General features: G+C 38.8%; 10 protein-coding genes across 25 annotated transcripts; 8 read left to right on the top strand and 2 right to left on the bottom strand.

The window, feature by feature from the left end:
- Positions 1–2,193: 2,193 nt before the first annotated feature.
- On the top strand, positions 2,194–8,875 carry LOC148851383 (uncharacterized). Its single transcript, XM_088945679.1, has 4 exons — positions 2,194–2,667; positions 3,406–4,774; positions 7,931–7,964; positions 8,084–8,875. The coding sequence occupies exons 2-4, from the start codon at positions 3,447–3,449 to the stop codon at positions 8,552–8,554; spliced, it is 1,833 nt and encodes a 610-aa protein (XP_088801805.1). The 5' UTR covers positions 2,194–2,667; positions 3,406–3,446; the 3' UTR covers positions 8,555–8,875.
- An 8,316-nt stretch (positions 8,876–17,191) lies between these two features.
- On the top strand, positions 17,192–19,669 carry LOC148851382 (large ribosomal subunit protein eL30-like). The gene is made up of 6 exons (XM_088944838.1): positions 17,192–17,275; positions 17,404–17,466; positions 17,567–17,672; positions 17,806–17,907; positions 19,289–19,357; positions 19,449–19,669. The coding sequence occupies exons 2-6, from the start codon at positions 17,446–17,448 to the stop codon at positions 19,487–19,489; spliced, it is 339 nt and encodes a 112-aa protein (XP_088800964.1). The 5' UTR covers positions 17,192–17,275; positions 17,404–17,445; the 3' UTR covers positions 19,490–19,669.
- An 18,865-nt stretch (positions 19,670–38,534) lies between these two features.
- Positions 38,535–41,366, top strand: LOC148851381 (large ribosomal subunit protein eL30). Its single transcript, XM_088944837.1, has 6 exons — positions 38,535–38,596; positions 38,725–38,787; positions 38,896–39,001; positions 39,137–39,238; positions 40,910–40,978; positions 41,074–41,366. Exons 2-6 carry the CDS (start codon positions 38,767–38,769, stop codon positions 41,112–41,114), a joined length of 339 nt encoding a protein of 112 aa, XP_088800963.1. The 5' UTR covers positions 38,535–38,596; positions 38,725–38,766; the 3' UTR covers positions 41,115–41,366.
- Positions 41,367–42,917: 1,551 nt separating this feature from the next.
- LOC148851380 (ENTH/VHS family protein) lies at positions 42,918–61,790 on the top strand. Of its 8 annotated transcripts, none has more exons than XM_088944725.1 (9): positions 43,375–43,585; positions 43,729–43,885; positions 44,524–44,653; positions 53,459–53,706; positions 57,809–57,964; positions 58,141–58,297; positions 58,522–58,664; positions 58,745–58,780; positions 60,881–61,790. In XM_088944725.1, exons 3-9 carry the CDS (start codon positions 44,578–44,580, stop codon positions 61,616–61,618), a joined length of 1,554 nt encoding a protein of 517 aa, XP_088800851.1. In that variant the 5' UTR covers positions 43,375–43,585; positions 43,729–43,885; positions 44,524–44,577; the 3' UTR covers positions 61,619–61,790. The 8 variants fall into 8 exon arrangements, with proteins under 8 accessions (XP_088800852.1, XP_088800851.1, XP_088800853.1 ...); XM_088944727.1 differs by having other exon boundaries at positions 43,443–43,728; positions 43,850–43,916; XM_088944726.1 differs by lacking the exon at positions 43,729–43,885 and having other exon boundaries at positions 42,918–43,585.
- On the bottom strand, positions 61,689–69,016 carry LOC148851379 (thioredoxin domain-containing protein PLP3B-like). Its single transcript, XM_088944729.1, has 8 exons — positions 68,813–69,016; positions 63,462–63,536; positions 63,324–63,371; positions 63,065–63,207; positions 62,917–62,989; positions 62,690–62,751; positions 62,088–62,185; positions 61,689–62,020 (listed from the first exon to the last, which is right to left on the bottom strand). The coding sequence occupies exons 1-8, from the start codon at positions 68,894–68,896 to the stop codon at positions 61,908–61,910; spliced, it is 696 nt and encodes a 231-aa protein (XP_088800855.1). The 5' UTR covers positions 68,897–69,016; the 3' UTR covers positions 61,689–61,907.
- A 5,537-nt stretch (positions 69,017–74,553) lies between these two features.
- On the bottom strand, positions 74,554–81,828 carry LOC148851378 (NAD(P)-binding Rossmann-fold superfamily protein). The gene is made up of 3 exons (XM_088945355.1): positions 81,217–81,828; positions 78,316–78,475; positions 74,554–75,297 (listed from the first exon to the last, which is right to left on the bottom strand). The coding sequence occupies exons 1-3, from the start codon at positions 81,551–81,553 to the stop codon at positions 74,961–74,963; spliced, it is 834 nt and encodes a 277-aa protein (XP_088801481.1). The 5' UTR covers positions 81,554–81,828; the 3' UTR covers positions 74,554–74,960.
- Positions 81,829–90,966: 9,138 nt separating this feature from the next.
- Positions 90,967–127,921, top strand: LOC148851377 (MICOS complex subunit). 3 transcript variants are annotated; one of them, XM_088945178.1, is made up of 13 exons: positions 90,967–91,297; positions 91,459–91,512; positions 91,882–91,945; positions 92,238–92,924; positions 94,137–94,277; positions 94,419–94,571; positions 94,706–94,783; positions 98,637–98,729; positions 98,828–98,947; positions 101,304–101,381; positions 112,004–112,183; positions 127,175–127,276; positions 127,397–127,921. In XM_088945178.1, exons 2-13 carry the CDS (start codon positions 91,502–91,504, stop codon positions 127,628–127,630), a joined length of 1,941 nt encoding a protein of 646 aa, XP_088801304.1. In that variant the 5' UTR covers positions 90,967–91,297; positions 91,459–91,501; the 3' UTR covers positions 127,631–127,921. The 3 variants fall into 3 exon arrangements, with proteins under 3 accessions (XP_088801304.1, XP_088801303.1, XP_088801302.1); XM_088945177.1 differs by having other exon boundaries at positions 90,967–91,370; XM_088945176.1 differs by having other exon boundaries at positions 91,186–91,512.
- Positions 127,922–140,375: 12,454 nt separating this feature from the next.
- On the top strand, positions 140,376–158,081 carry LOC148851376 (protein CELLULOSE SYNTHASE INTERACTIVE 1-like). Of its 3 annotated transcripts, XM_088946642.1 has the most exons (9): positions 140,376–140,621; positions 141,455–141,614; positions 142,235–142,361; positions 144,445–144,518; positions 147,538–150,598; positions 150,837–153,381; positions 154,354–154,808; positions 157,350–157,466; positions 157,607–158,081. In XM_088946642.1, the coding sequence occupies exons 3-9, from the start codon at positions 142,332–142,334 to the stop codon at positions 157,745–157,747; spliced, it is 6,423 nt and encodes a 2,140-aa protein (XP_088802768.1). In that variant the 5' UTR covers positions 140,376–140,621; positions 141,455–141,614; positions 142,235–142,331; the 3' UTR covers positions 157,748–158,081. The 3 variants fall into 3 exon arrangements, with proteins under 3 accessions (XP_088802768.1, XP_088802769.1, XP_088802770.1); XM_088946643.1 differs by lacking the exon at positions 142,235–142,361; XM_088946644.1 differs by lacking the exon at positions 142,235–142,361 and having other exon boundaries at positions 140,442–140,621; positions 141,447–141,614.
- A 13,295-nt stretch (positions 158,082–171,376) lies between these two features.
- Positions 171,377–232,344, top strand: LOC148851375 (Eukaryotic aspartyl protease family protein). 5 transcript variants are annotated; one of them, XM_088947317.1, is made up of 11 exons: positions 171,377–171,822; positions 171,964–172,269; positions 213,088–213,226; positions 221,862–222,103; positions 222,221–222,448; positions 222,587–222,725; positions 222,819–222,886; positions 223,001–223,103; positions 224,484–224,544; positions 224,659–224,730; positions 231,852–232,344. In XM_088947317.1, exons 2-11 carry the CDS (start codon positions 171,974–171,976, stop codon positions 232,094–232,096), a joined length of 1,593 nt encoding a protein of 530 aa, XP_088803443.1. In that variant the 5' UTR covers positions 171,377–171,822; positions 171,964–171,973; the 3' UTR covers positions 232,097–232,344. The 5 variants fall into 5 exon arrangements, with proteins under 5 accessions (XP_088803443.1, XP_088803446.1, XP_088803445.1 ...); XM_088947320.1 differs by having other exon boundaries at positions 171,553–171,822; positions 221,828–222,103; XM_088947319.1 differs by lacking the exon at positions 231,852–232,344 and adding an exon at positions 230,450–230,826 and having other exon boundaries at positions 171,553–171,822.
- Positions 232,345–241,375: 9,031 nt separating this feature from the next.
- LOC148851374 (heavy metal-associated isoprenylated plant protein 23-like) lies at positions 241,376–243,318 on the top strand. The gene is made up of 2 exons (XM_088946083.1): positions 241,376–242,560; positions 242,658–243,318. Exons 1-2 carry the CDS (start codon positions 242,404–242,406, stop codon positions 242,954–242,956), a joined length of 456 nt encoding a protein of 151 aa, XP_088802209.1. The 5' UTR covers positions 241,376–242,403; the 3' UTR covers positions 242,957–243,318.
- Positions 243,319–267,590: the final 24,272 nt, after the last annotated feature.

Raw genomic sequence — 267,590 nt, 5'->3', positions numbered from 1 at the left:
TTCCTTTAGACAACCGACTCTCGGTCCGTTCATATCATCGTGGCTTTGAACGTGCAAACGCAGATTTGACCCAAACCAAGCTGCCTTTGCAAGGTCACAGTACAACAAGGTATGCTCTATTGATTCCTCATCTTGGTTGCATATGGGTCAATGCAGAGAGATTTTCTCTCTTTTCCAGAGATGTTTGTTGACAGCAACACTGCCATGCAACGCTATCCAAAAAATGACTAGATGTTGGGGGTGAGTTTCCATATTGTCTTCCACTCTCTACTATGAGAAGCTTGCCTAGAGTTATAACACCCAACCCTAGCTTCTTTTAGGTGATTTGCAAGGTGGTAAGCAGACTTTCTAGGCTGCTTACCAATCCTAGCAGATCAATCAATTTGGATTCTACAACTTGAGAGACCTGGGATCGGAGATAACACAGAGACCCAACTTACTGGTAATTGGTAAACACCATGATAGCGAGAAGGCTTCTTGGATTTTTTTTAGCTTCAAGAAAGTGGCCATTAGGATGGTATTTAGCTTGGACAATCCTTGCTTTGCAAGGAGGGCGATGTTAAAATTAATAGGGTCACAAAACCCTATACCCCTTTCACCCTTGCTTTACAAAGAGTGGACCACTTGATTTGATGCATTATCGCTCCATTCGCTTATTGATATCTCGCGGGGAGTAAGTTGGTCATCTGGGGTAATTGATCAATTTCTCCATTCGCTTTAGCACTGCAGTTTGTCCAGATAACTCATGGCCGGGAATTATTTGTTTGGGTTAACATGTTATCTGGATACCGAAAGAATAACTTTAAAATGAGTATTCCATCAAAAGGAACGTTGCAACTTCAATTAAGCAGTTGAGCAAAAGCCCTCGCAGAGAGACAGGCTAAGCTTTTCGCCTTTGTTGGTGAAGGACACATTTAGTTTTTTTTTTTAATATATAGAGGGGAGTCAAAATCACCGGCCTTTTTTATATATTGTGAAGGGCTACACAACAGGGTAACCCACCCCTCAATTCAGGTGCAGGCGGGATTCAAACCCAAATTTCAACTACAACTAACGGAAGACTTTACCAACCAACCGGTTCTGGTTGGCATCTTGCCAAAACCACCGGCCTGGTGATTATGATACTCCCATTTGATGCATGATTTGTTCATTTGAGTTTGGTTAACTTTGACAGACATGGGCTGCTTCAATTTGCAGGAGGCGTGTGCCTCGGTAGAATGTAAAATTATAATGGGGACAAACGCAAACCTATGTAATGGTCATGCTTTCAGTTCAGCCCCTTGTTGCATCGCCATTGCGATTCCAGAATGTTGATGCTTCGTGTAGAAGCAGCAAAAAGCTAAAAAAGTTGGGGTGATCACCAAAAATTCTGGTTAATCAAATTGATTGATTCAGTATTTTCGAAAAATGGAAGGTATTGATTTGGTTTCCATTAATCAATATAAAAATCTGATTGATAAAAAAAATTAGTTGACACTCAAATGACATTTGTATTTTTCAAATGCTACTTAATGATTGGTTAACAGATTGATTAGCAGTAAGTGCAGAATTGACATGTTCTAAAAATTTAGATACTAAATTATCGTATTTTAAAATTAAGGGATCAAAGTGACAATAAACCCAAATTACAATATATTAATTGGAAATTTTCACTTATTATATATAATAATATGAAAATCAATAAACCGAACTGATCAACTGATTAACCAGTTGGCTTTGATCCGATTTCCGTTACCTGTTTTTCAAAAACCTATATTATCAATACCGATTTATTTTTAGGGCTTGTTAGATTGAGGCCATAAAGCTTGGGCCTTCATCCTTCTTATTGGCGTGGAAATATTTTATTCAGAAAAGGACACATGCGGAATTTCGTTTTTCCTTTTTACTCTCATCATTTCATCGTACTGGGCTTTTTGGGTAAGCGGTAGGTTTCGTGGTAGGAGATGGTAAATTGGTAAATAAGATGTATTGCCAGCAGCTAACGTAAAATTCAGTGGAGATGACTACGTGGCAAATATGTAGGGCTCGTTTGGGGTTGCCACATGGTTAATGTTACAGATTTGTTGTCTACTTTGATCTTTACTACACGACCCGCCTAGTAGAAGATTTTTTGTTTCTTCTCTTCAGGGGTGTTTTTGGTATTGCACATTTGCACTTGTAGGGTGAAATCTCATATATCCCTCCAGTGGCCGAATGGCCCGAATCAACAAACTCGCGCTCTTCTCTCTCTCTCTCTCTCTCTCTCTCTCTCTCTCCGCAGCGATTAGAGAAAGCCCGTCGGATAGAGGCCAAACACAGACAAGAGACTACACGGAAAAACCCTAAAGAAGGCCATTTCTCTTTAGTTTTTCTGCAAGATCCTCTTGTTTTATTGTTTCATCTCTCCCCTTTTTTTATTCATCTTCTTGTTTTGCTTTTTCCTGTTTTGTATTTGGTTTCTTTTTTTCTTTCTGTTTTTCTTTCAGGGACACGAACCAGCGAGTTATACGGTGTTTGGTCTTGTGTTGGAGCTCTAATGTTGCTCTTCTGAGTGTCTTTTATGTGGGTTTTTATTTGTTTTCTCTAATGGTTCGTTTTCTCTTCTGAAATTAGGGTTTCACGCCTCACTTCTTTCTCTTAAAGGAAGTGACGATCTTCGAGAGGTTGCAGTTGCGAAGCTATTAATTTGTAAGTTCTCTATTAATATATCGTATTTGCAGCTTTTCACCTTTACGTGATCAACGGCTTTCTCTCCCCGTCTCCCTCAATGTATTTGTGTGTGTGGACGTGGATCCTGGAGCATTGAAACTTGTAATGCGTAAATTAGGAAATTAGGTCTTCTTTATTTTTACGTTTTTAGCTTTGTTTTGTGCTGTGGATTGGTGGTATTTTATGTGTTTCAGCTTGGTTCTAGGAGTAGGTTTTTCTTTTGGTTTCTTTTTACTAAAATTTCTATAAGGGTTCAACAAGGTTGCTCATTTTATAGGGTTAAAATATTTAAGGTTATTTTACTGTGTATGTGTTGCTTGCGTTCGTTTCTTTTCCCCAGCTCTTTTTTTTATGCTTTTATCATTCCTGCCCTGTAACCAATTTCCTTTCGACTGATGAGGAGTCGCTATTCTGACACCAGAACATTAGTAGATGCATTTTTTGGATTCAGCATTTGTTAGATTTGTTAATTTTCTCCATTTTTTTGCCCTTCTATTTAGTTCCTGGAAATGGAATTACGTTCAATTCGTTTTCTCAGTGTTATCTTGAAAACCATTATTTGGGTATACTTGCCGATTTGTGCTGACCAAGCAAGGATCTCTTTTTTTGTTTTATTTTTATCTGAATATATTTTTAATCTTCTCTGACTCTTTTTAAGATTTCTATTTGGTATAATTAGATTTGTTCATACTGATTTCACGCTACTTCAATTATTAGGATTGGAAAGACACTGGGCTCAGTAGGCACAACTAAGAAAGATGTCAACACAGTATCCTGTACTTGACAATAGGCCAATTGATCAATGGAAGGTAGCAGAGCTAAAGGAAGAACTTAAGAGGCGGAAAATCACAACAAAGGGGTTGAAGGATGACTTGATAAAACGTTTAGGTGAAGCAATTTGGAATGAAAGAGAATCTTCAAAGGAGGGAGTTATTAATGGTCTTAGTAGTGATAATGAACCCAAGTTGAAGCCTGAAGAGAAGGGGACTGAATCAGTTGATATTCAAGTTGTTAAGGATGGTCAGGATAATTGTGAAAATAAAGCCCCAGAGGCAGAAAAGGATACTTCTGAGGTTGATATTGTTGATAGTGCTGCTGAGACGGTTGAAGAGAAAGCTCAAGCTGAGGAACCGATGGGAAATTCTGGTTCTGTTATGCCAGTTGATGAACCACCAGTTCTTGCAGTGTCCGAGGAAGCCAATATCACAGTCAGCCAGGGTGGGGAAACCCAATTAGCATCCAGCATTCAGGAGTCAGAGAACATTGAAATCAAGATGGAGAGTGAGGATACAAAGCCTCTTCACAAAGGTGCTCTTCCCGACGTGTCCGGTCCAAACAATCAGGTATCTGAGGTCAGCCCTGTTTTAGGGTCTCAAGTAAAGTCTGAGTCTATTTCTACTGATTCTGTGTCAATTATTGAAAAGAATGAACTAAAGGATAATTTGAATACTGATAATTTCCCTTTAGAAATAGAAGTTGTTAAGCCGGAGATGGTGCAACCATCATCCAGTGATGTTCCTCCTAATGATGGCGATGTACATCAACTGGATGATCAAGAGCCACGTGAGAACCAGGGCTCTATTGAAGATATTGATGACACCAATGCTCCAAGTGTTGACCTTGGGAAGAATAACAATAGTGCAGATGTGGGGTCCTTGGAAAAATTAAATTTAGACCGAAGTTCAGGAGATGATTCCATGGAAGAGGATGTATTGGAAAGTAAGCAAATTGATTCAAATCATAATTCTGATGAAGTGGGAGATAGGACTGATCTAACTAAAGTGCATGTTGTAAAAGAGGAGAATGCTATTGATGCTGTGGGGGCTGGTTCCTCTTCTGAGAAGAAGGAAATTCCTGCTGAAACAAAAAATGCTCCTTCTGTGCCTGTCGAGAAAAGAAAACTTGAAGGTACACTTACTTCTTTGTCATTAGAACATTCATTTCTTTCTTTTTGCTGGTCCTTTCATTGGGGATATATGTACCCTGTTTTTCTGATTTTCTTTTCTAAGTGTTCTTTTGCTTTGGGTTCTGGTTCATCTTTTGTTTTTATGTTGTTCAAACTTCCCTATATATTGTGCATCCAGATGTAGATTTCTGATTGTGAAATGAATTTATCGTTGAGCCTCAATAATCTAATGCTTAAATAAATATTGAACTATCCTTTTATAGGTGTTATCTACAATTAATGTGGTTGGGTAGAAAGAAAGACCCTCAGGATAAACTGAAGGTCGAGTTTGTAGTGGTGGTTAATTAATGAATTTTGATGTTTTGCACTTCACATTATCTTTCCACAGATGATTGTAGTTGTGTTAATTTTCAAATGGACTACCTCCCAACAAAAGGCTTTAACTTTAGGTGGCACTGGACCTTTCCAAATAACAATAACCAGAAATACATTGGAGGAATGTGACAAGGTAAGAGTTCAGAAAAAGCTGCACACAAAAAAACAATCCATTTGGATTAAGGGTCCATACCCTTAAGACATGATAGGAGGATAAAAAAAGACACCTTCAAGGCTTCCGGCAAGAACTCTTGTAAACCCAAGATCTCATGAAACATCAAGCTCTGTTAAGGAAGTACGATCTACGACATCATACCAACTTCTCTTTGTTCAATGAAAAGAGAGTATAGGGAGGGAAACCAGTCTTTTAAAGGCGTGCTCCCTCATCATCCAAGCCTTGTCCCAACTATATGGCACGAGCTACATGAATCCTGTTTCACCATTCTGTTCTGTTCAATGCCATACCCGTCATTAAATTATGGGCCCCCAGAAATAAAAAAGAAAAATAAATAATTGTCTTCCCAACAAAGTTGTTTTATCCCCTGCTGGGTTTAAACTTATATGAAGTTGAAACAAGGGTTTAAGGGCACAAATAGATTTCTAATGAGAGGCAAGTGTAGCTCTGCATGCTAAATTAGTTTCATCACAGTTTGCCATAACTTGTCTCTGTCCAAGGGGAACCACCACAACTTCTTACTCAACAAGGAATTCCTTAAGGTCAATCTTTCTTCCTTCTTAACTTGAAACAATTCCCCCAACTAGTCAAATGATCCTTTTTAGAATCACCAAGCTCTCTTTAGAGTCTCTTATTATCTCTCCAACTTTTGTGCAACTAGGGCAGGATTTTTTTTTTTTTTTGATAAATAGGGTGTGAATTTAAAAGCTGAGAGGAAATCAGGAAATATATTGTGATATTTTCACTGGTGAACTTAATCAAAATAATTCTGCCACCAGAGATATAATTCCTTTTTTCTTGGTGGCCTCTTTGTAAATTTGTCCACTACAAGGTTCCAAAGGCTGCATGATCTAGGGTTGCCTATCCAAGGTTGCTACTAGCTAAAATGCAACTCTGACACAGCACATACCAGAATTGCAGTGTATTGTTCTGTTGCCCCTGTTTAAATTTTATTCCTGTCAATTAACTCTGCCAAATTTATTAGCACTCTCCAAGCCACTATCCTCACATAAAATGATTTCATCATCTGCAGAAGTTGGAATGATTAATTGATTACTACTGTACCTGCCAAACATTTTATTATTAAATTATTTAATCAACTAAAAGACAAAGCAACAAGCCATTCAATTCAATCACTTCAGCTGCTATCAAATGGCTCCTTATTACAAGTCTTCTAGGTTCAGCCTGTTGATGAAACATTATGATTGCCTTACTTCATGCCACTGTTATTTATTGAAAGAATGACATTTGTTATGGCTCATTGTTGTCAAACTAGTTGGAATTTGTCCAGCCCTCAATTTTGCAAGTGTGCTTAAAGGTAGTTAAACTCGTATATAACTGCTAGGGTGTTGGTAAGGTATTTCAATGTAACGGTTGAAGATAATAATTTGCTTAGCTGGTAAAGTCTGCAATTCTGCATACATTCTGTCATGTGGTGACTACTTGTTACCATTTACCAGATATGATCTATGATACAAAATGTTGGTGATATAACATATTCAAGTGACTCTTGATATTTGAGTGAATGGTGTCCTCTCAAGAGTGGCCCTGGCCATGTTGTGGACATGGACTCTGGAGTTGGAAACCAGTGTGTGTCCTGGCGTCTGACTCAGCAAGATGGAAAAAACATGGGCTCATGGACATGTCTATGGAAAGTTAATACTATTAAAATAGTCCCATCTGTTTTGAATTCTTATATGATAAACAGTTATGCATATAGAAAAAAGGTTTAGATATCTTTGTTGCCCAAGGCCATATCTTTGTTACTTCATTATCCACAATTCATATTTCAACCACATTGATTTGTTTTCTTGTAATTAGAAATAATTCTGGCTGATGGTTTTTATCATGAGCAATGTTTACTTAAGATGGAAATTGAAGATCGCAGTGTGTTTTTGTGTGTATGCTCTGGTGTGTGTTTGGCAAATCTTGATTATATATTGTTTTCTTCTGTTGGTGTTAATCGTGGCTGTCTTCTCAGGGATGACAATTTGTCCATTTGATGACCAAGTCAAACTAAGAGATGCAGTTTCTGAGTATTATAAGAAATTAACTAGGTTACTTCATGGCAGCCTGTGTGATGTATTTTCTTTTCCTTTATTTTTTGAGTCTATATGCCCCTTTTAAAAGGCTTCTTTCTCTTTGGTGCTCCATTTTGTTCCTGAGTTGAGAGAAAAAAGTAACAGACCTAAAATATCAGTTAGAAAACTTTCTTATGGATGTGGATTTGTGGAGGATGGGGATGCTACTCTTCATATTCTAAAGTCCTTGATAGGGTTGTGGATATAGATATTTCATCCACTGCCTTGGAGCGTTCTTTTATCCAATAGCTGATGTGTTGTCATTAGCATCATCATTATTTGTCATTGTCACTGTTATTATATTTCTAGCACTACTACTCTTGTCGTTACACATACAACCAGTATGATTCTTTTTGTTTTGTGGATTAGTGGGTGTTTGCATGTGTATTCCTCACTTTTTGTTTTTCTTTTGATTTCTTGATTAGAATGACAATATGTAGCATGGCCTGAATAGCCATTTTTTAGTAGAAATGATATACTGAAAAAAAATGAATATTAATCATTGCTAAATGAATGTAAGTTTCATCAACAATTACAACTAGCAGTAAGTATATGGTTGCTACAACTAGCATAATATGCACTAGTTATAAACTTATAATCATTAAATTCGTACTATAATTTACCCTGTCTTGGCAATATTATGCATCTATCTAGGATATTTCATTTTTATTAATCTTGATAAACTCACCATTGAGTATGAAATTAAATGGACCATATCAAGACCCATTGCTATGTGACGGTATAGCTTATGCACCCACCTGCTGTCTGACGCGTGGATTATTATTTATAAACCTGTGCAAATTTGTCTTTTGGAGCAATTGAATTAACCAGTTTTTGATGGATCCTTGGTGCCTGCAGTATTCATCAGTGGAAGAAGCCACAGAGACTCGAAATGCTTTGTACAACTTGCAATGGCCTCCAAATGGAGGGCGGCTTTTGGTGGCAGAATTTGTTGATCCCCAAGAAGTTAAAATTCGGGTGGAAGCTCCTTCACAGTCTCCAGCAGCACCTGTCAGCATCAACACAACATCTACTGCTCCTACATTCCAGCCCCAGCCCTCCCCTCGCCAACACAACCTGCGACAACAACTTCCTCCCCCACCTTCACTCCCACCTCCACCACCACCACCAACAGTGTCTGATCCACCCATACCAGTGCGGGAACGACTTCCACCCCCACCACCGCTCCCAAAGAAGCCAGATCCGCCTATAGTTACCCTTGATGATCTCTTCAGGAAGACAAGGGCTACCCCTAGGATTTACTACCTACCATTGTCTGAAGAACAGGTTGCAGCAAAACTTGCAGCACGCAAGAATCTCAAGGAGTGAAAGGATGATGTGATGGTCTTTTGCATTAATGGGTTAGCTTTATGTAAAACTGTATGAAGATACATTTGATTAATCAAGCCTTTGCAGATCTAAATGAAGGCATAAAATTACCTGTGCAAGTTTGTGCATAAGGGATCGGGAGGTTAATGATGTTAGGTTATCTGTACAGCTGTTAAGATCGAGTTATTATCTAGAGATTGAGCTGTCATTGGTTGCCTGATAACCTTTTTTTTCTGAGAGGGAAAGTAGTTTGGGTTGACTAATAGTGCCATCTTTTGTTGTTTCATTATGTAATGAGTTGCATTATTGGTGGTACTTAAATTGGTATCTCCTTTTCCCTTTCAAATTTAATTTTTGAGGGTAGAGAGGTGGATGGAATCGTTAGGCTTCTGGGTCCTTGCGGTCGACGGCGGATGATGCTTCTATTGATCGTGTAGAGTATGATCGTAACTCGCAGATGTACCGACGACTCTGGATCACCTGCCTACGAGAACTCTGCGCATCTCTGCCCACAATGCACTACCCCGTGAATTGGGAACATATCTCTACCCACAATACACTATCCTGTGAATTGGGAACATTCTCGGTGTCCTATAATTGGGTGGTGATATGACCTCATCAAATTAAAACCGCAAGGGTCCTATAATTATAATATTCATCGAGTCATTGACTGACACTCGGTGTCCGAAAGAGAAAACAATGGAGTCCCTTTTTATTGATATGCATGGTGAATTCCGTTTGAGATGAGCTACTGGGTTTTTTGGCGCTAGCTAAGGTTATCTGTGGATGAACAGAGCGCGGTAACATTGTTTGTTGTTCAGGCTTAAGGGTTTATGTTTTCTTTTCTTAATCCACCATCGGCCACCCTAACCAAACTTTTGCATGTCTTGGCTTGATTTGATTAAAATATTATTAATTTCGAGTTTGATTTGAATTATATATTTTTGGTTCGAGCTTGAATTGATTAAACCTTTAATGAAATAAAATACATTTTATAATATATACATACATATTATATGTAGGGCAAATTACAAAGGCCCCCTCCCTTTGTATATGGTTTATGGGGTCCGTGACAAAGACTTCCCCCTGTACTATGACCGTGAGACAAAGACTCCCTTCTGTTAGCCTTCCGTCGAAAAAGATGAGAAGTCCACAGTTACAATATTTTGTAAGTCCCATACTACCCTTGTAATAACTATTTGGACAATTTTAACCATCTTTTCATGTTTTATGTGTTTTCTCACCTTATTTCTCCCTTGCAATCTAAGGATTTCTCCTTCGTGACCAAGCTCCGAGTTACAGTAGCAAGGGACATCTCCCTTACAAGTTTTTTTCGCTCAGGATTTCTTCCTCACGAGTTTCAGTCGCAAGGGACATCTTCCTCATTGTATTGGTGTGATCTCCAATGGAGAATAGACATTGACGATCTGAGATGGATTACATGAGGGTATTTGGTGGGTGTCTATTTTTGCCATTTTTAAAATGTTAACTTGACTTGTGGAGGGTATTTTCGTCATACCTTCTGTTAGCCGAGTTAACAGGGAAGGGTTTTTTTTGTCTCATGGTCATAGTATAGGGGGTGTTTGTCGCAAAACAAAGTACAAGAGGGTCTTTGTCACAGACCCCATTGTATTGGTGTGATCTCCAATGGAGAATAGACATTGACGATCTGAGATGGATTACATGAGGGTATTTGGTGGGTGTCTATTTTTGCCATTTTTAAAATGTTAACTTGACTTGTGGAGGGTATTTTCGTCATACCTTCTGTTAGCCGAGTTAACAGGGAAGGGTTTTTTTGTCTCATGGTCATAGTATAGGGGGTGTTTGTCGCAAAACAAAGTACAAGAGGGTCTTTGTCACAGACCCCATAGAATAGGGGGGTCTTTGTAATTTGCCCTTATATGTATCACAAGCTTTCGAGCCAAACTTTTTATTGTTTTAGCTCGAGCTTGAATAATTAATCAAGCTTACAAGTTATACCAAGGTTTGAATTCCATTTCAACTCGATTAGGATCGAACTCGAATTGAGCATAATCGAATTTGAGCCCAAATAATTCGATTAGAGCTGATTTGTTTATAGTGCTAGCGTGGATAATTGATAGATGAGGAAACATTTGGTAAAAAATGCTTAACTTCAGATTTCGAAATAGTGGCTGGGCTTGGACCAAGTTTTCATAGGCTAGCATCAGTATTTTGAGGCTCCCTAAGCTTGGCCTATCTTGCATCTAGGGTTGAGCCTAGCTGACCGTTTGAACTTGTACTATATATTAATAAAATTGTATATTTAGAAATTAAAATTTAGTTTAAATTTATATTTAAGATTACATAAAATAATATATAATTTATTATATATTAATGCACTAGTGGAAGGATGCACATGTTTATATAAAAATAAAAGGATGAAAAATATTCTAATAACTTTTATGGGCTAGAGGTGAAGCCAAGGCAATATTAATATTATATTTTTAAATACATTATCATCATTATCCAAGCCTTATCCCAACTATATGGGGTTGGGTACATGAATCCTGTTTTGCCATTCCTTTGATGGTTTATCCACTGTTAAATTATTAGTGCTCATATCATTTTTTGCTACTTTGATCTATTTCCCTTCGGTCTACCCCATCCCTTCTAGCCCATATAAATTTCGTATCGTTTCTTCTTATGGGTGTGTTGTTAAAGGTCTTCCATGCACATGACCAAGCTATCTTAGTCTACTTTCTCTTATATTATCACTAGTGTTTGAGCATGGTTTGGTTCGGTTCAATTTTGAGGCAAAACCTGAAATCTAGCCTATAGGGGGTCAGTTCCAAGTTTTTGAAATCATAACCTACATTGTCAGTATCAGCTCTAACGGTGTATCGCCCTATATCAATGCTTTTTTTATGTTTTATTTGTTTTTTTAAACCAATTCAGAGGGGTCGGTTTAAGTCCTAGCTACCCTTTGAACTATGGTTTGACCTAATACAACCCCTGGAGGGGCATATCGGATAGCCATCAGTCGATTTCAAGAATTTGAAACTATACCTTACTTGGTAATAAATTGGATAGGATCGATTCAAGGCCACTTTGAGGTTGGTTCCATTGGATTATGGTTTCACCCATAAGTACCATCTATTGAAGCTACTCCATGATTCCTTTAATTAACTTCATTTTTTATCCTTTGCTTTATAAATTTTTCCATTTTCCATCTTGGATATACATTTGTACCACACTCATTTTTGTGCATGTTTCTTGAACGCCCAACACTTTGCTCCATATAGCATAGTTGGCTTTCTACTAAATTTCCCAATCCTAATTGTACACCAATGTATGTTGGTGTTATTACTAAGTTTACATGTCATATTTCTATTTTATTCCTATTTATTTAAAACCTCTTTTTTATGTATAATATGATACCATACAATATGTATTGATACTTTGAACCATCTAGTATTAATCAATATTTTCAAACACTAAATAATTTGCCAATTAGGTTCAACTCTAATCCACTATATTACATGAAAACCATTTAATATTGTGTGTGTGTGTGTCTACATGCATGCATGTATGTAAGGATTGAAATATTGATATGATATGTTTGATACGGTGTGTACCATATTGGTATCATTAATGTCTTGCATGGGATACGTATCGGTGGGATATGCACATATTCTTCTGAAAAAGAAAGATGGAGGGAGTCAAACTCGCATCAAGAGCTAGGGGAACTTAACGTGTGCCTATTAACCAACACGCCAATCCGCCTTTTGTATTTATGAGTAAATAAATATAACTTTTATTTATTTATTACAATGCAATTCAAATAAATATATATATATATATATATATATATATTACATTTAACTCCAATTAAAAAATAAAAAAGTAATATTTAAAATCTATATTTTATAAAATAACAAAAATAAAAAATATATCAAAATATTATTTGAATCTCAAAAGGTCTATATCGGTTCATAACACACTGTATCGACCAGTACATATTGATACGGACCAATATAGAATGATACGCCGCTTACGAGACACGAATGCACATATTCTTTTGAAAAAGAAAGATGGAGGGAGTCAAACTCGCGTCAAGAGCTAGGGGAACTTAACGTGTGCCTATTAACCAACACGCCAATCCGCCTTTTGTATTTATGAGTAAATAAATATAACTTTTATTTATTTATTACAATGCAATTCAAATAAATAATATATATATATATATATATATATATATATATATATATATATTACATTTAACTCCAATTAAAAAATAAAAAAGTAATATTTAAAATCTATATTTTATAAAATAACAAAAATAAAAAATATATCAAAATATTATTTGAATCTCAAAAAAATATAAAAATATAATATTAATAAGAGAATAATTATTTTAATTATTACATTTATAAATTTGAACATTATATATATTAATTTACATTGCATAAAATTATATTTATTATTTAGAAAATAAAAAAATTGTTTACAAAATACTCAAGAATATAATCTTAAATTGAACCTATCAAATCTACATTTATACCAAAAAAATATTTTTAATTAAAAATTATAGGAATAAAAATATAATAGTAGAATAATCATTTTAAAAGTCAAAATTTGTGAATTTGCATATGATATGTATTTTAGAAATTTTAATAGATTCGATATATTTTAAGTTGAGATAATACATTTTATAAATAATTAATGGATATTTTAATTTACATAGAGAATATAATATTTGGTTGACCTTTTTGTTAATGTAATAAAGTAAAAATAGTAAAACCAAAAATAATTGATATAATAATTAAAATATAATAGGAAAATATGTTTTGCATTTTGGATTCTTGATTGATACATTATCAATAAAATTGTATGATATCTGTGCATCATATTATATTAATTGTAATATTTTTTTTTCATATACACCATTAAAATACACATTTTCTATATATTTATACATTATTTATGATTAGTTAACCTTAAACTTAATATTATTAATATATTATGAAATTTTTATTTGTTACCTTAGTGTATCCATATTTTTCATCCATATCTATGTGTTTCCAAAGCATATTCGTACTTGTATCCGTATCCAAGTTGTCTGATACGATACGCGATACCGATACTTTAATCCTTGGGCACGACCGAGCAGGCCATGCCGACATAGCCCAATCTGCAACCTGGTGTGGCACGGGCCATATATATTATTTATATATTTATATAATATTATATAAATTATAATTATATAATAATATATAATATATAATATATTAATAAAATTAATATTTTTTATTTTTATTATACTAATTTATTTAATCATTGTTTATATAAGCAATTTTGTAGATCAAAATTCATATAAAATTAAAATGTTAAGTTTTTTTGTCAATTTTTTAAAATAAATAGCATTGACCTGATGCATGGCCCAACCTGGCCGAAGTCTCGGTCCACGGGTCAGCCCAGCCCGTGGCACAACACAGACCCACATGGGCCTGGGGCGTGGGCCGTGCCAAGCCGACCCCCTACGTTATCTAGAGGTAGATTGCATGGCAGCTTCGTCTAGCTAAGGTGTCACTCGAACAATGAAAAGTAGCAATAAGTGTGTCAATGGTCAAGTTTTGGACTGGATCTTGTTCAGTCCAAAATCAATTTTGATAGATTGAACGGACCAACAAAACATTGGATTGGAGCAATTCAATCCTAAATATTTATTAAATTGGATTGGACCTGGTCCGTTCGTAATAATTTTATATTGGATTTGGGTTGGATTAAGTCAATATCTAGTCCATTTATATAAGACAAGAATATAAGTGTCAATGGATCGGGTTTGGGTTGAAACAAATCTAAATTAAAATGAACTTGAACAAATTGGACAATTCAAATATTGAAATGAACTAGTCCAAAATGGTCCAAAATACTTATTAATTGGACAGAAACTGGTCCTTTTGTAATTAACTCATGTTATTGGACTAGACTGGACAAAATCCAGTCCAACTGACACCCCTAGTAGTTTATTTTACAATTTAAACCTCACAATTAAATAGAGACTAAATTCAAAATTGAGTATTTTAGTTAAAACAATGTTCCTTAATCTTCTTATTCATATTTTTAATAGTAGTGTAAATATAGAATTATAGATGTGTTCAATTTTTTTTTATAATTCTTTTTGTATTTCTATGTGAAAAAATAATTATGATATGTTACACTTACTTCTTGTTTAATATGATAATTATATGTGCTCGAATGTTCTTTTGCAAAATTTATTCATTTTTTATTTTTTATTTTTATATTTTATTAATTTTATCGATATATTTATGACATTAAACGCTAACAAATTTGACCCAAAAGTTGAACTATTGATCTTTGCCAAACAATAAAATAATTCAATTTTTGCTCAATTCTAAATTATATATTTAATTTTCATTATCATAATTTTTTTTCTTGTTTATTACACTTATTTTTTAATTTCATTAATAAAAATATCATGTGTCTAATTTTCTCCACATTTTGTAATTTTCTTATATTTATTTTTAGTTTAAAAATTTTATTACCTAAATATGACTATATAGGTTTATCAATTTTGATTTGGATGGTTGAATTTCTTAGCCAACACTTTGATAAAGAACGGTTTTGTTTTTGAGTTATATTTAAAATATATGAGTTTATATTATTAAAAATATCAGCATAGATCTAATTAGTATCATTTATTAGTGATAAATAACTTAATATATGATTCAATAAGAGAAAGTGAGAGTTAATATTTAAGTTATAAGACTTAACGAGAATGGATTAAATGAGGTGGAATGTAATAATTGAAATTACACTTTCAACCCTTACAATTAGAGATGTACTGAATAGACAAATATGAGCATTTTAGTAACAATTAAAGTTGGCATTAAAGCTACAATAAAATGAATTTTATACCCTTTCTCAAACAATGAAATAGGGAGTGCTTTTAGTCCAACAAAACTTCCACTCTACATTCCCACTTTTATATAATATAGATATACAATATACAAAAATATATAAATAAATAATAAATAATATTATATATAATATTTTTATTTTTTATGTATAATCAAGGTTTAAAGTATCAATATCAGGCGTATTATATTGTATCTTTTGGTCTTGATACACCTATTTACAGGTGTTTCGGGACCCTGGTTTATTTTAACAAAAAAACATTAAAAAACATCTTTAGAAATCATATTTTGAAAAAAAAAATACAAAATGCCATTGAGCTTGTATTTTGGCATATCAATACTTTGAACCATGTATATAATATTAACTATTTTTATATATAAGATAAAAATATTTTTATATATGTATGTTTTATTGGAAATTTGGCTCATAGCCGAGCTCGAATTTATGAACTTTTGAGTTGAGTTAAATTCGAAATCAAGGCTCTAGCTTGAATAGCTAGATATTTGACTAAGCTCAACTCAAATCCACCCTTGCTTCTAATTCTACAATGTTTAAATTTAGGATTTGTTTTCATTTTTATTAGTTTTTCTTCTATTATTAATAGTTGACCAAGATGATTAACTATTTGAATAGTTTTGACCATTTTTTACTTTTCTATTTTTTTGTTAGAATGGCTCAACCTTTCGGTAACCGGACTTCTGACTGATTTGGTCTCCAAATCGGTTTTAAAAACCATGGAGTTTAATTTCGATTTGGACCAACCCGCGCTAGCTAGGGGTGAGCAAAAAAAATAAAAAATCGAATTGACAGAAAAAATCGAATCGAAAAATCGGTTAATAAAACCAGTTGGTTTAGTGTTTCAAAATACTGAAAGTACCGGTTCAGCTTCGATTAACTAATATAGAAAACCGATGGTTAAACAAACTGACCAGTATATATTATATATATTTTTTATGTATATTATTTATATTATATTTTTTATATATTACAAATTAATAAATATGCATTATATAAAAATATATATTTATAATATATTATTTATTATTTTAAAATATAATTTTTATTATATATATCGTAAAACTAAAATACCAAAAAACCGACGAACCAAACAGATTAATCAACTAGCTTTGATCGATTCTGATTACCGATTTTTCAAAAACCGAAAATACCAGTTCGGTTCCAAAAAATGCCCCAACGAACCGTTGGCACCCTTAGCACTAGCAACGAGCTGAGCTTTTCACGACAACTTGGTTTCAGCCAAGCTCGAGCCCAATTTAGTGGCTTCGTTAATAAATGAGCCGAGCTCGAGCTTACTAGAGCTTGGCTAGCAAACCAACTCGAATATATATAATATATATAATAATATTATAGAAAATGATATATATATATATATAATAAAAACATTATAATTATTAATAATTATAATTCTTAAATTTTAAATATAAAATAAAATTTTTATATATAATTTTTTTATAATATATTTATAAAATATATAATAAATATTTTTATAAAATATAAAACTAGCCTTTAACTCGAGCCGAACTGAAGGTTATGGTTCGAACCGAGTTCGAGACTGATACTATTCGACTCGGCTCGGCTCGAATTGACCCCTAGCGCCTACTCTTGAGTAAAGACTAGCGAGTGAATGAATGTACGACAATTGACAAAGGATTCTTTGCTCACGTGAACTGCACGTGATCATGTGGACAAAAACCCTAAAATGTTCTATTCCCATCTCTCGGCCTCTCGCCCCCCATCCTCAACGAAACCACGCAGCATTGCAACTCATTAGGATTTCCTGGAAAAACACCGTAATACAAGGTAAGATCACTCTTTTCTAACTCTCGATTTCTTCCCTCTATCTCTCTCTCTAAGAAGTCTTAATCTTTGATTCGTTTTACTCACCACGAGAAGCTAAAAATTAGCACTTTTCTTTTCACCCTCTGAAGAAACACCTGGGGAGGGCTTTGGGGTCTTTGTAACTAGCAACAATGGTGGCAGTGAAGAAGACGGTATGTACCTCTTGATCCAATGTTTATTTTTATTAGTTTAGGCTTACTGTCAAGATCTGTGGTTTTCTTGGCTAAATCTTTTTTTGCAATGATTTTACAGAAGAAAACTCATGAGAGTATCAACAACAGGCTCGCTCTCGTGATGAAGAGCGGGAAGTACACCCTTGGTTACAAAACGGTCCTTCGAACCCTGAGAAGTTCGAAAGGTGAATCCTAATTTCCCTGCTTCGTATTCTAATGTTGTTTTATTGGCCTTAATACGATGGAAAAGTTAATTCATGGTTAGGTTCCTTTTCGGTTTCTTTATTAAGATCTGGGTCATTTTTTTGGTATTTGCAGCAAAACTGATTATTATTTCAAACAATTGCCCGCCTCTGCGGAAATCCGAGATTGAGTACTATGCAATGCTTGCAAAGGTTGGCGTCCATCATTTTAACGGAAGTAAGTGGTCTAGCTTTCTGTGTTGAATCTGAATGAATGTCAATATGCCATTGAGTTATTGTTTGTTCTTCCATTTCAATATCTTAAGTTTTTGTTTAATTTATTTTTAATATGTTGTTTTGTATTTTGTTTTTATTTCTTCCTACTCCAACCTTTTCTTGATTTACACTGGAGGGAATATTATCAGTGTATAATGCTTGAGAATTCATTTTCCGTTATCTGCTGTTTTTTTTTTTTTTTTGATGAATGCCCTTATGCACATGGTACACTTATTAAATGACTCAATGCTTGTCACATTTGAGGTGACCTTGGAATCCATCAATGAAAAAGAGTAAGCTTAAAAGTTCTAATTACTCATTACCTCACCCAAAGTATATTCCAATTATCATTGGACCATTCGTTTCACATGTTCGCAGTTGGTACATGGTTATGTGGAAGTCATGTCAGATGGCTTCATTTCTTTTTAGGTTTTCTTAGCATTTTAATGTATTTGTTTGCTATAAAATGGAATTGTTATTAAAAATTTTTAAAAGTAGAAATTGCAAAATTCCACTCGACTCCCATTCTCCCTTTTCATCTTATAACACGATGGCTTAGCAGAAAGATGCTAAGTTTTGAACTTTACCAGATAGCACTAGATTCAAGCTACATGTCTTCACCATTATACTTGATCCAAATGTGCTTCCCAAATAGTTTTGATAATTGATAATTAATAATTATAAAAAAAAATAGTTTTGATAATTAATCGTTGTGAAGGCTCTATCAAAATAAAATGACTAGTCATTTTGAACACCCTCACCAAAAGAAAGATTAAATAATAAAATAGAAAAAAAACCATAAAAAAACCTGGCATTGGGGCATTAACTTGGCATAGTTTAAGTGGAATTGCTATATATGTAAACGGTTCTTCTCGGTTCATCTACTACCTTACAAATACAAGGAATACCAACCTTCTGTAATGAAGATGTACATAAAATCATAATGATTTGTTTACATGTTCGGCAATGATCCAGAAGGTGCCTGCTAATTGCACTTACCGAGGGTACAGTGCCTTGGTACTTGAGGTCTGACTTGTCTCGTTTGTCTGGCTTGGTCCAGTTCCTCCAGATGGGTTTCTTATGGTGCGATGTAATTTTGGCAGACTGCTGAAGCCATTCGATACTGAATTTCTTTGATGTTTGTTGACTGAGATATTATTGTTGTAATAAACACAGTTCCATAATATCTCTTTTCCTCTTGTAAAATATTAAAGAGAGGTATATTATTGTTAAACATGCACTTCCTGAATAATTGAATAAGATAAAATTAAAACAAAAGTGGGAGGGTTCCTTAGTTGAAAATGACCAACATCATCTAACCTATTTTTGTTGATGTTTTCTAGACAATGTTGACTTGGGCACAGCATGTGGAAAATATTACCGTGTATCATCCCTTAGCATTATTGACCCAGGTGCGAAAAATTTACTTATATCGAGCTACAATTTACTATGTAATTCATCCTGAAGCTGAGAAACTTATTTTTCGTCGTGTATTAATTGCAGGTGATTCTGATATCATTAAAACACTGCCTGGCGAGCAGTGAAGAGAGAGAGTTATGGTTGCTGTTCTTTTGATATCCAACCGAGTAGGATATAGTTGTGTTTGTTTAAGAGTACTTTTGAGTCATAATTTTTGTTGTCGATGTGCGGTCTCCCTCCCATGTTACTTCGGAAATTATTTACTTTAATTAATGAGTATGGCAAGATTGTGTTACTAGTTCTAACTAGTGGTTTTGGAAATATATCTTAAGCTGCCCTGCGCTATGTGAAGGCATTAAAGTAGTCTTGTATTTCAGAATAGTTATGGACTTGGTTTTGGCTGCCAACGTTAGCCGAAGTTAAAACGTCTGAATTGGCTGGCGGTAAGATGAGGCAAAAACTTATTGGCTGGGTGCCTGGTAGTGGTATTTGTGAGCCCTGGCTTGTTTGATACTATGACAGGATTAAGCTAGTTGGGTTGAAAAATAGCCTCTTCCAACCCGACAAAACAATTGGAATCCGAATAGCCCATTCCGATTTTAGACCCTTATTCCCACGAACCAAATGGGGCCCAATATATATAGTTCAAAACCTAATGCTTGTAATAAGGTAAGTTTAGTTACGATGGCAGTTATAAATTGGGTAAGATTGATTCAAGGCCACTTTGACGTTGGTTCCATTGGCTTCTAGTTTTGTCTGTATCATCAAGGTTCAAAATATCGATATGCGTGATACAGTGGTAGAGACATTGGGTAGTGATGGAGCACGATCCGACTGGTTTTAACTGTCAGCTGCCTTGCTTCCGAACAGGGTAGCAGGGAACCTAAAACGGAGGAGATGGGAAAGTTTTGGGGGAACCCGGTGTAGAGGCTCCGAAGCTCAAGTTAGAATCCTTCAACAGCAAGGTAGTGCTAGATAACGCAAAGTTTGCATACCACCGTTGTCGGGGGGTAGGGGGATCTTATAGTCATTTCGTGTACTCGTCCTGAGGCCCTTGTCAGATCGGGTATGATTACCCTTGTGTTTGTCAATTCGGTCGTCATCCTTTCTGCTGAGACAGAACCATCATTGCTTAATCGTCTTTCTAACTGGAGATGGCGGTGTCAGTGGCGGTGGTAGGTGGCCGTTTAGAGTGCTGTCGCCAAACGTCAGATCCCAAGTCAGTCAGGCGTGGCGCCCTTGGGCACGGACTTCCCTAGTGTCAAGCATGGTACGACTTGTTTGGTTTTGGTGCCCAGAAGGTGATGCGAAGTGCTGAGCGAGGCGGTCTTGAGCTCGGAGGTATTTATAGGGCAGGGCAGTTTCTACGAGGTGTATCCCGAGTTGTTACAAGGAGGCAGTTTCGGCGAAGTGTATCCCGAGCTGTTACAAGGTGGGTCAGTTCGGCGAAGTGTGTCCCCTTGTTCCCACCTAGGCTTGGCCTCTTTTGTCGAGCTGTTGTTTCTGCCACGTGTCACATAATAGAGAGGTCGGGCCAAATCTTCATCAATTGCCCCCCACTCCTTGCGCCGGGGGTCTTGCCATGGTGCGGGGAGTTTTCGCGAGGTAGCTGGTGGATTTGTCCCGTCCTTCGAACCTTCACTGTACGAGACGCTTTTGCTAGGGTTCTTTCGGTTTCCGAGAAGACTGGAAACGTGCTTACTCAAAAACGCTGGTAGTTGTGACCGCGCGTTTTAAATTTCAAACCAATTCGCGCCGCTGGGACATGACAGCGGGTCATTTCAAAAAGGCACGCCACTGCTGTACGTGCGCGGTCGACTGTCAGGGAGACGTGCGGCGCGTCAGTTTCGAAAAGACGCGTGTCGAAGCGACGTCGGTTTCAAAAAGACGCGTTGACGTTTCGCTTTTTTCGGAACGACGTGCGCCAATCACGTCTCGACCTTAAGGGTTGTGCGGTCAGTAAGAACGTGTGCCGTCGGATCGTCTTCGGTCTGCATGGTCGATTCTTGGCTACTGTAGATATAAATAGTGGGGGACCCCGGTTGTTGTCACTTTTGCGGTTTGTCTACTGAGTTCGCGTCCAACCCTTCAGCTCGCGTCCAAGTCTTTTCCAGCTCTCGTCAAGGTTGGTTATACAGTTCACGGTTCTTTGGTATTTCTACAAACCTTCCGGTGAGTACTTTCTTGAATTCGTCTTTTCCCCAATCTCTAGCTTTGATAGCTCAGACGATTCTTCGAGTAGGGCCGATGTAGGTTCCACCAACCGAGCCATGTCCCCCGATTGCCTCAGTGATCTTGAGGTGGAGTTTGAGGACTACGAACCAGTAGGTCGAGTCGCTTCGGGCAGTTTGGCGTCTACCTCCCGTCGAGGTCGGATGCTAGACCGGTTTGGCCCTTCGACCATGACGCCTGAGGGGCTTCAATCCATACTTTTGTCTTACAACCTTCCTAGGGGGTACACATATTTTATTCCTTCGGGTAGCTTTCCTTGGGAACACGGTCCCGACGAGATCGTGATTTTTCGAGAGCAGCTTGCTACAGGGTTGCGACTTCCTTTCCATACTTGCTTTTTTTTTTTTTGATGTCGAACTCGTTTCTGTTGGTGTGATGGATGCGGAGAGAACTCGTGGGGGGCGTTTGTTCCAAGGTATGAAGAGGAGGAAGCGGGTCGCCAAGCGAACTCGTACTGAGCTGCCCCTGGATGAGGAGCCCCAAGCCCCAGACCATACGCCAGAGGATCTGCCCAGGGAGCCCGAAGTGACTCCACCGGTGCACGAGACTGCCGGGGCGCCTTACGCTGAAACCACTCATACGGGCGTTCCTGCGTACTCAAGTGCTCCTGCTCACTCCGGGTCTGCTCATACGCGGGCTGGGCCCTCAGGCTTGGGAGCTCAAGGGGAGTTTAGGAGTGTGTTGACGCCGAACTACGCTCTTCAGAAGAGTAGGGACGCTACTTTCCCCGATGAGGTCGCGGCGTGGACCGATCTTCCCTTGAATCAGGTCGCTTGCCGCGCCGTAACACATGCCATGGTGGTAAGTTAGATTCTGTCTTCCTTTTTTATTCTTTTGCTTCTGTTGTCATTTGCTCACTTGTTTCTTTTGGTAGGTGAATTCTTCGATTCATGCCTTGGCGGTCCAAGTGGAGAGGACCTCGCGACAGGCGCGAGCTACTGAGGCTGCCGTTCATGCTACTGAAGAAGCCTTCCGTGCTGCAGAGGCAAATACTCGGGTTGCTGAGGTGGCTGCTTATGCTGCTGAAAAGGCTGCTCGCGTCGCAATGGCCAGACAGGCAAGGTCTCAGCGTGACGCAGAGGCCATGGGGGTAGTTGTCAAGCATATGGCGGACTTGAAGTTGGATTTACAGTATCAAGTCGAATATCTTCAAGAGGACATCAGGGAGAGAACACAGATTTTTTCCCAAGGCATTGAAGACGCCAAGAAGAAGGCAGTTGAAGACTACATTGCCTCCCCGCATTTTGACGATCTGATGGTGGACTCTTACAGGAGGGGGTTCAAGTTGACCCGGTGGATGATCCGGAATACGTACCCCGACCTCGATGTAAGTGCCATAACCACTTCGCGTATAACTCAGGAGATGGCCAATGCTGCCGATGGCAAGTCGGACTCTGAAGGAGAGGCAGGGCCTTCGGGTGTTGTTGAAGTGCCTTCCGATGGCGAAGAAGTGGCTCCGGGCATGTAATTTTTTTTTTTGCCAATATACTGTTTCTTGCAATGGTGTGCCTTTTTCCCTTGCTCATCTTCCCCGAGCTGTTTCTTTGCCGGGTTTTTAAATTTCCGTGGTCTTTTATGCCGCGAACTGATTTTTTGCCTGATTTCGTCAACTTCGCTAGGTGGTTTATAGATAGTATCGCCTCAAGTTCACGATGTTCCACGTTTGGGGTACTCGTTTGCCTTCCAAGGTTTCGAGTTCGTATGCGCCCCCGAGCGTTGTTTTTACTTTATAGGGCCCTTCCCAATTAGGTCCAAGCTTGTCGATGCCGGGTTCGGGCACCATAATCTTACGGAGGACCAGGTCGCCAACTCGGAAGGTTCGTTGCTTTACTCTACTATTGTAGTAGCGAGCTACCGCTGCTGGTATGCCGCTGTTCGGATGTGCGCGAGGTCCCTTACCTCGTCCAGTAGGTCGAGGTTGGTGCGTAAATCGTCTCCGTTCGTCCGATTGTCGTATGTTTCTAATCGCAACATTGGTATTTCGATTTCCGTCGGGATCACCGCTTCAGTGCCGTAGCTGAGGTTGAAGGGGGTTTCTCCCGTTGCTGCTTTTTCGGTCGTTCGGTGAGCCCATAAGACACTTGGTAGCTCTTCGGCCCACAATCCCTTAGCTCGATCCAGACGTGCTTTCAGTCCGCGCAGGATGGCTCTGTTCATTACTTCCGTCTGACCGTTTGCCTGCGGGTGCGCGACTGACGTGAAATTTTGCCGAATCCCCATGTTCTGGCACCACTCTTGGAACTTGATATCCTCGAACTGTTTGCCGTTGTCGGAGATTAGAACCCGAGGTAACCCGAACCGACATACTATGTTCTTCCAAAAGAAGTTCTGTATGTTTCGAGCCGTAACAGTTGCCAGAGGTTCGGCTTCTATCCACTTCGTAAAATAATCTACCGCAACAACTAAGAATTTTCTTCCGCCTATTGCTGGTGGGAATGGCCCTAGGAGGTTGATGCCCCATTGTGCAAAGGGCCACGGGCTGGCGAGGTATTTGAGGTCGGAGGCAGGTTGATGGTGGATGTTAGCGTGCTTCTGACACTTGTCGCATTTTCTGACGAGCTCGACAGCTTCTGCCTTCATCGTTGGCCAGTAGTATCCTTGTCGAAGTGCCTTTTGGGCGAGTGCTCTGCCCCCCAAGTGTCCGCCGCACAGGCCTTCATGAGTGTCGCGGAGAACGAACTCGGCTTCGGTAGGTCGCAGGCACCACAAATAGGGGAGTGTGTACGACCGTCGGTATAACCATTCGTCTATTATGACGTATTTGGTCGCCTGGCGCTGCACCTTCTTGGCCGCATTGCGTTCTGCAGGGAGGGTTCCGTCTATCAGGAAGCTCGCGAGTGGATCGATCCAGCTCGGCTCTGCTTCTAAGACGGGAGCGACCTCCTCTGTCCCCCCGAGAATATTAGGCCGAGGTAAGTCCTCTATGTACACAGTTCTCATATTGTTGTGACTCGTACTGGCTAACCGGGACAGGGCGTCGGCCTCAGTGTTTTCTGACCTCGGGAATTGCCTGATGATGTGTGACTGGAAGTTGAGCAGGGCTTCTTTTACTTTGGCCAAATATGTGATCATGGAGAGATTGCGTGCTTCGTATTCACCGGTAACTTGGTTTACCACGAGCTGAGAATCGCTGCAGATGACCAAGTGTTTTGCCTTAACCTTTCGCGCTAGGTCCAGCCCGGCGATCAGTGCTTCGTACTCTGCCTCGTTGTTGGATGTCGCGAACTCAAAGCGTAGTGCGTATTCTACTTTTGTGCCGCTCGGGCCGCACAAGACTATTCCAACTCCGCTGCCTTGCTAGTTCGATGAACCATCCACGTGAAGGATCCAGGGCTCCTCATCCCAATTCGCTCTTCGCCTGACCAGGAGAGATGCCACACTAGCTGCTACTTCACGGGGTTCGGACTCTATGGGCTTAGGAGCTCCGGGTTCGTCGCAACTGAGGACCTCAGGCTCGACCTGTGGGGCTTCGTGGCTGAAAGTGCACTCGGAAATAAAATCTGCCAAAGCTTGGGCCTTGATAGCGGTTCTCGGTTTGTACTGGAGGTCGTACTCGCTGAGTTCGATGGCCCATTTCGTTAGTCGACCGGATACTTCGGGTTTGAGTAAAACATGTCTAAGAGGTTTGTCAGTTAGGACGATGACGGTGTGAGCCTGGAAGTACGGGCGGAGTTTACGAGCTGCTATTACTAGGGCGTATGCTAGTTTTTCTATCTCTGGGTACCTTGCCTCTGCTCCCTGCAAAATTTTACTAACATAATATATGGGTCGTTGGACCCAGTCTGTTTCCTTTATTAGTACCAAACTGACCGTCTCGTCGCTCGCCGAGAGGTACAGTTCTAAGACCTCGCCCACCTCGGGCCGAGCTAAGGTCGGCACACTAGCGAGGTAACCTTTTAGTTCGTCGAACGCGAACTGGCAGTCTTGGATCCACTTGAACCCTTTGCCTTTGACTGCCTTGAAGAAGGGTAGGCAGCGGTCTGCTGACTTAGACAAGAAGCGGCTTAGAGCGGCTATGCGGCCGTTTAGCCTCTGAACCTCTTTTACTTTCCGAGGTGGTTTCATATCTAGAATGGCTTTTATTTTGTCTGGGTTGGCCTCAATACCGCGTCGATTGACAATGTAGCCTAGGAACTTGCCCGAGGTGACGCCGAAGACACACTTGTTGGGATTCAACTTCAAGCTAAACTGACGCAGGATTTGGAAAACAGAATCTAAGTCTTGTATTAACTCTTGTGAAAACCGAGTCTTGACGACCATGTCGTCTATATAGCACTCTATCTTCGTACCAATCAGGGGCCGAAATAGCTTATTTACAAGTCTTTGGAAAGTTGCCCCGGCATTTTTTAGTCCGAAGGGCATGACTTTGTAGCAATACAGGCCAAACTCGGTTATGAAGCTGGTTTTTTCCTCAACGGATTGGTCCATCCGGATTTGGTTGTAGCCCGAATAGGAGTCCAGGAAACTTAGCAACTCATGTCCTGAGGTTGCGTCCACTAGGCGGTCAATTCTGGGGAGGGGGAAGCAATCTTTCGGGCAAGCTCGGTTCAGGTCGGTATAGTCGACGCACAGGCGCCACTTGCCGCTTGCCTTTTTCACCAATACCGGGTTGGCCACCCAGCTCGGGTAGTGGACTTCCCTTATGAAGTTTGCTGCGAGGAGCTTCTCGACCTCCTCGTCGATCGCTCTCCAGCGTTCTGGGCCTAAGTTGCGTTTCTTCTGTCTAACGGGTCTGACTACAGGGTCAGTATTAAGTTTGTGAGTTATCAGTCCGAGGCTAATGTCGGGCATGTTGGCCGCGGACCAGGTGAAAATATCTAAATTTTGAAGTAAAAAACTCACTAGTTTGGCTCGCAGGGGGTCTTCGATGGAAGCTCCGATGCTTAGTGTGCGAGCTGGGTCGGTAGCTGAAGTCGGGATTGCGACTGTTTCCTCCGTGGGCGAAGCTCGCTCCTCACCTTGCTCCGCCGGCCGCTCCAGTTCGAGGTTGTTGAACGCCTTGGTTTTTCCCTTCAGGGCGGCAACGTAGCACTTGCGGGACTCGAGCTGGTCACCCCGCGCTACCCCTATACCGAAGTCCGTAGGGAACTTCATGGCCAAATAGTAGGTGGAGACCGCCGCCCGTAGGATATGCGTGATCGGCCGCCCTATTATGGCATTGTATGGGGAGGGGGTCGCGACTACCAGGAAATCATGGTTGAGTATGACCGCACAAGGCCATGTGCCGACTTCCACAGGGACAATTACTTTTCCGAGGGGCCTGACTTCCTCTCCGCTGAAACCTACCAGGGTATTGTTCGCGGGCTTCAGCTCGCTCCTCTGCAACTGCAACTGGTCAAATGCTGATTTGAAGAGGATGTCCGCTGAGCTGCCCGAATCTACGAGTACTCTCCTGACCTCGAAGTCGTTGATCCTTAGCTTAATGACAAGCGCGTCATCATGGGGGTAGTGGACTCCTCGCGCGTCGTCCTCCGTGAAAAAGATTGGTTCTTCGGTCTTTGGTCTCTTTGGGGGGTTCCGTTCTTCGAGGGCCGCTTCGCGAACTGAAGTTCGGGCTGCTGCCGAGGTACACCCCACTACCACCGAACCTCCCACTATTACATGGATGGTTCCCCGAACTGGCCTCTCTTCCGGAGGCTGCTTCTGCAACGTTTCGACAGGTCTGTTGCTAGACTCGGGGACATCCTTTTCGTTCTCCCTTTGCCAACATGCTTTATTGTTATTGTTGTGTTGTACAAAGTTTCTCAAGTATCCGCGACGGATGAGTCCCTCTATCTCGTCCCGGAGGTTATTACATTGTTCGGTGCTATGACCATGGTCTCTATGGAAACTATAATACAAATTCTTGTTTCTCTCGTTCGGATTTCCTTTTAGGCGAGGTGGCCACTTAACGTACGGGGTGTCTTTGATCGTCATTAAGATCTATGTCCGCCTCGTGTTTAACGGCGTATAGTCCGTCCGAATTGCTAGGGGGGCCCGGAAGGACTGGTTCGGCTTTGGCTCCCGGGTCGGGTTTTTTCTATTCACCAGGTTGGAGAGCTCGCCTTCTCTCTTTCTTTTCTCGTTCCCGCCTTCGGTTCATTGGTTGATTTCTTCCTCTGTCCTCATGAACTTATCCGCGAGTTTAAGGAATTCGGCCACGGTCGCGGGCTGGTTGGCCACCATGTGCCATTTGAACTCTTTGTGCGTCACCCCTCTTTTGGCCGCCGCGAGCTGCACTGCGGGGTCCAACCGCGGTATTTGCAAACATGCTTCGTTGAAGCGCTTGATGTAGCCCCGAATAGATTCTCCTTCTCTTTGGACCACTCCGAAGATGCTTTCCTCTGTTCTGGGGCACCGTCGGCTGGTGACGAAGTGTGTGGTGAAGACTTGCACGAACTGGGCCCAGCACTTTATCGACCCGGGGGCCAGGTTCCTGTACCAAGTGCGGACTACCCCCCTGAGGGTGGTAGTAAAGGCCACGCACATGCACGATTCGCTAGCCCTGGCGAGGTGCATTTGCGACTAAAAGGCGTCAACGTGGTCGTTGGGGTCGAAGGACCCGTCGTACTTGTCCAGAGGTGGGAGCTTGAAGTCTCTGGGTAAGGGGACCGCCAGGAGTTCCGATGCGAGGGGGGAAGGAACGGAGAGAGCCGGGGCAGCCCCTACCTCGGCCGAGCTCGTGTCTTTGCCTCTGAATTCCGACAAGGCGTGGGTGGCGGTTGGGCGACTTCGCCGGCCCCTTCGCCGTTGAGCGGGCCTTGTGCTGGCGCTGCTGGCCTCCGTGTTACCGAGCTCGATGGGCCCGGAATGCTCGTAGTCTGCCGCCAGGGCGCTGAATCGGTTTTCGGTGAGCGGGAGCTCGGGCTTGGAGCGTCGGGGTGTCGACCTCATGGGCGAGGTTCCCGACCCACCTGCGGGTTGCGAGGCGGGGATGACATTTTTCTCTCTTCGGCCTGGGGACGAGGCCTGGCTGTTGGGGTGGTTCTGTGGCCGGGAGGCCTTCGCCTGGCGGGGGCGCCCATCCTGCGGGGAGGCCTTGACCGGCCTCAGAGCGGGGTGGCGAGGTGGAAGTAGTGGTTGGTTCAGTGGCAGTTGGGGAAACTGCTGTTGATAGTGATACTGGGAGATGTTGTGCAGCACTTGGTGCTGGTGAAGCTGGTGTTGCTGGAACTGTTGCATTTGGGCTTGCATTGCCCGCATGCACTGCATCAGGTCCTCCAATCGGTTTTGGCTAGCTGCCAGGGGGACGGCAATTGGTTCAGTGAAGGTTGTCTCAATGGGGAGAGGAAAGGGGACGCTTGTGGTAGGAGGGTTTACGGGTGCCACTGCTTGTGGCGTGTTCAAGATGGGGATCCCATCCGCCAAAAGGGGGATGGTGAACTGTCCAACGCACACTACGGGGACCTGAAGTTGCTCCCCGGTGGCATTTGTCTCCGTGCCACGTCCGGTGTTGCTGGAGGAGGCCATGAGTGTTGGGTTTTTTGAAGAAAAAAGGGGGGTATCGAAGTTTGGAGGGAGGCTTTTTGAAGCGTTTCCCACAGACGACGCCAATTGATGGAGCGCGATCCGGCTGGTCTTAGCTGTCCGCTGCCTTGCTTCCGAACGGGGTAGCAGGGAACCTGAAACGGAGGAGATGGGAAAGCTTCGGGGGGAACCCGGTGTAGAGGCTCCGAAGCTCAAGTTAGAATCCTTCAAAAGCAAGGTAGTACCAGATAGCGCAAAGTTTGCATACCTCCGTTGTCGGGGGGCAGGGGGCTCTTATAGTCACTTCGTGTACTCGTCCCGAGGCCCTTGTCAGATCGGGTATGATTACCCTTGTGCTTGTCAATTCGGCCGTCGTCCTTTCTGCTGAGACAGAACCGTCACTGCTTAACCGTCTTTCTAACTGGAGATGGCGGTGTCAGTGGCGGTGGCAGGTGGCCGTTTAGAGTGCTGCCGCCAAACGTCAGATCCCAAGTCAGTCAGGCGTGGCGCCCTTGGGCACGGACTTCCCTAGTGTCAGGCATGGTACGACTTGTTTGGTTTTGGTGCTCAGAAGGTGATGCGAAGTGCTGAGCGAGGCGGTCTTGAGCTCGGAGGTATCTATAGGGCAGGTCAGTTTCGGCGAAGTGTATTCCGAGCTGTTACAAGGTGGGTCAATTCGGCGAAGTGTGTCCCCTTGTTCCCGCCTAGGCTTGGCCCCTTTTGCCGAGCTGTTGTTTCTGCCACGTGTCACATAATAGAGAGGTCGGGCCAAATCTTCCTTCATTAGGTAGTATTGATAGTTTTGTTTTATTTTTTTATATGTTGTTCAAAGGGGCTAGTTTAAGGTCCATCCACCCCTTGAACCTGTCAAATCCCTGATACACCCTCTGTATGGGCGTATTGGGAGCTTTTCGATATGAAATGTATAAGTCAGTACAGGCTGATACGTATTGATACTTTGAACTTGAGTATCATCTATTGCAGCTCTTCTATGATTTCTTCATTTTTTACCCTTAGCATTATAATTTTTTCCTTTATCCATCTTGGATATACATTTCTACCACTCATTTTTGTGCATGTTTCTTGAACGCCCAACACTTTGCTCCATATGGCATAATTGGTTTCAACTAAAACTCCCAATCCTAATTGCAAACCAGTGTATGTTCCGGTTATTATTAAATTTACATATCATATTTCTATTTTATTCCTATTTATTTTAAAACCACTTGCTTTAATATATAACTAGAGAATTACCCTGTACTAAGTACCGGGCTACCTAGTATTTTGATATTTTTTATTCATATATTTTGATAAAGTTTGTTTGACACACCGTATAGGATGCAATTTTGTTTAAATTTATTATTTATTTAGAGTATCTAATTTAAGTTTGTTATTTAATGTTTCATTTGTAATTGATAATCTATTTCAGACCAAAAAAAATGGAACCTATACCTTCGAGAGTTTTTTTATTCAAATTAAAGAAACAATAAATTAGAAAGATTATGGGCCTACATATTTTGTGGTGGATACTTTTTCTTTATAAGTAGTGTTTAGGGCCATTGATTTGATCTATTTTGTTTGAGAACCGTACTTAGTACGGATCAAGTTTTTTTTATTGATTTAAAAGATTAAATCGGGTTTATATGTAATTAATAGTCCATTTTATCTAAAAGAATGGGCTCCACACCTTTTATCTAACACGCCATTTTATTGTTTTGAGATTCACAAATACTTATGTGGAAATTTTATTTATGTTTCTTATTTAATTAATTTGATAAGTTAAATTGGGTATACTTTTTAATTGATGATTTATGTTCTTATTTAATTAATTAATTTGTATGACCTTTTTCTAGATTTTCAGTTTTTGCTATCAAAATGTAAAGGCAGAAAATGAAAGTGTGAGACATGCTTTCTGCAATTGTGATATTTATAATATTACAGACTTATAAGACTTATTACTGAAAATTTAGACATATTTTCAGAACTATTATTGAAAAGTAATAATATTTTCAATAATTCAAATTTTTAATAATTATTTCGAAATTTTAGATTTTTATATTAGTTATAATAAATATATTCAGTAATTATTAGTTATTTTAAATTATAATAAATATTCAGTAATTATTTTGAATTTTTATATTTTAATATTATTATTTTATTTTCAATAATTTCTGATTTCAAACCAATTTATCATCAGAATTTTCAGAACTTAAAACTACTAATTTTACCAATTATCAAAACTATTCTAACTAATTCTCACAATAATTATTATAATTTTTTGTATTTTGATATTATTATTTTTTATTTTCAATAATTTCAGATTTCAAAACAATATTTAAAATCAACTTAGTCTGGTTTTATGAATTTCTGAAAATGTTAAAATTTGAAAATAATAATTACTGACAATAATTAAAATAAGTAATTTCAGTAACCATTAACAAATTTCAGTAATTTTCAATAATTATTTTGAAATTTCAGGTTTCAAAATAATTAGTTATCATTTTTCAGTTTTTAACTTTTTTCCTGAAAAATATACAATAATTACTAACATATTAATTAACTTTTACAGTAATTACATTAATTTATAAAAAAAGTGAAAATTTGTAAAGTCAGACTTATTGTAGGTAATTATTTTTACTAAATACTGAAAATAATTACTAACATGATATTTTAAATTAAGTAACTATTAAATTAAGTAATAATATTTTATTACTGAAAATATTATAAATCCTGACTTATTGTAGCAAATATTCAGTATTATAATATTATAATATTTAATTATTCAGTATAATAATTAATATTGTTATTACTGAAAATAAGTATAAAAAGTAAATATTCAATAATCATTACTTATTTTAAATGTTTATAAATATTGGAATTTTGGTTATTATTATTAATAAGTGATGGTTATTTATTAAGTAATGTAATTAATAGTTATTTAGGTATTAATTAATAATTGATTATTAGTTAGCTTAGTTAAATACATTAATTAATTGTTAATGTAATTAATAAATGCTAATTAACGTAATTAATTAATTAATTAACAATTAATAAAACCGGTGTAGATCGGTTTTAAATATCATTCATTAATAATTAATGATCAATTATTAATTAAAGCAATTAATATTAAATTATTATCAATTAACATTTTATGTAGAGTCATCTACATCAGTTCAAGAAGTCTAAACTGGGCTGGTTTAATATCGAAATTGGCTTGAAAATGTGTCAATTTAATAATCGACCGGAACCTATGTAGACCAGTTTTATTAATAATAATGGGTTGGATCTATGTCAGAATGCACATAATCCAACCCGAATAGTTCATCTTCTTAACCCGGATAGATGAACAGTGGTATTCGATACAGTCGACGTTAACCGACCGTGGAGTGAGTTCTACGGCCGGTCTTTCTGTCCCATTCAAGCCAAAAACATGTCGGAAAAGTCTTCGGCGACTATAGGCAGTGAATGAGTGTAAAAGTTGTAGAAAACGGTGAGAAAATGGGAAAAAAAAAACCAACACCATATGAACCTAAACATAGTGGCAGGAAAATCAAACTTGGGGTGAGTTTTTGTATCCATTTCACTCCCAAAATACGTAGAAGAACGTCTACAGTAGAACAGGGAGTCTGAGAACGAAAAAAAAAGTTTGAGAATACCTACCTATGTTTGAGTTTAAAATGGTGCCCAGTGTGACTCAGTGAGTGAGATTTCAACCGGCCAAAAATGGACGGAGATGGTAATCAGTCCAAAAATGACCGAGAGCTAAAGCTGGACATTCCAACCAACCACTTCCCAGCTACCTAAAGGGATCGCAACAATCTTCCCTTTTTTGGCCTGTTAAATTAAATTTCAAAATACAGATTTAGAATATGAGAAGGAATACTGCAATAAACAGTGCAAAGAGAGGACTATACATACCTCTTGCTGTGAAAATAACATAAAGAAAGTGGGTACAGGAAACCAAAGCAATTGGAGTGAAAGTAACAAAGAGAAGCTGATCTGATGAAAAAAAAAAAAAACAGAGGAAAGAAAAATGTAAGCAATGGTGGAATGGAAAGAAGAGAAAGCTCCTGCCATTACTGGAATGGAAAAAAGTAATAGACGCAGTTTGGGTTCTATTACTGTAATGGACCGAACAAAAAAAAATTAACAGTTTGGGTTCTATTACCGTCGGAGGAGAAGGTAATAGATGCAGTTTATGGGCAATGGTTTCTAAGCAATATGAAAGTTTAAATAACAAATAACTGCCAAAACTGAAATAAAAGTGTAACTATTGATAAACAGTTGAATAGGAATTGCAAACTTCTCTGAAATAAATTGACCCGATTCTCAGACTTTCAGAGATGTACAGTTCGGTCGTTAGCAAGTTCTTTGAAGTTCCAAACGAATCTGATTTGCAAATGAATGGACGAATGGTTGGATTGATATGTAGTCTGTTCACGAGGAAAAGTGATTTGGTCTCCAAAATGGGTGTAAAATATTGGTAATAATACATGTTCTTCAATGTTTTTCTTTTAACCAATTGATGATGGCTTAGATGGTCCAATCTGAAATTTCTAATTGGTTATATTGGTGACTTGGGATCAAATCTTGTTGTCACCAAGGCTGGGCTTGGGATGGGAACTGAGCTACCCTTCGTTTTGTAGCCCCATGAAGCAAAGAAAGAAAGAAAGAAGGTCATGAATGTGTTTTTCAATTCGATTTTCCTTTTGAGACTCGCAATCCTAATCGAGTTTATATATATTACTAGTTAGCATGCTTGTAAAATCTAAATCTGATTATTTATTTATTAAAGAAATGCAGGATTTAAATAGAGGGATTTGAATGAGGTAAAAAATAGTAGTTCAATTTCTTCTTCTTCTTCTTCTTCTTTACCGTCATTTAGGCACCACCGCTACAACGTCAGGTGAACTAGGGGACCTTCCTCTCGTGGTGACGAACGGTGAGCTCGAATCACCGCAACAGGCTCATAATGTTGTTGTTTCGCACATTGCCAATTGGTGTGGTAGGGATGTCGACCACTTGTCTCTATTCAACCACCTTCTCGCTGTGCCTGAAGCGAGATGATCGTCATGCCGGAAACAACAGAGATGAAGTGGTTGTCGTGCCAGAAGCGGAGATGATTCCGAATTGTCTATTTACTTCATTCCGGCTCTGGGAATTGGAGAAAGATGACCAGTACTGACCTGTAGGTGACCAGCCATGGATGATGGTCCTGCTTACTCGAAGTCAAAAGAAGTAGGTGACCAGCCATACTTCCATGTTTCAAAAAGAGTATCTGCTGCCTTTGGTAGAATTAAACACTTCTTCGGAAGCCGAGGCTCCCCATCACAAATAATGTCGTTGTCGTCATCGCCGTCCCCGTCACCATCACCATTGCTACCGAAGCTGCTCGAGCTATCACCTTCGTTGCCATCTAACCCATCTCCACCATCCATCTCATCATCTTCTCTCGTAATATTCCCACTATTGCTATTAACCACATTTTGCTGGAAACTGCGTTTGAATGGTCAGCGATGGCCATTGGCTCGGTCAAATTCTTCCAGTCTCGAGGCGGAGAAAACACCACTAGCAGGTACTCGTCTGTCTCGCACGCAAACTATGAGTTCTTGATGTGCTCTTTTAATGCCTCAAAACCCTAAACTCGCCAGTGAGAGAAGGAGAGAGAGACCAGAGGCGGAGGGGAGGTATGAGAATGAGGGTAATATTGGATTTTGAAAAAGAATTATAGGTTATGTGGGGTCATATGTAATGATTTTGAAAAAGCATTAACGGTGCTGACGGTAGGGGTAGAGCTAGTCAATTGTCTAAAATAGTATGGATATCATTAAATAATAGTCAAATAGTAAGTGTATACTTAGTCAATTTCACAAACATTAGGGGTAGTTTAAGAAATTTATCCTAAAAATAATTATTGTTTATTACACTTATTTTTTTTATTTGATTAACAAAAATATCATAAATTTGTTTAACTTTTTTTTATTTTTTGTTATTTATTATATTTATTTCCATTTAAAAATTTTTATTATTTAACTATGACTTCATAAGCTAACCAATTTGATTTGAATTGTTGAATTGCTTAACTACCACTTGGATAAATAATGGTTTTGGTTTTGAGTCAATTTAAAATATATGGGTTTATATTGTTAAAAATATTGGCATGGATCTAATTAGTAGCATTTATTAGTAAAAAATAACTTAAATATAAGATTTAATAAGAGAAAATGGGAGTTAATATCTTAAGTGTAAGGCTTAATGAGGTGGAAAGTAATAATTGAAGTTACATTTTCAACCCTTACAAATAGAGATAGACTAAATAGACAAATATGGGCATTTTAGTAGCCACAAAAGCTAGCATTAAAAATATAATAAAATAACTTTTATACCCTTTCTCAAACAAAGAAAATCTATATTAATATGTATTTTTATGTTTTGTTTTTATATTTTTATTTTATTATTAATAGGATGCAAATTGCAAAACAAAAAACCTGATTACATAAAAAACCTCATCTAGATATCATTGGATTGAGTTGTGAAGCTTCAAGTATCATTGATAGATTCTTCATTTTATAATGTTTTGTCTTTTTAGTGTATCTGTTTGTGTTTATTTATCAAGGAAATGGAAAATTTAAATATAGATAATTGAATGATGTGAAAGATGTTGTTCAGTCCGAGGTGTGCCGAACCAAACACGTAGCATATAGTCCTGCATATTGGACAAGGTTAAGGTGGAAGGATGAGGTCGTGCACCGTTGTTTGCAAGCATAAGGAGAATTAGAGAGCCGAAGAATTTATCCCTAAGTAGGCATTTCAACGTTCAAGTCAGTAATGAAGAGAGAGAGAGTTGGGATGAGTAGGTAGACATTTGGTCCCCAACCAAGGAGAGTAATGTGTGCCAGATCACAGAGAGCTTACCTTAAGGGGGAGATGCCTTTATATCGACCAAACACTCGTGTCACTACCCACAGAGGCCTCTTCAAGACACGATTGTGGTGACATGTGCTGATATGGTTTGAAGTCACTGCCACAGAGGTAGATCACGTGGCAACTTCGACCAACTAAGGCATCACCCAAGCAGTGAAAAAGTAGTAGTAAGGGTGTCAATGGTCTTGTTTTGGACCAGACCCTGTCCAGTCCAAAATCAATTTTGACGGATTGGATGAACCAACAAGACATATTGGATTGGAGCAATCCGGTCCAAAATATTTATTAGATTGGATTAGACTTGGTCCGTCTGTAATAAATTTATATTGGATTGGGTTGGATTAAGTCACTATTTAGTCCATTAATATAAGATAAGAACATAGGTGTCAATGGACCGAGCTTGGGTTGAAACCAATCTAAATTAAGATGAATTTGAACATATTGGACGATCCAAATATTGAATTGAACGGGTCTAAAATGGTCCAAAATATTTATTGATTGGATTGAACCTAGTCCTTTTGTAATTTAACTCATGTTGAAATAGACCAGATTGGACCAAATCCAATCCAGTTGACACCCCTAGTAGTTTAATTTATAATTTAAACCTCACAATTAAATAGGGATTAAATTAAAAATTGAGTATTTTAGTTAAAAGAATGTTCCATAATCTTCTTATTTATATTTTAATAGTAGTGTAAATATAGAATTGTAGATGTGTTCAAAATTTTCATTCTTTTTGTATTTCTATGTGTAAAAATGATTCTGATATGTCACACTTACTTCTTGTTTAATATGATCATTATATGATATTATACATGTGCTTGAATGTTCTTTGCAAAATTTATTCTTTTTTTTTTCATTTTGTATTTTTATATTTTATTAATTTTATCTATCTATTTATTTATTTATCACATTAAACGCTAACAAATTTAAACCAAAAGTTGAACTATTGATCTTTGCCAAACAATACAATAATTTCATTTTTTGCTCAAATCTAAATTATGTATTTAATTTTCATTATCATTAAAAATTATTCTTATTTATTACACTTATTTTTTAATTTCAATAATAAAATATTATAAATGTGTCTAATTTTCTCTATATTTTGTAAATTTTTATATTTATTTCTATTTTAAAATTTTTATTACCTAACTATGATTATATAGGTTGATCAATTTTGATTTGGATGGTAAAATTTCTTCGCCAACCCATTGATAAAGAATGGTTTTGTTATTGAGTTAATTTTAAGATATACGGGTTTATATTGTTAAAAATCGCTATAGATTTAATTAGTATAATTTATTAGTGAAAAATAACCTAGTATATGATTTAATAAGAGAATATGAGAGTTAATATTTTAAGTTATAAGACTTAATGAGAGATGATTAAATGAGGTGAAAAGTAATAATTGAAGTTACACTTTCAACCCTTACAATTAGAGATGCACTAAATAGACAAATATGAGCATTTTAGTAACAATTAAAGTTGGCAATAAAGCTACAATAAAATGACTTTTATACCATTTATCAAACAATACAATAAGGAGTACTTTTAGCCTAAAAAAACGTTCACTCTACATTCCCACTTTTATATACAGTATAGATATATATAATATACACAAATATATAAACAAATAATAAAAAATATTATATATAATATTTTATTTTTATATGTATAATATTAACTAATTTTTATAATTCATAATTTATATATATATATATATATATATATATATAAGATAGAAATAATTTTGCATATGTATGTTTTATGGGAAAATTGGCTCATAATCAAGCTTTAACTTATGAACTTTTGAGTTGAGTTGAATTCAAAGTCAAGACTCTAACTCGAATAGCTAGATACTTTTTTTGGTAGAAAAATAGTTAGTTATTTAACTCAACTCAACTCAAATCCACCCTTGCTTCTAATTCCACAATGTTAAAATTTAGGATTTATTTTCATTTTTATTAATTTATCTTCTTTTATTAATGGAGAAAGTGAGACCTTAGAACCTTAATGGCTTTTAAGTTTTCAAATAATATTATATGTTATAAAATATAAAATTAAAAGATGTGGGTTGGGTTAGTACCAAGTCGAACCCTATAAGGCTGTTTTTGTTTGGAAAATCACATGCAAATAAGCAAATTGAGTTGGGTTGGTCTTTGGGTGGGACATTGGAGGGTAGAGTTATAATGTATACAACCCAAACTAAACTCGACCCACTGAAATATATTAAGCTTGAGTTTAAATATATTAAGGTTGGTTCATTTAAATATTCGATGATTTCTAATTTGACTAAAAAAAGTAAAAAATGAATATGTTTTTATATTTGATAAATATATACACATTTTACCGTCAAGAGATGTTCCGATGATGTACGGCTTAGATGTTGTGTACACACGTTTATTGGTCAGCATATCCGAGCTGTGAATAGCCCCACGCAGCAAGAAAAATCTAGGGTTTAACTTCAACTTGGACCAACCCGCGCTAATCTCGTGGACAAAGGGTTCATTACTCACGTGAATTGCACGTGATCTTGTGGACAAAAACCCTAAAATGTTCTATTCCCTTCTCTCGCCCCTGCGCAGCGTTGCAACTCATTAGGGTTTCCGGGAAAAACACCGTAATACAAGGTAAGAGCACTCTTTTCTAACTCTCGATTTTTTCCCTCTATCTCTCTCTCTTAGAAGCCTTAATCTTTGATTCGTTTTACTCACCACGAGAAGCTAAAAATTAGCACTTTTCTTTTCATCCTCTGAAGAAACACCTGGGGAGGGCTTTGGGATCTTTGTAAGTAGCAACAATGGTAGCGGTGAAGAAGACGGTATGTACCTCTTGATCCAATGCTTATTTTTATTAGTTCAGGCTTACTGTCAAGATCTGTGTTTTCTTGGCTTAATCTTTTTTTTTTTTTTTTGCAATGATTTTACAGAAGAAAACTCATGAGAGTATCAACAACAGGCTCGCTCTCGTGATGAAGAGCGGGAAGTACACCCTTGGTTACAAAACGGTCCTTCGAACCCTGAGAAGTTCGAAAGGTGAATCCTAATTTCCCTGCTTCGTTATTCTAATGTTGTTTTATTAGCCTTAATACGATGGAAAAGTTAATTCATGGTTAGGTTCCCTTTCGGTTTCTTTATTAAGATCTGGGTCATTTTTTTTGGTATTTGCAGCAAAACTGATTATTATTTCAAACAATTGCCCGCCTCTGCGGAAATCCGAGATTGAGTATTATGCAATGCTTGCAAAGGTTGGCGTCCACCATTTTAACGGAAGTAAGTGGTCTAGCTTGCTGTGTTGAATCTGAATGAATGTCACTGAGTTATTGTTTGTTCCTCCATTTCAATATCTTTAGCTCTTGTTTAATTTATTTTTAATATGCCGTTTTGTTTTGTTCTTATTTCTTGCTACACCAACCTTTTCTTGATTTACACTGGAGGTGTGGTCCACTATTCCCTTTATCATCAGTGCATAATGCTTGAGACTTAATGAAATGATCTGGATAGTAACAGGAGTTTTATCAGCTAAAGAATTCATTTTCCGTTATCTGCTGTTTTTTTTTTCCTCTGGATTGCTCTTACTGAGATAGACTTCATTGAATTTAATATCAAATAATAATTTACACATGGTACACATTTTCTTGATGAAGGCAAATGGTACACTTATTAAATGACTCAAAGCTTGGCACATTTGAAGGGACCTTGGAAGCCATCTATGCAAAAGGAGTAATCTTAAAAGTTCTAGTTACTCATTACCTTACCCAAAGAATATTGGGAGAAGTACAAATCAGCCCAGATCAGAATTCTCTAGCCCCAAAGTACAGGGGGAATGCATCCTGACCGTGAATTGATGCCAAATTCACGGGCAAGATGTGGTTTATAGGGGGGGGCTGGAATTCAGAATTCTGCATCGTGTTTTTGTACTTCTCCGAAGAATATTCCAATTATCATTGGAGCATTTGTTTCATATATTTGCAGTTAGTACATGGTTATGTGGAAGTCATGTCAAATGACTTCATTTCTTTTTAGGTTTTCTTAGCATTTTAATGTATTTGTTTGCTATGAAATGGGATTGTTACTAGAATTTTATAAAAGTAGAAATTGCAAAATTCCACTCGATTCCCATTCTCTCTTTTCATCTTACAACACGATGGCTTAGCAGAAAGATGCTAAGTTTTGAACTTTACCAGATAGCACTAGATTCAAGTTACATGTCTTCACCATCATACTTAACCCAAATGTGCTTCCCAAATAGTTTTGATAATTAATCATTGTGAAGGCTCTATCAAAATAAAGTGACTAGTCATTTTGAACACCCTCACCAAAAGAAAAATTAATTAATAAAATAGAAAAAAACCATAAAAATTCCTGGCATTTAGGCATTAACTTGAAATAGTTCCAGTGGAATTGCTATATATGTAAACGGTTCTTCTCGGTTCATCTATTACCTTACAAATACAAGGAATACCTACCTTTTGTAATGAAGATGAACATAAAATCATAATGATTTGTTATACATGTTTGGCAATGATCCAGAAGGTGCCTGCTAATTGCACCTACCGAGGGTACAGTGACTTGGTACATGAGGTCAGACTTGTCTCGTTTGTCTGGCTTGGTCCAGCCCTCCAGATGGGTTTCTTATAATGTGATGTAATTTTGGCAGACTGCTAAAGTCATTCCATACTGAATTCTTTGATGTTTGTTGACTGAAATAGGGCACCTATTGTTATAATAAACACAGTTCCATAATATCTCTTCTCTTGTAAAATATTAAAGAGAGGTATATTATTGTTAAACAAGCACTTCCTGAATATTTTGATAAATGTGCACTTCCTGAATAATTGAAATCCTATAAATAAAAATGTTAAAATTAAAACAACAGTGGGAGGGTTCCTTGGTTGAAAATGACTAACATCATGTAACCTATTTTTTGTTAATGTTTTCCAGACAATGTTGACTTGGGCACAGCATGTGGAAAATATTACCGTGTATCATGCCTTAGCATTATTGACCCAGGTGAGAAAAGTATACTTATATCGAGCTACAATTTACTATGTAATACATCCATCCTGAAGCCGAGAAACTTATTTTTCGTTGTGTTTTAACTGCAGGTGATTCTGATATTATTAAAACACTGCCTGGCGAGCAGTGAAGCGAGATAGTTATGGTTGCTGTTCTTTTGATATCCAACCGAGTAGGATATAGTTTTGTTTGTTTAGAGTGCTTGTGAGTCATAATTTTTGTTGTTGAATTGCGGTCTCTCATGTTAGTTCGGAAATTTTTTACTTTAATTAATGAGTATGGCAAGATTGAGTATCACTAGTTCTAATTTCTAACTGGTGGTTTTGGAAATCTATGTTAAAGATTCTCTCAGTAAAGGACCCTAGTTTATTTGGATATTGAATTGTGGTGCCTAGCGCCTTGTGAAGGCACTAAAGTAGTCGTGTATTTCAGAATAGTTTTGGACTTGGTTTTGGCTGCCAACGTTAGCCGAAGTTAAAACATCTGAATTGTCTGGCGGTAAGATGACGAGGCAAAAACTTCTTGGCTGGGTGCCTGGTGGTAGTGGTATTTGTGAGCTCTGACTTGTTTGAAACTATGACAGAATTAAGCTAGTTGGGTTGAAAAATTGCCTATGCCAACCCGATCACTGCTTTAGTCCTCATTCATTTAATTTTTGCTTATTCTGGGCAAAAATGGGCCAGAATTAATAGCATTAGTGTTTTGATATAAAATTCTTGCTATGGGCCATATTCTTTTTATAATTAAAAATCTGCCCATAACACAAGTTTAGGTAGCCTGTTGCATGAAAAATAATCATACTCCACTTTACTGATTTTCATTTTTTAAGGAAATTCTATTTATAAAACTGCTGAAATAGATGTTTATTAGTAGGTTACCCAGGATACTCACCTCAACATTGTAAACAGTTTTTGATTTGGGTAGGGTTTATAAAAACTGGCACAGTTTTTTTTTTCTTTTTTAAGAATGAAAATGAATAGCATATGACACTTGTGAAAATAGTTCCTTTTTAAAAAAAGGAGTTTGAATCATAGTAATATTTTTTCATTCAGTCTATTTTTATCCATTCTTATCTATTTTAGAATTTCATCTTCAATAATTATTAAAAAGAATGAGAATTGAACCAAACATCGCCTAGGTCGAGAATTGTTGTTGGGATGTGGATTATTCTCTATCTGGTTTTATGCTAGTATCATCTTCTCTGGTCTTGACCACTGATTGTGGTATCCAATTTCCTGATCCTGGCAGTAGCGATGCTATCGATAGGGCTTATAAGGCTTGAATGGGAGGCTTTTAAGTTTAAAATTCCTTATCAGTACCCTCTACTTTGGCTTGAGTTACAATTTGGTTCCCAAATTTTAAGATGCAACAATCCAGTACCCAAACTTTCAAAATGTGACAATCTACTACTACCTTTTGTTAACCAGCTGATAAATGACATTTGAAAAGTAAAAAATGACCTTTGAATGCCATCTAATTCATTTTATAAACCATCCAAACGTTAAAAAAATAATTGAATAGTCCCAAATCCTAGACTCTTCTATTCAAAAAAGTTGGTGAGTGTTTAGAAGAATCTAGAATTTGGGACAGTTTAGTTTTTTGTCAACGTTTACATAGTTGATAAAGATATTTAGATGGCATTTGAATTATATTTTTGACTTTTCAAATGTCACTTAATGGTTGATTAACGGACTAGATAACAGTAGGCATTGGGTTGTCACATTTTGAAAGTTTAGATGTTGGATTGTTACATTTTGAAAATTCGAGTATTGAATTGTCAAATTTTAAAGTTAGGGACCGAATTGTCACTTGAGCTAAACTACTAAAGTACAGGTGCTTATGAAGAATTTTAATACAAAAGGTTTAAGATAAAATTAGAACTTCAATGAAAAACGTGACGCTACCCAACCTAAATTTATGAGATCACATCTCCGCTGGGGCCGTCCCACTGCACATCTCTGTGTATTGAAAACATGGTACCCAACACTTGCCTTGCCTCTGCAACACCTATTGACTTCCTTTCATCTGTACAAGTGTTTGGTTTCGACAGAGTCGCCAAAGACACGCCCATGAAAATAATAGAAGCAGGTTGTGATTTTTTCTGCAAGACGTGTGGTAATGTTGCATTAAAATGACAGAAGTAGGTTGTGATATGCTGGTTAATCTGTAAAATGCGTCGTTGCAAAGACGCAGTTGTGTGCAATGAGGCATGCGAGTTAGCATCGAAAGAAATGGCACAAAGCCAGATTCCAGTGATAGGGAATGATCTTGTTCCCCTTCATAAATTGCACCGAAGAGAAGCGGTTAAGCGCCATCTGAGGCTCCCCAGTTTGGTCATATCCAGACTTCAGAGATTATATATAGCCCAGTAGCCCACCAAGGTTTCGTTCGAACTTTTCGTCGAACAAGTGGCGAGCTGCAACAGCATGTTTAAGGACATGGTATGGTAGGAGAGAACGATTTCAGATTGCGCCCCAGAGACTTGAGGACCGAAGAATGAAGAAACGGAAAGCGTTGCTCTTGGAGCAATGACGCAGAAGCCGAGCTTGAGGCATCATCTCTGAAGCACACATGCAGTAGCGACGTAACTATGTGTATCAGGTTTCTTTTTTTCGTCATTTTGTGATTACATGTGAAAAATATATATCAAGTGAAACTACATTCTCGTCGATCTTGGACGTCCAAATGATTTCAGTAGGATCCTACGGTTCTGAACTTATCATATGGTTTTTGGGATGATTAAGGTAAGGAATAACTCCCTCTGTTGGTATGGGAATGAGACCCACCAGCGCCATCTTCCACTGTTTCTTTATTAAAAGCTGAAGACGTGTATGGTGCGTGATGCTGATTATGTCACTTGATCAGAGGAGCGTGCGCTGAAGGTCGAAGGACTCGAAACAAGTATCTACGACTCATTGCGTGTTTTTGAACAGTAGACATCTGAAACTTTCTTTCCGTTACTCTGAAAAATGAAGAGCTGAAATAAATAAATAAAATGCATAAATAAAATTCATCAAAACCCTCGTAAAAGCCTGAATCCCTCTGCAAGTCCCAGGGTCTCTCCTTGGCATTTCTCTTTTTTTTTTTCCCAATTTTTTTGCCCTGGCAGTGGTCTTTAGGGTTTCAAAGTCGGTTTTCTTAGAGGTGTCAGAGAAGTTCATGTAAGATTTCATTTTCTTTTAGCTTTTTCGTATTTTCAGTTTTGCCAACTCGTATTCGTTTTGGATCAAAATATGCTCCGCTTTTCGTTGTTCGTAGCGTTTCTATTGTTTCTTCGAAGTCCTTATCTTTCATTTGTCAACAGCTCGTTTGGCCCCATTAGTTGAATTTAACGGATTGCGGTTGGAAAGCTCTGTCTTTGCATGAATTTTATGCTTAGGGTTCGAAAAGTTTATTTTGGTTTTCTTGACGAAGTGGACCGTTATAATTCAAACTTCTTTTAATTCTTTTACTCATTCATCCATTCATTTCTGATTCTCGTCGTGTAGGTATTATGTTGCCAAGCATACATGCGGATCTAAATTCGATTGGTTTTGTAGTTTTCGTGTTGTGAAGTTCTTTGGGGGAGGTGAAAGGCGTGTTCTTGAGGTGGGATGAATAGTATCTTCAACGAACAGATACTTGCGGACAAGCTTTCCAAACTCAATAGCACCCAGCAGTGTATTGAAAGTATCCTTTTTTTGCTCCATTTCTTTCTTTCCATTGTGTTAGCTTATTGTTTGGGAAGTGATATTTGAGGAATTCATTTGTTGCATGTGGTGCTCCCGTGGAAGTAGCCAAGAAGTAGATTATCTAGCCATTTGCAGAACAAATTCACATAGTTATCGTAGGAATATCTATTTAGGCATTCAGGATTAGAATTTTGCCTATTAAACATTAGCAAGCCATCCTATCAATAAGGTGCTTGATTTTCAGATAAATGTTCAAAGGTTCTAATCTCTGTTTTTGTCTCAATTTAACACAACACTTGTATTCTTCGTCTTGAAAATCTAAAGGACTATTAGTTAATGTAGAGTTTTAAAATTTTGGGAGTCTTAGGAATTGCAAAGTGGTATTATTGATAAAAGGCCAATTGTCCAAAGCATGATTACAAAGAAACACAGTAATATGGCTGGTTCCATTTGTCTGCGTAACTGCCAAGGCAAGCTAGGTGAGAGGGTAACACTTGATTGCCTAATGCCTATGCCACTAGGTGCCATCTAGGGATCACGTAGGCAATCATCTTTTATGGAAAAAACCTGGTTAGCTTTACCTTGTTTCTGTGGTAGTTTTATGAGTTAGCTTGTTTTACTAGTGGAAATAGCACAACAAATACTAAAGTTATTTGACATGAAACAATTAAAACCTAAAGGTAGGATAAAGTAACATTACAAATATTATGGATGGAAACTTGGGGGTTTAGTGCTCCTTGTCCTTCTAATATGAGACCAATATACAAATAGAATATATTTGCATGTGTATACATCAGAGAATGGAAAAAAGAACAAACAAATAAATGGCGGCAGCCCCTGTTATTTGAACTTTACAGAAATACAAAGAAGAAAAGGGGTATGTGTGTGTTCTGTGCTTGTTGTAAAGAAAAGAACAAAACCAAACACAAAGGGGGGCACAGATCCAGCTATGGTTGTAGATAGAACTATAGAGTGAAGTGATTGCACAAAAGAAAACATTAAAAAAATGAAGTGGGAAAACTCCTATTCTGCCAGAGATGGACAGGTAAGTAGATAAAGAGAGGAGACTTTGAATCTTTGATGGTCAATTTTTTGAAGAATAATAAATATTACTGTCACTATCTTGATGCTTCTTCTTCTTTCCCTAAACCCACTTTGAATATTTTTTTATCAATAACCACATTTCATTAATTAATCACAAAAATATTACAAGCATGAAGATAAACTTTCTTATCTTCCAGCTGGAGCTTGAGCTCCCAAGAACAGAAAACAGAAAAAATTACACTTATGCCCAAAACATTAACTCCCTCTCGACTCCTTGCTTAGCTAACCCATCAGCAAAGGAGTTAGCTGGTCTTTTCACCCAGCTGATCTTGATTTCCATCTCTTGAAGCAGCCATCTAAATTTCCTCCTCTCATTACTGTACACCCATAAACTGCTATCTTCTTTATTCAGCCACCCTACCACCACCTCCAAGTCCCCTTCAATGATGAATTTTCTTATATTCATCTCCTTAGCTCTTTGGACTCAATCTCAGCCCTAAGAGAATCACCCACTCCAATTGGACCTGAAAACATGGCTGAAACAAGCCTATTCTCATCCCTAAACACCTCCAGTCCCCGATTGTCTAGGATTCCCCCGACTACTCCCATTACTGTTTTGGGCTGAGTGCAATTAGCAATCAACCCCCTTTGAATCTTGCAGCCTAGTGCACAAGGCTCCCACCAACGCAGGGTCTGGGGAGGGACAAATGTACGGGGCCTTACCCTTGCACATAGATAGAGGCTGTTTCTAAGATTTGAGCCCTGGTCTCCCAGGTTACAATGGAGGAACCCAATCGTTGCGCCAAGGCCCACCCTCATACTTGAAATTGGTACGGTCCACAAAAGCAATACACAAAGTAACCCCAAAAATGTGCACTGCCTAAATTTCAGCCTAACAAAATATACATATACTTAACATTAATTCTTTTGCCACAATAAATATCGTTGTTATATATAAAAAAAGAAGTGCATTGCCTTAATGTCTAAGCTTGTCTAATTGCTAGTCATTGCACTATATTTCTTTTACTTATAGCATTGTTGCAAGGACTCCTAAAAGGACAAGTTGTCAATGCCAGTTACGCATTGGATTCCAACATTGCATGGATTCTTGAGGATTTTGTCCTTGTTTATTTGACATAAATGAAGGTTTTCTTTTCCTCCTTTTTATTTGACATAAGTGTAAAACCAAAATGTTTTTAAATCGGAGAATTTTAATATTATACACTTTTGTTTAGACATGTCCCTCAGTCCCTTTTTCATCTTTCTAAGTCAGGTTTTCAGACATGCACTGGATTCTGGTTCTCACACCTATGTCCAAGAAACACTGATTGTCAAGATATGTGATGAAATCATGGCATTAGAACTTTTGGATTGGCTTTGATTTCCTCCAAAATGATTTTTCAATCAAAAATTTGTTGGAACTCCATGATTCCAAATGAAATGCAAGAAACCATCTTATTAGTTATATCTTATATTTTTATTTTCTTTTTTGATCAACAATCATATATTTCTATTTTCTTTCTTTCTGTTGAGTTGGGCCTAGTTGTTTTTTATTCTTATTTTAAGCTATTTAGTTAGGAAGTTGTTGGGCTTTAAGCTCATTAGTTTATGCTTTTAAGTTGTGACTGTTCGGCTACATTAGTAGCCGCCCTACTAAGGGCATCCTTGTAATATCTCATCCTTTAATTTAAGTATAAATATAATGAGGGGTGGCGGTTAAGGTTAATTCAAGAATCCCGGTTGACTTCCTACTCTTTTCTCCCTCTCTTTTCTTCTCTACTACTGAAATCTTTATCTTCTTCCCCTTTCCTTTCACAAGAAATTCAACTAAATCTACAATCAGTGATTTCTACTTGGTATCAGTGCAGGGCGAAGGTTCCTTGAGTTGTTTCCTCATGCAGCCCTAGATCGGCTGATTGCATGGTGATTTAAGAGGCTAATCGAAGTGGCGCTATAGCTGGTCTAGGGTTTCTCATCAAAATTAGGAAAAACTGGAGAAAGGGGAAGAGTCCTATTTCTGCTGGACTCTTCAATTTTGATCTAGGAAGTGGCACCCTAATTTTTTAGGGTTCCCTGGAGTTTTCTGTAAGGGGCGGTTCAAGTCTTGCCTGATTTGGAGACTTCTAGATAGAGCGACTACCTCTTCTCCCTCTTCTCCCATCCTACATCTTTTGTGGGAAGACAATCTAGGACACTAGAAAGGTGTTGTTGGTTCCAGAAGTGTTTCGTTTGATCTTGTTACATATTTTAGTTATTTTCTTTACATTTTTTGATAAGCATGGAGGGTCACGGAGTTGAAAATAAGCCCGGAAGTGAAATGGGACTAGTGGGAGGAGGTGTTGGAGACCTTTTCAGAATTGGGACCATTACTACAGTTAGGTTGGATGGTGCAAATTACTTGGAATGGTGACAATCTACAAAGATGGCCATTGGTGCTCGTGGGAAATTAGGTTATATCATTGGTGAGGAAGTGAATCCCGAAACTAGCAACTTCCAATGGGTACAGGAGAATTATATAGTGATGACTTGGTTGTGTAATTCCATGTTGTCTCATATAAGTAAAAATTTTTTATGGGCAAATACAGCTAAGGAAATATGGGATGGGGTTGCAGAAACCTATTCACAAAGGGAGAATGTTGCTAGGGCTTATCAGTTAAGAAATCATATTATTTCTACTAGGCAGGGAGATAGACCTGTTGCAGCCTATTTTTTAGCCCTTAAAACCCTGTGGCAGGAGATTGACCATTTAGAGACATTTGCTTAGGAAACCACTAAGGATGCAACTACCTATTAGAAACATCTAGAGAAGTATAGGGTGTTTGAATTTTTTGCTAGCCTTAATCTTGAGTATGATATTGCAAGATAGCATCTTCTTTCCAGGGATAGTGTTACCCTCTCCCAGGCATATGTCTTTGTGTCAGGGGAGGAGAGCAGGAGAGATGTGATGATGAAAAATCCTATTTCTAATCAATCTGCCATGGTGAGTACTGTGAAACCTAAATAAAGTGGAGATTGGGGTGGCAGTGAAATCAAGAAGGAAGATAAAAGAGATTTGATCTGTGACTACTATAAGAAGCCTAAACACACAAGAGATACTTGTTGGAAGCTTCACCCATATTTTGTGCCGATTAGACTGAAAAATAAGAAGGGAAGTGCACACATGGCAGTTACTAGTGACATTCCGGCCCCTCCTACTACAATTGCTCTGGAGTCTGTTGCAGCTACTGCAGTAAGGGTCGAACTTGAGAGGTATGGGCAACTTTTGAAACAATGGGATACAACCAGTTCCAGTTCAGCAACAAGCGGACAACAAGGTACAAGTGGCACTAGTGGAGTCCACTGTACTTCCTTTGCTCATATAGGTAGTTCACACATCACTGCAAATTATGTTTCTACTTCAGGTAAGGAGGGACCTCCTTGGGTTATAGATTCTGGAGCCTCAAAGCACATGACTCATAGCTCTACTATTTTTTCTTCTTACCAGCTCTGTTCTGGTAGAGATAGGGTCTCCACAACTGATGGATCCCATGTTCCTATTGCTGGGAAGGGATTTATCAAGATTAGTGATTCTATTTTTTTACCTTCAGTCCTTCATGTTTCTGGATTGAGCACTAATTTGTTATCTATTAGTAGTTTGATTAAGAACCTGAATTGCTCAGTAATTTTTTCTCCTGATCATTGTATTTTGCAGGATCTGGATTCAAAGATGACGATTGGGAGTGGTCGTGAAGTGAATGGGATCTACCTCCTGGATGTTCTTCCTCCTCATCAGAGTCATCATGTCAGCAGGGATAGTGAGTCAGGGTTTGTGGGTGAAATTATGCTTTGACATAATCGTTTGGGCCATTTACCTTTTTCTTCTTTGAGTCTTTTGTTTCCGAAACTTTTTGAGTCTATTAGTTTGTCAGATCTGGAGTGTGAAGGTTGTCAACTTGGAAAGCATTGTAGACATTCATTTAAACCTAATAATAAAAGGTGTTTCTCTTCTTTTGATGTTATTCATTCGGATGTGTGGGGACCTTACCATGTTCCTTTTATGGGAGTTTATCGATATTTTTTCTTATTTGTGGATGATTTCTCATGATACTCTTAGATTTACCTTATGAGATCCCGCGATGAAGTACCATCCTTGGTGAGGCAATTTCATCAGATGGTGCTAACATAGTTTGGAATAAGAATAAAGGTGTTCAGATCAGACAATGCCAAGGAATATTTTGAAAAACACCTTGCCTCATATCTGTTAGAATATGGTGTTGTCCATCAGAGCAGTTGTCCCTACAACCCACAACAGAATGGTGTTGCAGAAAGGAAGAACAGAGACATTGTTGAGATTGCAAGAAGCATGATGAGAACATCTATAGTTCCAATTCGGTTTTGGGGTGATGCAGTTCTCATAGTAGTATATCTGATTAACAAGGTGCCCTCTCGTATACTTGGATTCAACACCCCATTCAGTCTCCTTTTCCCTGAGGGGGAGATGTTTCATATTTCTCTCAAGGTGTTTGGGTGTGCCTGCTTTGCACATATCCTTGGTCCTCACCGCTCGGAGCTTGATCCCAAGGCAAAGAAGTGCGTCTTCCTTGGATATGCAGAAAATCAGAAAGAGTATTGCTGCTATAATCCAGTCTCTAGGAGCCGGTATGTTACCATGGATGTCGCTTTTTTTAATCCACATACTTCTTTTCAAAGAATCCTTCTCAAGGGGAGTGTTTTAGGGAAGTGAGTCAGCAGTCAATTCCTCTCCCAATTCCAGTCCCTGTGTCTACTCCTGTGCTTGACCATCCTACCTTACCACCTCCTTTGTGTCCTGCTTCTCAGCATTACTTTCGACAGAGACTTCACAAGGAGGTTGATTCCACTGCAACAGAACTCACATCACTTCCTGTCGATTCCTTGGAGACTCCTGATTCGGCTGACATGGATTCAAGTATTCCTTTTGGTCCCGCTACTGTTTCAGTTCTCATTGATTCTACTAACCCTGTTACAGATAACCTTGACCTTCCTATTCTCAGAAAATGGAAGAGAAAGTGTACTGCTCATTGTATTTCACAGTACTTATCCTACAGTGGACTTTCTCCTTCCTACCATGTTTTTCTTTCCTCCTTTGACTCAATTTTTATACCCAATGGTGTTAGTGAGGCTCTCTCCAAACTTGAGTGGAAGACAGCTATGCAGGAAGAGATGGTAGCTTTGATTAAGAATCAGACATGGGACATTGTGGATCTACCAGAAAGGCAAGGAGACAGTTGGATGCAAATGTGTTTACACAGTAAAATATAAGGCAGATGGAAGTATAGAAAGGTACAAGGCAAGACCTGTTGCAAAAGGGTACACACAGACCTATGGTATTAATTATTTAGAGACATTTGCACCAGTTGCAAAGATGACATCTGTTCGGATACTTCTTTCTCTTGTTGCCTCATACTCTTGGCCCTTGTTTCAACTTGATGTGAATAATGCTTTCCTAAATGGGGATCTGCAAGAGGAAGTGTATATGAATCTTCCTGATGGCTTTTACAGTGATACTGAAAAGGGAAATGTATGCAAGCTTAAGAAGTCACTTTATGGCTTGAAACAATCTCCTAGAGCATGGTTTGACAGATTCAGGAAGGCCTTAATTGCTTTTGGCTACACTCAGACTCAATCCAATCATACCTTGTTTGTGAAGCGAAGGGGATCTTCGGTGTCGGTCTTAATTGTTTATGTGGATGATATTGTTGTCACGGGGAATGACCTAAGTGAGATTAGTTGTCTGAAAGGAAGTATGTCTTGAATCTTCTTCAAAAGATAGGGAAGCTCGGAACGAAGGCAATCAGTACCCCTATTGATCAAAACCATAGAATCAATGCATTAGAAGGTGAACCAGTAAAGGACATTGGGAGATATCAGAGACTTGTGGGTCGGCTGCTATACTTGTGTATGACAAGACCAGACATTTTCTATGCAGTAAATGTGGTAAGTCAATACATGCATGCTCCACGAGTCCAGCATTGGGAGGCAGTTGACAGGATTCTTGCTTATTTGAAGGGACACCTGGGCAAAGGCATATCGTTTACTAATCATGGACAGTTGAAACTAAAGGCTTATATACAGATGTAGATTGGGCAGGATGCCTTGATGACAGGAGATCAACTTCAGGAATGTGCACCCTTGTTGGGGGTAACCTTGTCTCATGGAAGAGTAAGAAACAAACAGTGGTGGCAAGATCAAGTGCTGAAGCCGAATACAGGGTCGTGGCACATGGAGTTTCAAAACTTCGCTGGATCCGTTCCCTATTAGAAGAAATTGGTGTATAGACAAAATAACCTATGATGCTATACTGTGATAACTAGGCAACAATTAACATTGCCCATAACCCAGTCTAGCATGATCGAACTAAGCACATTGAAGTGGATAGACATTTTATCAGAGAAAGAGTAACTTCTGGAGAAGTTTGTCTTCCATACATTGCTTTTGATCTGCAGCTCGCGGATGTTCTCACAAAAGGTGTTGCAAAGAACAAGCTGGAGCATGATCTACGCAAGTTGGGAATGTGTGACATTTACTCCCAACTTGAGGGGGAGTGTTGAGTTGGGCCTAGTTTTTTATTCTTATTTTAAGCTATTTAGTTAGTAAGTTGTTGGGCTTTAGGCCCATTAGTTTATGTTTTTAAGTTGTTACTGTTCAACTACATTAGTGACCGCCCTACTAAGGGCATCCTTGTAATATCTCATCCTTTAAGTTAAGTATAAATATAACGAGGGGCTGGCGGCTAGGATTAATTCAAGAATCCTGGTTGACTTCCTACTCTTTTCTCCCTCTCTTTTCTTCTCTACTACTGAAATCTTTATCTTCTTCCCCTTTCCTTTCACAAAAAATTCAACTAAATCTACTATCAGTGATTTCTACTCTTTTGTTACTATTTTGCTCCTTATCTATATCTAATTACTTCCTATTTCTTACTTCCCTTATCTAAATCTCTTTAAGGCCTTTCTATTCTTTTTGATTTCTAAATATATTGAATATATTTCAACTTCAACCACATTTGAATCTAGAATGGAATGCCAATTTTTAAAAATTCTCATTGAAATTGAAAACCTCAAGTGAGATAATATAGTGGATTGGTGCAGTTATTGATAAAAAAAAATGTAGTGGAGTGCCCAGGAAGATGATGAATTAATTGTTCCAGAGCCTTAAGAAAGATTGCAATTATAACTTGAGTTTCACAATTTTTCGTATTCACTGCTTAACTGTAGATAGACTGCTAAAAACTAGACAAAGTGCAATAAATTGAAGGGCAAAAAAAAAAAAAAGAGAAAAAGAAAAAGATATCTGCTAAAAGGTGTCATGGTCACTGTTGAATAATTTTTCCAGTATGAACATACAACATATCCAAGTCTAGAAATCCCAGACAGATGTATATCCAAATAATCAGATCTTCTGTTATAGCTTGCATTTGCTGATTTCTTCCATTAGATTTTCTCCATCCTCCAAATGGTATCCTACATTCTTCTTTGCCCTTGGTTTTATTTCTTATGTGACAAGCTTAATTTTGTGGTGACACAGAACAATTAAATGCTTCTTTAATGCCGTAAAATTTCCTTTTCTGTTTGTCTCTAATTACAATAATGGAAAACCTATATTTTTCTAATAGTTTGTATGCTGAACATGCCATTATCTAATATTTCATATATTGGAGGTATTTCAATTATCTTACAGGTTAAATCTTTACATTATCCTACGCATAAACAATGTCCCTGTCATCTTAACCTTCCTATAGCACTGTCGCATTGGTGTATTTTTCACCAGAACAAGGCAGAGCTGGTTGTCACAACATGGGATAAGCAGTTCCATAGTTCACAAAAGGAACAGAAAGTTCCATTTTTATATCTTGCCAATGACATCCTACAGAACAGCAAACGTAAAGGAAATGAATTTGTTAGTGAGTTTTGGAAGGTCCTCCCTGCAGCACTCAAAGATGTTGTTGAGAATGGTGATGACCGTGGAAAGAATGTGGTATCTAGATTGGTATAATTCTTTTCCTTGGGGCTGTATGTTTGTTCAATTGACATACCTGTTGAAACTTGTTTCTCTCAAAATTTCATGGATAAAATTACAATATTGGTTGGGTGTTTAGTCCAGTTAGCGATCTTGAAATATGAATTATTTTCTTCCATGGTGAACACAGATATTGTTTTGGGACTGCGTGGCTAATATATGCTTCTGCAAAAGGAACTATGGGCATGCCATTTTTTTTACAAATTTAATTAGTTATTGTTTCCAACTTTTTGTTGCTTTCTATGTTTGTTCTTTTTCTTTTTTTATGTTTGACCGTGACTAAGAATATTACCTATTTCATTGGATTCTTTGGGGTTATCTTGAGGCTCTAGTTTATACATAGATTTTGAGAGAGTACATAATGAGTTAAACTTGGATGCACATTGTTTCTCACCAACAGTTATTTGCAAAATAAATAAATAAAAGAAAAAAGAAAAAAAAACACCCATAAGGTAACAGTTCAACTTTGGCAACATCTTTTTGATTCCACTAGAAATTTATTATTTCCGGTTTTTCTTCTCACTAATTATTTCCAATGTTTTATAACTATATTTGTGCTATCCTGACATGCTTGAAGATTATAAAATGAGAGCAAGACATGGACAAATCAATGGTTCAGGCTACTGCAGTTCTATGTACGAGTTATGTGGTAGCCTAGTAGGTGAAATGACGGTGGTGCACAAATCATGTAGCAGGTAAAGTAAGTAGAATGCTCATTAAATGATCACTGGAGATACATTAGGTGACAAAAAGGAGAGGAAAATGAACTTGAAAAGAAATTAAGATTTCATTAAAAAAAAGGCTCCATTACTCTTAACCAACTTTTATTGAAGCATGCTCTCTTCAACAGTGAAAAGTAGGGTTTGGAACTTAACGACTATAATAAGTGGCCAAGATTGGATGTTTCTGAGTTATAGTAGTGCTACATGATTTAGTTTTAGGACTATATCAATGCTTTCAAACTGTTATTGACCTGGGCAGTTGAGCAGTGTCAGGTGATCTGGACGACTGATCCGTCCTAGGTTTTTGACAGTTTTGACCAATTCAATGAGCTGACTGTCTATTTGAACTGCCAAACCCACCACCCAGCCAGATTTCTGTCTCTACTCTCAGTTTGGTTTCTGCAATACTGGACTAAATAAGTAGGAATGAGCATGCATGGGATTGCCTTAGAAGTTATAAAAATGGATTTTTCTAAGTTAAATAGATAATAGAACAGAGAAACAGCAAATTGATAGTCCTAACTGGAAGCCTGTGGTTGGAGTTGTTGAAATCATGCCATGAAGATCCAAATTGTGCAGCTGGGCCTTTACCAGTTATGTACAACATCATTTCAGTGATGTAGATAGAGGTATTCCATCAACTCTGGTGCGCAATTAGAGGTGTCAATGGGCTGATTTTGGATTGGACCCCGTCCAAATCAAAATCAATTTGGAGGGATTTGACAGACCAATAAGAATAAGTCAGATTGAACCAATATCTGGTCCATTGATAGAAGATAAGAATAGAGGCGTCAATGGATCAGGTTTGGGTTGGGACCAATCTAAATTAAAACCAATTTAGATAGATTGGACGGTCCAGACATTGAATTGGACTGGTCCAAAATGGTCTAGAGTATACATCAAATTGGATTGGACCTGGTCCATCTGTAATGGGCTCATATTGGACCAGATTGGATTGGACAAAATCCGGTCCAATTGACACCCCTAGATGCAGTTTACTAATATACAGAATGGATGGCATGAATAGTATCACAGCCTATGGTTAAAGTTTTTTTTTTTTTTATGAGTAATGGTAAATTTTATTAATGCAAAAACTGATTTAGAGTTGTGAATTCATACAACATCCCAAGGAGGGGCGTGAGCTGCAGCCCCTCCTTGAATCTTACAAGTAAACTAGGAAAGAAATACAGGAATCAAAGCTGAGCCCAAAACAATTCTTCCCTATTTACCCCTTGCTTGGCTAACACATCGGACAAAGTATTTGCCATCCACTGTAAAGAGACCAACATATTCCTTGTCAACCAACTGAATTTCTTCATTTCGTTCTTGTAGCACCATATAGCATCTTCAGGAATTTTCAACCAGCTCACCACCACCTTGGAATCCCCTTCAATTATTAGATGCTGTATCCCCAGCTAGTTTGCAAATTGCACCCCTTGTACAGAAGCTAATAGCTCTGCCCTGATAAGAGTCTCCAACTCCTAAAGGACCCGAGTAGAGCAACACAATCTCTCCATTCTCATTTCTCAAAACACTCCCATTCCGAATAATCCTGGATTACCCATGCTACTTCCATCAAAGTTCAACTTCAGTGAGCCTTTAGATGGAGGAGACCGGCTTGTAATTAACTTGTCCTTTAGGGGTGAACACTTCGTTACTGCTGACCAATTTTTCCAAAGGTCATTAAAAGAGAATTGATGAAAGATTTCCAAAGTATTGCCCTATGCAACACATTCTTTTAATTCCTGACTGCTTCCTTCCTTTTCTTGAAAAATTCTAGCATTCCTTTCTTCCCAAAGAGTCCAAATCAGGGCAGCGCAAACACATCTCCACATAAGTCTCCCTCTTTTTGTAGGCCAAGAGAAAGTAGAATGGTTAAAGATCATGCGAACTTCTGATCCAAACTGTGCTCCTGGAACTCTAGCAGCCATGGAGAATATTTCACCAGTGTTCTGTTTCTAACAACATTTAACCAATGTATTAAGAGGCATCTTTGGTCTCCCTATGTTATTATAAATTCCACTTCATTAATTTTGGTATAGTATAAATAGTTATAGACTACATCGGGGTTTTTTTTGGCAACAATCTTACTGCTCCTATGCCTGTGAAATCTCCAATTAGTGGTTCAACTATCATTAAAGCTATTAAGTGTCAATTCAAACTTAGAAAGAAAATATAATTACTCTTTTGACATTAAACCTATGATACCTAGGTAACTTTACATGCGTACCTTACAAGTGTTGGACGTGATAGTATCCGATACAACACTTGATACTGAAGGGACACTTGTAAAATGTGCTTAATGACATTAACAATTCTAAAATATGTAAATGGTATGTTTTTTATGAATCATACCATAAAAAACTGCATATGTTAGAAATAAAATTATATTTGATAAGATAATGAACATTACCATGGAGTTTTATCCATGGTAATGTTAGAAATACAATTATATACCTATACCTGTATCCATGTTCTTGATCTTAGGAAGAGAGTCTTATCCCTGTATTCCATATTTGTTTCTGTTGGTATCTCTGTGGTAAGGTCAGTGGACCTCACGTTCACCCTGCTCTGCCCCCACCCCCTTCCCCTACCTAAAAACGGTTCCTTTTACCCAGTTGTGAAAAAAAAAATTTAGAGTTAATATTATTCTAGTTAAGAATTAAAAGTGATTGGTGTTCTGATTAAGTATGACATAGTTCCTGTTCTTGAGCATTTCCAAATGCCAATGAAGTGAATCATTAATTTTTGAACAGCCTTAAATATAACTCTCATGATATCTTAACCTTGGCTTAAATTCTACCATTGCAATTTGAGGAATATGCCAAAGTTGTAGCAAGTACGCAAAATATTGCTAATAGATTCTGAAAAAGAAAGTATTAATCCATCTGGATTTTTTTTTATGTTCAAATCTACATTTGTTCACCATTTATCAAAAAAAAAAAAAAACATTTGTTCACCTGGTGTATCCATATTGGTTACAACCAGTGGGAATTTGGGGTGCGTTTTGGTAGACCGACATGTTTCTAGAACTATTGATATTCCTCAGTACACTATGTAAACTATCTATGATTTAACTGGCTTCAATGACTGCTTTATCTATTCTTGTGTATATATGAAGAATTCTTCTGGTGAATAATGTGATTACATGGATGCCTGTTTGTATGATTTCCGCATGGATTAAAATAGCAATGTATGAATATGTTCTGCATGCTTGTGGATGCCCAATAAATCAAACAATGACTTCAGTTTTTTCTCATCAATTATTTTCTTGAAAATGTTAAGTAAGAGAGGGATTTGTTAAGCTTAATGTATTGATAACTGATAAAAAGTGCATTTATAATTGATAGGTTGACATCTGGGAAGAAAGGAAAGTATTTGGATCTTGCACACAGGGTCTTCGAGATTTAATGCTTGGAAAGGAATTGCCCCCTCCTTTGGACTTAAGCAAAAAACGCTCACGTTCCGTTAGGATTGTACGGAGAAATTCACGCTCCATTAGAACAGTAAGAAGTAGATGTTTATCTTATCCTGACATCTCTCTCTTCCTTTTCCCTCTTCATTCCAGGCATGCATACCAGTCAATTTAATTGTCTTGGATTTTGGTATACATATCTTTCTTTTCCAGTTTTTCAACTAGCTTGAAACAGAACTAACTACGTAATCATGACTTGCAAACTAGAAATTGGCTATTGGAGGCACTGCAGAGAAAATAGTGTCAGCATTTCATGCTGTGCTTAGTGAGCATCCCAGTGAAGATGAAGATATGAACAAATGCAAGACTGCTGTGCACCGTGTAAGGAAGATGGAAAAAGAGGTTGAGATTGCCTGTACTAAAGGTAAATACTATGAAATTAAAAATTGAGAACTGGTATTTCATTGTGATGGTCCATTAGAGATAGAGACCTCTATGCAAATGCTTGTTATGAGTTTCATGCTGCTAGATTCTCCAAGGTTTTTTAAATGAAATATTACATCTTGCTGCCTTATTTGAACAAATTTGGATCCAGTGTCATTTTCATGGCATTTTGGTTGAATAAAATACGCTTTCTCTCTTCTTCAGTGGGGGACCCAAAGTGTACAACTTTGGCAAATGAGCTAGAAGAGGAAGAAGCTGTTTTGAAACAGTGTATTGAGAAACTTCAATCAGTTGAAGCAACAAGGGCAGCTCTGGTGTCTCAGTTAAAAGAAGCATTAAATGAGCAGGTACAAGTTCATTAATTGATTTTTTTCATGGTTGGAAGCAAAGAAGTCCATGCTGTTCTCTTAACTTTGAATTTCTTCAGGAATCTGAGCTGGAGAATGTTCGCACTCAATTGCAGGTACATCCTTTATTTTTCTCCTTTTCCTTTTAGGCTCTTCAGTTTTTTATCAGATGAAGACGATGCATCATCTCTGGAGCATATACCATATGTTGTATATCACTAAACCTGTTGATGTGCTGATGGCATGCACAACTTATTTTATTCATGGCTATGTATGCAAGCATTTGTATCAATGTTTTAAAATCTGGCCTGAAGTAGGGATGTCAGTGGGCCAGGTTAAGTGGTAAAAACCCTCCTTGACTGGGTCAGGGTTATTTTAACCTTAGTTGGGTTTTGGGTCGTGTTTGGTCAAGGTTTGCCCAGACCAATCCCGACTAGTTGGCATGATAGCACTGAAACATTTGTAAATATAGCCTTTTTTCTAATTATATGGTTACTATTTGTGGGTGGGGTGTGTTAGGGGTTCAGTATCCGTTTTATTTACTTGATTGGGTTCAGGTTTGGATTAGACCTGTGACTGCTTATCCCTCCAGGTGGATGGATCCTTGGTTCAACCAGCTGGGTCAACAGGTTGACCCCTGACATCATAAAAAATAAAAGCAACAATCTAATCAATGGGTCAAACATGAACTTTTTTTTATCTGACGGGTTAGAGGTCAGCCAAGCTGGAAGTGCCACTGGATCACTGCGTCAGTGATGGGTTGAAAGCATACTCATCATTGCATGTATTACACATGATTGAGAACATACAGTATGCCCACGGATTCAAGTAACAAATCATGATTATTTTTCTACCTTCTTGTTAATCCCTTTTGCAAATCTCTTTCCTTACTCCCTATGAGCAGACCTCATCCCCCATTAGACCTGTTCATGGGCCGGGTGGCCCGACGGGTCGGCCCGGCCCTCAGACGGGCTTGAATATGTATATGGGCCCGCGGGCTTAACCTCGGGCCAAAAAGCCCGGTCCGCAATAGATTCGAGCTGGGCTCGGGATTTGCCAAAATAGCCCGGCTCGACCTATTATTAAACCTAAAAACCCTAGTCGAATACCCCTCTTTTTTCACCTCTTTCCCTTATTTTTCCAGCCGAACCCTTCTTCTCCACATCCTTTTTCCCTTCTTTATATTCTTTTTTTAATGTAAATAAATTTTGAATTTATATTCTTTTTTTAATATAAATAAATTCTAATTTATATTGATTATTGAATAGGGAAAATTTCTAATTTTTTTTATTAGGTTGGGCTTCGGGTTTTTTATCAGGGCCGGGCTCGGGCTCAGGCCTAACATATTTCCATTAATGAAGAGTAAAAGCCCGGCCCATGAACAGGTCTATCCCCCATGTACTTGTGCACGTTTTGCTTGAAATTATGCTCTCAATAACTTCATGTCCACTTCCATATTCTTTCTCTTCTTAAATATTCTTTTAATCCTCTAATCGTATATTACAAAAAAGGGAAGTAATTAAGGAAAAGAGTTCCTGAGAAGTAACAAAAAAAGCTGATCTGGATCTGGATTCGGATTCAACATGTTTTGATTTCTCCGTAGTATTCAGGTAGGATAATATGATCCTTCTAAATATGGCTAGAGGTAGGTTTCCCCTCAGGTTGGGGAGGGGATATTGAAGAGGTGGCACTGGGGCCAGAGAAGGATTTACATGACATTATAAAAGCAACTGGGTGAATGATGATTTCAATAGATCTCCTATTTGTCTGTAGATGATACTTGATAGGGTTTTATTTGGGAAAGTGTTCTAGGGCAATACGTTTGCCACTTTCACTAGGCTGATTAGTGAAAGTGTCCTGTGGGCCTGTTGAAGGCATGTTCATGGATATTCAGTAAAGTAGGTTTAGATGCTGAAGTGGTGTAAATTTGTTCAGCAGTACTAGGTGAGTCTTAATGGCAAATATATATTAGAAGCTTTCATGCTTTGATGATGTGAATTGTCTGGTATAAATTTTCTTCTTTTCATTTTCGGCATCCATTTACAGTCCTGTATTTGTATTAGGGTTTATTCCCCAGCGATTGCTTTCCAGTTGGATTCTTTCTTGTTCTCTCCCCTGCACGCACCTATTGTCTTGGAGTTTTGGCTTTGTTGTGAGGATGAAAAAACTAGTGTCAACAATATGCTAATGCTTAATGACCTTTGACTCTTGTTTAGGTAGCACAGGCTCAGGCAGTGGAAGCCGGCAGTATGCAGAGGCGGCTCAGAAATGATACTGATGTTGCAGTCTCCAATGCTTCAACTGCGAATCCACAAACAGAAACAAATGCCAAAGCAGGGGAATTGCCTAAGAAGACAGCTGCAGCTATTGCAGCTGAGGTTGCAGACAAGCTAGCAGCTTCAACCTCATCACAGATGATCATGACTTCGGTTCTCTCAACTTTTGCGGCACAGGAGGCAAAGAATGTTGGCTTCGCAACTGGGCCATCTCAGTCAAAAACATCTTCTAACATGCCAACAAATTCGTCTTCTGAATCAAGAACGCAACTTGAAAAGCCCATGGCAATCTCAGATGCCATGGTTTATATTGCCGCACAGCAGCAATCTGGTGCACCAAGCCATCAATATCAAACGGTTATGGTACAACCATCCTTACAGGCCCAAGCTTCTAGTTCCCAAGTGCAATATCGCGTACTTCAAAACCAGCCTTCTCAGCAGTATCTTCAACCATCTGGGAGTGTTATGACTGCAATGCCTTATGGCTATAGCTATCCACCCCTGCCACCAGGTCCACCACCACACATATTGAGTCTGGCAGCACCATTAACACAACAGCCAGTGCCACTGGCTCGGCAACCAGTTCTGATGACTCAGCAACCCCCAGCACCTCCTAGTTTTCGGCCACTTCAACCGCCAGGAATGGTGTATTACACCCACACTCATCAACCTCAGTAACACCAAAGTGCTTTTCAGTAGAGAAAAGATGTCTCTAATGTAAACAATTCATTTTGCAAAAGAAGCAAAATTTTTGGAGAATCCTGGTAATTTGTATATTGCAACGGCTCTTGGATAACAATTCTAATAATAATCATACAAAAATATGCATTGGGCTGTTGATTTTCAAAAAGTAATCATACAAAAATATGCATTGGACTGTTGATTTTCAAAAAGTAATCATACAAAAACATGCATTTTAAAAGTCAAAAGATCAAATGAGCGAAAAGGAGCAATTCGTCTTTCGGGTTCAGTCTGAATCAGAACCGGAATGTATGGAGGACCTTACAGTCCTACGTCTGGTATCTTCATCATTGTCTTCATCTTCATCTTCATCTGCATCTTTCTTGTCGTTAATTATACCTGAAAGACGGTAGTTTAGAGTCTGTGCCAAGAAGTTGCAAAATTGATGGAAGAAAGCAAGTATTACCTTTCTTCACAAGTAAATTCTCTAGAGTCTTTGTGGTAAAATCATCTTTGCTGCCTAGATCTTGAAATCCAACTAGCCTATCTACTGCAATTCCTTTTCTGGAAGAGTATATCAATTTGAATTAAGATTTTGGAAAAATTATGAAACAAAATCTAAATTTCACAAAATACTATAATTGTCTTGTTTCACCCTGTCCCCAACTCTGGGGAGGACCAAGCAAGCTGGCCGTTGCCTATACTAATACTAAAATATAAATGTTAATAAATTTCATGGGCAACAAATAACAGCCACACCCTATGAACGTTTAAACATGTGATTAGGGAAGTGGAGAAGATTGCCAAGGAGGTTGAGGCTGAATTTAAATGGGTCCATAGAAGTGCAAATGGGCTAGCTGATGGATTAGCAAAACAAGGGGCATTGAAACAACAATTATTTTGGGCTACATTGTAACGAGGGATAAATAGAGTGAGGAAAAGGGATCAACAGTCCCATCATCAAATTGTATAAAATGTTTACAATCTGAATCTGAATTTTAATAAAGCACATATTTACTGATAAAAAAAATATAAATGTTAATAAATTTAAATAAAAGAGAACCTCACCTGAATAGTATGACACAGGGCAGAGTTTTCACTGCTAGTTTGGCAACAAAGAATGGTGCATTCTGCATTTCAATTCAACTAATGAGTACTCGTATCTTTTTGCTTCCCAATTTTCTTATTAGTACTTACAAGATGGGATTGAACCCACAAAACTCAGGTCAGCCAAAAATAATACATATAAAAGAAAGAGGATCATCTAGATCACATATTGGTATCATGTGACTAACCTCAGCATCTATCTTGATGAACTTGGTATCAACATGCATTGGTGCAAGTAACTTCAAATGTTTATCCATTATCCTAAACATCAATAGCACAATCACCCATTAAATTATAATGTAATCATATATTTCCGATGAAACATGAAGGACATACTTGCACCGATAGAATTCCCGATGGTAGAAGTGGCAGATCACTTTCTCACTCCCTGTGACTTCACTTAAAAAATCCCCTTCAGATATCTCTCTGTATTCACCATGACCCTTTCTCTTCAAGGCGTCCCGCTTCTCAGCTTCTTTCTGTTGTCAAAAGTCCTTGTTGAAAAAAAAAAAAAAAAAACTCTATTTGATCTTTTGTACCTACTTCAAGTTTAGATGTTAATATTTAAATGTACATCAAGAGAAATGTGTCTAACCTTGAGGGCTGCAATCCTGTCAGCATGCAATTTTTCCAACTCTGGATCCTAATTTGAACCAAAAACAAATAAATATTATTGAATGGATAGAGAATAAATAGGCAAGCAAATTGAAAATAGAAAGATGGTGCAACTTACATCCATCAACTCATCAAGATCAACCTCTTCATTGGCTGTAGAGGATGCCTGTGCCTTATCTTGAGCTAGCAGTTCCTTAAGATCATAAAAATAGTGAAGAAGTTAGATCCCATTTCTATTGATGAAGAGCAGTTCTGCTCCATGCTAACATCAGATCTCTATCAAAACTGTCCAATTGGACATGCATGTAGATGAGCACATGCATTTTGAGTTGCTGGAAATTCATTCATGGGAAAATTAAATAAAGAGATAGCAGGAAAAGGCTGTATTATAGTGTGAAGACAAAAGGTGTCAAATCTCCTTACCCCACCAATATATGGACAAATTTGTGTTATGTCCGTTGATAAAAGAAAATTTTAGGCTCAGTTAGGAAAGAATGAAAGGGCAGCCCAGTGCAAGAGGCTTCTGCCAATGTGAGGGTCTTGGGAGGGACAGATGCACACAGCCTTACCCCTGCACATACACAGAGGCTATTTCCAAGATTTGAACCCTGGTCACCCAGATCGCAATGGAGCAACTCAACCGTTGCACCAAGGCCCAGTTTGGAAAGAATACAAATACAAATATGTACAGTGCAAATACATACAAAATACAAGGTTTTGCACTCTACATATTTGCATTGGTACTCCTTCCAAACTGAGCTTTAGGAGGGTAAAAAGCTGTTGACATCTTATGATAAGTCAATTAATATTTATGGTGTCATAGCCAGCCTCTATAATAAATTAATAGAACCCCTCATTTGACACACCAGAAATGCAGAATAAGCATGAAGACCAATGCATTACTGATTTTCTTTTTCCTTGAGTGTCTTCTTTTTTTTTTTTTTTTTTTGAGTTTCATACGTTTTTTTTGAGAAGGTAAGGTAAAAAATTTTATTGATGAAAGGTGAAAAAGTTACAACAACTTCCTAGAGCCCCACACATAGGAAGAAGACATATTACCGACTCCAAATAGACTGTAAAGGTTCTTTGTTTATGTAACTTTTACCAAACAGAGTTCCCTTGTTCATTAAGTAACATTTCAGATGACCACAGATCAGACCTCCCAAAGAATGGGGCTCCATCCAAGGAAGGGATACAAAGATAACTTCACAAAACACTTAAAAAGAGAGGTGCTTGTGAAAAAGGAATTACAAGGACATTCTTGACTTTTGATCACTAAAAAGATAATGGTTAAATAATGTCATACCACCCAACACAAAGCTACTTCAGGAATGATCAGTTAACTCAAATTCATCCCTTCTGCAGGTTTTCAGAATTTTCCTTTTCTTTCATTGGCAAATGATAACAAAAAAATTTAAGAGAAAAAAGAAATAGGGAATGGTGCATTCTTTGACCAAAGTTTTATTTAAAGGAATAAAGTAACAAAAGTACTGGTTATAGAAAGACCAAAACAAAGAAGGCAGATTTGGTTCTAAATAGAACTTAAATCAAAGTACCCATTCCTGGTCAACACATTGGCAATGAAAATCGAATTCCTTGGCCTCCAATTTGGATGCTCATCTAAAAGAGCTTCAACATTTCTAAAACAAGGAGAATACAGGTGGTAATAGGGCAGCTTAAACAAGTCAATATGTTAACCAGCTCCAATTGAATGGTTCAGTATGAACTTTGAATGGTTAAGTGGATCTGGCTTCTAGATATTTCACCTCCACCTGGTTGGAGTTGGGTTAGTCAAGCCTGAAGCTTCTGGTTACATAAGACCCAAAAATTATCAAAACATTGAAAAAACAACCACCTCTTGTCCATCCATGGCAATTCCCCCATGCTTTTGGAGTTAGTTTCTAAATGCAACTTAAATATCTAAGAAGTCCTTTTAGATTAATAACCCCAACCAAAAGAAAAGAAAAGAGTTAATGGGATTAATACAAGATTGTAAAACTGCTAACAAACCAGAGGTTAGAAATCTCCATGTCTTCATTACTTCAAAGATCTAATCAAATCTAACAACTCAACTTTGCTATCGAAATTATTTAAGACATGCCCAACAATGATAAACACTTGTTAGGGGCACCTAGCTTTATCTCTTTATTAGCTTTGTGAAGAACTTGGATCACAATCAATCGATAAAAGCAAAGGAAAGGGAAAAAGAAATATGGATCATTCATCCTTGAAACCACCTCTTTATTTCTTTTTTGGACAATAAAAATAGAATTTCATTAAGAATTAAGATATCACCTTCAAATGAAGAGAAACAACCAACAGAAAACCTAAAAGGCCCATGCAACAGGAATAACCCCAAGAAAACTCCCAATCCACCAAAAGGAGGCTATTACAAGAATCATTATAGAGAAAACAGCTAATAGCAACCCCAACTCAGCAGCAAACCTAGGTATCTTTATCAAATAAAGCCAATCTTCAACATACCCCAAAGACTAACTAGAAAAGAACAAAAACTACAACCCCAAAAACCTTTAAGTAAAATAAATCACCAAAACTAGCCAGCTACCAACTTATTCACAAATACACAACCCAGCAAGTAAACTTAAATCAAGGGCATCCTAAAGCCTTACTTCCCACATCTTTTTCAACCCTGAACATACATACCCCCTCTACCTTAAAAGAATTTGCTAAGAACCTTCAGATCCCACATAAACAACTCCCTAATGTCCTGACCCTCCTCTCCTTCTAATCCAACATTGTTCAAACCACTTTTTCCTCTTTCCAACCCTACAGCCCTCAAAATAACCAGACCACAACCTTTAATAACTTCAGAACCTCCCTCACCTTTTTACTTATTTGAGCCCATCTCTTCTTTAATTTAACCAACAACAGGAAGAACTTTTATTTAAGTGCAAAACAATCAAAAGTAGGCAATGCCTCTGCCTTCTCGGATGTGATGACACAAAGGCCAAAGGACTTTCATTGGATATCTCTTCCACCCTATAATCACCTGAGAGTCTTCCCTAAACCTTAAGTTTCTCACAATCTCTGTTCCAGTCTAATGACACTTTACTCTCCAAGACTCCAACAAGTCTTGAGTATGAAATGTAACCTCTGAAGGCTGCTCCCACACTCACTCCCAATGGCCCCAAAATAGCAATCAAGGAACAGTCAAATTTAGATTCATTATCCCTGACAATCAAGTCCACTGCCTCTGAAGTCCCCCCTATTAGCATCTAATGAGCACCCTGGAATTCACCAAATAAACAATGATCACAACCAGTCAAGTCTAGTAAATGATATCCTAGAGTTCCTCCCCTCCTAAAGAAAGAAAGAAAAGAGTAGCACGAATGTATCTCTGCATAATGTTTCTCCATTTCTGTGGATGGAAAAAAGAGTCCAGTCTCAAAGGCCCTTCACATGAGACATGGTAAGTTATTAGCACCAAGAAAGAAGCATAAAGTAATTTAAAACCTCAGTCATGTGTGAACAAAATAGATGATTAATGAACTGGTCATTGTCACCACTTACAAACCTGTCTTTATTCATGAAAATGCTAAACATTCTAATCAATGTTAAATACAACCCTCCCCATCCTTTTCAATATCTCACCCATCTTCACAAAGTTGCATTCAAAAGGATTTAATATAGAATTTGGCTATTTCTTATGAACGCTCCTTAAACAGTGGTAAGACCAGCTGAATTGTTTTTATTCATTTTTCTTATTTAAAACTTTGGTCATGATCTTACAAAAGCTCCTCAGAAGATGAGTTTCTATGCTCTAATACATGATTCATCTATCAGAGGATTGATTGAGCATTATGGAAATACATTTAATGGGCATACAACAGTCATAAATACAGCTCATAGAGAAGACACCAAAGAAAGAGGCCTTATCCTTTTCCAATTTAGTTTTTAAATTTCTGACATATTTATTTATTGTTTTATTATTCTTTTCCTTTTTAAAATATGATTTTGGTTTTTTTATTGGTGACAAGGATCATTGCTCAATGTTGGTCCCAGATATCTGGGATCTTGTGAGGGATAGACTGGATATGGATCTAACCTTTGGCATATTTTTGCACTAAGTAACCATTCTCAAACTTGAACCTGTATTCTCATGCTTCAGATCGAAATCATGGGGAAAACAGGAAAAAAAAAAAGGATAAGTCCTCAAGAAATTACTTTCTAACAAGTCCATCATCTGCAATATTGCCTCTATTCAGCACTTAAATTTATTTTGGATAGAACCAGTAATCAACTTTAACATTGTGTTATTACTTACATTCAATTAACAGAGAATTCAATCATGGCAAATCAGAATTGCAAGATAAAGCACTGCAAGTTTTCAGACATGGCAGTGATTCATTATATATAGGTAATTTCATTTCCAAGTAACCATCAAATACTAGTCATCCAAGCATATTCCTGCATCCTGTTGGGCATTGGCAACCATTTCAGACATGCAACTAAATATATAAATAATTCCATTTTCTTTTTCAGAATCATTTTGAATTTTATGAAAACCATCAACTATTAGTCATCTAAATATCTATAACTACTTTTCAGAAGAATAATGCTATATAAATGTGTCCCTTCTTGTGGCCCGCGTTGGCTGGTACCTCCAGTAACCTTTGCATAAGTCAAATTCTTCCAAGGATCCTCTTTCATGTGTAGTCTCAAAAAAAGCAAAGGGAAAAGTGTTTTATTTTTTCTTTATGTCAAACAATAAAAGGAAATAAGATGCCCATTTTACATGTATAGGATTCAACAGGCGATGCTGCATGTTTCACACTCACCAGAGGAAAGGAAAAAAGTGGTTCATCAATCTAAATAAGTTCTAGTTCAATCATTCCGTTTATTTATCCTTTTATTTAGTCTCGTATTTTTTTCCTTTTATTTCCATTTCATATTTTCAAAGAAAACTTCTATGTGTGTAATTCTAAATTTGCTTATTTCATTCGCGAACTTGAGAGTAACTCACAACAGCAGACAAAAAAACGCGTTACAAGTAGCCACAAATCATGCTTATCTCGTCATGTCTGTATTATTAGCTAATGGGTCTCCTATCTGCAATAACAGGTGACCAAAATACAAAATTTAATTAAAAAAAACGAAAAAAAAAAAAACAGAACTAAGATTTTTTTCGGTTGATAAGAACTAAGATTCTCATAACCCATATTTTGAATTTCAAAACCCAATTGTGAGAATAGTGCATGAGCTACCACATAATACCATATACAGAAGAGGAAAGATGGAATCTTATGAGATAGAAAACGAATGATAATATGGTAGATCTAGTAAGGAAATATGTGATAGATTTTGTCTTTCATCGATCACTGCATCTTCAAGCTACACTTACTACAGAAACAGAAAATAATATAAAATCGCATAGCACTGAAAAGAAGAAGAAGAAGAAGAAGAAAAAGAAGAGAGCAAAGAGCACAGAAATTGGAGAGACTGGATTACCTTTTTATAATCCCGGGCAGCTGCTGCAATAACATTTCCGAATGCTAAACTTGACAGTGTTGACCGAAATGAATCTGGATCCATCTCTCTCTGTGTGCTTGGCCCGGATACAGAGAGGTTGAGAGTTGAGAGGAATCGAACTACAGAAGATGAGAAGAATAGTGAATGTAAAATTGTAAATGAAATGGGTTTATGAAGAAACAAAGCTCAACCATAATTACTATGAACTTATATTTGATTTTGATTTTGCCAGTGCAAGATTCTATTTTAGTGGCATCTGATCATAGTTTTTATTGCCTTTGAAAAAGAATATTTTGTGGCAATATAACTAAACAGCCGTGGCAATTTAAGCTGGAAGAAATACTGCCGAACTGAGTAAAATTTCGATACAGTACAAACGGGGAGTATTGTATATCCTTGAAAAATAGATATGGGATACGCATGAAAAGCGAGTGTCTCGTCTTTTTTCATGTGCATCGTACCCATATCAGGGTTGTGTTGGGTGTATAAGGGGTGTATCAGGGTATATCGTAGCGTATCAAGGAAAAAGATATAACAAAAAATTAGGAAAAAAATAAAAGGAGAAAGCAAGTTTCATTTCCCTGAAATAATGATTTTTTTACACCCAAATGAGTCTAAAACTCTAAACCTCATTCAGTGCTATATTTGCAAAAAATTGCAACAAAAAGTGTGAATGTTATTTTTTGAAGGTTTTTCAAATTTTGAAAAAATATGGCAAAATAGGTAAAATTTTTCAATTCTTTTACAATATCTTGTGATTTTGTTTTTTCTTGAATGTTTAAATTTATATTGATCTACATTTCTTACATTCAAAATCACAATTTTTTTGTGTTATCATTAGATTTATGGAAATTTCAAAAGATATTCGAGGAAAATATATATTAACAGAAAAGTTAAAAATATGCTTTTTTCTCGGCCTATAAAGACTAAATATGTTTTATATTTATGGATTTGTTTATCATATCCATAAAGCAATTGATATTTATTCTTTAATATATTTTTTATATTTTTATAATTAAAAATAAATAATAATTGTTTATATTTTATCATTTGATCACAGCAATTGAATATATTATAATTCTATGGATGATCTATCATATCCACAAACCAATTGAAATTTCTTGTTTAATAATTATTTTTTATTTTTAGACTTAAAAAATAGTTAATTAATTAATTATATTTTATCATTTGATCACAATGATTGAATATATTATAATTCTATAGATGATCTATCATATCCACAAAGCAATTTAAATTTATTCTTTAATAACTATTTTTTGAATATATTATATAATGTTTATTTATTTTTTATAAATTTTGAAAATAAATAATAAATAATTATTCATTATATTTTCACTTAGAAGTTGTGCCAATGCATGTTTTATGGTTGGATAGGAGAGCTGGGTTTTTCCCATCCCATAAAATATTAAAATTTATAAATTATAGTTAAGCATAGGATTTTTAATGAAATTAACCTTGCGCAGAATAGAAACATGTTTGACAAAAAAATGTGAGAAACAAACCATTCCCAAGTGAGAACAACGCCCAAAAAATGTGTTATTTGAGAGTGACAAATCAACAATCTCGAATAACACATTCTCAAGGAACATGTATTCCCACATCGTCCCAATTTATTTACGAACATGTATTTGCCCTTCCCATGTGAAAGAAGGGGCAATGTTGTCATTTTCGTATTGATGACATAAACTCTCCATCCCCTAAGCACTAGCCCTCAAGCAATCTTCTTCATTTGTTCCCAATGCTCCCCCTATCATTTTCCATTTAGAATCTCATACACAGGTAAGGTTTTCTTCATTGCTGGCATTTCTAACTTTGTATGCTCTGTTTTTTCATCCTAAATCTTTTTCCATGCTCTGTATTTTCTTCCTAAATGCATCTCTTCCTTTGTTGCTATCTTCACAAACTCAAACTTTTTCCATGCTCTGTTATCTTTACGAACTTAGGGAATAGTTTCATTATCCAAATGTTGTTTTGTATTTTGTAGAACAAAAATCCATTATCGAGAAACAATTTGCCAAATGCCTCTATTGCTCCCAAGAAATAAGAAAGAAGGTTCTTGTTTTAGCAAAGAACATGTGAAAACATTGTCAAACTGGACCTAAATAAGAAAAAAAAAACATAAATCAATTGATCTCTGCACCATTTATAAATATGAGAGTGGAACAAGTACAATGGTCAAAGACCCTGATTTCCCTTTTCTATGAGACAAGTAGAATAGTCGAACACCCTGATTTTGCTTTTCCAATATTACCCCTGCAAATGCATATATTATTTTATTTCTATTAATTAATTAATCATATATAAAAATTAGAATTACTCTTTTAGTTTCAATTACATCCCTTCATTATTTTATTCCAACCTATGACAGTTCTTTCGTCTGAGGCTACATGGATAGGATGCAAAAAGGGTCAATTTCTTTTTTACACCTGTTTTTACAAAATGAATGCAAGTGCACAAGTGTTCTCATTTTGTAGCCTCATTCAACTATTGGTTCAATAAGCATAAAGAAGTCATTAATGACCATATAAATAAAAAGTCACTCTTCTCTTTGTTTTGCAGGTTCATTAAGCTCAAGAAGTCTTTGGCGACCATACAAGAGAAACATTTTGAAATATGTATCTTCTTCTTCTCTAACACATAGAAAAGGTCTCCATCATTTATTTTCTTCCTTTTTCTAATAATACAAAAAAAAAAGTTATTTTATAGGTTTTTTTATAGATCCAACCAGTGCTACACATGGTGGGGGTAGCACGTCCCCACGAATCACAATTACAAATAAAACCCAAAGGATGAGGGAGATCCTGCAAGTTAAAACTTAAGAAATCTGTAGGACAGGATTGGACGTGACGAGCTGACCAGTCTGCAACTTGATTCGCCTCACGGTAGACATGACGGTACTTCAACCCAAACTCGAACTGAGTCTTCATGGCAGTGCAGTCTTCAATGATGTTCTTTATGTTCCACAGGGGTTGAGTTTCTCCACGCAGACATGAGATGACAAGCTTGGAGTCTCGTTCTATAGTTATGGGAAGATCTTCGAAGTTTAACACCAGGTTATGGGCTTCTCATGCAGCCCAAGCTTCGGCCATATTGATAGTGGCCTCACCCCAAAAAATACACCTTTATATCCAGAACTTTGAAGTTTAACACCAAGTTATCCAGAATTATTGTATTTTTGTTTTGCAAGTTCCCCTGTCACTCTTCACCTATTGGAACTGTTGGTTCACTAAACCAAGAAACCAATGCTGAAATTTGTAAAGGTTAATTGCCTTGTACATCTCCATTTGAATTGATTGTAATAGCTCACCTTTTTTTTAATACTTAATAGCGGAGATTTTTTTTTTGCAATAGTAATAGCTAACCTTTGTTTTACATTCAGATCCTCATTTCATTCAACTACCAAGTGGAGGATTAACGCTTGATGATGGTACACCCACAATTTTATTTCTCTGTTCAGGTCTCATTGAAATCACCATCTCCATACTCTAGATGGCAATCAAACCCCATCCGATAGTTATGACACTAGAGGCTCACCCCAATTCCCATGATTAATCATTAAATCTCAAGGTAAATCCACTTTTAGCATTTCATTAAATCATGGAATTTACGAAAATTTTATATTTTAGTTTACAATTTTTTATCGTTCAATATTTCTTAACCATGGGGCCGTATAAATCAATCATGTAGTGAATTGATAATGGAATATGGAATCTCACTGAAGTTGAATATCTTCTACCCACTAAATTGTCCATATGATTAGAGCAATCCCTCTTAAGAAACCAGATCAGGAAAGTGTCATAGAAGACAAGTGGGTGTGGGGGTCGACTAAGGATGGCAGTTAAATCAGCCTATGGCCAATAGGATTGCTTTCCTTGTCAGATTTGGAAAGTACCTTGTTCTTATAGGACTCAACATTTTTTATGTGGTTGCTAATTCAAGGCAACTTCCAACACCCGATCAACTTTATCATAGAAATATCATTCAGAGCCTTGTTTGTCAAATATGTAACCAGGAACCTGAGGATTTAAAGCATTTATTTACAAACTGTGATATCAGTAGAAATATTTGGACATATCTGAATATTAATACAAGTGCTGAACATGACTTCATACAATGGGAATGGGTGAGTCATTTGTTAAAAATTATGGACAAAAGAAACCTATCATTATTGTGTCATACTTTGTGGGTAATATGGAAATCTATGAATGAAAAGATTTTCCAACAAATAAATGCAACCGTTAAATCAATCTGGTCATCTATTCAATATTATATAGATAGTTTCCTTGCCGCTAATCCAATTGTTTCGAGTGATTCCAAGATTTTGAGAAGTATCAAATGGAACCCTCCCCCAACACAGGTCTTATGGTTCAGTCAAAAGAAGCACAGGATTGGCTAATGCAGCAGGACTGTTTAGGGATTATAGGGGTTGTTGGTATGGAGGATTTTGCATTAATATTGGAGTTACTATGATTGAATTGAAACAACTGAGCTTTGGGCAATATATTGCACAAAGGATGGTTTCCCCTCATTATTGAGTTAGACTCTAAGTCCACTATATCAGCCTTACAATCCCAAAATTGCCCAAATTGGAAAGAATGAAGTCCTATCCCAAAGCACTATCAGTCTGTTAAGCCAGTGTCCAAATGTTTTTTGACTCATTGTTATTGAGAAGGTAATAGCTGTGCTTACTGTCTAGCTAATATAGCTTATGAGTATCATAATTCTGTTTTTTGGAACAGTCCTCCTGTGGAAGTTAGGCAATTACTTTGGAAGGATATTAGTGATGTTTATCAGTGGCACCCTTGTAATGTGAATATTGTTTAATGCTATGATATTATCTTTTGAATAAAAAAATTTGATATTATTAGGTAAAATTTATACCTTAGTTCCATTTTCTTCCCTTTTTAGATTAAGGTGGCGCCGCACTTGTTAGGTGAATATTATATTTGGCAAAAATATATAACCATCATTGCTTATCTTATGCAATTCATCAAACTTAGTTGTAAGCTCTTTCAACAATTAAAAATTGCTTCATGTTCTTAAAATTTAATATACCAACAAACTTTAATTGAGTAGCATCTATATTAATTGAAGGGACAAACATTATTATTCTTATTTTATCTATACCTTAACCTGACTTATGGTATAGCTTTTTAGTTAAAATTCACTAGGAATCTTCAATGAATAATATACTTAATATTGTATAATCGTACAAGTGAGATGAAAATAAGGATTATATCATGACTAAAATAAACATTATTATTTTTAATGTCCTTTCTCATCCAAATTAAAATGCCAATGCAACATTGCAAGAATGACAATGATGGTAATGTTTGACTATACTTCTCATATCCTGGGCAAAAATATTGGAAGTTAAAATATACAGTTCAAGTCTTCAAACAATTATACAATACAATGCAAAAAAAAAAAAAACAGAAGTTGCCACAAAAAACTAGGATTGATTTTCATAACTTCAATATAATGGCAGATGCAAATGCATTAGATTGGAACAATAATGTACCAAATCAATGATATGAACAACATTACATATAGAAATGAGTAGCCCAATGAAACAAATAATTGACAGAATAGATGCAGAGGCCACTCGTAACCAATCTTATTTTTGGCACTGCCTAAAATCCTTGAAAACAGTTATTACTAATTATTAGAAGTAAATTAACCACTCTTTTAGGGGTTAATTTTGTTTGAAAAATTGGTGAACAATTGGATTATTATATTCTTCGGTAATTTTGTTTGACAAAGACAACACTTGGACTCTTGGACGCAGTCTACCAATCCAATAGTTATAATCATTTGGCACCTACTCAAGCTGTTGTTACAACTTATAGAAACTATCAAGTTTCAAGTACTTTTACACTCCTCCCCATTTCTATCACAAAAACACAACAGAGCTTTGACATTCACCATCAAGCTTCAATAAAAGATGGACTTCAATTTTCAACTACCAGTAAAGTTACCATAGAGGCCAGCTTAACTTTCAGCTACCAATAAAAGGCGAGAAACATCAGATGCTCTCAGCTTCTGCAAGTGCAAGCACATGGCGTACATGCTAAAAAACTACCTTCATGCACCTCCGTTTTCCACTTCAACATTTCATTGTTTTCCTTAGTATGAAGTCCTTAATAAAAAGTGGTAGGTGATAAGCAATTGCCGAAATTGTAGAAAAACTACCATAGGAGAACCATGCTGGTGAGTTCTTCTTCAGCACTGCAGCCACTGTCTTCTTTGCAAATTCATCTGTAGGAGTTGCCCTCACGCCCTGTGAAAAGTGAGCTCTAGCACGAATAACACTCTCAAATGGTTTGTAGAGTTTCCACTCAGGCATTTGGTTGTAACTGGAAATTGCAGAATGTCCTATATTTGACTTGATTGCACCAGGAACCACATTTATAACATCAATACCAAGAGTACCAAGTTCCAATCTGAATAGAGAAACAAGCAAAAGAGGGATCAAACATCTGAAAATACCTATATGAAAAGCAAATCATTATTCCGTGATTTCCTTCTAGTTAATCTTAAGCCTTAAATAGTTCTATAGATGGCAAATCTAAGAAATCATTAAAATATTACTGGCAAGGGGTCACAATCCATTTGAACCCCACCTCAAACATCTTTTGTTTACCAAGCAGTCTTGATTCATGTGATGATTGAGTAAAAGAGAACAAGAGAGTTAAAGTCATCTAATCAAGTGAAATTTCCAGGTTAGAACCATCAAATGGTGGGAAAATGCACCTTCAAACTTATGTCCATCTTCGGCAATGTTATTTGTAGAGATGGCTGATAGGCTATTAGTGTGCGTGGGGTTCCAACCCCACATTTTATATTTGCTGTTTATCTATTTATTTTTCAGTTAGAATAGTTGGGCCGGTTTGGCCTTGTTTGTCTTTCTTTTATTTTTAAGTAAGGGTATTAAGGTAACTAGTTATTGTAATAGATTACAATATAAATAAGACTTAGTGGGCGGCTAACCCTTCTTCTTTTTCTTCTTCTTCTCTTCCTCTCTCTCCCCTCTTCTATTTGTGACCTTTTTTCCTCTCTTCTTTTTCTACTGAATTAAATTAGAAAACATCTATTTTCTGGTCTAATTCTTTCAAGTTAGTATCAGATCCAAAACTAGGGCAGTTTAGGGCTCTCATGTGAGCCTAATCCAGTCGGCAGCATGAGAAGTTACTGAATCTGAAGTTTTGCATCTTCGCCTGATTCTTGGAGGATCACTGGAGTTTCAAATTGTGCCTAAGGGGTTACATGACCTTTGGAGAGTGTCCGGTGACCAGGATGGATCAGAGAAGTCAAGTCAAAGATTAGGGCTTAATCTGAAGGTTAAAGGTGGCGATCAAACTCTTCCTGAAAAAGAACTCACCTTTATTGAGATCGACCTTAAAAGGAGCAGTTGTTAACCTTCTGGAAGCAGCAGTTAATAGAATTATGTCTCCTTTGCCATTTCTTTAGGGTTTTTGACAGTTTTCTTATTTAATTCAGCAGTTTTCTGATATTTCTGTTAGTTTCTCTGAGGCTTTTTTGAAATCCCACGGTCAGTTCTTGCTCCCACATTTTTTCTGTGACTGTGGTTGGTTCTTGGGCAACTACAGTAATCTGATTTTAATTTCTGGGTGATTCTTGTCAACTGAGGGGTGTTTCTTGGAAGTTATTAATAATCTGAAATTGATTTATGGGCAATACTTCTTGACTGAGGACTGTTTCTTTGTGGTGATTCTCGGCTGAGTGTTTTTCTGATTCAGCAGAGACTTTTTACATAAAAGAAGTTTCTTTTGTATAAAAGGAGCTCAAGCTTTCTTTGATCAAAGTAGTGACTGTTAACATCTTTAAAATGGAGAAGGTTGGAAGTGAATTCAAGACTCAAGGGGAAGGTATTTGGGGGGCTAGAAGCATGACTGAAAGTTCTTTTCAAATTACAACTGTTAAGTTCGATGGAACAAACTACTTGGAGTGGGCACAATCAGCCATTATGGCTATTGGAGGTAGAGGTAAATTAGGCTATATGACTGGGGATATAAAGAAACCAGTCAAAGAAGACACATCACTTGCCAAATGGGTTCAAGAGAACTATTTGGTGATGACATAGTTGTGCAATTCAACGCAACCCCACATTAGCCGAAATTATTTATGGGCAAAAATGACTAAGTAAATCTGGGATAATATGAAAAAGACCTACTCCCAACCCCTTAATGTTGCTAGGGCTTATGAACTGAAGTGTGAAGTGAATAATCTCAAGCAAGGGGAGAAGCTCTGTGTCATGAAATCGACCATTTGGAAACCATTGAATGGGAGAGTCAGAGAGATGCAACTACTTATAGCAAACTGATTGAAACAAACAAAGTTTATGAATTCCTAGCAAGTCTGAATTCAGAATTTGACATAGTAAAACAGACATTTTATCCGAGAGCGAGTTGCATCTCATGAAGTGTGTCTTCCCTATGTTACCTCCGACATGCAGCTAGCTAATATCTTTACTAAAGCAGTCACAAAATTCAAGTTGGAGATAGATTTACACAAGTTCGCAGCTAGCTAATATCTTTACTAAAACAGTCACAAATTTCAAATTGGAGACAGATTTACACAAGTTGGGTATGACAAATATCTACTCCCAACTTGAGGGAGAGTGTAGAGATAGCTGATAGGCTATTAGTGTGTGTGGAGTTCCAACCCCACATTTTCTATTTGCTATTTATCTATTTATTTTTCAGTTAGAATAGTTGGGCTGGTTGAGCCTTGTTTGTCTTTCTTTTATTTTGTAAGGGTATTAAGGTAACTAGTCATTGTAAAAGATTACAATATAAATAAGACTTCGTGGGCGGCTAGAAACATAATTCAGCCGAACCCTTTCTTCTTTTCTTCTTCTTTTCTTCTTCTTCTCTTCCTCTCTCTTCCCTCTTCCATTCGTGACCTTTTTTTCTCTCTTCTATTTCTACTGAATTAAATCATAAAACATCTATTTTCTGGTCTAATTCTTTCAAGTTTATTTATGCTTCCTCTCCCCTCCCCCAACAGAAAAGGCACATTCTAGATTCCTCTTCTCACAGCCCCTGTTATCCCCATCATTTAAGATTAAAATGAACTATGGCAAACAGATTGGTGAAAACTCCTTAGCAGATGAAATGCAACCACCATCATCACCACTCACACTCAGGTACTCACCCACTCACTCACAATCTGCCACTATCTGTGTATTGGGTTGGGAAAGGGGGGAAGGTAAAGATCCTCATGGGACCTAAGAAAAGTCCAATTCTTCCCACATATATGACAGGTTAATCAATGCACAGTAAAAGAGTAAGGTAAAGTGTATATTCTAATGTCAAGACTTTGCCATCTAATTCAAAGATCTGTGATTTATAGGTAGTCATTCAAGGCTAATATAAGTTGGGAAATCTTATGTAATAACAATCTGATCAAATCAAAGTAACAGAAGGTAATTTGCAAACCTCAAGCTATCAGTGAGGGCATGAAGTGCGGCTTTGGATGCAGAGTAGGCACCTGCCCAAGGTCCAGGAGCCAAAGCAGTAACACTACCTACATTTACTATTTTCCCCTTTCTCCTAGCTGCCATTTGAGGGACCACAGCTTGAATCAACCTCATTGGACCTAGATATTTAGGACAGAAAACAATCAAATTATGTGTACTATTCTTTTTTAAGAATATTAAGCAATACACAATACAATTACTGGACATTTTGACAATTAAAGATGTATATCTATCTGATAATGAAAATGTGAAACAACTAAGGAGCAGCAACAATTGAGCATTAAATAGGCTAAATTAGCATTTCCTCTGAAGTACTGCATGAAAATTACATGGGGTTCCATGTACAGACAATAGAATGTATCCTCCAGCAACACTAGTGAAGAAATTTAAGACCTACCAGTCCTACAATAAGGAAAGCTTAGCTATGGAGACTGAACGCCTGTATGTGCTTCTTGTACCATCTCACACACAAGACATATCTGGTATGCCAGTGAATATTGAATGGAGACTTCTATATATGTAACAGTGAAGAATTCCAATAACAATATATAAAATGGCATATTCCTGATAAAATATCAGGCTGACAATCATGAGAAAGTGGGTTCATCTGAAAATTGCCACTTTGTGCCAGAAAAAAAAAAGAAAATAAATAAAAATAAAAATGCCAAAGGCTAGATCTGTATCTGGTCCGCTCCTCCCAAGATCTCAGATGGCTAAGACCAATTTTGAATAATGGCACTTTAAGGAGTTTGTAGATGTAATATTCCTTTATGTAGCAAGATATAAGAGCTGAAACATGAAACTTGGCTTAAAATACATGAACATGAACATAATATTAAATGGGATTCCTGTATTTGCATTCATGCCTAGATCTCAAGATTGGGAGAGATATCTGCATTTCCTTTGGTGTGGCAATGCTAGAGTGAAGAAATATAAAACCCAGCAGCAGTAAAGGAGACATTTAAGATCTAGCTAGCTGTATTGAGGAAATTTAGATTTGTGAAGAACTCAAACCTGACCTCCTTTGCATTGTTCTTCCTCCATTGGGATGGAATATTCTTGAAAGTTTCATCAATTTTCATGCAAAGGTGATATAGGACATTGCTGAACTGCAATTTTCAATATCAAAATGAAGATCGGAATCTGATAATAGTAAGAAACACCATACTATACTTTCTGGCATATTGTAGACCTTAACACCAAGACCAACTGGGTTCAAGGTGGACCTAAAAAGTTTGGACTAGCTATGTCCCATGTATATCCAGAGAAGGATGTCTAACATTTTCTACTTATTAATCTTTCACTTTTTGACCCAACTCTATTTTCTCATCATTAAGAGAGAGGACCTGTTAATTAATATGCTTTCTAGCCCCAGTCGCAGATCTTGAGTCAATCAGCACCTGCCCATGTGTGCTTTCTTTTTTTTTTTTTATTAGTTTATGTATACTTTCTAGTTTGAGCTAGATATTTATAATTATCATATGCAGCAGATCTGTCTGTAGAATCAGTTCAGATGGCTTCTACATAGCAGAAGAACCAGAAGGAGATGATAATGCGAGAGATGGAGTGGTTAGGACAATCAAAAAGACAAAAACAGTATGTGATAAACACCCCAGACCCTTGTAAGAAAGATGTAACTCCATCATGACAGCCAATGTGTTTTCTGCTAGCAGATATGCATGAAAATGAAAACATGGGCAGCTATTAGCATGGCTTACAGAAAAATATATAAAGTTGCAAACCTCATAGCCCTGAATGTTTTGATTAATGATAACCAAGACTAAAATAAGAATTCGAAACAAAAATCACTCAAATTTGATGTGTTAGCAGTAGGTTTTACTTGCTTAATTATGCCTCGAATTTAGAGTAAATCGGCTCCCAGATGTTGCACCTTGTATTAAAGTAATTCACTAAAATTCCAGATTCTACCACCTAGTTAATGCAGCACACTTCCTTCCTAGTACATGTGACATGACAGGAAGATGGCCTACACTTAAACCAGTTCTGCCTTTATGGAAAACCTGCTAGAAATATTTGAGCAACCTTCCTGTCTTTAGTTTGAGTCAGTTTATAGAATATTTGGTCAATTTGCAAGCTGGACGGTCTTGTGCTTGTAGCTCCTGGAAGGGGAAATATCCTCTTAAGATATACTACAATTTCTTTTGGATTATTCAACAATATGATCTTTGAAGAGAAGTCTAGTGTCATGAGCGCTCTATATTGTACAGCTAAGAAGTAGTATTACTAAGCTGACAATCAACATGATGTCATGATTCCATCTATGCTGGAACAAACACACAGTGAGGCACTTCTGCTATTAATTAGCTAATGAAAAAAAAAATGAAAGAAAATAACGTAGAAAGCCAGTACACTGAAATAAAAAAACCTCCAAAGGTCCAAAACCAAAGCATCACTAGTTCAACAGTAAAATAGGCATTAATAATTCCAAGGAATTCACTGTTTATCCAATCACTTTTGCTATTCAGTATTCAAATTAATATGGGCAAACTAGTATACACAAACACAAAGACTTGAGGTGGGCATGGGAGGGATACTAAAAGGAATTATCAGGGCAATAATTAATTCCAATAATTTGCAGAGCATCAATTAAACAACAATCGGGATAAGAAATAAATCACCAAGCAATACACGCCCAGCAATCATCGACTGCTTTCAAAGTCCGAAAATCATACTAAAAAATAATAATTGCATCCATATTTTGACCTCTATTACCCAGAAACAAAAAAATAAAATAAAATAAGTCTAGCATGACAATCAGAGACAGTACCAAAAGGCACAAATCAGTAAAGGAGAAATGAAAGCAGCACGAAATTGGCTGGAAAGAAAGTGAGAGAATTACCGAAGACGTTGGTATTAAAGGTGTGCTCGATAGAGTTGAGTGGGATTTCAGCAAGAGGGCCAATGCATTGAACCCCGGCATTGTTAACGAGGATATCGATCCGGTTGAATTTGTCAAGAGCATTAGTTAAGGCTTGCCGGACGCTTTCATCGGATAGAACATCCAACTCTTGAAGAAAGAACCGGTCATCGTTCTCGAGATCTGTCATTGAACACAGGGACCTACTGGTGGCAACAACGCGGCATTTCTCAGAAGCGAAAGCTCGAGCAAGGGCGTGGCCGATGCCGCCCTCGCTGCAGCCCGTAATCAAGACTACAGGTTCGTCACGAGCAGCCATTGACTTCGACCGGATGTTCGTTCGCCTCACTTCCCTTCTTCGTTCTGCGTTTCTCTCTGCGCTATGTGGGTTGGGTTAGGCGGCTAGGCCCTCCTGGCATTAGCAATTGGGAACAGTTGGGAACGGTTCAGCTCAGGGTTAGAGGTCTAAAGTACAGTTGGGGTAAATGTTAGTTCGGCTAATTTACGGACGGGCATTTGTGTATGGAATGAAGTTTTTTTCACAACATGGAGAACCCGTGTTTGCTTTGCGTCTCCTCATTGTCACAATATGCCAACGGGAAATAGGATGCAGTCATTATAAAACCGTCCTGGCATAAACGTGCAGCTTCAAAATATACGAATAGGGAGATGTTCCAAATTAACAGCTGTAAAAGGCCGTGAAAACGGCTGTGAGGATTGAATGGTGCGAGTTCCGATGGGCTCCCTACAAGTTGCGTTCCATAGTCCATTCGGTCATTTCCCTTAGGGCTGTTTGGTTTAATATATTTTTTTCAACCGATTTGACCTGATCTGATTATTTAAAGAGAAAATTGAAATCGACTGGTTATTAAGCAAAACTGATCCACGGTTCGAAATTGTTTGTGAATAGTCCTTGGTGTAAAATTTCCTAGAAAAAATAATTTTCATTTAACTAATGTTTTACTATTTTTTAATATTATAAATAAATAACTAACTATAAAGAATAAACTATGATAGGGATTATCTAGTTAGGGAATGACTAAGAAATCATAAACTAACTAACTCAGTTTGATTCAATTCGGTTTCGGTTTTGATTTTCACACATGAAAATCGAAAACCAAACCAATTTACTAGTTATCCCTCTTGACAATTCAGAACTGATCAGTGGTGAAGAAAAACCAACCAAATCAGGTTGGGTCAGGCCGGTTTGATCGGTTTTGGCATTGTTTGTGAACAACCCTATCCCCTTGTGCATTAGGAATATTTCCCACATCTTTTTCATTATTATTATTATTATTATTAAAAACCATACTCCACATGGATCACCCAAAATGGGTACCCTTGTGACTCGTGCGGAAGATGGATGTGTTGCAGAAAATAGAATGCAGATATAAAGAGAGGGATAAAACTGGAATTAAATTTACAATGCCAATTTATTGATGGAATGTCAGTACAAATTCAGAGATTTGAAGATTTTGAGCAAATGAATGCTCTAAAAATCTCTTAGACTATGTTTGGCTTGAAGGAAAATGTAAGGAAAGATAGGAAAACCTATACAAATGTCTTTCCCATGGGCAGGGGCAGAGTCAGAAAATTGTTATAAGGGGGTCAAAACATAAATGAAGTATGGATGGGCTCATGGGAGGGGCAACCATTGAGATGGAGAATGGAGAGAGGAGAAAATTCCCCTAGGTCCCCCCTCCCCCACTTTGGAAAACTTATACAAAACTGTCATTCCCTTCCTTTCCCTACTTTTTCCTTCAAGCCAAACAATCTTAAGGCTCAGTTTGGAAAGAGTACAAATACAAATGCATACAAAATACAATGTTTTATACTTCATATATCTGTATTTTTACTCCTTCCAAACTGAGCCTAAAGTGTACCATATCTTTTCAGCATTAAGAGATAAGTAGTAACGGACAAACCCTTAGCTCAAACTTACGTAATCTTCATAAGACTGTGCTTACACCATCTTACCAATCATTTGCAACTGTGTATTGAGAAAAAAAACATAGAGTACAGAAATATATTTCAATACATGATTGCAAAGTGTAAATAACTAAATACGTGGACTGAATCCAATCTCCCTACGCTACACCTTGTAAATTTTGATGGATTTCCCACATAGCGCATCCCGCAGCCCATGACAATTCACGGGAGGGATGGACCGTTACAGTGGGGCGCTCACTCTTCCCACGTATTTGATATGACGGACTGTGTTTTTCTACCAATGGAATCAAATAATCAAATAGATTGGCTTAAAAACAAAATGAAAAAAAAAAAAATCAAAGAGATTTAGCGAACCCCATATACTTGGAATAAGGCATGGATGATGATGAAATTGCTCTATATTCCTGGTCTCAATAACTTATATAGTGACCAATGTGGTTTATAGAAATTATGGCAAAGTGGAGGGACGGCCATCTTAGTACGGTACACCTTACGTTTGAGAGAACATTGGGACCTTTGTCGTTGTAGAACAATCCAGTTACTCTAGTGAGTTCTGAACACGCCACCCGGATTAAAAAAAAAGGATGTGAGAGTGTTGAATTTATTGTAGTGTTTATTTTTCATCGGAGGTCGTTGAATTGTTTGTAGGTAATGCAAGCTCCATAAGTTTTAATCTATTTTACATCGGTAACCAATAGTAGGTATATCTTGTTAAACATAAAAATATACATTATATAATATAAAGTAAATTTGAATGTAATTGGTTAAGATATTCATTTACATGCTAACCAAAATTGGTGAATGCAAAGGATTTTCGTTGAAGAAGGATTAAAAAATCTTTCCTAAGAAATAAAAACCTATGTTGGTTTTCACTAGGGGTGTTCATGGTTCGGTTAATCGAATTGTGGGCTTATTTTTTCAACTAAATCGGTATCATCGGTTTATAGAAAATTGGTAACCGAAATTGATCGATTAACTGGTTGATCGGTTCGATTAACCATCGGTTCGGTTTGTCAATTTCTTGGTTTTTTATATTTATAATATATATTATAAAAAATATATAAATATATAATAAGAAATCAGAAAAATATATATATATATATTATATTATATTTTAAATAATGAATAATATATTATATATGATAAATATATATTTATATATAATGCATATTTATTAATTTATAATATATAGAAGATATAAAAAATATATATATATATTATATAATATACATAAATATACCTAAAATATATAGAATTTTATGTACACCAGTTGGTTCGGTTAACCGTCGGTTTTCTATATTGGTTAACCAATACCTTTGATTTTTTAAAAATACCAAACTGATTGACTCAATTAACCAGATTTATGGTTCGATTTCGATCGGTTTTTTGATTTGGTTCACTAGACTTTCAATTCGGTTTTAGTCGATTTTTCAGTTCATATCAATTTTTTTTTTTTCAGATTTCTTGCTCAACCCTAGTTTTGATAGGTGAATTTGGGTCCTTGTTAAATGGTGGGAGACTGTCTTTCTCAGAGGAAATGTTCCTCTTTTTTGGTGTTTCATAATGTTTGCACCATTGTAATAGGGATATACAAATATATGGGATCATATTCGAATAAAGGTATATCCGAATCCGTTATGATAAATTGTAGATCTGAGCTATAGGTCCAATGGGATCCCGCAAATATTGATCCAATTCCAAATATGATAAGGACGTTGGATATCCGAACTCAAACTGATTTAATCATTAAAAAAATAAATTATTAAAAGAAAAAGAAAATACAATGGTTTAAATAAAGGAAAACAAAAAAATATATAAATAATTTTTTCAACTATTTTCATGATATATAGACATATTTTTTATAAAAACAAAAATTACAAAAATTATAGAAATGCAATATAAATAACATATTTATAAATAAATAGATAACATATATACCTTTTATATATATATCCGATTTGAAAATCTAAAATTCGAATCATCTTCGGGTCCATTTTGCACACCTAGATGCATACCTGATGCTCGTTTGGGAGGGCTTTCCAAACGCAATATTCAAATATGAAGCTACATGATTTATCCGGAACATTGGTACCGTTACACTCCCAAACGCATAACCAAATGGGGTATAAAATAGTTTATATGAGAATGGTAATAATTGTTGCGTCAAAAACCTGATTTTACTTTCTCTTTTACCCTTTATATTTTTCCTTTCCCCAGTATTTAACTACCATAAAACCGCATGTTGGTCATCAAAATGCCAGATTGCCCAATTGGACGAACAGCCTGATATACATTACTTGATATCGGCATTGGCGAACAAAAGTTTATCTTCTCTCCATTGGATGAATGGTTTTTTTTTTTTTTGTGCTAAAAAGCGAAAAAGTAGCAGAGGGTGTTTTACTACTTTTCTAATCATCGTAAAAAATAAATAAGATAAAAATAACCTAAAAATTAGTACCTCAACATTTTTATTTATTATAAAACAGGAAAATAAGTTTTTTGAGCTACAGGAAAATAAGCAAGTTATACTACTTTTCTATTCATCAACTGCTTTGAGGTACACTTAAAAAAAATTCAAATATCTTGTTCACCACTCCAATGCAATATCTAGTAACTCGCATAGCTACTCTTGGAACTCCAACTCAAAGAAAACTGACCTTTTATTAGAAATTAAAGGTAAACAAAATGAAGTGATTGAAACTGTTATGTAGAAATAAACATGAGGCATTTAGAGAACTATTTATTAAAATATGCAAGTAAGATTTAGAGGATTATTTCTACCATCCCTAACAAAGATGGCCATGTCAACAATTATATCCAAGTAAGATTCACCTCTCTCAAGTGTTGATTCAGTCGATTCGAGTACCTACTCATTTGAGTGTTGGAGTACCTATTCGGGGATAATTCCTCAGGCCTCTAATTCCTCGTTTCTTGATCACAGGTCTTAAAGTGTGGTCCCGTTCTTGTAGTTCAGCCCCTCCCTGTTAGCAAAGATTATCTGGTTGCTCTTCTCAGTTTGTAAACAACCTCGGATTGAGCAGCATCAAATTGGCGTCATCTGTGGGAAACGCACAAAAAACCTTTCTCGAAAATCTCTCATTCATCACCACACAATCAAGAAAGTGATCAAAATGCCCAAGAACTAATCCAAACGATCAACAGTTCGATCCCCATCTGGAGAATCTCGGCATCGCACTGCCATGCTACACAACTGTGCTACATAGTTGCATTGTACAGTCGCCCTACACCGCCATGCTACATAGCCACGCTACACCGCTACGCTATACAGTTGCACTACACAGTCACACTACATGGACGCGCTACACCACCACGCTACACAACTGCGCTGCACCACCGCGCTGCACAGCTGACTAGCCGACACACGCAGGACACATTGCGCATACATCATGCAGGTCACGCAGAAAATACCGCGCAGTACTGAATCGGCTGACCTACCAGTGGGCACTGCACGAAGCTCAGCAGTGTATCACCGACTCAGCCAACCTATAACGGCTTGAGCCCTTAACGCATAGCTAGTAGCTAGCTTGGTAATGTATAGCCAAACATCTGACTCGGCTGATCAATGGCCAGAGCCCAAATTAGAGAAGATCGCTCCCACCTCTGAGGCCTGAGGGCGGTCATCGTATTCCGTACTTTGGTGACAAAACGTCATAGAGCCAGTTGAACAACGGTTGACCCACAAAGGGCCCCAAAGGCTCCCGAAACTAGAAACTGAGCGTCCCAAAGATGAGATCTTGGAATATACTCCGGCCCCACTAGCCGAAGACTGAAGATCTCAGTTAACCCCAGACCTTGGCCAAGGTAAGGCCGAAGGACCAACTCGTATACATGCACACAAGTTCAGAACAAAATAATTTCATTAAGTTAAGCCATCAGTACAACAGGTTAAAGCTCGACATACCGCGCTATCAAAGAAGAGAAAGACAAAAGAAGACAAAATTCTAAGAGAATCCCGCAGTTGTTCAATCCTTAGCAAGGCAATCGACAGCAATGCCGACCAAGGGAAGTCGTACTACACTTGAACCGAGCACTCCACCCTTCGACTTCAGAAAAGGGGGAGTGGTGTTTGGATTCTGAAACTTAAGCTACAAATTCCTCAATCAAAAAATAGCATCATCGGTGCAACATCAGTGAAGCTTGGCCCAACGGCTCAACACCTTCCTCGACATAGCACTACCGAGCCTCGAAGAGACCTAGACTTCAAAGCTCGGAACCTTCCTCGGTGGGGCATCGGAGAGGTGCAGACTTCGAAGGCCGGCACCTTCCTTGGCACTACGCTACTGAGCCTCGGAGAGACCCAGACTTCGAAGCTCGACACCTTTCTTGGTGTAGCGCTACCGAGCCTCGGAGAGGCGCAGACTCCAAAGTTTGGCACCTTCCTCGACACTGTGCTACCAAGCATCAAAGAGACCTAGACTTCGAAGCTCGACACCTTTCTCGATGCAACGCTACCGAGCCTCAGAGAGGCGCAGACCCCGAAGTTTGACACCTTCCTCAGCACTATGCTACCGAGCATCGGAGAGACCCAGACTTCAAAGCTCGGCACCTTCCTCGGTGCAACGCTACCGAGCCTTAGAGTGACCTAGACTTCGAAGCTTGATACCTTCCTCGGTGCAATGTTACCAAGCCTCAGAGAGGCGCAGACTCTGAAGCTTAGCACCTTCCTTGGGTGCAGTGCTACCGAGCCTCGGAGAGACCCAAACTTTGAAGCTCGGAACCTTCCTCGGCGCGATGCTACTTGGCTTCGGAGAGGCACAGACTCTGAAGCTTGGCACCTTCCTCGACACTGTGCTACCGAGTCTCGAAGAGACCTAGACTTTGAAACTCGACACCTTCCTCGGGATTGTGCTACCGAGCCTTGGAGAGACCCATACTTTGAAACTCAACACCTTCCTTGGCACAACGCTACCGAGCCTCGGAGAGACCCAGACTTCGAAGTTCGACACCTTCCTCGATGCAGCGTTACCGAGCCTTAGAGAGGCACAAACTTTGAAGCTCAGCACTGCACTACTAAGCATTAGAGAGACCCAGACTTCGAAGTTTGGCACCTTCCTCGGTGCAATGCTACCTGGCATTGAAGAGGCATAGACTTCGAAGCTTGGGCCCCTCCTCAGCACTGCGCTACCGAGCCTCAGAGAGACCCTAACTTTGAAGCTCAACACCTTCTTCAATTGAGCTTTGGAGAGGTGCAGACTTCGAAGCTCAGCTTCGAAGATCGGCAAGCCACAACCGAACATCACAACAAACTTGGTACCCGTAGGCCCTCGAACATCACAACAGCTCGGTACCTAGGGGCCCTTAGCTTCGGAGCTCAGCAAGCCATAGCCGAGCATAGCAATGGCCTCAATTCCATAGCTCGGCACCCCCAAGGGCCCCGTCTCCATAGCTTGATGCCCCATGGCCGAGCATCACAACCTCAATTCCAAAGCTCAACCTCCAACCGACAGCAAAAAGCCTTTCCTCAGCATACGGCCGAGCTAAGCCCCGATTTCGGAAGCTCGACACATCATGGCCAAGCATCACAACGACCTCAACTCCGAAATTCAGACCCAACTCCAATTCTCGGTGCACCACGGATGAGCATCACCATGGCACAAAAGCTCGACTTCCACTTTGAATTAGAGTCGTTCCTTGGCTCCACCAGGAGGATAGACCTGGAAGCTCAGTTCGACACCTCAACACTGCCAAGCTACGCAATCGCGTAACACTTTGGACCAAGCACTCCTCCTCCTCAGCATCAGAATTGGGGGAGTGGTGTTCGGATTCCAAAGTCAGAGCTCTTAGAGTTCTGTAGCCAACGATGGGAAGATTCCTCAACTACGTTCCATATTGCCCGATTCTCAAAATTGCGACAGGTGCCGAGGAACACCAAAGAGGCCAGACGCTCATTCAGACATCAACTTGAAGTTCTTCATCCGAAGAACGAATTGGACTACTTTATTCCTCGACTTCAGAATCGAGGGAGTGGTGTTCAGGTCATGGTTGAGCTAGCCCTATGGGACATGTGGGCGCCTAGTTATTGCCTGGCCATGTTGGCATAGCTCGACTGAGTTACACTATTATGGTGGCCCCCCATCTCCTCCTTTCAGCTATGTTAACTACACATCACGTGGATGAGCACAACTATAGATAAAGAGGAATAAGGAAGACGACTAAGATGGGGAATGGGACTTTATCCGAATACCTTGGCGGCTAACCTCATCCCGACAACCCCGGAAGCCCAATTCGACCAATACACGGATCTTCGACTATAAAAAGATACTCCATGCTTGAGGTAAGGGATCCCCAACTTCTATCACCCATACTACTAATTAGCTCGGCCCGGCCATCCATCACATCTTACTGACTTGAGTGTCGGAGTACCTACCTGGGGATAGCTCCTCAGGCCTCTGACTCCTCCTTTCTTGATCACAAGTCTTGAAGCGCGACTTAGCAAGAACTATCTAGTTGCTCTCCTCAGTTCATGCACAACTTTGAATTGAGCAACATCAGCTAGCATTTATTGTTAATTACTAAAACTATCTAGATATACCCAAACCCATCTAAAACTACTTAATCTTAGGTCCAATTAGCCATCAAATCCCTGTAAGAATCCATCATTTTTTTTGCAAATTCCAAATAGTTTGAAACATTTCTTGCTAGGTGGATTTCTTGCCACACTTCTATTTTCAACTCAGTGAAACCTTGATACAAGTAATAAAAGTATGGAATAAGTAGACTTTCAAATTAGTGATTTCAAGTAGAAAGCCAGATATATTCTATCCTATTTAGCATATATCTAAAAAACATTGTTTTTTTTTTATATGATACATTAATGTTGTCTTTGTATCTTGGTTACAAACTTTCTTAATTTAGACGCCATAGGGGATTCACTATTTATTTGTATCTGTCCATAAATTCCTACTATATTCCATTATTTCTTATATCTATTACAGCAAGATTTGATTATTTCTTTTTCTTTTTAATTTGTGCAATATGAATTAATATTGTCTAAAATATTTGCACCTTCATTTATATTTCGTTATGATTATATCACCATTTTCAAACTTGCAATTGATATCTCAGGCTGTATATAAACGAAGCTAACTAGATGTGCCCAAACCCATATGAAACTATTCAATGTTAGGTCCAATCAACTGTCAATTCATTGTAGGAACTTTACTAGTACTTATCTTTCATTTTAGCACAAAGTGATTGCTTAAGAAGATTTTACATTTATTTTCAGCCTCAATTTTCCTTGCATAGGTTTTTGCTAAGAAAACTTGAAAAGATACCCACATATTGAAATAGTCTGCCGGATGACAATCAATTAGACAGTAACAAACCTTCAAACGAACCAATCAGAGATTTCTTCACGAAAAGTCCACGCAACCTCCTTACCAACTTGATACCATTGAGGTGTTGGGGCTGAATCAGGACCCCAATGTTTATTGTGGTTAATCAACCATTGGTTCAAATATTCGTGTATGGCACGGGTCATTCTACTAGTTTATAAAAAAATAATAAAGTATAGACTGGTTTAATACAAAATTCTGAATTCCAAAGTAGATTTATGAATATTCAAAATGTCAAAAATCTCTATTGCCTGTAAATCGGAAAAGTATGGATACATACACTGCAGAATTCTGAATTCCAGCCCCTCTACTACTAGCTCTTTCCCCTCTATAGACCACATTCTGCCTGTAAATTTGACATCAATTCACCGTCAATATGCATTCCTCCTCGGGCTATAAAATTCTGATCTGAGCTAAGTAAATTGGCATCAATTCCAAGTTGACACCTAGCGCAATTGAATTTTGAGCTTAAAAATTCTGACCCTGAACTGTCATTCTCTACTGTAAACTTGCGTGATGTATAGGACAGAGTTGGATTTGCCGGGTTAACCCGGACCATTTAACAGGCCTATTCGATCATCAAAAGTTTCGTGGGTCCATCTTCCACGTCATCGTTTTACACTGGTTTCTGGGGCGAGTACAAAACGAAGGGAAGTCTTCCGGCACCCAGACATGTAGCAGCGAGAGCTTCGAGCTAACGGTATCGATACCGGACAAGCTCCTTTCCCGCCTACCTCCTGGCCTGCCGTCGCTTCTTGGTAATAAAAACCGTTAACTGCAACCATTCACACGGAAACTCCTTTTATGTTGGGAGGATTAAACTAAAACAAAGTCCGTCCATTTTTCACTTTTCTGTTGTTTCTCTCTTTGTTTTCCCCCTTACGTTTCCTAAACTATTTACATGCTGTGAGTTTCACAGAGTTTCATGACTCTATTTCCCTGAATCACGAACGAAGACGACGATGATGCGAAGGTGAGGTTATCTCCTCTTGCTTTCCCTACATTTGACATGCTTCAGAAGAGTAATGGGACATTGAATTTCTTTCTATTTTCCCTGAATTTAGCTAATATGCTATTTCAGTTGGGTATATATATCTGTAATTCGATCTGTGCATTGCTGGAATGGGTCTTCCCTCTTAATGCACACACCTCAATGTTCTTAGGGTTTTTATCATTTGTACTTTCAGTTTAGAACCTATCAGCAACAGTTAATTACTGGAATTCACATTTCTAGTTCTCTTGTCTTAATCGTGGATACGAATGTCATCATTAAAGATTAGGGACAAATGGATATCAGTTAACGGAGTAATGACGATTTGACATATTATATATCCTACAACAGGTGCATTTGGGAAATTTCATCAGGTCGTTCTGTCAGGCGGATACCGAGGCAGATAATGACTCAAGTATGTCCAGCTTGCATCGCAAATACCTCGTGCTGATGTAGCTTAACTCGTTCGTTATCATTTCGATGAATTTCGTTTTACATGTTTGCGATTCTTTCTTATTGTTGTTGTTGATATTTTCTCTTGTTTCTTTTGATGATGGCAAGTGTTGTTAAAATAAAGGGTAAAAGGTATTTGGGGACGGATGTTTTGTTGTTTGTTTCTGGTAGAGACGGGAACTATATGTTTTTTTGTACCTAAAATTTGTTATTTATTGAGGTAGTTTTTTTTGTTGTCCATATACTTCCAACAGATACCTTCATTCCTATCGTCTAGAAAAGAATACTCTGTTGCATCTCAGCCTGGTTCGACAGGAAAACCATCTGAATCAGGAAGTGGTATCACAAAATTTGTAATTGGAGGTGTTGCAGTTGGTGCTGCTGTTATGGGAGCTTATCAAATGGGTTATTTGGATAAACTTTACGTTCAAGAATATAATTCAACCCCTGATTCTGCAAAGCCTGATAGTAGTAAAACTTTAAGAGATACAGGGCATTTAGGAGAGCAATTAGTTCTCCCAAGTAAACAGGAGACAAATGGATTAAGCTCTGACATGATTCATACCGAGAAAACCAACCAGGGTCAGTCAGATGCTCCCATTTTTCAGGATCTGGGTAAAAGTGAGGGTGAGAGTCAGGTCAAAGATAGATCACATGTGATGCTTTCAGACGATACAATCCCCATCCAAGAGCAAGATTCACCAAGTTTCCATCAAGACAGTGTGATATCTGATGGTCAAGGTAGTCATTTTGACATGTCAACCGAAAATGATCTTATTTCAAAAGGCATGGACAGCAGTTCTACATCCCCAGAAGATAGTAGGGAACAGGATAAAGGGGCTGAAAGTACACCAGTTCTTCCTGATGGAAAGACTATTTCTGAAGAAGTTGAGATGGAGGCAGTTGCAGCTCACCATCATACCTCAGATGGCATTTCAGCGGTATGTGTAATCAATTTCTTAAGGTTTTATATCATTGGTATACTGAACATTTGTTGATTCATTGTTCTTGTGCTCTGAATTCTGATCCACAATTTAGCATTCCTGTAATAATTTGCCTTTTTTTTTTTTTTTTTTTCCTTCAAATGTCTCATACCATGTGGTGCTCATTTTACACAGATTAGTACCAACTAGTAACTACAATAATTCTTTATGGCATATTATGCTGTACTCTTAGTACTTCCTTTCATAGGAAATTCTAAATAATGGTGTATTACCAACTAGTAACTACAATAATTCTTTATGGCATATTATGCTGTACTCTTAGTACTTCCTTTCATAGGAAATTCTAAATAATGGTGTTTGATTGACTGCTTATGTGAAAGCGGTTGAAAGTAAATTTCAGTTGGTTTTGAGTCCCCCCCCCCTCCATTCCTAGCAGTCATGAAATGTCCAATGATGCTCATGAATTGTGACATTGTCAGGTGCAAACTTCAAACTTTTTTTTTGAAAGGTAAGTATTGTATTACTATAAGGGAAAATCCCAAATTCCCAATAGATACAAAAAGCTCCTTTAAGAAAAAAGTTTTACTCAGTATGAACTATTCACAGCATTTGCAAAACATCAAAAAGAGCTATACAGAATAGAACTAGAGCCAACGATTTGTTCCCACTGATCACTCATGGACTGGAAAGAAATGCCAACTTTAAACATTGTTGAACTCGGGTAGATGATATTTTCCCCTTGTAATGAATTTTCAGTAGATTGGGAGCTTAGACATTGTTTGGTGTATTATTAATAAGTTATTGTATGATATCTACATGTTTTAGACTCCCAATATTGTTGATTGTAATGTATCTCTTCATACAAACAATTAAGATGTGCATTTTTCACGTGTTTATACCTTATTCATAGTTATTTCAATCTCAGGTTTAGTGCTATTGATGTATTTGTGTGGTTTGTAAGAGTTTCATTCATGTTACTGTATCCAAAGTGTTACGTATCCAAGCTTCCTGATACAATACCTGATACTAATAGTTTGAACCTTGGTCCTACTTCAAGTGGTATTGGGGCCATTGGTTGAATCCTATATCATTGACCTATTTTTACCCTGTATACTGGAGAATTTTTTTTCGAAACTTTCACACTCTTTTTGCATGACTACTTTGCTTGAGTTTATTTTATGAGCATCATCAAATGATATTCTTTTGCAGGAGGTGCTAGGTAATGATGCAAAGCCAACAAGTTCTCTTCCTGACGCATATTTTCTACAGGAGAATGATGAAAGAAGCCCTGGAATTTCATTAATGAGGGAAACCACTGATAGCTATGGATATTCCAACAAAGAAAAAGAGGTTGTTTTATGGAAAGAAACTTTTCCATGCTATATGCATTTTTTGGTTTGCATGCTATTATAATCCATATATGTCCTTGTATCCTATCTGGAAAAATTGCTTATTTCTGTTATCCTAAATTTTGGTTTTATGAAACTCAAGGCTTCATTAGGTACTAGTGAAGATTTGAAGACTGCATATATATCAAAGGATGGACAATTAGTTCTTGATTTCTTACAAGCTATTCATGCTGCTGAGAAAAGGCAAGCTGAGTTGGATGCACAGGTTTTTGCTGAAGAAAAGAGAATATTGAAGGTTTGAACTTTTACCTTTTCTAGAAAAGTAAAAGTTTTAAAATTATGAATTATTGGTTTCAATTTGGTTTCTTCACGAGCCTTTGACCAGTTTTCAAATCTTTGTTTCTTGCTAATCTATGTATTGCAATTTAGGAGAAGTATGAAAAGGAACTGAAGGATGCACGGGCAAGGGAACTTATGTATGCTGAAGAGGCAGCTATCTTGGATAAGGTTGTAAACAATTTACAGACAAATGCCACACTTTGTTTGGCCTATTTTCTCTCATATTTTTCTGGAGTTTGACTTGCCTTTCCTTAATGTTTGTACTTTATAGCTCATTTGGTGCAAGTTAAGTTCAAGCTGCATTTATTAGTGATTTGCATTAGTTATGATTAAATCACCTTAACCATTGAAATGAAGCTAGAAGAAAACAACTTGTATAACGAAAAAATGCTATGAAGCACAGCCTAGTGAGTGTCATCCCTTGATTGGAACAAATATAAATGCAATGACCTGTATATTTCTTGCTATTCACAATTATCATAAAAAAAAAAAATCTTGCTATTCACCGATAAAGGAGTACAACTTAGTATTTTTATAGAGACAAGCAGATGGATTAATATATTAATCAATGTGCTCTGCACTTCCTTGAGGGGCTTAGTTGATTAACAAGGTCTGTAAAGTATTAGGTGGGGCTTACATGACCATTACCATAATTACCATAAGTTCCATAAGTCTTTAACAAGTCTTAGGAAGTTTGGCATGTATGAATAACATAACTACTCATGGTTTGAAAGAGGTCCCTCTGGTGGCTTTGCTTTAGGAACCATTTAAACCTAGTGATCAATCAATGTATTCTGCACTTCCTTGAGGGACTTAGTTGATTAACAAGGCCTGTAAAGTATTAGGTGGGGCATACATGACGATAACCATAATTCCCACAAGTCTTTAACAAGTCTTAGGAAGTTTGGCGTGTATGAATAACATAACTACTCATGGTTTGAAAAAGAGGTCTCTCTGAAGGTGGATCAGATAATGCCATTTATATGTACTTTATGCACCCACTTAAACAGGATTCGAGAAACCTTCGCTGGTTTAAGGGTTCCAATCAGATGAATTCTTTGAGAGATTAATTCAGTGGTACTAGCAAAATCTGGGAATAATAGGGCTTTTTTATATAGCAGCAGCTCTTAAGCTAGAGTAATTTTTTTGTATTGGTAGAGCTACATATTTATTGCTCTTTTGCATTATTGTACATCCTCTTATGTATGCGTTCTCTCCTACCACAAGATAAATTTTTTTGATTAGTAACAACTTAGGGCTTTATTAAAGTAACCTCATGCCCTATTGATAGGGGAATGACAAATAGTACAACATCCATCTTAGGACTTTGGACTTGGTCTTTCTCCTCTAAAAATTAATACTTTTGAGATACCTCAGCAAAGAAGAAAAACCTTGGTGAACCTCATCTTAAAGAAAGATACTTTGAACTTGAGTGGCGAACTCTGAGCGGCGAGAATCGAACTAGCGGTGATGATCTTTTTCCAGCGGTGGAAATCGTAGCAGGGATCATGTTGTCTCGCCGGTGAAGGGTAGGCAAATGCTAGATTCAGTTCTTATTGCAAATGAGCTCATTCATTCCAGGAAAAAAGAAGGTTCTCCGGGTTTGATTTGTAAACTTGATATTGAGAAGGCCTATAATCATGTTAACTGGAGATGTGTAGACCTTGTGCTTCTTTAGATGAATTTTGTGCAGAAATGGAGGAATTGGATTAAAGTCTGTATCTCTTCCCCAAAGTTCTCAATCTTGGTAAATGGACAATTTGCAGGTTTCTTTGATAATTCTAGGGGTCTTAGGCAGGGAGACCCTTTATCTCCTCTTCTACTTATATGTGTTATGGAGATCCTCACTCTTTTCTGTAAGAAGGCTGCTGTCTTAGGGGAATGGGAAGGTTTTGCAGTGGTGTCGGGGGGAGAGAAAGTGAATATTCTTCAATTTTGTAGATGATACATTATGTTTTGTGGAGGCATCCCCCTCTCAGGTGGAGTTAATCTTTGGGACTCTCTGTTTGTTTGAAGTGGTTACAGGTTTGAAAGTTAATTGGAATAAGAACCAAGTTATCCCAGTTGGATAGGTTTCCAATTTAGCTGAGTGTGCTAGTATTTTGGTTTGTCATATTGCATCCCTTCTAGTCAAATATTTGGATCTCCCGCTTGGGGTGAGTGGTGGTCCCTCTGCTATCTGGGACCCGGTTATTGAGAGATTGGAAAGGAAACTGGCTTCATGGAAGGCTAAATACCTATCTTTTGGGGGGAGGGTGACTCTGATTAAGAGTACCCTCTCCAATATGCCTACCTACTTTCTATCTTTGTTTTCCATTCCTTGGAAGGTTGCAAATCAGATTGAAAAGCTTCAAAGGAATTTTCTTTGGAGAGGCTGAGAGGAGGAGAAAAAAGTGCACTTGGTGAGTAGGGAACAAGCCTGTCTCCCCAAATCTGAAGGGGGGTTAGGTATAAGGAAGCTGAAACAATTTAACACTGCCCTCCTATGTAAATGGATTTGGAGATTTGCTATAGAATCTGATGCTTGGTGGAGGTCTCTTATTGCCAGCAAATATGGTGTGAGTTGGGGCAATTGGAGAACTAGGGATCCCCCTCCTAATTGGGGTAACTCTCTGTGGAAAGTGAAAATGAAGCATTTTCCAGATCTGGCCAGGGAGATCTCAATCAGGGCTGGTAATGGTAATAGGACCAAATTCTGGAAGGACTCTTGGTGCACAGATGCTCCTCTTGCTGAGTCCTTCCCACTTCTCTTCCAGTGTGCTTCAGACCAAGAGGCCTCAGTTGCTGAGTGCTATAGTACTTCTGGTGGTTCAGTTCTTTGGACTCCCTCTTTCCAAAGAAATCTCTTTGATTAGGAGGTGGATGAGGCAGTGAATCTCCTGACCTGTCTCCAGTTTCAAGAGTTGGATTATAGCTCGGAGGATAAGTGGCTTTGGAAGTGGAATTCTGATGGGATGTTTTCAGTTAAATCTTTGGATGCTATGCTTGGTGGGAGGGGTGTTCCTGATTTCTCAATTCAGCAAGTGTGGAATCCCATTAGTCTGACTAAAGCCAGTTTCTGGCTTGGACTATGGCCCTTAATAAATGCCTTTCCAAGGAGAACCTTGTGAGCAGGGGATTTCAGATTTCGGACCTGTCTTGCAGCTTATGTGGGTGCAGTGCTGAATCACTGCCCGTTCTCTGCTCATCTGTGGAACCACTTCCTCAACTCCTTGAAGGTTTGTTGGGTGATGCCGAGGTCGGTAAAAGAGCTGTTATGCTGCTGGCATATCTTGGGCTTGAGCAAGAAAAGAAGACTTTATGGAAGATGATTCCAAGTGCTGTAATTTGGTGTATCTGGACCGAGAGGAATAGAAGGGTGTTCAGTAACAAGTTTCTAAGTCTGGAGGACTTAACCTAGAAGTTAGTGGGCAAGCTGATTTCTTGGTTGTCTGTGGTGGCAGATTTTAGAAACTGTAATGTGTCAGATGTACTTTTTTCTTTGTCTTGATGGCTTATGTAATTGCTGAATAGATCAGTCAGCCTGTTCTGGGACTGGTCTCAGCTTCTTGTGTGTATTTCTTTTTCATTAAATATTACTTTACCTTTTCCAAAAAAAAAGAGCAGTGGAACACAGCCTATAGCTTACTCTTTAATTGCTTGAATTCACCTTTGTGACAATTCCATCCCCAGGCCTGAGATCCACCCAGTCAAGTTTGTCCTTACGGCTCCTGTCTTTGCCAATGATAGAGTAATTCTATTGGCTGAATTTTGTGTCCATTTGAACGAGCAATTCATATTGGTTGCAAGTATTTTTGACAATCTCTTTCTACAACTAGGTTGGAATAATTTGAGGAGTATGCCAATCTAAGACCTTGCAGGAGAGCAAGCATTTATGCCCTTTGTGTTTTTCCTTCTCTAATTGGCCTTGAGAAGTTTAACAATGTAGCTCCTGTTTCATTTCTTATCACACCCCCAATCTTTGAGAGCCCTGGGTTACCATAACAATGCCCATTTCATGTTCTTGTGAATTCATTTTCAGGAGTTAAACAAAGATAGAGCAAAGGCAGCAACCATTATTAAATCACTTCAAGAGAAAGCAGAAGAGAACCTTAAGAGGGAACTAGAACGCAAGGTGCGTTATTTGTTTCACAGATTGAATGTAATTTCTATGTATTTACTTTCTTGTAGATTACTACTGAATTTGCATTGACTAATATATGTCTGCTGCAGGAAAACGAAGCAGAATTGCATCTGAAGAAGGTCCAGGAGCTGTCAAAGGCAGAATTGGCTGCAGCTATTGCAAGTGAAAAAGCATCCCAAATTGAAAAAATGGCAGAGGCAAACCTTCATGTATGACTCTTAATGAAGTTCAACAACTACAAAAGCAAGCGCCTTTTTTTTGTTCATAAATGATGGTAATATTTCATTAAAAAGGACCACCACACTTCTCAGAAAGGTAAGCAGCAGGCCATATAGTAAAATGGTAGCTCCTATCTTCATGGAGGTCAAATTAAAATAAAAAATAAATGGCTATTACAAATTGCAACTCCACCCTATGGACCCCTTCTAGCTGGTTCCTTACTACTCCTGCCCTAGCTAAAGAGCCTGCCAACCCATTAGCGTTTCTAGGCACCCATTTGAATGAGCTATTTAAGATGGAACCCAAGGTTTGTGCCCATCTCACCATTGGCCTGAATTTCCAAGGAATCATGTAATGGGTTCTCATCCAACAAATTATTGTCTGGCAATCTTCATTCTCTTCATACTCATCATTTTAACCCCTGAATTAAGGGATACAGTTCATCCCTTAGAGAATTGCCTAATGCCAACACCAATAGGGTCAGAACAACTGAGTATATTTCCATTGTGGTCCCTGATCCACCCCTGATACTTGAGTCTCCTGGATTTTCAAGGCACTGCCCATCAAGGTTGACTTTAAGTTTGCCTGCTGCTGGTGCAATCCAACCAACCATCCCTTCAAGTTTTCTAACTTGAAAATCAGCAACAGCTTTCCATCCCCTTTGGAGATCATTTAGGGTGATGCCTTTGAAGTCCTTACATACCAAAGCCCAATGAGCAGCCCTTGTCATGGTTATATAAATCAACTCCCAGCCCTTCTTGCCTTCTAAAATAATCCAGCATTTTATTTGTTTATTTATTTTTTATCAGTAACAATGAAGGAATTTTATCAATGATAAAAAAAAAGAGAGTCCACAAGTTGTTTAGTAAGCTAGATGGCCTCAGCTACCCTGTTGATAGAATTACAACTCTCCCCAAATCAAATGATTTCTTATAGCAACCTGCTTTGCTAACCCATCTGCCATACTATTGGCAGCTTGAGGAACCCATTCTAGTCTCGTACTCATTTGCCCCATTAGACTTACGATTTCCCTGATCATATTCCTATACTACCACGTGCTGTTTTGATTGTTTGCCAGCTAAAATTCTGGCGTTTCTTTCATTCCACAATCCCATAACCATTTATCTTTTTTCTAAATATCAATTACTGTAACTTTCATTAATTAAAGGTGAAAAAGGTAATTGGAGATGACATATCTTATCTCAAAAATCAAAGCTTTACAACTGAGCCCAAATCTTATCTTTTTGGTCCTGGCTGCATTTTCTTGCCTAAATTATTATTGGAACTATATCATTGCATTCATTATAATGGCGAGACAGGTCTTGAATATCAAAAAAGGCAAAAGGTGAATTCTAAAGTTTCACTTTTTTCTGTGGATATTATATAATGCTTCCCCATTTTGATTGTAGCATGTGTGCATGATATGCATAAACAGGGGAGATCTTCATAATGGCATAAAGCTGCTATTATACAATCTATGAAGACTCATCTTTTGCCAATAATTCAGCTTTAACATTAGTACATTACATCCAACATGATAAGTCCCTCCACACCTCTTTAGGTCAAGCTTCCTAGGGTCTTGTGAATCAAGAATCATGTCCATGAGGATGGGGAGAGGAACTTGACTTCCCTGTCAAAGACCTATTTATTTTCTTCTCACAAAGCCCCAGAAAATTCCCTGTTGGGTAAAATTTCATAATGTATTTCCTCTATAGCCACTTCTACCATAATTCATTTGCATGTCCAGGAAGGTCCCAAGAGAGTCCTAGTGACCCCATGAAGAAGCACCAAATGCCCTGAAATGGCAATCTGCCAAAAAGGATGAAGGTGGTCTTGATTCACCATCCCAAAGCAAAAGAGGCAAACATGGGAGATAAATGTTTTGCAACCACGTAGATGATAAAAAATGTTTTGTAACCATGCTTTCTCTGGTTGTTTCTTTGATTGTTTAATGCGGTTTTGCTTATGCATTCGACCCATGGTAGGCCTAAACCACTCAAGTTGATTGCTGTTTCTAGTTTGATAGCACAAGGCTCCTGAAATAAGCTCTGTATTTGCAGGGGTTATTTGATGACTTTATGTAGATTTTATCCTCTCATTTCCAACCTTGCAGCATCAGAACCCTTGCTGCTTCACTTTATGAAAATTAGCTACATTAAACACTGTCTTGTTGGATTTGTGCTGAGCCTGATTTTTCCAAAAGCATGGTCATTTATTTATCTCTTTTTTTATTACTAGTCATGAATTCACGCCAGTATCAGATGTGAATTTGCTAGTTACATAACGTGGAAAACTCTTTACTTAAAATAATACTGAGTTCATTATTTTGTGCTGTTATTTTTATAGATAAATGCCTTATGCATGGCGTTCTATGCACGATCGGAAGAGGCTCGACAGACTCATTCTGTCCATAAACTTGCATTGGTAATATCCTTTCTATTCTCAAATAACTTTGGCACATCTTTCATTGAGATGCAACTTGGATGGTCTCAGCTGAGATTTTGCATGGGTTTTGCTTGGATTTTCTGGTTGTGTTAGGCCTGGGACTGGAAACATGATCTTGGCCCTAGCTTGGGTTGAGGCATCAGGTAGCCTGATCCTGATCCAACTTGAGCTCGTCTGACCTATAATATATGAACCTTGTGCATACAAGGTTTAAAATGTCAAATTTGATGGAAATGACCACTTAAATATGAAATATTATGGAAATATCAAAATTTTTTAAGATTTATTGTGAACAATTTATAATATTGTCAACATTAATATATGAAATTATTTATTAATACTTTTTTTTTGCGATTATAAAAGGACATACTTGTTTGAATAATATTTTGATGGAAATGTCAACCACTTAAATAAGAAATATTATGGAAACATCAGATTTTTTTTTTAGATTTATTATAAATAATTTATAATATTGTCAACATTAATATATGAAATTATTTATTAATACTTTTTTTTGCAATTATAAAGGGACATACTTGTTTGAATAATTGCATCATAATAAAGTGACAAAATTGATGCTTTTGCTCTTTGTCCACTTAGAATAAATTTAAGGGTTTTAAAAATTATTATAAAGTACCCATTGTTGATTATGTTATGTTTAATGTAAAAGTTATGATTTACATATTAGTATATATGGGGTCGGTTACATGAATCCTGTTTCGCCAATCCGTTCTATTTAAAGCCATATGCACCATTAAATTATTAGTGCTTAAATCATTTCTTACTACTTCTAACCATGTCCTATTTGGTCTACCCCTAGCTCTTCTATCCATTTCCACTTGTAGCAAATCACTTCTTCTAACAGGAGTTGTTGGTGGTCTTCTATGCACGTCACTAAACCATTTTAGTCTACTCTCTCTCTCTCTCTCTCTCATTTTATCACTTATTGGATATGCTCTTGGGGTTCTCATTCTACAAATGGCTTCATTCCTGATCCTATCCTTTATAGTTTTTTGCTCATCATCTTAGCATTCACATTTCTGCCACACTCATTTTCTGAACATGTTTATTTTTTTTATAATTGAATGAAATTTATTAATCAGCTAAGATAAAAAGTACAACGGAAGAGCTTAAGATGTGTGGTATGCATTATACGACTCCCATAGTTTTCAAGGAGCCAAGGCAAGGCTAGGCGATAGGGGGGTGCCTTGTCACCTAGTTGCCTAGGCGATGGATTTTTTAAGTAAAAAACACATGTCCTAGGGTAGTTCCCTAGGATCCATAGCTATATTTCCTTAATAATTATCCATAATTTACATAAGAAATTGATTGAATTGTGGAAGCAATGTTTTCAAAGGAAATTACATGATTGTGAGTTGTAAGCCTCCAGGAGCATGGAATTAGGAAAGAATGACAATACAAGGTAACCTCCTCTCGGGGTGAAGATGTTTCGAGGTAGATCTCTTCGGAAAGATCAAAGAGGTGGAAGGAGATGGGAAGCTAGGAATTGGTACAGGGGTGTAGAGAAGGGGGCGAGGAGGAGACCGAACTTCTCTTACAGAAAGGCGGTTACGATTGGAGTTTGGCCGAATTTTGGGCAGTCTGAAATCAAGAAGGTGAAGAACAGACAAATGATATTTACAGAGTCCCAAGGCGTAGAGGCCAGAAGGAGATTCCTGAGAGATTGCTTGGTGGGAAGATTTCTGTGGAGGGCGGGTTTTCAAGAAGTGGAAAATTGGGTAAGTAGATGTTGGGAGGAGTGAAAGTAAAGAAGGGGTGTAGAGAAGGGGGCGAGGAGGAGATCGAACTTCTCTTACAGTAAGGCGGTTATGACTGGAGTTTGGCTGAATTTTGGGTAGTCTGAAATCAAGAAGGTGGAGGACAGACAAATGATATTTACAGAGTCCCAAGGCATAGAGGCCAGAAGGAGATTCCTGAGAGATTGCTTGGTGGGAAGATTTCAGTGGAGGGCGGGTTTTCATGAAGTGGAAAATTGGGTAAGTAGATGTTGGGAGGAGTGAAAGTAAAGAAATTAGCCGATGACCTCTTCCTGTTCATATTCTCGTTGAGATCAGTGACGGCTTGGATCCTTAAGTAGGGTTCATGGAAAATGGGGAGAAATCATCTCTTTCTGGATTGGTGGGGGGCAAGCGCTGGCTGCTTCTATCCGGAATCAAGCGAAGATTCAGACCGTTCAAAAACCATCTGGGTGAGGGTGTATGGCCTTCCTCTGATACTGTGGTGGTCGAGTGTGATCAAGAACATAGGGAATGCTTGCGGTGGTTTCGTGGAAATCGATGACTCCCCTGAGGAGCTTTCAACCCGTGAGTGGGTTCTAATGAAGGTGAAAAGGTCTGGGAAGATTCTTGAAAAAGTGGAGGTTGTTGTGGGGGAGTTGGTATTTGAAATCTGTATTTGGCTTGAGTCGTTGTCGACGGTCCGAAGTTGGACATAGGAGATTCATGAGAACAGTCAGTTCGATTGCAGGGAAGGAGCTTGGAAATCTATAACATGGTGGTCCTAGAAGACGAGGGAGAAAGCTCACTACCGCAAGAGTTCCATAAAAGGTCATTGAGTTTCAAACCGCCATTGAGTAGCTCACTGGAGGTCGACGGAGGGGAAGAAGATGGTCGTGGGATCAATCTGATCCGTCCACAAGCAATTCCACTGGATGGCCAGGATCGTCCTTAGGTTGAGTGCTTTGAATCTTGCACGCCGGAATTAATGAAGGGAAGAAGTGGGGATTTTCCGAGGGTGGAGGATTTAAAAACTCTCATAAAGCAATGCATTAAAGAACTACATGCGGAATCAGACGTAGAGGTCTCGAGGTTTAAGGGGAGGGAGGCTCGACAAGGGGCCGAATCGGATTCCAAGGAAGATGAGGAGATTCATATTTGGACTCAAGTTCCGGATCCGGGTCAAGATAGATTTAAATCCTTGTCTACCCGCTCTACTCAATTGGCGAAGAAACTTGAAGGTAAAAAGTTTTTTAGTGAGCCTCGGTGGCCCACTGGTAGACAAACAAATTATAGTCCGGTTCGGTTGGAACCGACCTGGGTTAGTATGCCATCCAAACAGCAGTTGAATCCAAGTGTTGGTTCTCCTCTAGCCTACATTCCTAGCCCTGATAATGTGGTGATGGGTGATCTGAGTCAGGCTGCTACTTCATCTCAAAAAGTTCGGTCTTCTTCAAAAAGTGCGTGAGAGATGGACAACAGGCGGCAACAAAGTCAAGAGTTGCCTTTGGTGCCAGTGGAAGAGACTCTGTTGGTGGCGATCCCTATTGCGGTGGTGGGTAATGAGGTTCATTGTGGGAATGTAGGAAATTGTCTTAATCAATCCAAAGAGTTGGGAAATAATGATGTAAGCCCCAAGCAAATGAGAAGCAACAGAGAAGCCTTGTTAGGAAACAAGGGGAAAGCAAGTTCATCAGCTGCGGAGGTAGGCAAGTACAGTAAGTCTGAAACTAATCAATCTTCTTGGGTGACATATAAACTTCTGGGGCTGGGGACTTTCCTGGGAATTTCGATGGAAGGGGATGGAAGCTGATACTATTAAGTTCTTGGAAGGAATTGAACAAAGAGTGCTTATGGAGAGGGGAAAATTGGTGGCAAAAAACGGGGGACTAAAAACAAAGAGAAGTAGAGAAATGATGAGGTTAACTTGGGGTCTGAATGATAAGGCGGGGAGCAGTGAAGGGGCTGCAAGGGGGTCTAAGAAGATGTGAAGTGTGGGTCCTTTTCTTTAGTTTTTTCTTATGGAAGTGGAAATTCTTTCCTGGAATGTTAGAGGACTGGGGTCAGGAAGGAGGAGGATGATGGTATGTGATTCTTTGAAGCAATCGAAGTGTAAGATTGTCTTGCTCCAAGAAACTAAGCTGGAGTGGGTTGATGCTGCTACAATTCGAAGTGTTTGGGGGGGAGGGTCAGGTCAGATGGAAGGCCTTGGCTCCCTTGGGGAGTGCTGGTGGAATTGTGAGCCTTTGGGACCCTACTTTCTGTTCTTTGGTTTCTTGCAGAATTGGTAATTTCTCAATCACTCTGAGACTGAAACTACAAGATGGAAAACTTATTCAAGTCACAAATGTTTATGGTCCTGCTGATGATAACTTTTGGGTGGCTTTTTGGGCGGAATTATCAGATTTGAGAGACCCTCAGAACTGTCCTTGGGTAATTGGGGGTGATTTTAATGCAACTATTTCGGTGGATGAGAAGAATACAGGGGGTAGAAGAACTGGTTCGATGAACATGTTTGCTGACTTCATAAACAGTATGGAGTTAATGGACGTCCCAATTCAGGGTAGTAGATTCACTTGGACCAATAACCAATCTGTCCCGACCGTGGTTAGGCTGGACAGATTTTTGGTTTCTTCAAATTGGGATGAATTCTTTCCTGATTTCAGACAGCTTACCCTTCCTAGACCGATGTCCGACCATAGTCCTATTCAGCTTGTTTGTGGTCTCTGTGAGACAGTCAAATCCCTGTTTAAGTTTGAAAATGCTTGGTTTGAGGAGGAAAATCTTATCCTCTAATCAACTCTGTGTGGAATGAGTTGCAAGTGGAGGGCTCTAGTTCTTTCGTTATGGCATCAAAATTAAAGGCTGTCAAGGGTAAACTAAAAATTTGGAGTAAGGAGAAGAATATGAAGTGGGTTACTGATAAGAAGGCTTTGTTGAGCACCATTGTAGAGATTGATAGAGCTGAAGAGGCGGGTCCCTTGTCTGAAGATCTGAGACTTAAGAGGTCAATTGCAAAAATCAGATATAATAAGATGGCAGTTGAGGAAGAGAGGAAGTGGAGACAGAGCTAAATCCATTTGGCTTAAGAGAGGGGGATAAAAATACAAAGTTCTTTCACAAAATGGCAAATGCTCGTGCTAGGTTCTCTTCAATCAGCAAGCTGGTGTGGGAGGACAGATGTGGTGAGTCTAGTTCTGAAGTCAAATCTGTAGCTACTTCTTTCTATAAGAACCTTTATAAAGAGAAGTGGGTTCAGAGGCCTTTTCCCTCCGAGCTCCAATTTAATAAGTTAAATGAAGAGCAGAAAATGCCTTTTCCCTCCAAGCTCCAATTTAATAAGTTAAATGAAGAGCAGAAAATCTGGTTAGAGAGACCCTTTTCAGAAGAGGAAATTAAGGGTGCAGTAAAGAAGCTAGAAAATGATAAATCACCGGGTCCTGATGGGTTCTCTAATCTATTCTATTTAAAATGTTGGGATATTGTGAGGAGTGATCTGATGCAGGTGTTTCAAGCATTTCACACTAATGCCTCCTTTCAGAGAAGTCTGAATGCAACTTTCATCACTCTTATTCCAAAAATTGAGGGGGCTGTCAATATAAATGACTTCAGGCCCATTAGTCTCTTGCACAGTTTCTACAAAATCTTGGCTAAAGTTTTGGCTGAAAGAATGAAGTGTGTTAGGCAGTGTTATCTCTTGTAACCAAAGTGCTTTTGTCCCGGGTAGACAGATGGTTGACTCTATTCTCATTGCTAATGAACTGTTGGAGTCCAAAAGAAGAGAGAGGACCTCAGGTGTTCTGTGTAAACTGGATATTGAAAAAGCTTATGATCATGTTAACTGACACTGCTTGGATCTAGTTTTGGAGAAAATGAAATTTGGGCAGCTTTGGAGAAACTGGATCAGAGTTTGTCTTCAGACTCCTAAGTTCTCCATCTTAATTAATGGGCAAACGACGGGGTTTTTTGGAAGTTCAAGAGGTTTGAGGCAAGGTGACCCTCTCTCTCCCCTACTCTTCATTTGTGTCATGGAAAATTTATCTCTCTTTAGCAAGAAGGCTGCTGAGAATGGGCTTTGGGAGGGCTTTGCGATTGCTCCAGGGAAAGAAAAAGTCAATATTCTTCAATTTGCTGATGACACCTTATGCTTTGTTGATGCTTCTCCTAATCAACTGGAGGTGGTGCTTGGAATTTTGAGGTGGTGTCTGGCCTTAAGGTTAATTTCAGTAAATCTCAGATTATCCCTGTAGGTCTTGTTACAAATCTAGAAGTTTGTGCAGAAGTTATAGCTTGTCAGACTGCCCATCTTCCGGTCAAGTACTTGGGGCTCCCTCTGGGAGCTAAATATACTTCCTCTCAAATTTGGAATCCCATGGTTGAAAGAATGGAGAAGAAATTGGCTTCCTGGAAAGCTAAATACCTTTCTTTTGGGGGGAGAGTGATTTTGATTAAGAGTACTCTTTCTAATTTACGTACTTACTACCTCTCCCTATTTCCTATTTCTTTCAAAGTGGCTAACAGAGTGGAGCAACTACAGAAAAACTTTCTCTGGAGAGGTTGGGAGGAGGAGAAAAAGGTTCATGTTGTAAACTGGGATCAAGTGTGTCTTCCTAAGGAAGTTGGAGGGTTGGGAATAAGAAAATTGAAGATATTCAATTCTGCCCTCCTGTGTAAATGGCTTTGGAGATTTGCAAATGAAAGAAATGCTTGGTGGAGGAAGCTGATTGTGGACAAATATGGAGTGGACTGGGGTGATTGGAGATCCAATTCTCCTATTTCAAGAGGAATAAATTCCATTTGGACAGGTATAATGAAGAACGCTAGCTTATTTGAGGAAGGAATCGGTTACAACTTGGAAATGGGGAAAGAATCAAATTTTGGAAAGACTCTTGGTGTTCTGAAGTGTGTCTGAAAGATGCCTTTCCTCTCTTGTATCAAATTTCTGTAAATCAGAACTCCTCGGTGGCAGAGAATTTCAATGTGGATGGTAACTCTTTCAGTTGGAACCTAACTTGTAGGAGGCGCCTCTTTGACTAGGAAATTGAGGAGTATGCAATTCTGTTGGGCTTGCTCCAGAACCAGAGGATTGACCCAAACATGGAGGATGCTTGGAGATGGAAATGGGAAGCTGATGGCATGTTTTCTGTCAAGTCTATGTTCAGTAAGTTGATAAGTTCAGATCAGGAAAACTTTCCGGCTAGGCAGATTTGTAGCTCATTCAATCATTCTAAAGTGGAGTTTTTTCTCTGGACAATGGCTTTAAATAAATGTCTATCCAAAGTTAATCTAGTGAAATGTGGCATTCAGATTTCGGATATGTCATGTGGCTTATGTGGTGGGGTAGTAGAAACTACTGAACATCTGGCCTTACATTGCCCAGTCTTGAATTATATTTGGAGGCATTTTCTCCAAGCTTTGGAAATCAGCTGGGTAATGCCAATTTCTGTGAAGGATCTGCAGTTGTGTTGGCAGATTGAGGGTCTCAGCAAGGAAGGTATCTTGGTTTGGAAGACTATCCCGGCTGCGGTGCTTTGGACTATCTAGATTGAAAGAAATAACAGAACTTTTCAGGGCAAAGCTAAATCTCCAGAGGAAATGGTGCAGACAGCTGTGGGTAAACTTCTGTCCTGGGTGTCGGCATCGGAGTTGTTTAAAAATCAGAATTTGAGTCTGTTGTTTAGATCTCAGAACTGCTTGTATCTGTAATTTGTGGTGGCTCTAGGCAGCCTCTAATGGCCTAGGCTCCTTTGTACTGGTTCTTATTTTAATAAATTACCTTACCTTTTCAAAAAAAAAGATAAAAAGTACAAGGTCCCCAAGGAAAGGCATGAGATGCGACCTCTCCAAACTAATTAAATGCAGCTTACCAATTTACTAGAACAAGTTTCAAGGTAGCACAAAAAAGACCTTTCTTGGAAACCCCCTGTTTGTCTAAAGAATCAGAGCCATAGTATTAGCCGACCTGCTTATCCATTTAACCTCAACTCTCATATTACTAGTTAACCAATTTACTTTTTTGAGGAGGTCTTTGTAGCCCCAAATGGCAGCATCCAGGTTTAGAATCCACCCTGTTACCACCTAAGAATCCCCTTCAATTAGGAGGTGTTCCACCCCAAGCTGATTGGCAATCTGAATCCCTTGTACAACAGCTAGTACTTGTGCCCTTGTAGAGTCCCCCACTCCCATCGGTCCTGAGAACAAGGAAATAATGTTGCTATCCTTATTCCTTAGAACACCCCTATACCCTGAAGGCCCAGGGTTACCTTGGCTGTTCCCATCAAAATTTAACTTAATGACACCTTCTGGAGGAGGTATCCATTCTATCAAACTTCTTTTTTTCTTAATAGAAGTATTAGCTATTGCTGACCAATTCCTCCAAAGGTCATCAAAACAGAAACCAACAAATATAGCCAAGGTTTTCAGCCAATGGATTGCTCTTGTTAAAATGCAGTCCTTCACTTCAGCCAAGCTTCTTTCCTTCTCTAAGAAAACTCTTGCATTCCTTTCCTTCTAGAGAGTCCACAAGGTAGCTGCCCTGATACATTTCCACATGAACTTACCTCTTCTTGTGTGCTACACAACAGTAGATGGATTAAATAACACGCACTTCAGATGGTGGAAACCACCTACACCAAATAAACTAAGTCTCCAACTCCATAAGGCAGTAGCAAAGGAGCAGGATATCAGCAAATGGAAACAGTCCTCATTCTGGGCCTTACATAAGGAACACCAGCTCGGGGTAAGACAAAGAAAAGGTCTCTTTTTCTGCAAGTTTTCCAGAGTATTGATTTTTCCATAGTAAACTTCCCAATAGAACACAATAATTTTTGAAGGAATAGGTCTCACCCAAACTTTTTTAATAGGGAACACTCGGGAACTTGGGTTGGAATTGAGGGATTTTAGAAAAGAAGCAGAAGTAAAGGTACCTTTTGGAAGGGAATTCCAAACTCTTTGATCATAAGTTGTGGGGTCCAAACAAACCAACTCAAGTAAATGAAGCAACTTAGTGACACAAGTCAACTCACCATCCCTTAATCCCCTACGAAATCCAAAGTCCCAGTTTGAAGACAAGGGAGTAAACGGGTTCGGAAGATACTTTGCAATTGGCTCAATTTTGGAGAGAGAGAGAGAATAAAGCCAAGGGAACCATTCTTTGAGGGGTAGATTACCCACCCAAACATCCTCCCAGAACCTAATAGAATCACCAGAGCAAGCATCAGACCTAATAAACCTGAGGAAGCAAGGGAGAATACCATGCATAGCCTTCCAAGGTGTTGTGAGGGTAGATCGACGAGATATCTTGGCATCCCAACCATTTTCTAAGCAGCCATGAATACTTGATACCACCTCATGCCATAATGTCTCTCCCGAGGCCATCTCCATAACCATTTCCCTAGGTGGTCTTCATTCTTCTACACCATGTTCCCTATCCCCAGGCACCCTTCTTTCTTAGTTTTATTGACTATCTCCTATCTAACTAGATGAACCTTTTTCACCTCTCCTAGTTCCCACAAAAAATCTGTCATTACCTTCTCTAGTTTCTTAGCCTCCCTTGGGGGAATCCTAAAGACTGAAAGGGAGTAGGTTGGAAGATTGGCAAATGTGGCCCTAATCAAAGTCACCCTACCCCATATTGAGATGTAATTCTTTTTCCAGGCCACCAAGCATTTTTTGAAATTCTCCACAACGGGGGTCCAAAAACTACTTTCTTTAGGGTTGGCGCCTAAAGGAAGACCTAGGTAGGTCAAAGGCCAAGAAGAGGTGGCACAACCTAAAGCCCCTAAAATGGAATCTACCTCCCAATCCTCCATGTTGTTTCTTGACTGCTCAGCACGTTACTCCATACAACATAAACTGCCTAACACTCACTTTCTTGACTGACCAAACCATATTAATATTGCTTCTTATGATTTAAAATTGTTTATCTTTTTTAAGAGTTTAAAGTATTAAAGCATCAAGTTTATTTTATTAAATTATATATAGTAAAAAATATTTTATAAAGGAAATGAAGAGATATGCTGAACTAAATTCCAGCTATGTTATTTGTGCATACCCTTGGAAATGGAAATAAGTCATGAAAATATTAGGAAATATGTTATCATTTTAAACTATGTATGAATACATGTACAATGTGTTTTTTTTTGCTATATATACATGCACTCTAGAGTATATTTACACTGCATATGGTCCCCAAAGGTCCATGCTCATGCGCACATGCACAAAATTGTATGAACATACATACATTTTGCATGTTATATACATAATATCTTTTTTTATGAATACATGTACAATGTGTTTTTTTTTTGCTATATATACGTGAACTCTAGATTATATTCACACTATGCATATGGTCTCCCAAGGTCCACACTCATGCGCACATGCACAAAATTGTATGAACATACATACATTATGCATGTTATATATACATATATATTTTTTCCCCAAAACTACTTATATGTATGCATTATATAATGATAAAATAAATAATTTCTTTTGTTCTAATTCTATTTTGGATCATAAAGCCCAAATAAAATGTTGAAGTGCAAAACATGAGCAAGAATGTCCTCAACCTGAGCAAACCACCAAGGTCCACCCAAGCCTGGCCCAAGTTGTGGTAGGGAGTTTTAGTTCAGACTGGCTTGGGCTTTGACCTTGGGTTATGACTGCTTTGAGCCTCTGAGATCCAGGTCATTGGGCTTGGGTTGTCCATAAACCTGGCCTATCCAAGTTGCACTCCTGTCTTTCATGTTCCAGTAGCATAAAAGGTTGTGAATGGGCATATTGATGAGATGTGCTATTTCAGTGATTGGACAGCCTATACATAGCACTCTTCTATGCATTAATTCTATGTTTGGGGTCTTACAGGGAGCAATTGCCTTGGAAGATGCACTGGCTAAAGGGTTGCCTATTCAGACAGACATAGATGCTTTGCAAAATTACCTTGAAGGCATTGACAAAGACTCATTTTTGGATTTAGTTCTTTCATCTCTTCCAGAGGAAACATTGAATCATGGTACAGATACTCTGTTGCAGTTGAATCAGAAGGCAAGTTGATATTTTCTCACTGTTTTTTTTTTTTTTTTTTGATAAACATATTTTCTCACTGTTATGGGAGGTTTACATATGTTATGTTCATATAATCATGTAGAGATTATATTATGTATAGATACTTCCCAGTACCACCAGTATCTTATTTAAAATGGTTCCTCAATGAATCACATATTTTAAATGAAGAATTTTTTTGGTAATCCATATTTTAAATGAAGATTAGAGTACCTCAGTAACCTTGCTAATATTCTACAAGTTGTTCTTAGAAGCAGACATATTAGAACAGCAAGGCAGGGAAAGGAGGGCATTTCTGATTATAGCATTTGGCTTTTAGTTAGCAAAACAAGTCTTTGTGAAGTACTTTTTAGCCCTGTCTTTGGTGCCCATTGCAAGTGATGTGGGATTCGGTCCTGAGTCTCTGCTACAACAAGCAGGAGACTTCACCAACCAGCTAGTTGGCACCTCGCAGGTTGCTACATCATTACGTCATGCCTTCATGGTTGCCAGGATTAGAGAAGTAATTTAAATGCATTTTATCTTGGAAATAGCCTCTTTGTGTATCTGCAGGGGTAAGGCTGCGTACGTGTGTCCCTTCCCCAGACCTTGCATTGATGGGAGCCTCATGCGCTGGGCTACCCTTTTTTTTTACCTTAGTCCTTGATGTGGTTTCTTAATTCCTTATCATGTTTATATCTTTCTTCCCTACCTATATAACATATTTTTTTTTCTGGCAAATCAATAAAAAATGCTTTTTTTATGAGATAGGTTTGCATTATAGTGTTTTACATTATTAGTGATCTCTGTGTGCATGTGCCCTTGGGGGGGGGGGGGGATTTCATGGGCATAATGTGGAATTTGATCATATATTCCATGACCAACTAAGAAGATATATTGCATCAACTATGTGGTAGATAGGTAGAGTGGTCCTCAGGCAGAAATTTAACCTATGGAACTGCTCAAGATCCAAAGGGACTATTTCTTTTTTGTTGCCTTTTTTTTTTTCAATTGGAGCATCCTGTTATTTTTACATCTTTTATGTTTGTCACTTGAACGCTTTTCCCCACTTCAATGCCTTACCTCTTTTTTTTTTTTTTTTTTTTATGGGAAATGGTAACTTTCATTAATTCTTTAAAAAAACTTAGTACAAACTGTCACCTTCAAAAACAAGGTGACCCCTCGTCAAAATTACAAACAGGCCCAAAAAAGGTCCTGCCTACTAACTCCTTGCTTTGCTAAAGTATCAGCCATTGCATTGGCTGATCTCCTAGTCCATTTAAACCAGATTGCAAGCTCCCTTGTTAGTTGCACAATCTCCCTTACAGGTTGTCTAAGGGACTGGGCACCTAAACTGTTTGTTTTCATCCAACCTATTACCAGTTTCGAATCTCCCTCCACTTCCAACTGCTGAAAACCCAGCTGTTTAGCCAGTTTGAGCCCCTTTAGGAGTGCCAGAACTTCTGCTCTAAGAGAGTCCCCCAATCCTATCGGGCTAGAATTTTCCTCCCCCATCTCTAAAGACACCCCCAATTCCGGATGGGCCTGGATTACCTAAAGAGCTGCCATCAAAGTTTAGCTTAACAGCCACAGATAACGGGGGCGGGCAGTCCTCTTGAATAGTTAAAGAGGGGCAAAACTTAGTACAAACTGTCACCTTCAAAAACAAGGTGACCCCTCGTCAAAATTACAAACAGGCCCAAAAAAGGTCCTGCCTACTAACTCCTTGCTTTGCTAAAGTATCAGCCATTGCATTGGCTGATCTCCTAGTCCATTTAAACCAGATTGCAAGCTCCCTTGTTAGTTGCACAATCTCCCTTACAGGTTGTCTAAGGGACTGGGCACCTAAACTGTTTGTTTGCATCCAACCTATTACCAGTTTCGAATCTCCCTCCACTTCCAACTGCTGAAAACCCAGCTGTTTAGCCAGTTTGAGCCCCTTTAGGAGTGCCAGAACTTCTGCTCTAAGAGAGTCCCCCAATCCTATCGGGCTAGAATTTTCCTCCTCCATCTCTAAAGACACCCCCAATTCCGGATGGGCCTGGATTACCTAAAGAGCTGCCATCAAAGTTTAGCTTAACAGCCACAGATAACGGGGGCGGGCAGTTCTCTTGAATAGTTAAAGAGGGGCAGGAGGAAGCTGCTACTGTGCTCCATCCTCCAAGTCATCTACAGAGAAGCCCTTGAACAGGTCCAGCGATTTTAGCCAATGTATAACCTCGATGGTGATCCCTTCTATGACACACTTCGGCCAATGCCTTACTTTTTTTTTTATTTTTTATTTTTATAAATCATCACCATCTAAGACAGCTGCAAACTAAAGACTTTATGAAGGAAAAAAAAGGCTCAACAACAGGCTCTGATTTGGCATGATGACAATAGTTAGGAAATGAACCGTTTTTTTAGCAGGGATATTTTGGTAATTTTGTCTAAGCTGTGTGTCCAGTCAGCCTAGGACTTTAAAGTTTAATCGTCATTAATTTAGTAGAATAGTTGTCAAGGAGACGCCTAGGTGACAAGGCGCCCTTTGAGGCTCGCCTTGCCTAATCACCTAGCAATCTTGTACTATGTATTGTAGAATACTTTTTTATTCTTTATTTTTTGACATTATAATTATAAAATAGGCACAATTAAACTAAAATACTCATTTTGTGTTTTTATATACTAATTTGTTTTTATTATTTTCATATTTGTTAGGATTTAATCAATACAAACATTGCTAAATGCTGTATTGAACCCTCAAAGACTTTAAAACCTGAACCAATAAGTAAGGAAGAACTTAAAATTTTGTCCAATCAACACATTTTCTAATACAGTACTACTACTATAATCAACACTTTTTCTTTTCTTCTTTTCCTATAACAAAAATAAGGGTTTAGACCCTATATTTTTTGAATTTTCTTTTCCTTCCTTTTTTTTCTTCTCATGAATATGTTGATTTTCTATACTTTAACATGAATTCTACACTTTTATTATGAAAATTATGAATAATTATTAAGGAAATATGGCTACGGTACCTAGGGAACTACCCTAGGATCTATATTTTCTATATAAAAGAGTCCATCTCCTAGGCGGCAAGGCGCCCCCCTGATGCCCAACCTCGCTTTGGCGCCTTGAAAACTATGTTTAGTAGATTGGGAGTTGGTATCTTTTCTTTTATAAGGTAGGAGTAGCAATTCTCTGTTTGTGTTTTCTCAGGTTTTCTAGGATTCGCCAACCCCCATGCATATGCCCTTTAGTTTCAAAAATCACATTGATGATTTATTGAGTGAACTTTCTTTATGCAACATTGGCGATGGTGAATGATCTCTATACAACCTAGAATGAGCCTAGGTTCCCTTAGGGTCTTTTCTCTTTTCTGTCTCTTTCTCTTATATTGATTTAGGGCTGGCTGGGGAATTTTGACAAACAGGTGGTCTAGTATGGTGGACTGTTGTTGAAAGTAAACAAAATTTGAAGAAAAACAAGGTGAAAGAAGGGATTGGGTTAGGAGGTGGCTTAATAATTGGGTTTAAGAGAGAAAAACAGTTTTGAAAATCCTGCATATATGGAATGCTCTGAAGTAAAAAGGATCACTTGGTTAATTGGGAAATTGTGTGCAGAAGTAAAGAAGAGGGGGGTTTGGGACTTGGGAGGGTAACTAGAAAAAATCAAACTCTGTTAGGGAAATGGTTGTGGCGATGGCCTTTGGAAAGAGAGAGATTGTGGCATGAGGTGGTGGGAAGCATTCATGGGAGGTTAGAGAATGGATGGGATGTTGGTGTATCGAGGCAAGCTAACCTAGCAGCACCTTGGAAGGCTATTCACAACACCCTTCCTCAATTCCTCAATTTTATCGGGTATGAAGTTTGTTCTGGCAACTCTGTCCATTTTTGGGAGGATATTTGGGTAGGAGACACACCGTTAAAGGATTTGTTCCCTTCGCTATTTTCTATTTCTTTGTACAAAAAAGAGGTGGTCACAGAATTTGTCTCACCTTTAGAAACACCTTTAGATCCTACTTGGGATTTTGGGTTTTGTTTGGATCCCTCCAAGCCAGATAAGAGGGTTTGGTCTCCTAGACCCAATGGAACCTTCACTTGTGCTTCTTTCTTCAAGTCCATCTCTCAACTTTCTACTACCAACCCTTTCCGTCAAAAGAAATTTGGTGTAGGCCAGTTCCCCCAAAAATTATGGCATTTTGTTGGGAAGTATTCCATGGGAAAGTAAACACTTTAGATAACCTACAAAAGAGAAGACCTTTCCTCTGTATTTCTCCTAATTGGTGTATCCTCTGTAGAGCTCACGGTGATGATTGTTACCATCTATTAATATCTTGTCCCTTTTCTGCAGACCTTTGGGCTTGGCTACTTTCGTTGTTTGGGGATAGTTGGAGTCTACCAGCAGAAGTTCACATGCTCTTCAACCATTCTACCTTTTATTGGCCTACAAAAATAGGGAGAATTATGTGGAGATGTGCTCGCGCTACTTTGATTTGGACTCTTTGGGAAGAAAGAAATCTTAGAATCTTTCAAGAAAAGGAAAGGAGCAGCCAGGATTTGAAAGACTGTGTGTTGAATAGGGCAATACATTGGCTGAAGACCTTGGAAATCTTTCATCAATTCTCCTTTAATGACCTTTGGAGAAATTGGTCAGCAGTAGCGAGGTGTTCATCTCTAATGGACAAATCAATTACAAGCTGGTCTCCTCCATCCGAAGGCTCACTAAAGTTGAACTTTGATGGAAGTAGCATGGGTAATCCAGGTTTATCCGGAATGGGGGGTGCTTTGAGAAATGCGAAGGGAGAGATTTTGTTGCTTTACTCAGGTCCCTTGGGATTTGGGAACGCCATCAGGGCAGAACTTTTAGATGTTGTACAAGGGGTGCAATTTGCAAACCAGCTGGGGGTACAACTAATAATCGAGGGGGACTCCAAAGTGGTTGTGGGTTGGTTGAAAAATTCTGAAGAGGCAATGTGGCGATACAAGAATGAAATGAAGAAATTCAGTTGGTTGACAAGGAATATGTTGGTCACTGTACAGTGGGTGGGGAGATCAGCAAATACTTTGTCAGATATGTTAGCTAAGCAAGGGGTAAATAGGGAAGAATTATTTTGGGCTCAGTTGTGATTCTTGTTTTTCTTTCCTAGTTTACTTGTAAGATTCAAGGAGGGGCTGCAGCTCGCGCCTCTCGCTGGGATGATGTATGAATTCACTCTAAATTTGCTTCTGAATCAATAAATTTATTATTATTCATCAAAAAAATGCTCTGAAGTAAAAAGAATAAATTCTGTAACTTGCAAAATAGGGTGATGCTAATCAGAAGGCTGTAAACATTTTTGTATAGGATTTATAAGGGTAATTTTATCAGAGTGAAGGACTAAAAAAGTAGGGTTTCTGATGGACAATTTTTAGATGATGAGTTCTGTAATGTTTCATTCAATGGAAAGCATAAAACTTGGGGGGAAAGGATGCACATGAGGAGAATCGGATATATACAGCAATGTCAAATAATGGACAAAAACGAAAAGACCATCCTAGAATTTACAAAGTCTTTGAGAGTCATTATGCATAAAATCCCTCCCTCCAATAAAAAAACTCTCTAGGAATCCATCTGAAGTGACAGATCAAATTAAACTTGATTTCCAAAGTCTCATTAAAAATACAATTGAATCTCCAAGGGCCCTCCCTTTTCATCCAATTGATTACATTCTTGGAGTCACCTTCCACCATCACATCAGTGATGTTAAGAGCCACCACAGATCATCTCAAGCAGTCAAGCCCACCAACAAGGCACATATTTCTGCTTCAGCAGCATCTGCTACTCCAATAGGCCCACTAAATGCCCAGATCAGGTCCCCGTTTGTCTTAATAATTCGGCCCCCAATACCAGCTTGACTCCTGTGATTCAATGCTCAGACCAGTAACTTTTAATAGCAGTAACAACAGATTATGAGAGAAAATTTTGAGTGACAAGACAGAGTCCTAGAGTTTTTCTAGGGTTTCTCCAAGAATCATTCTTAGAAATCTAGGTACCATTCCTAGATGAAATTGCATCACATAATTAAGAATAAGGAAGAGTTTCAAAAACTTGATTCATTTATTCTAAAATGTAAGACAACAGAACAATTTATAGGTGAGTGTCCAATGAAACCTTATTCACTATAATTATGAAAACGCCATTGAATGTAAGAGACAAACACTGATAACTTAATATCTACTGAATCTATGACTAGGAGACTTGAAACTTGAGCAAATAATGACTAGACAAAAAACTCCTAGGGGCTTGGAAGGAGATAGCACTTTCCTCTAGAGACAAAGAATAAAAATGGAACAGAAACTTTACAAGGCAGTAAAGTAAAGCTGAATTTTGACGGAAGCTCTTTGGGTAACCCCGGCATGGCAGGTATTGGTGGGTCAATAAGAAATTTGGAGCCTAGATTGTTGGCTCTTTACTCTGGACCAATTGGTGTGGCTAACCCCATAAAAGCTGAATTGTTGGCTTTACTACAAGGCCTCAGGTTAGCTAAGTAATTGGGCTTCAGTCAATTGGAGGTGGAAAGGGACTCAAAAGTAATCATTTCTTGGACCCTCAAGAATGCTTATAGTTTATAGGGATTAGGGAAATAAAAAGGATTGCAAGAGATCTGGGTGCTGAATTCAAATGGGTTAGAAGGAGTGCAAATGGGCTAGCTGACTCCCTTGCTAAACAAAGAAAGGGAGGAATTGTTCTAGGCATCTTTGTAACATAGTGTTGATTTTGGGTTTGATATCATGATCATCAAATCAAAAGTGTACTGTTTTTTCACATATAATTAATATAACCCAAGTTTTACTGATAAAAAAAATCCTAATGTTGTGAATGTGTTAGGGAGGTGACTATGGCAATCTGCATTTTGCAAATATAAACAAAGGAAGGCCAGGATTGGGGGCTAAGAATATTAAAGTAGTCAAATGACTTCTTTAGACAACCAAAGAAAGGGGGAAGAATAATGTGGAAAGCAGTGAGAGCCGCCATGTTATGACTGTATAGGAAGAAAGGAATGGGAGGATTTTGACTTTTTGAGTGAAAAGGGTAGAACAGAGATGGAGATCTTTGATACAGTGAAAATTAAGGTGGCACAGTGGGTGAAGACTATGGAGGATTTCCAAGGCTTCTCAATAAATGACATTATCAAGGTTCAAAATATCAGCCTGTATCGAGCTGTGCTTTTTTTTTTCCAAACTGGTTCAGGGGGGGTTGGTTTAAGGTCCATCTATCCCCTGGACCAGGTCAAACCTCGAAACACCCACTGTAGGGGTGTATCAGGAAGTCACCGATATGTTTTGATATTTTGAACCTTGGACATTATGAGAACTTGGAAGAAAGTGACATTATTGTCTCAAATCAAGGAAAAAGTAAATATGGAATGGAGAACCCAGCAATTAACTTTGTTAAACTCAACTTTTGATGGGAGTTATATTGGATATCAGGTTGTGGCATGAATGGGAGGGGTTTTTCAAGACACAGAAGGAAACGTGTTAGCATTGTTTTTAGGACCATTAGCAGATGGTAATGCATCGACAGCAGAGCTGTGTGCGCTGTTCCATGGCTTCAAATTTGCCAAGCAATTTGGTTTCCACAACTTGGAGGTGGAAGGGGACTCTTAGGTGGTCATTTCATGGACAAGATGTAGTTCCCAAATTCCATGGATCTACAGACATACTTTTTGGGAAATAGAAAGCATAAGGGAGCTGAATGTTTTCTTTAAATAGGTGAGAACATCAGCAAATGGGATGGTGGATGTCTTGGCTAAACAAGGGACATCTAGGCACCAAATGTTTTGGGCAAAATTATAAATGAAAAAGTTCCCTCTAGGGTGCAAAAAACCTCACCTAATTGTAAATTTGTAATACTTGAACTTGATATTAATGAAATCTCGTTATTTACTGATAAAAAAACATTAAAATTGTCAAATGGAGGCTTATTAAAAGGCTAGACAACCAGGTTGCTCATTTTTTAGCTAGTAAGAATTGTGTCTGACGGAGAGTGGTTACATAAAACGTCTTGGTTGCCTTTTCTAAACTCTGTTTTCTTACTGTCCCTTGTGGACCTTCGGTTACATGCAACACCATCTTGGCTGTCTTTAAAAAAAATAGATAAGAGTGCAACATATATTATTTGATGACTCCTGACAATAAGATCCATTACCAATATATCAAAATAACAAAAATACCCTTTCTGTCCAAATGGAGGGGTGCATCTGGACTTTTATGTGATAGGTGAATATCACTTAGATTAAAAGTAAATATCTACAAAACAATTGTAAGGCCAGCTATTTTGTATGGAGCAAAGTGTTGGGTAGTCAAGAAACAACATGTCTAGAAAATGAATGTGGCAGAAATGTGAATGCTAAGATGGATGAGTGGAAAAACTAGAAAGGATAGGATTAGGAATGAAGTTATCCATAAGAGCCTAGGAGTAGCTCCATAGGTGATCAAATGAGAGGGAGTAGACTAAGATGGTTTGGGAACATACATAGAAGACCACCAACTGCGCTAGTTAGAAGAACTGATCTGTTAAACATTGAAGGGGCTAGAAGAGCTTGGGGTAGACCAAAAAGGACATGGGTAGAAGTAGCGAGTGTTATGTAGGAGAGAAGAATGGAAGAAGAGAGAAGAGAGAGAGAAGAAGAGAGAAGAAAGAACTGAGAGCAAAAAGATACTACTAGCGGTGTAACTTTTTTAATTTATATACTAGGGTGACAACAACTAAAATAAAAAGGAGTAAAAGTACAATAGTACCCCTGTGGTACCATGAAAAAATAACAGTTGTTAACACTCCCCCTCAAGTTGGGACATAAATGTCAATCATGCCCAACTTGTCACATAAATCATGATGTCATGAGTGGTGTAGTCCTTTTGTAAAGATGTCTGGAAATTGATCCTTAGAGTTGACATAGGGAGTACACACTTCCCTGTGATAACCTTCTCTCTCTGATAAAATGCTTGTCGACTTCGATGTGTTTAGTTCTATCATGTAGCACAAGGTTAGCAACAATGTTTATGGCTGCTTTGTTATCACAGAATAGGGTCATAGGTCTGTCCATTGGAAAACCCAACTCACTCAATAGATTCTTTATCCACATAATTTCAGCCACTCCATGAGCCATTGCTTGATATTCAGTTTCAATACTGGATCTAGCTACCACACTTTGTTTTTTGCTTCTCCAGGTAACCAGATTTCCTCCTATGAAGGTACAGTAGCCACTAGTTGACTTCTGTCATTTAGGGATCCTGCCCAATTTGCATCAGTATACACTTCAACTTTCAAATGTCCGTGCCTTTGAAACAACAAACCAGCACCTGGAAACCTTTTAAGGTATCGGAGGATTCTTTCTGCTGCTTCAAGATGAGTGGTCATAGGGGCATGCATGAACTGGCTAAGGACACCAACTGCATAAGCAATATCTGGGCGGGTCATAGAAAGATATAACAATCTCCCTAAAAGTCTCTGAAACTGTTTCACATCCTTGATAGGTTCATCTTGCCTGTCACCTAATTTATGGTTAGGATCAATAGGGGAATCAACTATCTTCACTCCCATTTTTCCTGTATCCTGGAGTAAATCTAGGGCATACTTCCTTTGGGAAATGAAGATACCCCTTTTTGAGCGGGCAACTTCAATTCTTAGGAAGTATAAGGACCTAGATCCTTTACTTCAAACTGTGTGGCAAGAAAACTCTTCAACTTTTGGATTTCATCCTTCCAGTTGCCAGTGATAATTATATCATCAACATATACTATCAAAGCAGCAATTTTACCTTCTCCTCTTTTCACAAACAATGTGTGATCAGATTGACATTGCTTGTATCCTTTCTGCTGAACTGCTGCATGGAATCCGCTGAACCAGGCTCTCGGTGATTGTTTCAACCCGTATAAAGACTTCTTCAACTTGCACACCTTTTGTTCATTGCCTTGAGCCTGAAAACCAGGGGTTGTATCATGTAAACCTAATTTATGGTTAGAATGCATTCTTGATATCAAGTTGATGTAGATCCCAGTCAAGATTAGCAGCAAGAGAGAATAGAACTCTAATGGAGTTCATCTTGGCAATGGGTGCAAAAGTCTCCGCATAATCAACTCTGTACACTTGTGTAAACCCCTTTGCCACTAAATGAGCTTTACACCTCTCCACCGTGCCATCAACCCTATGTTTGACTGTGAACGTCCATTTACATCCAACTGGATCCTTTCCCTGAGGAAGATCTACAAGTTCCCATGTGCCATTTTTATGAAGGGCATTAATTTGTTCCTTCATAGCATCTGTCAATTCAGGTACTGAAAGAGCTTCTGCCACATTCTTAGGGATAGGGACACTGTCAATGGATGGGAGAAAGGCTCGAAAAGAGGGTGAAATGTTTTCATAGGAAACAAAGTGGGAAATGGGGTGTTTAGTGGTGCACGATCTAAAACCTTTTCTTGTGAGCAATAGGAAGGTCAAGGTCATTAGCAACAGAGGTATCAATTGCAATGGAGTCAGGGACATCAATGGGAACCAAGATACCTAAGTGAGTATGATCCGCCCCCGAAGAGTTTAATGGCATTGGAAGTACAGCTTCTGGATTCTCCACAGCTCTTGAATTTGGTTGGCCTTTGTGACGACGGGAGATGACACAAAAAGGAGGAGGATTAGGAAGAAGAGGGAGCTGAACCAGTTTCTCCTCATTCCTACTCTCCCCCTGAGGAGAAACGGAAAAAAAGGCTCACTCTCAAAGAAAGAGACATCCATGGAAACATAAAATTTTCGAGAAACAAGATTAAAACAACGGTATCCCTTCTGAGTGAAGGAGTACCCCAGGAATATGCAAGGAATAGCACGAGGATCCAATTTTCCACGAGTGGGTGACAAATTTTGGACAAAGTAGCAACAACCAAACACACGAGGAGGAATGAGAAGAAGGGGGGCCTTAGGAAAGAGAAGTTGATGTGGGGCTTTGCACTCTAACCAACTAGAGGGCATACGGTTGATGAGGTAGGTAGCACAAAGGACAACCTCAAGCCACAAGTGTTTTGGGACATTCATATGGAGTAGTAAACCCCGGGCCACTTCAAGGAGGTATCGGTTCTTTCTTTCAGCAACACCATTTTGTTGTGGTGTTTGGGCACAAGAGCTACGGTGAAGTGAACCACGTGAAGCAAAAAATTCCATGAGATCACTATGAAAATACTCTTTGGCATTATCTGACTTAAGAATTTGGATTTTAGTTTGAAATTGGGTGAAGACCATCCGTTGAAAATCTTGGATAATTTTTTGTACTTCATCCCTGGTCTGCATGGGATATACCCATGTATATCTAGAATAATTATCGATAATGGTAATAAAATACTTGTAGCCACTCTCAGATGGTAAAGTAACAGGGCCCCACACATCAGAATGAACAATGTGAAAAGGAAATTCAGATTTATTATTTTTTAAAGAAAATGAGTTTTACACTGTTTACTCAATTGACAAGCTTGACAAGAGAAATCTGAAACGGACACGGACTTAAACAATCTGGAAACACCACTTTCAAAGACTCAAAAGATAAATGACCAAGACGACAATGCCATAAATAAACTTGACTCTTACAGGACTGTCTCTTAGACTCTGTGACTTGAAGACCAACCTTATTCTCCAGCATGTAAAGTCCATCAACCATACATCCTCTACCAATCGTTCTCCCCAAGGCCAGATCCTGGATCACATAGTAAGAAGGGAAAAAGGTCACTAAGCAGTTTAAGGAATTAGTAATACTACTAATAGAGAACAAATTAATGAGAAATTTCGGAACATGTAAAACATCAGAGAGGGTAAGGTTGAGAGGGAGAGAAATGGTTCCTTGACTAGCTGTTGTAGTGTATGATCCATCAGAATAGTCTCACATTGTCTTTCCAGAAAGAAGGTGATAGGTTTAAAAGTAAGAGGGCGTACCAGTCATGTGTTTTGACGCTCCAGAATCAATGATCTAAGGAGTGTTAGGGTTATGAGAAGCAACATGGAAAGCTGTTGCAGAGTTACTTGATTTAGACGCAAGTGAAGTTGAGGGAGGAGAATCCATCTGGCGAATTGCTCTACCATAGAGCTCTAAATGGTCACGGAAGGAATTTATAATATCCTCCCTTGGGTCAGATCCAAATGAATGTGTCTGAGTCACAGTATGAATGGGGGGTTGATTCTCCTGAGTAGCCATGTTTGCCATAGTGTGTTTTCTTGTACCTTGTTGTCCTGACTTTTTATTCATATCTGAACCTTGCTTCTTATTCAGATCTTGAGCCCATTTCGACTTCCCATGAAGATCCCAGCATGTGTCTCAGGTGTGTTGGGGTTTCTGGCAATGAGTACACCACAATTTATCCTTATCATCCATCTTTTTCTGAAGATCCCCCTTCTTAGAAGTATTTCCCCCACCGGTAGTAACATTCCCTTTTGCTGCCAACACAACTGCATCTCCTCCAGCATTGTTCATCAAATTCCTTCTGCTTTCTTCTGATTATACAAGAGCATAAACTTCCTGAATTGATGGAAGATCCTTGCTACTTAGGATTTGGACTCTAATAGATTCATATGTAGGGTTCAAACCATGTAAGAAAGCAAACACTCTCTGCTGAGAGACTAGTTTTTTGTACAGTTTTGCATCTTCATCACACTTCTAGTCCACACTCTGATAATGATCTAACTCCTTCCAGACAGAGGTCAAGTCTGAGTAGTACACAAATAAACACTTCTCCCCCTGTTTACAAGTAGACGATTCTGCCTGTAGCTGGTAGATTTTTGTATAGTGTCGCAGTCCCGAATATGTTGATTTTGCTTGTTCCCATATCTCATTTGCCGTTTCAGCCCACATGAAATTCCTTCTTATTGGAGGTTGCATAGAAACTAAAAGTCAAGACATAACCATGCTGTTTTCCTGGTTCCATCTGTCATATTCAGCACTCCCAGAATATGGTTCTTTGATTCTCCCGTTAATATAACCTATCATTCCCCTTGCAGTGATGTACAGCTTGATCCATCTTGACCACTCTAAATAATTTAAACCATCAAGAGCAATAACAGCCTTGGGAAAGGATAGGTCCACACCCCACTCGTTCCATTCAGCATTGAGGAAACACCGGATGTAGCAGAATTTTCACCACTCATGATTTCAGGTTCGAATACAACTCTTAAATGGGGTACACAGCCTTAAAGAAATTCAACACTGAGGGGGAATGAAAAAAAAAAAAACTTCAGAAAAACACCTCCTTTTGAAAAAATACAGGTGCTGTTACAGCACTAACATGTCATCCCTTGACTTACAAGCTCAACACAAGTGTTGCCACAGTGCATACAGGTCATCTCTTGATCTACGCATCAACAGGGCTGCTGTTACAGCAAGTATTGGTCACTTTCTGACTTTCAGTTCACCATAAAAGCTGCTGTTGCTGCACAAGAGGTATTGGTCACTTTCTGACCCACAGTTCACCATAAAAGCTGCTGTTGCAGCAACAAAAAAATGTCCTCACGACCTACAGTTTCACAGGGATCAGTCGTCCCCACAAAAAAGGAAAGAAAGAGGTGCTGATCACCTCACATCCAATCGGTAGACCTAGTACAGGTTTTGCCCTGGCACACGACCAGAAAAAAAAGGTAAGAGAGAGAGAGAGAGAAAAGTTACTTCAATGTGTGAGATCTTCAATCAGCCGAACAGCTGATGAGGACGGAAGATCTGGAAATCTGGTGTGAAGAAGAAAAAAACTGTTCACTCAACTTCTCCTTTCAGATCTGATAGTCCCGCTCTGATACCATGTTATGCAGGAGAAAAGAATGGAAGAAGAGAGAGAAGAGAGAAGAGAGAAGAGAGAATTGAAAGCAAAAAGATACTGCTGGCGGTGCAGCTTTTTTAATATATATATACTAGGGCGACAGCAACTAAAATAAAAAGGAGTAAAAGTACAATAGTACCCCTGTGGTACTATACATAGGAAAAAATAACAGCTGTTAACAGTAAGAAATGATTTACGGGCTAATAATTTAACAGTGGATATGGCTTTAGATAGAACGAATTGGTGAAACAGGATTAGTTGGGACAAGGTATGGATGATAATGATGACCTTTTCTACCCAAAGCACTGAAAAATGCATGAAAACGAAGGAAAAAATTCAGAAATTCCTTGATTGAAATTTTGAGTCTACTACACATCTCTAATTCAAATTTTGAAGTTCAGTAAGCTGTCAAGAAGAAAGGTGAACATCATCAGTCGGTTTCATTTGAGCACTTAAATCAATCCCATGTGAGCCCTTCCACTCCCTCTAACAAATCCCAGTGTTCTTGCATTTTCTCTAGAGTGAAATATCTCTATAAAAATTGCCCTTAATGTACCTATGCTCTCTCTAAGAATTTAATAGAGATTTAGCCCAAGAAACCCATGCCTTTCATTAATCAAATCAGATCACCCCACTAACCCTAAAACCCTTTATCCACCTTCCCTCAACCTATTTTCACACTCACAAGCCTAAATCTTAAATCCTTAACCTGAGAAAGTAATAGTTGTCATGGAAATAACAATTGGCATGGAAGTAACAAGTAATTACTGTAATAATATAAGAAATAGATTTTTTTCCTATTATTACCAATGGTTCATGGATCTTTTACATATTTTCGCATTTTAGACTTTCTTTAAGTAATGCTGTTGTCAAATATTAGTTATGAAATAGTTTTCTAATTAACTTCTCATTTATGTAGTAATATTCTTAACTATCTTGCATCTTTTTTTTTTAACTTAAAAGAAAGGAAGTCAACTACAGATTGTATTAAACTACCCGTTGCTGGGGAGATAAGTTCTTATCGTAGAAGGGGAAAAATATAGGTCAAATATTTCAGCCTGAAAAAATTTAAGCCAGTTTTATGTTGAAACAAATGCAGCCTGAAGGAAAATGAAGTCCGTGTTTCCAAAAATACCGTACAACTGAGTGAACAACAAAAACTAGTATTCCTTCTAACCTCCATTTCTTATTGCAGTTTGATGCCTTGAAGGGGACAGTAAGGCATTATAGCTTTATTCCACCTGGTGGGGGGGGCATCATGGCACACTCGTTAGCTCACATTGCTTCTTTGTTAAAGGTACATTTATGGAATTGCCTGCAAACTCTCGAAACAAAATCGTGCATTTTTTTTTTTGGTAATGCAAAATCGTGTATCATGGTTTTCTTTTTTGTTATGCGAATTTGTTTCCCTCTCCAGGTGAAAGAAGATGACCAATCCGGCGATGGTATAGAGTCTGTTATCAATAGAGTTGAGAGCTTCTTAGCTGAAGGGAAACTTGCTGAAGCAGCAGATGCTCTTGAGCGAGGTGTTCGTGGTAGCCAAGCAGAGGAAGTAATAGGTGATTGGGTAAAACAAGCAAGGAACAGGGCCATCACAGAGCAAGCTCTGTCCCTGCTTCAATCATATGCTACTTCTATCAGCATTTCTTAAATCATGAGTTTCTTTTTTCCTTTTTTTACATTTTTTTATCTTTAAAAGAAAGAAAAAATTTGCTCGGGGGTGGGTTTTGCCCAGTTGTCCTTAACACTAAAATATTGTTAGTTCTTATGCCCATTTCAGTTTTCTTAGGTTTTGGGGAGTAATGATTAAATGGGAAACCTCCCCTTTTCAGCAATTCCAACTTTTGTATGCAGTTACTTGCAGCGGTGGCGTTGCACCACACTGAACAGATTACTTAAAACATTTTCCAAATAAAATCTGTTTTTTATCTGATTTTTTCCACCGAATTTCTAAACTGATTGATTGTAAAGCATATGAAAGTAAATGATTGAGGTGTTTTTGTGGAGACCGGATTTCCTGCACTCGGATAGGTGTGTGCAGGGGTGTACTTCCAAAGTTCCAATCAAAATCAAACACATCATAGTTCACATGTGGGGACCCTAGTTGCATGTACAGAAAACTAAATGGTACCTTAACATATAATTTTTTGAAACTAAAAAAAAAAACTCTACGAATGCCATCAACCATTGCAGGAAATCCTTCCTTTTTTAAGCTTGACAAGGGGAGTAAATCATTCGCAAGAAATTAATTTTTTAAATATACGAGTAGAGCTTGAGAAGTCTGCCGATATCCCATAATTTATGATCTGGAAGCATGTTACGTGACTTGGGAGAATTCACCCCTAAAAACTAGCTGTTAGAGGGAGGGAACCTAAGCACATATATACCCCACAACAGGTAGAATGGGATACCTTCACATTAGCATCCCGTATTATCAACATGGGACAAATGGATCGTAACATAGTGACCAATTCCAGTGGTTAGTTTTGGAGCTTTTGTCTAACTTAATGGCCCAAAGCAGATTTCTGCCAGTCTCAGATTGGCATTTGTCTAAGGAAGATTCACTAAGACCAATCAGATTGGGAATTGTCTAGGTAGAATGAGGTCAGAGACGAAATGAATGTTACAGAAATTCTGTCATCTTGTATGGTTTGAGATAGAGGCGAGGAATGTGACGGGTGGGGAAAACAAGAATAAGAGGGTCTGTGTTAATGGTACGCAAAGAAGAAATGGTGAAGAAATAAAATAATTTCTTGCAAAAGCAAGAATTTCCCGCAATCGTTGATGGCGTCTTTCCAGTCTCTTTGTTTGAGATTCTTCTTCCATTTGAATTGGGTTTTGGTTTGCTTATTTTTCACCTTTTCTTTTTGGTTTGCTTCAAAAATTATATTATGAAAAACTAGTGGAAAAAAATTACCCTTTAATTTTCTCCGCACATGCACGGTGTGCTTAAGTAAACATGTGTTCGGTTTGATTGGAAGTGCACCCCTGCACACACTCATCCGAGTGCAGGAAATGAGTCTGATCTCCTGCCCACCAAAACTCTACCCAAGTTTATCTCAGCCACACATGGAGAACATCGTATTATGCAGGGGAGATGTTCCCAATTCACAGGGGATAGTGTATTGTGGGTAGGCGTGGGAAGGAGATCCGGAGTCCAGGAAATCCGATCTCATTTTTATGTTTTATCACTACCCAGCTGTTTAGCTGTTCTTCGGATCGGTTTTGGTTGTCTTTGGCTCAAGACACAGGGCTAACGGGCCTCTATTTGTGGTCTCTGGCTCCTATAACTTACCATGTCGCAGATGTTGAAAGGATAACTATCATCATCCATGGCCAAGGTCCCACCTTACAGGACCTACACCTGTACAACAAAGACCAGTATGGCTAGGGGTGATCATGGGCCGGACTGGACTTTGTACCTATGATAAGGGCTATAGTTTGGCCCTGATGCAAGTTTCTGGCTTCAAACATAAGCCCGACTTGATTCTGGGCCTATAGCTTTTATATATAAAATATTATATATATATATATATATATATATATATATATATATATATATATATAATATTTTAAATTATATATCATATAATATGCACACAAACCCGGGCCTGAAGAAGGCCCAAGCCCCCTAAGTATGATTAGTTTTTTTATTTTTTTTCCTGCCATCTGATCCATCCATTAATTTCCAGACCCTTCAAGGAGTTTATGTAGAACTCAAACCTACCGCTAATTATAAACCGGGAACAGGACAAGGGAAATGAATAAAAAGCTCGAAGAGAATAGTATTGCATTAAAATAATTTATGGGAGAAGGACTGATCAGTCCAGGTTTATGTAGAACTCAAACCTACCGCTAATTATAAACCGGGAACAGGACAAGGGAAATGAATAAAAAGCTCGAAGAGAATAGTATTGCATTAAAATAATTTATGGGAGAAGGACTGATCAGTCCAGGTCATAATTTTGTAGACCCATGATACAGGGTATGAATCCTGACCATGAATTAATGCCAAATTCACAGGTAGGATGCGATTTATATAGGGAGGAGATACTAGTAGGCTATGGGAGGACTGTCATTCAGAAATCTGCATTGGGTTGCAGAGTACTTAACCCAATATTTAGAGGTGTACAAGTTGTCCAAGTGGGTCGTAACCACCTGTAACAATTCTAACCATCCATATTAATCCCTTATATTAAAATATATATTGGGGTTGTTCTGGATATATTCATTTTATTTTATCTGTTTTTTTAAATAGAAAAAATCACGTCAGGGAAACGAATTCACTGACATGAGTTTCCAGAAAAGCATCTTAAAAACGAAATTGGTCCATTGAAGAAAAACACCACCACCAACAAATATATTACACAAACCGATCAACAAATTTTGAAAATGAAAATTTTAGCTATGAAAAACCAAACCATAAAATTGAAAAAAAAAAAAAAAAACTGTTGACATTATAGAAAGTAGAATGCGTTTTGAATTTTGGACTTTCGAAAAACATCCGACTTTACCACCTTATGGACCTGGCGTTCTAAATTTGGTAACATAGTAACCTTAGAAAACAATTTAGGCTGATCTTTGCCCAGTAAACCTTTAAATCGAGACCCAGTGAAAGGTGGGTCCTGATAATCTTAATTTACTACAGATAGTTGTCCTAAGCATCAGAAGCCCCAGTCTACATGCTACAACTTACTGATTACAGTCACAAAGGCGAACCCAGTAGCCAGGTCCGAGCATGCCTAAAATTTAAGCCTGACCTGATTTAGACGGAATCCTTTTGCAACACCAACAAATAGAAAGAACCTTTCCCATTGTATATAATTGCATTTGATGAGAGCAGAAAATAATGTTTTAAAAATCGATATGAAACTGAAATCGTTTTGACCACCGGTTTTTTTTTCAATCGTTTAACTTTTTGGTTCAAGTGAATGTCTTCTTTCAATTTAAAAATAATAATAATAATAATAATTAAATCAAAATAACTAAAAACCGTTGTTCGGATCGATGGATCGAGCACCTGGTCGAATCAGCGGGTCTACCGTTGCTTTGAGTATGAGTACTACCAAAAAATAATTTATGTTAAGCTTTTCCAGCATAAAGACAAACACAACCATGAAAAAAAAAAAAACACTTTCACTGGAGTGAAAGAAATATATGTAATGGATCTGGGGTCCATCATCATAAGAGGGCCCTAGGACCCATGAGGCACATGCCTGACCAATCATTAACCATATCCTTTGCTGGATACCATGTTTAACTCTCTCTAGCTTCTGTGGTCCTTGGAGGTTATTGGACTTATTCATCGTCCAAGTCAAAAGATGGCCCACTGATTGAACGATTAGGATTGAGGAGCTGATGAGCCGAATCCACTGCCAAAAAGGGCTGGCACTAAGCACCATGTCTATGAGAGATATGACTGCCTACCTCCCAAATGACTAAATAAGGGAATGCCATAGGCCATTCATCAAATGCTTTTTTCTTTTTCTTTTCTTTTCTTATTTTTTCTTTTCTTTTCTTTTCTTTTTCTCTTTTTTTATTTTGAATGGATGGATGGATGATTGGCCGTCCATCAATGCTTATAGCTCATAATTAGGTTTCATAAATAGATCTCTCCTCTTTCTAATATTTAATTGAACATTTGAACTACTTTTATTTAATTTTTGGTTATCTTCATTTAGACATTAATTTGCTGTATGAAGCAAAGCATAATTAGAGAAACCCAATTATAGAGGACATGGATCCTAACTCCTAAACTGTCAAAAATCAAAACCTTCTAGAATGATTCAGTCCACTAAATCATGATCTCTTGTCTTTGTCTTGAAAGAATTGACCATGGGCTTACCACATTGTTTTAGGAGTTTTAAATTTCTTAACAAACAGAAATTGTCGAATCGATCATTCATTGTTCCAATTTTTAAAGGAGAATTCATGATGAATTAGTTTCCTTTTTAATCTGATATGATTTGCAGTCCTTTGTAGTTCTCCAATCTTCAGTGATGAACTGAAGGTGCGGTGGTCACTTGTCCACATACCTAGTGAACCCTATTTTTACTTGATCAATATTGACCCACTACCAAACTGTGTCATGGCCCCACCGTACCCCAAACTGAATCATCAGATCTATCCAATCAATTATTTTTTTTTTTGGGATAACGTAAATCCAATCAATCAATCAGCCAACGTCCATTACTTTCATCAACGCTTGCTTGCTTTTACAAATGCCTTCCCCACTTCCCATTGTTCCCCTATTTTTTGGATTTTTATTAAAAGAACCAATAATAACATCAACAAATAAATGCTAATAAAACATAGTATTAATATATATATATATATATATATATATATATATATATATATATATATATATATATATATATATATATATATATTGGAAAAAAGGTTGGATTGGGCCCAACTCGAGCCCAGCCCAAGCCGAAGTTAAAGTTAGGTTGAAGGAATTTAGTTAGGATTGGATAGATCAGGTTGAAGGTTGAGTTGGGTTAGGGCTAGGGTTAGGGGTTTAGGACTTAGGGTTGGCCTCAATCCAACCTAATTCGGCCCAACTTGCAGCCCTATTTGCTTGCTTTCACAAATGCCTTCCCAATGTCCACTGTTCCCCTCTGGTTTTCTTTTTTTTCTTTAACCCATGAAGGCCGAGGCAGCCAAACAGTTAAACAAATGAATGAGAAAAATGCCTCTACCTTTTTCATTCAAACCAAACACAGCCTTAACTAACAAGTCCAACAGATTCGTTAAATTTTCATTGTTGTTATGTAGGAAAATGACTTTATTATACTATAATTTCAATACAGGTGAGAAATCAACTTCATTTGGTTGAACTATAACGACAAAATTATTAGAAGGGCCATTCTGCTCGATCCATTTTACTGGTGATCCCATGCTACCCAGAAAATGAAGAGTCACTATTTCTTGATCAGTTAAGGTGGAAGCTGCTTCGAGGCCTGCTGTTGGATCAAAGGTTGTTTACTTCAAAATATACCCTTATTATATTTTTTATTAAGGGTAAAAATGGCATCTTCAGTTTTGTTTTCATTTGATTACATTTGTTTGAATGGATATCTGGGTCAAATCCGGTATTTTACACTTCATCCAACAGAAGGTCGATTAAGTAAATTATTTATAAATTATAGAGTGTTTGAGTAAAATGCAAATATAGGTTAGGTTTTAATAAATTAATGAAACTATAGCAGGGGGTGAAACACATACACTAATACACAGAGTAGCAACGATCAATATCAATCAACCTGATAAGGAGTAGGTATTAGGTAAGGACTAAGGAACCCTTCTCCCATTCAGTTGCACTTCCCCACCTCAACGCCCATCTCTATCATCTGCTTATTGTTCCCTGATAAAGAACCAAGGCCAAGGCCTTCTTCAAAGGTGACATTCTTGCCACGTGGCATACGATGACTTTGACAACTGGACTACCTATTTAGATTTTCCATATGTGATGACATCATTTTGAGTTGTAGCAAAACTGGCCTCTCTCACATGCCTCGAAAAAGAAAGAAAAGTATCCATGAAGAGAAGGAAAACAAAGGCTCAACTAATTCCAGCTATGATTTTTGTTTTCATGTTTACGCAAATGACATTCTTGACAGCTGGTAAAGAGTCCCAATCGACTTTTACTAGGCTCCAACTCTTCTACCCTTCTTGCGTCCTCAAATGACCCAAATACCCCTCTTTCTTTGCACTATTTCTTATTAGATTGTCACTGCATGATTGCAAATTACAAATATTTTTGCTGCTTCTAATTCATGACTTGCTCAAAAGTACCACAGGTGGCACTCTAGAGACCCGATCTACTCTTTACACTTCTATCATGCATCGTTAACATCTTCCCTATTTATTAATTATAATTCATGGGAGATATTCCTAATGCATGGTGGATGGTGGTGGAGATATTCCGTATTTGTTAATTATTAATTATAGTAGATCCCATCACAGGTATGAGGTATAAAGCCACCGTCGAAGGCCACTGGTAAAATAGGGTTTTCAACATCAAATATATTTCGTGGTCAATTTTTTGGAAAAAAAAAATTGCCACGTCAGCAGTTTAAAAACGCTGAATACTTGAACAGGTTTGTGACAGATTTGTTGCGTAATCTGCGTTAGAGGACAGAGGCGTTTGGTTTGGATGCTGATTACGGTGGAACACAACACAACGGTAAGAAATGCTGTGTCTGATAAATAAAAGGTAGTGTATAGCGGCATCGTTGACTTACGATTTATGTACACTGAAAATCTAGACTCACGGATTCACCTATTCACTCTTCTCACCTTATCAGTGATCAAGACGTTGAGATGGGCGTAGTTTCAATTATTGCTTCAATATTCTTAGTAGATGAACAGATGCATATGCAACGCGCTACGGACAAGGTGGGCCCCGTAAGAGGAACGCCAAAAAAACCCATAGCTCAACTTTTGTAGATCCTACCGTGTCTGTAGCGAGTTGCATATACAAGGACAGTACGAACGCAACAGAGCTAAATGAATAACTAGTGTCTATATATCAGCAGGGGTATTCTGGTCATACTATAGGCATTTGTAACTTTTTAATTGAAAGAAGGCATTTGTAACTTATAATTAATCAATATGATAATCCGAGCCTTTGGTGTATCTGAGTGTATAGATTTGTCGGCCAAGTAAGAGAAAAGAGAGAGAGATGACTTCTAGCTGGCTCGGCTTTGTTTGGTTGGCTACTTGGCTTGGCTGAACCATTTTAGCTCGTGTCGTGTGATCCTCATGGGTTTATTTGGATTTTGGAGGCTTAAAAGGCAAGGATAGCCGTTGATCCAACGTGGCAATACTTCTACTCGTAGTTGCTGATTTGGCGGGACAAACGGTCTATTTTTCCACACATTAGACCACTTTTCAGTTTTCACTATGACTATGGATGATGTATAACCCAGGCCCGACCCTCCATGGCTCTGGCCCGGGCATCCAACCATTTTACACCCCGGTTCAACTGGGAGTTCAACCTCTACACTATTGCCTAGCCTTACCATTACTCCGTTCTGCTTTCATTCTCCTTATGGGATTTTTTTTTTCTTTTTTGTTTTTTTTTTATGAATAATATGTTTCATTTTTTGCTAGGAGGGAGTAAAATGTGAGGTGAAATGACATGTCCCCAAATTTATAAGAGCGAAAAATGAAGGTAAGAGAAAGATTGGTACTTGATTCATGAAAGCTACAATAGATTGAAGTGAGATGATGTGGTTTCGACTAGGGGTGCCACTTGGATTGGATTTGGTCCAATATGACTCCATTATGGATGGATCAGGTCCAATCCACTCCAATGAGTGATTTTGATCATTTTGAATTAGTTTAATTCAATGTCTGGACCATCTAATTTGTTCAAATTGATTTTAATTTAGATTGGTTCTAGCTCAAACCTAACAATTGATGCCCGCATTTTTATCTTTTATCAATAGATTGGATATTGATTCAACCTACCCAATCCAATATAAATTCGTTGCAGATGGATCAAGCCCAATCCAATTCAGTAGATACTTTGGACCATTGTCTGGACAGATCCAATTCAATATATCTTATTGGTCTGTCCAATCCGTCCAAAATGATTTTGATTTGAACAGATCCAATTCAAAACTGTAGGTCCATTGAACCCCTACTCTCAACTTATATGAGAAAGATTGTTGGTTCTATAAGATGGAGTGAAGGTGAAGTGAAAAGAGGTGGTGCAAATTTTGCATCCAATAAGAGGTGCAAATCATTTTATGAGAGTTATATGAGAAATATTGTGATTTGTTGGTTCTATGAGATGAAATGAAGGTGAAGTGAAAAGAGGTGGTGCAAAATTTGGATTTTGCATCAAAAACAGGAACAAATCATTTTATGGACAAACACAGATATAAATGTGAATTAGTTTGGATTTACAAAGGAAGCAAAGCCTAAAGGTACAATTTTTACGAGCGATACCATCCCTTGCTCAATGCAAAGGTGCATTAGATATAGAATAGGCACTTGTTTTCGTTAATTGAAAAGAGTAGTCATACAAAATGCCAATAATTGCAATGACTCCATTAGGAAATGCTCATTGACCATGTTAAGTAGCTTGCCAACTTAATTTCATTATTATATACATCACATGCACATGCTCATATACACTAAGGTTGCATTTGGCATTTCTTATTTTAATGACTTATATTCTTTTTATTGTTAAAATGCTTTTATGAATACTAAGTTTTTAATTACAAAAAAGAAATAAGTTCTTAAAATAAAGAATGCCAAATGCAACTTAAATTATACATACATTAATTCTATCTATTTGCTGGAATTATTGTATCTCACATTATGCTTTGTCCTTTCTTTGAACTAGGAGTGTAGTTTGGGTCGGCATGGGTTTGGAATTTGTGAAACTTTCAATGGACCTTGAATCCAATTGCACTATAGGCTTAGTTTGGAAAGAATATGAAGATAAATATGTACCGTGCAAATGCATACAAAATAATAAAAAATACAAGATTTTACACTCTACACATTTATATTTGCACTCCTTCCAAACTAAACCATAATTGAAAATTTTTCGTATCTATTATTTGGTATATATATATATATATATATATATATATATATATATATATATATGTAATTTTTTAATTGTCATTGTGATACAGTTGTTGAACTATTTGAATGTTTTATCTTTGTAACTGCGGAAGCCATCTACCGAAGTTTCAGTGTCGAAGCATTTAGGAGTGAGAATAAGCTCTTTTTTCACTTCTCGGAGTGATTAAGATCCTCATATTTCAATTTGAAACTATGTTTAATCATGTCTTTTTTTTTGCTTTAAACCCTAATGCTTTTAGAAAATAAGTCATCAGTTGTTCTTTTCCCAGCTAACCAACAACTGGAATGCGTTTGAATGCATGTTTGCCATCAATTTTTTGGCTGGTTTAGTCATTCTTTGTTTGTGGGGTGTCCAATTAAACAGACTGGTTTATCGAAATGATCGGTTCAGTATTTTTATGGTTGGACCGGTTGATCTGGGAACCAATTTCATTTCACCCTAAAACCACTTCTGGGTCAAAAAATGTTGATTTAGTCAACGATTCATTAATCCAGGCAGTCAAACCGTTGATCCATCAATATAGACAATTTTTTGGCCTTTTATTTTATTCATTTTTTATTTTTTAAATCAGAATGGGCCGTTTGTCTAAACTGAATGGTCAGACTGTTCGACCCAAAAACCAATGGTCAAAACAGTTCCATGTCCAGTCCAATTTTTAAAACCTTATATGAACTGAATTGGTCAAAAGTCAAATTAATCAAGTGGTTAATGGATTGGTTTTTATCTATGATTTTCAAAAATCAATAGGGTAATGGTTTGGTTTAAAAAAAAAAAAAGCCTTTAGTTCGATTAACCAAACCGTAATCACCCCCACTTGTTTTAATTGAAACAATAGTTTTAAGGGTGCAACTTAGGCGGGCTCGGATTGGCTTTGTCAAAATTTGAATGGACCTGATAAAATACTAATTAGGACCAACACCACTAGTTTATTTTTTGTTTTTCTTAAACTCATTTGGAACTTTGGGAGATGAATCCGTTTTCACAAGTAAGTTTAGGGTCTGTTTGGTTTGTAGTTGGAATCGGAATGGTCAATTTCCATTCACTCAAATGGGAGGATGTCATTTCAATAAGAATGGAAATGGGATTCCGATTCCACCCAACCAAATAGTTGGAATCATAATAGACCATACCGACTCCGATTCCAAACCCCTATTCCAACAAACCAAATGGACCCTTAGTTTAATGATGCAAGGGTTCTTTTCAATAGATCGAGACATAATTTACAGAAAAAGAAAAAAAAAAACACATAATCATACAGGCTCTTGCAAAAAAGGAAAGGGTAAAATTGTTGAAATCTCCCCTGTAGTTTTGGACCATTTCAATAACCTCCTCTAAAGTTTGATAATTACAATCACCTCCCCCTTGAATTTTTCATGTAAGCCTAGGGGTGGCAACGAGCCAAGCTTTTCACGAGCTGCTCAAGCTCGGCTCGGCTCAATATATATATAATAAAAATATTATAATTCTTAAATTTTTAAATATCAAATAAAAAATATTTTTATATATAATTTTTTATTTTTATAAAATATTTTTTTTCAAAGTCGAGCTCGAGCTCGAGCCTTGTAGAACAGTCTCGAATCGAGATTGAGCTTGGTACAATTCGGCTTAGCTCGACTCGAATCCACCCCCATGTAGGCCCTTTTCATTATAATCCTATAAAAAGTATCAAAATGTCCATACAGTTACTAGCTAGTAGGAATGGCAAAAAAGTATGGCGGGGGGATCCCCATCCCCGGTTATCCCCATCCCCGCTAACGGGGACAAGGTTATCCCCATCCCCATAGGGAACCCCATTCCCCGTAATTTTTTATAATGTTAATAATTTTTTTTATTTTATTTAAAATTAATTAAAATTTACAATCTATTAAAAAAGATTCAAACATATTCAACCATATTTTTTAAACATTAATATATAGACGTATGTGTACATATATAATGTATACATACATATACACATATATATTAGTGGGGATCACATGAAAGGTGATTGGGGTCCCCGCGGGGCAGGGAGTGCTCTCCCCATCCCTGCTAATGGGGATGAAAATTTCCCCATCCTCGTCCCTGCGGGGGGAAATCATCCCCATCCCTGCCTCATTTGAGACGGATCCCCATGGGGATCGGGGAAATGGGAAAAATTGTCATCCCTACTAATTAGGTTGGTTTCTATAAAAATAATATAAACTTTATGAAAACCGAAAAATATAAAGGATAATTTTGAAAAATAAATCAATTTTAGAAAAAGATTAAAAGGGATTGAAGAAATGATTCATATGTAAAAAAAAATTAAAAATTAAACATTTTAGTCAAATCACATAAATATTTTAGACATTTTCATGCCTTTTTTTAAAGGATTATAACAAAAAGGATCTATTTGCAGTTCAGGAGGTTATTATAATTATATTAGAGGTTTCAGCAAAAAAATTACACAAAACGAAAAAAAAAAAACTTAATAATATGGGCGTTTGGACACAAAATCTTGAATAATACATGTCACTTATAGTGACTTAAATAATACAAAAATAAATAATAAAAAAGAATTCAATTAACAACCGAAAGCCAAAATAGAAAAAAGGACAAGGGCATACAGCTGCAATAGCTTGAGACCTTCGGTCTATTGTTGATTGCTAGTTGGATTGAGATTTTCTCTATTGGTGATATACGAAACGATTCTCCTGCTATTAGATTCCAATCCAACACTCAATCCACATTCTAACTCCGACTCGAGACCTTCAGTCTATCACCAATCACCAAATATGGTTCACATCACAATTCCAATCCCACCCAAAGGACATTTATTAAAACATCTCTTATAATTTTATGAATTTATTAAAATACGCTATACTTTGTATCTAGTTAAAACACCTCTTATATATTTTACCCTATGTTTAATCCATCCATTAGATAAAAGCACAAAATTAGGGTTGTCAATATAGGTCGATTTCAATCCAATGGATCAGACATGAACCCTAACTGATTGCGTTGGTTCTCGGCCTTGATGTAGTGTCTCAATTATTATCCATTTGGGATTGGGATTGGGTGGATTATTTTTTATTCAGAATCAATTATAGTTAGTACTAAACCGATTCAGACCCAATCCAAATTATATAATATTAAATAAATTATATACACAATTTATATTATATTTAATATATATTAAATAAATATATTTATTTATTATAATCTGATCTATTAAGTTAGATCCGATTGTCACAACGACCGATCAATTTGGTTATGAATCTTAAAATTACAGACTCTATTAGATCAGATCTAATTTTAGGTCTCATTATTTTATATTAGATTAATTCCAATTCTAGCTGGTCCCAATGCAGACCTGATTCATTTACAACCCTAAATAAAATGAAACGAGAGTTTTAACCCTAACGTCTGTTTATACAAGTTCAAAAAAAAGAAAAAATCAGAATGTTGATTCATCGTTGCAAATGAAGAATTTGGAGATCTGAACTCGAATTTGGAAGCCATAACTAAACATTCCTCGATATAAAATGTTAGAGCCTAGAGGTATTAGAAGGTAAATTGTGTAAACCAACCATGTTGTGATGTTGTAAGGTTTGGTAAATCTGTAAGAATGTCGGGGTGTTTTGGCAAATGAACCAAAAATAAAATAAATAAATGCGATAGAGATTCTTTCCCAAATTATTTCTACTGGTTAAACTGGCGGCTCGCTTGTGCCTGTGCCCTGTGGGAAGCTGCTAAAATGAGCTGAGGCTGAGCCGTAGATTTGTCGGCGGGAGAAAAAGCCCATTCTCGTAATCTGGAACACTGCACTCTACGCAGGAAAAGCCTCCGCAGATCTTAAATAAAATCCATTTAAAAGAAAAAAGAAAAATCTGGCAAATTGCATCTTCCCCCGTCTATGCTGGGGTGAGAAGCCGCTGCTAATGCTCTGTCCGAAGTCCGAACAAGCACTCGGATGCCCCATCTTCATCTAATTCTCTGCAAATAAATTCATGCATTTGAGAAGACGTTGCTTCCATCCGCTGTTTTAGTTCCAAAGGACGAGTCTCAGAAGGTGAGGGACGGAACATTCTCTGTAATATTTAGCGAAAAAAGAACATTCTCTGCAATGTTCTGATTTCGATCTTTCTACATTCACCGCATTTCAATCTTTGAATCTTTCTCTTTTCTTTTCGGATTTAATACTTGCATTGTTCGGAGCTCGAGATGTAGAATTTCTCGTATTTCTTTATGGTCTCTGAATCTCAGCGACATTGATGACTAATCTGGTTGTTTTGTGAAAGATTTTGCGGAGATTGAGTTGTTGAGTCGGCATGCTTTAGCATTTTTTGTCTTGAGAGGTGTAAATATTATTACTTCTCTTTTATTTTGTTGTTTTGTTTTAGTTTTCTTTCAAATTCTTTTGCGTCACTCGATTTTTGAGTGGAAAAGTCGAAGCATTGGCCTTTGAGTTGGAGAACAGCCTATCTGGTGGGTTTTATTTTTCGGTGAATTTGATCATTTCATTATGTTTCTTTCGAATTTGCTGAGATTTGATATGGATTGAGAAATCTCTGGGATCGGACGATTTTGTTGTTGTTGTTGTTGCTGCGGGGTAGCATAGTCGAAGGTAGGAAAGTTGTGCTCTTCTTGATAGATGACTTTACTAGGGTTTTGCGTGTCACTAGAGATTTTGCTCCTTCCTCTGGATCTGCCATCTTCTTACTCCAGAACTCGGGATTTTGCAGTGCCGCAGTCTATTCTGTCATTGGTTTTGAAGATCAACTTCTCGATTAGATTCATTTTGTTTCAGACTTGAGATCTTTGGTTTTTCTAGCAGTTAGCATTCGATATGCATTTTCATGTCTGCTTTCTTTATTTTATATATTGAATTTTCTAGTTTTTCAGGAGGCTTTTCTTTTTTGATGGTCGCTCCTCAGTAGATCTGGAGGAGAGCAGTGTTCCGGATTGATTTATTTGGAGGTCCAGAACCGCTGCAAAGCTGGCGACGACACTGACGTGGAGGTTTGCTACCAGCAATGGTAGCAGCCATGGAACTAATGACGCGGTACTTCTCCGCTTATATATTTTCTTTCCGGTTGAATGGTAAATTTTGTTTAGGTGTCAAAATGGAGTAATCTTTATAGGCTTAGTATGAAATGACACTGTCTAGATCTCAAGATGCATACCCTTGCCCTTATTGGTGCTCAAGATTCCTACCGATAGTCTTTGACTGGGATTGTTATAGTTACATTTCTAATCTAATTACGGTTTTAATTCTAGCTTTGAATTCTCTTTAGACTCTTGTTTCTTTGAGCTGGTACTTAGTACTCTGAAAAAACAAACCTATCCATTTCTTCTCAATTGTGAGAAACATATTTTTTGATGTTTATTAATATGTTTATTGGATTCTCTAGACTCTTGTTTTTTTTTTTATGTTTATTAGTTGTGAGAAACATATTTTTTGATGTTTGTATGTGCAAATGCTGAGAATCAGCACAGAGATGGTTTATGTGGACACCATTTCTGGGAAATGACATTTCATGCTGTCTCGCAGATTCTTGTTGTAGAAATGTTCTACCACTGCATGATTACAGTTAGTTCTTAAAAACTGTTTCATTTGCATCCATTTAGTATGGTTGTGGATTTTTCTTGACCAGCAGCTCTAAGGCTCTTTCTTCTTTTTAGGTCAGTGAAGCATTGCCTTTGTAATATTAAATGGCCATGCTTCTGAATGAACTGAATTTCCTATTGGCTTTTCTATAATGGAGAAAATTTCATCAAGATGATGTACAAAGTGGATAGCAGACAAATGGTATGAGTCATCCAAGTTGTATTAGATCAAATCCTTAGTTCTTATACTGGAAGAGAAGACTTGTTATGCACGCTTTCCTGATTAACCCCTGATCTTACCAACTCATCAGCAATGACATTCAGCTTTCTAGGAATTTATCTCAGAATAGAAGGATAGGTACCTAAAAGAAGTCCAATCTCATTAAGCATATATAAGTCTCAATTGTCCCAGTGATTAAAAAGGCATGTGGCACACATAAGAGTACAGGCAAAGCGCATTTCAAGGTGTGTGCCTCACCGAGGACATCCCCTTTGAAAAGGTCTGTGACTGGTGCACCTTGTGCCTCAGCTCAATTGTGTGCTTTTGCAAGCTAAGTGGCTGAGACCCCTGACCAACCCCCCCCCCCCCCTCCTTTTCTAATGTTCTCTCATCCTTCTTAATATGAGGACATTCTTCATCAAACATCATTTGATTCCTAATCCTAAAAGATATGGAATTAAAACTAATATTTTTTTGATAGATGGAATTGAAACTAATATTACAAAGCCAATTTCTTTATTTATAGACCAAAAATTTAGGGCCCTGACATTGACTTGTTTGTGCTTGCCTCAAGGGGCTTGGTGCAGAATTGGCTTGTAGAATTAGGAATGCAAAATGTTTAACATCACATTAGCTACATGAAGTAATGCATTTAGGAGAGAACACATGCTTGAATTGTTAGGTGCTTGAATATGTTTTGTATATTATGCTTATATATTTTAATTTAATTTAATAGGTTTTTTAAAACATTTAGTTTCTTTTAAAATTTAAGTTTGCATTTTTTATTAGTACTATTTTTAGTTTTTTGTTTTTTTGAATTTTGAAAAATTTTACACCTTGCCTCAAAAAAGGAGCATGACTTGGGCACAAAAAGGCCCTTGTGCTTTTTCAAACACTGCATTGTCCTCTTCGTATAATCACTTATGAAGCTTGTCATTCTTTTTGGAGAAAGTCCAATCATATTCTATTTATTTTCTGTCAATGTATATGCAAAGTCTAAAGTATTGGTATTTATTGGCCAATATGGTTCATATCTGTTGAGTATACCAACATGGGGTACAAGTGGGCCTGTATCCTTATGTTATCAGCTTATACTCCCTTGACTGGTCTACGTTGGGTGTGTAGATGCAGTCCCACTCCTCACCGACACTCATATTCAAGGAGTTCAAATTCAAATTTCCTCCCTCATTAACTTCTGTTTCTTCCCATTAACTCCTATATTTAAGGCTTACAAATTCAAGCAGTTGCTCTCATTAATTACATAGTTATCTCTCTCAACTATTGACACCCCCTAACATTAAGTGTAGTTATTATTATTATCTCCTTTTAACACCATTAATGGCACCTAATTAAATCTTTAGTTTTTCTATCCCCCTAGTTATCTCTACTCCCCATGATTCCCATGGTATAGAACTGCATGCATTTAGGAAGATTTGAACCTAGGTCTCTTGGTTGAAAGGCAACAAATTCACCACTACACAATGCTTAAATTATTGTAGTTACATGGGTTCTAGATTTTTTAACTTTTTCCTATCAACCAAAAAATAAAGTTTTGATTATTAATATTTATAGATGTCAAGTATAAACGATAATTATATTGGTTTGCTAAGATATACATGCACCTTTTAGTTCTTCCATCATTTCCTGCTGTTTCCTAATTGTATCTTGATGGTTCACACTTCACATAATCTTTTGAAATTGTCTTTCTTATGTATATGTACCCTTTTATTTATTTTAGCCCTTTGATTATGTTATTTATGTAGTATTAGGATTCACATGAGTTTTCCACATATATCCATGAATGTCTTAATTTTCTCATCATATCCATGCATACCCAAGGTATATCCTGATACATCTCTTAAAACTTCCTTTCCGATACTCTTTGCAATACTGATAATTTGGATGTTGTGCACATGTTTGCTCCTTTTTTCCCTATGGCTTTACCAATCTTACATTCTCTTTTTGATAACCAACACCATATTATGAGAAAATTAGAGTTGGGATAAAATTTTCTGCTTTTTTGTCTGATGATCATTCCCATCCTTTTTCTTTCTTATGGTAACAGGAAAGAAATGGGGACACAAAACATCAAGACTCAGAACCTCCGACTCCACGTTCAAGCATGAAGATTGGTACAAGGTAAGTAAAAAGTTCACTTTGATAGAAACATTGACAATTTGGCTAAAGCTGATATATCCTTGTTAGCAACCTCTGCTTATTAGGTGATATATTGTTCCAGAAAAATGTTTCTGCTGTTTTTTTTTTTCTTGCCCAGAAAATAGAAAAAAAAAGTATTCCCAAGGATGTTACCAAACACCACTTAAATTTATAACTAGGCCGATCTTTTAAGAAAAACGAAGACATGAAGCTTTTGTCAGATACTGTATGGATGAGAAATGCTGGAGACTTATGCAAAGCTCCCTCCCTCCAATTAAAGCATATCATGTTTGCTAAGCTTTTTATGGCTCACTGCCAAGCGGGAATTTGCATGAATAGGATGAGAAATGCATGGATGAGAAATGCTTAGACACATTACCCACTAATGGTAATTTGCATGAAGCGGGAATTGTGGTCCATGGGATGGACACATTACCTGTTAGGTTGAGCTAGTCATCCTCAGTCTAACTTTTTATTTCTTTTATATTTGTCTTGTTTTATTTTCTGAATAAATCTTCTTTGATCTATGCTTAACCAAAAGAAAGAATAACCATATGAGTGAATGGTACATAGAAAAAATGACATGTGAATATGCAATGGTGTCTGAAACAGCCAGATTTCTAGGATAGAGTGTGCTTGTTAATAACTTCCAATGTGACATTAGTTTTTACCAATGATTTAAAAGGCGTGCCTAGGCACACAAGTGAGGCGCATTTTGGGGTATGTGCCTCGCCTAGGTCCTAGGCGCACCCCTTTAAAAAGGTGCACGCCTGGTGTGCCCAGGTCCGAGAACCCCCTATTCGCTAATGTTGTTCATTCATTCATTGCAATAAAATATCTTCTTAAAAGGCAATGGAAGTTATAAAATCATGATTTTTTATGTGAGAAATAAGAATTTCAGACCCTAACATAAACTTGTCCGGGCTTGCCTTGAGGGGCATGGTATAAAGGCGACTTATAGAATCAAGAATGCAATATGTTTTACATCACATTAGCTACTTGAAGCAATGCAATTAAGGAAAAAAAGAGATTGTGGGTTTTACATGCTTGAAAATGCTTTATATGTTTGCTTTTATTTTTAAAATTTCATTTGAATATGCTTTACATGTTATGTTTATGTATTTTAATTTTAGATAATAGCTTTTTTAAAACATTTATTTTAAAATTTAAGTGTATATTTTTTATTAACATTATGTTTGTTTTTTTTTTTGCATTTTTTAAAATTTTTGGCAATTTTTTGAAATTTCTGACTTTTTTTTTTTGTAATTTTGCACCTTGCTTAAAAAGGCGCGCGCCTTGCCTTGCACCTTGCACTTTTAAAACACTGGTTTTTACCCACACAAAATTTATTAAATAAAGCCTATTTGAATTTTCCTTTAGGATCAGTTTGGAAAGAGTACAAATACAAATATGTAGAGTGTAAAACCTTGTATTTTGTATTATTTTATATGTATTTGTACTATTTCCAAACAGAGCCTTGGGAGTTTATGATATTATTATGGATCTTGGAGAGAATAAGCAGTGTTGCATTCACATTGACATGATAATCATTAATTGGAATCAGAGACAAGGAAGGAAACTTGAGAGCACTCTTCTCAGGACCAGTGGGGAATGGAGACTCCTTAAAGGCAGAATTGTACGCAGCCCTACAAGGTGTACAGATTGCAAGAGAGTTGGGATTGGAAAATTTGGTGATAGAAGGGGACTCCAAGGTGGTGGTGTGTTGGCTAAAAAACCCAGATTCAGTGATCTGGGCTTACAGAAATGAATTGGAGAAATTCAAATGGTTAACTCAGCAGATGGAGGTAACTATACAGTGGGTGGGGAGGGAGGCAAATGCTTTTGCTGATTCTCTAGCTAAACAAGGGGTAACTAGGGAACAGTTATACTGGGCCCAATTGTAAATTTATGATGTTCCTGTATCAATGAGTGAGTCTGCACCTCGCACCTCATTTTGGGATGCTTGTAATGAATTATTTATCATTTGCTTCTAATGAAATCAATAGAATTTTATCTATAAAAAAAATCATTAATCAGAATCTGACACATGGGTAGGAGTCTGACTTGGTAAGACAAAAGAACATGGACTTGGCAACATGAAATTAATGTATGTACTATAAAAATACTTAATATAATTCGAATTGTAACATCTTATACCTATAAGAAAAAAGGTCTTCAAAAGTAACTTGTCAAAAAAAAGGCCTTCAAGTATATCTTTGTTACTCAAGTAAGTTCTATATGAAAAATATCTTTCATTATGTACATTAGCTATGCTATTTTGTGTCAAATAAGCAAGGTAAAAAGGGAAATATCACATAGAAGTGTTCCTCGAGAATACATGGAGTGTCAGAAGTCTACCCAATGTCCAACATAGACATTTCACCTGTTTAGGGCATTCCATGCAACACTGAGGATAGTAGTGGGCTGCCATATGAAACACAGGTTTTCCTCTTAGCTGCTAATTCTCAAACTTTCTCATTACCATGTTGTGAAAGGAACTCACTTTAGAATTTGTTCTTAAAGGAAGTCTGAGATACTTTGGATTATCCATCTTCCTTGCAACTGAATAAATAGGTATAAACTGATATATAATCTTTTGATATATTGATACTTGGCCCAAGTAATCTCATACTTCTTGTAGACCCTTACTTTCACCATACAGTTGCATACTCTAATCTTGAAGCAGTACACTTGTGAATATCTTGTAGCTTTAAATAAAGTGAATTTCCAAGTTATTGTTTTGGAATAACTAAAATCTATCTTGTTAATATGCTTTGCTTTATTTTTTATGAATTCATGGTAGTGCCTCTTCTATTGGTTCATATTGAATTGTTTTGTTGGAAAGAGGCTCATTAAGTATATGCTTTCCCAAGTCTCTAGGATGATGATGGTGTTTATCTATGCTCTTGTCCATTATCAGTTCAGTTTTATGTTGTCTAGCATAAAGCAGTATTTGTTAGTAATTGCAAGTTTAGGATCTTATTCGTTCAATTTCCTACAGGGACCGTGGAACAATGGAGGACCCAGATGGGACCTTGGCAAGTGTTGCCCAATGCATTGAGCAATTGCGGAGGGGCTCTTCAAATGTACAGGAGAAAGAGAGCTCATTGAAACAGTTGCTGGACCTTATTGATACACGTGACAATGCTTTCAGTGCTGTTGGATCTCATTCTCAAGCAGTTCCCATACTTGTTTCTCTTCTCAGATCAGGATCACTTGGAGTGAAAATACAGGCTGCTACTGTATTAGGTTCTCTATGTAAGGAGGATGAGCTAAGGGTAAAAGTCTTGCTTGGGGGTTGCATTCCTCCATTGCTTGGTCTGCTCAGGTCCAGCTCTGCAGAAGGACAAATTGCAGCTGCAAAGGCAATACATGCTGTTTCTCAAGGTGGGGCTAAGGATCATGTTGGATCAAAGATTTTCTCAACGGAAGGAGTTGTTCCTGTGCTTTGGGAGCAACTACAAAATGGGCTAAAGGCTGGAAACTTGGTTGACAACCTGTTAACTGGAGCTTTGAGAAACCTATCTAGCAGCACTGAGGGGTTCTGGTCTGCAACAATAGAAGCAAGAGGTGTGGATATACTTGCAAAGTTACTCACAACTGGACAATCAAGTACACAAGCAAATGTTTGCTTTCTTATTGCATGCATGATGATGGAGGATGCATCTGTCTGCCCTAGAATCTTAGATGCAGGTGCTACTAAACAACTCCTCAAGCTATTAGGGCCAGGTAATGAAGCCTCTGTTAGGGCAGAAGCTGCAGGTGCTCTTAAATCCCTTTCTGCTCAGTGCAAAGAAGCAAGGCGTGAGATAGCTAATTCTAATGGAATACCTGCTTTGATAAATGCAACAATAGCTCCCTCAAAAGAATTCATGCAAGGTGAGTGTGCCCAAGCATTACAGGAGAATGCTATGTGTGCTCTAGCAAATATCTCTGGCGGCTTGGCATATGTCATCTCTAGCCTTGGTGAAAGTCTTGAGTCATGCACTTCACCTGCTCAGGTTGCTGATACATTGGGGGCATTAGCTTCGGCTCTCATGATATATGATAGCAAAGCAGAATCTATCAGAGCATCAGACCCTTTTATTGTTGAGCAGGTATTAGTTAAGCAGTTTAAACCTCGGTTACCATTTCTTGTGCAGGAACGTACCATTGAAGCTTTAGCAAGCTTGTATACAAATGCCATTCTCTCAAAGAGGCTAATGAATTCTGATGCAAAGCGTCTCCTTGTTGGTTTGATCACAATGGCAACCAATGAGGTTCAAGATGAGCTGATAAGATCCCTTCTCTTACTTTGCAACAATGAAGGCAGTCTATGGCGTTCCCTTCAAGGTCGGGAGGGGGTTCAACTATTAATATCCCTTCTTGGTCTTTCCTCGGAGCAACAACAAGAATGTGCAGTTGCATTGCTCTGTCTCCTATCAAATGAGAACGATGAAAGTAAATGGGCCATAACTGCTGCTGGTGGCATACCTCCACTTGTTCAAATTCTAGAGACAGGGTCTGTTAAAGCCAAGGAAGATTCTGCAACAATCTTAGGAAACCTCTGCAACCACAGTGAAGATATACGGGCTTGTGTAGAAAGTGCTGATGCTGTGCCTGCTTTATTATGGCTACTGAAAAATGGAAGTGAGAATGGGAAAGGGATTGCAGCAAAGACATTGAACCATCTCATCCATAAATCTGATACGGGGACAATCAGCCAACTAACTGCTTTGCTGACCAGTGATCTACCTGAATCTAAGGTTTATGTTTTGGATGCCCTGAAAAGTTTGCTTTTGGTGGCTCCCCTTAAGGATATATTACATGAAGGAAGTGCTGCAAATGATGCACTTGAAACAATAATTAAAATCTTGAGTTCTACGAGAGAAGAAACACAAGCTAAATCTGCATCAGTTTTAGCTGGACTCTTTGATTGCCGGAAGGACTTACGGGAAAGTAGTATTGCTGTCAAGGCTCTCTGGTCGGCCATGAAGCTTTTAAATGTGGACTCTGAAAAGATTTTAATGGAATCTTCATGCTGCCTTGCTGCCATTTTTCTTTCAGTTAAACAAAACCGGGACATTGCTGCGGTTGCTATAGATGCATTGGCCCCATTAGTTGTTCTTGCTAACTCTTCAGCTCTGGAAGTTGCTGAACAAGCAACAAGGGCATTGGCTAATCTTCTTTTGGATAAGGAAGTCCCGGAGCAGGCATTTCCTGATGAAATTATTTTGCCTGCTACAAGAGTATTGCGAAACGGCACAATTGATGGAAGAGCCCATGCTGCAGCAGCAATTGCCCGTCTCCTCCAATGTCGCTCAATTGATTCTTCAATATCTGACTGTGTAAATCGTGCTGGGACAGTTCTTGCACTAGTTTCTCTTCTGGAGTCTGCTAATATTGAATCTGCTGCCACATCAGAAGCACTTGATGCACTTTCTTTGTTGTCAAGGTCAAAAGGACCTACCATGCATATAAAACCTGCATGGGCTGTACTAGCTGAATATCCAAATACCATAGCTCCAATAGTTTCATGCATTGCAGATGCAACACCCTTGTTGCAGGATAAAGCTATAGAAATTTTATCAAGGCTTTGCCGTGATCAGCCTGTTGTTCTTGGGGATACAATTTCAAGTACTTTGGGCTGTATTTCATCAATTGCAAGGAGGGTAGTTGGTTCTAAAAACATGAAGGTGAAAGTTGGTGGAACTGCACTTCTTATTTGTGCTGCGAAGGTGCACCACCAAAGAGTGGTTCAAGCTCTGAATGAGTCAAACTCATGTGCCTATCTCATTCAATCTCTTGTTGAGATGCTCAATTCAGCACAAACATCTTCATTGCCAGATCAGGGGGATAGTGAAAACAATGAGGAAATAAGCATTTACAGGCATGGAAAGGAACAAACTAAAAATAATGAAACTGAAAATGGTACATCAGTTATTTCTGGTGACAGCTTAGCTATTTGGCTGCTTTCTGTTCTTGCATGTCATGATGATAAAAGTAAAACTGCCATTATGGAGGTTGGAGCAGTTGAAGTTCTTACAGACAAAATATCTCGGTGTTTGTCACAAGCCATTCAGGTATTTCAACCATATGGCTCATCTTGATATTTCACATGAACTGCACAACTTATTTGTTTAGTATGAGTTGTGCATGTATTGCTAAAATATGCTGTGATCTGTGAATAATATTTCCTTTGTTTTTTTTTTTTCATAATTGATATTGCTATGCATTTGCTTGGTATCATTCTTGATGTTGCATCAATGCTAATACAATTCTTGAGGCTTCTTTTGACTCTGTCCATATAATTTTGTGCAGAGTGATTTTAGAGAAGATAGCAGCACATGGGTTTGTGCTTTGCTGCTTGCAATTCTGTTTCAAGACAGAGATATCATACGGGCACACACAACTACGCGATCTGTTCCTGTACTTGCAAACCTGTTGAAGTCAGAGGAATCAGCTAATAGATATTTTGCAGCACAAGCACTTGCTAGTCTTGTTTGTAATGGTAGCAGAGGGACTCTTCTAGCTGTTGCAAATTCCGGGGCAGCCGCTGGGCTTATTTCTTTACTGGGATGTGCCGAGGTTGATATATGTGACCTTTTGGAATTGTCAGAAGAGTTTGCTTTGGTGCCCAATCCAGAGCAGATTGCTCTTGAAAGGTTGTTTAGAGTTGATGACATTAGAAATGGTGCTACTTCTCGAAAAGCAATACCTTCACTTGTTGATTTGCTGAAACCGATTCCAGATCGACCTGGTGCACCTTTTCTGGCTCTTGGGCTCTTGACACAACTTGCAAAAGACAGTCCCTCAAACAAGATAGTAATGGTTGAATCAGGGGCTTTAGAGGCTCTGACTAAATACCTTTCACTTGGTCCACAAGATGCAACAGAGGAAGCTGCCACTGAGTTATTAGGGATTCTATTTGACAGTGCTGAAATACGGAAGCATGATTCTGTATTTGGTGCTGTTAATCAACTTGTAGCAGTTTTACGGCTTGGTGGAAGAGGGGCAAGATACAGTGCTGCCAAAGCATTGGAGAGCCTGTTTTCCTCAGACCATATCAGGAATGCTGAAACTTCTCGACAAGCTATTCAACCCCTTGTTGAGATTCTTAGCACTGGCTTGGAAAGGGAGCAACATGCTGCTATTGGTGCATTGGTTAGGTTATTGTGTGAAAGTCCATCGAGAGCCCTAGCTGTTGCAGATGTTGAAATGAATGCGGTGGATGTTCTTTGCAGGATCCTTTCATCAAATTGTTCAATGGAGCTGAAAGGAGATGCTGCTGAATTGTGTTGTGTCCTTTTCAGCAATACAAAAATTAGGTCTACAGTAGCTGCAGCTCGTTGTGTTGAACCTCTGGTGTCTCTTCTTGTAACTGAGTTTGGTCCTGCTCATCATTCAGTGGTCCGTGCACTTGATAGACTATTGGATGATGAACAATTGGCCGAACTAGTTGCTGCACATGGTGCAGTCATTCCTCTTGTTAGCCTTCTGTTTGGTAGGAATTACACACTTCATGAGGCTATATCAAAAGCTCTTGTGAAGTTAGGAAAAGACAGGCCAGCATGTAAGATGGAAATGGTAAAAGCTGGAGCCATTGAGAGCATACTAGACATTTTACATGAGGCACCTGATTTTCTCTGTGCTGTATTTGCAGAATTGCTTCGGATACTGACTAATAATACAAACATAGCAAAAGGCCCATCTGCAGCTAAAGTGGTTGAACCCCTTTTCCTATTGCTATCAAGACCAGAATTTGGTCCTGATGGACAGCATAGTGTTTTACAGGTTCTTGTTAATATTTTGGAGCATCCTCAATGCCGTGCAGACTACAATTTGACTCCTCACCAAGCTGTTGAGCCACTTATCCCTTTATTGGATTCTCTAGCTCCAGCTGTGCAACAGCTGGCAGCTGAACTTCTATCACATTTGCTCTTGGAAGAACATCTTCAGAAGGACATGATAACACAACAAGTTATTGGGCCTCTAATACGAGTCCTAGGTTCAGGTATACCCATTCTGCAGCAGAGAAGTATAAAGGCACTTGTCAGTGTTGCAATAATTTGGCCAAATGAGATTGCAAAAGAGGGCGGTGTCAATGAGTTATCTAAAGTGATACTACAAGCTGATCCTCCATTGCCTCATGCCTTGTGGGAATCTGCTGCTTCTGTTTTATCCAGTATTCTGCAGTTTAGTTCTGAGTTTTATTTGGAGGTACCTGTTGCAGTGTTGGTAAGATTGCTCCGTTCTGGCACAGAAACCACAATAATTGGTGCATTAAATGCTTTGCTTGTGTTGGAAAGTGATGACTCTACCAGTGCTGAGGCAATGGCTGAAAGTGGTGCTGTGGAGGCACTTTTGGAACTTCTCAGGTGCCATCAGTGTGAGGAAACTGCAGCAAGACTGCTGGAAGTGTTGCTGAACAATGTGAAGATCAGAGAAACAAAAGCTGCTAAGTCTGCAATTGCACCATTGTCCCAGTACCTGTTGGATCCACAAACTCAAGCTCAGCAAGCAAGACTACTAGCAACCTTGGCTCTTGGTGATCTTTTTCAGAATGAGGCTCTTGCTCGAACTATGGATGCTGTTTCAGCTTGTCGAGCTCTGGTGAATCTGCTTGAAGACCAACCCACAGAAGAAATGAAAGTGGTAGCTATATGTGCCTTGCAAAACCTTGTAATGTACAGTCGATCAAACAAAAGAGCTGTTGCAGAAGCTGGTGGCGTTCAGGTTGTACTGGATCTTATTGGTTCAAGTGATCCAGATACATCAGTTCAGGCGGCAATGTTTATCAAACTGCTCTTCTCTAACCATACCATTCAGGAGTATGCTTCTAGTGAAACAGTGAGAGCTATAACTGGTATATTTTCTTATCTCAGTTAGTATTGTAAAAAGTTCTACTTTCAATTTGATCTTTCTTTTTAGCAGATATGTCTGTTACTATTGTAATGGATGTTTGTAGCATTATATTAGAAGTTATGCTTTGTTCTTTCTTCTTGGTTGACCTGTTCTCCAGTGTCTTATAGTTCTAGAAACTTGATTTCAAGAGAGGAAACATATGTTTAGTTTCTTGCAACTTATGTTTTATTTATGTTATATTGGGTTAGCTTTCCTCCTCCAACAAGCCTCATCCAGTTTTTGTGTTTGACCATAGAATTCCTATTCTCCAGTTCCACAACATTTGGAAATGCTTCTCTGTGCTGCTTATGCCTCCATTTTGCTACATCTAGGGCCATTTCCTTTGTTCGAGAAAGAATAAAATTTTGCCTTTGACTGGTGCATTCACTGGTCTCTTTTTGAATGACTGCATTCCCAAGTGTCTTCAAATCCCATCTTTCTTTCCCATCAATAAAGTTTCCTGATAAGTTAATGATAAAAAAGGACTTGAAGTCAGTTTAGATGTAATAACAAGGCACCATATTGTGTTGAGATGAGGTGCAGGAGTGGTCTCTGGAGTCTGGACCATGTGCCAGAAAACCACAGGAATATCTGGTTGTTTTTGCATCAAGGCTTCAAAAACTCTCAAACAGCTGAACTCTCTTTAACCTTCAGATCCATGAATTATTTGAAGCTTTCTCTAATAGGTTAAGAAAATGTTTGATTTTTTACTTGGGAGCATCTATCTATCTAAGGCAGGTTGTATGGAGGTCAGATATATGGTTTCAACTATTGTTGCCTGAAAGTATATTATTGGTTCTTTACATGTCTGTATTGCTGTTATTGCAGTATTGCATCTTTCTAATATAATTTATGGAGAAGTTACTAAAAGTGCTGTTTCGTGCATGCAATTAACATTTTCTGCTATCCATTTGTTCCTTTTGCTTTCTTTCAGCTGCTATTGAGAAGGATTTATGGGCCACTGGAAGTGTAAACGAGGAATATCTGAAAGCTCTAAATGCACTCCTTAGCAATTTCCCACGTTTGAGAGCTACTGAACCTGCCACACTTAGTATTCCACATTTGGTCACGTCACTCAAGACTGGCTCAGAGGCAACTCAGGAAGCTGCTTTGGATTCACTTTTCCTTCTCAGACAAGCTTGGTCAGCATGCCCAGCTGAAGTCTCCAAAGCTCAATCAGTTGCTGCTGCAGAGGCAATTCCTTTGCTGCAATATTTGATCCAGTCTGGTCCACCCCGATTTCAGGAGAAGGCAGAGCTTCTATTGCAGTGCTTGCCAGGCACATTAATGGTAATCATTAAGCGTGGCAACAATTTGAAGCAATCAGTGGGAAATCCCAGTGTCTACTGCAAACTCACACTTGGAAACACTCCACCTAGGCAAACCAAGGTAAAGTGCTTGAGATCCCATTCATTTGTTTCCCATTATTGTTCCCCCCCCCCCCCCCCCCCCAAAGATCACGTAATTATCAGTTGAACTTTTTAATTCCCTTTTCTAACCACTTTGACTAAAACTGAGATTCAAGATTCCAAGTCCACATTCTTTAATTAGCTTTCTCAAAAAAGGGAGCTATTCTAAAGTAGATTTCTTTTGTCAATATATGTTAAAGGGAGTAATAATCTTGTAGCAAACTTGGTTTGAAGGAAACCTGATATTCATGTTAATTTAGGGTTTCCAATCTATATTTATGTGTGGCCACATGGGATTGGAGCTCAATGTAATAGGTTTAGAACATCTGGAACAAAAAGTTTTTACAAGGAAATTCTTTGACATTGGACATCGTCCAAGTTTTGACTCACCAACTTCAGAGTCTTGTTCCATGGTTGTGCACTTTTATGAACTAGTGTGTTGATACCAGACCTTTCTTCGTCTACATCAAAATATTTGGACATCCAGACTAACAATTTTTTTGACTTGCATTGATGGTGTCTGTTCAAAATGGAGGCTTTAACCTTTGTCACCACAAAGTAATAATACTAGTGCAGAATTTGGGCAGTTCTAGAAGGAGCAAGAACGACCAATTCTATGAACCTTAGGGAAATCCAAAGTGGTGAAAGGATGGCTTTAGAGAAACCAAGAAGGCCCTTGGAATTATAGATGTGCAATAAGGGAGGCAGAGGAAATTTTGAGTGATCTCAGTGCCACAGCAATTTGGGCACAAAGGTCTGCAAACTCTCTAACTGACTCATTAGCTAAGCAAGGGTTATCCAAGAATCATTTATTCTGGGGACTATCCTATCCCCAAAGGGTTTTTTTTTGGGGGGGGGGGGGAGTTCTATTTCTAATTGGGATTAATTTCCCAAGGGAGGGAGATGCTACATTGGCATTGACTGTTCTAGTGTTGGTGAACTGTTTTCCACAGCGGGTTTTGCTTTGGCCCTCATAACAAATCTTTATGCTTTAGTAATCATATTATTTTCCAAAAAAATGATAATATTAAAAGTTGTGGAACATCTTAGAGAATCTCATGTACCCTCCATTATTCAATGCACTTTTATTTTAGCACAAATTGGAGATTCTCTGTCTCAAGGTGGCTAGTATCTTTTCTGTTTATGATCTTTTAAAACTATATGCCCTAGATGCATCTTGGGATATCATTTTTTCTGCATTTCCTGAATGAGTATACTCCAAGAATGGCTTCATGTAGGTCACCTAGACCTTTTGAAGAATGGTGCTTGCATTAAACTTTAGGCAGTTATCTAGGTGTCTAGCAGTATTGTTTCTTATAATGACTGGATAATGCATGTGTATTGTGCAACATATCATCTTTCAGCTCTAAATCATCCATAAAGTCTAAAACCTTGGTTGTTTTCCAAATTTTAGGCTCAGTTTGGAAAGAGTACAAATACAAATATGTACAGCATAAATACATACAAAATAATATAAAATATAAGGTTTTGCACTCTCAACATATTTGCAGTTGAACTCCTTTCAAACTCAGCCTTAAGAACATATGAATATTTGTTTTAATTTGTCTTACATTTTCTTATGTGACTTGTATGGGAATTGGAGTAGCCAGTAGTAAAATAAATGATATTATGTAGTGCGACAATAAAACAGTACATATTCATTAATATTAGAAATGACAGCATTCTCATTTAATCAACTTGATAAATTGAACATGCTGTCATATCTATGAAATTGATTATTTGAGAATCCATACGCTTGCTTTGCTGCTTGCAAGTATTTTGTCACATGCCTTGCTATGTGGAACTTGAACTGTTATTATGCCCCCCACCCCAAATATACACACTTTTCATGCAGAAATGCTCAAATGTTAGGATTTTGAAATGTTTAATGCTTGAGTGCACAATGCAAATCACCCAGCTAAAGGGCAGGCCTAGGTTAACCTTGTTGCTTTGACAACCATGGCAACCATGCAACTTTCTTTGTCACATTCATTTGGTGACATTTAGAATGAGTTTGATGATCAGATGAGGTGGTTGCAGAGTGACCCACAAGCGACCTGTTGTGTCTGTCATACATGGCATCAAAACATAGAGAAAGCGCAGAACTATTGGTTGAATTGTCAATCCAATTAAATGATAGATACAGTAGGACATTCGTGTTTTTGCTCGAAAAGAGTGCACTAATTAAATCACCACTATTTATTTTGATAGAAAATATACGCTTCATAGGATTTTGTCATCTGTAATGCTTCATGGAGGTGGCAGAGCATGTGGAACCGCCAATTCAATGACCATTCTGTCATTCTTTAATTGTGGGTTTAAGAATGACAGGTTAAGTTTTAAGATGTTATATCTTCCAACATTTAACTTGCATTATTTTATTGGAGCCCATCCTTGAAGCAGGAGTTTCCATTTTCTCTTGAAACCTCATTTTTTAACCTTCTTTTTACCTTTTGCAGCTAAAGATTACAACACGAATGGATAAAATTTACTGACCTGACTCTTGTCATTTGGTATTCAGGTTGTATCAACTGGTCCTACTCCCGAATGGGACGAGAGCTTTGCATGGGCATTTGAAAGCCCTCCTAAAGGCCAAAAGCTTCACATCTCCTGCAAAAATAAGAGCAAATTTGGAAAGGTAAATGACCTCTTGACTCACCACTCTGAATGGCTTTCAATAAAAAATGAGAATGATCCAAAGAGGAAGTTTCAAAGAGATTGTGGGTTTCGTTGCATCTTGTTGTGGAGGCTGATCAAATTATTGTAATCTAATTGCAGAGTTCATTTGGTAAAGTAACAATCCAAATCGACCGGGTTGTGATGTTGGGAGCAGTGGCTGGGGAGTACACTCTGCTGCCTGAGAGCAAAAGCGGGCCCTCACGGAATCTTGAAATTGAGTTCCAGTGGTCAAACAAATAGCAATCCATATTAGGGTAAACACGATCATTCTTATTTGTTGTAATTTTAACTGTAGGAAAAAAAGAGAGATCAGAAAGAAACAAGGGTGTATTTGATTTTTATTTATAATACCAGTGTATATAGTCTTCAGGGGAGATTTGTCATTATAGTTTTCTCAGCGCAGTGGTTAAACAATGGATTTATTGTCTCCTTAGGTACAGGTGTTTTCATTTATTCTTTTGTATTTTATCTTCTTTCTTATTTCTCGGGATTAAATTTGGTGAGGAGCAAATGTAGTTTCCTTATTTTGTAATTTGTTATTGATTGTGAGTGTGTTCATAAATTTTGCGGAGGATATCATGGGGATGGCCTTTCTTTTCTTCTCATCTCTTTTGTAACTTCTTTGTTAATTGGATGTTGAATTACGCAAAATAAGTGAATGGATTTCTATGGCGTTTCATTCACAACACTTTGTGTGCGGATCTCTCTCTCTCTCTTGGCGGGGATGTAATGTAAGTTGAAGTTCTTCTTGTAGCTCTGACAGTCAAAAAGACGTATTGAGCTTTTGACATAAGATCTGAACAGTCTGAAGACCAATTGGTAAGTGCACATATTTGTCGATCTGTTAGAAGACATTATCAGCCCGAAGACTGTTTGGTAAGTGTGAGTTATTGCACATTGTTGCTGATCTAGGCTACTTATGCATGTTTGACACTTGACCGATCATGGTTGGGTCACAGTGGCCCTAAACCATGGTGGACATGGGTCTTGTGGGACCCATCTACAATAATAATGTGTGGGCCTCATATATATTGAGTAATATCTTTCATTTTTCCCCTATGGCTTTAGCATTGGTGAGGTCCTCATGTCCTTAATATGGGGTCCACAAACAATTTGTGGGGCCCACTTGGATTAACTAACAATATGATAGTTGACCCATCATGGTTGGGTCACAGTGACCCAAATGACAGTGAATTGGGGGGCATTGTGGTCCCAGTTACCTTGCACTGATTCTAGTATCCAGAACACAGAAGAAGAAAAAGAAAAAAAAAATCTTATTGTACAGATAATTCAGGGTTCAATGGGACTACTTTTTTTTCTGGTTTCTTTTTTACCATTCCATTTCTTCTTGTCTTCTCTCAAATTTCCTTTACTTTTTCTTGGTCTGGTAAAAGACTCTCTCAGTTATCGATACATATTTAAGCTTGCCGGGTTGTGGGATTTGTGGATCCCTACAGAAATATCAAATTGATAAACTCAGGTGGCTTGCAAATTGTTTTCATGAATATCAAATTGATATGATTAATACAGAGTAGGAGTTTGAGAAATTGATAAGATTAACACAGCCCACCACCATGTGTCATTGTATACCTTTGTTCTTGCTAATTAATGTAACAATTAAAAAAAGTCTCCGTTTCTTAAATGATTAGGAGATTTATCATGACTGCTCTAATTTCAATAGCAACTTAAAATTATGAACATTTCTGTGTTCATTTATGGGCCCACTGCTTGGAGATATTTGGTGTTCATTGGTACTTTACTGAGAGAGAGAAATTATTAATGCGAATCCTCTTAACTTATCTTTTGAACAACCCATTCTTTCCAACATACAACGATAGGGCATCCAACCATTATCTTAAGATCCGATGGACCCCAATAATAGCCCATGAGACAGTTAGGATGGCCCACAAAAAAAATTGTTCCCTCTATTTATCTCCAATATGGGCCAGTTAGACTTTTCTGACATTATTCTTTAAGAGCTGATATAGTAAGGGAAATACCTTCCATGTTGAGTACAGAGAACCACCTGGTTCACCCTAATTTCAAGTGTTTTCATGCCACACAACCTTCTTGATGGAGGAAAAGATCAAAAGCATAGGTCTGAGTAAGCAAGATTCAAATAACCCAATCAATCAGCACTAAAAGATCATTTACTTCTTATCAGTCTCTGACATTAAAATCTGCAATCGTAAATCCTTATTACTTTCTATCTAAAGTCTAAATCCTAAGACTACTATTATGAGCCCCAACCATAAGATCAAATATCCACAAGAAGCATCCTACATTAAATATCTTTATCTGATACTTTCAGGTTAAAAATAAAAGCGATGAAATTTAAAAAAAAAGTGTTAAAAATAAAAGCAATGCAATTTAAAAAAAAAATGTATAAGCCACAACATTATACGGAAGAATTAAACATGCAACAGTTTAAAAGAAGTAAATACAACTTTTATTTACCTTAAAAAAAAAAAAAAGAGTAAACATATAGAAGTATAAACCTAAGATGTACAGATACAAATACAAAAACAGATATGGGAAATAGAAAATGACTCTTCATTCCAAGACACAGATCCAACCATAGAGGTATGGATATCCTATTTAATAAAAGATCTACTATGCTTTGAATTTAGTTTTTTCTTTCTAATCTAAATATTATTTCAATGCTTATACCTTGTCAAGTTCAATCTAAACTTTTTTATGTTGTTTAGTTTCTTTCACTTTCTCATATTCTCTAGTTATATCTAAAAGGAGGTTAATGCAAGCTAATTTATAGGAATGAGGCTCAGATGGGCCTGGGAACAAACAGCAGGTGCCCACTTCAATCACTGAAACTGAAATCACTCAACAGAACTAAGGTTTTATCTGCAAGTAATGAGATTACAATAGATCCCAAGAATTTCATACAACTGTACTGTCATGGATCTCAATACAATCACTAATTAGCACACAATTATAAACTGCCATGTATAAAGTTGGATAAATCGCCGAGATATCACCATAATGCAAGCATCAATCACCTCATAACAAATCCATACGCAAACAACAATGGATGATCCAAAAAAAAAAAAAACTAATGCAAATATGAATGATATGTGATGTAACCAAAACCCTAATGCAAACAACAAAGATCTGAGATGTAACCAAACGACATAAATAGCAAACAACAAAGATCTGAGAATGACCTACATAAGGAACAATAGATGTTCCAAAAAAAACTCTAATAGTACATATTGGGATAGGGGTTGTACCTGTGCAAACCATCACCCGAATGACGGACTACCACGACCGCGAGAAAAACAAGCACCAATTGATTTGTAATCTCCTACAAAGAGGGGAAAAATAATTAGTGAAATCACGAAAGAGAGACAAAGAAGAGGATGGCGACGGCGGAGAAGAAGAAGAAGAAGAAGGAATATGAGGATGAAGGGATGGAGGTCGAAGAGAACCTGTGAGAAGTGAGAATGATAGGTGTCCGGTATGCAAATGAGAGGGGTTTGGGGAGGGGGTTTAGCATCGGGGGTTACTGTTCACATTTGTATGCGTGTGAGAAATCACACACGTATGGGGAAACTCCAAGAGGGCAGAAGCTATGATCATAGCTTCCCGAAATCAGCCCAAATTTGGCTTTTCCGGGCTTTTCGGCGCAATATCTTTTGGCGGCGAGATCTTACCTGAATCAAACGAGAATAGACTAATTTTCGATCTTATGGACTTTTAAACAGACAGAAGACCGCGTAGAAAGACTTGCCAAACGGTATCTGTTTGCTATTATAATTTGTAAGAGAACGAGAAAAGAGCACATCACACGCATGTGAAATCAGCTTCAGTGCTCACACTGTTCACACAGCTTTGTACAACCTTGCATTGGGAATCTCTCTCCATAAAAAATAAAAATTAAAAAAAAAACATATAAGTATGAGATGTTCCCAGGCTATAAAGGCTGTACAAACGGTGTGAGCACTGAAGTCGATCTCTACGCACGCACACTTGTCTTGGGGTTTTTTTTGTCTTTCACTTCAATCATTTTATCATAATAGTTGGAATTTGGAATATTGAATATGATGGCACACTTGTCTTGGGTTTTTTTGTCTTTGACTTCAATCATTTTATCATATGAACTCTTCATTATAGTTGGACTTTGGAATATTGAATATGATACTAGTCAACATTTCTCCCTGCCTGTTGAAGTAATATGACGGGATTCATTCTCTCTCTCTCATCCACTTGCTTTTATGAAAAATTTGAAAAAGGAGTATTGCTAAGAATTATCACATTCCTTGTCCATTTCTAATGTATTCATAGGATCAGAGATATTAATTGAACATCGGAAATGATAGGACCCTTGCTAAATAATAGGGCCATGAAATTGTAGAGGTGCAATTGAACTGGTCATGATCCAATAATTTGAATTTGATTCTCTTTATCGGATTTGGATATTTCCTTGGATTTTTGGACTGGACCAAATCAAATGATCTGTTAAGATTTTCAAAAATAAAGGGTCGGGTCAGATTTGGATATCTGACAACCTTAATGGATTCAAATTTGAATTAACCTGTGAGATTTGATCAGATCTTCAGATTGTATCAGATATAAAATTTTTATTATCGGATCGGGTTCAGATATACCCCGAATCGAATTTGATTCAGTCCATTTGCATCCCTATGAAGTGGAAAAGTTCAAGTCCTTGGGACCATAAGCATTTTCAATAGGTTGATGCCCCTTCAATTTTTCCCCCTTCTCTTATATTTTGTTTTTAATGAAGTCTTCATTTTTTCACAAATCCCTTTTTCCCATCATGGATTTTACCTACCTACAAACTCATCATGCTTTCTCTTCTCCCTTTTAATAATGCCCTTTGGTTCCCTCTCCATTCCTCTCCTTCTCCATTCTAGAAAATAGAAGGTTCACACTTTACACAGCTCAAAACCTTACTCCAAAGGAGCGACTTCCAAACTCACTTGTCTTGTTTTGATGAAGATGGACCAAAAACCTCCCTTCTTCAGTTTCAATTCTATCTATCTATTTCCAATTTGTTTTTTCTATAATTTGTATGTATGCAACCACATCAAGTCCCCAATTTTTTAGAAAATGCCCTTAAATGCCTAAACCCCTATTTTTCATAACCTCACAATACAAACTTACATACAAATCTGTCATGGAAAATATATGCTGACCAATAAACTGTAATCATAAACATGGTAGGGGATCAAGTGTTATTTATCAAAATTCATGGGTGGGTTTTGATTGGTCAAAACTCTTTATATACCATATATTTTCAACATCATAGATTTTCCCTAAAACAAGATGTGTCATGTCAGCATGGCTCTCCTTTCTCCCCTATCATTTATCTATTTTGTATTTATTTTAATTTTTATTTTTACAATTGAACAAAATTACTTAAGTAGCAATCAACTTTAGTGTTTAAGACTTCCATCTCTCCTCATTAACTCACCATTAATTATATCTTCTCTTTCTCCTTAAATACCTTTATTATCTCTCCTTGTTAATCATTCCATTAACTCTAAACCACTCCATTAAATTGTTTAAAATTCATTTACTCATTTTCCTTTTTCCTTTTTATTTTTTTATGTTTTTTCCTTTTTATTTTTTTTCTCTTTCTTCTCCTCATTAATCTAATAAACCAAAAGCAAATTGATTTGGGACAATCATTCCAGTCCCACATTACATCATACCCACAAATTTTAAGTAAACAAGTATCGGCTTAAATATTAATTAATATAAATATCATAAACAGTTAAATCACCTACAAATAATGAGAGAGAAAGAGAATTCTATGACATAGGTCCCACCCCTTCCATCATTGATGTATTTTAGCATATTTCTATAGGCTTCTTCTATTATTAGCCTATTATATTCTAAAGATAAAGAATATTACCCTCATCCAAATTCTATTTAATTTGTTGGTTTTTAGAAAATTATAATTTGAAACCCAATAACTAAAATTAATAAAAAATAAACTAAAGTTAATAAAAATATTAAATTTTAGCAAGTTTTTATGTAGAAACTATTGAAATAATTAATATCAATAGTTCCTAAATTAAAATTTAAAATACATTTTGAATTCTATTTAAAAATAATTAATATTAACAACAAAAAGTACAAATATTAAATATAATAAAATAAACCATTTGCATTTTATATAAAAATTATAAAAAAAATAATTAAAATAATGAAACTAATAATGACCCAATTATAAACGTCATAAGACTCCTTCTACTTAGGGATGATTATTTATAAATTTGCCCAACTTGTCTAGACCTACAATTTCTAGGCTTAAGCAACTATTATCTTCTTAACTAGTAAACTAGGTCTAGTTCAAATCTACACCAAGCCCACACATAATGTTGGTAGTAGGGCTATGAAATAGATTGGATTCAAAGCATATCTAGTTGCATCTGCATTCATATTTGATTGTGAAATCTCTAGAACCGCATTTGTGTCCAATTATTATGTTGGTTTTTTTAGCATATTTGGATTTAATTCACAACAATTTTATTGTGTTTAAAAAACTAATTATTTTTAGAGTATATATGCATAATAAGTGTATATAAATATAAAATATTAAATTTATCAATTCTAAAATTTATATAATTATATATAATATCTATATGTATACATAATTATACTACATATATACATACATTTTTATATTGGACTCAGATTTTAGTTGGAGTGAATGGAGTTAAATCAACATTTGATCCAATTATTAATTGTATGCAAGTTCTAACATCCAAATCTAGGATAATCAGATTCGGAGTCGAATCGGGTATTAGACTTTCCGGAGTGCATTGATAGCCCTATCAAGTAGGGCCCATGCTAAGCAATCCCTAAACTTGACACCTAGAAGTTATATACATATATATTTAGATAACAAATTATATAAATATATAGTTAGATTTTTTTTTAATAATACATGCAATTTTGTCCTTGTCCTAGGCCTAGACAAATATTATTACGCTTGGGGTGTGGGCCAAGATAGGGCAGGCAACCTTAAAAACTATTAATATACCGTCAAAATTTTTAGTACTTTTTTATTTAAAAATAGTTAAAACCCAAAATAATGTATGCATGGGTTGTAATTGATTTGGTTTAGTCCAATTACAAATGCCACATTGCTCTTAGAGGTGCAACTTGGGGGTTGGGTCAGGTTGAAGATCAAGGTACCAAAGCCCAACCCAAAGTCTTAAACCTTGAGCTCGGGCTTAGATTAATTTAATTATGACTACAACCTAATTTATATATTTACTAATATTAAAGTAATATTTACAAAGTTGTAACATTTATTCATTAATAAAGTAAAATAAATAAAATATAATACGAACATATAATATGGAAAAAGATAATTATTTTACTAAGTACGTGCTAAGCACAAGCAAATGATGGAAAGGGAATGGCATGGTCTTGGACAGTTCTTGATCAAATAATTGGGAGGTTAAAAAATGGAGGAAAAAATAAATAGTAGTGATTAAAACTAATTGAATTTCATATTTATATTAGTCTATGATTCAAAAAAAAATACTAATAATATATATCTCTTCACCATTACAAAACCACATACATTGAAATTCTCTATAAATAAATCGCAATCACAGGAATGGCGGATTAATCCATGAAATAATGTTGATATCAAATATCTTCACCAATGGAATTATATATATATTGGCTGAATAGATAGAGCCTATTTGCAAATATCTCCACTTCCCATTTACACAAGAGATTATACCATTTAATTAGAGATACCCAGATTCTTCATTTTATCTCAAGTACCTATGTAAAACATAATATGACATGGGTATCAGTTTGTGATGATGTCTCGAGACTCAGATCCACCAAATCCATGCCTTGTTTGTTCAAAGTGAAAATTTGACATATAATCTATACCCAGTTGGTTAAAGATACACGTACACCCAACTATCTATTTAATAAAATATTTATTTTGGTGAATCTGACTCCTGGACATTACCCTCATTGGAGACCCAATGCCCACACCAAAGTAGGTGTAGCATAGCAACATAAGGACTATAAAATATTTTAGCTTTATATCTATTATTTTGTCCATTTTTTCCCTCTTTAAAGTGGAATTTTTTCTTCCACATGCATTTTACCTTCACTTCTTAGTTACATTGTTACTTAATTCTTGTTAGGATGATGGTTGAGTTTGCCAGGGATGTCACGTGGCAGCCTTCATGGCTATCCTCTCTTCAGTCACGTCGACACCATGCGTAATGGAAGAGAACAATTAAGGAGTGTCCTACACAGACAAAGAAGCATACTTCGTCGGGGAAAATAAAACCTCCTGATGACCTCAACGGAGGACCTCATCCCAACAACCCTGGAAGCCCTATCCATCTATGACATATACACCCAACTATAAATAGGTATTCCCCACTCGAGGTAAGGGACTTTTGAAATAATACTCTCTGAATATCTCGACACTATCTCTTCTGCTTGGACTGGCATTATTCTAACCTGCTTGGCCCGACAACCTCTTTCTCTATCCAACTAACTTAAGCGTTGGAGTGCCTACCTGGGGAGCAACTCCTTAGGCTTCTGACATTTCTCCTAGTTGTAGACCTTAGTATGCGGCCTCATCTTTCCACCTCGACCTCGTCTAGTTGGCAAATTATCTGATTATGTCATTGGTTCAGAACACCTCATATCAGACAAAAATCAATTCCTTAATTGGATATTTGCATATTGTGTCATGCTAAATTCTAGCAAGTAGCAACCTCTCATAAAGTAAATGAGATCTTGACTGATGAAGGAAAGATGAAATCCAATGAAATAAAGGGATAAATTGTTAGCTATGGATAAAACTACAAGGTGCCCATTTCTTTGTTTTTCAAGAAGTCAAAAGTAAAAGAGTGAGGAAAAATAGTGGACTAAAAAGAGGTAAGTTGATGATCAAAAAATGACTCGACTCAAGTACTTCTAAGGTTGTATTTAGTTTCGTGGGATTTTATTGAAAAAATGCCACCACAACAGTGCCACATTGTTGTTGGTCTTTATTGCATATAAAGCAAAATGAAACAACTGTTTGGTTTCACCGTTTATTAAATAAATGGTAGAATGAAACACTTTGATTTTTGTGCATGGGGCATTTGGGGAAACATCAAATTCTTGTTTCCCCCAACACGCTCAGCGTTTCTTGAAACTAAATGCTGATGTGGTCCACTTTAATGGGCATTAATCTGAGGTGGAGAGTAAAAAAACATTTAAAGTGAAACCCAACCAAACAACAAAAACAAGAAACGCTTAAAGTGAAAAAGTACAAATAAACGACCTATCTATAAACACCCACAGAACCAAACACATACTAATTGAGCATTCTAGACAATTAAAGATTTTAGTCCCAAAGGCCTTCAGGTATTTTATCACCATAAGCCTTTAAGTATTTTATCACCAGAAGCCTTTAAGTATTTTATCACCGGAAAATTTGAACGGTTTTGGATCTTTCCAACATACTGTAGGTGTTACATCAGGTACTTGTTTCAATGGTTGTCAAGTTAAAATGCCCCTTTAACTAAAAATTCGTCACAATAATCAACATTTTGAATAGTCAAAATAAAACAAGGATAACAAATTACAACTTAACTCAAGGAATGCTAGGAAGTATAATACCCAAATTAAATAGGGTTTAATAAGAGATCCATTTGTGAAGCAAAGCGGGATGAATTCAATTCATTGAAAAAGATACCGCGGATTTAACCACTATCAACATACTTTATGTAGGTTGTGCTTGTTTTTAGTGTAAAACTTCATTGACCTTCCAATCTGTATTTGTTGGTGTTTATTTTTAATGTAATTTTACAACAAAAATTGATGTAAATTCCACTCACGGTAGAGTTTTACACCGATAATCGATGTAAAGATAACATCGATAATCATGCATTTTCACTTTACAAGGGTTCACTAATTTAAACCGATTAGTATTGAAGTCCATCGATGTATTTTTACACCAACAAATATTTATCACAAAAACAAACATAGTCATAGTAGTCATATTGATAATTTGCTTTATCAAAACTATAATTTTGCGGGAGGTGGAGTGAGACACACATGTGATTCTATAAATAAACCAAGTTATTATTGGGTTGGTACATAAGATGAAGTACTTGCCAAAAGAATATTATAACTTAGAAGATGAGGTAATTCAAGTTAATGGTTGTGCTTAATGTGTAGGTACCTGCATCATTAGAGCACCAAAGCATTGATGGAAATTGAAATAAACCATGTTGATGATGAACATGCCTTTAACATTCCTCCTAAAGCTTTATTAGTTCATTAGCCAAAAAGTCTATGGTCCATGGGACAACTGTCGACATCACCTAGGATAGGAAAACAAAAAGGAATAACACTTGTAAAAAGTAAAATCTCTGTATCAACCTCAACATCCTTTTGATTTTCCTCCCTCATTCCTCTAAACAACCAACCCCCAACCCTCTTAATCTCCTAATTATTGAAAAAAAAAGAAGCCATTGCACCAAATCATTAATTTATTCCTCAGTTTTTAATACAAAGATCATATCTTAATACTTTTCTTGCATATTCTTGGGTTAATAGCAGATAAGGGCAAGTTTTTGCCCTTAATATCAATAAAGAATAATATTTTTATATAATAACCAAAACAGGGTTTTTTTTTGGGAAAATATAAAATAAGGGCAATGTTGTTGTTGATAGTCTTCCTCTGCCTCTGTGTAAGTCCTCCAGCGATGGCCTACAATTCATGAAGAGAGGAGAGTCACTGAAGAAACAGATGGAAATTCTTGTTTAGCTCAAAGCCACACTCAAACAACAAAGAAAGAAAGAAAACTCTGTTGGGGACTTGAAAGAAAACTCTTTTCTTTTCTATCTCTTGACTGAAGACGATGAGTCTATTAAGGACATGACAGAGCAAGAACATCTTCAAGACAACTCCATGGTTGAGATGCTGAGTTTGAAAGAAATCAAGTGCAATTCTCATAATCTCCAAGATCATATGAGATTGGAAAATCAATTAGGATGAAAAGAGAGAAAGAAGGAAATATGAGAACCCTTTCAGGTCATGTAATCAATTACCAAGGAACGGATGTGAAGATAAACATCCCACTAACGACGCCTAGTCGTACCCTCTCAGCGATCATTTACTTAGTTTGGGATGATTTGATTAACCAGGTGGACTAGAAGGAAGGAATAAGTTAAATATCAATAAAAAGAAGCTACATCATGCCAAGAAAATGATCAGAGGAGCTTTCATTGAGCTCTATAAAGGGTTAGGTTTGCCATGGCGAAACAAGATGAACCCATTGCTTATTTGATTACAAAGACTGAGATTTGTAGATTTTGTGTAAACGTTAATAGAGAAGGGTTTGCCATGATCAGCAAGACGAAATCATGGCTTATTTGAGGGCAAAGACAAACTAATTTGTGGATTCTCCGTAAACGTTAGCAGAGAAGGGTTCATCATGAGTTATTAACGACAAACGTCACTCGCTCAACGCAAGTTTACTGAGGAGGAAGATGAATGCCCTTATTTGATATTTTCCAAAAAAATATATCTTATTTCGATTATTATATAAAATATATTATTTTTATTGATTTTAAGGGCAAAAGTTGCCCTTAATAGCTAGAAAGCCCATATTCTTTGCCACCTAAGAAGAAAGTACCCAACTTATTTTAGAATCTTAAAACTCACCTCGTCAATGTCATTTCAATTCTCCTTGTCAAATCCTCCCGTGTATGTACGGATCCCCAATTCCCCGATAGTAAATTAATATTCCAAAAGCTACGTTGGGATCAGTGCGGGTCCACTTGAATCTAGACCTGACCCTCCAATGCCCCAACTCGAATCCAACCCAATTCATCTTAATAATGCATAATTTCCAAACCTAATACCGACCTGATTTGACCCATAATATTTCGATTGTATTTTTTAAGAGCAAATTTCTTAAGCTACCCCTATTGATTAGTTAATTGACAAATCTACCCTTTTTGTTTATATATTGTCTTAGAGTATCCCTAAGTCTTTTGGCAATTGACTAGCTCTACCCCTACCGTTAGCATCTGTTAGTGTCCTATCAAAATCTGTACACATGTGACATATATATATTTTTTAAACCCAATATTACCCTCCATCCCTATTCTATAAGTCAGGTAAGAATCATCACCGGTGAACAGTTATCGTCACTATTTCAGTCTTCATTGATTCTTCACTTGTGATTCTTCACTGATAATTCTTCATTGCCATGAGTCATGACTCTTCTTCTTTTCCTTCTCCAAAGCTATATTGTCGTTCTAGTTCCACTAGAGATCGTTTGTCAACTAGGTCAATTCGTTGAGGAAGGAGCACTAGAGAAATTGTGACTTGTATTGAAGTTGGCCATTGTTGTTTGGCACCACTGATCTGCCGTTGATTCACATGGGGCTATAGAAATTAGCGCTCTTGAAGAACCTAGACATCATTGTTGGTGAGAGAACAAAAAACAATTGGAAGAGAAAATTGGACCTTCACGACAACTGACCTTCTATTGCAAGAAGAGAAAGAGGGGGTTTCTCGTTCCACACACACACACACACACACATACTAGTAATTAAGCATGTACATTGCACGTGAGAAATTTTGTTCATATTAATTACTTGAATTTTAGATATATAATTTTTTATATATTCTTTTGATTACTTGTACTTTTTATTTTTTAAAGATTTAATATATCATTGGTTAATGCATTTGGTCCAAACCTCTAATCCACAACCCAAAAAGGAAAATAATTTGATTTGTAGGTTGGCACTAAATTTTATATTACATTTTCGTCATTGATAATGAATGTATATTATTTGAGATGTACCCAATATTTATTTTTATTAATATATAACATTAGATATGTGCCCATTTTTTTTCTATTTTATTTTTGCTATTATTTATATTTCTATTTATAAAAGTTTTATTATTGGATTATGACATTATTTCATTTATAGGTTTATTTTAATTTTGGCATTCCATTTTCATCATTAATAAAATTACATCTTACATTTCATATGCATTTTTGTTTAGTATAATGAATATGCAATATTATATATATGCCGATTTTTGTTTAGTATAATAAAATGAATTCTTACATTGCATATATGTTATTTATTTATTTATAAATATATTATTTATATTACATTTTTGTAAATTTATTATATTACTTATTTTTTGTTATAAAAAACAAGTATATATATGATCAAAATAGTTGAAAAGATACTTGTGTTTTTTGTGTTTATTTATTTAAATGGTTACATATTATTTTTATTTTAATAATTTATTTATTTATTTTTAGAAAATCAGATCGATTGAGTTGGATCCAAAGATATGATGGTCTCATTGGGTTCGAATTCAAACCCATATTTATGAGATCTGATCGGATCTCCCCTTAACAATGTTGGATCAATTCAGATACAAGTCATTCGAATTCAATTAGAATTAGATCGGTTTGCATCCCTATCTTAAACTTTAAGGTTATAGAGTTACTTTAGAATATCATGACTCAATGAGACAGGTCATTTCAAACCCGAACCCAGTTTGGGTTAAAAAATAAAAACTATGACCGGACCCTAAATCCAAATACGACTAACCCTAACCCGACCCATTGACATCCTTATATAGGAGTCTTATATAGGAGTGTTTTGGTCCGGTGTCTCGTAGCCTGCAACAACCAAGCCCCACCACCTTTATCATCGTGGTGTCCACGCGCATTCCTCCAAACAGAAAAGGTTATCCGTCTACTGTCGTTGCCACTTTGGCTTAGCTAAAGTACATAAACAAAATAGAAAATACGATATCACATCTGCGCCTCACAAACACATTAGGAGCATCTCCCGAAGTTCTGAGTACGAGATGTTTCAATATATGGTGGAATATATTGTAGGGCGTTTTTGGGGCAAATGTGAATCCACGTGTTCGCATTACATAGAGAAAGTTTTACATTTACTGCCACGTGTTCGCATTACATGGAGAGTGGTTGCGGCGACTGCAAAAGCGACTGTTTCTCTACTCAGCTACTCTCGCTTCCCTTCTCGCTTTTCTAGTTTTCGAGTTTTGCGCCTGCGTTTTCGGGTGCGCAAGGTGCATAGCGCGCGAGATAGCGTTGCCGGGCAAATGAAATCTCCGTCGGAAAGTTCGAAACAGTGTTTCTGAAAAGCCCGCATCTTTTGCTCACTCTGATATTCTTTCTGTTTCTGCTCAGCTGGGTTGGTGTATAATGTATTTACTCTTCCTATCAAAATAGTTGAGAAAGGAAAAGCTTCGCTTTCGTGGTTCGTTTGAATTTGAAAATGTAACTTCTGGAAAATAAACCCTAGATCTCCTTCTCTCTCCGAAACCATAATTTCTCCACTTTGATTGAACCCTCCATTTCTCACTGACTTCTAACAATCAATTATGGTGCTTACTTTTTAACGTTTTCACTTGGCTTCAGATCAGTCACCATGTCGACTCGATTTTTGGGTTGTTTGTTACTGGCGTTTGTTCTCGTGGAGGGCTCTCTGGCTTTCACATTCTCTTCCAAGCTCATCCACCGATTCTCTGAGGAAGCGAAGGCTTACAGGGGTCGTAGAAATAGGGAGCTTCTTCGTTCCTGGCCCAGGTGGAGGAGTATGAAATACTATCAGTTGCTTGTAAGCAGTGATTTGCAACGGCAGGAGATGAAGCGCGGGCCCCGGTATCAGTTTCTTTTTCCATCTGAGGGGAGCAATACTATGTCATTTGGGAATGATCTTGGATGGTTAGTTCGATCACTCATTTGCCGATGCTTTTTGTTTCTTACTTTCTTGTAAGGCCATTTGTTTTCCGATGTTGGATTGATTCAACCATTGAGTTCATGGGTTCTAAGCCTTGTTTTTTTTTTTCTTGTATTTGTCCTTATTTTTTTCTTGGTTATTTGTTTCCCCCCCTCCACGAATGAGTTATACATATTTTGCGTATCCATACAAGCGATTTGTGGTTTAATGGTGGGAGTATCTGAAAATCGCACAATTAGACTTTACATTCCCATTCATCAAAAAGAAACTCTACCTGTTGATACAGAAGCATTTTTCCCCTAACGGGAATCAGGGCTCAACGCGGGCCTTTTTTTTGTTTTGGGTAAGTGGTAAAATAGTATCGAATTGCTGTACAGAGGGCGAGACACCCTCGCAAAAATTTACAACGAGCTATATATGTATCAATGTAAGCATTAGACTCCAGTCATCCTTAAATATGTCAACAGTAACTCGGGAAAATTGCTGTATCACTTTTGATGATGCACAATCCGGTCGGTCTTAGCTGCCGGTAACCTTGTAACTCACAGAGTCGAAGATGCCTGAAACAAGGAAGAGATTGGAGATTTCCGAGGAGGAACCCGGTGGGAAAACTCCGAAGCTCAAGTTAATACTCTTGAGAAGGCAAGGGAAGATAAGAGATTTCAAGACCAAAAAGCACAAAAATCACGTACCTCCTTTCTCTGGGGAAGAAGGTTTTTTATAACCACCTGGTGCACTCACTCCCAAGTCTCTGCCAAGTCAGGTATAACCGCCTCTGTGGGGGGCAGACATAACCGCCATTGTCCTCTCTGTCAGGGCCGTCTCTGCCACAACTGAGATGGTGGTAGCAGGTAGCCGTTACGGCATGATTGCCATCTGTCAGATCCAGACCAGTCAGGCGTGTTGCCTCAGAGTATGGACCTGTCAGGTACGGATTCACAGTTGCGTGACCTGGAGCCGAGGTGCCGGAGTGGTGCGCGAGGTGAAGTCTTGAGTTCGAATGGGAGTGTCCTACTGTCTCGAGGAGCTCGACATATGGTTCGGATTGACCCAAGGTGGGCTAATCCGGGCCTTGCCCCTCGCGGGCTCTCTGTTAACCTTGGGATTCTTAGGGAGAGCTCGAGTTTCACCTCCTAGGAAGTGTGGGTTCCTTTTGGGGAGCTCGGGCCTCTTCTTGGGGAACTCGGGAGCTCGGGCCTCTTCTTGGGATATGGTCGTGCTGTGTTGCCGTGCTGAGCTGACATTCCTGCCAGGTCACCCCGGTTTCTTCCACGTGTCGCACAGCCAAGGGGTCGGGCCAAATCTACCTCCATCAATTGCCCCCCACTCCCTGTGCCCGGGGTCTTGACCCGGCGTGGGGAGTTCACGGACTGACGGGTGGATTTGCTCCGTGGCGTGCTTAGTCCAGCTTGGAGATTCCCCGGTTTGACCTGCCTATGTTCTTGGCTCAACCAGGGTCAGCGCGGCTCGACCAGAGTCAGCCCGGGTCGTGTACAGCTCACGCTCGGACGTCAAACGATTTATCAACTATCGGACGTCAAAAATTTGCGCTAAACTGATTTCACCTCGGGGGTCATACAACCGATTTTCCTGAGAGTCGTTGGATGGCTTTGATCTCGACCGTTGATGTGCGGATACAACGGCTATATATAGTGGGGTCCCTGCTCACTTTTCCTTTGCCAATATTCAACGACCGTTCCTTGAGCTCGCATCACTTTCCTTAGTTCGGTAGCGTTCCCTTGGTGAGTCCCCTTAGCCTTTTCAATTTCCTTTCATTTCCTTTTGCGATGTCTAGTTCGAGTAGTTCGGGTAGCTTAGATAATCTCTTAGAAGGGCCTGAGGCGGAAACCTCGGGTCGGGCTGGCTCCTTTGACAGCCTTTTGGATGAGCCCGAGGTAGGGCCTTCAACCCGAGTTACCTTGGGTAGCCTAGAGTCCACTTCTCGTTGGGTTCGGATGCCGGACACGTTCGGACCCTCCACTATGACGTTAGAGAGGCTTCGGTCCCTTGTTCGTCAGTTCAACCTGCCCGGGGAGTATGCATATAGCATACCTTTGGGCAACTTCCCTTGGGAGCATGGTCCAGATGAGATCGTGGTCTTCCGGGAGCAGCTCATTGCTGGGCTGCGCCTTCCTCTTCACCTCCTAATTGTCGAAGTCTTGAACCACTTTGGCGTCTCAGTCGACCAGCTTCACCCGAACTCTATTCGCAACGTCGTCGGGACCATATCCCTCTGCTGCGAATATGTCATTCCTTTGGACTTAGAATTTTTTTATGCTCTTCTTATGCTAAAAAAACAAGCGAGCTTCCTTCCCGAGCACAGGCGGGCTTACTACCTGTCTCCCCGTCCGGGATTCATACTTCTTCACAAATTCCCAAACAAGGTTCCAGCGTGGAAGCGGGACTACTTCGTGGTCCGATGTGCTACGGGGTGGCCGTTTCCTACTTAATGGAGGGCTGCTATCCCTGACCCCGACGTCATGTTGGATAAAGACATGGCGGAGACCTTTCAGTCATGGGCTCAGGTCGAGTGCGAAGAGTGCCTCTCGGAAGCTAAACTTATTCAGGCTGGTCTGAGTTCGGGTAGGCTTCTTTACTTAGTTTCCTCCCCCTTTTTTTTGTCTTTTTGTACTAATGCCGAGCTCTTTTCGCAGGTATCATGGAGGTAGAGAAGACCCGCGGTGCCAACCTACTTGATGGAATGTAGAGGAGGAAGCGGGTTGCCAAGCGTGCTCGCATGGAGTCTCCTCGGGCCGTGGAGTCCGAAGCCCTGGGCCATCCTCCGATCATCAACCTGGATTCTCCCAGGGAACCTGAGGCAGCGGGGCCTATCTCTAAAGTGGTAGTGGAGCCTGACGTCGCAAAGGCTAGGGAAGCTGAAACCACAAAGGCTTCTCAAACTCTGACAATGTTTTCCAGCTCGGGGAGCTAGGAGGGGGTTGGCAGTGTGCTGACTCCGAGCTGTGCTCTTCGGAAGAGTAAGAAGGTCGTTTACCCAGGCGAGGTCGCGGCATGGTCCGATCTTCCTTCAGGTCACATCGGCGCACGTGCTGCGTCTCATGTCATGGTGGTAAGTTGACAAAGTTTTCCCTTTGTGCTTTTTTCCTTCTTTACTTTCTTGCCGAACTGATCCTTGCTTGGCAGGCGAACTTCTCCATCCATGCCCTAATTATCCAAGCAGAGAGGAGCCTGAAGCGGGCATAGGCTGCCGAGGAGGCCTTGGAATAAGCTCGGGAGCAGGTGCAAACTGCTGAAGAGGCTTTGGGATTAGCTCGTGAGCGGGTCCAGCGTCTTGAGGGCGTGACTTCGACTCAGAGGAGTGAGTTGGAGAGACTTCGAAGGGAGAACGGCGCCCTAAGGCTCGTCGTGAAACACCTCGCGACCTCGAAAGCGGGCCTGGAGCACGAGGTGGAATACCTCAAGGCCGACATCAAGGAGAAGTTCGAGATCTTCTTCCAGGCCCTTGAGGACACCAAGGTGAAGGTCGTCAACGACTATATAGCGTCAGAGCGCTTCGACGACCTGATGGTGGACTCATACCGGAGGGGCTTCAAATTGAGCCGGTGGATGATAAGGCATTCCTACCTCGAACTTGATATTCGTGCCATCACCACCTCGCGTATCACTCCGGAGATGGCTGCTGCGGCCGATGAGGATCTAGACTTTGACGACGAGGTTGACCCCCCGAGTGTTGCCGAAGTCCCTTCTGAGGGCAAGGGGGATGTAGTCCCGAAGTGATGTGTACCGGGCCTGTGAGCCCGAAGTGATATGTATCGAGCCTGCGAGCTCATCATTTTTTATTTTTTATTTTTTTGAACACTGTAAAGCAAACGTTAGTAAATGAAGTACTTTTTCTGCTCAAGTGTTGTGCAACTATTCTTCTTTTGCCGAAGTGATTATATTGCCGAGCTACATAGAATTAGGTCCTCGAAACGAGGGGATTCCTTGAGGCGGGTCAACATAGTAAGGCTATATGCCCGATCTGTTCTCTGCCTGGGTAAAGGAAACACAGTTTAGTAGGCCTGGCTTGGAACGAGCACCCCAGGTTTCATACTCGTGCTGCCTACTCTTCTTGGCACTAACACTTAGTTTGCGTTGATGAGGTCCCGAGGTCATCCTCAGCTCGGCGCTTTAGCCCATGCTGGAGAGGTGACTGGGTCTTGTTGTGTCGAGGTCTTTGTTACCTCGGCATTCTGGCCCTTAGGCTCTGGGAACGGCTCACAGTCCGCCCCGTTCGGTAGTTTATAGGTAATATTGCCTTAGGTTGACGATGTTCCAAGCTCGGGGTATTTGCCTACCCTCTAGGGTCTCGAGCTCGTACGCTCCTCCGAGGGCCCTGTTTTTAATCCGTGAAGAATAGCTCTGTTCGTGACTTCTGCCTGACTGTTTGCTTGTGGGTGTGCGACCGACGTGAAGTTTTGCCGGATCCCCATGTCTTGGCACCACTCTTGGAATTTGATGTCTTCGAACTGCTTGCCATTGTCGGAGATCAGTATCCGAGGTAGCCCGAAGTGGCACACTATGTTCTTCCAGAAGAAGTTCTGGATGTTTCGAGCTATGATTGTTACGAGAGTTTCAACTTCAACCCACTTTGTGAAGTAATCTATCGCCACTACTAGGAACTTCCTCCCTCCCGTTGCTGGCGGGAATGGCCCGAGTAGGTCGATGCCCCACTGTGCGAAGGGCCATGGGCTGGTGAGATACTTGAGGTCAGCGGCGGGCTGGTGGTGAATATTGGCGTGCTTCTGGCACTTATCGCATTTCCTGATTAGCTCAACGGCGTCTGTTTTCATTGTTTGCCAATAGTACCCTTGTCGTAGTGCTTTTTGAGCGAGGGCCCTGCCCCCAGGTGTTCGCCACACAGGCCTTCATGAATGTTGTGGAGTACAAGCTCGGCTTCGGGAAGCCGCAAGCAGCGCGGGTAGGGGAGTGTGTAGGATCTTTGGTACAACCGTCCGTCTATTATGACGTATTTGGCTGCCTGACGCTCTACCCTTCTAGCGGCATTACGGTCTGCGGGGAGGGTTCCATGTAACAAGAATCTCGCGAGTGTATTGATCCAGTTCGGCTCTGCTTGGGCGACAAGAGCGACCTCTTCTGCCCCCTCGAGAATGCTAGGCCGAGGTAAGTCCTCTATGTACATGGTTCTCATGGTGTTGTCACTGGTGCTGGCTAACCGGGACAGGGCATCGGCCTCAGCGTTCTCTGACCTCGGGATTTGCCTGATGAAGTGTGATTGGAAGTTAAGCAGAGCCTCCTTTACTTTTGCTAAGTAGGCGATCATAGTTGGTTCGTGGGCTTCGTATTCGTCTGTAACTTGGTTGACCACAAGCTGGGAATCGCTGTAGATAACTATGTGTTTCGCTTTTACCTCTTGTGCCAAGGCTAGCCCGACTATCAACGCCTCGTATTCCACCTCATTATTGGATGCCGCGAACTCGAAGCGTAGTGAGTACACCAGTTTCGTGCCACTTGGGCCGCAGAGAACTACACCGGCTTCGCTGCCCTGCTGATTTGAGGAGCCGTCTACGTGAAGGATCCAGAGCTCTTCATCCTAGTTCGCGCTTGGCCTAACCAGGAGAGATACCAAACTGGATGCGATCTCACGGTGCTCGGACTCAACCGGCCTGGGAGCACCGAGCTCACCCGAACTGGGAGCCTCGTGCTCAACCGGGCTAAGGACCTCGGAGCTGAATGTGCATTCTGCAACAAAATCCGCCAAGGCTTGGGCTTTGATAGCTATCCGTGGCTTGTACTGGAGGTTGTACTCACTGAGTTCGATGGCCCACTTCTTCAATCGACCATAGACCTCGGGCCTGAGCAATACTTGCCTCAAGGGTTTGTCGGTGAGGACGATAATGGTATGGGCTTGGAAGTATGGACGGAGTTTATGGGCCGCAATGACCAGCGCATAGGCTAGCTTTTCTATCTCTGGGTATCTCGTCTTTGCTCCCTGCAATACTTTACTAACATAATAGATGGGTCGTTGAACCCGATCTACTTCCTTTATTAGTACCGAACTGACCACTTCGTCGCTTGCCGAGAGGTACAGTTCTAAAACATCGCCCTCTTCGGGCCAGGTCAAAATTAGGATACTTGCGAGGTATCTTTTGAGCTCGTCAAACACGAGCTAGCATCCTGGGTTCCATTCGAACCCTTTGCTTTTCATTGCCTTGAAGAAGGGCAGGCAACGGTCTGTCGATTTGGATATGAAACAACTCAGAGCGGCTATTCTGCCATTTAACCTCTGAACCTCCTTCAGTTTTCGTGGTGGTCTCATATCTAGGATGGCCTTTATTTTGTCCGGGTTGGCCTCAATACTGCGTCGGTTGACGATGTACCCTAAGAACTTACCCGAGGTGACACCGAAGACACACTTGTTTGGGTTTAGTTTCATGCTAAATTAACGCAGTATTTGAAAGACGGAATGCAAATCTTGTATTAATTCATGCGAAAACTGTGTCTTGACGACCATGTCGTCTACATGACATTCTATCTTTATGCCAATTAAAGGTTGAAACAACTTATTCACAAGCCTTTGAAAGGTTGCCCTAGCATTCTTCAGTCCGAAGGGCATAACCTTGTAGCAGTATAGACCGAACTCGGTTATGAAGGCGTTTTTTTCCTCGTTGGTCGGGTCCATCCTGATTTGGTTGTAGCCCAAGTAGGCATCCAGGAAGCTTAGCAACTCGTGTCCCGAGGTCGCATCCGCTAGGCGGTCGATCCTGGGGAGGGGGAAGCAATCTTTCGGGCAAGCTCGGTTTAGGTCAGTGTAGTCAACGCACATGCGCCACTTGCCGTTTGCCTTTTTTTACCAGAACAGGGTTGGCCACCCAGCTCGGGTAATGAACTTCCCTTATGAAGTCTGCTGCGAGGAGCTTTTCGACCTCCTCATCGACCGCCTTCCAGCGTTTTGGGGTTAGGTTGCGTTTCTTCTGTCTAATGGGCCTAACTACAGGGTCAGTATTCAGCTTGTGAGTTATAAAGTCGGGGTTCAGACCGAGCATCTCTGACGCGGACCACGCGAAAATATCTAAATTTTGAAGTAAGAAACTTACCAGTTCGGATCATAGGGTTCTTGGATGGAAGCACCGATCTGAAGCGTCCGAGCTGGGTCTGCGGCTGAGCTCGGAACAACGACTGTTTCTTCTGTGGGCACAGTTTGTTCTTCGTCTTGCTCTGTAGGCCGCTTCAGTTCGAGGTCGTCGGGCACTTCGGTCTTTCCCTTTAGGGCGGCGACATAGCACTTGCGGGACTCGAGTTGGTCGTCTCATGCTACCCCACATCGAAGTCTGTAGGGAACTTCATCGCCAAATGATAAGTGGAGACCATCGCCCGCAGGACATGGGTGATTGGCCGACCTATTATGGCATTGTATGGGGAGGGGGTCGCGACCACCAGGAAGTCGTGGTTGACCTATTATGGCATTGTATGGGGAGGGGGTCGCAGGGCCATGTGCCAATTTCCACAGGTATTGTCACTTTCCGGAGGGTCCTGACTTCTTCTTCGTTGAAGCCCACCAAAGGAGTGTTCATGGGCTTCAAGTCACTTCCCTGCAACTGAAGCAGGTCGAATGCGGCTTTGAAGAGAATATCTACCAAGCTGCCCGAGTCAACGAGTACGCGCCTGACCTCGAAGTCATTGATCTTTACCTTTATGACGAGGGCATCGTCGTGGGGGTAGTGAACCCCGCGCGCATCGTCTTCGGTGAAGAATATGGGGTCTTTCATCCTTGGTCGCTTTGGGGGATTTTGTTCTTCTCTGGCGGCCTCACGGGTTGATGCCTGAGCTGCTGCCGTGGTGCATCCTGCTACAATCGATCCTCCAATGATCACATGGATCGTCCCCCGAATTGGTCTTTTCTCCGGGGGCTGCTTCTGTGACTGTTCTGCTGGCCGACTGCTGGACTCGGGGGCATCTCTGTTGTGCTCCCCCTGCTGACCTATCTTATTATTATTATTATTATTATTATTATTATGCTGTACAAAATTTCTTAGGTACCCACGACGGATAAGTTCCTCTATCTCGTCGCAGAGATTCTTACAATGTTCGGTGCTATGACCGTGGTCTCTATGGAAATTGCAGTACAAGTTATTATTCCTCTCATTCGGGTTCCCTTTTAGACGAGGTGGCCACTTCACGTACGGGGCGTCTTTGATCGTCATCAGGATCTCAGCCCGCTTTGCGTTCAAGGGCGTGTAGTCCGCCCGATCTGCCATGGGATCTCAGAACGGTTGACTTGGCTTCGCCCCTCGAGCTGAGTCTTTCTTCCTCCTGTCATCCTGGTTGGGCGGTTCGACTTCCCTCTTCCTTTTTTCAAACCCGCCCTCAGTCCTTTGGTTGATCTCCTCCGTTCTTATGAATCTGCCCGCGGGCTTGAGGAATTTGGCTATGGTCGCGGGCTGGCTGACCACCATGTGCCATTTGAATTCCTTGTGCATCACTCCCCTCTTGGCTGCCGCGAGTTGTACTGCGGGGTCTAGGCGCGGTATCTGCAAGCATGCGTCGTTGAATCGTTTGATATAGCCTTGGATGGATTCTCTTTCCCTCTGGACTATCCCGAGGAGGCTCTCCTCGGTTAAGGGGCACCGCTTGCTGGTAACAAAGTGCACGGTGAAGAATTGCACGAACTGGGTCCAGCTCCTTATCGACCCGGGGGCCAGGTTCCTATACCAGGTGCGGGCCACTCCCCTGAAGGTGGTAGTGAAGGCCACACACATGCAGGACTCGCTGGCCCTCGCCAGGTGCATCTAGACTTGGAAAGCATCGACATGATCACTGAGGTCAAAGGACCCATCATATTTGTCTAATGGGGGGAGTTTGAAATCTTTGGGCATGGGAACGACGAGGAGTTCTGATGACAGGGGGGAAGGGACTGAAAGAATAGGAGCAACCTTTACCTTGTCCGAGCTTGCTTCTTCTTTACCTTAGAGCTCAGGTAGGACGCGGGTGGTAGTTCGGCGGCTCCGCTGCTGCTTGGAAGGCCCGGTAGTGGCGCTGTTTGCCTTGGTGTTGCTGAGCTCAATGGGCTCGGACTGCTGGGGGTAGTCTGCGGCCAGGGCGCCGAACTAGTTCTCTGCGAGCGGGAGCCGAACTTAGAGCGCCGAGGTGGTGTTGACTTGATTGGCTAGGAGGTTCCCGATCCGCTGGCGAGCTGTGAAGCGGGGGAAGTTAGTCTTTCCCTCCTGCCAGGGGATGAGGCCTGGCTTCTGGAGGGGTTCTGAGCTTGGGAAGCTTCCCCTCGGTGAAGGCGCCCGCCTTGAGGAGAGGGCTTGACTTGCCTGACAGCAGGATGCCGAGGTGGGAGCTGTGGCTGGTTCTGAGGCAGTTGGGGGAACTGCTGTTGGTACTGGTACTGAGAAATGTGGTGCAGTACTTGCTGCTGATGGCGTTGTTGTTGAAACTGCTGCATTTGGGCTTGCATGGCCCGCATGCATTGCATCAAGTCATCAAGCTGGTTCTGGCTGGTCGCCAGAGGGATAACAGTCGGTTCGGCGAAGGTTGTCTCAATAGAGGGGGGAAGGGGAACATTCATAGGCGCCGCTGTTCGTGGCGCATTGTGGTTAGGGATTCCATCCGCCGAGAAGGGGACGGTGAACTGTCCGTTGCACACAGTGGCGGGCTGAGGGGGTTCCCCTACAACATTCAGGTCGATGTTACGTCTGTCGCTGCCGGGAGAAGCCATGAATGTTAAGTTTTCTTTGGAAGAGAGTTAAAGGTTAGGGGAGGCTTTTTGAAGTCTTTCCCATAGACGGCGCCAAATGATGATGCACAATCCGGTCGGTCTTAGCTGCCAGTAACCTTGCCTCGGACGGAGTCGAAGATGCCTGAAACAAGGAAGAGATTGGAGATTTCCAGGGAGGAACCCGGTAGGAATACTTCGAAGCTCAAGTTAATACTCTTGAGAAGGCAAGGGAAGATAAGAGATTTCAAGACCAGAAAGCACAAAAATCACGTACCTCCTTTCTTTTGGGAAGAAGGTCTTTTATAACCACCTGGTGCACTCACTCCCAAGTCTCTGCCAAGTCAGGTATAACCGCCTCTATGGGGGGCAGACATAACCGCCGCTGTCCCCTCTATCAGGGCCGTCTCTGCCACAACTGAGATGGCGGTAGCTGGTAGCCGTTACGGCATGATTGCCATCTGTCAGATCCAGACCTGTCAGGCGTGCTGCCTCAGAATCCACGATGTACAAGTCAACTTGTTGAATCTATTATTCATGGTTGGCCACTTGGTGAAGTTGACTCCTGTTTGAATTGCTTTGGACATTTCCAAGTTGCACATCATAATTAGAGTTCCATTCTCGGTGTTGTGTACTTGTGTTGGTCTATTCATATTTAGATGAACTCTAAAAATGAATTAGTGGTTCTACTTAGAAGAATCGACACTCACAGAAGTGACGTTTCAAAACTGTACGGGACCTTGAACCTCAACAGCTGAATGGTTAATGAATCTACTAACTATTCAACTGTTCATCATTGTAATACCATGGAAGTAAATGGCTGATATTGGAATAGAAAACCCAAATTTTATATTTATAGCTTTATGGGGAGGATTGGGATTTTCTATCTCCTATTTTGTTTAAGAATGTGTTTGATAAAGAACCCACCCAAACAACAGCTAATTAGGTGGCTGGAATGGGCTTAAGCAAGCTGGAATTAGGTTACAAATCCCTTAGTTTGTTACTTTGAGATTTAGCTTAGGTTTATCCAACAAAGTAAGCTGGAGTGAACTTAATAGAGTTTAAATAACCAACAAAAACAAGTGAAAACTGAACCTGTAAGTTGGTGAAAGGGGTTAAACAAGGGCTATTAGGAATGGTTAAAACATAAACATGTTTTGGTTAAGTACTGTGCTGTAAGAGGAAGCTGTAGAGGATTTGGAGTTCTCGTGGGCAAGGAATTGGAAGAAGAACATTAAGATAGAAGTGAAGGATTTGGTACTAGAAGAAATATTCCACCAAAAGGAGGTTACAATGAAGGTAAGGGAAGTAAGAAAATGAATGGTGTTCTTGGTGGGGGAAGCAATTCCGTGGTTTCAAAGCTTCTTGGATGGAGCCAAGCAAGTGAGTTGGTTTGTGGATTGGAAGGAAGAGTCAGCTGAAAACTGCATATAAAGAGTATTTTGTAGAAAGGAGGAATGCTAAAGGGTGGTATGTTAGCTTGATGGAGAGGTTTACGAAAGGAAGGGGACAGATGATTATCATACTAGAAGGGAGAAAGCTGGAAGGGTGGATGAGAATGGCTGATGAGTTATACCCAAGGGTTAAAGTATTGATATCGAGCATTGTATCAGATAACTCGGATACGGACAAAAACATGAAAACACTTGGATACGCTAGGAAAATGAATATTAATTCCATAAATATATCACTAACAATAGGTTTAATGTCAAAATAGTAACAAATAATGTGTAAATACATAAGAATTGTATATTTTGATGGTATATATGAAGAAATATATTACAATTAATATAGCAGAATGCATAGATATCATACAATTTTATTGATATGCATCAATCATGATTCCAAGAGACATTATTGTAGATTTTTACAAATTAATATATGCACAAGGCCATTATTATCTTTTTTTATATTAAAGTCCAAGGCACATATGCAACTATTATATTTTCAATTATTATATCATTTTTTTCTGTTTTACTAATATTTTTTAATGTTAACAAAAATGTAAATTAAAAATTAATTCTCAAAATTTTGGTAAACGATATTTTCATTTTTGTAAACAATAAATATGTTATTATAAAATGCAAATCAAAATATTAATTGATATTTTATAAAAATATATACTCCTAACATAAAATATATCAAATATATTTAAATTTCAAAGATACATATTATATGAAAATTCATAAATTTTAATTACTACAATAGTTATTTCATTATTAATGTTTTTATTTTTATGAATTTCTAAAATTAAAAATAATTTTGTTAGTGGATTTGATAGATTCAATTTATATTACATTTTTAAATAATATATATTTTTTAAATAATAAATACATGGTTATTTAATGCAAATTAAAATATTAATTAATAATTTATAAAAATTTTGAGATTTAAGTATTAAAATAATGATTCTATTATTAATAATTTTAAATTTCTTTAAATTAAATAACAACCTTTTGATATAAATGTTGGTTTGATAGATTATTTATTCCATTGGTTTATAAAATAATAAATTTAAATATTTATTCTTTTTAATTTGTAATTGGAGTTGTTGAAGATAAGTGTATGTTGGTTGTTGGGATTTTATGTACATATTATGTAATACAAGTTAATGTATTTCATTTATTGACATGAGATAAAAATTGGCTTAGTGGTTAAAGATGCATCACTCTAGTCTTGGTCGCTAGGCGAGTTAGGGTTTTAGGTTTGGATCACACTAATAGTATTTCTTATATTGAATTTGCGCTTCGACGCTTGTTGACAAACCAAGGTTCTATATGCTTTTGTATCGGTGCGTATCGGATTGTATTGGATGATACTGCACGATACACATTGATATGATGGCGTGTCAGACCTATATGCACGATTGGAAGGATACACTTCCAGTCATAGCATATCCTGTGTCGGTATGACCTGATATCGATACGATACGCCTTGTATCGGGCGTATCGTATTGATATTTTAATCTTTGGTTATACTATGTTGGATTAAGGCACTGAAACAAAGAAAAGAATGAAGAAGAAAGTAAAAAGATGATGGAAAAAGAAAGCAAAGTATTGAAAAAGGAGGATTTGAAAGATAAGAAAAAGGATGGAAAAGTTGGGAGTGGAAAATGAAATGGATGCAAGGGATATAGTGTCAGTGGTTTCTTGTGTTTCGATACCAAAAATGGGGATAGAAGGAGAGAGGGGGGATTGGGAACGAAAGTTGGTTGTGTCGGAAAAGCAAGTGGTGAAAGATTGGAAGGGGATTCTGGAGGAAGCATATAAAAATCTAAACCTTGAAAAAAACAGCTATACTTATCCACTTTGATGATAAAACAACTATTCTGGATGTGGGGGAGAAAGAGCTTGACTTCACCATGGTTGAAACACAAGGGTTGGTGACAATAGAAAATTGGTGTCCGTCTTGCAATACGAAAATCTTAGACGGAGGTTGCATCTAGCTGAAACTTTTGGGTTTACTGTTCAACTTTTGAAGGAAACCCATGTTTGAAAAGATTGCCATGGCGTTGGGAGGAGTCTTCATTTCTTTCAAGAAACTAGATTTGCGGGCAGCAAGCTTGAGAGTTGTTGGGGTGAAACTTGAAGCAATCCCTCGTTCTATAGATGTGTTGGCTGAAGGAGTCTGGAGCAGAATCTGGATTGCTTTGGAGGTGGAAGCAACGCTATGGCTTGGGAGAGCAAAGGTTGAAGAAGATGGTGATGTGGCGGGCTGGGTTACATGTGGAGCCGCATAGAACAAGGAGAAGCGAGAAGTAGGAGAACACGTGTTATGTGTATCAAAAAACAAAAGAGGGGAGGATGTAGCTATGGTGCCAAATTTCAAGAAAAAGAACACGTTTTCAATTAGCGAAACAATTGGAGCGGGATTTAGCCAAAATGAGGGCCTAATGTTAAGAGAGGTTGCACCGAGGGACAAGGAAAGTCAAATATGATCGGCCAAGACCAATAGTAGTGAATCAATGGGTTATTCTATGAGTAGAGACCCGGTTCAAGAGGATATGGACCAAGATGCACATGATCTTTTTAGTGAACATGTGAGTTCTAAAAGAGAAGCGGTGATAGACAAGTCGCAAGGCCTATCATCAATCATCTCATGGGTCAGTGACCACAAATGAAGGACACAAGAAGGGGTGGCTACAATGGCAGCAGCGGAGCCGACCATCAATTGAGCACCCCAATCCAAGATTCGCATGAAAAAGACAACGATGGGGGGATGATAGCAATGCGTATTGGAATAGCTCTGAGGTCGATGATGAATGGTTATCATCAAATGAAGATTCGAGTATCGACATTGTTCAAGATCATGTAGCTCCACTAGTGCTGGAATCAGAGGACCTATTTTTGGAAATATTTTGTCAATTTAAACATTAAAGAATAGGGGAAAATGTAAGGATTGAATGGTCAGGGGTCAAAAATCATGATCTGAAAGTCCAGGGTGACGACTTGTCTCTAGGAAAGAGAAAACCAGAACAAGATCAAAGGCAGGGGAAGGAGATTTCTGCGGTATCAGGGTCAACCCAGGATACCTGTGCAGAAATGCCAAATAGGGGTGAGACACCAAGTTTATCTCCGACTCAGCTACGAGTTATGGATTTTGACCACAACAATGCACTCATAGAGGTTCCATCATTGCAGTAGAATTCAAAAGAGCCCTCGGGTGTAGAGGATGCTAATGAAGGAGAGGGAATGGGGGAGAGAGAAGTATGTGAGGGGAGAGGAGGATTGGTTGGAAAAGAAAGGGAGAAATCAATAGGGAAAGGTGTAACAAAAGTACAATCTATAGAGGTTAGGGAAGGGAGGGATATGGACAAAAAGATCAGAGATTTCAATCCCTGAAGGAAGTGTGAGCTTGAAAGTTTTTGGACTTCTGTTCAACTTGTGGCTGGAACATGTCTTTGATAAGATTGCAATAGTGTGTGGAGGAGTTCTGGAAGATATCTGATTTGAAGATCTCCACGTGGCGAGGATCAGAATTACTGGGGCTAAACTGGATAGGATTCCTTGTTTAATCGATTGCTAAAGGAAGATGGGGGGAACTTTGGGTGGCAATGGAAGATGAAACGGTTTTGTGGAATGGAGGGAGAGAGGTTGAAGACGATGTTGACTGGGTTCGGTGGAATCCACGTGGTGCAATCAATGTGGAAGGAGAAGGGGAAAAGGTAGAAGCTGAAAGGGTGGTTGGTGTTAAAATCTTGATGCTGAATAAACTGTGTTCTCATTTTTTGTAAAAACAAATGATGGTGGCAGTGCTGATATCGAGATAGGGGAGGTTGGAAAGGGAGGTAAATTGGTAAAGAAGGTGAAGAGATTTTTTGGGAGAAAGAGGATGTTTTACATTTAGTTTGGGAAGAATTTAATTACCCAACACTTGAGTCTCTTGGGAAACAAGTGGACGAAAAAGGGGGAGATGAGCTGGGTGGGAAACAAATGGGCTTGGGGCAGTGTTGTAATGATGAATCCAGGAGACAACTTTTTTAATTCTGTGCTGAAGAGGGGGGCCATTAATGAAGGTGGATTTGCTCAAGATGTTAGGAGATTTTATGGGGTTGAGGCAACTGATGATTACAAATATGTTGAGTCGAAGGGATTGACTTTGAGATGAGTGACAACAAAAGATGGTGAGTGTGCTGTTGATTGATCAGGTGGTCTAACGGTTGAAGACAAATCGATAGAGAGGAAGGTTACACTAGAAGCAGTCACTGATGCTTAAGGTTTTGTTTGGAGAACGACAAGATTTTTTGTTAAAGATAAGAATAGTTCATTGGTTTTAGAGAAGGCCGATTTAGGTGAAAAAAGGTGTGTGGAAGAGAAGGAAGATATTTAGGCAAATCTGAAATTAGTTCCCAGGAAAAAGGTGAGGATGGGTTGGACGCCAATGATGGTAAGGGAGAAGTCTTGGAAAGGATTGAGGGAGTGGTTGGGGGAGAGCAAGAAGTGGTGGTGGAAGAAGAGAACGAGGGAGAAACTTTTCTGATTTTGCCAAGAAGCAACATAAGTAGTTTCATTGAAGAGGGGGAAGCAAACAGGGAATTGAGGAGGATGGGACTGAAGGGATAAAGAAAACGAGAGATGGGGAAGAGTCGCTGGGGAACAGAGAAGGGGTTAGAGTTCTAGAAGCAGAGGAAGGAGGGAAGAGAGAATTAGGGTCTGAGGGGGAGGGAAGCGAAGGTAAATATGGGGGGAGGTTAAAACATACAAAAGGAAAAAATATAGAACATTCCCATTAGAAGAGAATAGAGAGGAGGGGATGGAAGTAGAATCACGGGAGGAAAGTGAGTTTGAACCGATGATCGATGAGACTCATATGGTAGAAACAACTTGTGACATCGAGAAAGCAGTGAATAGGGGTGTGGAAGTCAGCAAACTTCTGGATTTGTTTTTTCTAGGAGGGGAAGAATTTGCAAAGGAAGCATTTAGGGCTGCGGAGGATACAACAAAGAAGATTGAAAGTACAGTAGTTCTAGTGGTTAACTATAACTGTGATAACTCAACAATGCAAGAGATGGAAGTGATTGCCGAAAGTTGTAGGGAGATCACCAAGGAGCCAAAAGGAGAGGTTGAGGGGGTGGTGGCTTCAGCCAAGGGTCAGAAGTTTGCAGGGAAGTTTGAAGAAGTCGTGGGAACGCGAAATGCAGTTAAAAGAATCAGACCTCAAAAGAACAAAAGAATTCAATAGCAGATATCAGTTTCTAAGGTTTTCACGAGGTTAAAAGGTGGTCTATTTGGTGTTGGGCCTAACAAGCTCATCAAAAAACCCAAAGAAATAGTCAAAAGATGACAAGAAGATTGTACTCACAAAATTGAGAAGAAGAACCAAGGTTTTGAAGCTCCGGTTCGGGTTTGGGCGTCTTGTTTGAGTTTATTGTGGGCATTGGGCTGGCTAGGATGTTCTAGGTTTCTTTTGTCATTTTTTTTTGTCTTGTCCTCTTTTGTTTTGTTTAGGGGTTTGCTCTAGTTGGGTTTAAATTTAGTTTGGTATTGGTTCTATTCTGTTTGGTTTTGTTTGTGCCTCTCTGGATTTTCTCTTTGGGTTGGACTTTCTCTCGGGTGATTGCTTATCACCTTTCTTGTATCTTTTTTTTTTTTTTAATTTCAATAACTTTTTTTCCTTTATCTTAAAAAAAAGGATATTCCTTTAAAGCAATGGGCAGAGAAGATGGGATTAAAAATCAATAATCAAACAAAAGATAGGAACCAAAAGAAGGGAGAGGAAGGAGAGGGGAGAAAATAAATAAACAAGGTGGAGGAGGTAGAGAAATAAAAAGGGAAAAAAATAAAAAATGGAAGGGAGGAAGAGTGGTAAATATGAGAGAATTTGAGAGAAAAAATGATTTGATTGTATTGTCTTGGAAGGAGCATATACACAACTTTATATAGAATTACAGAGCTAACTTATAGGGCGATAAAATAAGAAACTAAATTTCCTAGAAAACTAATTTCTGTATCAGTGGGATTCTCCAATAAAATATCCCATGATTCTAGGATATCCCATGATTCTAGGAAACTAACTTATGTCTGTTTCCTAAACTGATGGACCTAAAGTTATGGAGAATCAATCAGAGAGTCAATCTTCTACTTTCCAACACTCCCCCTCAAGCTGGTGAATATGCATCTTTCATTCCCAGCTTGGAGATATGTCCTTGGAATGCCACACTGCAAAGCCCTTTTGTCAGCACATCTGCCAGTTGACCATTCGTTGAGACGTATGGAGTGCAAATTAATTTGCTATCCAGCTTTTCCTTTATGAAATGCCTATCTATCTCAATGTGCTTTGTCCTGTCATGTTGGACGGGATTGTGAGCAATGTTAATAGCTGACTTGTTGTCGCAGAATAATCTCATTGGACCTTCCCATCTGATCTTTAGGTCTTCCAAAATTATCTTGAGCCATAGTAATTCACATACTCCCTGAGCCATTGCCCTGAATTTTGCCTCCGCACTTGATCTAGCTACCACATTCCGCTTCTTACTCCATATCACAAGATTTCCTCCAAGGAACGTACAGTAACCTGTAGTGGACCATGGGAGAGCCTGCATAATCAGCATTGGTGTATGCCTCTAGGGCTAATCCAATATTTCTTTTAAACAAGATTCCTTTGCCAGGATTAGCCTTTAGATAATGTAGTATCTTATAGACCGCCTGTAGGTGAACCTCTTCTGGGTTGTGCATAAGCTGGCTAACTACACTACGCTCACGACATATGCTATGTCTGGCCTTGTGTGGGCAAGATATACAAGTTTTCCTACTAATCTTTGGTACATTTCCCTATTCACGGCTAGATCTTCATTTGCTTCTCCCAATTTGTGATTTGGCTCAATCGGTGGGGAGGATGGTTTGCATGCTAACTTTCTTGTCTCTCTTAAAAGATTTGTTACATATTTCTGTTGTGAGATAAAGATGCCTTCTCTGGAATGAGCTACTTCAATCCCTAGAAAATACTTCAATCTCCCAAGTTCTTTTATTTCGAATTCTCTGACTAGGCATCTTCTCAAGGCTTCCTTCTCCTTTTCATAATTTCTTGTACAATTATGTCATCGACATATACCAGAAGAGCAGTGACTCCCCCTGCATCCGAATGCTTTATAAAGAGTGTATGATCTCCCTGACTTTGTTTGTATCCGATGGCAAGCATAACTTTAGTAAATCTTCCAAACCACACCCTAGGTGATTGCTCGAGACCATATAGTGCTTTCTTCAACCTGCAAACTTTATTTCCTTTTAGATTTCCTTTGAAGCCCGGAGGAATATCTATGTATATCTCCTCATCTAAATTACCGTGAAGAAAAGCATTCTTTACATCAAATTGCTCCAAGTACCAGTTGAAGTTAACTGCTAGTGACAACAAAATTCTTACCATATTCATCTTATCCACTGGAGCGAATGTCTCTTGATAGTCAACGCCATAGGTTTGTGTATATCCCTTTGCCATGAGTCTTGCCTTGTATCTTTCTAGAGAGCCATCTGACTTGTACTTTATTGTGAAAACCCACTTGCAGCCCACGGGTTTCTCATAGCATCTTTCCATTTCTCATCAGATAATGCTTCAGATAAAGTATTAGGAATATGAATGGTGTTTAGACTAACTAGGAAACTCCTATGTGATGGTGAAAAATTTTTAAAGGACGTAAAATTTGCTAAGGGATATAAGGGATGTTTAGTTCATTCTCTTGTGCCTTTCCTAAGGGCAATAGGAAGATCTTGGTCAGATGCTAATTTAGAAGAAATTTTTGGAACTGTATTTACCTCATTCTTAGGATTAGGAATTGAATCTTGAACTTGCACAAGATTAGGATCCTAGTCTCTTCTTGAATATACTTGCAATCTCATAGAGTCACAAAGTTCATCATTCTCTGTCATGGGTCTGGTATGAATGGGTGAAGAAGTTAGTTTGGTTTGAGGTGGTTCGGTGTAGATACGGATTGAACTGGTATAGATGCTGAGTTTGGGAGTTGAGAAACTGTAGGTAGACCAAGCAGGAACAAATCTCTGTCCTTATCTTCAATGAATGACAAGGACTCCCCCTGAAGATAAGGTTGAGTGAAATATGGTGTTTTTTCTTCAAAAGTGACATCAATAGAGACATAGAATTTTTTGGTAGGTGGGTGGTAACACTATAACCTTTTTGGGTGGACGAATAGCTCACAAAAATACACTTGACGGCTCTTGGATCTAACTTCCCTCTTTTATGGCTATGGACATGGTCAAAAGCAGTGCATCCAAAGATTCTTGGGGTGAGATTATTTGTTGTACGTAGATCGGGATAAAATTGAGAAAGTGTTTCCGTTGGTGTTTTAAATCCCAACACCCTCGAAGGTAACCGATTTATAATGTATGCGGCTGTAAGCACAACTTCTACCCAATAGGTTTTTGGAACATGCTGGTGGAAAAGTGAGGCTCGGGTTGTAGCTAGTAGATGACCATTATTCCTTTCTGCTACTCCGTTTTGTTGTGGAGTATTAATGCAGGAGGATTCATGGATAATCTTTTCTTTTTGAAAATATGGGGATAAAGTTTGGTTGAAATAATCCCGTGCATTATCCGATCTAAATCTTTTGATTTTGACCCCAAACTGATTTTGAATCATGTTATGGAAATTTGGGAGTATACTACTTACATCTGATTTAGATTTAAGAAGAAAGATCCAAGAGACGCTAGTGCAATCATCAATAAAAGAGACGAACCATCGTGAGCTAGACACATTTGGAACTATGGAGAGTCCCCATATATCACTATGGATAAAAAAGAATGGGACTGAACTTCTCTTGTTACTGATTGGAAAGGGCAGACACTTGTGTTTTGCAAATTCACACACATCACAATGCAAATATTCAACACTCAATCCTTTAAACAAGGAGGGAAACATAGTTTTCAGAATTCCAAAAGATGGATGTCCTAGTTTAAAGTGATGAAGCCAAATGGTATCTTTGTTGGATGATGAAAGGAATGACAGAGATAACTTATCCTGGACAATATTTGATTTGCATGATTCTTCAAGATAGTAGAGTCCATTCTTCTCCTTAGCAAGTTCAATCCTCTTCCTCGAATCCTGGTCCTGGATTATACAGTAAGAAGGATAGAAAAGCACATTACAGTTCAAGTCATGGGTGAGTTTTTGGAAGGATACCAGGTTAGTGGACAATTTGGGAACATGAAGGACATTTTTTAGTGCAAGTGATGGATTAATATGGATATCCCCAAGGCCAGCTACGGTAGTATGGGAACCGTCTGCAATGGCTATTTTTCGATTGCTTGGGTAGGGGGTATAAGTGCTAAAATGTAGTGACGAGTGAGTCATGTGATCTGTGGCTCCTGAGTCAATAACCCATAAATCCCTAATAGGTTCATCTAAGACATTTAGTCCGTGAGGAATAGAAAACTTACCTGAGATTGGAAGAGAGCCTGCACCACTAGGTTTCTCCAACGATCCCAGAAGCCCCCTTAACTTTTCGATCTCCTCCTTATTGAACTCGGTCTTGTCTGGAGGCTTTTCTTGGCTCGGCTGATTTGTGGTGAAGTTAGCTTGATTTCGACTCTTCTGTTGTCCTCCTTGGTAGCCCCATTCCCTGTTCGATGGTTTACCATTCAGCTTCCAACACTTCTCTTTGGTGTGCCTTGGTTTCTTGCAATAGGTACACCGAAGAGACTCCTTGTTGTCCCGTGCAGAGGACAAATCTGTCTTCATTCCTTCTAATATTTTCGGTTGTTCCATCCTTGTAGCCATGGCTGAACATTCTAGTACTTGGGGTTCAAGCATAACCCTCCTACGGCTTTCTTCAGCATGGATCAGAGAAATAGTCTCATTTAGAGATTATACCTCTTCTTTTTAATAAAACTCTTTAGGATTGCTGCATCCGCTACACATTTAGTCTCAATGCACCGATAATGATTGAGTTCTTGCCATAGGTTCTGTAGTAAATTTGCGTACTCAGTAACTGTCTTGCTGCCTTGTTTAGTCGCTCCAGTCTTGACTTTAAATTCGTACACTTGTGCTGCATCACATGCCTTTGAATATGTTTGTCGGACGACATCCTAGATCTCTTTAGTTGTGGATAAAAACATACACGTGTTGCTGATTTCAGGGTTCATTGAATTCCATAACCATGACTTGATCATGGAGCCAGCTTCGTCCCATGCATCAAATCTTGGATCTCCTTCCTTCGGTCCCTTCCCTAAGAGATGGCTAAGCTTTCCTTTTCCCTTTAAATATGTTCGAACAAACTGAGACCACTTCAAATAATTTTTCCCGTTCAACCTATATGCCTCCTGAATGTTTTGCAGGTTGCCAGATGCTTAATGGGAGGAGACTTCTTCCGATTGTGCAGTGGTATTTGATACGGTGGCTTCTGACATATTGGGTGGGCTTCAAGAAAGAGAGAAAAACAGACAATGAAGGTCTAAAAAATTTAGTAAGGGTTGGTGATGAAGGCCTAAAGAATCTTTCGGCCAATGTCCAAAAAAGGTAACTGTAATGCTCCGCCAAACTGAAGAGTGGATCGAAACCTCTCAAAATCAAAACTGATCCAAACCAAACCAAAGGGATTCAGTAAATCTGCTCTGGGCAACACCAGATCTAGGATTTCAGACTGATCTGATGTCTCTACAAAGAGATCCAAGAAAAAGGATGAATCCAATGGTGCAGCAGTCCAGAAGAAGAAAAAAATGTAGAGTTCAGATCTGTAGCCGATCTCAGAGAAGAATCAAGGACACTCAAGAACCTCCCAAATACTGTTAGAGAGTTCTTGAACTAGCAGCAATAGAGATGACTAAAGAGATACTATGTGTAGATTAGGTCGTGACCAACTTTGATACCATGTGAGAATTTGAGAGAAAAAAATGAATTGATTGTATTGTCTTGGAAGGAGCATATACACAACTTTATATAGAATTACAGAGCTAACTTACAAGGTGATAAAATAGGAAACTAATTTTTCCTAGAAAACTAATTTCTATATCAGTGGGATTCTCCAATTAATATCCCATGATTCAAGGATATCCCATGGTTCTAGGAAACTAACTTATGTATGTTTCCTAAACTGATGGACCTAAAATTATGGAGAATCAATCGGAGAGTCAATCTTCTACTTTCCAACAAAATAGGAAGGAGGAAGGGGTAGGAAAAGGTTCCAGCTTAGGAGTATAGGAAATTGCAGAGAACACTGATGTGGGCCCCACTGCAGTGGTCCCCACTGTGTTCGTAGGACAGCATGTGTAGTTATTTATTCCAGTTATAGTAGTGTCAGTTTGAGTCAGCTTGTTAATTCAGTTGTTATTTATTTCAGCTTTTATTTACTTTATTTATTATGTAAGTAGTAGTGTCAGTTTAAGGCAGATGTGTCCTTTCCATTATGTACTAAACATAACCTATAAATAATAAGAAAGTGGTGGCGATAGATCTGTAAGAATCCGTCCCTTCCTTTCAACCACTTGTGTTCTCCTGTTTCTCTTCTATTCTCTCACATTTTCTCTCTTTTTCTTTTGTTTTGTAAACCTAAAACCTATTAGGATTCAAGACTGATTACAGTCTTGATCTTCTACTTGGTATCAGAGCCTATCTAGGGCTTCTCATGTATGTCTAGTTCAGCCGACCACATGAGGACTAGCTAGGGTTGGAAGCTCTGAAGAAGTATTCAGTGGCCGAATCTTGGAGATTACCAGGAGAGGTTCGCAGTAGTTGAAGACTTGCCGCAGCTTGCAAAGAGTTGGTAATCAGGAAGAGGCAGCAAAGGTTAGGGTTCAGGTAACCCTAGAAAACAGTAAACCGAAGTACACAAGTAAGTTTTTTTTTTTACTGAGTTTCAGAGACTGCAATCAGTCGAGATAGGTTGGACCTATCTAGAAAGAGGGGCCGAACTGTGTTCAAGTTTGTTCTAGGGTTTGGCTTGCCGAACTGTGTTTAAGTTTGTTTCTAGGGTTTGACTGTTGGGCCGAACCCCCCTCTTCAAAGGTGATTAGTTTTTAGGGTTTCATATTGCCCTACGACAAGTCCCACTTGTGCGGACTGCTTGGAGAGTGTAGCTGAGCACTTACTTCAGATCTACAGTTGAAACCCTAATTTTGCTCTCGCAGCAGTGGGCCCCAAAGTAGTGATTTCAGAAAATAGCATCTCAGATTGATAGGTTGCATGGTACTGTGCATGGCGATTGATTTCAGATCAGATTTGAGTTGATTTCTTGCATATACTGTGATAAGCGATTGATTTCAGATCAGATTTGGGTTGGTTTCAGATCAGATTTCGGATCAAATCAGATTTGTGTTTGTTTCGGATAAGTTTTCAGACATGCTTGTTTGACTCTGTTTTCTGGTATAGTGACTCTAACAGTTTGTAGCCACTGACTCTTGATCAAAGATAGAGTTTAAGGGTCAGGGAGAAAGTAGTTTTGGAAACCACAGTTATGGTAGTGTATCTGAAACCGGGTTTTAGATTACAACTATGAGATTTGATGGGTCAAATTATTTGGAGTGGGCTCAATCAGCCATGATGGCTATTAGAGGAAGGGGAAAACTAGGTTACCTCTTGGGAGATGTGAAAGAACCTTCCAAGGAGGACCCAACATAAACCAAGTGGGTTCAAGAGAACTATTTGGTTATGGTGTGGCTGTGTAATTCTATGCAGCCACATATCAGCTGAAATTACTTGTGGGCAAAGACAACCAAAGAGATATGGGATGTTGTGAAAGAAACCTATTCCCAACCCTTTAATGTTGTCAGAGCCTATGAACTGAAGTGTGAGGTGAACAACCTTAAACAAGGAGAGAAACCAGTTTCTGTCTATTTCTCTACCTTGAAATCCTTGTGGCATGAGATTGACCATCTAGAGACTCTTGAGTGGAAGAGTCCCAAAGATGCACAGACTCGCAGAAAGCAAGTCAAGACGAATAGGGTATTTGAGTTTCTGGCTGGTTTGAATTCAGAATATGACATTGTGCGACAACAGATATTGACAAGAGATAGTGTGACCCTTTCTCAAGCATACCCCCTGGTGCATAGTGAAGAGACCAGGAGGAAAGTCATGATGCAACCTCAACCCTCTTTCCCAGCCTTGACAGCTATTAAACCTAAGCTAGTGGGTGACTCAGAAAGGGATCGGAAGAAGGAAGATAAACGGGATTTGGTATGTGAACATTGTAAGAAACCCAAGCACACAAAAGATACTTGTTGGAAGCTACATCCTCACTTGGTCCCAACAAAACTAAGAAATAAGAAGGGTAATGCTCATGTGGCCATGAACACTGATTCAACATCCTCATCAGGCACATCCCTAGAGACTTTAGCTGCTGTTCGGGCTGCCCTCATACAGTTGGAAAAGGAAGATGGGAGTTTAGTTCAGCCATCTCAGTCACCATCAGCTCCTGCACATATGCATTTGTACATTTAGGTACTCAAGCCTCATCTTACCATGCTTCAGCTCCAGGTAATACTAACCACTGTTGGGTAATTGATTTAGGTGCATCTGACCATATGACTAGCTTGCCATCTTTGTTCACTTCTTATCACTTGTTCTCTGGCCGAGATAGAGTATCCATTGCTGATGGCTTTCTTGTTCCCATTTCGAGCAAGGGGGACATCAAGCTATCGGATACTATCTCTTTATCTTTTGTCTTGCATGTTCCTAAGCTTGATACTAACCTGCTTTCAGTTAGTAGTATTACCAAACACATGAACTGTTCAGTAACATTTTTCCTTGACTAATGTGTTTTTCAAGATTTGGAGACGAGGAAGGTGATTGGGACTGGCCGTGAGACACTATCTGCTTGGAGAGAGTTCTCGTCAGGAGGAGTTAGTGGATAAGAAGTCTTTTGTTTCCCAGTCTACGAGTTCGGTTATGCATTAGGTCATTTGTCTTTTAAGTCTTCGTAGAGTCTGTTTCCTGCTTTATTTGAGTCTGTTGAGTTATCAAAGTTGAGGTGTGAGAGTTGTGAGTTTGCCAAACATTGTAGAACCTCTTATTCTTTAAGTAATAAAAGGAGTAATTCCTCTTTTGATATTGTGCATACTGATGTTTGGGGGCCATATCATATCTCTTCTATGGGTGGGTACAGATATTTTCTACAGTTTGCTGATGACCATACCCGTTTTTCTTGGGTCTATCTTATGCGTTCTCGGGATGAGGTTCCTGCTCTGCCCAAAACTTCCATAAGATGGTTCTCACTCAGTTTGGGACCAAATCAAAGTCCTTAGATCTAATAATGCAAAGGAATACTTTGCTCAGCCATTGACCTCCTATCTTCTTAGCCATGGAGTTATTCACCAGAGCACTTGCCCTTATACACCACAGCAGAACGGTTTTGCCGAAAGGAAGAATAGGCATATCTTGGAGGTGGTTAGAAGCATTATATTTACCTCCAATATACCTATTCGCTTCTGGGTGATGCTATCCTCACGGCAGTTTATCTCATTAATCGAGTTCCTTCCCGGGTTCTTGATATGAGAACCCTCTTTTCCCTTCTATACCCAGACGAGGAGTTGTTCATTGTTCCCCTTAAAACCTTTGGTTGTACCTGTTTCGTTTAGTTTCTCGGTTCTCATCATTCCAAGTTTGAACCCAAGGCCTCCAAATGCATTTTCCTTGGTTATGCACAAATTCAAAAGGGTTATTGCTGCTATGATCCGGTTTTAGGGAAACGGTTTGTCTCCATGGATGTCACATTCTTTGAGGAGACACCCTATTATCCTAGGGTTTCTTCTCAGGGGGAGAGTAGTGAGAGTGGGGTTGTTTTGAGTTTCTTTCTCAGGGGGAGAGCAGTGAGAGTGGAAGTGGGGCTGGTTTGAGTGGGGCTGTTCCTTTACCTATTCCACTGGATAATGAAGGTTGTAGTGGTGAGGGTGGTCAGAGGGAGCCGGAGTTGAGAGTTTATCACTGGTGATGCAGGCAGGTTGATCCTAGTCATCGGCAGTCCCGGCCTGCTCCAGTTCCTTCCGCGGCTCCAGATCCAGATCCTACTGAGATACCTCTCACTGTTGCCACTTCCCCTCCTGTGGATGACCTTGATCTCCCTATTGCCATTAGCAAAGGGAAGCGACATTGCACCACTTCTACAGCTCACAGCATCTCACAGTTCTTATCCTATGATCGTTTGTCTCCATCTTACTGGTCCTATCTCACTTCCATTGCCGATGTCCCTATTCCAAGAACAGTGCAAGAAGCCTTATCAGTTGCAGAATGGAAAGATGCAATGCAAGTCGAAATGGATGCCCTGTTGAAGAATAATAGTTGGGCACTAGTTGACCCACCAAAAGGAAAGAAACCGGTGGGATGCAGATGGGTGTTCACTGTGAAGCATAATGGTGATGGCTCTATTGAAAAGTACAAAGCCTGACTGGTTGCAAAGGGGTTCACTCAGACTTATGGTATAGACTACTTGGAGACCTTTGCCCTAGTAGCCAAGATGACCACCATCCGAGTTTTATTGTCCCTTGCAGCAAATCATTTTTGGCCCTTGTTTCAAATGGATGTTAAAAATGCCTTTCTGAATGGAGACTTACAGGAAGAGGTTTACATGTAGTTGCCTCCTGGATTTTATGATGCAGAGACATGTAAGAAGGTTTGCTGACTGAACAAGGCATTGTATGGTTTGAAGCAGTCATTTAGAGCCTGGTTTGATAGGTTCAGATTAGCCCTTGGAATGTTTGGTTCAGTACAGGCCCAGTCAGATCATACACTATTCATCAAAAGGGTGGAGTCCTCTCTGACACTACTAGTAGTATATGTTGATGATATTGTAGTGACAGGAAATGACAGTCATTATATTGAGTCCCTCAAACAACTCATTCATCAAGAGTTTGAGGTGAAAGATCTTGGTGCACTACGGTACTTTTTGGGTATTGAGGTTGCTAGATCCAAGCAGGGGATTTTTATCTCTCAGAGAAAATATGTTCTAGATCTGTTGGCGGAAACTGGAAAGTTGTGTGTTAAGCCGGCTGATGCACCCATCGAACAAAATCACAAGATTAGTGCAGAGGGCGAGGAGCCTCTTGAAGACAAAGTTATGTTCCATCAGTTGGTTGGAAAGCTCTTATATCTCTGCCTCATTCGGCAAGATATCAACTATGTAGTTAGTAATGTTAGCTAGTACATGCATTCCCCTAGAACTTCACATCTTCTTGTGGCAGAGAGAATATTAGAATATTTGAAGAGATGCCCGGGTAGAGGTATACTGCTCAAGAGCAATAATCACATGAGGGTGGAAGTCTATACAGATGCCGATTGGGCTGGGAGTGTTGATGACAGAAGGTCTACCTCTGGATATTGTGCCATTCTGGGAGGTAACTTTGTCTCTTGGATGAGTAAGAAGCAGAGTGTTGTTTCCCGATCCAGTGCTGAAGCGGAATACAGGTCAATGGCTAATGGAGTGGCTGAAATCTTGTGGCTGAGGTCACTATTTGAAGAGTTGGGTATTGACTGTGAAATGCCTTTAATGCTGTATTGTGATAATCAGGTAGTTATTAATATAGCCCACAACCCAATGCAGCATGACAAGACTAAACATATCGAAGTTGATCGGCATTTTGTGCGAGAAATGGTCACATCGCAAGAACTGTGTCTTCCGTACATCACATCTAATATAGGTCTACCTTTGGATGAGGTATACTACTATAGAGCAATAATCACATGATGGTGGAAGTCTATACAGATGCCGATTGGGTTGGGAGTGTTGATGACAGAAGGTCTACCTCTGGATTGTGGGAGGTAACCTTGTCTCTTGGAGGAGTAAGAAGCAGAGTGTTGTTTCCCGCTCCAGTGCTGAAGCGGAATACAGGTCAATGGCTAATGGAGTGGCTGAAATCTTATGGCTGAGGTCACCACTTGAAGAGTTGGGTATTGACTATGAAAAGCCCTTAATGTTGTATTGTGATAATCATGCAACTATTAATATAGCCCACAACCTAGTGCAGCATGACAGAACTAAACATATCGAAGTTGATCGACATTTTGTGCGAGAAATGGTCACATCACAAGAAGTGTGTCTTACGTACATCACATCTAATATGCAGCTCGCGGATATCATCACCAAGGCTGTAGTAAGGAAGAAGTTAGAGACAAACCTATCCGAGTTGGGAATGATAGATATCTACCCCCAACTTGTGGGGGAGTGTAGAGAACACTGATGTGGGCCCCACTGTAGTGGTCCCCACTGTGTTCGTAGGGCAGCATGTGTAGTTATTTATTCCAGTTTTAGTAGTGTCAGTTTGTTAATTCAGTGTTATTTTTTTCAGCTTTTATTACTTTATTTATTATGTAAGTAATAAGGCCAGATGTGTCTTTTCCATTATGTACTAAACATAACCTATAATTAATAAGAAAGTGGCGGCGGCATATCTGTAAGAATCTGTCCCTCCTTTCAACCACTTGTGTTCTCCTGTTTCTCTTCTATTCTCTCACACTTTCTCTCTTTTTCTTCTGTTTTGTAAATTTAAAACCTATTAGGATTCAAGACTGATTATAGTCTTGATCTTCTACTGAAATGAAGATACTAAGTTGGAATGTTAGGGGATTGGGTAGTGCTAATAAAAGGAGAATAATTAAGAAGGAAAATCGAGAAGTGGTGTTGATTCAAGAATCAAAATTACAGGACTTTGATAGGAGGTGGCTAAGGAGCATTTGGAGTAGGGGAATTGGGTGGGTATATGTACCTTCTTGGGGTGCATCAGGGAGGCTGATTTTATGGGATATGGATTTGGTAGAGTGCTTAGAAGAGCTAGCAGGCAGCTACTCGATCTCTCTAAAAATGAGAAGTGTGGAGGATAATTTCATGTGGATGCTGACAAACATTTATGAGCCGAACTCATATAGGGAGAGGAATGGGATGTGGGAGGAATTGGCTGATATAAGAGCACTATGGCAGGGTCCATGATGTTTGGGAGGGGATTTCAGTGTAATTAGGCAGGTTAGTGAATCCAACAACCCAAGGCAAAGGGTAACGACCAGTATGAGAAGGTTCAACAACTTCATAGAAACCTTTGGGAAGTAATGACAGGACAATTTACGTTTACTTGGTCTAATTGCCAAGCGAATCCTACTTTTTCTAAATTAGATAGGTTTCTGATTTCTCAGGAGTGGGAGGATCATTGGGAGAGTTTGTCAGGAAGAACATTGCCTAGACTTGCATTGGATCATTGACCAATCTGTATATTTTCGAAGTCAAATGGAGGACCCAAGCCTTTCAGATTTGAGAATATGTGGCTAACTATCCTTGAATTTGTACCTGAGGTTAGATAGTGGTGGGTGATAGATGATACCTAGGTTCAATGGGATGGAATCAAGTTTCATAGGAAACTTAAGAATTTGAAGGAAAGAATAAAGGAGTAGAACATTAGTAAGTTTGGAAGAATTGAGGAATGGAAGTCAAACTTAATAAGCAAGATTGAAGAGATTGATAGGAAAGAGGTGCAGGGGCAAGTTTTAATTTTTTGTTTGCAAGGAGAGAGTAGTTTTTTTGGACTAGGGGATTGAGGGCTGTATGGGGCTGTTTTGGTTTCTTTGTATATCCTCTGTTGGATTCCGGTGATAGAGAAATACACAAAGGTAACCTGGTGAAGCTTTGGATAATGGAGGAGGGATGATTCGTGAAAGCAACCAAGTGTAGACGAGTGCTGTAGATTGAAGCTAAAAAAATTGTTATGGAAGAACAAAGAATCAAAGGACAACTGTCTTTGAAGATAAGGGAGGAGGGAAGGGCTACTGTTTTCTTGATTGGAGAAGCCCTACAGTGGCTACAAGGTTACGTTGATGGAGCCATATTTTCAGTGAAGAAACAAGGATGGAGAAGTTCGATGTCGTCCTTGGAATGAAAATATGAAGCAATCCTTAGATGGAACCAGAAGGGGTGGTTTGTTACAGTTATAGAAGAGTTTCGAGGAGGGAGGAAACATATTTTATGCTTGCCAGAAGGCAAAAATAGCTCAGGGTGGAAGTTGTTAACAAAAACCTTGCAAAAATTTTTGATGCTCTTTGCCGAGGGTGTTAAGGATGGTGGTAAAGCGAAGATAGTGGAAGATGAGCAAGGTCAATATGTCAAAACTTGGGTCCCAAAACCTTCTGAGAAAGAGAACATCTCTCTAGTTGTTGCGAGCTCACATGATGCAACCAAACTTGCGATGGAGGTAGAAAAAGGTGTCTGGGCCAATAGGTATGTCATTACGCTTCAGAAAAAGGTGAACAATTGGCAGGGGTTTCTAGAAACAGTGAAGAAAGAACTTCACATTAAAGCAATGGCTAAGTTACTTCCTTTATGCGGAAATAGGGCTATACTAGATGTCGGATATGAGAAGATGGAATTGGCAGCGGTGAAAATAGGGGAAGGTCTGACACTACTCGAGCGGTGGACTATGTCATGTAATGAAATAGAAATCAACGACTAGAATACAGATGTGAAGGTAGTAGGCCTTCCGTTTAATCTCTGGAAGGGGGAAGCGTTGGAAAAAATCGCAACAGCTCTAGGAGGCAAACTTGAAGGATATAGCTTTGATAACTTGTTCACCATGAAGATGAGGATCGCCGGGGTGAAGCCATACTTAATCACTCGATCATGTGAGCTTTTGGTGGAAGGTAGATGGTGGCACTTGTGGTTTGCAACGGCAGTCGAGGCGTCACTATGGCAGAGAGGTCGAGAGCTAGAAGAAGAGGATGAGTTGGAAAGGTGGTTCCCAGGTGGAAGTAAGAGAGTGGAGAAAAGAGAAGAAATGACGAAAGGGGTAGGGGAACAGTCTTTTTCGCCTGACCAAGAAATGGGGCAACAAGAGTTGGGTCAAATAATATTGAATTAGTTCCACAAGTGTTGCAGAAGTGGTCAAGTCTGGATATAGGTCGGATCCATGTTGTAGACCAATAGGAATTTTGGTTACTCAAGAGGTGGCTAGATGCCTAGATCCGACCCGCTTAAGAGGCCAGAGTGGGTTTCTGGCTCATGTGACTCATTAAAACAGTCACGTGGGAGGAGGTAAAACGAATGAGATGGGGGATTAAAGTTTGGATCTATCATCGTCTTCAACAAAGCAAACCAAGGCCTCTGGTGCGGCTAGGTCTGGTTCATGTTCATCTTTGCATTGGGTTCCTATACAAAGAGAGGAAGAAATAAGCAAGTTGAAAGACCCTTTTGATCGGCCTAATCCAAGGTGCATTAGAACCAGGTCAGAGGAAAAGGAACTAGAGGAAGAGGGCTGGATTGATATTGACGTGGTTGAGGAAGACAATTCTGAAGACGAGGAAGAGTCTATTCTTGGTAGCTTGAATCACAGGTAGATACAAAGGTAATAGAAGATATAAATTTTGGTATTTTGTTTGATGGTGGGACAACGGAGCCGATTTTTTCCACTTCCCATGTTTCGGCATCGACTAGTGATAGTTCGGTTGAGGTCCAAGTTTGCTTGAATGGGCGGCTAGAAAATACTGCTTCAAATTTAGAAGATCCATTACCAATTAGAATTTCAAAGCAGGATTGCGGTAATAAGATTATCAATGATTACCATAGGTGTAATAAAGGTTTGCTAGGAAGGGATAAGACGTAGAGCTTAGGAAGATTTTCGCAACCAAATTCCTTCCCAACAGGTCCATCCTATTGAAGACCGTGATCCTCCTTTTCCTGCGATGGGAAGGGAAATAGATTTTATGTTATCCTCCCCCCAGGTATGGCTGTAAATTTGGTTTTGGGTACTAATGTGGGTTCGATGTCTCTTGCCAACTCTCCAGGTTCCCAGCCTCCATATTCGCCGCCGACCGTGGATGCAAATAAGATTAACTCTGAAATTGCGGGTGAGATTGGAGCTGTTGAAGAGATGGGTGAAAGAATTTGGGGTTTAATTGAGCATCATTTGGAAGAAATGACGAGGAAGGAGCTAGAGGAAAATAAACACACAGAGAATAAGGAAGACATGAACATGGGGGAAGTGTTGATGGCTGACAAAAAGGAGGAAGATAGGATAGAAAGTATTGTGGAGAAGTTGCGTTGTAAGGTGAAGAATCCTAGTGACCTAAAAACCTATGTAAGGACCAAGAAAACTGAGGTGAAGGTGAGAAAAAGGATGTTGAGTGAGGTGGAGAGGTTAAAGCTAGATGTGGAGGGAGATAGAGAGTTTAGTGAAAGGAAGGGTAGGAGAAGAGGGGGCAAGTAATCAAGGGGCTGAGGTAAGGGATACAAAATCAAAGTGAGCTAATGAAAATGATTAGTTGGAATGCTCGAGGTTTAGGAAGCGTGAGGAAGAGAGCCATAATGAAGGAATTGTTGAAGAAGGAGAAGCCGGATGTTGTCTTGTTGCAAGAGACTTAGCTTTCATCATTTGATGACAGATGGGCCAGCAGTATATGGAGGTCTAGGGGCATAGGTTGGGCAATGTCACCATCATGGGGTTCCTCAGGTGGTATGGTGGTACTATGGAAGAAGAACATGTTGCGGGGAAAAGAGGAATTGATGGGGAAGTTTAGTGTCTCTTAAATTTCAAAATGAAGAGGATGGTTTTGAATGGGTACTAACATGCATTTACGGACCTAATGGGTATAAGGAGAGGAATGAAATGTGGGTAGAGTTGGAAGATATACGAGGATTGTGGGATGGACCATGGTGTATTGGAGGGGATTTCAATGTGATAAGATTTGTTGAGGAGTCTAATAAGATGAAACAGAGGGAAACCACAAGTATGAGGAAGTTTAATGAATTCATAAACAATTGTGAACTGAAGGAGTTGGCGCTTGTGAGTAGTAACTTCACTTGGTCTAGTATGCAATCAAACCCAATTTGCTCTAAGCTCGATAGATTCTTATTTACAGTGGATTGGGAAGCTCATTAGGGAGGGTCGGTATCTATGGATTTACCTAGGTTAACCTCGGATCACTGGCCTATTTCCTTATCGAAGGTTGAGCTAAGAGGAAATGGCCCAACCCCGTTTCGATTTGAGAACATGTGGCTTGGTCACCAAGGGTTTAGAGAAAATGTAAAGGATTGGTGGATGGAGATTAATACTAGTGATACTTGGGAGGGTATGAAATTTTAGCATAAGCTTAAAGAGTTGAAAGCAAAGACCGGGATTTGGAATGCTCAACAATTTGGTAGACTAGAAAAGAAAAAAACAGGAGGTAATTAACAATATTGAGATATTGGATAATAAAGAAAATGATGGAAGCTTTGGAGAAAGAGAAAAGCAAGAGAGAGAGGCTAAGAAAGGAATTGGAGGATATTCTGTTTAAAGAAGAGATTTCATGGAGGCAGAAATCTAGGCAAACCTGGTTGAAGGATGGGGATAAAAACACAAAATTCTTTGACGCCTTAGCCAATGACAGGAGGAGGAAAAATTATATTTCCAAAATGGAAGTCGAAGGGGAGACTATTGATCAACAATCTGAAATTGCTAGTGCCATCGTTAACCGTTTCAAGTCGATATTTCAGAAAACCTCTCTCTAGAAGACTTGGTGTGGAAGGGTTGGAGTGGCCAAGAATTGAGGATGATAAAAAAAGATGGTTAGAAAGAAGGTTTGACTTGGAGGAAATAAAGGAAGCTGTTTTTTCAATGGATAGATCTAAAGCACCAAGTCCAGATGGATTTACTATGGCTTTTTACCAAGACTGTTGGGACTTGTTGAAGGAGGATATCCAAAAGGTGTTTGATGAATTTTTTAATAGAGGAGTAATTAATCTAGGATTAAATTCTATCTTCATCGCTTTGATCCCGAAGAAAGCAGGAGCAATTCAACCTAAGGACTTTAGGCTCATCAATCTTGTACACAGTTTTTACAAAATCTATGGCAAGGTGCTATCAAGAAGAATTTGATCAGTGCTTCCCTCTATTCTCTCCTTAAATCAAGGGGCCTTTGTACAGGATAGGCAGATCTTGGACCAATTCCTTATTGCCAATGAGAGTGTGGATGATTTTAAGAGATCTGGAAAGAAGGGCCTGATTTGCAAGTTCGATTTAGAGAAGGCTTATGATTTGTTGGCTGGGATTTCTTAGTGGAAGTTATAAGGAATTTTGGTTTTGGAGATGGGTGGTGCAAGTGGATTAAGGGTTGCATTAGTACTTATCATTACTCACTTTTGGTTAATGGCATAGTGGTTGACCATTTTCCAGCCATCAGAGGCATTCGATAGGGGGACCCTTTGTCTCCGTTCTTGTTCACTCTAGTAGTAGAAGTGTTAGGGATTCTTTTTCAAAGAGCAGATTTGAGGGGTTTAGTGAGAGGATGGAGAGTGGGAAGAGAAAGAGTACCTATCATTCACTTGCAGTTTGCCGATGATACTGTTCTGTTTTGTGAGGGAGGTGATTTAATTTGGGTGAGAAATATGAAGGAGGTGATAGAAGTATTTGAGAAAATGACAAATCTGAAGGTTAACTTTAATAAGACTTGTGTAGCAGGTATCAACATGGAAGGTGAAGAAGTAATTGAATGTGCATCACTATTGGGGTGTGAGGTATGTTAGTGGCCTATGACTTATTTGGGTTTACCTTTGGGAGGCAACCCTAGAAGTGTGAATTTTTGGAACCCGATGGTGGATAGATTTTCAAAAGGGCTTGCTTCCTGGAAAAGGAATTATCTATCTATGGGTGGAAGAATAGCTCTGATTAAATCAACATTAGCAAATTTGCCAGTTTATTTCCTTTCAGTCTTTAGGATGCCTGTGGGGATTTGTAGAAGGATAGAGAGGATAATGGGGGATTTTTATGGGAACCAAGAGAGGAAAGGATGGATCATAGGGTGAGGTGGGAAATGGTGATTAGAAGTAAGAAGTTAGGGGGTCTAGGAATTGGGAGCATTTTAGAAGAGGAATACAACTTTGCTGGGTAAGTGGTTATGGAGATTTCCAGTGGATCAAGACAAGCTGTGTATAAAAGTGATCAAGAGCATTCATGAGTTGACGACAGATGGTTGGGATGTTGGAATTTTGGTTAGAACTTCAGCAAATGCACCTTGGAAAGCCATCCATTCCATTCTTCCTTGTTTTCTACCCTTTGTCAGGTATACTTTGTGTTTTGGAAATATGGTAAGGTTTTGGGAGCATGTGTGGGTGGGGGAGGCATATCTTAATGATCAATTTCCTTCCCTATTCACCCTTTCTAGGTACAAAAACTTAATTGCCTCATCTTTAGTTTCTTTCGTTGGCCCAGGAAATCAAATTAATTGGGATTTGGGTCTTAGACGAGGTCCCTAATTCAGCTACTTCAAAAGGTTTTCTTAGATCCATCAAGGGGAGATTCCCGAATTTGGACCCTTTCTTCTTCTGGTTCTTTCAGTTGTGCCTCCTTTTTTCAATGCCCTGGCCCTTTCTTCTGTTTCTTCCGCCTTTCCCTTCCCTTCTAAGGAGGTGTGGGGAAGTCTGTTCCCACCTAGGGTCGGAGCTCTTTGTTGGGAAATAGCTTTGGAAAGAATTAATACCTGCGATCATCTTCAAAAAAAGAAGCCTTTTTGGTGCTTGTCCCCGCACTGGTGTACCCTTTGTAAAGCTGACGGTGAGTATTGCTTTCATTTACTTATATCCTGCCCTTTTATTTCTTCTATTTGGGAGTGGTTTCTCTCTTTATTTGGGTCCAGGTGGACTCCTCCTTCAAGCATTCGTAGCCTTTTCACCTATGCAGTTGGTAGCCGGATCAAAAAGAGGGGAAAAATCTTGTAGAAATGCACTAAGGCAGCAGTTTGTTGGACAATTTGGGAGGAAAGGAACCAGGATATTTGTTGAAAAGGAAAGTAGCAGGGACACAATTATAGAAATCTTCATGGGGGTAGCACAATGGGTAAAAACAATGAATATTTTTTAGGATGCTTCAATAGAGACCATCATGAATAATTGGCAGGAAATAGCAGTCTTGGCTGCTAGCAGAATCAATGTCCATTCGATGTGGCTCCCTCCGATGGAAGGCTTTATCAAACTCAACTTTGATGGGAGCAGTGAAGGAAACCCAGGGCCATCAGGGGTTGGTGGTATGTTTAGAACAAAGGCAGGTTTAGTTATAGCTCTTTTTTCGGGACCAATTGGAGTTAGAGATTCCTTGAGGGCAGAAATTTTGGCCATCCTGGAGGGGGTAAAAAGGGCTAAGGAGTTGAATATAAATAAGTTGATTATAGAAGGTGAGTCACAAGTGGTAATTGGCTGGATAGAGAAGGCAAACGATGGGTTATGGGCATACATTAATGAAAAAAGGCATTTTAAGTGGCTGACCCAAGGAATGGATGTGCGTGTCTGGTGGGTCAAAACTCAAAAGATGTGCTAATTCATTTGTAGATGCTTTGGCCAAACAGGGGGTGGGAAGAAGCCAATTGTTTTGGGCTACTATGTAATTTTATTGTTGAGGGGGGTGGTAAGAGGGTTTACCTCCCCCCACCCTTGTATTTTAATCTTCTTTATATTAATTAATGAAAGTTTTCTGTTATTGATAAAAGAAGAGGGGCAGGGGCTGTTAGTAGGGGGAAAGAGAGGAAAGGAGGTTAATAAGAGAGCTGGAAACCACCTTGATGAGAGAGGGAGTAGCTTGGAAGCAGAAATCTAGAGTCAAATGGATCAAGGAGGGTGATGGAAACACAAATATTTCCATTGGATGGCAAACGGGAGAAGGAAGAATTTCATTTCTTTTTTGGAACTAGAGGATGGAGTTGTGACACATCTACTGGATATTGTGAAAGCATTGGAAGATCAGTTCAGATCAATTTACAGAAAGCCTATTTTTTGAAGATGGGAGATGGATGGGTTGGAGTGGCCAGCTTTGGATGCTAACTTAAGTAGGGACTTGGAGAAGCATTTTGAGGAGGAAGAAGTAAAGGAAGCAGTTTTTTTCCTTTGATAGATCAAAGGCACCTAGACTGGATGGATTCACTATGGCCTTTTTACCAGGACTGTTGGGAGTGAATTAAAGAAAATTTAATGAAAGTTTTTGAGGAGTTTTATCATAGGGGTTTTATCAATAGGGGTAAATGCTACTTTCATAACCTTGGTCCCTAAGCAGCTTGGTGCTTGTCACCCTAAGGATTTTAGATCAATCAGTTTGGTGACAAGTCAATAAAAGATTTTATCAAAGGTTGTGTCTTGTCTGGTGAAAAAGGTTCTTCCAACACTCTTATCTCAACATCAAGGGGCCTTTATTCAAAAGAGAGATTACAGATTAGCTATTTATAGCTAATGAGTGTGTGGAAGACTTTAGAGGTTCAGGGAGAAAGGGCATAGTGTGGAAATTGGATTTAGAGAAAGCTTATGATTTGGTAGACTGGGGATTTTTAATTGGGACCATGAGGAGATGTGGGTTTGGTGAGAGGTAGTGCAAGTGGGTGAAGGGGTGTCTACAAACTTGTCATTTCTCAGTGCTAGTGAATGGGCTGGTTAAAGGTGTTTTTGGTGCCTTGAGACGAGTTAGACAAGGTGAACCATTATCTCCGTTTCTCTTCACTATCATAGTAAAGGCTTTTGGTAGAATGATTTTGAAAGCAGATGAAATGGGTTTAATAAGTTTTGTAATTTGTGGTTTTCTTCTCTCGGGCTTATCCTTCTGCCCACAACTTCTTGTTGTATATGCTTTTTTATTCTAATCAATAAATAAATTGTGTTGCTGATAAAATAAGGGTTTAATAATAGGATGGAAAGTGGGGAAGGATAGGGTAGTGGTAACACACCTACAGTTTGCAGATGATATAATAATTTTTTGTGAGAATGAGTGAGATGAAGGTGCTAGTAACCTAAGGAGGTTAGTCAACTTGTTTGAGAAAGTGACAAATTTGAGGATTAATCTCAACAAAAGTGTGGTGGTTGGGGTTAACTTAAGAGCAAGGAGTGATTGAGAGGTGGGTAGAGGAAATGGGATGTTTAACAAGTGATTGTCCTTTGAATTATTTAGGACCCCCACTAGGTGCAAACCCTAGATCTGTTGACTCTTTGGCCCCAGTAGTGGAGACATTTGAAAGGAAGCTTGCCGGGTGGAAAAGGAATTACATTTCTCTGGGAGGGAGGATCACTCTTATCAAGTCTATTTTAGCAAATCTCCTTGTGTATTATTTATTGGCGTTCGGCATGCCTATGGTTATTGTTAAAAAATTAGAAAAAATAATGAGAAATTTTCTGTGGGAACCAGGAGAGACCAAGAGAGATAATCTAATTAGATGGGAAGTAGTGTGCAAGAGGAAAGAAAGTGAAGGACTGGGTTTAGGGAAGTTGAAGGAGAAAAACTTGGCCCTTTTAGGAAAGTGGTTGTGGAAATTTCTTCTGGAGGTAGATAGACTATGGCATAGGGTGATAGCCAGCATTCATGGACTCTCAGAGAATGGGTGGGGTGCTGAAACCTCTAGCAGAGCTTCTAGTGTATCACCATGGAAATCAATCCAAAAGCATATTCCAAGTTTCCTCACTCATATCAGGTATGATCTCAACTCAGGGAACAAAATCAGGTTTTGGGAAGATTTGTGGGTAGGGGAGGTGCCTCTGAAGGTCTCCTTTCCTTCGTTGTATGCTCTCTCTTCTTTCAAGGGTAAACCAATTTTAGATTTCTTAATCCCCTCCCCTTCTCTATTTGGGGAGGTGGTGACAATCGTACCTGGTGATCGCTGCCGGAGAAGAACAGGGAGTTGAAAAGAAGCTCTCTCTAGTGTGCGTCTTGCGACAAACAAGTTAGGGCTGGAAAAAGATGATCGTTCGAACAAGCTAGGTCTTTAGAAAGCCAAACTTACGCTTTTTGTGATAGTCCCTGATCATTCAACAGTAGATTGATAGAGGGCAAACCGACAAATGAAACACTTGACTGATGCTTTGACACAACACCTCTGGTTACACGTGAAGACATTGTCATGCGTATTCATTAACTTGAAATGACGTTGTGGGAGTACCGTGTTTCTCATTTGGTGTTATTTCGTCATTTCTCTAGAATGCGGTTTTGGAGCTTGGTTTCGGAACAGGAATAGATTGTTATGGTTTTTGAACCAGATGTCTTCTTGTTTTGTGGGAATATTGGGAACGCGAGAAACATTCCTGTGGAGCAATGCCAAACGGGGCTGATGAGGGCGGATTTGGCCCTCTAGTGAAATTGTGACACTTGGCACCTCATGCAAACCAAGTGCAACCTCTTGACAACTGGGCAGCTCGGGAAGCTCGGGTAGCTTGGCAGATCTTGCCACAGCTTGCCACTTACAGACAACTCAGCATGGCTCGCCACAAGTAGCTCGACAGAGCTCGCCACAAGCAGCTCGACAGAGCTCGCCACAAGTAGCTCGGCATAGGCAGCTCGCCACAGGGAGCTGGCCACTCCGAAGGCAGCCTGGCGTCTTACGAAGAGCTCGCCACTTAGGGGTAGCTCGACATAGGTAGATCGACACTTAGGGGCAGCTCGGTGTATCGCAGGAAGATCTCCTGCCTGACAAATCCGAAGACCTGCGCCCACGTCTCTCGCTAGGCGGTGTCGTGCCTGCCAGTCCTGAGAGCTGTCCCTTGACTGGTAGAGCCGTACTCTGCAGTAGCCGCCTACACCCGCCACTTCAGCTCTGGCAGTAGCGGCTGTGGCAGAGAGACAGAGGCGGTTACGCTTGACTTGACAGAGGCTGTTATGCCTGATTTGACAGGACACCACTATATAAGGACTTCGACCCCCAAAGACAAAGGGGAGAGAATGGAAAAAATGGAGGTAATCCCTACTCTCTAGCTCTCTCTCTCCAATATCATCTTCAATCTCTCTACAATCAGAGTGCTAACTTAAGTGTCAGAGAGTTTTGCCGGAAAATGCCCTCGAGTCCTCTGATTCAGTTCTCACAGGTCCCTCAGCTCCCATTGCCTACAAAGGAGAGAAGATCACCTCATGCAGAGGGTAGTCGGGTTGCGCTGCACCAGGGAGCTCCACCATTCTCTGAGTCATAGGCCGCCTAGGAGTAGGGAGCTCGTCACCAGGTAGCTCACCACCAGGGAGCTCGTCACCAGGCAGCTCACCACTAGGGAGCTCGTCACCAAGTAGCTCGTCACCTGGTAGCTCACCACCAAGGAGCTCGTCGCCAGGCAGCTCACCACCAGGGAGCTCGTCACCAAATAGCTCGTCACCAGGTAGCTCGCCACCAGGTAGCTCACCACCAGGGAGCTCGTCACCAAGTAGCTCGTCACCAGGTAGCTCACCACCAGGGAGCTCGTCACCAGGCAGCTCACCACCAGGGAGCTCGTCACCAAGTAGCTCATCACCAGGTAGCTCGCCACCAAGTAGCTCACCACCAGGGAGTTCGTCACCAAGTAGCTCACCACCAGGTAGTTCACCACTAGGCACTTCACCACTAGGTCAAATGACGAGGTACTTAGCCAAAAAAAATTGATACATCACAAAAAATTGGTACGTGACCAGAAACGGTTACATCAGGGGCCTTACTAAATATTATTTGCGTTTTTGGATATGAATATATATTTGTCAATTTGCACTATACTTGATAGCTGAAACTTCTGGCATTTTGTTTCTGCCAGTATGGTCGAAATCTACAGATATTATATGCAAAATAACATGTCGGTTGTGTTCTTTGTTGTTACATAGCAGTTTATGGCTTTATATTCCCTGCACTATAACCCTTAATTTTTATTGCTTTTTTTTTTTTTTAATACAAGTAACCCTTTTATTCATACTGTTTTATGGTTTTAAGTAAGCTACCATTGTTAACTATATCTTGTGCATTTGTCTTAACCAATCTGCAGGTTACATTACACATGGATTGATATTGGGACGCCCAATATTTCCTTTATGGTGGCATTGGACACTGGGAGTGATCTTCTTTGGGTTCCATGTGATTGCATACAATGTGCTCCATTCCATGCTAGTTATTATAATGGTTTGGTATGTTTGTCTATAATCTACTGTTTGTTCTAATTAATCCATATAACACATGGGGTTTTGCCTCTCTGCCTTTGGATGCTATCTGATTCTTTATTATATGATCTTTATATTTGTTGCTTATATATTTATTCATTAATTTGATTATCAATGTTAAGCAGGGATTCTCTACCCCCTTGGCTGTCCCCAGGCAACCACAATCCTTGTTACCCTTTGTCTGTCTAGAGTATCTGCTGGGTTATTTGCCACTTTTGAAATTCATTTGAACAAGTTCAGATTAGCTCTGAGTGCCTTGGCCACTCTATGAAAGTATTTGAGAGATCAGAGACCTTCTGTACCTGAGGAAAGCTATCTAATCACCACTTGACAGTCCTTTTTCATTGGCAGTCCATTTCACTCTGATGAAAGAACTTAGCTCTAGTGCCTGAATTAGGGAAATTACTTTCATACTTGTTGATATTCCTTCCCTAGCTGTTCTTGAATAACTTGGTGGAATATTTCCATAATCATCTCAGTGTTTACCGCAGCAACCATCAAATTTGTCTTTATCTTCCCCTCCCTGGAGATAAATTAGACAAGTGGCATGTTTCTGCTGTCTTATTTGAAGGATGAGTGGGAAAACTAGAAAAGACAGGGTCAAATGAAATTATTTGAAGGAACACAGGAGTAACTCCAAAAGGGTGATAAAATGAGGGAAAGTAGACTAAGATGATTTGGTCAAGTGAAGAGAACACCAAGCACCAATAAGAAGCATAGTTGTCAAGGTGGTGGCTAGATGCAAGGTGCCCATGGAGGGTTGCCTCAGTTAAGTGCTTAGCTATTTTCTATATGGCACTATAAAAAAATTATATATATATTATTTTTATTTTTTGAGATTATAATAGTAAATAGACCATACACTAAATTATTCATTTTGTGGGTTTAAATACTAGTTTCTTTTTGTTATTTTCTTGTTTGTTAGGGTTCAACCAACACACATGGTGGTGTATGTTGTCTTGAACCCTTTAAGACACCAAAACCTGAACCAATAGGGAAGGAACAACTTAGAATTTGTCCAATCTATACATTCTTCTTTTTCTTTTGTTCTTTGTTCTTTTTCTTTTTCTTCCATCCTTTTCTTTTTCTTTTACTAGGACAAAAAACAGGGCCCCATATATTTTCTTAATTTTCTTTTTCTTTCTTCCTTTCCTTCTCATGAATATGTTGATTTTATATGATGGGTCCTAATTATAACATGATTTCAAGCACTTTGGTGGACAAGTCACCACTAAGGGTGATTTGAGGTGCTTGGCACTGTATTGTTCTTGTAAACATATCCAATTCTTTTATCAAATCAATATAATTACCTGTTACCAATGAAAAATATATGCTGATTTTCTATGTTTTAATATGATATTTCTACTTACTAGTGAAAGATGCTTGCTTTAGAACCTAGGGAATTACCCTAGGATTCCAGGTCTTTATTTTATAGAAAACCATTACCTAGGCACCTAGGTTACAAGGTGCACCCTAGTGCCTAGCCTTGCCTTGTTGCCTTGAAAACTATGGTAAGAAGAATTATTCTGTTACACATTGAAGGGGCTAGTAGAGCTAGGGACATACCAAAATGATACATGATTTGAACTAGTAAGAAATGATTTAGAGGTTCAAAATTAACAATCGATATGGCACTGAACAGAACTAGAGGCCGGTGCTTGGTGTAATGGTAAAATCTCAGGCTGGTGAGTGTAAGAGCATGCTTTAGTCTGAGAGTGGCCACTTTGTGCAAAAATATGCCAAAGGTTTGGACCATATCCATTTTACCCCTCCCAAGACCCCTGCCTGTTCAATTTATTAATGAAGTTCAGAATTGAGACTTGCATGCTGCAACATACTGAGTATGTTTTGTTAATTCTTTAGTAACTGTAGAGAACACTGATGTGGGCCCCACTGCAGTGGTCCTCACTGTGTTCGTAGGACAGCAGTGTAGTTATTTGTTTCAGTTATAGTAGTGTCAGTTTGAGTCAGTTTATTAATCCAATTGTTATTTATTTCAGCTTTTATTTACTTTATTTATTATGTAAGTACCAAGGGCAGATGTGTCCTTTCCATTATGTACTAAACATAACCTATAAATATTAAGAGAGTGGCGGCGGCAGATCTGTAAGAATCTGTCCTTTCTTTCAACAACTTGTGTTATCTTGTTTCTCTTCTATTCTCTCTCCTTTCTCCCTCTTTTTCTTCTGTTTTGCAAACCTAAAACCTATTAGGATTCAAGACTGATTACAGTCTTGATCTTCTACTTGGTATCAGAGCCTATCTAGGGCTTCTCATGTGTGTCTAGTCCAGCCGACCACATGAGGACTAGCTAGGGCTGGAAGCTTTGAAGAAGTTTTTCGGTGGCTGAATCTTGGAGATTACCAGGAGAGGTTCGCAAATTGAAGACTTGCCGCGGCTTGCAGAGAGTTGGTAATCAGGAAGAGGTAGCAAAGGTTAGGGTTCAGGTAACCCTAGAAAACAGTAAACCGAAGTACACAAGTAAGTTTTTTTTTTACTGAGTTTTAGAGACTGCAATCAGTCGAGATAGGTTGGACCTATCTAGAAAGAGGGGCCGAACTGTGTTCAAGTCTGTTCTAGGGTTTGGCTTGCCGAACTGTGTTTAAGTTTGTTTCTAGGGTTTGACTGTTGGGTCGAACCCCCCTCTTCAAAGGTGATTAGTTTTTAGGGTTTCATATTGCCCTACGACAAGTCCCACTTGTGCGGACTGCTTGGAGAGTGCAGCTAAGCACTTACTTCAGATCTACAGTGAAACCCTAATTTTGCTCTCGCAGCAGTGGGCCCCATAGTAGTGATTTCAGAAAATAGCATCTCAGATTGATAGGTTGCCTGGTACTGTGCATGGCGATTGATTTCAGATCAGATTTGAGTTGATTTCTTGCATATACTGTGATAGGCGATTGATTTCAGATCAGATTTGGGTTGGTTTCAGATCGGATCAGATCAGATTTCAGATCAGATCAGTTTTGTGTTGGTTTCGGATCAGATTCCAGACTTGCTTGTTTGACTCAGTTTTCTGGTATAGTTGCTCTAACAGTTTGTACCACTGAATTTTGATCAAAGATGGAGTTTAAGGGTCAGGGAGAAAGTAGTTTTGGAAACCACAGTTATGGTGGTGTATCTGAAACCGGGTTTTAGATTACAACTATGAGATTTGATGGGTCAAATTATTTGGAGTGGGCGCAATCAGCCATGATGGCTATTGGAGGAAGGGGAAATCTGGGTTACCTCTTGGGAGATGTGAAAGAACCTTCCAAGGAGGACCCAACATACACCAAGTGGGTTCAAGAGAACTATTTAGTTATGGAATGGCTGTGTAATTCTATGCAGCCACATATCAGCCGAAATTATTTGTGGGCAAAGACAGCCAAAGAGATATGGGATGTTGTGAAAGAAACCTATTCCCAACCCTTAATGTTGTCAGAGCCTATGAACTGAAGTCAGAATATGAAATTGACCATCTAGAGACCCTTGAGTGGGAGAGTCCCAAAGATGCACAGACTCACAGAAAGCAAGTCGAGACAAATAGGGTATTTGAGTTTCTAGCTGGTTTGAATTCAGAAGATGACATTGTGCGACAACAGTTATTGACAAGAGATAGTGTGACCCTCTCTCAAGCATACTCCCTGGTGCATAGTGAAGAGACCAGGAGGAAAGTCATGATGCAGCCTCAACCCTCTTTCCCAGCCTTGACAGCTATTAAACCCAAGCCAGGGGGTGACTCAGAAAGGGACCGGAAGAAGGAAGATAAACGGGATCTGGTATGTGAACATTGCAAGAAACCCAAGCACACAAAAGATACTTGTTGGAAGCTACATCCTCATTTGGTCCCAGCAAAACTAAGAAATAAGAAGGGTAATGCTCATATGGCAGTGAACACTGATTCAACATCATCATCAGGCACATCCCTAGAGACTTTAGCTGCTTTTCGGGCTGCCCTCATACAGTTGGAAAAGGAAGTTGGGAATTCAGCTCAGCCATCTCAGTCACCATCAGCTCCTGCCACATCTGCATTTGCACATTCAGGTACTCGAGCCTCATCTTGCCATGCTTCAGCTCCAGGTAATACTAATCACTACTGGGTAATAGATTCAGGTGCATCTGACCATATGACTAGCTTGCCATCTTTGTTCACTTATCACTTGTCCTCTGGTCGAGATAGAGTACCCATTGCTAATGGCTCTCTTGTTCCCATTTCGAGCAAGGGGGACATCAAGCTATCGGATACTATCTCTTTATCTTTTGTCTTGCATGTTCCTAAGCTTGATACTAACCTGCTTTCAGTTAATAGTATTACCAAACACATGAATTGTTTAGTAACATTTTTCCCTGACCGATGTATTTTTTAGGATTCGGAGACGAGGAAGGTGATTGAGACTGGCCGTGAGACGAACGGTATCTATCTGCTTGGAGAGAGTTCTCGTCGGGAGGAGTCAGTTGATAAGAAGTCTTTTGTTTCCCAGTTTTTGAGTTCGGTTATGCTTTGGCATAACCGATTAGGTCATTTATCTTTTAAGTCTTTGAAGAGTTTGTTTCTTGCTTTTTTTGAGTCTGTTGAGTTATCAAAGTTGAGGTGTGAGAGTTGTGAGTTTGCCAAACATTGTAGAACCTCTTATTCTTTAAGTAATAAAAGGAGTAATTCTTCTTTTGATATTGTGCATACTGATGTTTGGGGCCCATATCATATCTCTTCTATGGGTGGGTACAGATATTTTCTACTGTTTGTTGATGACCATACCCGGTTTTCTTGGGTCTATCTTATGCGTTCTCGGGATGAGGTTCCTGCTCTGACCCAAAACTTCCATTAGATGGTTCTCACTCAGTTTAGGACCAAAATCGATGTCCTTAGATCTGATATTGCAAAGGAATACTTTGCTTAGCCATTGACCTCCTATCTTCTTAGCCATGGAGTTATTCACCAGAGCACTTGCCCTTATACACCACAGCAGAACGACATTGCCGAAAGGATGAATAGGCATATTTTGGAGGTGGTTAGAAGCTTTATGTTTACCTCCAATGTACCTATTCGTTTCTGGGGTGATGCGATCCTCACGGCAATTTATCTCATTAATCGAGTTCCTTCCCGGGTCCTTGATATGAGAACCCCCTTTTCCCTTCTATTCCTAGACGAGTTGTTCGTTGTTCCCCTTAAAACCTTTGGTTGTACCTGTTTCGTTTAGTTTCTCGGTTCTCATCATTCCAAGTTTGAACCTAAGGCCTCCAAATGCATTTTCCTTGGTTATGCACAAATTCAAAAGGGTTATTGCTGCTATGGTCCAGTTTCAGGGAAACGGTTTGTCTCCATGGATGTCACCTTCTTTGAGGAGACACCCTATTATCATAGGGTTTCTCCTTAGGGGGAGAGTAGTGAGAGTGGAAGTGGGGCTGTTCCTTTACCTATTCCACTGGATAATGAAGGTTGTAGTGGTGAGGGTGGTCAGAGGGAGACGGAGTTGAGAGTCTATCACAGGCGATGTAGGTAGGTTGATCCTAATCCTCGGCAGTCCCGACCAGCTCCAGTTCCTTCAGCGGCTCTAGATCCAGAGCCTATTGAGATACCTCTCACTGTTGCCACTTCCCCTCCTGTGGATGACCTTGATCTCCCTATTGCCATTCGCAAAGGGAAACGACATTGCACCACTTCTACAGCTCACAACATCTCACAGTTCTTATCCTATGATCGTCTATCACCATCTTACGGTCCTATCTCACTTCCATTGCAGATGTCCCTATTCCAAGAACAGTGCAAGAAGCCTTATCAGTTCCAGATTGCAAAGATGCAATGCAAGTCGAAATGGATGCCCTGTTGAAGAATAATACTTGGACACTGGTTGACCCATCAAAAGGAAAGAAACCGGTGGGATGCAGGTGGGTGTTCACTGTGAAGCATAACGCTGATGGCTCTATTGAAAGGTACAAAGCCCGGCTGGTTGCAAAGGGGTTCACTCAGACTTATGGTATAGACTACTTGGAGACCTTTGCCCCAGTGGCCAAGATGACCACCATTCGAGTTTTGTTATCCCTTGCAGCAAATCATTCTTGGCCCCTGTTTCAAATGGATGTTAAAAATGCCTTTCTGAATGGAGATTTACAAGAAGGGTTTACATGCAGTTGCCTCCTGGATTCTATGATACAGAGACAGGTAAGAAGGTTTGCCGATTGAACAAGGCATTGTATGGTTTGAAACAGTCACCTAGAGCCTGGTTTGATAGGTTCAGATTAGCCCTTGGAAGGTTTAGTTATGTACAGGCCCTGTCAGATCATACACTATTCATCAAAAGGGTGGAGTCCTCTCTGACACTACTAGTAGTATATGTTGATGATATTGTGGTGACAGGAAATGACAGTCATGAGATTGAGTCCCTCAAACAACTCATTCATCAAGAGTTTGAGGTGAAAGATCTTGGTGCACTACGGTATTTTTTGGGTATTGAGGTTGCTAGATCCAAGCAGGGGATTTTTATCTCTCAGAGAAAATATGTTCTAGATCTGTTGGCGGAAACTGGAAAGTTGGGTGTTAAGCTGACTGATACACCCATCGAACAAAATCACAAGATTAGTGCAGAGGGTGGGGAGCCTCTTGAAGACAAAGTTATGTTCCAACGGTTGGTTGGAAAGCTTCTATATCTCTGCCTCACTCGGCTGGATATCTGCTATGCAGTTAGTGTTGTGGCCAGTACATGCACTCCCCTAGAACTTCACATCTTCTTGCGGTAGAGAGAATATTAGCATACTTGAAGAGATGCCCGGGTAGAGGTATATTGCTCAAGAACAATAATCACATGAGGGTGGAAGTCTATACAGATGCCGATTGGGCTGGAAGTGTTGATGATAGACGGTCTACCTTTGGATATTGTGCCCTGGTGGGAGGTAACTTTGTCTCTTGGAGGTGTAAGAAGCAGAGTGTTGTTTTCCGATCCAGTGCTGAAGCGGAATACAGGTCAATGGCTAATGGAGTGGCTGAAATCTTATGGCTGAGGTCACCATTTGAAGAGTTGGGTATTGACTATGAAAAGCCCTTAATGCTGTATTGTGATAATCAGGCAGCTATTAATATAGCCCACAACCCAATGCAGCATGACAGAACTAAACATATCGAAGTTGATCGACATTTTGTGCGAGAAAGGGTCACATCACAAGAAGTGTGTCTTCCGTACATCACATCTAATATGCAGCTCGCGGATATCCTCACCAAGGCTGTACCAAGTAAGAAGTTAGAGACAGACCTATCCAAGTTGGGCATGATAGATATCTACTCCCAACTTGAGGGGGGGTGTAGAGAACACTGATGTGGGCTCCACTGCAGTTGTCCCCACTGTGTTCGTAGGACAGCAATGTAGTTATTTGTTTCAGTTATAGTAGTGTCAATTTGAGTCAGTTTATTATATCAGTTGTTATTTATTTCAGCTTTTATTTACTTTATTTATTATGTAAATACCAAGGGCAGATGTGTCCTTTCCATTATGTAATAAACATAACCTATAAATATTAAGAGAGTGGCGGCGGCAGATCTGTAAGAATCTGTCCTTTCTTTCAACAACTTGTGTTATCTTGTTTCTCTTCTATTCTTTCTCCTTTCTCCCTCTTTTTCTTCTGTTTTGCGAACCTAAAACCTATTAGGATTCAAGACTGATTACCGTCTTGATCTTCTACTTGGTATCAGAGCAGGCTGGGTAATTTCTGATATGATGACCTGAAAAGGAACTGGCTGATTCCTTGACTTCTTTGAAGTGCCGGAATGATCTGGATCAGATCAGGTTTATGTTGTGGATATGTTGTATTAACTCTTCCAAATGGGCAACATGTCAGTTTTGTACACTCATTGGAGTCCAGAACTCCGTGGAATCTTGAGGACATTTCTATGGAACATTTCCTTTTTTTTTATATCAAATGTTACTTGGTATCAAGGACAAAATATTAGATTCTCTATTTTGTAGGTATGCAATGTTAAAATTCTAAAATGATGAACTATTTTAATGCTATATACTTTTCCATAGGCATGCCCATGAGTCCATGTTTTTCATCTTGCTAAATCAGACTCTTGGACATGGATCAGCTTCCAATTCTCACATCCATGTCCATTTAACACTGGTTGAGAATGCTGGTCCAAATCACATTTTGTAATGCATATGGATATTTAGAGTAGTAACTTTAAACAAGCCAATTCATTGATTGACATAGAACACTTGGAATGGATATAAAATGACAGGTGCTGTCAGATCACATTTTGTCAGTCTTTTTGTCTTTATATACTGGATACATTTTTATAGCACCAACCAAAGAAAATGCATATGAATATTGTAACTTGCTCTTGCTTTTATATTTTATTTATTCTCACTTTCCAAAAACATTCTCGTCAATGAAAATGCAATTTGTATTGGAAAGCATGAAAGATGATTCCAAAAGGCATATCCAAGTGCTCTTTCAGGTTTTATTTTAATTTCTTCTTTCAGAGTACACACTTGACATAGCTAACTTACTAATTCATTTATTTGAATGACATGCTGTAGTTTTTCTCCTAAGACTTGGTAACAGGTTTAGCACTTATTCCAAATGATTGATTGGCAGGTGCTCCCTGGTATTTGGGGCATCTATTATGCAGGATAAAGATCTTAGTGAGTATAATCCATCTGGATCAAGCACCAGCAAGCATGTGAATTGCAGCCATGAGTTGTGTGAATTGGGTCTGAACTGCAAAAGTCCCAAACAACCCTGCCCATACATTGTTAACTACTATTCAGAAAATACATCAAGCTCTGGATTGCTGGTTCAGGACACATTACACTTGGCGTCAAGCAGTGACCATATGTCCCAAAATGTGGTGCAGGTTCCAGTAATTATGGGGTGTGTTCTGTTGCTATCTTCCATTATTCAAGTTCTGTCTTGCTATTGATAACCTTGGCAATGATCTTAAGTACTCATCCCCAATTTTATGGGGATTCTTATTTGTTTTTAATGCAGTTGTGGTAGGAAACAGAGTGGTCGTTGTCTGGATGGAATAGCTCCTGATGGTGTTATGGGTTTGGGACTTGGAGACATATCCGTTCCAAGTTTCATTGCAAAAACTGGATTAATTCGGAATTCTTTCTCAATTTGTTTTGGCGATGATGATTCAGGGAGAATTTTCTTTGGTGACCAAGGTTTTGCTACACAACAGTCTACTCCCTTCTTGCCACTGGAAGGAAAATAGTATGTCTAATTTCATTTAGAAACTTTCTTTTTGTGGATTGTTGGTTTTCCCTTTTTTGTCTACCTTAGCTAGTCTTTGGGCTCTTGGGTACTGTTATATCTTTGTGTTTTCGGTAATTAGTGGGTGATTTGGTTCAGTATTACATACATTGTTGGAATCGAAGGTTGTTGTATTGGAAACTCTTGTCTCCACCAAACAGGCTTCCAAGCACAGATTGATAGTGGGTCATCCTTCACATTTCTCCCAGATGAGGTTTATCAAAAAGTCGTCACTGAGGTTATTTTTGCCTTAAACTCTTACTGTGCTTTTTTTTTTTTCTTTCTATTTTTTTCCTTTATATCTTAAAATGGTTACTTCTCCTGATAATAGTTTGACAGGCAAGTTAATGCAACAAGGTCATATAAAGGCTCCCTCTTGGACTACTGCTATGAGCCCAGGTACATTTGTGACTTAGGTGTAGAATTTTTCAATCTTTCTTCAATATCCTGGTTCTGATTGTCTGCTATTTTCTTCCATATTCTTTTTCTGATTGTTAGCTGTTCTTGTGATAGCACTTCACAGGGTTTGCTCAAAATTCCTGCTGTGATTCTCATGTTTGCTCCAAACAACAGCTTTGTGGTCCACAATCCCACTATATTCATTTATGCCAATCAGGTATATGATCTAATGATTGATCTTTCTTCACCTAAGTGGCTGAATCCAAAGCATATGGATGTATTGATCCTTAATATTTTTTGCATTAAAGTTTGAGAAGGAATAAGAAAACATTACTGGCTTACACAGAAAATTGTTATAATTAATTGATTCTTGTTCTGGACTTGGGAGTAACATGGTTAGTTTAGTTTAATTGAAGCTCCTACATGTTACCCTTTGGACCCATGTGATTTTGTCTCTAAAAGTGTCAGTAGTTTCTTTAATCTCTTAGTTCATTGTCCTATGCCTTTGATTTTCTTCTTTCTTTTGTTTTTTACCATGATCAAGATCATCTAAGCCTTGCTCCAAGTATGTACAGTTGTCCCAACTATTGCTTAACTTTTGGGATTTAAAAAAATGTTTGAGGGGTGGGGTGGTCCTCTTGGTCCCTCTCCCCATCAAGCAGTCAAGTTAAAACTTAATGTTTGTTCCATTTATCAGCCACAGGTTTGGAATAAACTTCTTTGGTCTCTGGTATTTTTTAATATTCATTTTTCTTACTTCACTTTTTCTTTTGGATTAATAACAGATCAATAGGAATTTATTAAGCGATGAAAGGAATACAAGGGTAAAAGCACCAATGACAGGAAACTTGAGTTGCTAGTATAATGCCATATTGCTATATCCCATCATCAATTGAAACTCACAGCACTCTTTCAAGTGATAGACCATAGTCTTCACCTCCATAGTTGGCTTGGCTCCCAGCACAATTCTCCCCTAAAGAACCCTTCTCTAGCGAGTCTGCTGGTGCATTAGTTAACAGTTATTGGACCCAGATGAGTGAAATCACTCGTGCATGAGGGCAGAACTTCCCTGATGTTATAATATGATTTCCATGGGCCTTCCCAACCATCAAGCATCTATCCTACACCAACTTCAGTCCTTTTCAACTGCTAGTTGGGTGTATCTAAAAGGAGGTGCCAATTGCAACCTTTGAAAAAAGTAACTAAGCTTCAACTTCAACAGTATCTTCTTTGCCTCTACACCCTGAGTAAACCTCTAGTCTAAAGGGTATTTTCCTTAAAATATATTTTGCCTTTTCAAAAAAGTGATGGGAAAAATGAGAACAGTGGAGGTAATTTTTAGGACCATGGAATGACAAAGGAAAAGATGTTGATAACAATGATTTGTTCACATATTTATCTGTTGAATATGTTAGTGTAACCGCATAAACTTTGTTTTCAATGCACAACATTTCCAGTGATATATTGCAGCAATTGCTTCTCAGTGTCCTAAGTGTATGGGCATAGAATTACTCTCAATGTTCCAAAGCTTTAGTTGAGTGTGTAATGGTTTTTAATATCAGAAGTTTGTTTAAATTACATGGACTTTATTGTGCAGGATGTTATTGGTTTTTGTTTAGCTATACAACGAACAGAAGGAAATTTTGGGGTTATAGGACGTAAGTTGAAATCTCTTCCTGGGGAATCATTAATGTTCTTTCTTTACTGTGTTGTCAATTTCCCTCTTTTCCCTTATTTTTTACTGTTTTTTGAATAAAAATCTTCTAATGCAGAGAACTTCATGACGGGTTATCGCTTGGTGTTTGATAGAGAGAATTTGAAGCTTGGTTGGTCACGTTCCAATTGTGAGTACTCAGACTTCTACATGTTTTTAAAACGTTAAGCTAAAATAAATGGTCTCTATCATTGATTCAAAAGAAAGGGTCTCCATCTTATATGCTGTAAAGAACTAGGAGTGGCAAGGCAGTAAATATTTGCATGTAGTTCTCTCTCCCACTCCTTTTTTACTCTATAGGTGTTGTGGTGGTGTTAATAGTGAATTTTAAGTCACATATGCTGATGGATAAATAATTGATGCTTGCCTGCTAGTGACGAAGTGGTAGATTACCTGCTACCACTTAAATTTAAACATCTTAGTTGAAAGATGAGTTGTGTATTTTACAAATTTGAACTTCATAATAAATGAAAATTATCATTTTTTCCCTTTTACTGACAGTAATTGGTTTATGAGGAGTTGATCATAACTCATGATTCTTGAGTGCCATAAGGCCCCCGTTTTGAACTATTGTGTATATGCGGTTAAGGCTGCATACATTTGTCCCTCCCGAGACCCTGCATTGGTAGGGATGGCACTGGGGCCCCACCCCACCCTGCCCTGAATGGGGTGGGTTTTTCCCAATCTTAAATGGGGACGGGGAAAATATTTTTGCTTTGAACCAGGGATGGGGGCGGGGACGGGGTTTGCATATAATTCCTTGAACCCACCCTGAACCCGATGGATGGTAAATTAGTAAAATAGCCCAAGGTTTAGTATTATTTTTTAAAATATCTCTAACTTTTCCCCAAATTCCTAAAATCCTAGGATCCCATAATTCCATTTCTAAAATACCTCCAAATTGTCATAATCCAATTCTTATAATAGTCCCAAATTCCCATAATTCTATTTCTAAAATATCTTGAAATTAAATGTATTTTTAGGTGGTTATTTCGGGGTGGGGAAATTTGGGGATTCTCGGTCCCCAATGGGGGTGGATGCCTTGCCCCAAACCCACCCAATTGCCATTCATGCACATTGGTGGTGGAAGCCTTGTGCATTGGGCCTGCCCTTTATGTGGTAAAGTAGGGATGGCAATTTTCCTCATCCCTGCTAGGTACCCGGCCTCTCCGACCCAATGGAGTCAGGGATGGTGATGGGGATTAATAGGGATCCTTGTTTAGGGACGGCAATGGGGATGGGGATTGAAGTCCCCGGCCCCGCTCTGCCTCGACCCCAATTATATATATCAATTATTGTTTACATTAAATATATATTATAACATTATTTATAACATTATCTATATTATATATGTATCAAAATATATTTAAAATATTATTTAGGGTAAATCTCTTAAACTACCCCTACTGTTCACGTAATTGACATGTGGTACCCTTACTGTGCTTAGCTATTGTCTTGCGGTACCCTTAAATTTTCTGACAAGTGTCATCGTTGTTAAGTGCTAACGGAAGGAAACGAAATGTTGAATTTGCCCTTTATTATTTATCAAATTTTCAAAATAAAACCCAACTAATAAAAACCCCTGGTTTCCAAGTTTTTTCAAAGCTTTACTTGATACCATCACCGGGGCTATTCAAGTTTTCTGTTGGAAGTTGCAGCGGTCCCGGTATATGCCTAATCCAAACCAATTTTTTAATCAAATAGCAGCTTTCACATTCATCCTCTCTCTCTCTCTCTCTCCGTGAAAAACTTCTACCCTTGTATTGTCTGTTGCTGATTTTCAACATACCCAGCATCCTTGTTCTGTATCAGAAGTCAATATTAATAACGCTTTTTACTGATAAAGTTTGCTGCAAGATCAATAGTGAACGAGGTGCCTCTTATTTACCTCCACATTACTGTTAGAATCGATTAATCTCTCCGCAACAAGAGAAAGCAATTTTTGTAGACACTTAAGATGTATTGACACTCAAATTCAAGTTGTTTTTCAAAAGAAGAACATTACCTGTTATACAGGAATAGTTTTTCATTAAAAACAGAAGACAAATTTGAAAAAAACAGACGAAAATGAAATTGATGAAATAAATAAAATATCATTCTGTTGGAATCATATCATCTAGTAAAAAAAGCATTGGTGTCGTGTTGGGAGGACACTGAAGGAGTCAGATTGTTGAGAAGATGGTGAGGAGTCAGATTTCTTCTTTTTCTGTGTGTAAAAGTGTTGGGAGGACACTGAAGGGAAGAAATCCAACAAAGTAAGGAATACTATTCTCACCAGAACTAGTGTCTTAGAATAGCCATCTTCCCACAGAAGCAGGGGAAAGCTGAAAATGATGCACCAAGAGGATTTTCAGAGGAGATGGAGTGGACTTGGGGGGTTTTCTGAAGAGAGATGAATTACAGAAGTTCTTGATCGACCGAGCTGCTGTGCCTGAGAGTACCCACAGAAACAAGAACGGCACGGAGGAGACGCCAATGACTGAAGAGAACGAATCTGAAGTGGTATCCTGAAGCAGAGACAACTCTTGTCTGAAGCGGTGACATGAAGAGGACGAATCTGAAGTGGTAACCTGAAGCTGTAAACGTCAACTCTTGTCTTCTTGTAGAAAAAAAGGACAAATTTGTTTCAATTTCCAAAACTCAGTCTCTTTGGCAAGCAACCATCTCGACCAAGAAAGCACCTTACAACGCTTTGCTAACGGTTTCAAACTGCAACCTCAGTCTCCACAGCAAGCTACAATTGAGAGTAACTGTATGGAATTCAATACCGGTGACTGCCCGCAACCAAGGGGGATCGTTCTCGGTGAAAATTCAGAAAATTCAACAGTGGTATGGAATTCAATAACGGTGACGGCCCGCAATCGCCTTACCCCTGTTTATTGTGAGCATGACTTGGCTGCAAGAAATGATTTCGAGGAATGGCTCCTTTAGTGGGTCTCCGACAGGGAAGTGGACTGACCTGAAGAAGATCATGATTCATGATACTTGGTGTTGTACCCATTGTTATCAGTCAAGCCTACGAGTTCGACTACTCCGGCACCCGGGCATGCAAGGCTCTCAAGGAAGAAGGATACAAAATGATTCTCATCAACTCCAACCCGGCTACAATCATGACCGATCCTGACATGGCAGATAAGACCTTGTCCCTTGACATGGTGGTGTTCCGTCATCCGGGAGGTGGCCGTGGTGTTCTGTGGTCACCGCAATTGTCATTGGTGATGGTGTTTTAACAGCAGGGTGAACAATAAGGGTATTTTAGGAATTTTAAAATAATTAACATTCACGTGATGTCACATGTGAATGGAGTGTGGCAAAAAATTAACGGCGCAAGGGAGGTGTTAGACAATTGTCAGAAAACTTAAGGGTACCGCAAGACTAGTTAAACAATACAGGTACCACGTGTCAATTACGTGAAAAGTAGGTGTAGTTTAAGAGATTTACTCTATTATTTATAGTTTAAAATTTTCCTTTATTTTAACTTTTTAAGTAAATCTATTTTCCAAAAAAATATTTTTGATTAAAAATTTTCGAGGATTTGGGTCCCCACAGGGAACTCGTCTCTGCCAGGGATTGGGGATGGAGGGTAGCTTTTATCACTGATTCACTGGAAGGGGTCGTGGTTGGGGATGGGGATGGGGATTTGTTTCAAAGTCAGGGTCGGGGGTGGGAATATGGGCCCTAGTCCCCACCCCAAACCCGCCCTGTTGCCATTGTGAGTAAAGCTATAGACTTGCTTGTGTTTTAGGTTAGGTAAAGAGCATATTCCTGTGTTTTATTTGGTGAATTGGTGTTAGGATTTGGGATGGAAGAAGCATATTCTCGTGTCTTATTTGAAGTTGCGATTTGGGATGGAAGTAGAAGAATGAACTTTTGTGATTCAAAGTTCCTCTTGCGTTTATGTTATATGGACTGGAGTATGCAGGGGGGAAAGATGTGTATTAGCTCAAAATCCATGGGGGTCACAACCTGCTACTTACATTCACAGGAACGTGTTACAATGGATTAATGGAATCAATGAAGGGACTCTTCTCTCCTATCAAGCCTGGCATTCAGTGATTTTCCTATCAAGATTTATTTCTTGTTGCCCTGTGCTAGATTAGTTTTGTAGATGAATTGGTGCTCAATGGGTATCAATGTGCCCCATTTGATGATTGGTTTGTACCATGTGCCTAAGGTGTAGCCCATCTTTGAAATCATGTTGCATGCTTTGTTCATTCTCTACCCCTCACCCCTTTCTCTGCCACTTACACAATCTTTTTTTTTTTATTTTTTTTCTGTTTTAAGGGAGGTGTAAGCATGGAAATGAGCCAATTGACATTACATCTTTTAGGGGTGAGCTCTACTTGTGTTTATTGGTCTGCCCATCCATTTTGTATGGGAAGTGAGCGTGATTCACAATTAGATAGAAAGATATAAACTGAGTTTTTTAGATTATAATGACTTTATTAATGAAACCTTACCAAAATTAGATTCTTCAGCTAGGAAACTGCATTTATGAGAAGAGGAGTTCAGGAACTCTCTCTAGCAAGGCCACCTTTTCTTTTCAATTATTTTTTAGTCTCATTTATATCCAAGGTTGGATCCAGCAATCTCTGCTATTTGTGAGTTCTTTCATCTGTTTGAAGTTGATTGAGTTTGCCCTTCTTCAGTCGGGTCCTTGCCTGGCCTGCGTTTCTACAAGGAGATAGAGGAATTATTTATGGAATGACATTTTTGCTATTTGTTGAAGTCATAGTTGTCAAGGTGACGCCTAGCGACAAAGCAGCCTTTGAGGCTCGCCTCGCCTAATTGCCAAGCAGTTTTTTACTTCCTACTATAAAATACTTCTTTGTTCATTCTTTTTTTGAGATTATAATTATAAAATAGACATTGTTATACTAAAATAATCATTTGGGTGTTTATATACTAATTTCTTTTTATTGTTTTTTTATTTATTAGGGTTTAATCAACACAAACATTGCTAAATGCTGTATTGAACCCTCAAAGACTTAAAACCTGAACCAATAAGGAAGAACTTAAATTTTATCTAGTCAGCACATTTTATTCGTCCATATATTCTTCTACTTCTTCTTCTACTACTACTGCTACTTTATACTTTAATATGAACTTTATACGTTTCTTATGAAAATTATGAATAATTGTTAAGGAAATATGGTTATGGTACCTAGGGAACTACCCTGGGATCTATGTTTTCAACATAAAAGAATCCATCGCCTAGGCGATGCCTAGGTGCCCGCCTAGGTGACAAGGCGCTCCCCAATCGACTAGCCTTGGGGATTTTAATATATTAAAGGATTTCTCAAGGAGAAAGAATGCCTTTTGCATCTGTATTAATACTAGAATTCTTTGATAGAATGGACTCTAGCAATGAAAAGAGTCAATGTTTTAAAAACCGATGTGGATGTTGAACTGTTTTTGCCTCTTGGGTTATGGGTCACTGGTTCGACTATTTGGGTCAAATGGGTCAGACTGTACCACATTAGTTAAAAATGGGTGAAATGGGTCAGCCATGACCCTTGGCTGGTTCGGTCATACCTCAATAAGCGTTTTTGTTAAAAACTGGTGAAAACTGGTTGATTGGCCGGTTTAACTAGAAAACTGGTGAATTGGTCCCAGTTTCATAAAACCGTCTAGGTCCTTGAACAATTGAAATTTTAAAATGTGTTTAAGAAGAGGTGAACCCATGACCTCTTATTTCTATATATTGCTTAATTACCATTAACTTACCTCTTGTTTTAATTAATGACTTTTTATTGTACATATTACTTTATTGTGCACGTATTTTAAAGAAAATGTAAATTACAAGACTTGAACCCTAGTGGGTGATTCTATTAGAGCTGAGATTTCAGCTGTTATCGAAGGAACTCAAAGGGTGCTTGAACATCATCAAATTGGTCATAGAGGATGACTCTTAACTGGTAGTGGATTGGCTCAAAAAAGATACAGCTAATTTTTGGAACTACAGCAATGAGAAGAGGAATTTCAATTGGTTGACTAAGAATATTGAGGTGAAGATGAGTTGGGTTAAAAGAAATGCCAACTCGTTTGCTGATGGGTTAGCTAGCTAAACAGGGGGTGGCTAAGGACTCTTTATTTTGGGCTTTCTTGTAATTTTTCCTTTGTCTTCTTGTTTTGGATAGGGGAGATAAGAGAGGTTATCTCCCCTTTATTGTACTCTTTATCTTCCCTCTGTTATTAATGAAATCTTTGAGTTATTGATAAAAAACCCTACTCATTTACTTTAAAAATTAAAGAATTTGCTATCCATCATATTTAAATATATTAAAAGTTGTAAAGTATAGTATATATAGTATTTGTATGACCTGTAATATATATATATGCCACTCATCACGGTTTGACCTCCGGTTGAACCTCTGATCCGTGAACCTCTCACTTCTCCGGTTCTATGCCTGGTTCGGTTCTTTGAACATTAATATTTTTTAATTCAGTTTTTATTATTTTTTTATTTTTTAAAATGCTAAAAATTGCAATTTGATGCCAAAAAAGGGTTTTTTTTGGCGAAAATATTGGGGCAAGGTGCCTTTGGCCCCTTAACACCCAAGGTTCTCAAAAAGTTGCCCAAAATATATATAAAAAAAAAAACCCAATTGGACATCCGAGAACAAAGTTATGGCCTCCAGAAGTTTGCACCTACATTGAGTGTGCAACCGTGAGCCAGTGAGCAGGCTGAACGGGTCAGGGTCAATTTAAGCCACCCACGTTGGGCGGTTTTTGATTAAGTCAATAGGCTTTGATCAAATTCTGGGTTTAAGCCAAACTGGACCTGGAATCATGGCTGGGTGGTGGTTTGGATGGTTCAACCAGTTTGGGGCAACGATGGGTTGAAAACACTGCAAAAGACTTGCTGATTTTCATATATTGCTTTAGTGGCGCTTATTTTTCTATTTAGCTGAGTTTCATGCAAAAGTGGCCATGTAAGGGGGACCATATGAAATATTGGTAAAAAAGGTGGCCATATAAAATTGGATTTTAACAGTATTGCACGAAACATGGACTATTTTCTCTTGTCAATTCATATTTTGATATGTTTTTTGCTCAATAGTTTTTATATTTTTCATTTTTGGTTGGAATCTCTTGCACTATATAGTCCTTTTGACCGGAAATTAGCATCTAGGTCCCCTCAACAAAAAAGACGAAAAAGGCTCATTTTTGTTGCGCCATTCGCTGCCACTGTACCTACCTGTTGCTATACTTGTGCGGAACTGAAGTGTCGATACAATTTTCTTGCAGGTCAAGATCTCACTGATGTAAGGAGTATACCTCGTACGCCACCTCCATATGATAGACCTGAAAACCCATTACCGACAAATGAGCAACAGAGAACCCCCAATGGGAAGGCAGTTGCTCCAGCTGTTGCTGGAAGGGCTCCCGTCAAGTCAGCTGCCTCACGGTTGCTTGGCATACCTCATTGTCTTAGGGTGAGGTTGCTCTTGCTGCTTCTACTGCTGATATGCCTATTTGTTTCTGCCGTCTAATTTGGGACAGTTCATATCCATCTATTAAGTTACACATGTAAATTGAATGTCTTCAAATTTTGTGTTATACCTGATATTTCTTCCTTCCAACTCTTGTTTTCATACGAGGCCATTGAATTGACTGAGGCGTTTAATCTCACTCGCTCTCTGCCTGTCCCCCGTTTTGGGTGTATATTTGTTCTCATTGTTACAGTTTTTTTTTTTTTTTTTTTTTTCTTTTTGAATGTAATTCAATCATTATTTGTGCAGTTCTGTCTTGGCTGATTTTCTCCTGACAAACTCGTTGAGTACAACCCGTGATCCAGCTACTGTTAGGGGGGTCAATGGACCGGGTTTGTATTGGACCCTATCCGAATCAAAATCAAGTTGGAATGGATTGGACGGGCCAGTCCAGACTTAATGGCCTAAAGTATTTATTGGATTGGGTTAGATATGGTCCATCTGTATTGGATTTATGTTGAATGAAACCAATATCCGGTCCATTGATAGAAGATAAGACTATAAGAGTATGGGTGTCAATGGACGAGGTTTAAGTTGGATCTCATTAAATTCAAATCAATTTGAACTGAATGGATGGTCTTGACATTGTCCAAAGCGTTCATTAGATTGGATTAGATCCAATCCATCTGTAATGGACTCTTATTGGATCGGGTCGAGTTGGAATGGGTAACCCTCCCCAAACCCCTAGACCCCCCAATCTCAGGTAAGGGTGGGATTTTATCCCATGCTCCGCCATAACCAGCTAAAAAATTTACCAGCAGGTTAATGGGCAGTTGGGCACATTTGAGTCGGATAAAATTAGTGTGCACTTTGGAGTCTGAAATATTAGCAAGAAAAAAAACGAAAAACAATTTTTTTGCTATTTCATTTTTATTTTTTGTTTAAACTTGTGAACAAAATGGTCAAATCAAATAATAGTACTGTTCAACTTGTGCTCTAATGACAAAAATGATGGTGTCCAGTTAGACCGGCAACATTGATGATACAACAAGTCAACAATCGAACATTGAAATAATAAAATCGGGAAAAAAAGTCATCTTGTAACAAAAGGAACAAATATTGATATAATATGTTAGATGCAGGGCGCATTGTATAGGTTTTCGATCGGGATGACAATTTTTCCCGTTTTTTTTATTTCGCTGGCATCTGTCTCGAATGGGGCGGGAGTGGGAATGAATTTAAGGGTTGAGGGATAAAACTTGCGATTTATGTTTTTTTAAATGAATAATTGATGAATTTATTTTAACGTTTTTAAAAATATGATTAAATATGTATAAATATATCTAAGTTTATTTTGATAGGGTTGTGAATCATAATTGTTTTATTTAAAAAAATTAAAATAATATAGAAAAAAATAAAATGAATTTAACATTATAAAATAAAATGGTGGAGTGGGAATCCTGGTGAGCCACTGAGCCCAAAGCTGGATAACCCTTCTAAACAAAATCTATTTCGTTATATTGACAAATATTGCATGGTTGCTAGGTTTTGATCAAATCTTGATTTTGGAAGGCGTGGCAGGACAACCTATTTTCACTACCACTTGCCAATCTACTAGACAGTCTAGACTTTTACTAAAATATTAAAATATTACAGCAAAAGAAGATATAGAGAGAACAAATCTATTCATTTATCTAGGTATAAATAGAATTGGGGCCGGGACTACTAGTCACCATGACCTAATTTCCTAAATGCCGACAGTTTAGTCTCTTTATCATCTTTTTTTCTACAATAGTAAATTTTTTTCGCTAATTCAGGAGAATTCCTTAGAGACCAAAGCCCAACAATACAATATATAGGATTCTCTCCCTCGAAAAAAACGAAGAAAGGTAGGATTCTAATTCGAGACATTAGGATTAGAAACAGTAGGGCCCCTTTTTACCAATGCTCAGAGACTTGGACCCAGCATAGAACCGAAGGGAGAGGTTCACGGGCCAGAGGTTCAACCAGGGCTGAACCAGAATGATGTGGCATTTATATGTGTGTGTAATATGGGTTATATAAATACTATAGATACTATATTTTGTAATTTTTAATATGCTTAAATATGATGAATGGATGGTAAATTCTTTAATTTTTAAATTAAATGACTAAGGTTTAAGTCTCATAATTTATATTTTCTTTAAAATACATGTGCAATAAAGTAATATATACAAGAAAGAGTCATTAGAATTTACAAGCAAAGAGGTGGATTAGTGGTAATTAATCAATATACAAAAATAAGAGGCCATGGATTTAAGTCTTCTTAAACTCATTTTATAAATTTCAAGTATTTAACGGCCCAGGCGGTTTTATGAAAACGGCACCAATTCACCAGTTTTCTGGTTAAACCAGTTGGTCAGCCAGTTTTCACCAGGCTTTTGGTAAATGAGGTTATTGAGGTGTGACCGAACTAGTCAGGGCTCAGGGTCACAGTTCAACCAGTTCAACAGTCCAGTCAAATTTTCTAAACACTGCTTTTTACTACCGAATGGTCGAAGACATTGAGACGCCTAAGCTAGTGCTTAATATGACAAGCACCAATTGAACCCATCAAGGATTGGCAATTGTGAACTAATGCCTTCAATGACCAGGGCACATGCCCCTCTCTCTTGTTGATGGCTGATATAGCTAGTCACCAGCAATGCAAAACATTACTCCATCCATGCATCCTCCCTCTTTATCAACAATATAGCATGTATTACTATAACTTTAGTAGCCAATCATCTTTAAAGCTTTCATCGTATTAATTCTCTTGCTTTTCTTTCTCGTTAATTCCTTGGATTATCTCTCTATCATGTCGTTAACTATCTCTCCTTTAATAATTCAATCCACTAATTCTCTCTTCTTAAAATTACATCATTAAATTGCTTAAGATTCATTGATTATTTTTAGTTTTTCTTAAAAAAAAATATATAATAATAATAAACCAAACCCACTTTGCTTAAGGATGACCATTTCAGTCCAGTCCAAGTTGAGGCCTGCATTAGGTCCACAAATTTCAAAGTTGGGCCTGGGCCTAATACTTAATACCCGATGTAGGCCCAAATATTATATGATCTAGTCTATACTATTTTAGAAAGCACAATAGCCTCAAGAATATTTCTGGAATTTTCTAAGGACAAAATTTACCCCTCTATATTTAAATTTATTGATAAAAAAATAAGAATAAATAGGGTAATTGGGTCAAATGGATCAATCTATGTTGCCACAATTAAATAAAATTTTCAAAAATTGATAAAATGTAAAAATATAAAAATTAAAAAAAATGGGAACATTTTTAACATCATATATTTGACATATTAAACAATAATAAGTATGATAAATAAGAAATGCTTTTATTAATAATGGAAATGGATGTAAAATTTAAAACCAATTGGAAATAAAATTATTTGCCTATTCTCTCTCATTAGGTCTAATATCTAAGGTATATTCTCTCATTAAATCCTATTTTTAAAATATATTTATTCCATCATTAAATTCTATTAATTAAATCCACAACATTAATTTTAATAGTGCCAAAATAAATATTTTGAAAAATAATTTGAAAACAAAATAATTTTCTTTCTTTCTGGTGGTGGGTAAGTAATTCAACCATTTGGGGTCAAATGGGTTAATAAATAATATCATAATTAAATAATAAAAAATTAAAATAAATAAAATATATAATACAAAATAAAGAATTGGACATATCACTAATGTTGTATATACATTATATAAAATAAAAATAAGTATGGAATGTAAGTAGTATTTTTATTAATGATGAAATTGGAATGCCAAATTTAAAATCAACCTAGAAATGAAATGATGTACATCTATACAATGTTATATATTGAACAAAAATAAGTATTATATATTTATACATAAGAAATTAATAATTTTATCATTGATGAAAATGTAATACAAAATTTAATGTCAACCAAAAAATCAAACTATTTTTCTTTATGGGTGGTGGGTTAGTAGTTTGGGTTAAATGGATAAATTGATGATATGATAGTTAAATAATAAATCTTTAAAATGTAATAAAAAGTACAATTAATAAATTGATGATATGATAGTTAAATTTATGTCAAATAAGAATTGTGTGTGATAAGTAAAAGTTATTTATATAATGTAGATGAAACATATAACTTAAAACTAATCCAAAAACAAATTTCTAGATGGTGTGTAAATGATCCAACTTTTCAGAGAAACTCATAATACCATAATTGAATAATAAATATTAAAAAAAAAAGATGAAAGACCAAATGAAAAAGTAGAGAATTGTGTAAAAAAAATTCAGGAACATTTTTAATGTTATATATTAAATAAAAATAATTATTAAAATAAAAATATGACAAAAATGAAATACAAAAATAATAATAATAATAATAATAATAATAATAATAATAATAATAATAATAATAATAATAATAATAATAAGAATAAGAATAATAAGAATAATAATAATAATAATAATTGTTATTGTAATTTAAAATTTTTATGCACAATGCACATGCACATTTACTACAAGCATTTAAGTTTATTTTTAATCATATTATTATTTTTGCTATTTTTTATTTTTTATTTAAAATTCAAATAATTAATATGAAAAATTTTCTCACATGCAATGAATGTACTTAATTACTAATATATAATAAAAAGAAAAATTGAATTTTGAAATATATTTTTTCTTATAATACTTGTTCATTGATTAAATATAAAGATAAAACTATTTGAACAACCACTTTTACAAATATAAACATTATAAAGATATCATTTATTAAGTTTTATGGCATGGACGTAAAACCATGGCAAATATCAGAAGGATGAAAGGAGACAGGAACCTGGGACTCTAATGGGCCGGATCCTTGTAAAATCTGCGGGGCAAAGCTAGCGAAAAGAGCCCAAATGCCAATGTGTGGTTGTTAGTAATGGAAGTGGAATCAATTAGGCAGAGAGTAGGGAGAGGGGGTTGTCGGACCCACCAACGCTCGTCAATGTCAAACTCAAATGGAAGTAGAGAGTTGATAAATATTTTGCCAAGGAAACACGTTCCAACCCTCTGCCAATTTCATCTAACACCGCACATCATTAGATGGGACCCATCATGTTTGAAATCCTCATAGTGCGGTATGAGATTGTTGGTAGAGGGTTGAAACGTGTTTTAATTTGTTGGCAGGTGATTCATACTCGATTAATAGAACTACCAAAATGAGTTGGGATGTCTTATCAATACAAACTCCGCCCATGTCTACCCATATAATATCACAGCCATATGTAAAGAATATCCCATTCTCTTACATAGTATTATGTAAGGGGAGATTTTCTAATTCACGGGAGTAGTGTGTTGTGGGTAGAAGTGGACAAAATTATCATGGATAGGAGATCTGAAGTATACCAAAACAAATACCAATTTAAAGCATGGTTTTTAAAAACGAACCGGTGACCGAATCAGTCAAGGGTCCAGTTACCGGTTCAAACGGTCTGACTGTTTTACCTGAATGACTGGCCCATTCTGACAAAAAATATAAAAATTTTAAAAAATAAAAATTAAAAAACGGTCAAAACCATTCAAATGATTAACCAGTCGGTTCAATGGTTTATTGACCAAAATCAACGGTTTTGAGAAAAAAAACGATTTTAGAGAAAAACAGAACCGGTCAGGCCCAGTTTTCCAGTCCGGTTTTGAAAACAGTGATTTAAAATCAGTTTCATTTCACGTCTTTTTCAACTTTTCTTTCTCTCTCTCTCTCTCTCTCTTTTTTTTTTACTTTATTATTTATTCTGTGGGCTACAGGAACTAGGAAGTAGGTAAGGTTTACTTAGCAGTGCCAGTCTGGTTCTTTGCTTTCCTTTTTTTTGGGTTTGAATGGGTATTTTTGATTTTTGTCGGTCTTTACTTTATACAGTGTATGGCGATAATTGCTAATCGGGTGGCTCCAATGACCTAAAATTTGTTTGATATTGTAAGCAATTTATTGAAACATCGGTGTGCTAGGAAAATATAAAAAAATAAATAAAATTTTCTCCAACCATTAGCTTTCAAACGTTATATATATTATATTGAAGAAATATTATATATATTACTAAATAGCATTTTAGAATAAATGGTTATGTAATAATTAAATTAATATCTTTTTTTTTAAATAAATACCCATAAAATAAAACATCATCCTAATAATTCAGACCAGGAGGAACCTGGTGGGATATAATTAGCTGTATGGGAACTGAAAGAAATCTAAAAAGTGGATAAAGGTGAAATGGATGGACCACTCCACAGTCCACAATCCACACCAGTAGAGGGCAGAGGCAACTCATCAATCAATCAACAGAACCTTCTTTCTTCTTTTTACCTGCTAAGGAATGAAAGCAATTAAAGACAACTTTGTAGTACAGTAGCCTAGCAAACTAAAAGTAATGTCAAAAGAAACCAAAAGAAAAGGGAGTTGGGCGAAATGTAGATGTAGATTACTTGTTTACAAGTATAAACTATTGAGCCAAACCCACCACTCACAAGTCACAACTATATATATAATCACCGAGATATGGTGATTGATCCTCTTTATTATTGGCTTAATTTGTCTCTCCCGCCCTTCTCAATTTTCAACCGTTTCCAAATAATACCTTCCTTTTTCCTTTTCAGGAGCAAAGTTCTTCATTGCTTTTAATCAACACTTCCATTCTACAAACATTCATTCTATATTTAGTAAACAGAGACGGGGAAATAAATGTGGTGGACAGGTGTCAGGAAATTTCTTCACAAAGGAGGACACGTGTCATACTCTTCAAGTATTCGTTTTTGTCTACTCTGTTGATTGAATGAAGAAAATAAAAAAGAATGATGAAGAAAAAAGGGTGAGAGAGGGAGAGACTTTAGAGAGGAGGCAGCCGGCAGGTAAGTGAATTTTACTCGTCCGGACTCCGGACTCCGGACTTCGGACGGGCTGTACCGGGTACGGTAGACCAACAAGGATGCCACGCCATGTACTGACATTTCCGTATTATATTAGTCATTAGCGCTTTATTTGGTTTGATGGAAAAGGTAGGAAAAAGAAAGAAAAGGTAGGAAAATCATTATAAACCTTATATAAATTTTCTTACCTTTCCCTACCTTTTCTTTCAAACCAAATATAGCCTGGGGGGCTGCAACTCGCAAGGAAAATGCTGCCACCGTGGTCACTGCTGCAGAAGTGAGTCGGTCCTTAAAATTGGAAGGGTAAATTGCTGGAGTTTTTTGAATTTCCCCTGAATTTTTTATAATTATAATAATCACATCTCCTGATTTTTTTATATAATTGCAAGTAGACCCAATAAGAAGCACCAAAATTTTCAAAATACCCATATAATTATTATTGTGGCTGATTTTTACAGAAAAACAATATAAATTAAACCTTTTTTGCTAAAATCCTTTAACAAGAGCCTCAAAATGTACAAAATACCCATACCAATTACTAATGAGTAATGAGGTTAGTTTTTATAGAGTAAAAAAAAAAACAAAGAAAGCTTTATAAATAATAAAAAAGAGAATTTAAAGTCACAACTTTACCTAGCAATTGACACGAAGGCTCAGTTTGGAAGGAGTACAAATATAAATATATAGTGCAAAACTTTACATTTTGTATATATTTGTACTGTACATATTTGTATTTGTATATGTTTGGCATCAATGCTGCAGACCGGTGATGTGTGGGTTAGAAGCACCGTTTTCTGAGAAAACAGTCTTTTTTTTGTTTAAAAACATTGCTGCCAGGTAGGATGTTTCCTGGAGCAACAACAATGTTTTTTGTTTGGCACCAATGCTCCAGGAAACATTTTCAGCATTGGTACCTATTATCCAGTGCCACATCATGTCCCTATCACTGCCACCTCATATCTCTGTTGGCAGCAACGAGCTGCAGCTCCGGGGAATGCCAAATTCGGTGTTGCTCCAAGCTACGCCTTCTCGATTTTCCAAGACGTGGCTTGGAGCATCATTTTTTATGGAAGAATGGTTCCAAACAAACAGGCATTTCTTGAAGGACCGTTTTTTTCCAACGTAGCACTGATGTGTCACTGTTTTCTGGAGCAACGACATTGATGCCAAATAGATGCTTTGTACTCCTTCCAAACTGAGTCGAAAGGTAAATTTGAAAAATAAATCAATTTCAGAAAAGAGATTGAACAGGTTTGAGCTAACCATTCATATGAAGAGAAAATTTGAAAAATAAACTTTTTGATCAAAAGGAACTGTAGCTATGTCAGAAAGTTCAGGGGAGCTGATTGCAATTTCCAAACCGCAGGAAATGTTTCAACAGCAACCAGAATCTTAAGGAGAGGTTTCAGCAACAACTAAAAACTTAAGAGGAGATTTCAGCAATTTACCCAAAAATAAAATCATGCTTTTCACTTTTCAGAGCATCATTACTTAGATGGTTGGACCGTTTAGCCAGGAAACCATCCAATCAATCGGTTTCCATTTCATCCTTAACCCATTCCTTGGCCAAAAACTATTGACTTGATTAACGTCTTGCTGACTCAGGTGGTACAACCATCAACCCGTTTGACCATCCGTTCAAACCAAACAAACTGCTGACCTGAAAACTAATGGCCAAAACAGTTCCGATTCTGGGTAGATTTTTAAAACATTGATTAAAACAGTATTTTGAGCACCATCCGACATAGGAACAAAATTGGGGGCTTATTAATACATAATCTCATATTAATAACAAAAAGAACACATAAGAGATAGGAGCTGGGCCTCAATTATGGATTTATGGTTATGGAGATAGGCTTCCAACTGAGCTGGGCCTCTGCTCTTATCTACATAGCCCAGACAAAACTCTGCATGCAGTACTATCTAAGCGTAGGGGATGCCAAAAATAAGTATGCCTTCTACTATATTATAACAAAACCCCAAACGGTACTTAAGGATGCAATTCCATTGAGAATCTTGATTCTTGACAAAGTAAAGCAATCAATGAGATATTCCTTTACAATTGTTGTTGATATAGTTATAATCAACAAATTAAGTGTGATGATGCCAATACGAAGACCAGAAGTCCTTTTTCCTGCACTAAGCTTTATAGATTTTTTTTGTATGTCACTCCCCTAATGGTCTACTCTCTTTTATTTGAAAAAACCTGTTCACTAATTATTGTTCCTTTGATTGCGAAGGAACATATAGAGGAAAGTCTGAAGTCTCAACGTTATGGTAGGTCCAGAATTTTAAAATTTTGAATTGGAATTGAATGACCCACAAGCATTGCGCCACCTGTATGTAGTTGCAGGCAACCAGACGCGCTTGTGGCTTTAAATTTGATTTCATGGGCTCCTTTTTCCGGAGTCCCACCGTCCAATCAAACTCAAAACAACACACAAGTCATAAGCTAACGGCTCCAGGCACCCAACGGCAGCCCCAGTCAATCGTCTTAACATCCAATGGCAGCTCCCCGGCCACTAGGCTTCAAGATCAAGTGAAACGTGGCAACTGATTAGCGATGTGCCATGAAAATCCAGCTCACCGTTCACCCCATTTTATTTTGATTAACCTAAAAGAGTGAAGAATCGACCACAACATCTGCATCAACTTTCAACATGTCTATTTCAAAGGGGAATGCTCTCAAAATTTACTGTTAGACCAAGTTATAGACAGCTTTCGTGCATCCGAAGTTTTAAAATTTTCTCAGTGGCACAAGAAAGCACAACTTCATATTTAATTTCTGTGTTTTGAGACCAAGGTCTCTCCTAGAAAAATTCCGGTTTCCTCCTTGGCTTTCCTCCCTCCTTTCTTTATTGCTTTTCATGGAGTCACCACCCCACCTTTTCTCTAATTTTTAACCTGTTGAAAGGCCTATATAAGGAGGGGTTCTGTGTAAAGAAGGATTCGAAGGAAGTAAAGGGTTTCAAGAGCAGCCTTCAGAGAGCCTTTTTTGCTCCAAGGCAAGGAAGGAATCCATAGTTTTACAAGTAAGCTTCCTGCACTTTCTAGGAAAGCCTATATCCAGGGTTGTATATAAATCTGTCTCAGATTTTTTTCAGAAGCCCATCTGCCGCTGCTGATTCTTCTCTCACCCATCATCTCTTCTAAACTCTCCTTCACAACCTGCTCATCAGTAACAGCCATTCTCAAGTCCCAACCTATTGGTTCCCAAAAATCCATCAAAATAATCAAGATATCTGGAGTAGCTTTTATCCCTTTTAACCTATCTATCACCCTTTCTTCTGCATTTCCTTCATGTTCAATTAAAACTAAAGGAGTCCATTAAGGTCCTTTTCTGCATTTCTGTTGAACTACTTGACTTGGATTTTCTTTCCGTCTATCTAAATCCATCAAATCTCGGGCTTATCCCGAAGCTTCTGTCTTAAACATGGGAATTGGAGGCACTTTGGAATATTTCTCTGGTTTAATGAGCAGTGGCCATAAACACAAGAAAAAGAAGCAGTTGCAGACTGTGGAGCTTAAGGTCAGGATGGACTGTGAGGGTTGTGAACTCAAAGTCAGAAAAGCCCTCTCTTCACTGAAAGGTAATTGCTGCTTTCACTTTCTCTTCTTTCTTTCTCTCTGGATATGATTGTTCTATGATGGTTCATGGGGTTGAGATGACACTCTTGCCTTTTTCAGGGGTTAAGTCTGTGGATATAAACATGAAACAGCAGAAGGTGACTGTAACTGGTTATGTGGATGAAAAGAAAGTATTGAAGAAGGCTCAGTCGACAGGAAAAAAGGCTGAGATTTGGCCTTATGTTCCTTACAACCTTGTCGCTCATCCTTACACTGCTCAGGCTTATGACAAGAAGGCACCTCCTGGCTATGTCAGGAATGTTGAGACCATTACTGCTACAGCTACCGTTCACACACAAGAAGAGAGGTACACCTCAATGTTTAGTGATGAAAACCCAAATGCTTGCTCTATCATGTAGATGCAGCAGAGAAAAGAAAAGAAATAGAGAGGTCGAGGTTGCTCTACCACATCTGAACTCTGAAGCATTTCCCTACCCATCACTGTAAAAATCCAACCTGAGTTTTTCTTCATGGAGTTGTATGAGAATATTAACTGGAGTGATGAGGGAGGGGCCTTGGTGTTGTTGAGTGGGGTCTCTGGAGCGCCTGTCGTGAACCTGGTTGTGCTCCTTGGTATAGAGAAAATAGTGTATATAGGTTGTTATTTGTTAAGAGACAGCTGCCATCTCTGCTTTTTTTACGTTCCTACTTTCTTTTTTTCCACTGGTGATTGTCCTCTTCTCATGCATGATGTTATAATCTCTTTTCTGTTTGGTGGGGATTCTCTTGTCTATACCCGTATATTGTCCATACATTGTTTCCCAATGAATGAAAAGAAAAACAAAAGAACTACAATTAAAGGGTAAAAGTTAACAAGCTGATTAGCAGCCAGTGGGGCTACCAAATTCTATATTAAACAAAGTGGTTAGTTCATACTGATCATCGATTTGCAGGGTCTTAATTGGAACCCCATACAGAACAAGAAAAGTTTTTTTTTCCTTGAACTAAAACGAATCCCCAAAAGCAGGAAACTGTGACAAATTCATATTGATTTGACTGCAATATTACCCTAAAGGCCTAAACCCAGTAAGGAAAATCAAAATTCCACATAAATCAGTACAAAACGTAAAGAATAGGAGGACAATGGAAGAGGGAACAAAGAAAAAAAATTTCTTGGATACATTGAAGAGGAAAAATTATAAAAACAAATGAAGAGGGATCCTTTTTAACTATCCCAAAAGGTTATGATTCAATTTCAAATTTGAGGCCATAATTAACAACTTGAAGAAGATAAAGATTGCTCCCTGACAAAGGGTGCTTCATCAACAAACAAAACATGTGTTATTTCCCACCAAAAAGAGATTGTGTTTTGCCCAGTTGCACTATATTATTAGCGCTTTGAATTCTATCTTTTCTAATTCACTAGTGCTTTATGTTTTAATGGCCTTTTCATCTTACAAATTAATCACTGAAATAATTTCAATCGAGTGACATCACTGTGTTCTGTGGATGAAATAATTGAGGATATTTATGTCTATTTGGCTTTAAACAAATCAAATAATAGGTCAATTTTTCTGGATGTTAGGGGTCCACTAGCAGATAGCTTACAAGTATGTTGAGGGAAAATATACGTTATGCAATTCAAGTGGATAATAACTACAACCTTCACCAAATAGCAGAAAAGCTTCTTGGGTCCGAACCAGTACCCACTTGCCACTTGTCATGTTTACACATTCTGGATCCATTGTTGATCACGATCAGATGCCTTTTTAACCACGTGATGAGAGCCAGGAGTTTTGGGAAAACCCAAATTTGAAGTTGCAATCAGATGATCCCAACGTTGATTTGATTTTATGTGCTACCTTTAGATGGGACCCATCAGATCCCCACCTTTGCCTGCCAGAGATGGCTAGCTGTCTGTATGGTGGCTTCCTATACTAGACAGACCCCTGGCCCTGGGCTGTCTGAGACTTCCTCATGACAAAAGGTGTCTGGTCCATGAATTTTCGTTAGTTTGCTAGGTACTTGGGTCTCACCAAAAACATGAGTAAGGTATGCCAGTATGAAAGTCAGGATGGTACAATATTCTCTACAATTTTTGCTTTATACTGAATGAGTTTACGTGCAGTGACGCGCCTTAAGGTTATGTTTGGTTTGAAGAAAAATGCATGAAAAGGGAAAAGTAGAAAACCTTTACAAACCTTGTATAGATTTTCTTGTCTTTCCCCTCCTCCTCTACCTTTTCGTTCAAACCAAACATAGCCCAAAGGCTTAAACTACTCTGCTTGCATCTTTGCAGTAGGGGTACCATAACACCAAATCCTCCATGAACTTTAGTATTTTGCTTCTGACTATGGTATCTAAAAACTTGATAATTAATCAGATGGTATTCATCAAAATTTATAGGGGGTTAAATTTGTTCGGTATCAATCCCTTACCCAATGGTGGCTTCGAATTGAGGGAAACTCAAGTGCAAATAAGGATCCCATAATATGGGAGAAGGAGAAGCTCTGTTTCTTATTGTGGTTCATTTGGAAAAATAGATGCCACAAAGTCTTTCAGGACAAACTAGACACCCTGGGAGAGTAGTTGAAGATTTTCCTTCAGAATTATTCTCCATTTCCCTTCTTATCAAAAGAAAAAAAAAAAAGGTTGGCTTGAATGTGGTGAACCATCAAATACAAAAGCCTGACTAGATGATGCATCCATTAATGATGTGATTTGCATTAGCAGATGTGCATCCGTTACCATAAAAAAGAAAAGGAGGATTTGTATCATGTTTCCATTAGTTGTCATTCAATTAAATTACGGAATATGAATATTACTTCCCACGGCCTACCTAGTTGACTCACTTGAAACGCGTGTTGATTGGGACCGAAAGCAAACACTTTACAAAGCACTAATACCTAAAGAATGTAACCTTTTAACTATTGCTAATGTGCTTGATTGCAGTGTACAAATAAAACTTTAGTAGTTCCATGTGAACTAGGTTATGGATGCATAACATTAAGAATAAAATACTTCTAAAAGAGAATGAATGCTTTTACAGAGAGAATGTTCTAGAACCAGATCCTGCTTGATCAAAGTCACAACCCTTTAGCACCTGAACTTTTAATGCTTTTTGGGTTTTACTCGGAAAAAATCTCAACTTCCTTGTTGTCTTGTTTCACATAGGCTCAGTTTGGGAGGAGTACAAATACAAATATGTACAGTACAAATACATACAAAATAATATGAAGTACAAAGTTTTGCATTCTACATATTTGTATTTGTACTCCTTCCAAACTAAGCCATGGGTTCAATCAAATGACTCAGCAAACTATCCATTCTATCAGTCTTCCTCAAAGGGCACATTATCTATTCAATGTTAAAATGTGAACAATGATGAAAGGTTGGCTGTTAGGATCATTTACAGGATCCATTGCATACAGTGTTCTCACCATGAGAATCAAAAAGGACCTTGTATGCCAATCCAGTAGTTAGCTGGATTTCCTCTTACAAAATTATGAAGAATCATTTGCAGGATAGATCAATTGGGCAGGAAAGAAGCTCACCAGTAAATATTTGTCATGGCCTTTCTATTCTACTTGGTTTCATGTAATCTGTTCTTCCTTGAGTTGGTGTTTTACTTGTAAAGTGCAATCAAATTAATATCATAAACAAGCGTTGCATTGGCAGGTATGTTGCAGTCACCTATGCAATATATATAATTGGGAATATCAGTATTTGTAAATACCCTCATAATAGCAGCTCCACTGTGTATTTTATTCATATTTGGTAAGAGGGGATCTAAAATAACTTAAGTGAAAATATTAGCAAAGCTGATTAGATGTAAGATTTTTGTGTCCTTAAATAGATGTCCAATTTGATGTCACAAGGTGGATCCATATGAATACTGGTGGAATGTGATTCAAATTTTCCTATTTTTGCAATTATTTTATTATGTACAATAAGTTGTGGACTTTTGATGATTTTACAATGTATACTAAATTTCAAATTTATATTTTACGGTAAACCATGGTTTTATGTAATTTTGTTAAGTCCAAGAGTTGGCTAGGAATTTAGTACAACTGTTTTAGGATTATCGTAATCGAGTTCTACTTTGTTTTGTAGTTTAGATGAGCTTTGTATACATTGAATCAGACAACAAGTATGTTGTATACTGGTTAGAATAGGCATTTGAAGATTTCTTTCTTAGTTACAAATAAGAAGGCTGTGCTAAAGCACCTTAGTTCTTGAAAGTTGAAATATAGGAAAGTTGTGTAAAAGCAGGAGCCTAGGTGTTAAATAGATGATTTCCAAGTGATTTAGATTTTGAAGCATATAAGATGACTAGAGATGTTGTATTGTAAGGAAACCTTTGAATAAATCTGAAAGTTCTTTTCTTTGTGTTATCACATTTTCATTGAAGCTCTTGAACAATGTACATCATAATCTCAAATGTTTTTGTTGAATTATCTTGCACTTTTATAATTACTGTCAAAGACAGTCCCATCTGCAAACCTTGCAGTGTAGTGAATCTGTTAAGCAAAACACAGAATAGAATCAATTTGGTTCCCATTTACCATCCATATGCTAAATTAGTTACTTTTTTATCAGCAAAGAAAATTAGAAGAAAAGTACAAGCTTCCACCCCTAGGACAACAGGTAGATGACACTGAACCTCAAAGAAGCAGCAAAGAAAAGTGAAGCAGAAAAGGCACCCAATAATCAAATTAAATTGCCCTAGAAGAGATACACTCCAAGATAAACTACTAACTCCAACCAATTCCTGATGCAGGAATCCCCTTGTCCAAGCCATCCTAAGAGTCTGGAGAAGAGATTCCCAGCTATACATGATTGCAGCCTAGCATTTGGATAAAACCTCATCCTAATCTGTGCATTCAACCATATTATTACCTAGAATAAATACATGCCTTTTATTTCTCAAAATACCACTACTACTGCAATACTTCTAGAACCCAACACAAATAATTGGCTGGACAGATTAATATCATACGTTTAGTCCTTACACTTCTAATTGGCTGGATTTTATCCCACACAACTTGCACCGCTCCCCTAGCAAGACTATCAGCTATTGAGTATGCTGTTTTGGGAAATGAGATGTTCACTCTAGAACCCAAGGCCGTTACTTTTCTGATGTGATAATATGTAATCCTAGACCTGATAGAACTGGAATGCATCTGATCAAAGATGACCTGAGATTTGCCCTCTATGTTGTTGGATTTCAAAGGATAACATTGGATTTAGACAGTTAGACCTTGAAGTTGGGTGAAATTCTTCTCTTTATCATAGTAATTGGACCTGAGAATAACCACAACAATATCTTCCCCGTGAACTCTGAAAAACTTCTAGTTCTGAATTGAACAAGCTATATCTTTATGTGAAAAACTCTTGAGAATTAAAGGCACCAGCAAGGAGTTTTGAAAAAGATGGCAGTAGAATTTACTGTTGGCTCAACAAACAAGATACTATAGTTAAAAGCACTAGGATAAAAAAAGATACTGTCGAGAAGGTTCAATAAGGAAATAAATAAAATAATCAGTGAGGTTCTCAAGGAAGTACAACCTATATTATATAATAATCTCCTGTAATAATGTTGTGATAAGCCACTTCATGCAAGAAAAAGGCTTCAAATGGATAGTCATCCTAGGATTCTAGTCAACTTTCATCCAGGTATCTGGTTGAATCACATTGTAGATAGAGTTCTCTAATTGACTTGTAAATGGCTTCATGGTATTCAGAAGTTTTGATTAAGGAAATGCTTCTTGGAGTCTGGCGACTCTGACCCAAGATTCAAAAATTGAAGCAGGGATTAAAATTGCAGGAAACTCTAAGTGGTAGTGTGTTGACAGTGTTGTGGTTGTCTGCAACTCTGACAGGCCTATAGGCGATATTGTTGTCCAATAACTCAGCAATTTAGCTCCCATGACAAGTTGATGTATGCATTTATAAGTCTGTGGTGGATTAGAACTAAACTGACAAAACACTTATAATGGACATCCAAGGTTGGAAGTTTTGATAAAATATGCCCGGTATGGGGTATATAATATCTTATCTTTTCAATACCAATACACCTATTTAAAGGTGTTTTTTTAAGAAATTATTGTTTTAATCATTAAAAGTTAAAGCATATAATAATATGCCCAAGCATATAATAATATGCCCAATCATCAAATTTTGAAAAAGAAATAAAATTGAAAATATTGGGATTATCAAAATTTTGAACTCCAATCCATAATCTTAAATACTAATGATATCAAACACAGTACAATGGTCGTTCAAGTAAAACAGACAAAGAACATGAGGTTCCCACCATCTGAAACTTAATAACCTCACAACATCCTAATATGGTAAAGATTCAAACTCCTACAAAATAAGCTTAACTGCCTGGCCATAGGTGCAAATTGCAAACACATTAACTATTAATTAGGAGCAACAACCCCAAACCCCTGAACCCAGAGAATATGTTCACTTACACACACTCTAAGCCTTGGACTCCAAAATCAAGTAACATCTCTGTTTAGATCTCTATAAGATAAGAGAAAATGCTGAATTAAATTTTGTATATCAATTTATATCCAAGAACCAGTTTTGTCACCGAGATATTGCGTAAAGAATGGTTCAAGCTTAAGAAATAATGAATGAGAACCTCCAAACACCAAATACCTAACAAGCAAAAAACAAAAGCATTTGGCTTTTTCATGCATTAGAAAAAGCCAAAGAAAAGTTGACAGGTACAACAAACCTCAAAACAATCAATTTGGAGCAACTGAACTAGCACCGAAACACAACACAAGCGGCATCTCAAGTTCCCATAACAAAGTATTGAATAAATAAAGAGAAAAAAATGCAACGAAGAGAGCAGAATCACCTATGTTAGTTCCTAACTCACATTGAGAAGCTCTCCGAGAGGAGCCACGGGTCCAGTTCCTACAGCAACGCCGCAGAAACCAAGTCCAGACGGTGCGAAGCTGAGCTCACAGCACGGTTCAGAAACAGTGTAGTAGTATTCAATCCTGGTTGCATTAGCATCCAATGGCACAGAAAACACCATTGAGGCTGCTAGAAGGCCAAGACCCGCATCCAAAATCCGCCTTTTAATTGCAGATTCTGACTCCAGAGAGACCTTTGGTTCTCCACTCGAGAATCGAGATGAAGAAGGAGATATTGTTCTAAAGGCGAAAGTGGGTTGGATTTGAAGGCTTGCAGAAGGCCAGGCCTAGGGACTGCCGTTGCGATGGTTAGCGTTGAAACCGCCAACTGTCTTTTGAATATGGAATGTTTCCATTCGGTATCTGGATTCTGGAGTTCGTGTGCTATTTATCACACGCCCTATCCTAACTCCAGTCCCTTATCCACAGTTTCGCTTTCACCTCACCAGTCACCACATGGTTAAGCGTCAAGCAATGATTGCATGTTATCAGCTGACACTGAGCTTTGAGAAATCAGTAACGACTAATGAGAACTGAGTAACACGTGATTTTGAATCAGTAATGACTAATGGCAGCGTCGTAGATCGGAACCGTTCATTTTAAAGCCTATCCAATAAAACATACGATTTCAAAGATCTGTGCATTTCACCGTTTATTTATCGGATTGGAAGTGGGTTGAATCAAATCCGGATCCACGAGAACTCTGCTAACGTTTATCGCGGGCAGAGTGCTCGTGGGCAGTCGGTTGAATCACCCATTGCGTCAATTAAAAAGGTTGTGTTAATTGGTTATGAATAAAGAGAAAATCTATGATATGGAAAAAGTATCTTTTCTATATCGTAACGGATGAGATGGACCAATCAACATTCGCCTTCTCTGTTTTGATGAATACGGGGGTTATTATACGTAATCGGCTTTAAAAACAACCATTTAAGTTGTATTTTAAAATACAACCATTTAAATTGTATTTTAAAAAAGAAAGACGTTAACGTCTTCAATGTTAAACGTCACCTGGAAGCCGCTCTAGCAGATGAGGGTGCACGATGACCGGAATAGCTCACTTCTGAAGGTGAAGAACGGCTGCCTTGGATGGCTAGTACAGGGGGCCTCTGATAAATAAAGACGGTCAGGAGCAAGAGAAGTCGTCTACCGGATGGCGAATGAAGGAGCACGAAGAAGACAGTCGGGAGCAACAGAGAAGTCGTCCTTTTCGAACAGAATTTATTTTTCCTTTTTTTGAGCACGGGGAAGAAGATGGCAGGGAGCAATCTACTGGATGGCTAATGGAGGAGCACAGGGAAGAAGACTATCGTCGTTTTCAAACGGAGGAATAGAGGTGTCGATTTTCGAACAGAGTTCTTCTCCTGTTGTTGCGTTCAGGGGTATAGCGGTAATAATTTTATGACGGTGGAGAACAATCTACTGGACGATGAATGGAGGAGCATGGGGAAGAAGACAGTCGTTTTCGAACGGAAGAACTGAGAAGTCATCGATTTTTGAACAGAGATCTTTTTTTGAGCATGAGGATGAGGAAAAAGACGGTGGGGAATAATCTACCGGACGACAAATGGAGGAGCACGGGGAAGAAGACAGTCGTTGTTTTCGAACAGAAGAACTGAGAAGTCGTCGATTTTCGAACAGAGTTCTTCTCCTGTTTCGATTTTTTTTGAACTACCAAAAAGAGCCTTCATTTCATTATTATTTCATAGGTGGTGAGAAAAACTAGAAGGCAGAAGCTCTCGCTCATTTGTTTTCTTTCTACAAAAAGGATCACAATTGATGTTTACTCACTCTAGCCAGACTCTAGAACGTACTAAGTAGCAACAGCAATAGTAGTAGGTCTATCTCCTACATCCTACAAATTACAGTTTATCTAAAAAAAAGCCAGCTCCTTCGGCTCCTTGTCCATCTGTTTCCTCACGTTGTGTTCTTTCCTAGCGGTGAAGTTCCTCTTGTTATCCTGGGTGTTTATCCTGAATACAATTATCTGCAGATTCTCTTTCTCGGAAGCAACGACAGTGAACACATGCCCTAGTGGAATTATGAAACCTGTATTTGAAGACACACGAGAACTGCCCTTCTCATACTATACCCCATCACCTTCTCCTTCTCTTCCTCTCTGGTTCTGACTGGAGATGTGTGGGCACGCCATCTCCCACCATCCACTCCCTTTCACTACAAAAGCTATCCTGGTCGACCTCTTGTTGTACAAGGGAGCTAGCATTGCTCCGGCTCCTTGGCTGATGTTGCTAAATATGACGGAGACGTTGAGGTCCTTGAGATGCTGGTAGTCGTTGGGTTGGGCCTCGTAGAATAGGGCTGCAACTTGGGTTGGGTTGGCCCGAACCCAACTCGGAAAAGTCAGGTTGGATTGGGCCGGGTTGATGATCAGGTTAGGGTTAGGGTTAGGATTGAAATTCTTGAGCCCGATCTTAGTTCGGATTGGGTTAGGGTTAATCCCTCGGGCAACCTGACCCAACCCCCTATAATACTAGACCACTAGTCTACTAGTAGCCCCCTACATATTATCATGCCTTTCTTTAAGTTATTCACATGTACTTGACTTCTTGTCTTTTCCTTGTCTTGTAATTTTTATGTGTGACCCATCAAATAAATTCAAATTATTTGCTTGATCCTATGAATTGTTATTAATGATTTTATTTCCATAATTTTATGTTTCATTATTTTGATTTCATGAATTTATATTTTTTAGAAAAATTCTATCATAACTCATGATAAATAAATACTTATTTTTCTACTAGATTTTAAGGGATTGGAAGGTTGGGTTGGGCCCAACCCGAGCCCAACCCAACCCAAAGTTGACATCGGATTGGGTTAAGGTTGAAGGAATTAGTTAGGGTTAGGGTTAGGGTTGAGTAGGTCAGGTTGGATTAGGGTTAGGGTTGGGAGTTTAGAACATCAGGTTGGGCTAGGGTTGGCCTCAACTCGACCTAACCTGGCCCAACTTGCAGCCCTATCGTAGAGTTGTCCATAGATGTTAGAATAGATGGGGCTTCTTCAACAGGTTGAACGGGCCCCTCGTCTCACTTTTGTGTATGCTCCACCATCGCCCGCCCTTTGATGATGAAGAAGCCTGCTCGCTCATGGCCTTAATCTGCTCCTTTGACGCCTCCCTCATCACTCCCTTCCTTTTCTCTCCCAACATCCTCTTTAGTTTGTCTTTTGGAGTATTTAGAGCGGCTTGCAGGATTTCATTGCTAAATGCAGTGTAGAATGATTCCCCATCTTCGCTGCTGGCGCTGAAGAATTTTGAGACGTGGCCAGGAGTTGAGATGGTCCTGAAGAGTGACTATTTGGAGGTTTTCGTTGTCGTCTCTGTTCACCTAGTAGACCATCGGTCCAGCAGGAATCCTAGCTACATCTCCACACTCAAGATTGTAGATTCCCTGTTATCATTGTGCACCAAGTTGATTGTTGCCTTCCCGTTAACAATGATGACAACAACATCTGCATCCCAGTGGTGGGGGATCAGGAAAGTGTTAGGTTTGGCTTCCAGGATAGCCAAGCGGTAGTTATCTAGACCACTCAGAATCTTAAATCGAGAGCTGAATCTCTTCTCGTCCAAGAACTAGGGGTTACTCTTATGTTGCTCCTGTTGCTGCTCCTCCTCTCGGCTGCCTTCTCTTTGCTTGTTATCTCTTTGCGGTTTCAGTGGGTAAGCTAGTGACAAAGCTACCAACAAAAGGAAGAGAGAGAGAGGAGGAAGAAACACAAAGGAAGCTTGGCATTGATCGTCATGACTGAAAGAGAGAAAGCTTTGGTGGATGGATTCTTTGCATTGAGGGGTATAACTATTTCACTGACGGGGAGGAATCGGAAAAAAGAATTCATATATTTTTTGAATATTTTAAATTTTAATTATAATATAAAATAATTAATTACCAGTTAATATAGTAAATTCTGTAATTGCTGCAAACATGGCATTACAACGGATTTTCTATACAATATTGTTTTTCATATCATATCATAGTGGGACCCCATTACCTAGCCATTTCCTCATTGTCCCTTCATTAAAATTCAAGTAAATCATTCACCTAATTATCAAATCCACCCAACATGCCCATTTACTTGGCGGGCTGGAAATGGGTTAATCACCCATTTGGTCAATTTAAATGGGTTGGGTCGGGTTGAGTTATGAATAATTATTGTGTTAACCACTAACGGTGCAAGTGCAAATTCCTTATCCATTTTTTTTTAATTTTTTCATTTGATTGAAATAATTTATAATTAATGTATTAATTTTCTATTATTTATTAATTAAAATTAGTTTTCATTTGAATCAACATAGTTCACCCAAATTTAGAGGTGTAAATCGGGTCAGCCCAACATGGCCTGTGTGCGACCTGTGCAAAGTGTAGGCTAGACCGGCCTAGGTGGGTTATGGGCCGTATAGTGGGCCTGGCCCATGTCAGGTTGGGCTACGCTTTGGGCCGAACCAGGCCAAATTGTTTTTTTTTTGACATTTTGCTTTTTATTTTTTGCTAAAATACTTTACTTAATTCAATAATTCCTTTGAGCTTTGGGAACAAATTAGAAAAATAAAAAATCTAACAAAGAAATTAAAAAAATACTTAAATACTTAACAAAATACAAAATGGACAACAAATTGAAAAAAAATAGGAATTTTATTTCTTGAATTTGAACAATACAATGGTCAATGCACAATGGATGAATGAAATATAGAAAAGGGAACAAAATATAAAAAATATAATACAATTATAAATTGAAAACAAAAAATTACATTGTTGAAAATAAGAACTAATATAAATAAAATTGAAAAAAATTACAATAATTTTAAAAATTGAAAAATTGCAATAATTAAAATAATGAAATATTGAGTATATAAAAAAATAAAAAATATTGACTTCATCATTTTTCTTCAAGTTCCACCTCTACCTGCATATTCATATAATCATCTCCTTGATTGTCATCATCTACTTTAGGTGAAACATTAGGTGTAATGTCATGCCTTCCTTTATCTTGTAATTTGTCTTTAGCATCCAATCAATATTTAAGGTAGATGCACATCTCTAGACTTTCATCATTCATATAGTTTCTCTTATTGTTCAGTACCCTAATACCTGCACTAAAACAAGACACCAATGGAACTATAGACATCACACGGATTAGTATATCACGTACTATGGTGGCAAGGACTAGATAGTTTTTTTCATGTCCTTTCCACTAAGTTAAAATATCAAAATTATCCCATCCATCGTTGTAGGAGGAATCAATTAAAGTAGAAACACTTGCTTGTAAATAAAAATTAAGTTTAGTAAATGAACTTGTTGATGAATTGGTAATAGGTTTCTGCCTCTTATGTAGTAGAGACTGAATTTTGTCTCTATTATTAGAAATGGAACTAGTTGTTTTAGAAGTGGAACTTGCAACTGTACAAGATTTGTTATGTCCATCCACTTAGAGATTCATGTAAACTATAGATTCAAATAATAAATTATTTTTTATTTTATTTCCAACTTTAATATTCATATTTTCACAATATGATTCAACTGAAATTCCTAAACCATCTTTCTTAATCTTAGGATTTAATATTACAATAAGCAATAAAGGGGAGAAATTTTCTTCAAATACTTTTTAAATTTATTTTTCATTATTTCAATAATACTTTGAAATTGTGGATTTTTCTTATATTTTGCAAAACGTTCAATAATTATAAATTATTGATTAACTAAAATACAACTAGTTAAGTAATAAACACATAAAAGTTCATTAGTTACATCATAAAAAATTTGCAAAAAATCTTTTATACAAATTGTCATTTCCCAATCATTCTCAAGTATAGGATTGTGTGGCATTTTTGCATTATAAAAATCACTAAGAATTTGTTTGTAAGCAATACAAATTTCTAACATAGAATAGGTAGGATTCTATATATGTTGAACATCTAATATAAAATGTTTTTATTTTAAACCATAATTTTGACATAAATATTTAAATTCTTCTTTTCTTGCTCCAGAACTTTTAATATATATTATACAATTTCTAATTTTAGAAATATGATGAGAAATAATATTTAAACATCTTGAATAAATAAATTTAAAATGTGACATGCGCATCTAATATGAAATAATTCACCATCTAAAAATTGTTTTAATTGAGATTTTAAAATATATTGCTAAATCATTATTACTAGCATTATCAAAACTAATAAAAAATGTTTATTTTCAATTCCATAAATATGTAAAGTATTTAAAATATTTATAGCAATAATTGGGCCAGTATGTGGCCATTCAAGCCTAGTAAAATTAAAATTTTTTTTTTTATGTAAAAGCCATTTTTCATCAATAAAATGACTGGTAACAGAAATATAACTTGTGTTAAATCTAGATGTCCAAATATCAGAAGTAATTGCAATTTTAGAATTAAGATTTGATAACATAGAAATTAAATTTTGTTTATATGAATAAAAAATTTTTAAAGCATTTGTTCTAATAGTATTTCTATAAACTTTTTTTAAATTATAGATTTACAGATCTACATAAAAAATTTTCAAGTTTTGTATTTTTCAACTAATAAAAATGGATGTTTAATATGCACAATATATTTTGCTAATTCTTCCCTCATTTTTTCTTGGGAATATTTAAAAGTACAAAAAATCTAACTTCCTATTTGTGCTTGTGATGTTTCTTTCCCTTCTTCTTTCATCCAATGGCATTTCAAATGTATGTCTAAGTGGCTAGTACCGCCACTACTACAATAGTTACAGTCACTAATACATTTTTGACAAACGGCTCTCTTTCCCTTCCCCTCAACCTCCTCTATTTTAAATATTGTCCAAACTGGGCTAATAAACCTAGTGTTCTTTTTATTTCCCCTACATCTAGTAGCAGTACTAGGGGCATAGGAACGTCGAAAATATCAGTATCATCCATATTGGTACTAACACTATCATATTGCGACTGAACATCGACATCCATCGACATTGACTACGTTGGGGAATTGGTGTCAAGAGCAGAAGGAGCTGGCCATTTTTTTTCAATTATAAAAAATAAAAATTAATTGAATTGCACTTACCCAGATTGCTAGTTCAGAATTTCAATTTGATATCAATGGTTGAAGCCTCCAAGTCTCCAAAATTGCTAACTTGAGATACCCGAGCAAACCTTCTTCTTGTTGAAACTTGAATCAAGTTGAGAATTAGAGAGTAAAGAGAGTATGAGTATATGTGAGAGTATGATGTATGGGAAGAGGTTGAGATTTGAGAGAGTATAAGCGACTAAGAAAGTATGAGAATGGTGGAGGATAAGACTATTTATAGGAATTGAAAATAATTTAATTCTCCAAAATACCCTAAAAACTAGTTGTCTTTTAGTTGCTAGGAGGGGTATTTTGGTCATTATAAAGTTATTTATCACTTTACCTAAATACCCCCCCTAAACCAACTGTTATATAGTTGTTGGGGGGTATTTCTATAAAACACCACAAAAAAGTTGAAACTAGTCGGGGGGCGGGGGTCTCCAATGGCTAGTTCTTTGGATAGGTTGAGAATGGCCCGATGTGGGTTAGGCCGTGCTAGCCTACGAGCCACGGGTGGCACGACACGACAGTGTGGGCCATGTTGGCCTAACCCGATTTACATCTCTACCCAAATTGACATAAATCCAAATCAACCCAACCCGAGTCTGGACCAAGCTGGCTCAGTTCAGCCTAGTTTGAATATGAACAAACCCAATCACCTCAGTTTAATCCGTTTGGGTCGGCTAGCGCAACTCAAACCAAGCTTGACCTGGCCTAGTCCGAATCCGGTAATCCTACCCCACTCAAATTTGGACTGCTCTAATATGGGGTGCCTAGCTAGTTAACTTGGCCAGTATAGACCGGCCAACTCTATCTAAAAACCTACACAACCCAATATAAACCGACCGATCTGACCCAAAACCGGATCAGTTTGGACTACCCACCTTGACCCGACTCGAATCAGTCGACTCAGACCCAAAGATTTTCACAACCCGATATGGATCGGTCTGAGTCAACTCGTCATATGTTGAACTAGTCCAATTTGGTCCGATTGGACCAATCAAATCCAAATGGTTTGACCACTCTTGATGTGATTAGCTCAAAGATAATTCCAATTAGATAGTTCAAATTGGTCTAGCCAATTTAAACCAAAGTGGTTTGGTCAAACTCAAAACCCAAACATAGTGAAATGGCTTCAAATGATTAATTGTTTTTTATTCTTCTTGTAAAAATAATGTGCATATAATGTAATTTGAACCTTCCACCACTTGTGTAAACAACTGCCAAGCTATAACCAACTTAGGGTGCGTTTGGTTCACGGATAAGACCGGAATTGGAATCGGAATCATCTATTCCTGGCATCTGTTTGGTTCAGGCAGGAATTGGAATCGGATTCCGATTCCTACTGTTTGGTTCGACTAGAAAGTGGAATTGGAATCAGCCTCAAAAGCATCCACTAATTATATATTTTCAACATATACAAACATTGGCAACCTGCTACCAAGTGCATATATGGAGAAAATGCTTATCTTCTTTCATATCATGAACAAGATCCACATCCATAGGATCATTTGAAAGAAATGTATTTACAGCAACCACAGGGGAAAAGTTCATATTACTGGGTTTCATAACTTCATTATCTATTTGGAAGTTTATGATCGTTACATTGTTCAAGTAACTTGGAGAACACATGTCATGATCACTATCAAGAAGTTGATAGACCATTTTATTTTGCACTGTTTTGACATCAAATCCAAGTCCTTTCCAAATGGATGCAACCAGTAGCCATGATATATCAGAAGAGAACTGACCGGAATGTAGTATAGCTCTGCGCGTGAAGGAGTAGTCTTCAGAATAGCTCCAACGATAGTAGACATCTTCTGAAGGTTTTCTCTGAAGTTTTTGTAAGATACCAATATTTTCAAGTTTTACTTCTCTGATTTCTTCCCCAAGTGTCATCTTCACCATGTTGTGAGGTTCTTGGGCTCTATAGCATATTACATAAAACCGGCGTGCACAACCAGATTCATGGGGCTTCCTCTCAATTGAACTTATCTTAGCATCAACATATTCAAACATGAGAAAAATATTTGCTTTAAACTAAACATCATTCTAAGACCAACCCTCTGTTCAATGGGTTAATCATCTGGACCAATATTATGGCATCAAAACCATTATTGAAATCAAGCACATATAAAGAAAGGTGTAAATCATGTTCCATATCCAAATAAAATTCACAAATGCACAGGTGAAAATAAAAATAAGAAATAATTAGTCATCATTGAAGTATATAACACTCAGTTATGTTTATTAGCTATTTAGTTATGACAGATTATATCACTGGTTGCAACATTTTTCCATTTCCCTACTTGTTGCTAGCACCTAATGACAATATTAGTTTATTAGTTATGTTTTAGTTAATTCTTTAAGTATCTTGAAGCTACTGGCAAGAAATTTGATCATATAATTCATTGGTAGTGTCTACAACAACAATATTTCAAATACCAACCAAAGATACAGTGGAAAAAAAGTGTTAGAAACATGCACATCCAGTTTAGTGCTTTATTTGACAAGGAGGTTTTGAAAGGTAAGAAATTAAAAAATCATTCGATTTCAATTTTCTTTGAGCAATCCAAAGTACCATAGGAAAGACTTAATCAACTTAATGACAAAAAAGAAACCACACTGAGAACTAATGCCAAAAAAGAAACTATTGTAGAGACACTTCTCACCTGCATTTGGCACAGGGGTTTGAGGCCCTGATTTGCTATGCTTTGGAACCTTTGACTTACTGTATACCCTGCCCCCTTTTCCTGATATTGGTGTACGAAGGGGGCTGTTAACCACTTCAGTGTATCCAGGACTGGTAGTCCACTCATGGAAGCCTTCACAATCTTCTGTTTCACTCTTCCGCTTCAGAGGCTGAGAATCAACAATTATGTTTGCAGAATTTTAATAAGCAATTTGAGGAAATAAATTAACTGCATCACTAAATTGCAATATGTTCATAGGCATACATTTTATGATGAAATAACTGAAATGAAGCACAACTGTGAAATGTGCACTCAAGATCATTATTTCTTGTTCCATTAGAGGGAATATTAAAACATGACTATTCAACTAAAAAGAATAATCCAAGGTATCCTACCCGCACTTCAAATGACAGATTCACAATATTTAGTAATGGCGCATATTCTAGCTTGACATACTAGTGTCCATTATAAAAATAATGAGCTACAGTAGTACACCTCCAAAGAAATACCTAAACTCCAAAGCAAACTTACCAATGTGTGGTATTTAAGTCACAGTTTTTCAAAAAATATATATATTTTGAATGTAACAGCATATTATAAGCAATAGTGAGACCATTGAGATAGTTTCTGCCAAATATAGATGCAAATACAATGGGCATAGTCTTCAATATAAACTACAAGAATATTTGTGGTTTGTTGATTCTACAAGTGCAATCCTTGTATCATCTAAACCGTATGAAATCTCTGAAACTTACCATCTAGTCTATAGCTGATTAAAAATAGAAAAAATAAAGACAGGAATGGAAGAACATGATCTTCATTCAGATGGGTTCTCTTGCATGTATTTTGAAAACTATTGCTTTCTGACTCTGACCAGGAGAGAGATCAAGCTATTTTCTTTGGTTGTTGCACCCATTTTGCTTTGACCAAGGACCATTTCTTTCTTACATTTTGGTTTCTTATCCCTTCTAACTTTGTACTCTTTTCTTTCTTGTGTACATCCAGCATATCTGAATACGTTATCTACAAGCTTAAGGAAATGAGAAAAATAGCCGAGAAAGATATCCTGCAAATATGCAACCAGCTTGATGGGCTAGACACAGGCAATTGTGGGAAGATCACACTCGCTGATCTTATAGAAAATCAATCGCCCATGTCGGTTTCAATGCATGACCAGCTATAGTAGAGGAAACAATTAAATTACGAACAATCTTCCTGTTCCATCTGAGATTTTATGAATAACAGAAGAGAGAGAGAGAGAGAGAGAATCTTTTCTTTTTGGGGATTAAAAGGAAGAATGGGGAAACTCCAAAATTGAGAGAATGCAATACAAAAAACAAACAGATAGCTGACAAAAAAAATTACTACAAAAGTAGCTCCGTAAGGATACTTGATTAAATAACAGTTAAATGCATATCGAAAAAAAAAACGAAATGGATCAAATTCCAGCAAAAGAGAAAATCCAATCAGAATTATATTTGAACGTGAAGCAAGCAAACAAATTAAAACCAAGTGAAACAATTAAAGAGATCAATATGAACAAACAAATCACAAGAATGAAGCGAAGTTTCGCATAGGTGTTCCGACAATAAGATTTGATGAAGGAAGATTTGGCCCGACCTCACAGTTATGCGACACGTGGCAAAAACAACAGCTCGAAAAAAAAGCAAGCCTATGGCGTGAACACCAAGGGGACACCAACGGACCGAACTACCTACTGGGGGCCCGAACTCACCCTTGGCCCAAAACCAGGGTAATCCGAACTTGCCTACCTTCAGTTCGGGATACACCTCGTCGAACTGGCCTGCCTTGTAACAGTTCGGGATACACCTCGTCGAACTGACCTGCCCTATAGATACCTCCGAACTCAAGACTTTGCCTCGCTCACCACTCCGCATCACCTTCTGGGCACCAAAACCAAACAAGTCGTACCATGCCTGACACTGAGGAAGTCCGTGCCCTAGGGCACCGCACCTGACTGACTTGGGATCTGACGATTGGCGGCCGCACTCTAAACGGTCACCTGCCACCGCCACTGACACCGCCATCTCCAGTTAGAGAGACGGTTAGGCAGTGACGGTTCTATCCCAGCAGAAAGGACGACGGACGAATTGACAAACGCAAGGGTAATCATACCCGACCTGACAAGGACCTCGGAGCGAGTGCGCGAAGTGATTATAAGAGCCCCCTGCCACCAACAAACAAGGTATGCAATTTGCGCTATCTGGTTTTATCTTGCTTTTGAAGGATTCTAACTTAAGCTTCGGAGCCGTTACACCGGGTTCCCCCCGGAGCTTCCTCATCTCCTCCGTTTCAGGTTCCCTGCTATTCAGTTCAGAAGCAAGGTCGTTGACAGCTAAGACCGGCCGGATCGCGCTTCATCAATTGGCGCCGTTTGTGGGAATGCTTCAAAAAGCCTCCCTCCAAACTTCCATACCCCCTTTTCTTCAAAAAACCCAACACTCATGGCCTCCTCCAGCAACGCCGGACGTGGCACGGAGACAAACACCACCGGGGAACAACTTCAAGTCCCCGTGGTGTGCGTTGGATAGTTCACCATCCCCCTTTCGGTGGATGGGATCCCCAGCTTGAATGCGCCACAAGCAGTGGCGCCCGTAAACCTTCATGCCACAAGCATCCCCTTTCCTCCCCCTATTGAGACAACCTTTACTGAACCGACTGCCGTCCCCCTGGCAGCCAGCCAAAACCGGTTGGACGGCCTGATACAGTGCATGCGGGCAATGCAAGCCCAAATGCAACAGTTCCAGCAGCACCAGCTTCACCAGCACCAAGTGCTGCACAACATCTCCCAGTATCACTATCAACAGCAGTTCCCCCAACTGCCACTGAACCAACCACTACTTCCACCTCGCCACCCTGCTCCGAGGCCGGTCAAGGCCCCCCCGCAGGATGGACACCCCCACCAAGGAAAGGCCTCCCGGCCCCAGAACCCCCCTAACAACTAGGCCTCGTCCCCAGGCCGAAGAGAGAAAAAAATCATCCCCGCCTCGCAGCTCACAGGCGGGTCGGGAACCTCGCCCGCGAGATCGGCACCTCGGCGCTCCAAGCCCGAGTTCCCCCTCATGGAAAACCGATTCGGTGCCCTGGCGGCAGATTACCAGCATTCCGGGCCCATCGAGCTCGGCAACACGGAGGCCAGCAGCGCTAGTACAAGGCCCACTCAACAACGAAGGCGTCGGCGAAGTCGCCGAACCGCCACCCGTGTCTTGTCAGAGCTCAGAGGCAAAGAAGAGACGAGCTCGGACAAGGTAGGAGCTGCCCCGATTCTCTCGGTTCCTTCCCCCCTCGCATCAGAACTCCTGGCGGTCCCCTTACCCAGAAATTTCAAGCTCCCACCTCTGGACAAGTACGACGGGTTGTTCGACCCCAATGACCATGCTGACGCTTTCCAGTCCCAAATGCACCTCGCCAGGGCCAGCGAATCGTGCATGTGCATGGCCTTCACTACCACCCTCAAGGGGGTAGCCCGCACTTGGTACAGGAACCTGGCCCCCGGGTCGATAAAGTGTTGGGCCCAGTTCGTGCAGGTCTTCACTGCACACTTTGTCACCAGCCAACGGTGCCCCAGAACAGAGGAAAGCATCTTCGGAGTAGTCCAAAGGGAAGGAGAATCCATCCGGGGCTACATCAAGCGATTCAATGAAGCATGCTTGCAGATACCGCGGTTGGACCCCGCGGTGCAGCTCACAGCGGCCAAAAGAGGGGTAACGCACAAAGAATTCAAATGACACATGGTAGCTAACCAGCCCGCAACTGTGGCCGAATTCCTCAAGCTTGTGGACAAGTTCATGAGGACAGAGGAAGAAATCAACCAACGAACCGAAAGCGGGAACGAGAAAAGAAAGAGGGAAGGCGAGCTCTCCAACCCAGTCGACAGGAAAAACCCGGTCCGGGAGCCGAAGCCGAACCAATCGTTCCGAGCTCCCCTAGCAGTTCGGACGGATTACACGCCGTTAAACATAAGGCGGACCGAGATCTTAATGACGATCAAGGATGCCCCATACGTGAAGTGGCCACCTCACCTAAAGGGAAATCCGAACGAGAGAAATAAGAATTTGTATTGTACTTTCCATAGAGACCATGGCCATAGTACCGAGCAGTGTAATAATCTCCGGGACGAGATAGAGGGGCTCATCCGTCGCGGATACTTGAGAAACTTTGTACAGCACAACAATAATAACAATAAGGTAGGTCGGCAAGGGGAGCACGAAAAGGATGCCCCCGAGTCTAGCAGCAGACTTGCCGAACCGTTGCAGCGACAGCCTCCGGAAGAGAGGCCAGTTTGGGGAACCATCCATGTAATTGTGGGAGGTTCGGTGGTAGCAGGGTGTACCTCGGCAGCGGCCCGGACTTCAGTTCGCGAAGCGGCCCTCGAGGAATGTAACCCCCCAAAAAGACCAAAGACCGAAGAACTAATCTTCTTCACGGAGGACGACGCGCGAGGGGTCCGCTACCCCCATGATGACACGCTTGTCATTAAACTAAGGATCAGCGACTTCGAGGCCAGACGCGTACTCGTGGATTCGGGCAGCTCAACGGACATCCTCTTTAAATCAACATTTGACCAGCTACAGTTACAGAGGAGCGAGCTGAAGCCCGCGAACACTCCCCTGGTGGGTTTCAGCGGAGAGGAAGTCAGGCCCCTCAGAAAAATAACAGTACCTATGGAAGTCGGTACATGGCCTTGTGCGGTCAGACTCGACCATGATTTCCTGGTGGTTGCGACCCCCTCCCCATACAATGCCATAATAGGGCGGCCAATCATGCATATCCTATGGGCGGTGGTCTCCACCTACTATTTGGCCATGAAGTTCCCTACGGACTTCGGTGTGGGGGTAGCGTGGGGTGACCAGCTCGAGTCTTGCAAGTGTTATGTTGCCGCTCTGAAGAGAAAAACCAAGGTGGCTGACGACCTCGAACTAGAGCGGCCTGCGGAGCAAGGTGATGAACGAGCTTCGCCCACAGAGGAAACGGTCGCAATCCCGACTTCGGCTACGGACCCAACTCGCACACTTCAGATCGGAGCTTCCGTCGAGGAACCCCTATGAACCGAACTTGTGAGTTTTTTACTTCAAAATTTAGATATCTTTGCCTGGTCCGCAGCTGACATGCCCGGCATTAGCCCCGGCCTGATAACTCACAAACTTAGTACTGACCCTGTAGTCAGACCCGTTAGACAGAAGAAACGCAACTTAGCCCCAGAACGCTGGAGGGCGGTCGACGAGGAGGTTGAGAAGCTCCTCGCAGCAAACTTCATAAGGGAAGTCCATTACCCGAGCTGGGTGGCCAACCCGGTGCTGGTAAAAAAGGCGAACGGCAAGTGGCGCATGTGCGTCGACTACACCGACCTGAACCGAGCTTGCCCGAAAGATTGCTTCCCCCTCCCTAGAATTGACCGCCTAGTGGATGCGACCTCGGGACATGAGTTGCTAAGTTTCCTGGACGCCTATTCGGGCTACAACCAAATCCGGATGGACCAATCCGATGAGGAAAAAACCAGCTTCATAACCGAATTCGGCCTATATTGCTACAAGGTCATGCCCTTCGGATTAAAAAATGCCGGGGTGACCTTCCAAAGACTTGTAAATAGGATGTTTCGGCCCCTGATTGGCACGAAGATAGAGTGCTATGTAGACGACATGGTCGTCAAGACACAGTTTTCACAAGAATTAATACAAGACTTAGACTATGTCTTCCAAATCCTGCGTCAGTTTAGCATGAAATTGAACCCCAACAAATGTGTCTTCGGCATCACCTCGGGCAAATTCCTAGGCTACATTGTCAATCGGCGCGGTATTGAGGCCACCTCGGAAAGTAAAAGTCATTCTAGATATGAGACCACCTCGGAAAGTAAAAGAAGTTCAGAGGCTAAACGGTCGCATAGCTGCTCTAAGCCGCTTCATGTCCAAATCAGTAGACCGCTGCCTACCTTTCTTCAAAGCAATCAAAGGCAAAGGGTTCGAGTGGACCCAGGACTGCCAGCTTGCGTTTGACAAGCTAAAAGGTTACCCCGCTAGTGTGCCAACCTTAGCCCGGCCTGAGGTGGGCGAGGTCTTAGAACTGTACCTCTTGGCAAGCGACGAGGTGGTCAGTTCGGTACTAATAAAAGAAACAGACCGGGTCCAGCGACCCATCTATTATGTTAGTAAAATTTTGCAGGGAGCAGAGACAAGGTACCCGCAGGTAGAAAAGCTAGCATACGCACTGGTGACAGCAGCTCGGAAACTCCGCCCATACTTCCAGGCTCACTCTGTCATCATCCTAACTAACAAACCTCTGAGACAAGTTTTACTCAAACCCGAGGTTTCCGGTCGACTGACGAAATGGGCCATCGAACTCAGCGAGTACGACCTCCAGTACAAGCCAAGAACTGCTATTAAGGCCCAAGTTTTGGCAGATTTTATTGCCGAGTGCACTTTCAGCCATGAAGCCCTACAGGTCGAGCCCGAGGTCCCCAGTTCGGGCGAACCCGGAGCTCCCAAGCCAATAGAGTCTAAACCCCGTGAAGTAGCAGCCAGTGTGGCATCTCTCCTAGTCAGGCGAAACGCGAACTGGGATGAGGAGCCCTGGATCCTTCACGTGGATGGTTCCTCGAACCAGCAAGGCAGCGGGGCTGGAATAGTCTTATGTGGCCCAAGCGGCACAAAATTAGAATACGCACTATGCTTTGAGTTCGCGACATCCAACAACGAGGCAAAGTACGAAGCACATATAGCTGGGCTGGACCTAGCGCGAAAGGTAAAGGCAAAGCACTTGGTCATCTGCAGCGATTCCCAGCTCGTGGTCAACCAAGTTACAGGCGAGTATGAAGCACGCGAGCTCTCCATGATCGCATATTTGGCAAAAGTAAAAGAGGCCCTGCTCAACTTCCAGTCACACTTCATCAGACAAATCCCGAGGTCAGAGAACACTAAGGCTGACGCTCTATCCCGGTTAGCCAGCACAAGTCACAACAACATGAGAACCGTGTACATAGAGGACTTACCTCGGCCTAGTATTCTCGGGGGGACAGAGGAGGCCGCTCCCGTCCTGGAAGCAGATCCGAGCTGGATCGACCCACTCGCGAGCTTCTTGATAGACGGAACCCTCCCTGCAGAACGCAATGCGACCAAGAGGGTGCAATGCCAGGCAGCCAAATACGTCATAATAGATGAACGATTATACCGACGGTCCTACACGCTCCCCTACTTGCGTTGCCTGCGACCTGCCGAAGCCGAGTTCGTACTCCGCGACACTCATGAAGGCCTGTTCGGCGGACACTTGGGGGGCAAAGCACTCGCCCAAAAAGCACTTCGACAAGGATACTACTGGCCAACGATGAAGGCAGAAGCTGTCGAGCTCGTCAGAAGCACACCAATATCCACCATCAACCTGCCTCCGACTTCAAATACCTCGCCAGCCCGTGGCCCTTTGCACAATGGGGCATCGACCTCCTGGGGCCATTCCCACCAGCAACATGTGAAAGAAAATACCTAGTCGTTGCAGTACTTTACGAAGTGGATAGAAGCCGAACCTCTGGCAACTATTACGGCCCGAAACATACAGAACTTCTTTTGGAAGAACATAGTATGTCGCTTCGGGTTACCTCGGGTACTAATTTCCGACAATGGCAAGCAGTTCAAGGATATCAAGTTCCAAGAGTGGTGCCAGAACATGGGGATTCGGCAAAACTTCACATCAGTCGCGCACCCGCAGGCAAATGGTCAGACGGAAGTAATGAACAGAGCCATCCTGCGCGAACTGAAAGCACGTCTGGATCGAGCTAAGGGATTGTGGGCCGAAGAGCTACCAAGTGTCTTGTGGGCTCACCGAACTACAGAAAAAACCGCCACGGGAGAAACCCCCTTCAACCTCACCTACGGCACTGAAGCAGTGATCCCGGTGGAAATCGAAGTACCAACATTGCGACTAGAAAGATACGACGATCGGACAAACGGAGATGAATTACGTACCAACCTTGACCTATTGGACGAGGTAAGGGACCTCGCGCACATCCGGACAGCGGCATACCAGTAGCAGGTAGCTCGCTACTACAATGCCAGAGTAAAGCAACGAAGCTTCCGAGTTGGCGACATGGTCCTTCGTAAGATTATGGTGCCCGGGCCCAGCGTGGGCAAACTTGGATCAAACTGGGAAGGGCCCTATAAAGTAAAGAGAGCGCTCGGGGGGGCATACGAACTCGAAACCTTGGAAGGAAAACAAGTACCTCGAGCGTGGAACATCGTGAACTTTAGGTGATACTACCTATAAACTGCCAAGCGAAGTGGACGAAATCAGGTCCTATGGGCCACGATGCAGAGCCAAGAGGAACCTCGGCGTAAACAAGCAAAGAAGTTGGGCATATT

This window comes from Nelumbo lutea, chromosome 5 (genome assembly GCF_056320005.1).
Source record: "Nelumbo lutea isolate HS-2025 chromosome 5, American lotus-T2T, whole genome shotgun sequence".
NCBI lineage: Eukaryota > Viridiplantae > Streptophyta > Magnoliopsida > Proteales > Nelumbonaceae > Nelumbo > Nelumbo lutea.
Note: the sequence above shows the minus strand (reverse complement) of the source record. Positions and strands in the feature narration are given on the sequence as shown.

What these genes read in the sequence shown, in the direction of transcription:
- LOC148851383 (XM_088945679.1), top strand. Translation starts at nt 3,447, where the DNA reads ATGTCAACACAGTATCCTGTACTTGACAATAGGCCAATTGATCAATGG. An exon ending in TATATATTGTGCATCCAGAT is followed by an intron (nt 4,775 to 7,930) that starts GTAGATTTCTGA and finishes AGTATGAAATTA; the next exon opens with AATGGACCATATCAAGACCC. An exon ending in AGACCCATTGCTATGTGACG is followed by an intron (nt 7,965 to 8,083) that starts GTATAGCTTATG and finishes TGGTGCCTGCAG; the next exon opens with TATTCATCAGTGGAAGAAGC.
- LOC148851382 (XM_088944838.1), top strand. Translation starts at nt 17,446, where the DNA reads ATGGTGGCAGTGAAGAAGACG. An exon ending in TGGTGGCAGTGAAGAAGACG is followed by an intron (nt 17,467 to 17,566) that starts GTATGTACCTCT and finishes ATGATTTTACAG; the next exon opens with AAGAAAACTCATGAGAGTAT. An exon ending in CCTTAGCATTATTGACCCAG is followed by an intron (nt 19,358 to 19,448) that starts GTGCGAAAAATT and finishes TATTAATTGCAG; the next exon opens with GTGATTCTGATATCATTAAA.
- LOC148851381 (XM_088944837.1), top strand. Translation starts at nt 38,767, where the DNA reads ATGGTAGCGGTGAAGAAGACG. An exon ending in CGTCCACCATTTTAACGGAA is followed by an intron (nt 39,239 to 40,909) that starts GTAAGTGGTCTA and finishes AATGTTTTCCAG; the next exon opens with ACAATGTTGACTTGGGCACA. An exon ending in CCTTAGCATTATTGACCCAG is followed by an intron (nt 40,979 to 41,073) that starts GTGAGAAAAGTA and finishes TTTTAACTGCAG; the next exon opens with GTGATTCTGATATTATTAAA.
- LOC148851380 (XM_088944726.1), top strand. Translation starts at nt 44,578, where the DNA reads ATGAATAGTATCTTCAACGAACAGATACTTGCGGACAAGCTTTCCAAA. An exon ending in AAGAAGCATTAAATGAGCAG is followed by an intron (nt 58,665 to 58,744) that starts GTACAAGTTCAT and finishes GAATTTCTTCAG; the next exon opens with GAATCTGAGCTGGAGAATGT. An exon ending in ATGTTCGCACTCAATTGCAG is followed by an intron (nt 58,781 to 60,880) that starts GTACATCCTTTA and finishes ACTCTTGTTTAG; the next exon opens with GTAGCACAGGCTCAGGCAGT.
- LOC148851379 (XM_088944729.1), bottom strand. Translation starts at nt 68,896, where the DNA reads ATGGATCCAGATTCATTTCGGTCAACACTGTCAAGTTTAGCATTCGGA. An exon ending in CTGCCCGGGATTATAAAAAG is followed by an intron (nt 63,537 to 68,812) that starts GTAATCCAGTCT and finishes TATGATCTTAAG; the next exon opens with GAACTGCTAGCTCAAGATAA. An exon ending in ATCTTGATGAGTTGATGGAT is followed by an intron (nt 63,372 to 63,461) that starts GTAAGTTGCACC and finishes GGTTCAAATTAG; the next exon opens with GATCCAGAGTTGGAAAAATT.
- LOC148851378 (XM_088945355.1), bottom strand. Translation starts at nt 81,553, where the DNA reads ATGGCTGCTCGTGACGAACCTGTAGTCTTGATTACGGGCTGCAGCGAG. An exon ending in CTTTAATACCAACGTCTTCG is followed by an intron (nt 78,476 to 81,216) that starts GTAATTCTCTCA and finishes CTAAATATCTAG; the next exon opens with GTCCAATGAGGTTGATTCAA. An exon ending in GCCCTCACTGATAGCTTGAG is followed by an intron (nt 75,298 to 78,315) that starts GTTTGCAAATTA and finishes TTCTCTATTCAG; the next exon opens with ATTGGAACTTGGTACTCTTG.
- LOC148851377 (XM_088945178.1), top strand. An exon ending in AAGAAAAGAGAATATTGAAG is followed by an intron (nt 94,572 to 94,705) that starts GTTTGAACTTTT and finishes ATTGCAATTTAG; the next exon opens with GAGAAGTATGAAAAGGAACT. An exon ending in ACATTGCTTCTTTGTTAAAG is followed by an intron (nt 127,277 to 127,396) that starts GTACATTTATGG and finishes TTCCCTCTCCAG; the next exon opens with GTGAAAGAAGATGACCAATC.
- LOC148851376 (XM_088946642.1), top strand. Translation starts at nt 142,332, where the DNA reads ATGATGTACAAAGTGGATAGCAGACAAATG. An exon ending in CTCCACCTAGGCAAACCAAG is followed by an intron (nt 154,809 to 157,349) that starts GTAAAGTGCTTG and finishes TTTGGTATTCAG; the next exon opens with GTTGTATCAACTGGTCCTAC. An exon ending in ATAAGAGCAAATTTGGAAAG is followed by an intron (nt 157,467 to 157,606) that starts GTAAATGACCTC and finishes ATCTAATTGCAG; the next exon opens with AGTTCATTTGGTAAAGTAAC.
- LOC148851375 (XM_088947317.1), top strand. Translation starts at nt 171,974, where the DNA reads ATGTCGACTCGATTTTTGGGTTGTTTGTTACTGGCGTTTGTTCTCGTG. An exon ending in CTAGTTATTATAATGGTTTG is followed by an intron (nt 213,227 to 221,861) that starts GTATGTTTGTCT and finishes TCTATTATGCAG; the next exon opens with GATAAAGATCTTAGTGAGTA. An exon ending in ATCAAAAAGTCGTCACTGAG is followed by an intron (nt 222,726 to 222,818) that starts GTTATTTTTGCC and finishes TCCTGATAATAG; the next exon opens with TTTGACAGGCAAGTTAATGC.
- LOC148851374 (XM_088946083.1), top strand. Translation starts at nt 242,404, where the DNA reads ATGGGAATTGGAGGCACTTTGGAATATTTCTCTGGTTTAATGAGCAGT. An exon ending in AGCCCTCTCTTCACTGAAAG is followed by an intron (nt 242,561 to 242,657) that starts GTAATTGCTGCT and finishes TGCCTTTTTCAG; the next exon opens with GGGTTAAGTCTGTGGATATA.